The 249090-nt window shown below is 40.4% G+C and overlaps 6 protein-coding genes and 1 long non-coding RNA gene across 13 annotated transcripts in view; 3 read left to right on the forward strand and 4 right to left on the reverse strand.

Annotated features, from left to right (window-relative positions):
• ADGRE5 (adhesion G protein-coupled receptor E5) overlaps window positions 1-5330 on the forward strand; it is a 50972-nt gene extending 45642 nt beyond the window's left edge. The window contains exons 15-20 of the mRNA XM_087709728.1: window positions 220-437; window positions 960-1026; window positions 1529-1620; window positions 1909-2077; window positions 2363-2470; window positions 3334-5330. Coding sequence (XP_087565854.1) covers window positions 220-437; window positions 960-1026; window positions 1529-1620; window positions 1909-2077; window positions 2363-2470; window positions 3334-3366 — 687 coding nt within the window. The 3' untranslated portion in view covers window positions 3367-5330. The remainder of the gene's footprint in view (window positions 1-219; window positions 438-959; window positions 1027-1528; window positions 1621-1908; window positions 2078-2362; window positions 2471-3333) is intronic.
• Window positions 5331-11695: 6365 nt separating this feature from the next.
• On the reverse strand, window positions 11696-25185 carry DDX39A (DExD-box helicase 39A). 2 transcript variants are annotated; one of them, XM_014069068.2, is made up of 11 exons: window positions 25119-25185; window positions 22361-22571; window positions 21344-21471; window positions 20088-20180; window positions 18437-18620; window positions 16098-16216; window positions 14654-14785; window positions 14406-14515; window positions 13866-14010; window positions 13435-13582; window positions 11696-11987 (listed from the first exon to the last, which is right to left on the reverse strand). In XM_014069068.2, the coding sequence occupies exons 2-11, from the start codon at window positions 22566-22568 to the stop codon at window positions 11971-11973; spliced, it is 1284 nt and encodes a 427-aa protein (XP_013924543.1). In that variant the 5' UTR covers window positions 22569-22571; window positions 25119-25185; the 3' UTR covers window positions 11696-11970. The 2 variants fall into 2 exon arrangements, with proteins under 2 accessions (XP_013924543.1, XP_087565855.1); XM_087709729.1 differs by lacking the exon at window positions 25119-25185 and having other exon boundaries at window positions 22269-22500.
• A 4645-nt stretch (window positions 25186-29830) lies between these two features.
• Window positions 29831-43472, reverse strand: CUNH19orf67 (chromosome unknown C19orf67 homolog). Its single transcript, XM_087708241.1, has 7 exons — window positions 43465-43472; window positions 43066-43353; window positions 40181-40325; window positions 37651-37751; window positions 36366-36551; window positions 34962-35084; window positions 29831-31461 (listed from the first exon to the last, which is right to left on the reverse strand). Exons 1-7 carry the CDS (start codon window positions 43470-43472, stop codon window positions 31287-31289), a joined length of 1026 nt encoding a protein of 341 aa, XP_087564367.1. The 3' UTR covers window positions 29831-31286.
• Window positions 43473-58488: 15016 nt separating this feature from the next.
• Window positions 58489-138148, reverse strand: PKN1 (protein kinase N1). 4 transcript variants are annotated; one of them, XM_087709731.1, is made up of 22 exons: window positions 137658-138148; window positions 86372-86672; window positions 79272-79417; window positions 76785-76914; window positions 75980-76125; window positions 74856-75069; window positions 74289-74489; window positions 74004-74113; window positions 73104-73247; window positions 70336-70411; window positions 69291-69447; window positions 68425-68521; window positions 68257-68339; window positions 66954-67032; window positions 64105-64196; window positions 63707-63883; window positions 63368-63430; window positions 62562-62638; window positions 61846-61988; window positions 61138-61245; window positions 60787-60867; window positions 58489-60113 (listed from the first exon to the last, which is right to left on the reverse strand). In XM_087709731.1, the coding sequence occupies exons 1-22, from the start codon at window positions 137676-137678 to the stop codon at window positions 59910-59912; spliced, it is 2850 nt and encodes a 949-aa protein (XP_087565857.1). In that variant the 5' UTR covers window positions 137679-138148; the 3' UTR covers window positions 58489-59909. The 4 variants fall into 4 exon arrangements, with proteins under 4 accessions (XP_087565857.1, XP_087565858.1, XP_087565859.1 ...); XM_087709732.1 differs by lacking the exon at window positions 137658-138148 and adding an exon at window positions 120405-120425; XM_087709733.1 differs by lacking the exon at window positions 137658-138148 and adding an exon at window positions 92476-92591.
• A 16492-nt stretch (window positions 138149-154640) lies between these two features.
• LOC106554929 (transitional endoplasmic reticulum ATPase) lies at window positions 154641-185343 on the forward strand. Its single transcript, XM_087709734.1, has 18 exons — window positions 154641-154803; window positions 157839-157950; window positions 161116-161288; window positions 162384-162526; window positions 165813-165943; window positions 166749-166880; window positions 167485-167587; window positions 167894-168027; window positions 169493-169628; window positions 170565-170677; window positions 172789-172953; window positions 177756-177878; window positions 179385-179597; window positions 180641-180819; window positions 181760-181889; window positions 183023-183181; window positions 183326-183477; window positions 184543-185343. Exons 1-18 carry the CDS (start codon window positions 154784-154786, stop codon window positions 184646-184648), a joined length of 2424 nt encoding a protein of 807 aa, XP_087565860.1. The 5' UTR covers window positions 154641-154783; the 3' UTR covers window positions 184649-185343.
• Window positions 185344-186865: 1522 nt separating this feature from the next.
• Window positions 186866-194226, reverse strand: PTGER1 (prostaglandin E receptor 1). 3 transcript variants are annotated; one of them, XM_014073678.2, is made up of 3 exons: window positions 193862-194226; window positions 188970-189828; window positions 186866-188229 (listed from the first exon to the last, which is right to left on the reverse strand). In XM_014073678.2, exons 2-3 carry the CDS (start codon window positions 189795-189797, stop codon window positions 187975-187977), a joined length of 1083 nt encoding a protein of 360 aa, XP_013929153.2. In that variant the 5' UTR covers window positions 189798-189828; window positions 193862-194226; the 3' UTR covers window positions 186866-187974. The 3 variants fall into 3 exon arrangements, with proteins under 3 accessions (XP_013929153.2, XP_087565862.1, XP_087565861.1); XM_087709736.1 differs by lacking the exon at window positions 193862-194226 and adding an exon at window positions 193501-193852; XM_087709735.1 differs by lacking the exon at window positions 193862-194226 and having other exon boundaries at window positions 188970-190199.
• A 13134-nt stretch (window positions 194227-207360) lies between these two features.
• On the forward strand, window positions 207361-221908 carry LOC106551058 (uncharacterized). The gene is made up of 4 exons (XR_001313710.2): window positions 207361-207584; window positions 216392-216563; window positions 219578-219620; window positions 221593-221908. It is a non-coding gene; the product is annotated as an uncharacterized LOC106551058 (long non-coding RNA).
• Window positions 221909-249090: the final 27182 nt, after the last annotated feature.

Raw genomic sequence — 249090 nt, forward strand, 5'->3', positions numbered from 1 at the left:
CTAATAGACCAAACAATGAGGATGCTATGAGGCACAAGTATTAAGGGGTGCTGTTGTACCTTAAAGGAGTAGGAACAGAGTGCATCCAATTTCTGTTTGAAAATAATTTTCCTGAATATAAATGATGTCCTCCTCTGGGAAGAAGGGTAGTTGAAGACTGGACTGGATTTTAAAACTGCTCCCAGAACACCTTAATCTAATTCTTGTTTCCCTTTTTAGATGGCATGTGTTGTAATTGCTGGATTGCTCCATTATTCCTTCCTCTGCGTCTTCTGTTGGATGCTACTGGAGGGTGTGCAGCTCTACTTAATGGTAGTTCAGGTCTTCAACACACATAGCCTTAAACACTGGCACATCTTCCTTGTGGGATATGGGTTCCCAGCTGTCTTGGTAGGCATCTCCGCTGCCATCAACAGCAAAGGATACAGCAGCAGAAAGTGAGTTCTGAATTTGGGTCCCCATCCACCACCACCATCCCCAGTCATGAGCTAAAGAGTACCTGTGCATTGTGCACTGAAGGTGCAGGATCGGGTAACAGGATCTTGAATACGAATGTGTCACTGTGTTCTCTGGTGCATCTCATGCTGGAATTGCTTGTGAAGTAAAAAGGGCTGAATCACTGGTGGGATTCAAATAATTTAACAACTGGTTCTCTGCCCTAATGATTTCCTCCAACAACCAGTTCACCAAACTGCTCAGAAAGTTTATAACTGGTTCTCCCGATGTGGTGCAAATTGGCTGAATCCCACCACTGGAACCTACCCTGGCCAGCCTTAAGTCCCTATGACATAGACCTCACACACACACACACACACACACACATTCCTGCATGACTTGTAGTGAGCTTTCTTAGGAATGCGAACTTCTAGAGGGGCAGAACAACAGATCTAAGTGAACTGTCAAAAAAGAAATAAGTCCATTTACCTACAAAATAAATCACCCTCTGTCTTTACACACAGCTGCTGGCTTTCCAGAGAACGTGGGTTCTTGTGGAGCTTCCTGGGACCTGTCTCCTTCATCATCATGGTAATGCTGAATTCATACTCGGGTCTTCTTCCTACCTTCTAATCTCTGCCTTGGGAATCACTTAAAATGTTAATTTCTGAACTGTATCCCAGCTTCTGTCTATTATAACTTCTTTTGAAGGCATGTAACTTTGGATGTAGTGGTCTAGTTCCTGCTATATGTCTCTTGATCCATCTCTGTTAGGGACAACTTTTGCCTCCTTTAGAAAAGCCTTCGCCCCAGATCTTACCTGCTTTATCTGATGTCAAATTAAAATGCTTCTCTCCCATCCCCCTCAACATATCTGATATAAATACACTGACTAAACTGAAACGACTCTTGGTGACTATACAGCTTGCATTTAATTTGTTGAAGCAGAATTCTCTAATTCTAACACTGTCCAGCTTTCAAAAGCTTAATACTCTATCTTTAAGCTTCCATTAAGGAAGCTAGAAAAACTGTGATATTTACGCTAGTGCTCATCTCAAAGCCTGATTATCCTTATCCAATCTTTTCTGCACAGGTCAATGCTGTTGTCTTTCTTATTACTGTCTGGAGGCTTTCCGAGAAGTTTGCTGACATTAACCCTGATTTGACTAAATTGAAAAAGCAGAGGTAAGTAGCCAAGAAAAAGTGATCATCTGTGTCTTAAAAGATCAGGAATTAATAACTGGTGAGATTATAATAATCCCCTTGGATAATAAATGATTTATTTAATAAAATGATTTTCAAAAGCTCCATCTAATATAATCCTAGAGGAGAATTAGGGCATAGGCTGTTACCTAGCCCTGTTTGATGTAATAGATGCCCTCCACATTGTGGTTCCAGGCTAGTCCTCATTACATAAGGTTAAGGACTACAGCAACAGGTGTTAAGTTGTGTCATAAATCTCTTTTCCTACAGGGTGCTCACAATCACAGCCATTGCACAGCTCTGTATTCTAGGCATTACTTGGATCTTTGGCTTGTTTCAGTTCAACAATCAAACCCTCTTCCTGTCTTACCTCTTCACCATCTTTAACAGCCTACAGGGTCTCTTCATCTTCCTCCTGCACTGCGTACTCAAAAAACAGGTACCTATGTTTGTAGAAAAGCAAATATGTTGGGAACCAGCTCAGAGACTGAAATCTCCTGGTCATTTATCTGGGAGTAAAGCACATCATTGAATATGATAGGATATACTGCTCTGCAGACAAGTATAGCATTGCACTATAAGTTGGGCATATAATGTTGGGTGTTGGTACACAAAAAAAAAGATTCCAATGTTGATAGGTATCAAGGTGTGTATGTGTGCAAAGCAGGGGAAAGACAGAGATACAAAGACCAGAATTTCCTAAAGTTGTTGTTTGTGTGTCTAGGTGCGTGAAGACTATCACCGCTGGTTGTGCCAGAGCAGACGTGACAAGACTCGGAGTTCTGACAAGTACTCAGATTTCAGTTCCACATCTGGTTCCAACACCTTAAGGGTAAGAGCTGATGAAAGGTTTCCTCCTCCAGATTCCCACTCTGAGTGTGGAGCTGCCCTGCCATCCTGTTTTGACTTTAAGTCTGGTCATAATGTTCCTCCACTTGGCCCTTTTTGAAACAATCAGGAATCAGACTAACCTGAATCAAAACCTGGAACCTGTCATCCTGTTTTTAGAAGCCATGCAAACCAATCACCAATAATGACTGCTTCTTCTAATGAGGTGCAAGTGGGTGTATTTGATATCTCTCCGGTCGTTTTATATGAATATTTGAGAACATATGTCAGTGTGAAATGAGGGAAAAACATTTGACATAAGGATTAATCTGATCAGAAACCTAGGCCAAGAAAATAGGAAACACACCAAGATCCAGGGGAAAGGGATATTCAGCTGACTTAGTGTGGACATGGAGTAAAACTGACCAATCGCACAATATAAGTAGGAATATAGAGGGATCATGATCCCGAGCTTCACCGTATCTCAATAGTTTCTGTAGATTACCAACAGGCTAGTTATTAAGGGCTTCTAAATCAAGCAGAATCCAGATCATTTAACCAAAGATTATTAAGTCATATGCCTCACGTTTAAATTGAAGTGATTGGCTGTGTAGTTTGAACGTAGAATTGTTTCCCTGACTGTAGTGCTGCAGACTTCGTATTATTTGCTTTAAAGTTATATATAAAGGTTGCATTGTCCTATAAATAACTAAGTTAATTGACAGGAAAATGTCCTTCCTTAAAACAGAAGGACTTACAAATCTATTGAAATTCTTGTCTGTTATCAAGAGCTAATGAAATATTTACTCCAGTGGAGGCAAACAATTACTAGATAATGCTAAAGGCTGTCTTTCTTTTCTTCCACAGTCTCCCAAAACTTTGAAAGAATCTGGAATGTAACAACAGTTTTCAGAAATAATGAATTCCAAGAGTGCTGCTTTGCATATAAATGTTTCCAGGGAAAAGACGGGCTGGAAAACAGAACTATTGCCTGCTGATTCAGACCTACTGCAATAAGGACCGTCAAATTGCCAGAAACCTTCAAAGGGATCCATCTAGCAAGCTCCGGAACCAGGCCCACCTTAATTTTATATTGGTACAGGACTTCCTCAAATGTTCCCTTTTCTTTCATGCTAAGGCTCTTCTCTCTCAAAGAGAGGATCATTACTTTTTAAAAGGTACTCCTACATATGACACTTTCATGAAAGATCCTTTCCCTGGACACTGGTTAGGCTTCTGCCTGGCTATTTATTCATCAAAAATTTGAAGTGAATTTTGCATAACAGGTCTGATCTTTTTCATCCAGGCTATGGACAGATCTGATAGCATTTCCCCTTGTGTTTATTAAGTTATTTTCAAGTACAAACCTGTGATTGTCCACAGTACTTATTAAGACAAATAGAAACAGGGATGGTAAATATGCTGTGCCAAGAGTGTTTAAGGAGTTAGGCAAGGCAAGGGACTGGCAAGGATGCTGTAATTGAGGACTGGACAAAGAACTTCACATTATTTTGCTTTGTGTTTACGTTTGTCCAAAAAATAATATAAATTTTGAATTCTGCCCATCAGTGAGATTATAAAGCCAGGTCTAGAGGCCATCCCTTTTTAGGTAGCTAAAACATTTCCCTGGTTTGAATAGCCCTGCACATAAAAATGTATCTAAATGTAGAAACATAGCATGGTGTAGGCAAAATACAGATCTTTTAAAGAGTGATCTAATTTTTACAAGGCCTTTTATTTATTTTCAATAGAAAACTAAGCCTTCATTGGCAACCTTGCACACTGAGCCAGGCTTAATTAGGTCTAAGTAACCCTATGCTATAAATCTGTTTAAATTATAGTTTATTTCCATTGCCCAAAGATTTTATAGTTCTGCTTCTTGGTGCATTAAATGTCTGCCATGCTCAAAATTCAGATTCAGCTCAAAAGGCAGATCTAAATAATCTAGCATCTCATGGGCTGCTTCATATCTGACACGTTTGAGTAGAAGCACAGAAATAGAGAAAGAGTTTTCATTTGATGTTGTTTTACTGCTGTTCCCTGGAGTTCTGCATGCAGTAACAAGATGCAATGACAAAAAGGGGTATAGAGTATATAGAGCAATCTCAGTTACAAGAATCCAGGTAATGCTATTTATTCAGACAAGTAGCAACAATTATAAACTTGAGCCAGAGAAAAGGAAAAAGTTTTGGTGGTGTTTTGTTTTTTTTTATTGCCTCGATGAAACACCTCCAGGGAACAGCAGAGCTTTGGTTAGATTAGAAAGTTAAAAGCAATATCGCAAAAGGCAGTGATGGAAAAACTCTTCCATAGTCTTATAAGAGAACAGTACAAATACAAAATCATCAAGAGTCAAGGATGACTTCAATTTTCCTTTTTTTAAAAATGAAGTTAATGGATTTTTTCTACACTGGCCATTCCCAGAAAATATTGAAGAACTTCCTGTTTAGACCAATTAGGCTTGAACTGCTTTCAGTATTCCTAACTTTTTTTTTGTAAAGTGCTTGGTATTTTTATTTTATGTGTAGCTCAAGTTCCAGGTGTGCCTTATTTGCATGTAAATAGCCAAACACCAGAGTTCACAGCTGATATTTTTCTACTGAATTTTGCTGTCAAAAGTATTCACAGGTTAGACCTAGTCTTTGCATGCACCTTTTATTGTATTGGAATGTGTAAATTTGTACTCGAGGGAGAAATTGGATGGATTCATTTTACTGATGCTTCTACTATTGTCTCTCGGTTTCAGTACTTGCCCTGTCTTGAAATATATTCACTCTAAGAGTGCCTTTAAAGATGTACAATTTTTTTTAAAAAATGCTTCTGTCCAATTACCTACCTACTTTCTTAAAGCATTTTCCCCTCAATCTATGTCTACGTCATTTATGTCAAAATTGAACAGCCCTCTCACAACAGAGAGGGAGGGGTATGATATTATCTATCTTCAGCCTACAATGCAATCTTTTCAACAGTTCCAAGAAGGCTCCACACCCATTTGCAACACTCAGGCAACTCTGACAACATAGATAAACCTTGAAGTGAACCTTGAATATGACTCTCTAAAAGGATGCAAATGACCACCTGTCTGAAAGGAACATAAATCCTTTTATCCCCCACCGCCCAGTCAGAGCTGAAGAAGCTTCTTGGATGAGAAGCGAAATGTCTTCAAAGAAAAACCAGAAAGTTCAGTTGCGTCTTCAAAAAGCACCTTTGGGACAAACTGGATGACTGAGAACCTCCATAATCTCTCTGAATCACACAAGTAGAAAGGCTGCAGCAATCCAAGAATACTAGAAAAAGGAAATAGACCACATATACAAATCTTCCAACAAAATGGATATCCATATCAAAAGTGCCTGACCACTCAATCCACCACAGCACAATCAACACAAACTATGAAAAGGATAATGCTGCCTTATATCAGAAACATCTGAGAAACAAACAGCTATTATAAGCACTTGGCGTTAGTGTAGCACGCAACCTACTAAAGCTGTCCAAAGCATAAGTAAATCAAATGACCCAGGAGCTCAAGAACAACAAAAAAACAGATAAGTCATCTATATCATACAATTCAATTATGCCTGTCCATCCTACCGTTATATAGGATGGACAGGCAGAAGACTGCAGAGCACATCCATGTACACCAGTGGTGGATTCTGGATCCCGTTGCAACCAGTAGGGTTGCAACGGGGCCCGGCGTGCACCACATGAACATGCAAGCGCGTGTGCGCAGCGCACGAATGTATACTTACCTCTTGTGACATCTCCGCGATGTTCCATTGCTTGGCGGAGCATCGCACAGGTGCTGTGCGCTCTGTATGCAGAAGGGCTGAAGAGCTCAAATACAGGTAAAGAGTTCAGCTGGGCAAGTGGGCCCTCCAGTGCACTGTACCAGAACGGTACCCGGTGCTCCGGGCAGGCACCTGTACGCCCATACTGGGGCATACTGCCTGCAACCCACCACTGATGTGCACCAACTAGCAAGCCAGAAAACAGAAAATTACTTACTCTCATAACACATAAATAGACTTAACCACAGTTTAACTGAGAAATTTTGAACATTCTGAACCAAGCTAAATCCAAAAATGCTAGGCAATTCAGACAAATCATTAATAGACACAGAAAAAAAACATATTTATACACTAGTCAAAAGAGACAATTAAAAAAAGCTAAGAAGGAAACAAAAAGATATGGATACATACTTTCCAGCAGCCGACACCCAGATAAGCAGGGATTAACACCAGGCAAACAAGCAGAAAATAATACCCTAAGTCAAGGGAGTACCAAGGAATCGCACCCTCACCAAAACTGACAGGGCAAGCTACTGCATAGGCCAGGGTTGTCAAACTGGATTTCTTTGAGGGCCGGATTAGCATTGTAGTTCTCCACAAGCCTCCACAGGGGGTGGGGGGAGACGGGACGGATGCTTCCTGCAGCACTTTACCAGCCAAAATGCGGTGCGGGCAGTGATATATTAACCATTAAGCAGACTAAGCATGTGCTTTGGGCACCAGGCCCAAGGGGTCACCACAAAGTTGAGAAAGAAAAAAACCCAATGAAGATTCGTACTGTATGTACAAAGGAGGGGGCACCAAGATTTTTCAGTGCTTAGAGCACCAGTGAGCCTTAATCTGCCACTGGATGTGGGGGGGCTTGGCCCCCATGAACCTCGTTTTCGCCCTCCCCGGCTTCCAGCAGTACTCTGCCAGCCAAAAATGGGATACACGGAGATATTGGGAGGCCTCCTCACAGCCTGTTTTGGGCCAGCAGAGTGCTGCAGGAGGCTGGAACCAGTGAAAATGGGCCGCCCCCCGCCCCCGCATACGCATATGTCCTATTTTGGCCAGTAGAGACATCACAGGCTTGTCCTTTGATATTTCCATGCTGGCCCTGTGGGCCAGATTTAAGTATTAAGTCATTTTTAGTAACAGGCAGTCCATTTGTAAACACAAGTTCCAACTTAAATACAAATCCAAGTTAAAGACAGTGAACAGAACTTGTTCTTAACCTGGGGGTGCCTATATATATAAATAGGGAGCAAATCTATATTCACTCTCTGATGACGTTAACCTGGTAATGAAATGACTGCAAGCAAACCACCAAGCTCAGACAGTACCAAGGATTTCATAACACATTTTAATAAAAGGCTTAAGCTTTCATGGATGCATGGAGTGGCTAAACTGACATAGAATTTAAATTGGGATGAGACGGGTCAGAAGGGAGGGGAAGACAGGGTAGTTACGCAGGTGCAAATTATGTAGGAGACAGATTACAAGCACACATCAATTAACAATTTTAATACATTAAAATCTCATGGAGTTTGTTAGCTAGCCTGAAACTTTTAAATGTATGTTGAGCAATCTCTCACTTGTTTCTTCCTCCCACTCCCCAAAAAATGGCTATTTTAATATCTGTAGTGGAATGTCCTTCCAGGTTCAAATGCTCCAGGATTACTTTGCCGTTCCTTTAAATCCTGATGTCAAACTTGCATCCATTAATTCTTTTTGCAAAGTTTGGCCTACATAGAATCCAGAGATAATAGCATCTATTACATTATATGCCTCTGATGTGTATGAAGTTGTTGGGGCCTGTGATGGTGTGGTTGATGTAAATGTGGGGAGTTGGTTGGGATTATCTACTTCCTTAGCATCATAACCCTGTTATTTCTTGTCATCTGCTTCAGATTGGATGCTTTTCTATATGCAAGTATGGACCTGCCACCCAGTGCCTAAAAAAATGCAGTATCCAATATGGGGTTCAACTTATTGTGTGTGAGTGGCTTGAACTGCACATAATCAGTGATGTTGTGTTTTTTGGTGGTAGTTTAATACACCCTCCCTGATCTGGCTCTGTTGATCTGGCTACATTTAGGTGGGTTACTTATAGAAGTCCACTTTAATCCATCAGTTGCACATCACTGCAAGTTGGCAAGAACAAATGCAATTGTAGTGTAGATCCTATAGACCAACCCCTGATCCCTGGACTGGCATCAGTCTGCAGCATGCCAGCAACTGGCAGCGCAAACAAACAAAGGCCCCTCCGTGGGATGCAGGCAGATGCAAAACTATGCCCTTGCTGATCTTTGGAAAAAGCTTTCTCCATGGAATCAGTCCCTGGTGCCCAAAGTTTTTTTGGGTGGGGCACTTCTGGATATATTCAATAGTATATTCTGGGTTGAAACTGGAGACATGTAGCAGTCATTGGTAGGGTCTGAGTACTGTGTTGTTTTACTATGACATCAAGGTGGATCTTTTTTTAGATGATGGGGCAATTTGATTATTCATTTCCAGGGGTCCAGGTGTTTAAATGTCATCAATGAATCTCAAATAAAAAGAATAGCAATAGCAATAGCAGTAGACTTATATACCGCTTCATAGGCCTTTCAGGCCTCTCTAAGCGGTTTACAGAGTCAGCATATTGCCCCCAACAATCTGGGTCCTCATTTTACCCACCTCGGAAGGATGGAAGGCTGAGTCAACCCTGAGCCGGTGAGATTTGAACCGCTGACCTGCTGATCTAGCAGTAGCCTGCAGTGCTGCATTTAACCACTGCGCCACCTTGGCTTAGTTCTACTAAGTCAGACATGAAGATGTTCACAAATTTGGAGCCATGGGCATAATATACCTTCAAATATTGGTCATTGAAGGTATGTTTTGTCAAAAGTGAAGTAATCAGGTAGTACAGGGGTCTGTGGACTGGCACCATCTGTGGCATGCCAGAAACTGGGCCATGCAAACAAGCGAAGTCCCATCTGCAGGATGCAGGCAGCACACAATACCATGCCCCCTCGAGTCCACGGAAAAACCTCTCTCCACAGAACTGGTCCCTGTGCCCAAAAGGTTGGAGGCTATTGATGTAGCAGCATACAGTCAATCTGGTGGCAAGACATTTATTTATTTATTACTTATATACCGCTTCATAGGGCTTTCAGCCCTCTCTAAACGGTTTACAATTTTTTTAGCAAATTGAGTCAGCAACTTGCCCCCACAGTCCGGGTCCTCATTTCACCCACCTCGGAAGGATGGAAGGCTGAGTCGACCTTGAGCCGGTGAGATTTGAACCGCTGAACTGCAGATCACAGTCAGCTAAAGTGGCCTGCAGTACTGCACCCTAACCACTGCGCCACTATACTAACATCCTCCACAAGTTTGGACATGATAGGTTGATGTCCAAATTTGTGGAGAATGTTAGTATAGTGTCTCAACATCCATGGTTAAAATGGTGAAATTTCCAATGGATTTTATTTATCTTAGGAAGTCTATGGCAGGGGTCTCAAGCTTTTGGACCTCAGGAACCACCAAATCCATAATTTTAAATCCCGCAGACCACTGGGGGGGGGAGTTCAACCGCCTTTCGGGTCTACCTGTCTGCTTCTGTGAGGCCTCCGGGTGGGAGGCCTGAGAGAAAGCGCCTGGTCCAGGCACACAACCTGGAAACTTTTGTGTTCTCTTTCTCTCAAGAACCTTGGTCAATCTGAGTGAAGGAAAATGAAGACAGGCAGACTGACAGTGGTGGGAAAGTTTGTCATTACCTTGTGCTTTTTGCAGCGGGGGGGGGGGAGTGGCCTGAAGTGGTGGTGGCGATGGCTGGAAGGTGCGAGCGAAGTACTACATAAATTTGCATGGTATCAGCATCACGCCTTCACTGCGGTAAATTTGCCCCAGCTGTGGGTGCCAAGGCAGCCCTCTGCTGCTTGGGGCTCAGAGCAGTAAACCCTGCCCAGGAAACACTACAGAAGAGAGAAGCAGTTGGAGTCAACCCTACCTTTGCTGTCCTTTGCAGATGCTAGATTGGCCCCCTGCAAACTTTCATCTCTCAAGAAGCCCGGATGAAATTTCCTGTGCTGCTTCAGTAAGCGCTCGAGAGACAAGTTTGCAGAGGGGCGATCTAGCATCCATAATAGACAGCAAAGGTAGGGTTGACCCTGGGCACTTCTTTCCGCTAACAGGCGGCCAAACTAACTGCCTGAAGTTAAGACTCCGTGTCCCTGGGAGTCAAAGCACTGAAGCGCGAGAAACCTCGGCTGGGCTCCTCAAGAGAAATGCAGATTTCTCTGCAGACCACCAAAATTTTCTTGTGGACCACCAGGTGGTAATCACTGGTTTTTTAATATACCTGGTATTCCTGACGGCATAAGATCTGAATGCAGAGTCCATGAAACTTGACATCCTAATTGATAAGGTGCATGTCATCTGACTCTCATAATCTGCATAAATATGGTCCTTCTCTCCTGTTCCCCTTATCCAAATTTAAATCATATACATCAGTTTAGCCACTTCATGCATCCAATAAGTGGGCTGTAGCTAAAAAAAACCCTGCACCTTTCAACATTGTTTAAAAAGGTGCTATTAAAGTCCTGACTTGGTGCTACCATACAGCTGTCCTCCTACAGCTTTTATTACTTTGAAATTGCAAGTTATACTATTTTTTTCAAAGAAGTAAATAATACGCATCCCAAAGGTACTTTTCCAGGAGGCAACGTGTTTTTTTTTCTTTTGAAAATTTTTCACTTCTCATCCAAGGAGCTTCTTCAGTTCTGACAAGATAGTGAGTAATGGAAGGATTTATATTTCTTGGAAACAGCTGGTGATTTGCATCCTTTTAGAGGGTCGTTGAAGCACTTGGGGGCCTATCTTCAAGGACCTTCTAAAAAGATGCAAATTACCAAATGTCTGCAAGGAATATAAATCCTTCCATTCCTCACTATCCTGTCAGAACTGAAGAAGTTTCTTGGATGAGAAGCAAAACATCTTCAAAAGAAAAAAGAAAAAACAAAGTCCAGTTGCCTCCTGAAAAAGCACCTTTGGGACAACCATGACCTGGATGGCTGAGAATCTCTACAGACTTTTAAGTAATAGGCAGTTCAGTATTTGGGTACTCCATCTGGTTTGGATAATGGAAGGCCTAGGTAAAAGCAAATAAAGAGAGTAAGATAGTGCTCCTGAATGTACCTCTTTCTTAAGACTGGCAGCCACTTGAGGACTTCCATTCCCATCTTGGTTTATTTAGTAAAAAGTAGCCTCAAGCAAACCTGAAACCAACTGAAGACTAGACAAGGTATATCTTAGAGAGAAATCCAACACACACAAGGTAAATTGATTATCCTGAAAGCACTCCAAGTAGGTCATGGGAATGAAGGTTGGAGACCGCAGAAAGCGGAAGAAGCAAGCAAGAAAGTGTATCTGTGTGTTTTCTGTAACCAGTAGATTCATTATGCATTAAGACAAGCAGAAAAAGTTATTTTAAATTTTTATTTATGAAACATAGCCTCAGGGGCTGACTATTCAGAAAATAGAAACATCTAATTAAAAAAGCCTCCAGGCTTGAGCTGAGGCAAAAATACCATCTGGGCACTTTGTAAAGACTTCGTGTTACGAACCAACATCCTTACATATTGCATAGTGTATCTTTTCAAGAAGATATTCCTCTGAGTTCAGCAGAAGACGTGGGATGCGCTCAACCTCCTGTTCCACTCTGGGCTCAGAGAAGTGGCTCCGTGAACTCAGGCTACCGGCTTTGTTCTACTGCAAGGGACCAGATGGAAAAAAGCAGTCAGTTACTCAGTCATCCTCTGTAGCCAAATTAGCTGAATGCTGCCTCTATGGTGCTGCCAGCTTTCCTAGAGTCCAGTCTCAACTCTCCAAGGCTAGGAGAGGGCTGCTCTTTTGGAAATTTAAAGCTGCCCTCTTGTACAATTCAGCAGGCATCGTCATCGGTATTTTGCCTCATCATTAGTTACGTTTACTTTTGAAGAAGTGTACATGGAAACTTTACCAGTCATATTCTGTCCTTAACAGCCTTCCTTATTGGTAAAACAGCGACCTCTGCCTCCCCCCTTTGCCCAACAGTCCCACTTCATGGTTTCCTTTTGCTCATTCCTATCATACATCTGGCCTCCTAAACAAATTGAAGATTTAACTGAGAAAAATATAAACTAAATAAACTATTTTCTCTCAGGACCTCTTTCCACTTTGAAGAATAATGAAATGGGCAATTATTCTGCATTGGCTACACTTGCAATTTTCTATCTCTGATCTACAAAACAATAACAAAATCCTCTGGTAACAATGGCTCAGTACAATACAGGTAGTTCTCACAATTTCCATTGCTAAGCAAGGCAGCTGCTAAGTGAATTTTGTGAAAGTTTCACAACTTTTTTTTTTGCCCCAGTTAAGCAAATCACTGCAGATGTTAAGTCAATCATGCAGCCATAAAGTGAATCTGGTTTCCTCCATTGACTTTCCTTGTCTAAAGCTGACTGGGAAGCATACAAATGGTGATCACATGTCATAACAACTGTCATAAACACATGCTGGCTTCCAAGCATCCAAATTTTGCTCATGTGACCATAGGGATGCTGCAATGGTCACAAGTGTGAAAAACAGTCACAAGTCACTTTTTTCAATGCCATTGTAACTTCAGTTACTAAACAAATGGTTGTAAGTTGAGTATTTAAACACCTGGGCTACTCTGCTTGGTACGGCCTTAGAAGATGATCCAGAAAATACAACTATATATATATAAAGTCTATATTGCACAGGTTATCAAGAGATTTTAGGGTGCAATTCAAATTCTTGCATTCTCTATATGCCTGGGCCCTTAAAGGATCACTTCATCTCTGATCTATCTTTTTAATCCGGTATGCAGATCCTTGCAAAATTGTCTGACAGTTCCTCAGTATTGTGAGGTGATTCCAAATGTTATTTGTGTCACAGTTTCTTTATTGTGGAACAATCTCCTTCTTAAAGTCAGGTTAGTGTTCTCCCTGCTGACTTTCCAGAAAATAGTAAAAAGGAAACTGTCTTGGAAAGTATTTGGGGATTGAGGAGATTCATCACTGCACTTTTTAAACTTATTTTGTGCCATAATGATTTTACATGAGTTTAACGTGGGCTATATATTGGGAATCAACATAAGATTTATGGCAGGATAAAATGCAATGAAGAAATGTTTAAATCAATCAATACATACTATAAGAGGAGATGTCTATCTCTTCCGGGAGCTCAGCTACGTTGACCTCAAAGCGATCCTGTACTTCATTGAGGATTTTGGCATCTCCTTCATCTGACACAAAGGTAATCGCCAAGCCTTTTGTACCAAAACGCCCAGCCCTGGCCACCTGCAGAGAGAAGGTTGTATGGAGAATTAAAAGAAGCTCGTCCCCAAACTGAATCCAGTATTTCAGAGTTATCTGTCAGAGGGATAAATCTGTTAGATGCTCAATTAAAATCAGAAAAACCTCGTTTAAGGATTTTTATCAGCAACATCAAATCCTAAAAGAGGCTAGGAATCCATGAAAAAGAGTGGTCAGAAGCTACCCAGAATTTGCAAGCCACCAACTCCTTATTGCAAGTGGCAAGGTATTAGAACAGAAGGCAACTCTGATTTGCACACGCACTCACCCTATGTAAGTAGGTATCGGAATCCTCAGGCATATCATAGTTGAAAACTATGTTGACTCGCTCTATGTCCATCCCACGGCCAAACAGATTAGTGGCCACCAAGATACGACGCTGGAAGTCTTTGAACTGTTGATACCGAGAGAGCCTAGGGAGGGAGGGGGGGGGGAAATTACTTCATTGAACTACATGATTCCTCTCCAGAGCTGAATATGATTCTTAGGCCCAAAAGACCTAGAACTTGTTACCATTTCCTCGAAAATAAAACCGGGCCTTATATTAATTTTTGCTTCAAAAGATGCATTAGGGGAAATACTGTACTAAATGAATCCATCTGGCTGATAAGTCTTCACTGGGGCTTATTTTGGGGGTAGGGCTTATATTAGGAGCATCCTGAAAAATGCTAGGGCTTATTTTCTGGTTGGGACTTGGGGGGACACACACTTGATTTTTTAAAAACATCAAGACGTTGTCCCCCATATTCCATTCTTGAAAGCATATACTCCACTCAATGTTCAGGTTTCACAGTCTGATGCTGCTCACCTCTCTTCCTGAGACATGCCTCTATGTATAGCAATAGCTGGGAAGTTTTGTTCAACCAGAAGTTGGGCTAATGCCATGCAGCGCTGCACAGACTTTACAAATATCACAACCTGCAGGGACGGGGAGAGAAAAAAAGAATATATCTGGAAGCCCTACAGATTTCCATCAGCCTTCAGCTCCCATTGTGACCATATTCCGCTTCCAACCCCAAGAGGTGGGATACTACTTGTCAAACCTTTCATACAGACCTGATTGAACTCCAGTACATCCAGCAGGTCAAAAAGTTTGCGGTTTTTCTCTGTGTCTTTCAGCTTTACATAGTATTGCTGCAGACCATGTAGAGTCAACTTTGTCTCATCATCTACAAATACCTCCATGGGCTGCAAGTAGTGAACAAAACAATTAAAGCAAAATCCTCTCATGTGCATACAGATACACATACGTTCATGATTAAATATTAATGTGAAAATACAAACATTCTGAAATCTACAAAAATAACCTTTGTTCCCACATCTGGCACATATGATGAAGTAAGTCCTAACTCACAAAAGCTTATGCCTTTTAATAAAATGTGTTAGTTGAAGAGGGAGCTGTTGGACATCTGATTTTTGTCACCATAGAAAAATGGCCCTCCTCTATTTTATTCCTAGGAATACTATGAACACCATGGTCTATACCAGCGGTCCCCAATGTTTGCAGTTTGACAGACCAGCTTGGGGGGGAGGGAAGTGGGGAACTGGGCCGTGCAAGTGACCAGCTGGTGCACATACGCAACTCAACTTACAAAAGTGGGAGGCTGGCACGTGCAAGTGTGCATGCCGGCCCACTATTCATGTGGCCCGGTTTTGAATAGGCCAGCGCCAAAAAATGGGCTGTGGCCCAGGGGTTGGAGACCCCTGGTCTAGAGATAGTTGCAGCATTATTCCTTTCTCAGGATTGTACAATAACTCATCTCAACTTCAAAAAATCCACCTGCCAAACAGCGTATGTAGATTTCTCAGTAATGTTGGGACAGGCTCCTAACTCAATGGGTATTTACCATGCGGAGTCCAATCAATGAAGTAAAAGAATCTTTTCCAACTAGAATGGCTGGGTAGAATACATTAGCGGGTATTACCTTTTATGACAACCATCATGTAGTGACTGTAGTCAGATCTCTTAAACTGCACCTGAATCTGTGCTAGTGGCAGGATAGTTACAAGAATATGTCTTCACTTTTCCTACGCCTTAAGCAACTGGCCACTTTCTCTTTACCTGGCTGCATCTCTTAGACTGTAACCCTCAGGGCAAAGTCAGCCCTATGATTTCACTGAATTGTAAACTGCTCTGTCTCTTTCACTTAAACAGCACAGTACATTCTTCCAACTGAGGATTTCTTTCTAGTGTATCTGTAATGTTGCTAGGAGAGTATACGTGATGACAAATGTATAACAATATAATTATGCAAATTCGGCAATTTACTTACTTCAATCAGATGCCCTGATTTATAATTGTGGAATTTGCATGATTAAGCCGCTGACATTTGCTGCTTTCAAGTACCTGCAATCTGCTTCAACCCCCCCCCCCTTCACCCCAAACAGGATGTTGAGAGGGAACACAAAATTGCCTCAGTGGATTCTATTTTGTCTACTTTGTGTATATGTTGCATGCATTGCCCCCACTGGGAAGCAAAAGATGAGACTTAGCGCTTACGTCCTGCATGAACTTCCTGCAGACAGGCCGGATCTCCTTACTCAAGGTGGCACTAAACATCATGCACTGCTTTTCAGGGGGAGTCAATCGAAAGATTTCCTGTACATCACGGCGCATGTCTAAAAGAAACATGGTAAGAATAAGAATTCCCAATAAAAGCAGAATTGAAGTTCGAAGATTCATTATTTCCACCACTCCTTTCATCATTTCTCACCCTCAATATTTTATTATAATGACTGAGGGAACAGAGACACATTAGAGCTCTAACCATTTCTATAGACAGGTTTCTCAACTCATCTTGCCTCTTCTGATTATAACTTGTAAAAACAAGTAGCTTTTTTCTTTGTACCCTTCCATATAAAATTATCAGCTATATACAAAAATAAGCAAAATGGTACCAAAAATAATTCTGCATCCACCTTGGATGCAGAATTGCCTGTCATAGTTGTGATTTTTACAAAAGCATTTCAAACAAGCACTTGACATCTTTATTCTTCAAAATGCAACTGGGCCACATGTAATTAGTCATAATAATGTAATTAGAGGCTAATGCTGAGCTTTCATGTGCTCCCAACTATTCTTTCTTCTCAAAGGAAAAAAGGAACAGATGCAAAAAATGAACAAGAAGGAGATGAGCTGGATTGGAGCTGCAGCAGAAAACCATGGAGGCCTTCAGCTGACCAGTAGGAGGGTTGGAAAGAAAAAAGGTAGGAGTTGAGTCGCAAGTGATCTGCCAAGTAACAAAAGGAAATAGAGACATCTACAAAAAGTATAGTAGAAAGGACAGGCAGCTCAGTGAAGGAAAGCACAGAACGGATGTGGAAATAAATATCAGGAGGAAGCGAGAAAGAAAAGCATACTTTTGGATAATGGAAGTCTTGGAGAAAAGCATCTGGTGAGAATGAGCTCAAACACAAGGGCAGTTGAAACAGAGTCTCTTTTCTAAGACTTTGTATTCTACCTCTTGGATAGGCCATCTGTCTTTTAGAAATGTTTTAGCAAATATTTCTGTGAAAGTTTGTGAGTAGCTATGTGCACCATAGTAGACATCTTGTGAATGGGCACCCTCTTTTCTTTGATTACTATATAGCCGAAGCTGATAAAGATTTCCCTTCAGGTGTGTTTAAATGCCATATAGATCATCTCAAATTTTCATCTCAGCATATATGAGATTTTTCTGAATCTTTTGTACATTTTGGATTACAACTCTTCGCGAATTGCGTTACAAGAGCTAATGTTAATGCTTGTCATGTTTAGCAATGTAATTCAAACCTTGAAGGATATCTGATTGCACATAGATGATTTATGGCGTGTACCTGCACACAAAAGCTGTCTGTTCCTAGGTTGCACAAAAGAATTAAGCCATTATTTGTCTGCTTGGACAAACTGGTTGATTGCATTTGTAGATAAGGAGATTCTGACAGCACAGCAAAAAGAGAGCTGTAAGCTTGCAATAGTAATATGAAAAATGTTTCCAGTTTGAAGAGTTTTGAATTCAAAACAACCCCTTTTCTAAGTTTGATGGAACATAACTTTACGCAATGTGTTGGGTGCTGCTCAGACCATTGCGGAAGCATTCCAAGCCCAAGGCATTCCAAACATTGTGTTTTGTATGCTTTTATGTCAAAGTGATGTCATGTCAAAGTGAGGACAACTTTGCAGGCATTTCTATTTCACTGCTACCTTGTCATAAGGCCCTCTCTTCAGGGCAGGTGATAGGTTTCTTTTTGAAAGGTTTCTAAGATACATTCGAAAAAGCTGAGCAATTCAGAAATATTGCCAACCTCTCTTTTCTTCCCCAGTGTTTGCACTTTAATTCCATCCCAACTCATTTAAAGTTGTAGTTTTTAGGTTTTGTTTCTTGATTTGCACCCTCACTAATAGCCACTCATCCGTTTGAAAAACGATAACAAGTTACTGACACACTCCTTTGAAAGAGCTTTACTTTACTACTAGCAGGCAATGCATTCTTCTAATATAATTTGGAAGACATGCTTCAGACTTCATGCAAGCATAGCAATTTGCATTTTTTTGAAGCAGTTCACTTCTATGAACACCTGAAAATAGCTGCTTAAATGTTGCATTAAATGGACTCATTAAAGCAGCACTTTTTCAGGTTTTCCTAATGTCTGACTGTTTACTGAACAATAAATAGGTGCTCTGCTCAAATAAAGTTTGAATCATGCACACCAAATCTCTATCTCAGTGTCTTGTCCTGTAATTTGGGCATCAGGCCATTTTCTTATAATGGATCAAGAATTCTACACTCTATAAACAATTCCAGGTTTATCTGGACTACTCCAGCCTACACGCCGCTCCCTTTCCCCAGGTTCTCTTACCTAGCTGTTCAAGCATCTTGTCACACTCATCCAACACAAAATGCTTCACATTGCGCAGATTGAGTGTCTTGTTGCGTACCAATGCTAGAGTACGGCCTGGGGTTCCCACAACAATATGCGGACAGTTTTTCCTAAGTACCTCTTCATCTTTCTTGATAGAAAGCCCCCCAAAGAAAACTGATACCTGCAGGAGAATCCGAAATTACTCAAATGACCCCAAAACACATTATTTATACAATGCAGTAAGTAACATTCAAACACAGCCACCTTGGTGTAGCAATAAGGTACCAGGCTAGAAACCAGGTGACTATGAATTCTAGTCCCATCCTAGGCACAAAGCCAGCTGGGTCACTCTCTCAGCTTTTGAAAGGAAGCAACAGCAAACCACTTCTGAAGAATTGTTAATAAAAGTGCAGGGACTAATTTAGGGAGTCACCAAGAATCAAAAATAAGTGAAAGATACATATGCGCAAACACAAAAACAAATACACAAAAGCCATTGAAAGCTATGATTCATGCTAGTTATCTTCTTTCAAGATTTTTGGTCACTTTGAAACAATAAATGGGCACAAGGAAGCCAAGAAAAGCTTTTATACAATACTAGACAACCCTGTGACCTGTTGGATCACTCTTTTGACAGAATGGTAGTACAACTACCTTGTTTCCCCAAAAATAAGACAGGGTCTTATTTTCTTTTGGCCCTCGAAATAAGCGCTTGGCCTTATTTTCGGGGAGGTTATTGTTTTTCAGGTACAGGAGGCAGCGAGCCCACTGGCCCCACCCTCTCCGTCCCACCACCTGCTTGCCTCCAGCAGAAATGACCCAAGTTCTTGCACCCTGGCGTTTCGCCTGCCCTGTTTGCTGGCTGCCAAACAGTCAGAGCAGGCAATTCCATCCAGGGAACAGGAAAGGAAGGCATGGAAATCAATATACCTGGGACATCGGAAGAAGCCCTGCGAGGTGATGCTGCTGCTGAAGTGCAGGAAATCTCCCCTCCCCACCGCAGATCGTCCTTTCAAAGAGTTCACCAGGACGAAGAAGTGGCTGAAGGCAGCATTTGTGTCTCTTTCATCCTGGTAAAACTCCTCTTTGAAAGGACGATCTGCAGGGGGAGGGGGGAGAGATTTCCTGCACATCAGCAGCGGTATTTCATCGCAGGGCTTCTTCCGATGTCCCAGGTGTATTGATATCCATGCCTTCCTTTCCTGTTCCGTGGATGGAATTGGCTGCTGTGACTGTCACCGTTAGGTAAGGAGGGGCATAAGGCATGTGGGTTGTGTTGCTTGGCCTCCGGCTTCTTTTGCAGCTGCAATTCGCTGCAAAAGCGACTGATGCTTGTTGGAGGCAGAGGCCTGAGCGGCACCCGCAAATCAGCTGTTTTGTGAATGGAGCGACTCAGCTGATCTGATTAAGGGGCTAAGAATCCCTGAGGTGACCAGGGAAGGGCTGCCTCTGTTCTGGCTAAACCAACCGCTTCACTGGGGCTTATTTTTGGGGGAGGGCTTATATTTTTGCCCATCCCGAAAATCTGGCATTATTTTCAGGACATGTCTTATTTTCAGGGAAACACGGTAGACGTGAATTTCCAGACATTAAAAAAATACAAAAGATTCTAAATATTTTGAAACTCAAAGTAATACTTGCCCCTCACCTTGACACTGGTCATATACTTTGAGAAGCGTTCATATTCTTTACTGATCTGGAATGCCAATTCCCGGGTATGACACATCACTAGTACCGAGACCTAGCAGAATTAAAAGAAATATTGATACAAATGCATCAAAAGGAGGGTTCTTTAATTGTTTGGATGGGGAGGAGCTATCTCCAACACAACCCTACCCAGAGAGTGTGGTTATGGGTGTCTAAATTATCCAAACCAGAAGATATTCCATCTTTGACCTTGGATGGAATGGCACTTCTCCCTTCAAGGATGGCACAGATGTGAGGTTTTCTTGGATTCAAAGTCCCTGCTGCGGCAGCTATAGCCAGGAAAGCCTTCATAAAATTCATCTAGTGAGATAGTTGCATGTTTTCCTAGATCAAAGGGCCTTTCAGACAGCTGCTTATGCCCATGTCACCTCATGCCTTGAGTACTGCAGTGCTCTCTACATAGGGCTACCCTTGAAGACCAACCAGAAGCTTCAGATTGTTGTGACAAAAGCAATACTGCATGCTCAAGGCATGCCAATGTAACAACTCTGCCTCTCAAGCTGCACTGGTTGATAATTTACTTCCAGGTGTGTTTCAAGACACTGGTTGTTACCTACAAGGTCCTATATGGCATAGTGCCTGGTTATTTGAAGGACCGCCTATCTCACATAACATCTACCTGGTCAATTACATCCTCCAGGTTGGCATGCTCCAGTTCCTTTTATGTTTTATTGTAATTTCTTTGACAATAGTGATCCCTTCAAAAGCCATTAAGAGTCGGGAGAAATACAAGCTTAATAAATTATTATTACATGAATCAAAAAGTCTCTGCTTGACTATAAAATAACATTTTGCAACAGCAGACATATGATTGAAAGCATCTGGAAGTCTAACAGTGTAATTAAAGTCTTATTCCCTTTAAATGTACAAGAAATTCGTGTTAAGAGGTGGAGGTTCAATAGAATCCTCTCACACACACACCTCAGAGATAAAACTACTAAATCACCTCAAATGGAATCTGATTCTTTATCAATTGGACTTGCTAAGAAAGGGGACGCTGAAGCTAATTCAACTGCTTGTCGGGAAACCAAAAGCAGCATCTCCATTAATTTTTGTTCCTTTTGGTGTCCATGCCCAGAATCATTGCTAAATAAATCACTCATGGAAGCAGCCAAATCACATTTACAAGACTCCTACCACCGTCTTATGGTATTTAGCTTTTTGTTAACAAATTCTTTCCCAACATTCTCTACATACCTGCCCATCCAGTGGCTCAATCTGCTGCAGAGTAGCCAATACAAAAACAGCAGTTTTGCCCATGCCCGATTTGGCTTGACATAGTACATCCATGCCTAGAATTGCCTGAGGAATGCACTCATGTTGTACTGATAGAAGAAGAAGAAAAAATAATTACACAAGAGTCACTGGGGATATGAAAATATTTCATTTCTATGTAGAACTCCAGAAAGCCTTGATTCCAACTTCTCTTCTTTAATATTATATCCTTGGAGATGTAAGTATCCTACATACATATCCCATTAGAAAATACTGTTTTCAGACCACTGGCATTTAATCCATGCATCATTTTGAATTACAAGACAAATTTAACAGATTGTAAGGAACCTTGATGTGGATTAGCCATTCTATAATAGACCTTTACTGAAAATCCCTAACCTTTTCCCTTAAATATAAGATTCTACTCCATATCTTAAAGGGAACTCAGGTGCTAACAGAATTTCAGGTAGTTGGCGGAAAAATTATGCCTCTTGTGCCAAATTGAACTTAGATCTTGAATCAAAGATGATATAGTTTAGTGAAATTTATTTGATCTCTTTCAGAATTGTTAAAATGTGTGATTGCTTTTTTTAACATATACTGAATAAAGTGTACAATATGTTAATAAGAAGTAAAAGAAACAAGCACCAGACTTGCTATTTGTTCACTTATACTCTCTTTATATATTGGTGGATCCCACAATGAAGTTCCAGTAACATTCTAAAATATATAAATTTAAAAAAAATAAAAAATGCTTTCTCACAGAATTGTAATAAACTCCAATATGAAATTTTATTTGCAGAGCTCCCCACCAGATTATCATCATAGTGGCTGTGCTAGACTCAACATTGATAACAATTAAAGCCAAGCCATCCCACCCATGCTCCCTGTAGCCCCCAGCTCTCACCCTGCACCGCGTAGCACCACTGGCAGTTGCTTCCCGGTGGGTGAACTGGGCTGATTGATGAGGGGGGCCAAGGGCCTTGGCTCAGCTCCTACCTTCTGATGGATGTTCAAAGCCACAATCCACAATGGCACGAAGTAATTCTGGCTTCAGCAGGAAATCTCGGAAGCCAGAACTGTGAATGGAGACATAAGAGCCCTTCACATCCTTTTTAACAAGAGGAGGAGTTGCATCTGTCACTCCTTGAGGCTCTTCATCGTCTTCATAATCCAGCAACTCATTCTCCACATCCTGCTCAGCCATATCCTTCAGGGAAAGGAAAGAGCACAGAACTTCTGTAATACATCGATGGATGACAGCTAAATCCAGGATGAGGAAGACCAAAACTAAAATGGAACTACAGATATACTTGGAGGTAACGATTAATAGACTACAGCTTGAAGTTGTTTATACCCATCAATTCTGAGCAAATCCTACTGATAGAGCTTAACTAAGTTCCCAATATCTTGAAGTTGTAATTTTTCAAACAACTTGTGAGCCTAAGATCAACATCACTCAATTTTTCATCCTCAGCTATTATTTTTCAAATCAGATGCCATTTTTTTAAAAGCTACTTACGATATTGTAGGTCTTTTTCACATACATGCTATTAAAACCATGTTACCATGTATTTATTATAGTAGATACGTTCTTTTCATGCCATATAAGTTGTTGTAAAAATAATCTAAAATAGAGGGCAAGGAATTGACAACATTCTGACTAAGTGATCTGGCCTTCTCATCAGGCCACAGAACATATTAACCTATCTTATCTTTCAAACAAGTCTTCAACGATCAATAATAAAATTACAGTGCTGAAGTTGTAATCTTATCCCTGATATACTAACTGTATTTATAAAGGTATACATAAATCTGTTTTCTATATATTTTTATCCATCATTCTTCATGGATTTTCAAAGAATGTTAAGCAGACACTGCCTATTTTAGAACGTCTGTATTTAAATCAAGGATAAAAATATTGTCCTCCTGCATTTACTTGTTTCTCATAATTCTTCTAATTAATATTTCATCTGTCAAGGAACAGAAAACAGTTAAGTCATAGATTAATCATAATGAGTCTTCCATTAATCTTACAGAGAAAGGGCTAAGTAATTTGCTCATCATTCAAAAGGACTTTTGCTTAAAGTCTCCATTAAGAAATGCTGACTGACAGCCAGTCTTAATGCCTGGTCCCCAATTTTAACCCATTCTTTCACATGGAACCAAGACAGTGTATTGGCTAATTTCCATAGGCTTTATTTACAGTTACATATGCATTAATAGAGAGCCATTTTGGTGTAGTGATTAAAGCCATCAGACTTTAAACTAGGAGATTGCTTATTCTAGTAGAGTTTGGGCAGGAAGCCAGCTGGGTGACATTGGCCTAGATTCTCCCTCAGCCCTAGGAGAAAGACAATGGAAAATCACTTCCAAAAATGTTGCCAAAAGAACTTCATGGACTTGTTCTTCTAGTAAGAATTGACACTGACTCAGGCGTGCACGCACACAAACTGAAGTAGACAGGATTAAACAAAATCGTGTTTTAAAAAATGATTTACAATATGGTAATATATCCTACATTACAATTCCTGCCCTCAAGAATGAGCATCTCCTTCCTAGAAATTCATGGGGCTCCCTCCCTTAAGTTAACTCCTTTTTCCCATTTTGTTAATTTGAATTGTTTGGGTATCTTGCTCTTCCAGTCAATTATATTTTCTGTATGTTGGGTTTTTTTAGTTGTAAACCACCCAGAATAATTTGGGAGTTAGGTAGCCTATAAAGATACTTCTGACTTCCCTAACCCAAAAGACCTCCTGATATACTGGAAATCCAGCCTCACATCTCCCTGTTGGCAGAGCGGGACTTGGCACTGAGAAGACAAAAACCCAGAAGTTCAAAGCATAAGGTGACTGCATTATATGACCCGGCCCTTTGTTTGTTTGAGGCAAAAGAGCATAGAGCTTGAGATGCAGAGTTAGGAAAACCTAGGTCCAAATTCACCACCCTCGTTTATGAGTCTCAGGCCACTCATTTGATCTCACAGGGCTATTCTTGTGAGAAATAACTGAACGCTGTAATCTCCCCTTGAGAAGAAAAGGTGAGGTGAACATCTAATAAATAAGATTGGGCACTCCATAAAGTAAACAGAAAAATGGAGAAAATCAGCCAAGATGAAATATTATTTCTAGAACTACTGAAAAGGAAAGACTGCTTCACAAGTGTGTGTGTGCGCGTGCACAATTAAATAGCACGGCGTTACCTTTCGCTTATGGAAAAACTTCCAACAGAAACTTAATAAGACCCTGACTATTTTTAATTCACCTGGATTAGGATACTTCCTCGGGGGGCCCTATGGAAGCGGCTGCTGAAAGGGGGGGAAAGCGCAGGCTTCAGGGACTTGGACGGCGGCGGAAGCTTGGAGCCGAGCGCTGAAAGCGGAACGTCGCCACGAGTCCGCCCAGCAGCGGGGCTCCTACCCGGCCGACGACCGCCGAAACCGGCGGCTTCAAGCTTGCGGCGCCCAGCGTGCACCTCTCCTTCGGCGCCGCTTTCCTTGGGGAGGCAGACAGGTAGGCGGCGCCTTTTACTTTCCATGATTTAAAAAAAAGGGGGAGGGGAGTGTTGTGGCCGGACACCAGCAGGGAAAAGCAAATCGTTTGAACGGCCCAGTTACGGATTGTGCACCAAGCCGGCACCTCTCCGCCACGGGCCGCTGGAAGGCCGGCCGAAAGCCGAGGATCCAACACGCCTGGCTCTTTCTCCAGCCCGCAGGGGCTTCCACGCCGCTTCCCTCCCGCCTCACGGCGCGGCTCACCTGCCCACGTCCAGCTCGAGAGCTCCTGCTTTGACCGCCGAACGCTCGCCCCACGCCGATTGGAACAGGGCGGAATGGGGAAGGAACTTCTTTCCCCTCTCATTGGTCATCCGCAAATAAAGTCCCGCCTCCCCACGAAAGAGGGAATGAAACCGTCAGCTCCTAGGCCTGCCAATCCAATGCTCTTGCTTAATGATTGGATTGGAAGGATGCGTGCCGGCTCCTTCCGGTCGTTCAACTCCCGCGGTTTACAGAGAAAAAAAATGGCTGCCGACAGTGGGAAAGGGAAGTCGGGGCAGCTGAAGTTTCTCTAGCGAGTGTATGGTGGTGAAAAGGAAGGAGGGACTGCTCGCCATTTTGGGTGCGGGCAGATGTATTCCTCGATTGCTTTTATGTTCAGGAATGAGAATTTGTTTTCCTTAGTATTATGCGTAAATAATAATTACTAAGGTAACGATGTTAACCCGAACTGTCTCGAGGAAGAAAGGATTTTAAAAGATAGGCAATCATAAGGAACGGAATGCGTCAGAATGCATTTCTGTTAACTGCTATTGATGCAAGAGAGTGGGCTGGGATTGAGATAAATTAAAACCTGGAGTTGTAATGCTTACCTTTTAAATAAAGTGGAAGAGTTTCAGGATTATAACCCTAAACTCCTCAAGCCCTCCAGAATAATGCAGAACTTCCTGGAGCATCTATTTCACCGCCAGCCATACTCCCAAATACCTGCGCAGGACCGGAATATTTGGATTGCCCGCAGATTATGATCGGGAACTGATTCTATTCTCTGTAGTTGATCAAAGCTAATAGTCTTAAAACACCCGCATTCAGTCAAATAAATTAAATACATCTCAGTTATATAAACTAAAAGACTTTGAGGCAGGAAGAAGATTCACAACTTTGATGGACAGGCAAAAGCAGCTATATTTAGAATATAGTCCAGATAGCCACATCTTGGCCAGAGCCAAATTTGCCACATTTACCAGCCATACATACAGCTAGATGTAGGAATACAATATAGATTTCTGTATTGTTTTGGATAAAAACATGTGTTTTTGAAAATGACAAACACCTACTTCTCAAACAGCCAATTTGTACAAACAGACTGATGTTATCAGATTCAATCTTTTAGCTGTTCCCAGTGAAATGTGGCAATGGGTAGCATTTTTTAAATCGGAGTGATGAATTCCCCAAGAGCCAGATCATCCAGCTCACTGGTCATGCAGCAGAAGTGTACCTTGCTTCAATAAGACTCAAAATGACCTTGAGTACCTTGTCCTGCTGCTCCTTAAGCAAGGAAAACTGTTGTGTGGCGTTTCAAATGGATCAAAATGTGTTGCTGTTGGATGGTTTGGATCTTATTGAAAATCTCTTCTGTAAGTGGGATGTTTGCACAGTTTGGCTAGTTGACCACTTAAGGCATTTTTCAAAAATACAGTTTCTCCTGTATGAAGTTAAAGCCCACCCCTCTCCTAGAAAAATGAAATATCCTGGGAAATATTGAAAAAGGCAGAATATTATATTTCCCTGGGTAGGAAACAGACTCACCTTTGTCAATGGGTCATTAAAATGCCTCAGCCAGTTTATAGCAAAGATCCCCCACCCCCCTTCAGCTCCAGGGTGATGGGATAAAGGCATGATAGTATTAGCCCTTTACCCATTGCACCACAGGGCATTAGGGAAGAAGCAATGCTCAACCAAACTTGGACTCAAAACAGTCTAGAGAGTTGCCCTTGCATGGCTCCATGGGAGTCTGACAACCAATCAGAATACAAGATCAAGATCAAAGGCCCGAGAGGGTATAAAACCATGAACTTTCAGCATCTCGCTTCCTTCTTCACCCAACATCTTGAAGCCTGTGATCACCTTTTTCCCCAGGACCTCAAACCATGTGGTCCTGTCCACCATTAAAACCATCTTTCCAAGCAACCTCCATGTTTCCAGTGTCTCTTCCCCCACTTGGAACTGAACCCAGAAGGACATTTCTTCCAACAACCCCAAAATGGCAATAAGAATATGGATTTATGGAACTTCTGTATTCCATCAAAACCCTCTAGTTTTGTGCCATCATTGAATGTGTTCTGCTTGATGAATTAGAAAATCATGGGTGGTGTATCTTCTCTGTGGAATTATTGTGGTCAATGACTTGCATTTTGTATCTTTGTGTACTCACATTCTATTCAAACAAATCAATAACTTATAGAAGGTTCTATTCTCAGAAGGTTGCTTAACTCAGCTTTCTATAATAGTGCTTATTTAAGTAATTTAGAAATCTATCAATATGTCAATATGATGCTGAAACGTATTACGTTATTTCAAGAGTTCTTATCCTTTTTTGTGTGATGGACCACTTTTAGAGTCTTGTAAAACCTACAAACACCAGTTATGTTCAAATACAGCTATCGAAATATAAAAATAGATATAATATAGTAATACAGGTGAAAATAAAGTTATTTTCCAACCTAAATTCATAGATTCCCTGAATTCTATCCAGACTCTCCCCAAGGGGTTTTTGGGCCCAGGTTAAGAACCCTACACTTCTTGATGTGAATGAAATATGTGTCCTATATGGGAAAGAGTGTGACAGCACATGCCTACCACTTAAAACTCTGGAAACTTTTTAGTATTTCATGACTTTAAAATGCTTGAAAGAACTTGGGCAACTATACAACACTTGACTTTTTACCATGCCTAGGTACTTGTAATAGCAATCAATATCTCAATGCAATTTCAATTTCTAAATCTAAATTCAAAAGCATGAATTTATCTTTAGAGTTACTAACAGAGAAATGAAAACATGCTCCTTGCTTTTACTGATACTAGCTTTATAATTTTAACAGCTCTGCAACACGACATCCTACAGCATGTCAGGAGCTTATGGCTTTTTTAAAGAGTATAAAAACACATAAAAACATAACGCGTTCAGTCTAACAAATGAAAGTTCTCAGCTTGAAAAGGTTCTAAAATTCTTCCAGCAATCTAGCCTTGAAACTTCAAAAAGAAAAGCTATACAAAAACGATCATGACCTTGTCTCCGTCTGATGCAAGTTTTGTATTCCCTCAGGCAGTGAATAATTCTGCCAGTTTTAATATATCCATCTCTTTTCAAATCAATATTCAAGTTTGGAGAAACTGGAAACTTTTGACTCCTGACTTTCTCTCTCATTTTAATCACTGCAGGTTAAGCATATAAGGCATGGTAAGAAAGATGATTTTATAGAATTAGGGATTTAATTGTAAACCTGAATATATTTTGTAAAAGTGCTGCTAAGAAGCATCAATCTGGTTTCAATTGAACAAAGTATATGATACAAATTATATCAGTAAGGGTTATTAGTAATATTTTAAATATACATATATAATAAAGAACTGTCAAAAATGTAATATCAAAATCTTAGGCTGCTTTTGAGAGTCTAAAGTAGGGATGTCAAACTCATGTTGTCACATGACATATCAGAACTTTTTCGCCCCTTTGCTAAACCGGGCATGGGCATGGCCAGCACATGATGTATCCGGGGCCGGAGGGGGGGGGAGGGAGTTTGACAGCCCTAGTCTAAAATATGCAGGATAATTTGGGTACAAAACCTAATGAATCTCATCAGACTTTCTTGTGGCAAACAAATTCCTTTTACAGTAAATTATTTCAGCAAGTCCCCATGAATCTATATGTTATTTAAACTGTTTATCAGGGTATGACCTTTACCTGGCTGAAATGTTGTATCATAGGGCCAAAATTTTTGAAGGTACCTCAAATGGGCTAATTTACAAACGCATGCAAAATCTGGAACCTATGTCTCCCATGGAATTGAAATTTGGCAAATTTTATAAAACATTTTGACATAAATGTAAAAGATTATATGACTTAAATACAGAATTTGTTTTGTGGTTAATTGCTTATTTTTAACTGCTAAAGAGTTCAACATAGGTTATTTTACAGGCAAATATATCTCTGAGTATCTCTCTGAATTTTTAAGAATTTTTCCAATGAAGGCAGTACATTAGAAGCTCTGCCAATGTTGAAGGCTTTGAGAAATCTGGTAAGAAATATCTCTGAAATGATAATCAAGGGATCATATAGGTTGTTTACCATAAAAATAATTTGTAGGTGATATGTCTTGCTAACATTGCATTATTATCCTGTTAGTCAATGTTTTGGCTAACAGGATAATTTGAAAGATTTGGAAGAATAAACAATAAGTCAATTATCTTCAATACTAAATCCTGAGGTTGGTTTACTATCTATATTTTATAATACATGTAAATCAATCCACCTAAGAAATTAATTCATTTTTTCTTACTACCTGCTTTATTTTTATTGTAAAATGTAGAGATACTGAAATCTTTTATTGGAACAATGATATTGAAAACCATAGAACATTGTTTTGCTGAAAAATTATTACAATGAATCACTGTGGAAAATTATAGTGGAAAAATTCAAGTAATTTGATTATCATTTATTATCTCTATTAACGTTTTCTTAATAGGTTAGTTTTGATAATACAAATGTCATTGTATACAGTCGTATTGAACATGAATGTTTAAAATGTATTTTTTTTAATTATTGTCATTTTCCAATATATTTGCGTTTGTTGGACTTTTTAAAAAGTTTGTATTGTTTTTATTCTGTGATGCAAAATAAAAAATAAATCTTTTCTTATATGTGTTTACCATCATTCTTTATTTTCATTTCTGTTATTTACATTTGGGTACATTTTGTTGCATAGTTTCACAAAGCAAAAACATCGCAATGTTTGTGTACATCCTGTTCCACAGACTTGCAAAAACAATACACCAGTATGGCTGATCTTTGAAATAAATATTTAGGCCACTAGATGGCAGGGTTCCTTTTTTTATTTCAGTTTTGCTTTATAACAGGTGCCCTTCCAATTCTGCATTCTTGCTTAACTTTTTTCTTCATGTTTTAACTCTGATCTATGTTTTAAAGGCAGCAGTTTCCTCATACATAACAGGACACAAGCTATCCCTATTATGTACCCTGTGAAAAATTATACCATATGTGAGGACCTGTTATTTCTCATAGGAGGATTCCTTTGGTTGCAGTTAAATTTCAGGCCACATTTCTGAGTTCCAAATTTCTTACGTACGAACATAAAGTTCTTCCAAATGAATTCCAGCCATTATTCTGCAGGTAGAGTAAAACAAGACTATATCCAGCCTAGTTTTGCGAAGTCAGCCACTACATTTCCAAACACATGGTGTTAGCATCTGCTTTAAAAAAAATAATTGCCAAACATTCCTTTTATTTCCTTGTATTGTTTTTTTTCCCCTAAACTAAATTATTGTAGTTTATCATTTGTTCTGAAACAAGGTGTTTTTTTTTTAAAAAAAGTGAAATGTAGCATAATATCTAGCACTGTAACATTTAGAATAATTATCATAATGAACCCATGGAAATATATAGCTTGTCACCATTTCAAAATAGGCAAGATATCCCATTCACGATCCCATTATTATCCTATCCTGTGTGACATTACAAGAAGTAATCTCACACAGGATAGGAAAGCTTTTCATGGCCTGTCAAATGTTTTGTCTGGTAGAAGGCCTAACTTCTGTACTGCCAATCTTACTGCTTGTTTGTTTACTAAATTTAATAGCTTGTGTTATGTTGTTTTTAAGTGGGATTTTAAATTTTTATATTTAAATGTTTCAGTTTTGTTATTTGTGTGTTATCTTAAACATTGAAAAAAATGAGTCAATAAATAAATAATTAGAACTGAAGTTGAAGTATACCTTTCCACAGCCTGATCTCCCAGATATATTATGTATCAGTTCTTAACATCTACAGCCTTAAATAATATGAAGGAATAGTCTCAAAATACATTGGAATTGATATGAGTTGTAATATTCAAGAAACTGTTATAACTTAAAACAAATTCTCTCATATCTTTCCTAGATAGTTTCAGAAATATATCTAAGGAAATTAAAATGGGATGTGAAATAAAAAATAATGCTTTTTTTCTATGTCAAAACAAAGTTGCCAAACTCTAAATATTTCCATACTTGTAATACAAAACACATATGCTCTTTTGACTGTGGTGTCAAAACACTGGCATCTGGAATAATGCTCTTGATAATGTGCTATTGGTGATGCTGATAATGTGTATACATGAAATACACATTATGGTGCACATGAAGGGGATGTACATTTTACTGCACCTGTTCTCCTGGGCCCACCCAGCAGGATGACTCCCGATTAAGAAGACCAGAACTCTGAGCGTGTAGCATCTGCACTAAGAGGTCTGTAGCTAAGGTGTGAGAAGGTTCTTCAAATCCAATTGTTAGGAGCTGCTGATAATCGCCTGTGGGCTGGTGACACAACACCCTGTGTGAAGAAAAAGGGAGAAGTCAGAGGTGATTTTTATAGCCTCCATCCTACCCAGGTAAGTACTCTGGAGATTGGAGTTCCCTTGGAGTTCCCTTGTTTAATAATTAAGCATTCTTAGGGCATTCCTGTAGAATGCTTTAGAAGTACATGGTAAGTATTATCTGGCACGAAGTTATGTTGCATATTTGTCTTTTCAAAAGCTGGGTATATTCAGATGAAAATCAGTTTACATTCTATTCAATCATGCATTTGTCCTATTCTGTTTTCTCATTTTTTTCTAATACAAGATATTTGGATGAGCAGCCTGTCTTATTTTTGTATCTATGTTTAACACTATGTCTCAAAAGTCAAAGAAATTTGAAAAGCAAGAGACATAGAGCAAATGAACTGTAATGAATGTGTGGATTTCTTCCATATCAGTACTTTCAGATGGCTGCCTGTTCTTTACAGTTGTACTAACACAATATTCCCAGTTTTTTTTAAAGTAAGTGGAATAATAATAATGGAAAAATAAGATAGAAAGCACAGGCGCTTTACACTTGGAAAACTACCATCCTTTTGGAGGCAACAGAATATCTATATAGATAAAGTGTTCTCTGGAACCATCAGGTATCTATTATAAAACTATCTTTTCCTAGAGATAGGTATAGAGTCAGTATTGATCTTTTTACATTTTGTGTTTGAATCTTCAGAAGTGCTTCTTTGTATATGTTTTTCAGAAAGTGCTTATTGTTCACAGTCAGTCACCAGTCACAGTATTGAATTCAGTCATAATATTGAATCAAGCAGATGGCATCATCTACATTTGTTTTTACCACAATAAAAATGAGTGTGAAGTTTCAGCACACTCACACAGAGAATCAATTTTATCCCACGCATTTCAAGTACATCCCACATTATAAAAATAGGAAAGTGTTTTAGAATAAAATTGCAATAGTGTTGTGGTATGCAATACTCTAAATTTCCGGTGTAGAATACTTATTCAAAATTTCCCATTAGAATGTTTATTAATGCCAAAGACAATGCAAGCTATTTCAATTGTAACTTAAATAGATATAAATCTCTGTGTGTGTGTGTTTGTGTGTGTTTTCCTTTAACAAATTTGGAAGCATTAATATACATAGTTAAATTACTGTTTCTGAACATAATCTTGGTAGGAACATAGCTACCAAGGGAAAGTAGCAATGATGGAGCATTCCAATGATGGAATGATGGCCTGTCTATTCCACCTTCAAACGTGGTTCACAAATGCACGAGTGACTAGCACAGTTGTACATTATTATATAGTTTTATCAGGTTTATCCTTTAAGAACAATATTGGAGATCGGAGATAATGTATTTGAATACCTAAGGAAAATTCTATGTAAATAAAATGTTTGTATAGTGATAGAAGTGATGCTGCTGCAGTATCACAATTACTTAACAGGATACAAAACTTTAATTTTCCATCAATGATTAGGACCTCAATTATTTAAGTGCAAATGTATAGCAGTCTTTAGATATTTCTGCAATAGAAGAGGTAATTGTTCATATAGGTACCCTATTTTCCCCCAAATAAGACCTCCCTGGATAATAAGCCCAATCAGGCTTTTGAGCGCATGTGCTAAAATAAGCCCTCCCCGGAAATATTGCAACACACCAGCAGCCATGAGGTGATCACGCTCGCCGCCTCCTGCACCTGAAAAATAATAAGACCTCCCCAAAAATAAGGTCAAGTGCTTATTTTGGGGGTCAAAAGAAAATAAGACCCTGTCTTATTTTTGGGGAAACACATATGACTGGTCAGTGACCATTTAAAGTTATACTGGATCTCCCTTGAGATACCTATAATCTAATGGCCATCCACACACACATTTATGTAACTACATTTCCAGCACTTGGCAACCCAACCATGTTTATGGCCATTTGCAGTGTCCCATAATCATATGACTGTGTTTTATGAAGTGGTTGCTGAAAACCAGCATTTATTTCTGGTTTTCAACAAAACTCATCCATAGCAAACAATTGGTTTACTTAACAACTGCAGCATTCACCAATAACCACTGCACAAAGTGTTGTAAAATCAGGTCAGTCATATGGGTGACTCACTTTATGATTGTTACAAATTATGACCATAATGGCCAAACTCCATTATGGTCATAGTGTGAACTACATGCAGGATGGCTTTAATTCAATCCCAGTTGAACCAACCTTCCCAAGTTGATAGGAAAGATATCTTCCCATCATTGTTATGAACACTGATAGTCAAAAGAAAACAATGCTAGATTAAAGGGACAAAATAATTCAACCTAGCCCAGAGCAAATGTATACTATACAACAGCAGGAGGGGAGACATGTTGACAAGAACCAGAGATACAAAATGGGAATAAACCAGTCTCCAAGGACACATGGCTTGGGAATCGAATGTGAAAGTGCATTGGGAGGCGCCAAGCTCCAAGCCACCCCCAAAACATCATAAAGGCATCTTATTGGACACTGATGGACTGGTCAAGTGGGGGAGGGCTGGGGAAAGGAGGGAAAGTGTAACCTTTGCATGGGAATATTCAGATTTCGTTTTACTTTCGCTGCAACCACCTAATTGTAGTGAAAGAATGTATCACTTCACCAAATGGAGTTGAGGGTCTTTCTTTCCTAAAAGTCTATGTTTGGGCAGGTCTGACAAAGTATTTTGAAACACTACCAATACTAATTAAATATTCTTCAACCAAAGCATCAACCCAAAGCAATTCCCTCAAGAGAGGTTGTATAAGAATATTATTTAGGTAAGTACAAACTCACTGAAGCTACCCGGTATGCCAGTAAGAGGAAGCAGATCACCTATACAACATAATCTAACTGAAGGCTCAGGGAATTTTGTCAAAAAGTCCCTGATCAGACAATCTGTTGCAGCAGTTTGTAAAGGATAACACTCCTGCATATCAAAAACATCTTGGAGACAACCAACAGAATACTACAACCACTTCATATCACAAAAGCACACAAATTAATCAATGCCCTTCAAAAATTGTAAATAAACCAAGAGATCCAGTAGCCTAAGAATTGCGTCATCTACAACATACAATGTAAGGACTGTAACAGTCATTATGTAGGACTTACTGGCAGATGATTAGCAGAGCACATCCATGAACATCAACTAGCAGTCAGAAGACATGATGAAAACTCCTTAATCTCACAATATATGAGCAAATCCAACCACAGTTTCAACTGAGAAACTATTTGCAATCCCCCCCCCTTCAATTTAGTCATGTCAGATTTTTGGAAACTGCCTGGACAAGTTCCTGCAGTTTTCTTGGCAAGGTTTTCCAGAAATAATTTGTCATTGTTTCCTTCCTAGGGCAAGAGAAAGTGACTGACCCAGATAATCCAGTTGTTCAAAATGGGACTAGAATTCACACTGTCCCAGTTTCTAGCCTGATGCCTTAACCATTACACCATTACATTAAGTCAGTCTGTATAAGTGTTATGCCAATGGCCTATCCCTAGTTCTGCACACCTACCAGGATAGTACATCAGAACTGTGCTCACTGTCAGGATCTATAGGCACCCACCGTCCTATGGACCAAAGCTTCTGCATTTTCACAGTTGTTTCATCTCCTGTATCACGGAAGCATAGGAAGTAGCTACAACACAAAGATTGCATGGAAGCAGTGAATTGATTGGCTGATCAAACAGCCTCTGGAAAACTCAAGAAATAAACATTAGTTAAGACCAAACAATGAATTATTTTGATATAACATGGAGTCTTTCATCAACAGAAGTATAGAAAGGGAGAGGTGTTTTTAAATGATCTGTCTAGCTAGGTCATATCGACTCTCCCCATGTAATTCACTGCTGTATGAGATCATCCAACATCATTGGATGAGATATCAGTATGCAGATGATAACTCAGCTCTGGATCTCCATTACCAATGATCCAAGTGATGCTGTGGCTGCTATTTTACAGCACATGAAAGCTGTGGGAGTCTGAATGGGGGACAACAGGCTACAACTGAACTCTGGTTAAGATGGAGTGTTGTGGGTTCAAGGGGCCTTGGGATCTGGTTGTTTATCATCTTTAGTTCTGGATGGGATTGCACTCTCCCAGCCAGACCTGGTGTACAACCTGGGGATTCTCCTACAGTCATGCCTTCCGCTCAAAATTCACATGGCAATCATGTCTATAAGGACACTTGCACAACTTCATATTGTGAACCAGTCACACCTTTATCTGAATCTGTGCAAGTCACTCATGCCCTGGCCATCTCTCAGTTGGATTGCTGTAATGCATTCTACATGAGGCTACCCTTAAAGACTATTTGGAAGCTACAACTAGTCTGAAATGCAGCAGCGCAGATAGCTCTATGGGCCCTAAGGTGGCACATACAATACCACTGTGGCATCAGCTGCAGTTTACTTCTGGATCCAATTCAAGGTATTAGTTTTTACCTTTAAAGCATGGGTCCAGGGTATCTGAGGAGCTACTTTTCCCCAGTGGGACTTGCCAACCCTATTCACTCCAGTGGAAGGAGCCTATCACAGACCCCACCTGCTAAACAATCCTGGCTAGTGGGCTCAAAGAGAAGAGCCTTTCTGCTGGGATCCTAACATTCTACCATAAGAGACAAAAACTGTTCCCACTCTTTAAGCCTTCCAGAAGAGTATCAAAATCTGGTTTTGCCAGTTGGCTTGGCAAAGGGCCTTGAGGAGGTGCTCACCACTGGACATAATTGATGGGAAGATGAAGATCTCATGTCTTGGTTCTAGTTATTTTATATAGCTTTTTGAACTTTAATTGCTCGTATATTTATATTTTTATTGTTTGTAACCCACCCAAAGTAGCCCTATCCGTGAGGTGGGTAGCATATAAATTTAATAAATAAATAAAAATAAAATAAATCTCCTCAGTATCTCCAGCAACTCACTATTCTGTCCGGAGGGTTTGATTCCGAGCAGCAGACCCCTCCAAGATGTCCAGGTTCCAGCGCATCTTCTTATAAAGATTGTGGGGAATATGAGCAGCTGTGTACGGTGCTGAGATGCAGTAGCGAAAGATGGAAACTTGCCAAGTCTCATTCATCCAAAATTTCCCACAGAAGAAACATGATACGCTGGTGGAGATTTTGAGACAAATATGGAGTGACAGATATGTTTGTGCATGTAAGTAAGAAGAAAGTTGAGGCAACAGAGCAGATTCGAAACCAAGAGCAATTTCCTCTTTCTTGGACAAAAATAAATAAATCAGTAACTTTTGAAGAAAAATTATCAATGTGAGCCTAAGTTATCAAAACATAATGGAACCTTAGGCTTCCTTTCAGTATTCCTGAAAATGGGATAGGATCGTCCTAGATTTAGACTTTTTTAAACAGGCTCTTTAGGCGAACTTTAAAAAGCTACTCAATTTTCTGTCTGTTAACAGTCTAGGACTGTGATGGCAAACCTATGGCATACGTGCCTGAAGTGGCACAGGTGGCGTCGCCCATTCCTCTTCTGGGTTTCTGGTGTGCATGTGCACGCGATGATCAGCTGGCCTTTGTGGGTGCTGCAGTGCCAGAAACCGGAAGAGTTGGTCTTCCTTTTTCCGGCGTGAGCATGCACGTCCAGCTAATAGGCACATGCACATATGTGGCAGTAACCGGAAGAGTTGCTTGCTGGAGTGCATGTGTGCGCCGAAAACCAGAAGTACATTATCCAGTGCGCCCATGCCCCCTGGACAGCTCCTCTTCCTGATCGTGGCCCAGATGAGCATGTGCACATGCTTGAAGGGCGCCCGTGTATGCAAAGTGGTCCCTTTTGGCACTCAAGGCCGCCCGTGTGCATGCTCCCTTTTCGGCACTTGGTGCTGAAAAAGTTTACCATCACTGGTCTAGGGATACTTGAGAGAGCAAAAACACACCATAAACGTGTGCTTTATGGGACATACCAAATATTGGCTTTATTTGGAAGAACATTTTCTCCAATTCTACACAGTTGAATGATTAGCAAAGATAATTCTGAAACATTTGTCTAACCTTGCATCATCTTGCATTGGCTAATTTGTTTTAACAGTTTTTGTTTTAATTTTTATATATATATATATGAATATTTGCTGCTACTGTTTTAACTTGTATGCTGCCCAGAATCACATAAACAAAATGGACAGCTATACAAATTGAAATAAAGAAATAAATCACACATAGAGCTAACCTTTCCCTCATGAGTGCTTTGTACCTGAATGGGTCTGTATCTTCAAGAGAAACAAAGCTGAAGGAAGCGTACATCAGAACCAGTTGCTCAAGCTGGCAAGCCAATTGCTGAGAAATTTCCAGAAGCTGTGACAAATGGAAGAACAAATGTTTTGAAATTGGAAGATAAAAACCGAGGTCTTGAACAATATCAGGCAAATCCTTGAGACCAGGCTAATCCCCAATATTTACTCTGCTAACTCAATTCTATTGTCCCATTAGTTAAAATATGATTTGAGGCTTCATGGGGTGGGTGGTTGGTGGGAGGTGTTACAACCAAATTCCTCATATCTGAAATCTAAGATAAACACTAAGGCTGGGGTATTCCTTACTGCCTCCTTCCCTCTCAGCAAGAGGAAAAAGCACTGCTTTCAACCAACAATCAGTTCACTACCAAAAGTGAGAAAGAAATGTGTCTCCTCCTTTTTCTGTTCTGCCACAGAGCTTCCATTGCTTACGCTGTAGTAAAAAGAAAAGTGGTGGTAGAAAGGAGGCGGGTTACAGATGGAGGATATCATGATCCAAATAACCAGTCTGTGAATAAAAGCCTATTTTTGGTTTTCTACAGGCAAGCAACACATATTAAGGAGCATTGCTTATAGAGGAACACATGGCATTGGATTAGTATAAGGATGTCACCCTATAGGCATGTTGCTAAGTTCTGTGCCCAGCTGTAGGTAGAGAAACCTAGAGCATTTCCAGTTTAAAAAATGGCAGGAAATTTATTTATCTGAATGTGCAATGGTTCAGATTTGTAAATCCAAACTCCTCTTTCACCTCTCTTCCAGAAAGGAGGATAATCCTTTATAGTAGTTTGTTTCCTCTACACACACACACACACACACACACACACACACACACGGGATCTGTCTAGTTCTCATCTTTTGCTGCTCAAGAACTTGGCCAAGTATTTCAAAGTTGTCCTCTAAAAAACGGAAGAAGGAGGGAAGTGTGAGCGCATGAACTGTGAACCATCCTTTGGCATTGTCAAGCAATTCTTTGAATAAGGAAGCACCCCATACTGTAGACCCCCTGCAGTGCAGAAATGATATGAGGGAGACTTGCTGGGGTATGGGGGTATGGAGGAAAAACAATAATGGGAGGGATGAAGAAATGGTAAGAAAATACTCCTCTAGAAAAGAAAGACAGAAAGATCACCTTTAAGGACAACTGAAACATTGCAAAACCCTGAGTTATTAGAATGATGTGAGAAATGCAGCAGGTTTCTGAGGAAAGTGTAGACTTTCTGCAGCAATAAAATGATGAAGGAGGAGATCTAAATATTGGGCTGTATGCTGAATAATAACTAAGAGGCAACAATGGGTGTATTTTGTGGAAATGGTCATATGTAGTCGTCTGAATATATCTGCCTTTTATGGATCTGGGAATCTAACACCCCTACACTGAGAGGCATGTGTAATCTTCTCCATCTAACCTGGAGCATTTTCACACGGAGTGTTTTTGCTAATTCAGAATCAGCTCCAAATTTGAACAGTATTGTCTGGTTTTGAGAGAAAAGTCCCAGCCCTGCTCCACTATACGTTTGTTTTTCTTTCTGTTTAGAAAACCAAAGAAAAGCGCAGCCCTGTATAGTCAGTGGGGACTTCTAGATTTATCATTTCCTGTATTCCCCATATCAATTTGTTATCATGCCATCTCTGGAGACTGCTAAATGTAAAAAAAGGGTTTTTTGTGTGCGTGTGTGTATTTACAAATTACCTTCCTTAATACCACTTTCCCTGATACTAACATAGATTTGGGGAGGGATGGTAGCAAATTATTTCCTTTTTCAGTGGCAAAGGAGAGGGCAGGGTTCTTGTTAGTCTAAGGCCCAATGCGATGTAAGGGATGGAACATTGATTGAACAATGCTCTTTGTATTTCCCTACTGATTGGCTGAAGACAACACTGAATGCTCATAGTAATCTCTGCACATTTTCAACACTTGTAGGTTGGAAGATATGGATATGATTGCATGTATCGATTGAATAACTTTGGAAATATTGGAAACTGGGGAAGAAGTGACACATTATGCTTATCAATGATCCTGTTACATCTAGCTGCTCAGTTTAGTGTCACTTTATTTGTTTTATCCAATTTATCTCAAAATGTTCCCTCCTAATATATTTATATAATTTCTTTAAGATAGAGATTGTGTCTTTTACGTTTAAGAGATATTTCTTTATGAAAGACAAATGTAGAACAATGACAAAAATGATAAATACTTTGATAGATAAAAGTTGAAATGACATTGTAATTTTGGTTGTGCACACAAGGAGCATCTGATTATAGGTACAGTATCACTGAAACGAATCTGGAATGAATCTCAATTACCCTCCACAAACTAAAGATATAAGAACTTTGAAGAGTTTTTCTATTCTGGAATGTATTTCTCCTCCCCTCTTGTCATTCTCGAGTTAGTGCCACAAAGATGCAAACAAGAGTAGTTTTCTCTGCTCTCCCCCCCACAACCCAGCTGGATGGAATAGGACCAAGGGCTTCAATGGAAACACTCACTCTTTTCCGGACTGGCTCCTGTGGAGGTCTTAAATAAGGTGTGCAGCTGCGTGCTGTTGATTCCAAATAGTGGAAATATGGCTGGCACATCTGCAAAAAGGTGGGCATGGCTTTGGCAAACTGTTCCTTCTGCATTCTGTCTCTGCTGAAAATAGGAGAGCACTAACGTCAAGGAGAGCCCCTGCCTTTACTCCCTGCTCAGCACTATTCTGTGACACACTTACTAGTGCTACTACACACACACTTGGGGCATATATATGATACCGTAGCAATAACTGCAGCCTGGGTTCAAAATCTGGAAGATTCCTCTTTTTAACTGAGATATGGCAAAGAGCTTGGTAGAAGAATCTATCGATATTGCTGCCTTTGGCCACCAGGATGCCTACTGGAAATCAGCAAGGAATCAGGAATGAAGTGCCTTACATACTATCCTAATGGGAAAAAGAATACAGAAATTCTCTCATATCTGAATTCCTGCATTACCTTATTCAATGCCTTCCCATGCTTTTTGATATTGCTCTTTGAAACAAACCATAACTATAACAATAATTTTTAAAAGATTTTTAGAAAAACAGAGTTTAGCATGTTCAATTCATGATTTATCCTATTCTGAAGAAGGGGTCTAAAAATAGGAAAAAACACTGGGACAAAATAAAAAGTAATGGATGACTTGGCTTTATTAAGGGCTCTCTTCTGTATTACTAGTCAGAAACCAAATATTAGCAAGAGCAATAGCAATAGCAGTTAGACTTATATACCGCTTCATAGGGATTTCAGCCCTCTCTAAGTGGTTTACAGAGTCAGCATATTGCCCCCAACAACAATCTGGGTCCTCATTTTACCCACCTCGGAAGGATGGAAGGCTGAGTCAACCCTGAGCCGGTGAGATTTGAACAGCTGAACTGCAGAACTGCAGTGCTGCATTTAACCACTGTGCCACCTCATATTCAAATCATGACAGATACCCAAACATAAAGAATGGTTATATCTGAGTTTCATCCAGATTAACCTAGAACAGGCATAAGGTAGATACAGATATTTTTTTCCTAATTAATTTTGAAGACATAGGCCTTTTTGCTCTGTTGAACTACTTTTTAATGCCCTTGATTTGGTAAGAAACTACACCAGCTGTCATGTTGTGGGGAGGGGATTATCAAAACAGTTATGGTATGTTAGACGTCACAATAGTGTCATTAAAGTCAGCCAGCCCTTTATAAAATATATGAGACAGATACATAAGAAAGAGACAGGACTTAGATTACATAGTTGCATCACCATCTTGATTTTCTTTTACCTACCCCCATGGATGCACCTGTATATCAGCAAGAAATTTGCTACCTTCATTGCTAATCTACCTCTTGCCTTTATTACCTGGATTCACTGTTGCTGCTTGTGACCTGATCTCCTCCAAGTTAATGGATGATAGAAGTTTAAGTGTCTTGAGACTACCCTTGGATAGTGTTGGAGTAAGCGCAAAAATGTTTTACAGCAAAGGATGACTTATTCTTATATCATAAACTGGGGATTAAATTAAAGAAACATCATGGAGGAAGAAATGCATACCGAACAAGCTCACAAGAAGTCCAAGATCTTCTGATCAGTCATATGATATTTACTGAAGTTAGCAAACCATGTTCAAACAATCTCAGAAATTGCTGTTTCAAAAATAAGCTCTACACAGAGGAAAAGCCTTCGGGACTTATTGCATTTCTCCTTCCTGTCTGCAAGAGAAGAGCTGCTGGGCAGATTGAAAGCAGTTGTGTTCCTTCCTTCCACTCCTTCGGAGTGGAATTGCCAATACAACAGCAGCTCTCCTGAAAAGAACAACCAAAACATTGCCATGCAATAGAGAAGTATGAACTACATCAATAAGTAGATATAGTTGTGTAGCAATATGGAGATATAGAAGATAGATATTGTACAGAAGTGCAAAGTAATACGGTAGAAGTGTAGCTGTAGAACTAAGAACACTGGAATAGAAGTAACCTAATGGGGAAAATAGACATGGCAATAGTAATACATAAGTAGTTAGAGTGAAATATAAGACATTGGCCAAGAAATAAGACCTATAGTAAATAAGACAAAGATACAGAGGGAAACCAAGCAAAAATCCAACTAGCAATCATTCAAAAGCACCTATAACACTGTCCAGCATATCAAACTTTTAGCTCCCTCTTTGGGGTGGATTGGCTGATTTCCATTTGTCTTTTGCTTTTGCATCTGTCATATTTTCTATTGGGTTGCTTGTTATTGTGAGATGCCCACAGAAACCATTTCATAGCCAGATTTCACTTTGTGAGATTTATTTTATTCTTCATCTGAATTCCAAGATCAACAACCTGAAGCTTGAGACAAAATGCACACTTTTACAATAGAAAGATTCGAGCCCAGAAGTCTGAATTGAAATCATTTCCATCTCAAAATGGTTCTATTAATCTTTTGCTTTTGATGGAGGAATAAAAAGCCATTTTATTATTGTTTATTTAAGTTGTTTTGTTAACATTTGGGTTTCAGAAATTTTTGATCATTTAATTAATTTCCCCCCTGTAGTATCTTCAAAACTCACTGAAGTTGAGCTCACTTCCTAATGGTTATGTTCATATAGTTTGCTTTGGTAATAAAGTGAAAGTATTTTTGCATTCATATTTATTTTCACTTTTCAATTGCTAGAATTCTACAGCTGTGGAATTTCCTGGTGGCTTCTATCTAGGTATTACACAATCCTGTTAAGATTTTTGAAATCAGCCAAGGTTGGCTGGTGCAGACATGTGCTGGGCACTGCTGCTTTAGATATTATATTATCCTTGGCCATGTTAAAATAATTAAAGTCAAGTTTCAGCATCATGCTGTCAAAAAGCTGCTAATATTTCCTTATCTTAACCCACCTGTACAGAAGGTAAGTCTGGAAGTCCTCTGCTTTCTTCAGCAAATATTTCAATTTTTCAGTTATTGGAGCAAGCAACTTTTCTAAAGTGATGTTCATTTCTGATGGAGTCTCAGGCTGTGGTTGAGCATTGCTCAGCCAGTGAGATTCTGCAATTGGAGGAGATATAAGACATAGTCCTGGACTATGAGGACTGAGACTCGGGGTGCCTTCAGGGCTAGATATTGGAATATCCAGAGAGCCATCTGAGAGACAACTGTACCCTTGCTTACTGGCCATCTTCAATGACCTGCTTCAGGCAATCTGCCAAGAAAAAGACAGGGAACTAAACATCTAGATATCTTAAGTATCTTCAGAGTGCTACCAAATAAAAATGGAAATCTCAAAATAACAGCTTTACCTTCCCATGCCCTTTTTGTTACTGAAGTATATTGATTAGTATTATGATCATGAGTTTGAGGTTTACTAAATGACCACTGACACCTGTAATTCAATGTATCCTACCACACAATTTGTGAATAAAATTGACATAGCAAATTCCTTAAAGAATATGTGAGTACAAATGTTTTAAAGTAAATGATTCAAATTACTATTATGTATTTTTTTCAAAATATATGTGTAGATCAGATGAGTGACACAGTGGCCTAGAGGTGAAGGCTCTCACCTCCTACTTGGAAGATTGAGATTCAATCCTAGATAGTTCAATCCTAGATAGTGACATTTGTTTCTCTATCAGGGCACGAAGAGAAAATATCAGCTGTGAACTCCGCATAGGTGTCAGGAAGGTCATCCAGTCAGTAAATGCTCAGCTCCATTCAGTTGCCCCCGACTCCACCCCAAATCAAGGGTTGTAAAAAGAAAAAAAATGTGTACACCGGCCAACTGAGAAGATGCACTACAGCTAGTATATCATGAAGGCTTACTGGGTACTGGAGAGATCAAACCGGCCTACAAGAAAGACCAACCAAATGAAACTAGAAAAAAAGACATGCCAGGGAAAAATATTACATGACCAGTACATTAAAAAAAAAAAGGCAAGGCCGATAAATCTGGCAATGGCTAAGAGAAGGGAAATAAAGAAAGTGTCAGAAGAGCTAATTCCGGCTGCAATAGGCCAAGACTTAATGAATACAAGACCAGAATTGAGATATAGCAACAGACAGCAAATGCCGCTTCTGCAAAGAAGCTTAAGAAACAATGGACCACCTAGTTAGCTGCTGCAGGAAGTTTGCAGAGACTGACTATAAAAACAGCATGACAAAATAGCAATAATGGTGCATTAGAATAACTACAAGAAATACCATTTGCCTGTAAGCAAGAACTGGTGAGGCCAAAATAATAGAAAAGGAAGAAGCTAAAATGCTCTCTGACTTCAGAATTCAAACAGAAAAGCATCTGTCATATAACACCCCAGACTTAACTTTTTGTAAGAAAGAAAAAAGTCTGGCAAGTGAACATTGCAGTATCTTGGAAACAGCAGAATAAAAGTGATAGTAGTAGAGAAACTCATAAAATGCAAAGACCTGAAAACATATGTAGAATAACTGGCAAAAGAAATAGAGATAGTAATGCCTTAAGTACAATCCCAAAACATCTGCCACTTGAATACCATCAGCATTGACAAAATCATCACCAGTCAATTGCAAAAGGCAGCTTTACCCGGAACAGCTTACATCCTGATGATAACCTTTAACACCATCAAATGAAAACCCCTGTCTATTCTAGATTCTAGTTCCTGGGAAGTATTCAATATGTGGATAAAAATGTCAAAACATCTAATGCCAAAATGAAACATAAAACCTGTTTAAACATCTGGCTGACTCTATGATCAAACAACAATAACAACTCAAACCAGTTACAATCAGAATTAACTCTAGACAGGATTTGCAAAGTGGATTATAATACACATGAAATTAAACTGTGATACATATGTGGTTTGGGCTATTGTAGTGACCTTTTGAAGTTACAACAGAACTAGAAAAGTGACTTACACTCTGCCCATTTTTCATATGACCATTGCCGCATCCTCGTGGTCATGTGATCAAACTTTAAATTATTGACAACTGGTTCATATAACAGTTGCAATGTCCCAGGATCATGTGATCACCTTCTGACAAGCAAAGTCAGATTCACTTAACAACTATGTTATTAACTTAACAACTGCAGGGATTCACCTGTGGCAAGAAAGATTATAAAAAGGGTCAAAACTCATGTAACAAATGTCTCACTTAGCAACATAAATTTTGGGCTCAATTGTGGTCATAAGTCAAGGACTACCTGTAATACTGTTGTTTATTATGTGACTGAATTAAAGTTCCTAATAAGCCTTGAGATAAAAGTAAAGTTTGATTTGGCAAAGATGTATATAATAGTGTTTTATTTTTAAAGTGACAAACACTAGTTTACCTACACTTTGCTCTCTCCGGAAATTATAATTTAATATATACAAGGTAGTAGACACAGACAGGAATACATGAAGGAGAAAAAAATAGCCCCGGAAAACAGATTCAGCAAGTTATGTACCATTGGGAAACCAAACTTTGAAAAATAATAAAATTTACTATGTTGCATCTGTGACCAATTTTCTTCCTTGTATTGTTTGCTCATATTTGAAAACAGTAAGATATTGCCTCAATGGGAACCATAGATAAGATAAAATCTTCAACATAATGCAGAGGATTCGAACTGTGTAATAAGGGAGTTGTCACTATGAAGAGGAAATCTTGGGGGGGAAACAGAGACCCACCTAGGTTTGACAGAAGAGCAATCCACGGACTGTTACAGTTGGAACACTGATGCTTAGTCTTGGCAGGGTTAGACTTTTCTAGAAGTCAGTGACTGTTAAGGTTTAAAGAGAGAATCTTAACGGTTCCTTCCCAGCCAATAGATTTTGCCTCGACCACATGTTCTGTCCAGCAGGAAAGGTTTCTACCTCCTCTCTTCCAAATACTTAGGAGCAAATGCACAAATATTCAGATATTTGCCTGATTTGTGTGGTGTGTATCAGAGTTTTTTTACCTGTGTTTCAAAGCTATTTCTCTGGCCCTTTAAATCAATAACTCCAATTACCTTCCTTCTTATGTAACAGAGATTACGTTCACAGACTGAGAAAAATGAAGACCTTCCACAAAATCTGAGAAATAAAGATGGACTTTGTCTTACTCTGTAAATTCTCAAGGCATAATCTTACGTAAGTATAAAGTAGTGAAGTGCTTTACACTAATGTTGAATTTTTTTTTTTGAAATGTACCAGAAGCAGCAGAACATTTTAGAAGGAGGACATTAAAACATGCCTGGGGAGAAATGTGGGGGAGGGGGGGCAGTTGAAAGTGCCGTTGCTCATTCATGCTCCATGCGTAACGGTTGCTAAGGCATCACGGATCCATGGTCATATGGAAAAACCCACATTAGTGTATGGATCAACGGCCATCAGGGAACAAAGTGTTCAACCTTCATGGAACTTTAAATAAGGTTCTTGGGCTCTTTGATGCCATGTGACCACATTTATCAGCAACAGAATACTAATAGTCTTACCTACTTCCCCGTTATAGTTGTGTACATTTTCTTTCTCAAGGTAGCATGAGGTAGTTGGTAACTGGCAGAAGTTACCCTAGGTCTTTCTCCTTCCCTATTGGCTCACAGCACTGACAGTAGCAGTACCTGCTTTTTATTGCTGACTGTCCCACAATGATAGTATTTCTAGAAAAAGTTCAGATGAGCACAATAGGAGCTATTCTGACCATATATTCTAGCAGGCACAGTCTTATGCACGCAGTATTTGGCTTATGTTAAACAGGATGGTTCTGGTACAAGCAGCCCTCCACTTACAACCACAAACACCATCAGAATTTCCATAGTTAAGAAAGGAAGTTCTAAGTGAATCGTGCCTAATTTTACAACCTTTTTTTTTGTCACGGCTGTTAAATAAATCACTGCAGTTAAGTGAATCACATAGTTGTTAAGCAAACCTGGCTTTCCCCATTGATGTTGCTTGTCGGAAGCCAGCTGGGAAGTCAATGACCAACCACAGGACCCCAGGATGCTGCCATCGTTGTGAATACATGCTGATTGTGAAGTGTCCAAATTATGATTATGTGACTATGGAGATGTTGCAACAGTCATTAGTGCAAGAACTGATCATAAGCCACTTTTTTCAGTGCCACTGTAACTTTGGTCACTAAGCAAATGGTTGTAAGTCCAGAACTATGTATATTCAGTTACTGCATTTATTTGATCACCAAGCCAAGCAAGAATCACTGGACATGTTATAGCAAAATGCATGTCCTTCTATGCCTTCTGTTCATTTACAGCCATTCATTTAGTGATTGTTCAAAGTTACAACTGAAAAAAGGGACTTATGACCTTTTTTTACACTCACAACAGCTGCAGCATCCCTATGGTTATGTGATCAAAATTCGGATGCTTGACAACTGACATGCATTTATTTATTTTTTTATTTAAAAAAAATTCTTTTGGAATAAACACAAACAGACAAAACACAACAAACACCACAAAAATATCTTCCATTACAAATTATAAAGAGTATGTCAATTGGTAACAAAGAGCTTTCGTGCATCCCTTCCAGTCATCACCTACAATTCACATCAAGTTATATATTTTAAATCAAGTATGTATGTATGTATGTATGTATGTGTGTGTGTGTATGTGTGTGTGTGTGTATATATATATATATATATATATATATATACACATACATACATACACACACACACACACATATATATATTACTATACCTCAATCTTCATATGACTATAATTGTTTTTACGTCCCTTTATATAAAATATTCCAAAATTTAAAGCAAAACCACATGATGACATTCCGTTATCTATTCTCAATATCATCCAGCCACATTACATCTTTATGACACTTTCTAAATAAAAAATTAATTATGTTTAATAACAAAGTTTCTAGACATCCTTTCTTAATCACTGTTTACAATTTATATCCAATTTCCCTTTCATCATGTCAATACAAATATTACATTACCATTATCAATCATTTATTTAACAACATCCGTCATCATTTCATTTTTATTTTTTGGTCTTAGTTTAACTAAATTTGACTTACTCTTTCTTTAAATATTATAAGCTTTTATACATAACAAGAGTTTCTAAACTTCCTTTCATGATCACCATTTAGAATTTATACCAAATTTCCTCTTATCAAACCAATACATATGTGTACATTGTTATCATTATCAATTATTTATCTAACTATATCCATTATCACTCCATTTTTAACATAATGCTCTAATTTTAACTAAATTTGACTAATATTTTGTTATTAGTTTTCATATCTCAACCTGTGTCTTTTCACTAATAATGCAGTCTTATATCTTTTGTCATTTGTGGAATTAGTCTTCTGGTTATTTTCTGAATCAAATTTGTGTGGACTTCTCTTCGCAACTTGTTGCTTTTTGCATATCTTGTAAAATCTTGAGACCCTCTGTCCGCTTCTTTAATCAGCTTATCTTTGGTTATCAATAGTGCTTTTTTCAAATGTTTCTCTCCTTGGATCCATCAATTCTTCTCTTTTTTCTTCTTCTACACCTTGAAATCTGGGGTAGAGCTCCTTTCCATCTATCTTCCCCTTCCATGTTCCATTCTTTCCATCTCCAACCACACTCAGTTTACTGTCAGTATCCACAATTATCTTGCCTCTTTGTTCATTTTTCCCTTGGGCTTTTAGGACTGTAACCTCCACTTTTTCCATTTGCTGGATATCTTCAATTTTTCCATCAAATTTTACTGCATTACAATCTATATTGTCCAATCCCTTCTCAATTCTCTCTGTTGTTTCTAATAATTTTTGAATTTCAAACATAATATGTTGTAATGTTATGGTTTCTTTTGGTTGCACCATACTTCCAACTAGTAAATACTGCCATTCTAGTTTCAAAATAAGATTTTGTTATCACTTCACTCCAGCTACCAAAGAAACATCCAAAGAGCACCTGTGTAAACAACCCCTGCTCTTCTCCTTATCTCTTCTGTAAACAAGCTGAAGCCTTTGAAGTGCAAAGTCAAAAGATCAAAGAAAAAAAAGAGAAAGCAATATTACAAGGACTCAGCCTCCAACCTCCAAGTGGCAGTGTAACTTCTTTTCCCTCTGATGTTACTACCCTGTTTATATTCCTTTTATATCTTCTTTATATCCCAGGCTTAAAAGAAACAAAATTCTTAAATGGAGCAAAATAAAGAGAAAAAAACCCACCAAACCAATATTATAAAAATAAAGAAAAAGATTTAATCCATAGGTAAAAAAAGAAATAGAAGAAGAAAAACCAATACTTTCACTTTAAAAAGTAGGAAATACTTGAAAAACTTCCATCCATTAAAAAAAAGAAGGATAACATGCTGTCCAATATAGCTTAATTTCACCGCTTATTTTCTTTTCTTTGCAAGTTTAATTTAGCTTTGATTTGGGGGGGGGGGCAATCTCTTTTATAACAATAAAATTTCCTCACCAGATGGACACACTTCTCTTTCCGCTTTCCTCCCGTTGCGGAGCTGTCCCAACTTCAGCAGCTTTTGGCTGCACTTCTGTTGCCGGCAAGAAGAGATTCTCTTGGATCAATCAGGGACTTTATGATGTCCCTGAGATCAGCAAGACGTACTCTTCCCTGTCACCGTCTCTTTGGGATGGTTTAGGTCCAAAAGAACCGTACAGCGGCAAAAGTATCGACTGCGGTCTCGGAACTTCAGGATTGCATGTACTGACATGCATTTATGACAGTTCACATGAGATCCCCTTTTGTGACTTACTGACAAGCAAAGAATTTAGGGAAGCTAGATTCACTTAATAATTGTGTTACTGAGTTAATAACTGTAGTGATTCCCTTAACAACTGTGGCCAGAAAGGAAATAAAATGGGATAAAAATTCATTTAACAAGTATCTTGCTTATGATCTGAAATGTTGGTCTTAAATGTGGTCGCAAGTCGAGGACTACCTGTAAAAACAGGAACTTAGTCTAACACACATCCTATTTTGTTTTCAGGAAAAAAAGGAAGCTGAATAGCCACTTCTCATCTTTCTTCATAGAAAAATGTGAAGTTTTTACCTGGGAACTAACTGTGTTTCAGAATATCTGTTTTGTACTATGATGCTGTTGTGTGAGTCACACATAATCCAGATTTTTGTAGTGATGGAAATAAGATGTACATGTGAATCTGTCTCCAAGTTCAATCTTATCTTCAAAAGCACTTCCACATAATGAACTTTTACAATCATATTTAAAATTCTGTTATACAGTTAATGAAAATATATACCGTTTTTCAATGCAAATTAGTAAAATAATCTGAATAATTTTAAAGAACTTTAAAAAGGATTTACTGCCATCTAAGTGGGCATAACAGTGATATTTCCCCCAAAAAACTACAAAGAAAAACATCCCATTTTAAATGTTATTGAAAGTTTTATGACCTGAAGAATTCTTTGAAGAACTAAAAAGAATAAAAGCCCCCAGCAATTTAACAATCATTTTATATTATGGGGAAATTTTCATGGAATATATATTTGCTTTCTTGTCTTTCCAGATGCTTCTTTACGGTGTGTGATGGACCAGTATTTTTTAGCAAAAACTTGAATGTGAACATTTTCAATGAGTGTTGAACTCTTTTTTTTATTTTTTAAGGAACTCTAAAATACTTCAGGAGAAAGATTCCCACATGTAGATATTTTGTTATTAGCAAACTGGCACTAAACTCTGCCAGTTTCACAAACTGAAACTGAAATTGGCAGAAAGCTAAATATACAGATAACAGAAAAATCTCATCAGTTAGGTACCCTATGGCCTACTTATTTTCTAACTTTTTATTCTCTAAATTAATTCTAAATGAACATATTTAAGATAAAGTCAAAATGTTAATTTCTAATTAATTAGAAATTTCTCACCTTGAACCTATTAATTTCTACAACTAACCTATTAGATTCTACAACTGCAAATGCCAGTGTTCAAAAGTTAAGAATTACCCTATTGGATACTGGCGATTTATGTTATATGACAAAAATTGCACTCATTCTAAAATATCTCCATTGGATTAAGTTTTGGAACTTTTGGGGGGGGGGGCATCAATTGGAAATAAACATGATGTTACAAAGGACATGCCCAGTACTTATCCACTTTCCTTCCTTAATCATGCTTTGTTCTTTTCAGCAGACAATGGCGATTGGGGAATGGTTACTAACATGAATAAACATCTGATCTATATCAGTGGTGGGTTCCGGATCCCGTTGCAACCAATACGGTTGGAACGGAGCCCAACGTCCTCCACATGAACACACATGGTGCACGCACACACATGTGTGGCGTGCGCATCCATCATACCTTCCAGCGATGCCTCTGCAAGCCTCCACGACGCTCCAGCTGCTCAGCAGAGTGTTGCGCAGGTGCTGTATGTGCCATGAGCATGCGCAGAAGTGTTGAAGGCTTTAAAGGACAGGTAAGGAGCTCAGACAGGTGGGTGGGCCCTTTGGAGCATCGTACCAGAACAGTACCTGGTTCTCCGGGCACGCTTCAGTACACCTGTACCGGGGCGTACTGCCTACAACCCAGTGTTAGGTAAGCTCCCCATTGGGAGAACGAGTACATTCATAGAAGCGTTGTGAGAGTTATGTTGAACAACACACAAACCAGCATACAGAGACACTGCAGTTTAAATAGGCTTTTACTTTCGTGGAAGTAGAGCTATCAGAGCCCATCAAACAGTCCAAGTCATACACGGATAAGACAGTCAGTCATCAATGTCTTTCAGTTAAGGGATCATCTAAATAACCTAGTCCATAATCATACAAACAGTCTGGTACTCAAAGTTTGCTAGCAGTTGCAAAACTTACAATAGCTCACGGCACTTTCTAACAGCCAGCTTCCAAAACACTCAGATCAGATCAGCCCAGCATCTAATGAACAGAGAGCTAACAGTCATTCTGGCTCCCTCTTATGGCCAATTGAGAAAAACAGCAACCAATCACATTTTATAGTATCTTTTAAAGAAACAGGTATAGCATTGCTATATGATTTAGATATTGCCAACCCAACCGTTAGATTATATTCCTAACACCCACCACTGATCTATATGGTCTAATAGTGCAAAACACCCAGAAACCTACCACTAAATACCTGTTTATTTTCTTCTAATCTCCATTATAGATCAAAGTTCCTGTTTAGAGATGTCTTAACAGATCTTAAACACGTGGTTAGGGATACTCTCCATTTGGTACTTGTGCCCTGGTCTTCTATCTGGAATGCTGCAGTGTGTTGTATAAGGGGCTGCCTTTGAAAAGTGTTCAGGTACAAAATGTATCCACGCAAGCAAACTTGGGCACCCAAAGAACTGCAGGTGCAACACCTCTGCTATGCAAACTACATTGATCTGCTTTGGGAACAATTCAAGATGTTGTTATGACCTTTAAAATCCTACACAGCACAGGACCGGGCTAGCTACAAAACTGTCTTCACCCCATCATATCAGCACATTCTATCCGGTCAGGAAGGAAAGATATGTTGCAGACCCCCTTAAGTTAAATAATTCTGACTAGCAGGGTCAAGGAAGAGAGCTTTCTCTGCCATTGTCCCCACTGTTTGAAACATCATCCTCTTTAAGGGTGAGGTGGCTTTTCAAAAATATCTAAAAACCTGGTTCTGCCATCTCAATTGGAGCTCAGAGGAGCAGCTGTGGGGCTGATTAGGAGAGCCCTTCTCTGCTTTTTAATTAACTTTTAATGTCAACGTTATCTTTACCTCTATTTTAATTTTTTATTTAGTTCTCACGTTTGTAACCTTTTATTTGTACCCTCTCAAGGAGGCTCTCTGTGAAGGAGAAGGGCGGTTCTTAAATGGGATCAATAAATGTTTATTATCATTCTCCTAGCATTGAGCTTTGCAGATTAGGTGGTATTTCTCAATCACCTCCTCCCGTTTTCCCAACACCAGAAAACCTAGGACTGAAAGAGAACGCTGGATTTCAGTCTCGATTGCATATTTTGAGGGGGTTGGACGACGTGATACTGCAGCTACCCAATTCCTAACGTTGTTAATGTCGCCGACGCCGATTCCATTATAATTTATATACAGCCGCAACCATCTCAGCTCCGGGTCCGCTTCCACCAGCCTCGCGGCCGCAGCCACAACTTCAAAATTAACTGAGGAAAGTCCTTGAGAGGCAAACGCGTAGCTAAGTCGTAGGTCACAGACGGGAAGGCGAAAGCTGTAAACTACTCGCCCTGAGTGGAAAGGAAACCCGCCGGGAGCCCCGCCTCGAGACTCAGCGGAGTAGAGCGCCAGGGAAGGGCGCGGTTACCTTTGCAGGAGGGGAAGGCTTGCATCACTGTAGGGTCAAGAGGTGACGGTAAGCTGCAGCTGTTCCTTGCAGCAGCCGAATGGTTAAAAAGGCGGAAAAATGGTGCGCCTTGTATTATGCACCGCTTGTGTGGGCGCCTCCATAGAGTTTGAAAGACACGTGCATTTCCACGAAAGTCTCGCCGGCTACTCTTACTACTACTACTACTGGTTGAATTTCACAGCCCGGAAGATGGTGAGGCGAGCTTCGCCGCAGGCCACGGCTGCAGCAACATCGCTCTTGAACTCCAGCCAGCAAATTTCCGGGAGCCGCAATGTTCCCGGAAGGGTCGGGCGAGGTTGAGAATCGAAACAATATAATATATATATTAAAAAATAGCTCTTAAGTGAAGCCGTGCGGCAAGCAATTCTCTTTCCCTCCTGACCGCTTTCAATGCGACCTGCTTTTAGAGATGCTTTTCAGCAATCTTGCAACCAGCACTCAAATGTTTCAGACCAGAAGCATTTATATATATATATATATATATATATATTTGGGGAATGTTGGTGGAACATCTGCTGGAAAAAGCTAATTGCTTTCAGCATCACTGCTTATTTATTCTTTTACCTGGATCTTACCTTGTTGTCAGATGTGTACAATATCATGTCAAACTTCAAAAGATCAATTGGTTTAAACTCATTGCATGACTTTGGGCTAGTTTTGTTTTAGCCCCTGGCCGACCCAGGATAGATTCTGGAAAGACATGGTAGACGAGTTCTCTCTATGACCTTGTTGAGCCCCTGGAGTACAGGTGGGATATGAATCTAAGAAGGGGCTGGGCTTGGTGACTGCCCTTCCTGTCTTACTTAATGGCCAGCTTTGTAGTCTCAATATGTAAAAAGGGTCGAATCCTCCCTAGACACTGTCTCTGGGGCTTCAAGCAGATTGAAAGCGAAACCAAATAGGATAGATTGCTTAAAAATCCAAACCTCAGTGTCTACTGAATAGAGACACTTACTGCACACTGAATTGCAGCATAAAGGTTAATCACCACCACAATCTCTTGATTGGAGGTCATCTCAGTAATAGGCAAGTGGATAAAAGACTTACCTACATAGACATTTCAATAGCTTTTCCCAATAGCACAAAAGAGATAGTATTTTCCTCTCACAAATCATAATCCCTTTGCAATACTCATAATTGGTGTTGTGCAGTTATTACTGATAGTGGCCATATCATACTGTCACACAATATAAATATCTATATAGGAGGGTGGGGTTTAATAAATTAAAGGTCTTCGGTGTGGAGAAATACTAATTTATTATTTCAAACTTGGGTATCAATCTTTACAGGTAGTCCACAATATACAACCACAGTCAAGACCATAATTTCTATTGCTAAGCAAGGTGGATGTTAAATGAATCTGGCTTCCCCCATTGACTTTGCTTGTTGGAAGCCAGCTGGGAAGGCCGCAAATGATGATCCCATGACCCCAGCATACTGCAGCCATCTAAACACATGCCAGTTGCCCAGTGCCTGAATTATGATCATGTGACCATAGGGATGGCGTGAGAGTCATAAATTGCTTTTTTCAGTGCCATTGTAACTTGGATTACCAAACAAATAATTTTAAATTGAGCTTCCTGTGTATGGATTCAGCATTTATTTCAATTACCCTCTACAGGTAGTGACTGCCTTGTTTAGTGACTGCAGTTACTACGGTGATGAAAAAGTAATTTTACAATCCCTGCATGTCTGTAAAGCAAAAAAAAAGATGAAATAATGTCATAATGCAGTGGTTAGAGTGCAGTACTGTAGGCTACTTCTGATGACTGCCAACTGTCTGCAATTGGCAGTTCGATTCTCACCAGGCTTAAGAGTCAACACTCAGCCTTCCATCCTTCCAAGGTGGGTAAAATGAGGACCCAGATTATTGGGGGCAATATGCTGACTCTGTAAACTGCTTAGAGAGGGTTGTAAAGCATGGTAAAGCAGTATATGTCTAAGTGCTATTGCTATAAGTAGTCAGTTTCACTTAACAACCACTTAGCTTAAGAACCAAGTTGCTAGTCCCAATTGTAGTAGCCAGACAAAGACTACTTGTACTTAAATTGTAAAGAATACAGATTATTAAGTAGAAGAAGAAATGAATATGAAACTATTATGGAAACTTTTACCAGAGCAACTTTGGTTATCCCTCCAAAGTAATAAGAGGTGGTGTTTCTGATGAAGGTTGGTACTAGTTTCCTAATACAGGGATATGCTTTATGAGCTGTTTAGTTGAAACAGTGTTCTTATTTTTGCTCCAAAACCACCTCTTTCCTCCCACTGTAAGAGAGAGAAATTTCCCTAGTTTCAAAAGACAAATTAACTGATGCTTCCAAACTGAATCCAACCAAGCACTGATAGGGAATTTATGTTTTTTGTGAAGATACATTTAATGGCATTATTGAAACTTTTCTATCAGTGTAGTAATGAGGCTAAAAAATGTAGTGGGAGAAGGCAAATTTGCCACAATTTATGATTCAGTTCCACTAGCTTCAATGTTGCAAAAACAAATGTTATATAAAAGACAATCCAGATTAATATGGAGTAATTTCACAGTAATTGGATCTCTGTCTAGAGTCATAAGGTCACCTTTTTGTAGTCACTGTTCATCTAGTACAAGGATATGCATTATAAACAAGGTGTTTATTTTGTAACAAGGCAATAAAGGAGAATGAGCACCTAATTCAACAACTTTCCTGGAAAACTATTTGCACTTTATTATAATGCACACATTTACTCTCTAGTCTTAAGAGGAATTTGGTCTTAGTACTCTGCATCCAGCAGATTACATTCATTCTTATGGAAACAAGTGTTAATTTCCCCTCTGCTGCCAAAGCCACTGTAGAACTAAGACTGTGGGTCTAGAACAGGGATGTCAAACTCGATTTCATTGAGGGCTGCATCAGGGTTGTATTTGATCTTAGAGGGCCAGGATAGGCGTGGCCAGGATGGGCATGGATAGCTTGACGTCACTCGTGTTGGGGCACCTGTGGCGGCCCGAGTGCCTATGCTAGCGAAAACGGGCTCCCGAGCTCCGTTTTCAGCTCCCACAGCCTTTTGCAACCCTCTTACCAGTGAAAACAGAGGTCAGGAGGGCTGCACGTGGCCCTCCTGAGCTCTGTTTGTGCTGGCAGAAGTACCGCGGGCTGTTCCTTCACTGTTTCCAGGATGGCCCGGCAGGCCAGATCTAAGTACTTTGCAGGCCAGATCTGGTCCCCAGGCCTTGAGTTTGACATTCCTGGTCGAGAATCTAATTTGAAGGAAGGCTAGAATACCCTTCACATGCCCTACCTCTTGAATGATGAATGTTCAGCTAAAGGAATTTTTGTTTTTGCCAATATCTTCCAATATTTTGATAAACTCAATACATTTGTAGTGAAATGTATACAGTTTAAAACTCAGGCTTTATAACACAGTGCGGTCCTGGTCAGGCAACAGAGGTAGTAACAATAATAAAGGAAACTCAATGAACGAGACAGTTTTAGCATGATAGTGTCTCTTAGCACAAATTCACATAGCTACTAAGATTGGACATGTCTTGGAAAAGATCTAAAAGGCAGAAGAGGAGGCACACAGGAAGTTAAAACCCTTTCTGCTAATAAAGGCTATTCTTCAGAATTCATGTTGCAATTTCTCTGCAATTTCTGTGATCTAGATTACACCAGGACTATCTCCATAATGGAGGACTGAAACCTGAAGTTCTGATTTTAGAGCAGGCTGTGCTGCAATTAAAAATAATGAATGCATCCATCTTTTCTGCTGATTTAAAAAAAAAAGCAAGCAACTAGTGGTCTGCCATCCAGATGACTGCTAGAATCAAGTTTTCTGCATCTTTTGCTGTTATCTAGTGGTTGTCCAGATGTGTGCAGTCCACTTCTGGTAATGTAACACAGAGGTACAGAAGGAGCAAACAAAAATTAAAACCTCATGTGATAAATGATAAACCACATGTATGCTTGAATTCCTCTCTAAGCGTCATTCTTAATCCTTCCCAATAGAGTGACTATTCCTTTTCCTTACCATGCACAACACAGTAACAGCAGCCTAGAAGGAAACTTTGTTGCTTTCTTTAAATAAAAATTGCCTGCTCCAATAATTCACTTCCGGTACAAGACTACATGAGACTTGAAAAGTCTTCTTTGAGAGAGAAAAAAAGAAAGATATAAAAGTTCTGTCTCATTTTATGTAATAAATCAGACTTTCCTTTCTTAAAAATGGCAGGTTTGTTCTGATCTCCTGACCAAATGTATTTTAAAGAGATGTACTTTGGCAATCTTTCTACACAAAGTGATGGCAGGGACCTCTAAAAATGTTTTTACTCCAGGCATAACTCATAATACTAGGCACAGTATACTATTTTTTTTTAAAAGATAATGTATTGCATTTGAGCTATTGCGATTTTTGTTTATGCTTCTCTATAACTGCATTCAAAAATTTCAGATCATCTGTAAGGAAGTAAGTCATATTAATAAAAAGTAGAATACTTCCCAATGAGGGCTGAAGAAAGGCAACTAATCATTTCGTAGTACAGGTGATCCTGATGCAGAACGAACCTAATGAAGTTATTTTAATGTGGACAATTGTAATAGATGTTGCATTTTGAAGAGAATTGTGCTTTCATTAGACACACCGCAAAGATCTTCTCCTTTCTGATTGCCTCTTTCTTCATGAATATTTAATTGCCAGAGCAATAACTCAAAACTCTATCTAGCCCTGCACAGTACCGGTATATCTTCTTACTGGCAAAATGGGACAAGCACAAATATATTGTCACTAGTGAAAGTTACAAATACTAGAGGCAAAATTGTTGATAAAACTAACAAATTAGCAAGATGTGTCTGGGCAATGGCTGACTTCTATTAAATCATAAGCCAATCTCACCGAGTTTGCACAACACACTGAACCATAAATTAACCAGCTACATTTTAGTCTACAGAGTTATACAAACCTATTCCTGCCTTATGTATTTCATTTCTTGCTCTGATGTACTTGCTGTCCATTTATAACTTTTCTCTGTTTTCTCTCTCTTCAGCTCCCTTTTTTCTCTCTAACTACAGAAGATCTATTACAGAAAAATAAACTACAATAGCTATTTTTTTTATTGTAAAGGTCTAAGTTATCTGTCCGAAAGTGTCCAAACCACTTTTTCTCCTGAGATCTGATATACTCTCTTGGCATAATGGTATACAGATCTCCAAGAAAACTGGGATATAAAATGGAAACCAAACAATTTTGTCATCATTTCCAAATGATGGATTTGAGTTCATGTTGCTCTGAAATCCACAATGATTTTGCTGTATAATCAAGTATATCCCCTCACTTAATCAAGTATTTTGTCCTGAGAAATCCTTCTCCAGTTTAAAATATTAAATGAGCCTCTGCATGTATGGTTTGTTGGCCATTTAACTGAAAACTAGCTGTGCAGGTGTAGGTATGTAGGTTCTTACACTGTTCAAGTGTGATATAATTCTCATTAAATTACTATAATTTGGTGACAAGAATCACACGAGCAAGAATTTTTCACTTGTTGCCACTATTTTCTTGATTGTTTCTTGCAATTATTTTAATGCAATTATTTCCCAACTAGGCCTAGATGTTCATCAATACCCAAACAAATTTGTTCAGAGTATGAGAGTTAGAATTTCAAGAAGTTTTCTACCCCAGCTACCACCATGGGATGGGCACCAAGCCTGTGAATTCCAAGAAAGGGTAAGATAATAATTTACACACATACACTAGCGGTATATATGTCTATCGTATGAACCTGGAGTTAATTCTTGAGGGGAAAAAAACCAAGAGCTTTTTGTAAATGGTTATCAAGAAAGCCCAGAATTACAGAATTGGTTCAAAATCGACCCAAGAGAGTTTGTGCACCGTTAACTGAATACTGACAGAAAGCTGTGATGCAGAATGAGATTCACTTTTTCCTTCTGGGTTAGAATTTGAAGCAGTAAATTTCAGCAATAGTATCAGAAAGGCAACCCCCCTTTTTTCACAATATGGTTTTAAAAAATCCTTCACAATAGTATGTTAGGGCAGAGAATGGCCCTTTGACTTCAGCATCTCCAGTACTGGTGGATTCCTAATAGTTTTGCTTGTTCCAGTAGAAAGTTTGGGAATCATTGTAGACAAATAACAGTTTCATGAAGATGCAGGTTGACATAGTTATGTTGGCTGTCAATTTTTCTTTCTCCCTTTCCTTCTCTTTCCTCCCCTCCCTTTGAGCCAGCAAGTACCCAACTTTCTGCATGAATTATACTGCGTTCTGCGCAATGCAGAAAAATTACTGGAATTTGCCCTTCTAATCCCAGAGCAGGCATACATTGGTGAACACTACTGGTTCCACATTATGTTAGCAATGTGATTGGGTTTTTCTGGATTTCGCTTCTGGGGCTAGCAGGCAGTATTAGGAAGTGTCTTTGAGTCAATGGAGGAACAGAATTCTGCCTCACTGAGCTGGCAGTGTTGAGGAAATCTCCTTGCCCTCACTTCCGGAGCTAGCAGACACTGGAGACATAGTCAAAATCTTTGAAAGCATCCTGTTCCTTTTGGGTGAGGGGCCGTGATTCACGGGGTGGTGTCAGCACAGCTGCTTCAGCAGTAAACTCCTCATCAAAGTTGCTGATGTCTTCACGGCCCTTAATTACTGGCACAAAAGGTGGTTTGAGCTTACGAGCCAGCAAAGCTTCCCAGTCAATGCTCTGTGTGCAGGGGGGAAAAAAGTAAGAAATCTTGACTTCCTTGAGAAGATTGTTAATATTAATCAGAAAAGGAAATTATGTAACTAAACACACCATGAGTCCTTTATCTGAAGCAAGAAGAGTACACAAAATAAGCTACAAGATACTGGAAATATATGAAGCCTACAGCAATAGTTAACAATAAAAACCATCCATTTCAGAGCAAGAAGCTTTCTTTTCAAAATCCGTATCTGGTAGCCATTCATTTGAGCTGTGCTTCTTTTGAGGTACTTCATTTGAGCTATAGACTTTAGATGCAGAAACAGTGCAGGGAATCTTCCACTTCAGGAAAACTGTACACAGACAGTAAAAGTGTTTTGGGTGCAACAAGACTGCTTTTTTTAAAAAATAGCATAAGCATTCACAAACTGGCATCCATGTGATCAGATACAATAGTCTATGTTTTAATGGATTAAAATTTCCTTGTCTTTAAAACAGACATAAGGGATCTGCTTTTAACACTAGCACAGAGTGACCTTCTTTAAGAAGGCACAAAGGAACACTGTCTTGGTTGCTCTGATACAGCCCTAGTGAAGGATGGTCTCAATTGATAGTTTTAGTCCAGAAGATGGTGCAGAGCTTTCTCCATAACTAACAATCAGAAGAAAGAATAGAAAAGGAACAAAGTACTGACTCTGAAAAATGGGTGCTTCTTCACATCCTCTGCATCGCGCTCACTAGATCCCAAGCGCCTTTCTGGATTCCGACGCAGTAGCTGATGAAAAGTGAAGTTGTCAACATCAAATCAACATGGGCAGACAAAACAACTCTCATCTACCACTTTCTCCCACAAGCCCAGAACAGTGTTTTACATGACTATTGTACCCCAAACCTAATGTCACGGATGGAAACATTGCACCTAAACCTATGTCCATTATGTTCAAGTCTCCCTCCCTGCTTTCTCCTAATGCCGCAACCCAATTAGAAGAATCCCCTCTCCAGTTTTAGTCCTGGCAAATTTACAGCTGAAGCAAGAGGCACTCACCCGGCGCATGATTCCAATTGCCTCTGTGGAAAGAAAACGAGGGTAGCGCACTTCATCATTGACAATGCTGTCAAATACTTCTTCTTCATCATCTCCTGGGAATGGGGACTACAACATCAATTGGGACAGAATCAGATGTCAGTCTGGGTTCTTCCATCATTCTCAGAACCAATTTCCACCCATTCTCACCATTCCTAGATTTCCAGAAAAACTTGAGAAAATGGATCAGCATCTTCCAACCTGGACAGTTTCCAGACTTGAAGTCCCAGAATTGAAGCAACAGCCATGCTTCCTGGAGAACTTTGAAAGTCTGGAGACCACACACTTGGAAGTTGCCAAGATTAAGAAATACTTTGACCTGCTATATCAAGCTCCCTGTGAAGTATTTCAACCTTGTTTGTTATGCCACACATTTAAACACCCCATTTAGTTTATTTTCTCTTTAATATTTTAATGGCATACTTCAAACAGGATGTAAAGTCCCATTTCCAAGCATCAAGGTTGACTCAGTCTTCCATCCTTCCAAGGGGGGTAAAATGAGGACCCAGATTATTGGGGGAAATAGGCTGATTCTGTAAACCCTTTAGAGAGGGCTGTAAAGCACTGTGAAGTGGTATATAAGTCTAAGTGCTCTTGCTCTTGCTATCTAATCCAAAAAAACATTTTTACCCACTTGCTGTTTTCCATAATTACATAAGGGTGACTTACCTCGCCTACAAGCATCTCATAAATAAGGACCCCCAAGCCCCACCAGTCGACTGCTCTTGTGTAGGAGGTATCTGTAAGCACCTCAGGAGCCAGAAACTCTGGTGTCCCACAGAATGTGCTGGTACGGTCAGCATAGCCCATTCCTGGCAAACAAAGGAAAGCTCTATTAAAAATATGACTTCAGCAACAATCCTCAACCAAAGTGTAGAGAAGAACAAGAATTTTGAAATCTTCATAGAAAGTTCTGAAGTAGGAACAGGATTGTCCACAGCTGGTGGGGGAGGAGGGTGAATGGCATCCAAATGGTGAGTGTACAACTGAGCAACTGAAGTCCCACCCCACCCCTAATGCATCTCACACAGGTAAAATGGTGTGGGACTTGGTCACCTGGTTACATTTGACATTTAGATGTTATTGACCACAACCCCTAAAAACACCCCTGAATAGGGACTTTTTTCCAACTGCTAACTTCTATATTTTTGTATATTGTAAGACTACCACATACATGCATGGTGATTGTACAAAAAAATCTTGGCAAAACAGATGCTTCTCTCACCTCTTTTGCAGTCTCTTTTCTCCCTAACTGGCAACTAAGGCATTTTTTGAAGCTTCTGCTAATCAAGCCAGTATAATGCTAAGAGACACCTTATGTTTTCATTTTATTTAAAATATTTATGCCAACTTTTGGAGACAATTATCCCATCCCCCCAAATCACCTTCTTTGCAGAGGCCAAAATCTGCAATTTTCACAAAGCCTTCTGTGTCCAATAGTAAGTTGTCCAGCTTCAGATCCCTGAAGGATAAGAAAACTTTTAAATAAAATAACTACTGTATTTTGCAGGAATTGTTACCTACTGCCACAAATGTTACTAAGGCAAATGTTTTACACAGGAATCCTCCATTATAACCTTACATCTTTGTGGCAGAATCTAAAGACATGACTACATTTCAAAAGTCATATTTAGGAGAAATGGTATGAACAACATTTATCCTTGCTAAGTGAAAGTAGTTACTCAAATGAAAAGAGTTGGAAATTAGTATGCAAATTGTTCTTCCTTATTGACTGCTCATTAAGCAACCAAAATTATGACCACATTGAAAAAGGAGAATTAGGACTAGTCCTCATATTTGTAGCTCTCACAGTGTCCCCGGAATCATGTAATTTGGGCACTTGACAATCAGTGCATATTTACATGGTTACAGTATCCTGGAATCGTTGATGACCTTCAAAATTATCTTCCAAAAAGCAAAGTCAATAGGGAAGCTGGCAGGAAGTCTCAAGTTAAACTAACATAACATCATAGTATGATTTACTTAATGACTGCAGCTAGAACAGACATTGCAAGTTGCAGTCATATGACATTTCACTTTCCAACTCTGCCAGTAGCTATGGAATTACCGATCCCAACTGTGGTTGGTAAATGAGGACTAGCTATAGTGTAATAATATGATAATATGGAAGGATGAGAAAAAACTAGGAAAGAAAGGAAATATATGGAATGGCTTTAATAGTGATGCTTACCTATATACTATCTTGTGGTCATGAAGAAACTGCAGCCCCAGGACAACACAAGCAGCATAAAACCTGAAGGTGAGAACACATTGTGAAACCACAGCAGCACAGGTAACGCCAGCTCTATTCTAGTAGCCAACAATGATTTCCATTTGTGGGAGTTATAATCTAAGGGTGAACTATAATATAATAAATAAATAGGACTGAAAACCAAGATCTAAATCTGCTCTCAGTATATTGGAAGGATAGCAACATTTAAAATGGCACCCAACAAGATCCTTTCAGGAACTCTTTAGCTTCATTTTTCCATTGTAAGGTCTGTCTTCTCCTCTCTGATGTGGCACTTACGTTGCACGTGGCTCTGAGAAAACATCGGTGTGTATGTGCATCATGAGGTCACCACCTGCTGTGTACTCCATGACGAAACAGACATGCTGGGGTGTCTGGAAACAGGCGAAAAGGTTCACTAGGAAAGGATGCCGTGCTTGGGTCACAATCTCAAAAATCCGCTTCTCACACATCAGGCTAGGAAGAAGGGGAAAACTATTATCAGGATGGGAGACAGCCATGTACAATTCCATCCTCAGCCATGTTAACTATCACTTTCATAATTGCCGTGGTGCACAACTACACATCATTCAAAAGAACAGACCTTGACAGACTTGCACATGTGAGCGGTTCTATACTATGATTATATATTTGTCTGGGCATTTACCTTTTCCATTTCTAACTCCCAGTTAACTCACCTCTCTACTTCATCTCTTGCAACAATATCCCCTTTCTTTAAGGCCTTAATAGCAAACAGTTCTTTTGTTCGGTGTAACTCAGATAACAACACCTATATAAAAAATGAACAGAAGCAAAGTCATTAGTTAAGATATTGATCGGTGACTAGGAATAGTGGTCAGGAAATGCAAAGGAGGCTCACAGAGGGGAAAAAAATCTTTCAGCTCTGTATCAGGTTGTTCTCAGCTTGATTGTTTTTTAGTATTCTGATTTTGATCAGGCATATAAACCTAATATATGGTTAAGTCCTACTGTAATAACTGATCTTCTGTTGGTAACACCAACAGTTATTATAAAAAAAAATGTCATCCTATTTTTCCAAGATATATATATGTTATGAAAGGGTTCACTTAACACAGATAAAATATGACTTTAGTTATTTTAAAAAAAGAAACATTCTAAAAGCATAATGGTTGTTTTGGCTATATTTAAGGCATATGTTCGTAGGCATATGACTGAACAAGCTTCGGGGGGAAATAAAACACGTAAAAAGAGTTGGAAAATAAAATTTAGGAGCTTTTAAAACATATACAAGAGAACCTACAATGGAACTGCATAAAGTATTATGCCTATTAAAGTGGAACTTAATTCCTTTTGTGCATTTGATATACAATGTTCATTAAAAGACAACAACCACAGAGCATCAGTTCTTCCACTGTGAATGTCCAGAACAAAGTATGTGATTCTGATCTAATAAGCCATTAAAAAAAAAAGTTTGAAATACTGACTCAAAGGAAGAAAATATACAGAATCAGGTGGTTTATCTAGATCATCTTTGTAGCCTAGAGAACCTCTTGAAATAATTTTCAAAAAATACGAAAGCCTCATAATACAATTCACTTCAAACTGACACTTTTATGACCTTTTCAACAAAATGGGAACGCATGTTTATGACCTTTGCAATATAAAGTGGCATGCTGACAGCTAAATCATGGTGCATAAAAATTCTCACCACTGCGACACTGGCTTCAAGCAGCACACACAAAGTGGAAGCTATTCTCACGATACCTAACCTTCCGTAAAAGGGACCTTCCTAATGCACAGGTCTCCAACCGTGGCCACTTTAAGACCTGTGGACTTCAACTCCCAAAATTTCCCGGCAATCATGGCTGGCCATAAGTCTTAAAGTTGTCAAGGTTGGAGTCCCCCGTCCCAAAGGATTGCAACCACTTGTAGATTAGCACAAGGCCGCCTCTGTAGGAAGACCACCTCTCTCATTGGATATTGTGTCTGTCAAAAGCTTCTGAAAAATGGAAAGATAAGTTGAGTGCAGGGTGACTGGATGGAAGGCATCTAAGGCAATGGCAGCTTCATGTATGCTGGTAGCCCCAGGAGCCAATTGAGGCTCCTGGACATTGCTAGGAGGGAAGCAGGTCCAGGGCTACAGCAGCTTCATATGTACCAGTAACCCTTGGAACTGATCAAGGGCTTCACATACGGCTGGGTGGAGAGCAGTCTGAAAACTTTCAGGACTGTGGTAGCTTCGCATGCACTATAGTCCTTGGAGCATCCAATGCCTCCTAGCCCATAGAAGCTTTGTGTGTGCCAACAGGCCCTGGGCCTCCCAGAGCTTCCCCCATTCCTTAAGGAACCTCCATATTCTGCTTAACAGCAGCAATTGGGTGAGATGGGGTGGTGCTTGTTGAGCGAAGCAGTCACATGAAGAGTCACTTAATGACTGCTTCACTCAAATGATAAGAGATTTTGGGCCCAATTGTGGTCTTCAGTCAAGATTTAGCTACATTGGAGTTACAAAGGAAACCTATTAAAGTTTCAAAAGACTTGGTGAAGAAGAATAAATAAAAGAAAAAGATGAAAAATCAGTATTACTTCAAGATCACTATATATATGTGTGTGTGTGTATATATATATATATATATATATATATGTGTGTGTGTGTGTGTGTGTGTGTGTGTGTGTGTGTGTGTACACCGATATATATATATATATATATATATATATATATATATATATATATATATATATATATATATATATATATATATATATATATATATATATATACATACACACACACACACACACACACACACACACACACACACACACACACAGACACATAGACACACACACACACACACACACTTACTATAGAGTTTGAAAAATTTCAAACAGATTTATAAATTATTAGGAATGTTTTTATAGGAGCCATCCATTAAATCTTCTTAATCTAAAAAAATTATCATACAATGATAGGGGCTTTAATTGTCCTGAATGTCAACTTTATCATATATATATATATATGTTGAGTTGCATTTCATTATGGAACCAAATTATTATCTGGCTGTCTTTGATAGGATAGAAACGAGTGGTCCCCTTTTTAGTCACAATTTTATTCAATTTCAAATATTAAAGTTGTAACAAAATATTAGTCATTTATGACAGAAAGAGACAGTGCTGCCAAGAATTTCTGATGAAGATCAAATTTAGTATCTAGATCCTTGAGAATCTTGAGATGGTATTAGTTGTTTGCTCTCTGTTTAGGAATTTAGTTCTTTTTGATATAATGGAAAGATTGATTAATATTTTTCTGTGTGGTCAAGATTTAGTGCTAAGTTTAAAAACTGAGCTGTTTCATTGTATACCATTCTATCTTTCTTTTACCTATTTTCTTTCTTAACAATAACATGTATTAACAATGAAAGGAACCTGGACTTCAGCATTCTACCCTGTGTTTACTCTCACTCTGCTACTAATTGATGCCTCTGCATCCACCAAGATGGAGGCAGATGTTTTGTACTTGAGAGAGATACTTGGAAAAACTGGGGGGAGGGCATGCAATACTCACTTTGCCAAAGTGCCCACGACCTAGCACAGCTACAAACAGGAAATCATCCATAGTGAGAGGTGTTTTTCTCAGATGGCTGCTACAAAAAAGAAGAGTGAGTCAGGTATGGCTCCCTACCACCAGCTCTACCATAACGTACATATATACAAATTCTTAAAGAAATAAAGTTGTTAAAGAAAGTCAATGGTTTAGAAAATCTGAAAATCTGAGTGCATCTTATACACTAAATACAGAATTTTTTTGCCTCTTGAAACCCTGCCCCCTTCACCAAAATGGTCGTGCAGAGTCTGTATGAGGCTTTCAGAGTGCTCCTGGGGGCTGGGGAGGGCAAAAATGAGCAAAAAACGGGCCATTTTTTGCTTAATTCCCTCCCCCCACAGGAGCACTCTATAAGCCTCCTAAAGGCTATGCATGCAATTTTTTTGACAAAAAATGAGCCCGTTTTTGCAAAAAAGGGCCGGTTTTTGCTCATTTTGGGGGTCCACACCCCAGGAGCATTCTACAAGTCTCCTAAAGGCTAGTCATGCATTTTTTTAAAAAAACAGGGCCGTTTTTGCAAAAAAAAAATAAAAAAATACCCGGGCCATTTTTGGGAGGCCTGCAGAGTGCAAAATCTTTTTTTAATTTGCCTCTTCAAAATCTTGGTGCATCTTATACTCTGATGCATCTTATACTTGGTAAGTAGGATTGAAATTAGCAAAACAAATCACCCCTACTTTTTTATACAGGGACTTATCAAAATAATTGTATCTTGTACAATCACATGAAAAAAGAACTTATATGGGATAAATGCAGATGTAATTGATGGCATACCACCAGATTTAACTGACATAATTTTATCAGCAAGCACATACAAGATGTAGGTCAAGGTGAGGGAGAAAAGCAAAGAAACATCTAAAGACAAGGAAATTATCTGTGTTTTGCCTAGAGATATATTAACTCAACTCCCATTAGAATTCACTGCTTGCAAGGTGAGCTGTAAATGTTCTACCGTGATGGGAAATTAAATCATTTATTATCAAACATTTTGCTGGTGACATTTATTTCCTCAGACATCACTATATGCATTAGTGTTTTGAACCACTATGCATTGTGCACTTTTAATGAAGCAAATCCTAGGTAGAAAAATCAGTGTATCAGCAACTATGCATTTATTTGCAACACAAGCTGTTTATCATATGCTGACAGAACAAGGGGTTAGAGATATAAATGACCCATTTCAAAGGAAAGGGTAATTAATAGCAAGATAAAATAATTAAACAGTATATGATGGCAGAAAACAGGGGTGAAAGCTGTTTCCTACCTGTGAAAAGTACTTCCAGATCCTCTAGTCTCACCTCCTGAACCTAACTCCATCTGAAAGACCTCCTCCCCAGCTTGTGAAGTCTGTAAAGAAATAGAAATATAAAAAAGAAGTAACTGCTGGAAAACAGTAGCCTCACTGCTGACAAACTGAAAAGGAGACACTTACCAGTAAGACCTTCCCAGGAAGCTCAGCATCATCCTGGCCCAAATGCCCAATTTGAATTCTATCCCCGTCCAAATTCAGCTTCTCGATGGCAATGTCCCTGGATGGGGGTAAATGCCAATCTTAAGAATCACATGGAAAATTACTACAGAACCTACAACCTGAGGAGAAGTTGCGTTAATTCAGGTATTTACTCCAGAACATCAGGGGGTTGAGACACTGATGGCTTTCCAAATGTTTCTGAACTACAAGCAGCTCTAGCCTTCAGGGTCAACAGTAAGAGATGTAGTAAGCTAAACATGGGAACTATAATACTGAGGTGATTTAGCAGGGCATCTTGTGGTCCAAGGAATTTTACATTAGTCCCTCAAATACAGGCAGTTCGACTGCTCAGCAGTTAAGATGCTGGGCATGTCAGTTGAAAGCTGACAGCCCTGGTTCAAGACACGAACATTGCTCAATGGGGTGAGCTCCTGTTTTGGCCTAGCTTCTGCCAATCTAACAGTTCAAAAGCATGCAAATGTGAATAGATAATTAAGTACCACTTTGGTGGGAAGGAGAGAGTGCTCCATGACATCTTGCTGGCCACATGATCACAAAAATATCTTTGGACAACATTGGCTCAATGGTCTCTGGAACGGAGAGAGCTACCCCTTATGTTAGGACTAGCAGAGTAAATCTGCAGGGATACCTTTCTTTCCTCAATATATGGATTCAGAAATATCCAAACCTTAACTTTCTTTCAATCAGCCAATAGCAATGAAATAAAAGAAGTATAATATGAAAAAAGAAAACATGGTTTTTAAATGCTGCAGCAGCTAAGATTTTTAACTGCTCAGCCCTCACCTTCAAGTATAAGAAACACCTACCCAGAGGTATGCCTACTTTCTGAGCCAGATGTTGGAGTCATCTGCGTTGAGGGGCTATAAGTGCCTGTAGTACTGGCAGTGGGAATGATGCGTCGCAGGAGACGTACCCATGTGGCAATATCAATATTCATCTGACGAGCACGCAAGAAAGCTTTCCCTAGGAACGAAACAGATGAGGAAGAACAGCTGGAATTTTGCAAGTGATGGCAGGCATATACATTTAAGATTCCTTGACTGATGGGGTCGGCAGCATGCCCCTTCTGCCAGATCACTACTGTATATCCAATGTAAGCTATTATCCTTTTACACCCAGCTCCATCCAACATGGATTAGGAAACCTGAAGGCCTCCAAATGTTATCGAACTCTAATCCTCATTAAATTCAGTCAACCTATCCCCAAAGTATAGATTATAATAAAGCTGTTATGGTAAAGGATCTTTTGTGAGAATCAGGTTAAATTAAAGATACCGAGGTACTCTTAATATTTAAAGTATGGTATGTATGTTTCTAGATACCAATGCTTGTGTATTTATCTCATAAAAGACACAGGTATTTAACAATTAATGAAATTGCTTGAAAGTTGAATGGCTTCAACTTCTGAAGCCATTTTATGAAAATGATGTGTTCAACTTATGGAATGGAATATTTAAATGCAGCAAAAAAATAGCTGAGTATGTTACTAAATTTCATTGGGGAGGCCAATAAGTTACTTTTCTGCCCAAGATCCTAGCAGGAAATGTTCCCTTGGAGGGGAAAAAAAAATACTTTGGAGAAGCTCATCCTTGGCCTGATCATCCTCATCCTTCCTCATTTACACAATGAGAATAATGTGAACAACCACAAATGATATGCAACAGATCTTCGACAAGAAAAATATGCGAATGTGATATTCCAGCACCTTATTTCGAATGTCATTTCTGTCTCAAAGCTAACCAAGCTGGCAATCTGTATGACCCGATCGTTCAACATTGTAGACTAAGGAAGTGCCCAAGCAGACCAAGCAAAGCTGGCTGATCAAGATTCAAACCGTGGTCTGATTCCTTACCTTGCTGCTTGGAAAAGATCTTCTTCTGTCGCTGGAGCTTGGGTATGCGCTCAATGACAGGGTTAAAAAAGATAACCTGCAGCAAGAGAATGTACTGTAAGCCAGGCAAAGGTGCAGTGCATCCTGAGATAGAGCTGCAACACTGCTGCAGTGAAAAGCAGCCTTGAGGCTCTGAGGCTGTTCAGCAAGTTAGATCGACCCAGATGCAAACAGCAACCTCTGGCTGTCTGGGGCTGAGGAGCCTCCATCAAAAAGGAGGAATTCAGTCTTCCTCCTCATCCATCATCAGCATCTTAGCCATCACAGTGCAAGGCTCCTCCCCCCTCAGTTCTACTGCCCCACTTTCTACAAAAGCTGAAAGGTCAAACCCCCAAAACCAAACCCATAACCAGAAATCCCAGATGTTTATTTATGAATACTTTCCTACTACTCTTTATCTTTAGTACATTCAAAGTGAATCACAACCTGGCTGAATTATAAAATAAACACAGTTCCAAAAATGATTAAGGCCATAGGTTTAACAAATAAATTAGAGAAAGATTTTTTTAAAAATCTTGGAAGAATACAAAATCTTAGCAGCATGACAGAAGAGTTCAAAGTGTGGGATCCAGCCCCATGCTAAAACCTCAAGACTTTGCAAGCAAGCACATCTAGTATGGCTTTTGGAGAGTCACAACCTCTGGATAAGAACCTCTAACCCAATTAATGAAGGACAACAAAACCAAAATATTTTCACTTCACTTAGCATCTCAAGGATAGTGTTAATTATAAGCAAATAATCTTGTAGTGTGAATTGTTTGTGATGGCAAAAAATTTCTATAAAGTAAAAAAGTTTCATTAGAAACTGACCAATATTAAAATGATGAAATATTTATCCATTACAATCCATTATTTTATGATGATTTGAAATTTAGCATCATGTAATATGCAGGACATCAAAAAATAACAATGTTTTCCCAGACTATTTGACAATTTTGCTCAGTAATTCTACAGTTATACATTTATTTTTTAAAGCTGAGCTTTTATTACAGGGACATTTCCACTTATCTGTTCTATAAATAGTAATAAATTATACATTGAGGTATTCCACAGATAATTCACGTTTTAGTGTAATTTAGTTCCAATCTAGAGCTAAAATATTCCATCATCATATACTGATTTGATCGCTGAAAATTGCAATATCATTTTTCAAGGACAATGAGGGAATATCTTATCCAATATTAAGCATGGGCGATGCACATAAAGAAAAAAATGAGGCTGATTAAAATATGGGGGATTTTTTGCAAGTAGAAAGATGTGGGAATTTTGCTGATTATTTGTCCCTCTTTTTTAAAATGGTAGTTTTACAAATAGCATATTGCAATAGGGCTCAGTATCAAAATAATTGTTTAAAAGTAATAACATTATTTCAAATCAGATTTGTAAAACTGAATTTTCACAACAGGAAATAGTGCCACATCTGATCAATGACACCAGAAAGAAAGAAAGAAAGAAAGGAAGGAAGGAAGGAAGGAAGGAAGGAAGGAAGGAAGGTAGGTAGGTAGGTAGGTAGGTAGGTAGGTAGGTTTTGTTCTTCTTGAGTTATTGATGAGAAACTGTGGGGGTCTGACTACTGACACTGGTTAAGAGTTCCCTGAAAACCATTTACTCTCTCAAAGTACTTAGAATTTTAACATTTGTGAAAAATTGCTGACTTCTGGGAATAAGGTGAATCCCTTGGAATTGGGCAGCTAATAAATTCAAATAAATAAATAAAGCTTTGTCAGTTTGTTTTCACTTGACTCTTGCTCCCTTTTCCTTGCTGATATGGCATGATGCAAACTGGCTGAGTGAACAAACTGAAGAATCTCACACTACAGTTATTATATAAAGAATCCTTTTAACACTTGATACAGTGCAGTATCAATATGGGGTAAGGGACAGACTTTCTCTCCAGGCTGAATAAACTAAATAGCAAATGCCTGATTCTATAATGAAGCAGCTGAGTAGAGATTGGATCCTAGGATCCATAAGACATTGCTTTCTCTTATAGTTTCATTATGCTTGGTCATTGGCCAGACTGGTGGGACTCCAATGACATCTAATAGCAATAGCAATAGCAGTTAGACTTATATACCGCTTCATAGGGCTTTCAGCCCTCTCTAAGAGGTTTAGAGTCAGCATATCACCCCCACAGTCTAGGTCCTCATTTCACCCACCTCGGAAGGATGGAAGGCTGAGTCAACCTTGAGCCGGTGAGATTAGAACCGCTGAACTGCAGATAACAGTCAGCTGAAGTGGCCTGCAGTACTGCACCCTAACCACTGCGCCACCTCGGCTCCTAATGGCCCACATGTCTTCCCCTCTCCACTCCCTTTGGGGGGAAAAAGTAAAACTTGTGTAATCGATTTATAGCTAAGTATGTGGTGTTGCAAACGCGTAGCACGTATGGATTAAAGTTGAAATTATCACACGCAAGAACTGGAAACCGGAAAATAAGATGCCTGAATACTTTTTCAGTAGCATGTAGATAATAATACTCCCCCTTCATTTTCTCCACAACCGTAACATGTACAGATAACACTTACTGTATATATAAAAGCTGCCATTGTTTAAATCCATTCACTGTGTAAAAGTATTGCAGGACAATATTTGGGACATGTTGTTGCTATTATGCTCTTTTTGGATTTCAACAATTTCTATCCGCTCACTCAACTGGAATAATCTAAGTATTAAAATTCAGTTGCTTTCCACACAGCTTGATGCCAATTTTTGTTTTGTTTTGTTACCTCTGCTAATAGAGTGCCCTGTGGCTCCAGTTCCAGGTGAATTTCATGGCGTTCATTATCCAGAAAATCTTCCAGCTTGAGGTATTTCAGGGCACAGAGACTGCGGTAGTCACGCCAATAGACACCAATCTCCAGCTCTCTTGACTGATATGGAGAGAAGGGACCCATTAAAAAGATCAGCAGCAAGTAGTCACTGTCTTCAAAACACATCCACCACTCCTACAGAGAGGCCCAAATGGTTGCGTAACAATCAGTTAACTTCACCATATTTCTCTATCTGAAGAATGGTGATCTCAAAGACTACACAGAAGTACCAACATCATTATGAACAGATGCACTTTAAAGTAACGGTAAAAGTTCCACCTCACACATATGTGCTAGTCATTCCTGACTCTAGGGGGCGATGCTCATCTCAATTTAAAGCCAAAGAGCCAGTGCTGTCCGAAGATACTTCCATGGTCATGTGACTGACATGATTAAACACCGAAGACGCACAGAATGCTATTATCTTCCCACCAAAAATGGTTCCTATTTTTCTACTTGCATTTTTACATGTTTTCAAACTGCTAGTTTGGCAGAAACTGGGACAAGTAATGGGAGCCATTACATGGCACTAGGGATTCGAACCACTGAACTGCCAACCTTATGATCGACAAGCTCAGCGTCTTAGGCACTGAGCAACCACATCCCTAAATGCACTTTAATAAATATGAAATACATTAATTAGAATGCAAAATGAAATAATTGCTATAATAACTCTTCTCCCAGCAGATATAACTCATGTGACCATGGCATGAAATTGGAGGAGTAATGTGCCACAGAGATATGAGCAGAGAGATGTTTATACAGCACAGATCTGGTATCTGAAGCCCATTAAAAGGGCATCATCTTTGCACGTACCCTTTCTAATTCCACTGTGAAAACCTGGTTCCAAGCTTGTAGGCCAATGGATTTCCAAGTGGTCTGCCCTACAACTCCATTGTCCAGCTTCAATACAGCACTTACTTCATCTACGAGAAGAAAAATTGGAATGTTGAGAAAGAGAAAATAAGATTGAGAGCTGAATATAAGGATTTCATTTCAAGCTGACTGAACTGCGTTAACATCAATGCAGCACTAAAACGTATCAACATCCCTCTAATTCACTCTCTGATTTTAGTGCCGATTACCCTCAGGACTACTTACTGCTGGTATCTTCCGATTTGATGGTGGTCCTGCCGCTTACACTACCACTGCGATTATACAACCCTCGCCCACTGCGGCTCATGAACGAAGGCCGGGCTTCACCAGGACTGTTGCAAGGCAGGCAGACAGTGGAGCCACGGGTACGTCCTGGGACAACCTCCAGCAATCCACTGCAGCCGAACAACTGCACTTCCAGGGTCCCTGCCAATAAGAAATTGCTAAGAACCAAAGTTTGAAACAAAAACAACAATACTTTCTTTGAGCCTTAAGAGTGTGAGCAAGAGATTGGGGGAAGAAATCCTATTATCTCACTTGTGTATGGAAAAAAGAAGGTACATTAAGAATGGATTAGTAGGTAGATAAAACAACTACTGTATGGAATGGGGGATACTGACTAAGTAGAATGTCCTGATTGTTGCTGTTATTAACAATTACGATTACAATTTCATTTCTACATCACCTTCTTAAAGGGCTCAGGTTGAATTAAACATAGTCAAAAACTAAACTGAAACATTCTGGCAATCGATTGGCCCAACCTATGCCCTCAGGGAGGGGGAGTGCAGTCACCTGTGAGTGGAGATGGCTTTGATAGGGTATTATACTGGTTATGCTGGTAAGAAGTGGTATTGCGGGCACTGAAGGCAGGAGAGGAGGCCAAGATGAGTTCCTCCTTAATGATGCAGGCCTTGGGATGATCTTCAGGCAGTTCAGCCAGGCGTTGCTCCAGAGAATATCGCAAAAGATCCAACTTCTGGCTTGATTCGTTCATCTTGGTCTGTGCCTATAGCAAAGGCCCAGATCATCAGGTGCCAATTTAGCTCAGTATAGCAATTACCCATTTTATATTCTCCTTCCATTTCCACACAGCTTCTAAACCAAGACAGTCTGCCTGACGTATTAACAATAATATAGACTCAGCACCCTGTGGCACACAATCCTTAATTCTTCAGCAAGTAGGCTATTGGATTTCAGGTCATCTCTCAGCTACAGAGCTTGTAAGAGGGAAAACAAAGTGCAATACTCCCCATGCCCACGGTGCAGGTCATAGGAAATTTATAAGAGCAGAACATGTGATGGGATGGCCTTGTTTTTTTAACTCTTCTCCAGCAATTATTAGAATTTAGATGTAAATGTTCTGACAATGAATAAACCTGTCACAACTTCTTTGAGAAAAAAAGATTGCTTTTTTTCTTTTTCTTTGAGTGGCCTTTCAAAATGTCAACTGTGACCCACTTCAAATTTGTTTGTTTCTTGTGTTTCTAGACTTCCCATCTCCCAGGACAGGCACAAATGTTGTCTTTGAACTGTAATTTTTAATATGCCAGAAGTGAGGTATTAAATATATCAGAAAGTCATATTAATTTAATCAAATGCAACTTTTGTCTAAATTGTGATTTTTAAGATTCCATCCAAAAGTGCTTAGTTTAAAGACCACTGAGCTTATCTAGCACAGGAAGTTGTGTTTAGACAATATGCACACTGACTGAGAATGCTTACTTGTAATGCCAAGACATCTAGAAACACCAGCCTGGGAACAGTTGCAAATATATGTCACAAAAGGGCATAATTGGAAAAAAAAGTTTAGGTTATTTCAAACTCACATAATTTACAGCAGCACTGAATTGCTTACTGCTTCATTTCTTCAATCATTTTGTATATCTTTATATCAACCAAGGAAAATGCACCATTACCTCAGAAATAGCATGACGATCCTGAACTTTGCTGGAGCTCAGAAGACGCAGGGCGTTTTTGGCACCCTCACATACAGCATATTCTACTTGGAAATGATGGCGAAGCTCCTCAATTCTCAATTCTATGGCGCTTAGATCTGTGTTCCCTGCAAGGAACATTAAAAAGTCAGTCTATCTCCATTTGTATGCTTAGCATCAGGGCCCTGACATGGTACCCACAATTTCCCTAGTTCAGTGCCAGCGTTAAATATATATTTCCCAGAATATCCCCCATCCCTTTGTAAATTCAAGAGGCATTCTTTAGGAATTAAACATGCTGGAAGAATATACTCCAGCCCTCTATTGGAAGTAAGACAATTTGCCTACAATTAAGAGCAAAGGAACATCCAAGGATGGGGGGAACTGGAGAAAATATAGAGAACAGCCTCACTGATAGGATATAAACATTGATGGATGTATTGTGATTACCCATCTACCACAGGAGCCATTTTGTCCCTTTGACATGCTCTTAAATTTTATCTAAAAAGGGACACCTCCCCTTAAAAGAATGACAGATCCCTTTGTGCCTAACATGTACGTAGCTCCAGAGGAAAACCCAGAGACCTGTATCCATATCCATAAATAGGGGTTTCATATTAGGTGGGGAAAAGACGGGACTTTAAACCGTTCCAAAAACAATTTCCCAGTTCCTGAAGGGTTTGAGAGGACAATAGGGACATTGGCCTTTCTGAAGTGACAGCCTGGCTATAGCATAAACAGAGCTTGCAGCAAACAGAGGTTTCTTCTTCTTCATTCTCTCCTTCACCTTGCCCATCTTCCATATTCAGCTGCACCTCGTCAGCTTGCACAGCCTTGCGAATCTGCATGCGGATAATATTTATCTTGGTTTTGCCGTCTTGTAGCATTTGCTGGGCTGTCTGCAGCAACTTCCGATCCTAGACAGAAGACCAAAGGGGTGGATTGAATTCTCTCCAACAGAAGAAAAGTATTGAAAATCACAGCAAAACCAATGTAGCTGGCAATAGATTTAAGAGACAGACAGACAGAAGCTATAAGAATACACATAGAACTAACTGGACTGCCTTCCAGAGTGTTAACAATTATTATCTCCAATAATGATCTCTCATCAAATCTGCCCATCCAGCAAGAGTTGGGACGTCTTACAAAATGCAATCAATCAATCTGGCTGGACCCAGGCTATATGCTTTCTCTGTTGTTGCTCCTGGCCATTGGAACAGCATTCTCATTGAGATCTAGCTGACCTTGACCCTGCCTGCCTTTGAGAAGATGTTAAAGAACCTAGTTTTCCCCCTTTCAGCATTGGGTCTGTGAGCAGTATGACCCACTGGATGATTTTCTTTTTCCCCTGGCACTTCATGTGTCTACAGTATATAACATATTCTGGGGCTTTTTTGATCTATTTTATTACATGGTTTTATTGAATGTATCATTTTTCTTTCATGTTGGACTCCATCCTGAGTCATGTGACAAATGGATGGTTATATAAATTGATTAAATAAATAAATAATCACTTCCCAAACCTGGGGACTGAAACTGTTATCCTCCGTATGTTGCTAGAGGAGTAGGACTGCAAGAATTCTATTGGGTTTTCAGTTAATTACAAGAACTGTCTATTTTTTCAACCAAAATTGTTTCCAAAATAATTCTTTTTTTAAAGAACACTTCATAATTCAGAAGCAGGTTCTCAAATTATGAGAAACCGTAACTGCAAAATGCAGGGCAGATTTTGCATGGTATGTCCTATGTATTCGCAACATACATAGGACAAACAAACAGGAGAATAAATGCACGCATCGCAGAACACAAGAACGCAGTAAGAAAAAAGGAAAAAACTTCCTCCCTTTTCCAGCACCTTAAAGCTACAGGACATGAAATTAATTTTGAAGGAACCAAATTAATCTCCAAAACTGAACACTTCAACAAGAGAATAATTATGGAAGCTATTGAAATAGAGAAACACCCCCACAACATGAATAAACATGATGATACCTCCTGCCTACCAGACATCTGGAAACCAGCCCTAGTCAACAAACGAGCCCCACCCACCACCTAGGCTGTTACAACACAAAACAACAACGGACTCACAGCCAGCACCAATCAGCACCAATCTACCAATCATGATACAACCACACAGCCAATCAATCCACTTACTGAAATAAAGCCAGCACCCCCCCCACACACACACACCAAGTTTTATAGAAAGACGGCAGCTCCGACCATGCTTTAAGCCGAAAACACCAGTCTGAAGATGGGAATGAGATCTCCTCGAAACGTTGCCAAGACAATCTCAATCTTACACGGGAAAAGACCCGAATACAATAAGACCAGCATATATACATATATTTTTTGCTCGCACAGGCCCAAGGCTGAAGACACCAGCCTGAGGATGACGAGTGGGACTTCGTCGAAACGTCACCAATATACTCTCAATCTTACATGGGAAAAGATCCGAATACGCCAAAACCTGTATGTATGTAATTCAATCAATATTTGCCTTCAGGATCATAAGGATCAGCATATGGTATAGGATTAATTATATATGAAATTTAGACCATGATTTGCTAAGTCATGTGCCGCGCCATTTCTTTTCATGTTTTAAAGAAGCATTTTTCCAGATCTTTTTGAACTGAGGGTGGCTCACAGGAGGGAGTTGGCCTGCTAAGTTTCTTTCAGCTAAACCATAGAGGGTTAACCCCCAAATGAGCTTAATCCCCAAATGAGGTTTTTTCCCTTCCTCAAGAGAATGTTGTGCTATTTTTGTTTCTATTTGCAAAGCAAGGGAATGTACTACTTCAAGGTAACTTGAATGTCTTGAAGTAGCAGTTATCAGAAGCTGCTTGTTCTTGTGATACAAACTGTTTAAACATTTTAGAACAGTGCATTCCAAAGGTTTCTAATGGGAGATATATTGAGCATCAACATAGAGATAATTCTATGATTTTATCTAAGAAACTTTGGAAATCAGCACACTAGTTTGTTACTTTGCAGAGAGAAAAAATGTAAGGGAAACCAGGAATACTCATATAAATTCTTATTTAAACATTTCTTGGTTGCTTTGATTTCGAAAAAATCTTCTTAATATTTTTAAGAAAATGGGCCTAGCAAAACAGGCAACACTGACTTAGATGGGTAATCAGATTCTTTATCAGATTGAAGGAAGTGACGCAGATATTTCTTTTGTATGGGCAGAAATATTGTGTGAGAATATGTAAAGTGGCAAGAAATGCCTTTGCTTAGAGAAGGACGACAGTGGAGACAAAAACAAACATACTTTGGCAGCACCATTGGCGTACATCTGGATCATATTCTCCGCACCCTGCTTCACCTTCAACTCAATGTTGAGCTGCTTTTCCAGACCAGCAATACGACTTTTGGTAGCTGTTGATCGACTCAAGCTGCCTGGTGATTGTGGGGCATCTAAAAAGGGATCAATTACAGACATGAATATTAGCAGGATGCACATCCTAAAAAAGAACCATCAGAATTTTTGAACAGAAAGTAAGGAGAGGGTGTCACAAGTCTAGAGGAATGGAAAGTTCTCTGGGTCAGGGACACGAGATATGGGAAAGAAACATATTTCTCTCCGATTCTCTTCCATATCCTGGGGTGGGAGGAATTCACCAATGTCAAAAATATACATTGACCAAAAAAACTCACAGAAACTGTTCAGCATTTTTATATTATATTGAACAAGTCTTGTGTAGCCTCAGGGTCGTCATACAAATTTCCTTTTGTGTTAATCCATCACCAAATATTGGCGAGAGAGTAATTATTTCAATTTATTATAAAAAAAAACCAGCCAATGTAGAGTAGAATCTCTCTCTTCTTAGTTGCATTTTGTAAACAGGGACTAAATCTTGATTACTTAATTAACATAACTGCTTCTGTCAGAGATAGTGCTTCTCTCCTGCTTTTGAACTACTCTTTTAACTTTCTTTTCATTCCTTTTCCCCCTCTTTTCCCCATTAACACTTTCTAGTTGATCTCTTACTTGATCATCCTTCCTTTCCACCCCAATATCTGGCTTTTGCTCTCTTGGGTTTGAATGTTAGAATGTCCATCAAGGAATGTTCTATCATCTGCAAAGTTTTGGGTAGTTCAATCACTTAACTAGGTAGGAAAGAAATGTAAGTAAACACAATAACTTAAGAGAAGAAGTCACAAGTCTATCCAATTTATTTGGAGAAATAATTTAATATATTTTGAAAATACTCTAGTTCAGTGACGCTGAACCTTTTTCACCTCGGGTACCAAAACCTCACGCGCACTTGCATGTCCACCCCCATAATTTAATGCCCCCATGTGCCATACCCCCTGTGCATGCACATGTGACCCTCCCCCCGCTGCCCCACACACGGCTTTCTTGGAGGCCCTCCAGAGGCCAGAAACGTTTTCCAACTTCTGATGGGCCCAGTAGGTCTGTTTTTCAGCCTCCCTAGGCTCCAGAGGCTTTTTAGGAGCCTGCAGAGGGCAAAAACGGCCTCCCCTGTCTCTCTGGAGGCCAGAAACGGCCTATTTTCTGAGTTCCGGTGGGCCCGATAGGTCTGTTTTTTGCACTCCCCAGGCTCCAGAGGCTTTCTAAGAGCCTGAGGAGGGCAAAAAACAGCCCAACACAAAAACCCGAAGTTTGGGAATGGACTTATAGGTTGTCCATTGGGCCATTTTTCTCCCTCCTTAGGCTTCAGGAGGCTTCCCTGAAGCCTCCGGAGGGTGAAAAACAGTCCAACGTGCAAACCGGAAGTCTTTCCTGAACTTCCGGTTTGTGCGTTGGGTGGTTTTTCGCCCTCCAGAGGCTTCAGGGAATTTTAAAATGATTTTTATGTCTAAAATGTAAGAAGTGTTTTATATATTCTTTCACAGCCATAGAATTAAATTTGTAGGATTACAATGCCTATAAATCCTCAGCCCCTATAGATAATAAGAGTAGTAGGTAACCAATCTGGTTGGGAACATTAGTTTAATAAAACAGATTTTGGTACTCTATTTTTTTCATTTATTTTTAGCTTTATTTATTTATTTATTATACATTTATTTATTATACATTTATTTTAACAGCTAATTGCTGTTTTATGCCTTATTTTTTAAAAATATTACTTTAAGTAGTATTTTTAGATACATTGACAACCTTCTGAATTATAAGGCATAAAATTAAAATATGTGTGGAGGACATAGGGAGTAGCCTTGAAAGACAGAAGGAAGATCTGCTACGAACAATGGTCAGATTTCTTAGTATCCTCTATCTTGTGACTAACAATATACCAGTATCACATATAAGATGATTTTGTGTTTCTGTGCCTGGAGTTAGTCAAAATGAACAAGTCCATGCAACACTATTGGCAACATTTTCAGAAGTGGTTTGATGCTGCCTTCCTCCTAGGACTGAAAGTGAAAAATTGGCCCAAAGCCATCCTACTGACTTCCTGCCTTAGGGAGTCCTAGAACTCATAACTCTCCTGCTTTCTAGCTTGGTATATTTAACTACTACAGCCAAACTGGCTCTCATAAAACCAAATGTCCTGGTTTAAATCATAGGCCTTCGCAAATACAATTCCATAAAACAGGTAATGCCAGTTACAAAGCAGCTGCATCTTATTACCGGTAGTGTAGAGAAAGAGCCCTACCTGAATGAAAAGGATTTAACGCAGGATATATTTTACTTGAAAGTGATGAACTGAGAGACAAACAGAACATGTTATTATTTCATTAAGTGTAAAAGGATAAACAATGGAAATATGTCAAATCTAGCAATAGGATTTATCACACTATTTTCTCAACTGAAGAATACATTTCCAATGAAGCCACAAGAAAAAATGGTAAGATTCAATTAACCTAGTATTATTTTATTTTGAGGTTTAATGGAATTCTCAGTTTTTACTCTGTCTGCCATACAGAGTTTCTCGGACAGATAGGTAGCAATATAAATTGGATTAATAACTAAGTAATAAATAAAACCATGAAGAAAGGGTTTTTATAACACATATAGTTTCTAGAGTGAGGTGTGGGAGGAGTAACAGTTGGGTATTAACCCAGCCCTTTTGCCCTGGAGTCTGAGGAAAATATTTTGAAGCCACGCCTCTGATCCTCCTCTTGCTCCCCCAAATTAACCTCAGACTCCAGCCCAGAAGGAGTGTTTTCTGACTCTCCCTCACTTTGGAAATCTAGAGGTTTTTCTAGTGTAGGTTTTCTCTAGCATTTTTCTCTAGCAATTTCCATCTCACCAAGAAGATCCAGCGCTGCATCTCTCCTCCAATGTGCTCAGCGCTGCTAGTGAAGGCCTTGCTGCGCTGCTAGCACGCGCGTGCTCCCCAAGCGGCTGGACGGTCGCGCAAGAGGGAAGGAAGCCTCTGCACCGATCAGAGTGCGTGGAGAGGCCTTCGCACTTCAGCCGCCCGATTAAGACTCCGGAGGACCGGGGATCCACAGCGGATCACCCCAGCGCTCTCCAGCTTCAGAGAGGCTCGGGTCGCAGGCCGGCTAACTAAGTAATAAATAAAACCATGAAGAAAGGGTTTTTATAACACATATACTATCTACATTCTGTGGGCACCACTATTAGAGCATTTATATAATTTATATTCTATCTCTGTACATTTTGGATCCTAGACGATATTTTATGGATCCGACATTAGACAGTAGTGTCATAAATGTCAGAACTAATGTTTTCTGTCCTTTTGATTTCCTGAGGAAAAATCTAACTATGAAATTAGATGCTTATTCTTAAGAAAGACTGGCAGAATGGCTTGGTATTTTCTGCTTGGTAGTTAGGGTACTTGCTGTATAGTAAAGGAAGCCAACTAGAACAAAACTTTTAAATAAAAGCAGCTTCCTGTTCTAGACATTAGAGGAAGAGAATCATGGTAGCCTCTGGTAGAAAAAAAATCAAAGGGAACCTGGTACAGTGGGACCTTGGGTCCCGAACGGCTCAGACCACAAACAATTTAGCGGACCGAGAAATCCGCTAAATGTTTCACTCAGGTGACAAACGCATCCTCGGGTGCCGAATAACACAGCCGTGATTTTCCCTGCCACAGCGATTTCCCCTTCCACGCCATTTCTATTTTTGGTATGCACGCATGCATCTTGCTTTTGGTCACAACCAAATCGGGTGCCAACCAAAGTCCTGGAACGGATTATGGTCAGCACCCGAGGTCCCACTATAGTGTGTTTTCCAATTAACAAATTTTATTTAAAAGTGTAAATATGGTGTAATTCTTAAGGTGTTGGCTAGAAACTAGGAGGTTGTGAATTCTAGTCCTGCTTTAGGCATAAAAGCCAGCTGAATGACTTTGGGCCATTCTCTCTGTCTCTCAGCCCAATCCACCTCTCAGGGTTGTTGTTGTGGGGAAAATAGGAAGCAGTACATTATTATGTATGTTCGTCACCTTGAGTTACTTATAAAGTATTAAGGGCAAGATAAAAATGTTTTTAAAAAGGGCTTTTGGGGGATACATAGCTCATTTCAACAGTGAAGGGCAGCTGCTGATGTGAACTGTAGCTCCCAAAAGCTTATGACTTTCAACAACATGTGTTACTCAAAAAAGTGCTACCAGAGTCTTGATTAAAGAAAAGGAACAACTCATATCTTTTAAGCTATGGGGTGATTCTAGGATAGGTAATCCTACAGAATATGCACAGTGTTGTCAACAACATCATACCAAAATTTGTGGGAGTAAATGGAGTCATGGTCAAGCATTAGTTAGAATTCTCTCCTCTCAACTGCTGTGGGTGCATAGAATATACCACAGCAGGATTTCCCCAAAGGTTATAAAGTTCAGTGGAGTGTTTCTTGTTTTTGTTTACAGGAGTTCTGAGGTTTGGGCCCAAAATCATTACTATTTTTTCCACCAGTGAAGAGGAAATTGCCACACCCATGTACCAAACTCTTTCTACTCCAGCTGTTGAGTCTCTGAACTTCTCTCCTCCTCCATTTTGTGGCATGTATTTTAGAGTGGAATCAGGTACAATAGCAGCCACTTCCTCTTTGATAAAGTCTCAGCAGCTTCTACATATGATGCAGTCCTAGTTTTGTACAGCACAGTTCTTGCCTTGCTGAACCCTCTACTAAAAGACAAGATGCAGAGCAAGATTCCACAAGAAAGATAAGAGCAGAAACACAGGCAGGTCTACCCAAATAACTCAGGGACACCATCTTGATTTTGCTTAATCTCTACGACTTCAAGAGGGGATGGCATATTCTTTCTGCTGCTTTTTGTCCCATAAGGTTAATTCCTGTCTTGATCTGTTTCAGATGACCACCGGATTGCAGTTAGACTATTCTGTGTCACTGTGCTACTATCCAAATCTGGTGTTTTGCATCCCAAATTGGGTAGCCCCAAGCAAGGGAGGAAAAAACATTCAAGTCTGCTGCCCTTCTGAACTCTCAGGTTTCACTTGCCAACAAACCGGAGTGTAGATTTATACAAAGAGCTTTTAAAAACAATCTTTGGCAACTAAACTATTTCTATTAAGGTTTCATAATGCTAACTATAACATAAGGAAATTATTTGGTTTTGATACTGTGTGTCATCTCTAACAGATGAAGCAAACTGAAACTGGATTAATAACATTAATTATTTTCATATGCTTTCCTAAAATATAGAACCAGGCAGAAAATAGTTATAAAAATGCTGATATTACATCTGGGCTTAGCACAACCTAAGTGATCTTTTTACCCAGTAAATAAATGATTATTAATACTTTTCATTTCTTTAAAATGTTAAAAATGGCTGATAGATCTCATTCAATAGAAATTTAAATGTGAAAGCTAACAAAAATATAAAAATGCATGCATAATAATAAAGGTATATTGATTTTGAGATACATGATGGATGTACGGATGTTATAAGTTGCCTGGAGTCACCTTTGTATTAGTTGGGCAGCTATATAAATTTGTTTTGTATATAATAATAAATAAAAATATATTGATTAGACAGTAACATGTTGATCTTTCAACAGCTACTACTTTTAAATTGTCAGGCTACAACCCTCATAATCTACCATATAAAACGAGCCATTGTCACAGTCCAGAATAAGAAACAAAGATGAGAAAACCAGTCAGCCCCAAATTTTAGAGGGAAGACAGATTCTGTAGATTGGAGCAGAGGGATGGAAAGCACTTTGAACATTTTTAAATCTATGTATTTTAATGATCCCCTCCCCTTTCTGCTAGCTGTTTTGATTATCTGAATGGTCAGAAATGCTGGACCTCAAGTTCCAAGCCATGAAAGCTCAAGAGGACTCTTTGGGGAAGATGTGTGTTGAAAAATCCACACATCTTAAAACTGCAAAGATTAAGAAACACTGGTCCATCCTATGTCAAAGGGAGGTTGCTTCTGTGGGGAAAAACCGGAAAAGGGAAAGCTCCATACATCACTTGTTACTCTTGAAGTAAATGCAGGATATAAATCTAATAAATAAGCTAAAATGAATGAATACACCAATAAATAAATAATAGGCTGGACACATCAACTTATCTGTAACTAAATTCAATTTGTTAAAGAACTTGAACAATAATTCAAATGAATTATTACTCACATAGGAAGAATTTATTATATATGAGACATGTTTTATAAATCAGAGCTGCACTTTTATCAATCTCAAAGTATTTGGTTTCAAGTAAGTGCCTTTACTTTCAATGTTGGAAAGTCCACAGAGATAAGATAAATTCCCAAGCTCCATATACTCATGCACACACAGGTACTACCATTTTTCCTAGCTTTTCCTCACAAGTGAAGGGTCTACTTCTTGGATAGCGGGACCAACATTTAGTTGCAACAAGAATTTGCTGACCAGCCTTGTTGCCTGAGTCTGACATTGTGGGTTGAGAGAGAGAACTGGGCCAAAATCATCCAGCCAACTTTTATGCAGGCCTAGAAGTCACAGTCTCATTCTAGCTTGGTACCTTGACGGCTAGACTAAACTGGCTCTCACACATATCGTATAATACACACACACAAAATATACTACAAAATCCCTGGAGAATATCTGGATATACTATCAGATCCCATTAAATAAGTAATACACAGTTTTTGGCAAAGTAATTGCTTCCTTTGAAGTGCCAGCAGTTATATCAGAGACAAACACAAACATTACCAGGGTATTGCCTAATTTCCCTATCAGCCGGAAGAGTTTTCAAAAAGGTGTAGCTGCTGGTTGTTTCTTTCCTAACCAAAGAAACCACCAAAACTCAAATTAAGAATGCTTTTCTATTGCCATAAACCTCTTCTAGGGAAATTTATTGTGCCTATTCTACTGAGAGCTGACAAGAATTTGTGCGATTTTCTTTTAGTTCCTTTTCCATATCACTGCTTCTCTCTGCACCCTGTAATATCTAATCCATGTTTTTCCACCCCCAAAATTTAGCACACTCACCCCCCAGCTCTTCAGGGTCCTTGACGACAATATGTGCATTGAGGTCCTGAAGGTGGTGATGCAACGTCTCCAGTTTGCGGTTGGAGTTCTTGAGCAAGTTTTCCACATTGGAGAGATTCTTACGGTCTGTAGTAGCCTTGCGTAAATTTTCTGCTCCCTCCTTTATTTTCAGTTCTTTGCGGATCTCACGTTTAATTTTCTCTTTCTCTTCATCCAGTTTCTGTTGCACGCTGGTGTCTGAAAAATCTGAGTTCTGGTCCAGACCCAGGTGCTCCAGGACTGACCAGTTGCCTGGGTCACTCTGCAAAGCAAGCATGGCAAAAAAGTTACATGCCAGTCATTTGACTGCCAACATTAATCTTTGTCTCTGTCACTTTGATTCCTTTCTGAAATTGTAAAAGCCTTGAAATATCCTAGTGCTATAAACTAGGCAAAAGAAAGGAAAAACTGAGCAAATTAAACCGCCTCAACAATTTTACCCCCTTCCCTAAATATATTATAGTTGCAATAAGCAGAATAGCACCAATGTCTCTAAATAAATAGCAACTATAATGCAATATAGGTAGTCTTCAACTTACAATCACAATTGGGAGTGGAATTTCAGTTGCTAAGTAATGTGGTCAACAAATAAGTTGTCATCTGACAAACCTGATTTTCATCGCAGTTGTTAAACTAATCATCATAGCTGTTAATGTGTCACACGGCCATTAAACAAACCCAGCTTCCCCAATTGCCTTTGTTCATCAAATTTTGGGCTTAATTGTGGTTGTAAGTCAAGGACTACCTGCAGTTCATTTAAATCAGGGGTGTCAAGCTCATGTCATCACGGCAGTGTCACGTGACATATGATGACATTCCCCCTTTATAAACCGGGTGTGGGCGTGGCCAGCACGTGACGCATCAGGCTCACAGTTCGTGAGTTTGACATTCCTGATTTAAATGTATAAATTTGTCTTTTAAAGCAACCTCTTGGTTGTTGAAACTAAATCTAAATTTAATCCAAATTTGCAAATGTTAGCATTTAATTTTTATTAAACTAAATCATTATTATTTACACAAACATAAGCCTAATGAGGATATATTATTAAATGTATATAAATGGCCCTTGTATGAATGTATTCCTCTTACTCCTCCCATATTCTTCCGTTTATCAAAAGCAGGAAGTTGGAAAATTATATGGTTTACTGAAGCACCCTAAATTCAAATAATAGTATGATGCTGGCCTTCCCTTAAAGAACCTCTGTCAAGATTAATCATAGGTAGGGATTGGCTGAAACAAATATTCTAATTTCCCAGCAGTCAGGCCTAAAGGAAGCAAGCAGAATTAATGAGCCAAATTCAGTTACATTTTAATAAAAAATATTCCAAATAATTCATTAACTTCTATATTGTATTGTATTAATAGTGAATTTCTGCTAGGAAAATAAGAAACAGGACAGAAACAGATACACAATTGCATTAGCTGTAGGACTGGAAAAGAAAAATGGACCAAGGACAACATTTGACTCTATTTAATCCCTATTATAAACTCATTTTCTCCTCAGAACTAGAATCTAATTTGAGGCCCATGCCAACTACATTTTCTCCCATCACCCTTTCCATCTAAAAATAAAACCCAGAAATCTTGGTTTCTGTCTTGGGTTTTTTGCATCCAAACATACCTTTCTTCTCCGGATACACTACATGCAGCTGTACCCTGGATATCTTTTGATAGTGATGTTGACAACTGCTGTCAACCACCCTGAATTGCAATCTTATTAAAAATCTTGTTTCACTTGGCAAAGTTCTCCTACTTAGACTTATAGATTAGGGCTACAGAAGTCATAATGGGCAGTTTGGAGATCTAGTAGATCTGTGATACTTACAAACACTGTAAGGCAAACTCGCGGCACGTGGGCCAGATGCGTCGCACGCTGGCCACGGCCACATCTGGTTTAGAGAAGGGGGAGAAAGTCATGATACGTAATGTGATGCTGCGAGTTTGACACCCCTGCAGTGGGGCATCAAAACCAATAGTTGCACACAGCAAGTTAGCCTATATTGAAACCTTAGCTGATCAATGCGGTATTTTAATTATGCTGGAATAGGAATTACCATAATTTTGGAGTACGAGATGCATCTTTTCACCCCAAAAAAGTGGGTGAAAATTTGGGTGCGTCTTATACACAGAATACAGCATTTTTGGCTTCCCCAAATCCAGCCCTCTTCATAAAAATGGATGTGCAGAGGGTTTGGGAAGCCTGCAAAGTGCTCCTGAGGGCTGAGGAGGGCAAAAGCAAATGAAAAATGGCCTGTTTTTTTGCTTGTTTTTGCTCCCCCCAGCCCCCAGGAGCACTCTACAAGCCTCCTAAAGGATATGCATGCCCCACTTTTTTTGCAAAAAATAGGCCCATTTTCACAAAAAATGGGCCGTCTTTTTGCTACCCCCCCCCCCATGAGGCGTGCAGAGGGTTTGGGAAGTCTGCTGAGTCCAAAAAGTTTTTTAAAAATTCACCTTTTCAAAATCTTGATGTGTCTTATACTCCGGTGCATCTTGTACTCCGAAAAATATGGTATCTCAAGATTTATGTCTTTACAAATTATTTGTGAATATAAGTGCTTAATGGGGATGGTAAAATTTTTGTATTTGCCTTTAAGATTCCAAATACATTTATATTTTGTTTGCTTTTTGTGTTGTTTCTTTTTTGCTTTTTTCCATTTTGTTCCAATGCTGTTTTATTTACTTTTTTACCTTCAGCATTTCATTAGTCACTGTCTTTAAAATACTGTTTTGTTTTTAAAGATGGTGGAACCCCCCCCCCAAAAAACCAATATTTCTACCATCTGTTCACTGAGATAAGAAGTATTACTATCACTCTTCCTCTTAAAGGGGCTTAGAGCAATCTACAAAATAAACAAGTGCAATAAACAGCACTTTGTATTTTGCACATATACCTGTAGCTGACTCTGAGAAATATGTTATTTAATACATGAAGATATTAGTTAACACTTAGTAACAATGTATGTACCTCTTTGCTACCTCCTGTTTCTCCCTCTCTTTCTATATCACAGCCACAAATTTGAACACTTTCATTTCCAATTCTAGTTAACCACAACTTGTTGTATCATTCAACTCCCTATCTGTGCTTAGTATTTAATAGGATTTATTATAAAAAGAAAACTTTTTGTATGGTGCTGGACTCAATCGAACAAACAAACCTTCATAATAACCAAATTCTTTTCTATTGTGTCAATATAGTGTAGTTACTTTTTATTTTTATTTATTTAAAAGACTAATAAAACCACTCATATAGGAACCACATACAAAAACAGGGAAAAAAGCCGATTAATTGCAATAAAAACACATGGCATCTTAAGGCAACACTCTCCCACACAGCAATATACCCTCTTGTTAGGCTCCAGCCTCATCCTACCCCAATATCTGTGGAAAAGTCAGGTTTTCACGCCCTTCCATAAGGCAAGAAAGAACAGAACAGAACAGAATAGAACAGAATTTTTTATTGGCCAAGTGTGATTGGACACCCAAGGAATTTGTCTTCACTGCAGAAGCTCTCGGTGTACATAAAAGCTATAAATGATAAATCATAGTCATCATAAAAATACATTCATCATAAATCAAAAGATACAACACTATCACTTAGAGATAGTCAGCTGGATGCCTGCTGAAACTCTGGGGGCCTAGGTCCCATTAGATGAACAGCATTTAACAATGTGAATCACTGCAGTTGATAAGTTAGTAACCTGGCTGTTAGGTGAGTCTGGCTTCCCCACTGACTTTGCTTGTCAGAAGGAAATCATATGACCCCGGGACACTGCAACGGTCATAAGTATGAACCAGTTGCCAAGCATCTGAATTTTGATCACATGATCATGGGAATGCTGCCAAAGTTATAACTGAAAAACAATCATAAGTCACTTTTTTCAGTGCTGTTGTAACTTTGAACGGTCACTAAATAAACTGTTGTAAGTCGAGAACTACCGGTAGCTGGATGTGATGGACAGGTACGCTCAAGGAGAGACAGCCTCCCAAGTAACCTGGACCCATGCTATGCATGGCTTCAAAGGTAATAGCCACCACCTTGAATGCACCTCTCCCAACAAAACCCCTGGAACTCAGAGAAGCTCATACACAGCAATGTAATATGGGCAAAATATAGATGCCCCAAAACTACCCCCAGTTGCTGCATTTGATTTCCAGTTGGACCTCAAGAATCCCTACAGAGGAAATCACACAAATCCAGCTAGGAAGTGACCAGGGCATGACTACTGTACTGCGTAATATCTCCTGGTTCAGCAATGGGTGTAACCAGCACACAAAATGCCTGTAAGTAAAATCTCCTTAGCCTTGCTGTGTTATCCACTCCTTAGGCAGAAGCCACAAATCCAGGAAACCTCCAAGTCAAAATTAAGAATAGGAAGTGAGTAAAAATTAAAAGTCACTAATACTGGACAAATTGGTGCCAACTTGGAATGGGAAATATAGGGCAGTAGATTCTTCTGGCCCCAGAAGTCAGAAACAATCACAGTACTCCAACTACAGACTACAACCCCAAAATAATCAGTTGTGTAGTCAAGTGGCATTCACGCAGCTCATTCAATAACATAATCAACATGTGAGAAACTACCTGAAGGGAATTTAAGAAGTGGGCTAGAAAACACAACAGGCAGCTGCTGTCTTCTCATGTTTCATGAAACAAGAAACAATGCTCCAAACACTGGTGGGGAGGGGAGGGCCTTTTTCTTCCTATGTATTAATTGTCATTTTCCAAAATAGGGTAAACCTAAAGAATCAGAGAAGGCAGTATTGGGAATAGCTAAAATATTACATTGAAGTGAATGGGAGGCGGGAAAGAGAGCCAGTGCATTAAAAGGTTTGGAGCAAGGCACAATGCAGGCAGATCTAAATCAGTGATGGCTAACCTTTTTGTCCTCGTGCATGTGTGTGTGTGCGACAGCACGTGTGTGCGTGCCCACACCCATAATGTAATGCGCTTGCGGTAGCCCTCCCTGTGCATGCGTGTGCAACCCCCCCATGCCGTTTTGGGCCTAGCATGCCTCCCTGAAGCCTCCTGGGACCAACAATGCCCCATGGAGGGCACCCCGCCACTCCCTGAGCATCTCCTGCCTACTCAGAAGAGACCCAAAAATCAGCTGGGTGGTGGGAGGCACGCGTGCATGTGCAGTGGAGCTGAGCTGGGGTGACAGCCCACATGCCCACAGAGAGGGCTCTATGTGCCACCTGTGGCACAAGTGCCATAGGTTCGCCATCACAGCTCTAAAATGAACAAAAACCTGCATAGATTTTCTCTCTGATAAGACTAATGTTATAATATACATGATTCTAGCCAATATATAAAGACTTTAGGATACCAAATATATTTTGCAGTAAAATATTGTAGTCTTTCTCTGTCTTAATACACAGTATTTGTGCTCCTCTCAACAAACTCATAACTCTATTGCTCCTGTTTGCCATCATTCCTGCTTCTTAAACTCCACACACATGGCCCTCAATATTATCCTGTAATCCACCGAGATCTCCAAACACACCACTCTAACCACCACTCCTCAATAATTTACACAAAATGATTGTGTGTGTGTGTGTGTGTGTGTGTGTGTGTGTGTGTGTGTGTGTGTACTGTCCTCATATGGTGCGGGATTTGAGCTGATTAAATCTGTGGATATGCAGCCCCTCACCCAGTCTTGTATGAGGCTCTCGATCCATACAAAATTATGTTTAAGTCTTTATATTCTGTAATATTCAGAGATATTTTAGATCAGTCACCAATCTGCTATGTGCACCCAATGCAGAGCAGTTTAAGAATTCAAACTTCCACGTCTTTTGTGGGTAAATCACCATGGATCTCAAACCACAAACACACTTTATGATACAGGATACACACCCATGTCTCTCTATTCGTGCTACAATGTTTCTCCAGCTTAATTTTTCACTTAATTTGAAATTCCTCCTCCCATTTAACTTCCGTATTCATACGGTTGGCACAACAGCCTCCCTCTCTGGTTATTAAACGATGCAAGGAAAAAGTAGAGGAATGTGCAAGTGATTTCCCAACCACCTCAAGCTCCCTTTCAAAAGCTAGTAGTACCTCCAAGTCATGCTCAGAGCTTGTGTCTGGTTCCGAAAAGGACATCCGAGAGCCAGGAGATAAAAACAGCAGGCCACTGGTTTGCTTGCTACTGTATGTTGACTGCGCCCTCACTTCCTGAATGTTGATTCAAAGAGCTCTTCCAGCTTGTGTGCAAATAAACCACTTCCTAATACAGTTCCTGCATTTGATAGCAACACCAAAACAGAGGCCAACTGTAGGAATGAAAATGAGGCTCGCATATCCTCCTGCTGACTTCTCATATTCATTCTCTTTATGAGTTAATTTCACATAAATACATATCTATCATGTTATTCTCTTTGCAGTTAAGCACTGTTACAACATGAAGCGGGGCGGGGAAACTAAAATAAGCAAAATACATTTAAGATAGAAGAAAAAAGCAAAACAAATATAAATAAATAATAATATAATAAATATAAACACATCTAGTTTATGTTATAACTATTCCCTACATCCACTTCATATTTCTAATTTTGCAAACTGCTTCCATCATATCCATACCCAATTTCAAATACTGTCTTTTGTTCTTTAAATTTCTTATCTTGCTCTTTACATCTCTTTTTCAACCCTGTCTAACTACAATATTACCAGTCTTCCTCTTTCTCTCAATTCATTCACTTTTCCTTCCTGTTATTTGAGAGTGAATTTTCAAATGGGAGGAGGATTCCAAAATTACAGCTAGGGTCACTTTTTCATATGGACCAATTAAAATTGCAGATCTACTTGGTTTTTTTTTAAAAAAACACAAGTTTGTATAGTTGCCCAATTTACACATAGGTGACAAAATAGTGAGAAAGTTTTTATATTCCTCAGCATTTTTCTTCAAACTAAGAAAAACAGAGGACAGAGAGTTTGCAAGCAGTAAATCACAGAATGGAATACAAAAGGTGGCAGACTGATCTAAACAAATTAAGGCTATTTTGGATGCAAAGTAATTTCAACGCATACTACAGGCTGCTGTGAAGAGCAAACTAACAGATAATAGTTATTTTCTCACCTTTTGAAATTATATTATCTTTATATAATTTGCTTCCATATGAACTAGAATGCAGGTAAGGAGGAGAACAAGGATTGTAGTACCTTTTCTACTAGCTACAAAGCTAATAATTAAAATAATAAATAATAATTAAGGCATTATATCACCCCCAACTCAATGATCAGTTAAAAAAAATCAATATATCAAAAAATCTATCTATCAATACTTAATTGGAATACCAGAAACAAAACAAATCTGCTAGGAAAGGTACACCCTTCTAACACTGATCAGATAAAACAAGTGCGATTATGTAGGGATATCTTATCTCTCAGAGATGCCATCACTGAGGGTTCATTACTTCAGCACAGAAATGTGTTGGGTTTTCAAAAAATTTCTTTCACATGATCTGTAAGGGTTTCTTACATTTTTTTTACATGAAGTAACTTATTTAGTGTGATTTATCTGCAACCGTTTGGTTATGTTTCTCCATTTTATCTAGGATTAGAAAATATTCCATAAGTTCAAAATGTAGTTTGTGAATTTACATCAGTCCCAGAGGCTATGATTCACTAAATCATTTTGCATAAAAATGCAATATTGTTTGTACTGAGGAGGCAAGCAGCCCGAAGGAACAATGCACATATTACAGAGCAAGTTACACAAAAGTATAAATCATGTGGGCGAAGTCTTCTGGAAGGTCACTGTCCAGTGAGGATGTGAAAACAAAAGGAATTTGATAGTGTGGCTGTGAAGATGAATCTCACCGAAATGGCACTTGCAGGCTTAAACACTTGCAGGCTTAGACTGAGTTTCTAGAAGTTTGGGACATGTGTGTCTTGCTGGCTCTCTCTCAGCCCTGAGTGGGACTCAGGCCAAGCCACGCTCTGAACATCCTCTGTGCTTGCTCTGGAACCTTCTGATGCAATGCAGGAAATGAAGTTGCTGCTGACTCACCACACTTCCTTCAGAATCAGAGCTGACCTTAACACAGCGTAGCAGACACTGCAATGCAAAGGTCAAAGCAAGAGGGAGGAAAACTCTTCAGCTAATGTTAGGACAGCAAAACTAAGACCAGCATGATTCCATACGGAAGAGGACAAAGATCCATTTACTTTTTGGACTTTCCCCTGCATTCTGGACACAGAAGGCAAAGCTGCGCAAGTATGGGAAAAGTTCAAAAGTCACATATGTCAACAGTGAGGTGCAAATACATCTAATGGAAGTCAAATAAACAAGCTGTTCCATGTCTACCACACTTTTCCTACAAGATTTATCTTAAAGATCTGAGACTGAATTCTTTAGAGTAAAAATAGAACATGAAGCTATACAGGGATATTTCCAAATATATATAAATGAGTTTTCATAATAGAAAATACAGCCTGGAATGATACATTGGACTTACCATGAAAGCTCTCTTAGGATACAGGAAATTCTACAGAATCTCCTTATCACTCCCAAGACAATGTTAGCCTAGAAAGAGTTCTGATGCCGCTTCCTGTGGGAGGAGATACTGTAGCTCCTTTTTGCAGTTTCAGAATGACAGACCAGAAAGAAAGCCCACAAAATAACACTTGAGAAAAATTAGGAATAAAGGAGACATGGTTAAACTATATAGTGGACACTGGTTGATGCTCCCCCAATATGTATTTCTCCCTATTTTGTACTACAGTAATATCTTTGTGGGTTGGATACACCATCTTCTTTGTGAAAAGAGAACTTTCATGGTTAATTCCCATGTAGTATTTTCTAGCATCTGAGGGAAGACATTCCATACAATAATGCAATGTGCTATAACCGTCTTTAGAGAGAACCTTCAGACTGGGGGCAACACTAGAAATGCCTCTGTAAATGTCAAAGGTGATGAAGATAGTTGCATTCCTAGAGGAGAAGGTCAGAATTCTCAATGAGGAGAGTTTATTCTGAGTCTTGTAGTCTAATTTGAAACCTTCATTCATATGAAGATCACATTCAATAAAACTTAGCAGCCTGATGACACTGTTGAAAGAAAATCTGGAGGGGCTGTCTGAGGTTCTGAAATCCACTTTCCTTACTCAGGTACAGTCTTGGTTGCTACCTGGTTTGTACCAGTTGTTCTCTAGTCTTGTTCTGAGATGGTGGCAGAAAGTAGAATGAATCACTTCCTCATCCTTGTAAATAAACTGAATTTATCTTGGTTATGAAGGCTGTATCCAGGCACAAAGTGATAGATAGCACTCTCTGGGTGATGTAGAACTTCTTTTTGGCAGAAAGCTCACCTATTTTTTATATATGCCCAACAAAGGTTTTACATCAAGCATAGGAAATCACGAATCAAGGCAGTTAAAATTAATACACATTTACGGCATGCTAGCACTCTCTACAAGAATCTGAACTGCTATTGGTCAAGGCAAATTGGTGATAGAAAAGAATCAATGGAATTCAAGATGTGCTGGACTTAGATCTCTTACGGAGCCAAAGGGACTCAAGACTGGTGACACGCTTGACCTCTCCTTCAGGCTCAGCCTGGCCATCTCCTACATTATAGCTACCTTCATTAAGGATAACTTGTACAAGGGCTGAATGAGGTTGAGGTTAGATGTTTAATGTTAGCTAAAGGCCATGATGAAAACTAATGGGCATTGGATGATCTTAACAAGGAAGTCAATTTAAGAGTCTCTTAATGTGTAGGTGGACTACATGGTGCTTATTTATTCTCCAGTTTGAAGGCTGAGAAGGGATGTTTGGTTGCAAATGGCCCGTGCATAAGGAGAGCAATGAGTATTAATGAAATTCCCTTTCTTTGGTTCATCTGCAGTGCAACTCTATCCCTTCCTCAGCAGCAGAAGCACTGGTTGGTAGTCAACAAAGTGTACTGTCATGCTATCTGGAAGCAGACCCTTAGCTCAGCCCCAACCATTGTGATCTGTGACTCTGCTGGCCATGCATCTGAGTTACTAAACTAAAAACTAAGGGGGGGGAGGGGGAGGAAACCAATAAATAAATAAATATGAAGAGGGAGTCTGCATTTCATGAATGGTTTGTGAAGCCAGCTGGCTCATATCCTCTCTGGAGCAAGGCTGGGCAGGAATTGAGAAAAGAGCTATCATTTTCTATGAAAATCTACATTAGAATTCCCTCTAGCCCTGTGTCTGGAGTGAATGGAACGAGGATACCCAGTAGACAATGTTTCTGTTTCTGCTGTAGGAATAAGGTAAATGCTATTAGCTAAAACAAGCAGGAAAACTTCAGCTCAATGTATTACAATGCCCAGTGCTCAACACCATGAGATACGAAGTGCTAACCATTTTTATAACTGTAGAAAAACCTATGCCCAAAAGACATCTGATCCTGCACCATTTAAAGTCAGCCAACAGACGTCCAAAAGCTGATTTGTGTACAGCTTGCCTTTTAACCCATCAAGCATGGTTATTTTGCTGCCTTCATGTCAGTCAATTTATCTTGCTTATGTTGTTGAAGATTACAGAGTACAAAAGTTTTTCTCGAGAAACGAGGACATATAATTATGCTGTGCGTATGCATATAATCCAGATGACACAGAAATGAGATAAGTAATTTTAGATGTGCAGATGCTTAGAAGTCTCAAACAAACTTGTGTCATGAGCCAGCTGTCAGGAAAAGACAATGGCTGTATAGATAATTCAAGCAAGCATTTGTTATCTTAGCATAGGGAATAGCAAAAGATACCCTGCTCCAATGAAATATGCAAGCTAATGGACTCATTGCATACAGCATTAGAAGGAATTAAAAATAATTGTACAACGTTATAATGCATATATCCACTTTATATCTAAAGGTGAAACAGCTGATTCCCAGATATATTTTGTTCTGTTGAAATACATTCAATCATACTCTAGCATACCAAAACAAAACAGATCCAGAATTCCATCTGTGATGCATTTGTTAGATATTATTATATTGCACCATGGACACTAATACAGCTTGTGAAATTGTGTATGCTTTCCTCTTTCCAGTATTTATTCCAGATTTGCTAATTATAAATCCTTCACATACATTTGAACCTGGATTATCTCTACATTTATAACATGCTTAATACAAGTATTAGGTGGTGAATCAAACAGATTCAGTAATCTTTTGATGATTATTTTTTAAGTATAATCTTCCATAGTTTCTATAGAATGACTATATTTCCTAGGCTATACAGTGGTATTTGAAAGTTCTGGCTTAACTAAATATACAGACAGTACGCTCTCCCATGTATATTTCTCATCCATTGTAACAAATTCTGTTGTTTTTGCTTTATTCAGGTCACTTCATACATCAGGTGAGTAAGCAACTCCAAACAATTATACCATACTATTCTATTAGTCCTTGGAAAAAGGATATATTGGTTGTAAAGAATTGTACCAACTATGTTTCCTCCAATTTTTCACCTCCAGGTAAAACAGTTTCAGTCCAGTTGTATGAAATATCAAATTTTATGTTAGCTATTTTGCTCCAGCTTATTGATCAACTATGGTATTTTCGTAGCATTTTAAGGGAGTAAATACAGAATATTTTAATTAAAAAGTTTTAAGAATTTTTAGCACCCCAAATGCTGGTCTATGCTTGGTATAAGTTTGATGACAATTAAAAACAAGATAGGTTATAATATCTGATATGGCTTAAGTTCTTTGTTTGGGTAGGGCTGTGAAACAATCTGAGCTTGAAACTTTCAAAACTCGTGAAAAATGTTTTAAATATTCCCAGCTGGTTTCTTCTTACATTATTCTGAGAGTCCCAACGTCCCACAGCTGGCTTTAAAAAAAAATCCACCAGACAGCCATAGAGAGTTGAAAAGGACACATCACCAAATAAAGCATGTGTTACATGTTCCATCTCTATTATCATTGGCTGGAATCATTTGGAAGGACTCATTGAGGATAAGGGAGCATCAGTTAAGCACATGTTCCAAGTCTCAGAAACTCCATTTCAGATTTAAGAAAAACAATGCTTCCTGCCTACTGAATGAAAATTCAGCAGTGCTTTTAAAATTGTTGGTATCAGGATTCAGATCAAGAACCCTATCCCTTACCCTGGAATTCCTGGATTGAGATGTTGTTTTCCCTCCATATATTCTGTGTGTTTACTTTTCTTTAAAAAAAAATAGATTGCCAAATGCAGAATGTACACTGTGCATAAACATCAGGTAGAAACCTCAACCCAATAGCAAAAGAAATGTATTTATGCAATTATATTGTTCATGGGTTGTGTTGCTTAACTGGTTCTATTACTGTTAATTCTTTGCTGAGTTCATTTCTTTGGCTGATTTAGCAAGTCAGATTCAGCCTGCAAAAACAGTGCTTAACATTTGCTCTCATTGCACTTTGCATTTCTAACACATGTACGTTCAACCTCTGCTTGCGTATATTCCATGAAAGAAACCAGCTCTGCTTCTGTTCTAATTCACTGCAAAAACATAGATTGGCTTCACTAGAAAGCTATACCAATCATAATGGTTAGCAAACATGGAAATAAGCATAGAGTACAGCTTTCTATATAGTGTAGCTCTTAGGATCTGAAGCATAACAGGTATATGTGTTAGGAACTACTCAAAAGAAGGTAGAACTTTTCTTGGATCTTCATCTGTGGTCTCAGGAAAATATGTTTAAGAAAGTGTTAAAAAGTTGGTTACAAGGTACCGCCTATGACAGGGGTGTCAAACTCGCATCATCACTTGACATATCACGACTTTCCTCACTTCGCTACACCAGGTATGGGCGTGGCCAATGCATGACACATATGGTCGGCGGACCCCAAGTTTCACATCACTGGCCTATGACCACCTTTATTCAAATGCAGCTGTTCCCAAGCCTGGTGTATCTACCATTCAAGCCCAATAAAAGATGCTAGATTCAAAGCACCTTTGCTGCTTCCAATCTGGGTAACTGCACATCCCTACAAAATGAAAGAGAAGAGCAAAGGAACAGATTTTCCTGGATAGTTTTGTGGGGTAATATATTTTTTTATCTGAAATACAATGGATTAAGACTCAAATCCTTTACAGAGCTTTCAGTCTCAAAAAGCTACCTTAAATCCAAACTTGAGAGAAGTCTGGGATTCTATAGAGAATATGATGCTCTGCTCCAGTTTTACTCAGTGATAGGGGGCCCTTTGGGACCAGCACTCAGCATAGCTATAAAAGGAAAGCAACTATTTCTGCACAAAATAGCTTGGAGAAAGCCCCGAAGGCCTAAGAAATCTAGGCAGCAGGAATAAAAAAAAAGATATTTTTTTTCTGGCCTCCTTTTAGACTGACTATGGCTTTCACAGAGGATGAGAGGAAACATGGGAGATAATATCCCCCCTTGTTCTTTTTCAGTACATGCCAGAAGCTGCCACAAAATTATGTTTTGCCCTTGCAGAAATTAGATTTGCCTTTTTGTTCATTATATTTTGTTTTAAATCAGACTCAGGAATCCTCTTTTCACTGGAGCCTAGGACAAAACAACCTCTTTCTTCTAACTTTTAATGAATTAAAATGGCAATATGTAAATTGGGTACAAGTCATTGGGATCACATGATTTATTTTAAAAAAAAACTCATAATAATCAAGGATTAGAGACTATCCTGCTAACTGAAGTGTACATGACACTGAGAGGCTCGGCAGCCACAACGCTGACAGATGCTTTGGGTGCTGTTACTAAATAGCTGCAATGGCCAACCATTACATGCCCATATATCAGAAAGTAAATTGCTAAGGTTACTAATCTGCCATCTTCTCAAAGCCACCTGAACTATCTTACCCTCTATTACTTTTATCTTTTTTTTTTAACTGGGCAGGTGGGTACAGTTCAAAGAAAGCACTAGGCCCGTGATGGCGAACCTATGGCACTTGTGCCACAGGTGGCACACGGAGCCATTTGTCAGGGCACGCAAGGCTTGCCCTGTCAGCTGGCCAGCAGTGCACATGCGTGCATTAGCCAGCTGACTTTGGCCTTCTTTTGAGGTTATTTTTTGCCCTCTGGAGGCTGCCTTGAAGCCTCCGGAGCACAAAAACCAGCCCTATGGGCAAACTGGAAGTTCGGGAATGTACTGCTGGTTTGCTTGTGGGGCCATTTTTAGCCCTCTGGAGGCTTCAGGGCAAAAAATGACCCTATAAGCAAACCGGAAGTCACTTCCGGTTTGCTTGTAGGGCCAGTTTAAGTGCCTCCGGGGGGCAGGGAGGCTGTTTTCACCCTCTCCAGGCTCCTATAAAGCCTCTGGAGCCTGGGGAAGGCGAAAAAAACACACCAAAAATGGGGGGGGAGTGCTGTAGTCATGCGCATACCATTACGGGTGTGGCACACCTGCGCATGACCCCCCTGTGCTCCCCCCACTTTTGGCACGCAAGCCAAAAAAGGTTTGCCATCACTGCACTAGGCTATATCTACTTACTGTTTTTATTTTCTAAAAATTCTTATGGGATTTTTTCTGTGAATCAAGAGATGTGCTTATTTTGAAGGAGACTTGACTTTCAATTTGAGTTCTGGGTACTTATAATCAATCATTCATGGGCACACCACAGTATCCAGAATGTGCTGGTTTACCTCAGTTCTACCTCCCTCTTATGCCATATTGTCATATAGGGACAGTCAAATTTATGACAAACCAAGATTATTAAGAAAATATGAGCAAATGGCAGGTCTCCTGCCACATTTCAACAGTATAATCTGGAGGTTTTCTGGGACTCAGAATTGCTCATTCCCAATATAATAGGACTGTAACAGATCTGAGCTTGCAATCAGTCTTTCTTATGCATATAGTGTTAAATGGTGTCTACAGATTCATAAAACATAAAATTACACTTTTTATTGTCATGGTAAATGAAAGATCCTTTGTGTAAGCAACTACTTTTGTCATTCAGCAGAAATGTCCAATTAGAACTGATTTTCTACCATTCATTTGATGAAGAAACTACTATTGGGTTATTGCATATTATACACTTTCAAATCAAATATAAGCAGATGCACAGATGGTGTTTTCTTTCAGGCAAAGAGAATACCTGGGGATTTTTACTAGTGCTGCTAACACCCAGATTTCTACTAAGTAGCAACAAATATATATTTTCTTCCTTTCACCCTTCCTGTCCATCCTAAATCATGAGTATAGCCCTGCAGGTGAATAAATGCAGTAATTAGGCTGAAGGAAAACATTTGCCTTCTGTGCAAAGCTTGCATTAACCTTCTCCAAACCCATCAAGCAAAGAGAATCAGCAACAGTGAGGTGACTGAGGTGAAGGAAAATGTACCTCAAGTAGCCTAATTCTTTACTTCTGGCCTTCAAAGCCGAAAGAGCATAGTCTTCATAAAACATCAGAGAACTGAGCTCTACAGAAGTGTATTGAAATAAATTAGTTCCTCTCTTGATGTGGATTGTGTGTTTCATTCAGTATTTCCATTTCTGATATGGGTTGCTGGTATGCTGCTCTCAACTCTCAAAATGTACTGATTGTAGCATGGCTATGTAATCCTTATACCTGGCAATATGAATACAGTAGGTAGTCAATATATTTGTAATGTTCATGTCTTCTTCCAAGGTGATATACATATTTTAGGCAGAACAATCATGTGTGGAACCAACTTGAAATGAGAAGAAATCTGACAAAATAAGATAGCATATACTTATGTACCATCACTGAAAAGAGAACAAAAACTGAGAAAAAGGATTTCCAATTGTTAATGAAGTGCTATTTTTTGTTTCATGAAGCATAACTCTGAGAGCCTCAGTAGTCAACAAGTTTTCTCTCACTGTCCTAGTACACACACACAAACACACACACACACACACACAAACTTGAACTGTCACAGCTGTCAAAATCAGCACAACCACCAGATGGCAGCAAAAGCTCCAAAATGTCTAATCCTGCTGCCAACTAGTGGTCACAAATAGTCACATACTTTTTTAAAAAAATAAAACTATTCTGAACTTTAAGTCGTAGAGGTACTGAAAATCTAAAGGCTGCAATGCAGTGAGTCATGTAATCTTGACATTTCTACAAACACTATTGCTGCATAATAATATTTTTAAAGAATCTTATTAGCTGGATGAATGGATGCCAATGGTAAACCAACCACTGAGAAAGTACTTCTAATTCATATGTAGGATACAAAACAAAAACTCAAAATAAACGTAACAAAAACAAGTGAAACAAAAAGCAGGAATTTAAAGGATTACAAGCAGGAGACAGCTGAACAAGAATTGGACTTAAGCCATCAGAGAGCCAGCAAGTTTCAGACATCCTTTTTATTTTAAAAGGGAACTGACTGGAGAAACTGCTCTGAACCAAGCCCTACAGTGAAAACCTGCAATGCAGCTTAATATGTCCAGTGTTGGCAGGACATAAACTCTTTGAAGCAAATGAACAGTTGACCATTTGTTTGGAGAAGCCAGCCAGTTACCACAGGGGCAGACAGTACATACCGTATTTTCACGACTATAAGCCGCACTGAAAATCCTAAAATTTGATAAAAAACCGGCAGTGCGGCTTATAACCCGGTGCGCTTTATATATGGAAAAAGATCGAAAATCTCTCCCTCCCAATTTTACGCTCAAACTTGAAGCACGCACACTCCCTTGGGTCTCTCCCTCCCGATTTTACTTATGCTCAAACTTGAAGCACGCACACGTCCCTTGGGTAAGGTGACCAGTGTACATAAAGAAAAATAAAATAGTAAGATAGTGGGATCCTTGCTCACCAAGCTTAGAAAACAGTGATCCCACGATCTGTCCCACACCTCCTCTTTCCCTAAGAGGTGGTGGGGTGGAGAATCCTTGCCCATCAAGCTCAGAAACCAGCGATCCCACAATCTGTCCCACACCTCCTCTTTCCCTAAGAGGTGGTGGGGTGGAGAATCCTTGCCCATCAAGCTCAGAAACCAGCGATCCCACGATCTGTCCCACACCTCCTCTTTCCCTAAGAGGTGGTGGGGTGGAGAATCCTTGCCCATCAAGCTCAGAAACCAGCGATCCCACGATCTGTCCCACACCTCCTCTTTCCCTAAGAGGTGGTGGGGTGGGGAATCTTTGCCCATCAAGCTCAGAAACCAGCGATCCCACGATCTGTCCCACACCTCCTCTTTCCCTAATGCAGGCAGGGGGGGAAACGAAATGAACGAGTGGCCAAGCAGGCTAGGAAACGGAATGCAGGCAGGGGGGGAAATGAAATGAACGAGTGGCCAGGCAGGCTAGGAAACGGAATGCAGGCAGGGGGGGAAACGAAATGAACGAGTGGCCAGGCAGGCTAGGAAACGGAATACAGGCGGGGCGGGAAATGTTGCAAAAAAACGTGCGGCTTATAACCCGGTGCGCTTTATATATGAAAAAAGTTTGAAAAATTAACGTTAACTGATACTGCGGCTTATAATCCGGTGCGCCTTATGGTCGTGAAAATACGGTAGTTCATGGGCTGCATAAGGTCCCCAGCATAATGACAGCATATTAACAAATTTTAGCCCATGTTTGATAATGCCATCCCCGCTTAAAATAAAGGTTGGAGTGGGAATGACATTTCCGCCCTTAAACTGCACTCTCCCAGGACCCAAATCACACCAGTGATATTTGACATTTTTGCAACCGAATTTGATTCTGGAAAGTATTTGCAGTATTAAAAAAACGCTTCTGCATTTCCGAAAAATGTCATACCTCACCACCTGCCTGTAGCTTTCCAGTTACTTGGAAGAATAAGCTGCACAATCCAGGAAAGTTGACCAGCTAAAGCAGCTACTCCTGGAACCTTGACAGCACAACTCATATCAGAATATCGAACCATGGAAATATGGGAGAAAAATCTTATATTCTTTCTTTGGTTTGATATTCTGATATAATATTCCCAATGAATTTGGGGGGATCCTGTGAAGTTTCTTACGCAGTAAGCATTTTAGGCCCTGTGGAGATAGGGTCCTTTTTTTCTAATTTCATTCTGAATTTTCATATTTTGCCATTAAATTTGATAGCATAATCTGAAAAGTTTAGAGAAGTCATATGGCCACTACTGCTATAAATTAATTCCTTGTAAGCTGACGCTAAAGAAATGATACCTATGCCCTTTGTGGTAGCTTCTGGATGAATTTGGAAACATACTGTATATTGCTACACATATAAAGAAATAACCTCAAGAAATCCTTTGACTGAATTGTTTCAATGTATATAGTATTCTGGCCCAGATGCTTTGTTCCCATATCTTGAAATAGTTGTATGATGAAAGATTCTTCAAAAATTATTCACAACCAGAAGCTGTTTTTGTCATATTTACAAAGACACTCATTGAAGGAAAAAAAAGAGTGTGCCACTGAGTCCTTTAAGTAATACAGCTAAAAGGACAATTATTTGCTTCTGCAGCTTTGGAAACTATACCATACTGGCATGCCAGCTTAAAATGTTATGTATCAATAATGATTTTAATCATCTAATACTGGTAAACAAAACTAGTTTTATATTGGTACATCAAGTTCCAGTTCACTGATATCCAATAACACGAACAAATTCTTAGGACAAAGTTTGACAAATTGTTTATCCTTTTCCCAGTTTGGCTTCTTGATGACGATAGTTTCCTTTCAGTTGAATCCAACTCTTGGCAATTCCATGGGCCAGATCTCTCAACATTTTTCAATCTTACCCTATTTCTTTGAGTTTTTCTATGTTCTGTTTGTGCCAGCTTTGATTGTGTCCATGATTGCTAGTCTCCTTTGATGTCCAAGGAATACACAGGATACTTCTCCAGCACCACGGCTCAAACAAGTCTTCCAGTCTTGCTTTTTAAGGTCCAACTTTCACAACCATACACAGCTACCGGGAACACAATAGAGCAAAATAATTTACATTTGGTTGCCAGGTTGATGTCCTTGCTTTTCCATATTCGGCTCATGTTCATCCTTGCTGTGAGATCCAGTACAATCTGACATTTTATTTCTGTGCTGCAGTCATCGCTATGAGCTATTTGAGATCCTAAGGAAAGTGAATTTTTCCACACATTCCACTCTTCACCATCAATTACTAGTTTGATGTTTCTCTTCATTGTAGTGGTCATGAGGCTGGTCATGTTGATGTTCAGGAAGAGACCAAAATTCTCACTTTCTTCTTTGATTTTCTTGATCAGATATTCCAGGTCTTCTTTGGTTTCTGACATGAGAGTTGCACTGTCAACGTATCAAATATGGTTGATGTTTCTTCTAACAATTTTACCAATTTTTGATTTTTCATGATCTAGCTTTCTCATTATCATTTTGGCACACAGATTGAATAAGGAAGGGAGAGAATGCAAGCTTGTCACATTCCTTTCTCTATCTTAAACCAATTGGTGTCTCCATATAGTGTTTGCACAGTGACTTCCTGATTTGTATACAATGATTGCACCAACTTGACTAGATGTGCTGGTACCCCCAGGTCTTGAAGGCTCTTCATAGCTTTTCATGATCAACACAATTGAAGGCTTTTTTTGATTGATTTTTTATATTGATTTTATTAATATTTATAGGCCGCCCTTTTCCCTGAGGGGACTCAGGGCGGCTTACATAAAATAGGGAAGGGAAGGTACAAGACAATAAACGCAAAACAATACATAAGAGTAAAATAGTACACAACATTCATTCATCATTCGGGTGGGGACAGATTATAATCTTTATCCCCAGGCCTGACGGGATAGCCAGGTCTTAAGGGCTGTGCGGAAGGTCTGGACGGTGGTGAGGGTACGAATCTCCACGGGGAGATCGTTCCAAAGGGTCGGAGCTACTACTGAAAAGGCTCTCCTCCGTGTGGTTGCCAGTTGACACTGACTGGCAGATGGAACTCGGAGGAGGCCTAATCTATGCGATCTAATTGGTCGCAAGGAGGTAATTGGCAAGAGGCGGTCTCTCAAGTACGCAGATCCACTACCATGAAGGGCTTTGTGAGTGACAAGTAGCACCTTGAAGCGCACCCGGAGATCAACAGGTAGCCAGCGCAGCTCGCGGAGGATAGGTGTTATGTGGGCGAACCGAGGTGCACCCACAATCACTCGTGGGGCGTAGTCAATGAAGCACATCTAAATTATCCTTTCATATTCATTAGATTTCTTCCATGATCCAGTGCAGATTTGCAATATGATCATAGGTGCCATGACTCCTTTGGAAGCTAGCTTGGACATTTGATATTTCCCTTTTGATGGTTGGTAGTAGATATTGTTGTATCATTTTAAGCAGAACCTAACTAATAAGAGGGATGAGAGCAATTGTGCAATAATTGGAGCAATCTTTAAAGTCTCCCTTATCTGACAGTGGAATGAACACAGAATGTTTCCAATCCTGCGGTTCATGTGTTAGCTTCCCAGATTTTCTGGCACAGGTTTTTAATGGCTTTGGGTGGTTCAGGTCCCAGTAATTCTGCAGGGACAGTGTCAACATCTAGAGACTTGTTGTTTGGCAGTTGGTGCATTGCCCATATGATCTCTTTCTCAAGGATGGTTGGTTCTATTTCTACTTCTCTTTTTTCATCATCCTGAGGCTGGGCTCCTTTGCTATCTGCGTACAGCTCTTCTGTATATTCTTTCCATCTGTTCTTGGTGCCTTGTTAGACAATTATTTGCCTTGTTTTTAATGATATCTTTACAAGCAATAAATGGTGTTCAGATCTTTCTGATTTGCACAAATGCATTCCTGGTGTGACTCTTCTTGTAGGTTGCTTCAAGCTGGCTGTATTGCTTATCCCAGCAAACTTCATTATCCTTCCTTGCTGCCCTCTGGAAAGCTGCATTCAGCTAATTTATTTAATTATTAATTAATTAATTTGGCTTCTTAATAGATGATAAGGAAAGAAGAGACAGCTAGTTGTAGGAATTTGATTGCCTCCTTGAGTGACAGAACAATTGCAGCACTAATAACACTTCTGAAAAAATATTAGGCTTACAAGTAGGCAACTCTAGGCTATTTGTTTACATATCTTTCTTACACAATATAAGCAAATGGTGAGCAAATGGTTGGCCACCAACTCCATATTATTTTCTAAATCCATTTCTACCTCAGTTTGGTCAAGAAACTCTTCATCACCCAGAGGGATTATCTTTGGCTAGGGAGGGAAACCAGAACAATTCTGCTGGCTGATTAGAGATTTCCACAGTTAAAAATTATAGTAGTAAATTACCGTATTTTCGGCGCATAAGACACACTGGAGTATAAGATGCACCAAGATTTTGAAGAGGCAATTTTTAAAAAAAAAGTTTTTGTACTCTGCAGACCTCCCAAAAATGGCACAGTTTTCATGAAAATAGGCCCATTTTTTTGTTCAAAAAAGGGCATGCATAGCCTTTAGGAGGCTTATAGAGTGCTCCTGAGGGCTGGTGGGGAGCAAAATTGAGCAAAAACCAGCCCGTTTTTCACTCATTTCTGCTCTCCCCAGCACCCAGGAGTACTCTGGAAGCCTCCTAAAGGATATGCATGGCCATGTTTGCAAAGGGGGTAGGGTTTCGGGAGGCCAAAAATGCTGTATTCAGTGTATAAGACGCACCCAGATTTTCAGTCTCTTTTTTGAGGGAAAAAGGTGTGTTTTATACTCTGAAAAATACGGTATTAAAATGTGAAATGCCAACAATAAGAGTTTTAATCTCAAAACTAAAGTAGATGGTAATATTTATTTAAAAATAACTAAGGGACTACAAATATTCTGCTGCTGCTACTACTGGTAAGATTTCACCACAGGCTTAGTTCAATTGTGTTTCAGGATGCAGTTGTTCACAGATGAGTTCAATCAACTTCAACTGTTGCTTGCCTTGGATTCTTAACATCTCATAAGATGAAGATTAATTGGCAGTGGCAGATAAGTTTATTTCAGGCAATCCAGAAAGAACAGACTCTTGTTTATTCTGCCACAAAAGAACTTTTAATGCAGCTACAGTATTAACAAAACAAGGCAAAAATTCCTCTATGACAAGGCAAAAGATTTAACCTTGTTCTTAATAAACAGCTTTGTTTTAGGGTGGAAGCTTTGTGTGCTGAAGGCCCCAGTATCAATTCCTAGAAGCTTGAATTTAAAAAAAGATTAAGCTGCAGGTGATCACAAATATCTTTGTTCTGAAAGCCTGAAACACAGAGTAGACAATAGCAGTTTAAACTATTTCATATAAAGCAGCATTTTTGTTGTTTTTAAGGTTGAAGGGAAGAAAAATTTTAACAGATCATCCCCTTTAGTCACTTATTAGAAAACACATATGGCTATCCATCTCATATACCATAATTCTGGATAGCTTACAGCAACTACAATAAACCATGTAAAAAGATTTAAAACCTAAAACAAACAAGACATGGCATGGTCCTGGCACTCTTAAACACACTTCGCCATAATGACAATTACAGGGCTCCAGTTTCACCCGATCCCAAGGCTTGGAAGAGCCAATTTTTGAAGGCCAACTGGAAATTTAAAGGTAGGTGTGTGTGTGTGTGTGTGTGTGCGCGTGTGTGTGCGTGTGTGTGCGTGTGTGTTCCACAAGATAGGGACCATTACTGAGAAGATATATCTTTTTTTTTTGCAGAAGGTACATGGTGTATGCCCATCTTATCTATCTGATAAGCAGAAATCCTCACAGAGAGGCGATCCCACAAACAGGTTGGTACCATGGCATTTAGGGCTTCATAACTGACAACCAATGTCAGAAAAACTGGAACCTAGGATAGGCTTGTGCAGCATTGCTGCAAACTCAATGGCACTGGCACTGTGCACCTGCTGCATTCTGGAACAGCTGTTGTTTTCTGAAGTTCATCAAAGGAAGCCTCATTCAGATTACTGCAGTGTTCCCATCCCTGGGAAGCGGAAAGGCCACGAGGGACTGTGAGCAAGGCCTCTTGGTCTATGAATGGGCCCAACTGGCTCACAACAGGTCTGTGTAAAGGCACCACCTAGCTATAGCGGCCACCTGGCTTTCAAGCAGGAGTTGTAAGTCCAAGAGGACTCCAAAGTTGTACCTCAACTCTGCCAGGAAAGTGCTACGCCACTAAGAGTTGGGGGCGGGGGGGGGGGATCTATTCCTTTCCAGTGAAATTCCCTTGCAATGTTCCTGCTTTGCTTCCAAAGCAAAAAGGAAACCAGCAGTCATAGTAGTTGGCTACAAAGTTCAGCCAATAAACCAAACGGACTGGACATTCAAAGAATTGTTTAGGTATAATACTACTTCTAATTCTCAACATTCTTTTCCCCACAAATACCAATTATCCTCCAACATCACAAATACCTTATAACAGCAGTGGTTGAATTTGTTATTGTAGTACTGGATGATTTTGCAGAATTTTAGAATGGGAAATAAATACCATACCATACTATGCAGCATTCCCTTAGTGCATCTCGGTTTTCGAGATACTGGGACACTGGCAATTTTCTAATGTATCCTGCAGGGCATTAACCAAGTGCCGATACAGCAGCGGAATAAATAATTCATGCAACTTGGCAAACAGCCGACACAAAGCAATGGGCATAAATATCTTAACTTTACTGCCAGGACTTTTGTGTATTCGGCAACTGGAGCAATGGGAAGGAGGAGGAAGAATTCCTGCTACAGTTAGCATCATCTATGAAGGACTTTAGGGTAAGCATCCACCATTAGGGCGTGTTCAATTTTTCAACTTTCAATTTCCAAACATTAGGGGTGCTTAAAATTGACATACCTCAGGGATTGTAAAGTTATTTTGGTTACTTTAATGTAATATTTAATATTATAATATTTAATATAATTACAATAGATGTGCTTGGTAAGTAACTCATAAATATCATAACTTTTTAACATTTTGTTTCATTTACCATAAGGATAAATGCTGGGCTTAAACACACCAGAACAACACATACATATCTTGACACGTGTCATGATTCACAGCTTCGTGCATTTCATTTTACCATACTAGAAGCATTTGCACCAGTCGTGGTAATAAATCTCTCCACTCTGGAAATTAAATTCTGCATTTCAGTAGCTAGCTAACAGAATGAGCTTCTCAAACTTAACTTATGGCTAGATAAGTTATTGCCAGCAAGAAATTATGCACACAGAGAGAAAATCAACCTGCTGCATAAAGGAGGAGTTAAGCTGCATATGAGGGAGGGGGAAGACGAAGAGTCTCAGGACTTTTTCCTCCCTCTTTTTTGAGCCAAAAGATATTTGGTCATTCTTTTTTGAACCTTGAGAGTCAGAGCATCTGTTCTATATTTACACTGCGATTCTTTCTGAGCTAAGAACTGCTGGTTTCCCTCTTGCCAGTTTCAGCCTTCATATAAGCTAATGCTGTGGATCTAAATGCAGGGAAACGCTTAATGCCATGATACAGCACAAGGTAAATTTTACTACTGACCTTTTGTTTTTATACCCTGCACTTACACTAGATCGATAAAAAAGCACAACTGCAGTCCTCAATTTAAAGACTGAACATGAAAAAAGATGGAGGGGAAAAGAGAGAGATAAGGGTGTCTATTTTTAATGTGGTAAGGATTTTAGTTTTTCCCTCTGACATCTGGCAAAGGAGCTACTGAATGACAGTTGCAAATAAAGTGAAATCTGGTAAATCTAGTTTTCCTGATGGCCTTCCTTTCTTACTGTTACCCAGCAATAAAATATCTGATGACTAATTGTTACAAGAAAAACAAAGCCCAAAGCACACCAGACCACAGAAAATAGGCGAAAGGGTTTTAAGAAAATGCTAACCTATGAAGGTTGTTTTCTTGCTTTCTTATAAACTGAATGCTAACTACATTGTACATATTAAAATTATCAAAACATCTATCCATTCTACATCTATTAATTTTTGTTTTTAAAAACTATTTTATCATTACTGTTTTGCAAACAACTCCTTTGCAAACAGCAATAAACATACTGCTGATTACAATCATTCTAAGATGCCAGGTGTAACATGCATTTAAAAGAGAGTTGAGAGGGCAGGAAAAATAAATTACACTAATATCTTTGTCTTCAAGATCCCAGATTCTTTACAGGATTCTTCCTATTCAGAAACTGTAACTTTACTACTGCAAAGAATGGAATGGAAAAATGTGTCCTCTATTTCCCAGTGGTGAAAAACAAGCAAAAATGCAGGTCTCCATCCACTTTCACTTGCTTTGGCTTTTCCTATGAATATTTTGTTTACAAAAATAAAACTTTCAAATATACCTAATTTTTTAAAACTTTTGAAACTAGAGGATATTTTCCCCCAAGATATCTCCCCTGCAAGACACCCCCATCCCATCCTCACATGCCACACTAATCATCACTACAGGGAGCAGAATTTCTAAATCACATATGGAAAATTACTAGAAAATCCCCTGCCATTCATAGCTCAGGTGCTGTGATGGGAGGGAGAGTGTTAAAGACAGCTGCTATTTGGTGAGACAGTTTTTATTCTCATTACTTATTTGATCATTTGTTACTCATAATTCTGATTAGAGTTGCTGATATGTTAACAACAAATGGAGGAATTAGGACCCTTTTCTCATCTTAGCACACATCCACTTTTTCAGGGGCCTTTAGATTTAGCCTATCAGTCTAGATTCTCTGAGAGGACCAACCTTATTCAGCAGACTCTCAAAGATTGCTACAGGACAATACAAACCAAGTCAGAATGTTACATCCATCTTCTCCCTTGATAGTTTTTCATGTTTGGTTGCTATAGGTATAGACAATTTCTTTCTCTATATCTGAATTCTCTTTCCTCCTTTAAAGTATTGCAGGCATACAAAGAACAGACTGAAGCACTACCCAAAGTATAAATTTATTCTTTCCCAGAGAAACTTTGGGGGAAGCATTTGTCAGAGATCTTGGAAGCTTGGCACATTTTCAATATATGGCTGAATGCCGGTATCAGGATTTGCAAATCTAGGCCAGCTCCCCCATTAACCATTCTCAGGGCCAAGGAAGCATAAGAACCTCTCTGTTTGACCCACCTGGCTCCTCTATAAAAGCTCCCTGTTAGCCTGCTTTTTGTGAATAATTCAGGTGAGCTAACATATGGGGCCATAAGGAACCCAAACTACCATATGTGCTAAAAAAGACACAGAGATGCAGATCAAAGCCAAAACCATTCCATGTGGTGAAGGGCAAGTGGCTAGAGAAGGTTCTGCCCTACTAACACTGTGGGATCTAGAAGTTTAGCAAAGGTGTGATGGCAATCAAGTCATCCAATTTCCTGCCAGCAACTCCCCTTGTGTAGGTGACTAGAGTTTAGTAGGAATTATGAGAAACTTCGCAGGAAGACATTGTTTCTGTTACTGTCCATAGGCAAAATGGGGAGGGGGAGAAAGGATGGCACTTGAACAAAAACTGCCTTGCTTTTGAAAAGCCAAGAAATGCTATTTGCCTGAGCAAATTCATTTTAGGTTAATGAAGCAGGCTGTGCTTTCTTCCACCCCCCTTTCCAACTCTTGTCTTGGACAAAAGCCAGATGAGAGAAACTGACTCAGATGCTGGGAACCAGGGGAATTTGTTGCCTTTTGTCCATAGGGGCCTTCAAAAGATTTGCAACTGTGTAGGAGAAGTTGATTCATCCCTCCCAATAACCCACACCAAAATATCAGGAACTAAACTGGCACATTACAACATTACAGGCTAATGAAGCAGGCTGTGTCCATGTTACAATAAGATAAGCATGAAGTGAGAAAATCTCCCACTAGGCCATCTGAACCCACCACTCAACCCACCCATTTAATGGAACTGATTATAGCGGGATGCATTTAGTACCACTTAGTGGAACTGGAATTACATCTATGGATGGTTGGAACAGGGATTAGTGCATGAATTAAAAGCACATCCGTTAAGTGAAAGCAAGCATCACAGCTTGCAATGCCTGGTATTACCTCCCGGACTAGAGATTCTGAGCATTTCATCATCCTCTCTAGGGAATCCTGATAGATGAGATTATACATTTCTAAATGAATGATCAGCACTCTTGCCAAACTACAATTCCTAGGTTTCTTTGGGGAAAAGTAAGACAATTATATGAGGCACAAAAATATATATAATGCAGGGCTTTCTGGGAAAAAAATGTTCTGATGCAAGATATTGTTCCTGGAATAGTACCTATGAGCAGGTGATCTGTGGAACTTGTTGTCAACTAGTGATTACAACATGAATGAGGGGTTTGGTTTCTTCCATTCTGCCTTCAAGGAGGAAGGGGGAAAACAAGGAAAAACTAACAGCAAAGCGGCTTTTTTGTACATGATTCGATTGCATTTGTAGCTTATTATTCCCTTTAATTGTTTTACAGAAATTATAGCAATCTCTGTTATTCAATCCCCAATATACTATATTCAAATATAATAATTTGAATTCTGCAACATAGGATGCACGCCCAATAATTATTAGCAGTTACAACTGTGAATGGTGAGTGATAGAAAGAGCTCTTCCTCCACAAAGAATGGAAGATAATTAACTGATTTTTAACTCATCCTTCAATTATCCAATTATGGAGAACTAGAAAGTTGATGAAATTTATTGACACTATCAAATTATTTAGCGAGTTTTAGGATGGAAAAGAACGGTGAAGAACTTTACGGTAAATGGATTTCTCCAAACAAGAGGATCAGGCATAAGATGCTCAACTCTCTTCCGCTGGGTGTGTTCAAGCAGACCTTAATAATAATGTATCAGGAGTGCTTTAATTTAGATTAGAGCTTGATGGTTCCTTCCAACTCTAGATAAGGCTTACAGTACTGAATGATGCACATTATAACATAGTAATAATAATTTTTAAAAGCCTAAATTCACATGTATACTAATAGTGAATAGTCTAGGAGAGACTGACTAGGAAAGAGATCTTGGGGTAGGGATGGAAATTGGATGAAAACTTTAATTATGCTATTCTGGTAAAGACACTTTTCGTCTTGAGACTCATTAGAAAATATTTCTTTTAAAAATTGTCATAATGAGTCATATTTGGAATTCTATAGACAGTTCTGTTCAACAAACAAAAATAAAGAAGTAGTGAAGTCATTTTCCTATGGAAAAAAGTGCCAAATTTAAGCTTCTTTGCATAGAAAAGAAAGAGGTACAAAATTGGACAGATCATTGAAAAATAAAAGTAAATTCTTCCCATCATTAGATCAGAACTTTACAACATATACTGTATTTTTCAGACCATTAGTCGCGCCAGACCACAAGACGCATCTAGGTTTAGAGAAGGAAAACAAGAAAAAAAATAGTTTTCAGCCTTCCTGTCTCCCAGAAGCACTCTGCAGCCAAAAATGGGCCTGTTTTTGACCTGCAGAGTGCTTCTGGACGCCAGGGAGGGCAAAAATGGGACACACTGAGGTTTTGAGAGGCCAAAAATTGGCCCGTATTTCCTCTAGAATAGGGGTGGCTCTTTTATCCCTCTGCTGTTCCCTCTGCTGCTCCCTGTTGCTCAAAATATGTGTTACACCTGCCAATGTGCAACACCCGCTAGAATGCGATTTCTTGAGCTTTTCAACCCCCGGTAGCCAAACATGGTGAAACCCAAGAAAAGAAAAATTTCAGAAGAAAACAGAATGCTTACTTCAACTACATATACTAGTTTTGTGGCTGCTCAGGAAATAGTCAGGCATGGGAAGGGTTTTGTGGCTCCCGGTGTTTTGTTTTCTGTGGGAAACGGGTCAAAATGGCTCTTTGAGTGTTTAAGATTGCCAACCCCTGCTCTAGATTAGAAGATGCACAGACATTTTCACTCACTTTGGGTAGGGGAATGCATCTTATAGTCGGTATCTTATGTGGTAAGTGAATGGGAACATAAGGTAGTTGTCTAGAAACCATCATACTTGGGAGTCCTGCTTGCTAGGTATTGTGAGAAATCTACTTTATGACAAAGAGTAACAATAACCTGTCAATCAGTGCAGTGATTTCTCTTGACTATAAATCTACCCTAATATAAGTGTTGCTCTCTCTAGAGAAAAACTGTTTCACAAAGTAGGCCATGTGAACATACTCAATTTTGCAATCCTACTTTGTATTTAATTAAATCCTGCCATTACTGCGTGGCCAATTTTTTTCAGTACTGTATCAATTTTCTAATAGAAAGGGCAGGAAGGTATATGAATTCTGACCTGGATTTCTTTTAAAACAGTTTAACAATTTTTTTACACCTATGGACATACTTTCCGACTCAGTGTGTGTATACCCTACGCCAACAGGTCTGGGTAACCCATTGAACATCATTCATGATGAGGATAGGGGATTGTAATCATTCCCCATGTACAGTGACGTGCGGTGAGGGTTACCGTTGGTGAGGCAAGAGCACAGCAGCGGCGAGAAGCAACATCCCCGCCGCTGTGTCCGACAGGCGTCTCGCGTTTATGGCAGACATAAACGCGAGACGCCTGTCGGACACAGCGGCGGGGTGTTGCTTCTTGCCGCTGCTGCACTCTGCCACCTCACACACCCCCCGTCTCCTCCGTCCCCGCTGACATTCCAAAAGGACATTCCAAAAGACTCAGGCCATGAAAGTTAGTGTCTGACTTTCTACAGAGAAAGGCGCATGGAAATCCACAATTGCAACCCGACAAATTTAGGAGAGCGGGATCACTCCAGTTCGTGGGTGGGCAAAGTTGGGGCAGGGAAAAGTGAATCGAGGCGAGGGGTAGCAAGGACTCCAGGGAGCTTTTCCACCTTCCCTGACTGAGCTGGGGGGAAAAAACCACGCAAAGAAATCAAAGGTGTTTCTCCTCCGCCGCCGGAGCATCGCGCCCCGCTGACCCGGGCGTGCTGACCTCCCTCCCCTTTAGCTCAATTTCCCCGCGCCCTCGACTTGCGCATCCGGACGAACCAGGCATGCGGGTCTCCGACTTAAGGGCCCGGGAGGGGGGATCGAGGAGAGGAATTCCCGGACTGCTGTCCTCAAGACGCAACCCATCCTCATGGATTAGGTGACCAGGGCAAAGGGCTCGACCATCGCCACTCTGGCCACAGCAGTTGGGCAGAGGCCAGGGGTTCAACCCTTTGGGATTCCCCGTAGCCTCGTCAGAATGGAGCGCTAACCTCGAAGCTGACCCCAGGCGCCGCCGAGGAGCAGCAGAGCTGGGATCATTGCCGCTCAGGGGGCCCCCACCGCCAGCAGCTTGGGTGTCCCGGCTCCATTCAAGTTGCTTCTTGCTGCTGTCGCGCTCCACCGCCTTGCCCCCCGCCTCCTTCGATGAACAATTCTGCTGCCCTGGCCTGCAGCCAGCCCAGCACCAAGCAGGGAGGACAAGGAGGAGGAGGACGAGAAGGAGAAGAGTGGTGAGTTCCTGTGCCGGCCGGCCGGCGAGGCAGGGAGCAGGTCGGGCGGGGGGTGGGTGGGCTGGCTGACTGGGGAGGGGGGATCATGGCTGCTCAGGTGGCCCCCACCGCTGCCGACAGCAGCTTGGGTGTCCCGGCTCTGTCCAAGCTGCTTCTCGCCGCCGTTTCTACAGCTCGGACAGTTCCGGGACACCCAAGCTGCTCTCGGCAGCGGCGGGGGCCTCCTGAGCGGCAATGATCCCCCCTCCCCAGCCAGCCAGCTGACCCACCTCCCGCCCGACCTGCTCCCTTCCTGGCTGGCTGGCCGGCACAAGGACTCACCGCTCTTGTCCTTCTCCTCCTCCTCCTCTTCATCCCCGCTCGGTGCTGGGCTGGCTGCAGGCCGGGGCAGCGGGAATGTCGGCGCTTGGCGGCTCCCGCGATGCAAAGTGCCTGGTGGGGCACTTTGCATTGCGGGAGCCGCCAAGACCCGACTTTGTCTGCAGCAAAGGCGCCAAGCCGCCCAGTAGAAAATGCCGGGCAGAGAAGAAATTGCTGTTGAAGAAACAGCGGCTGGTGGCCCAGAGCAACCTCTCCAGAATCACCCTCAATGGAAACTGCTAGATTGTGCAGTCGCTCAAGTGCCCTTGCACAGGCATGATTCGCTGCTCCCAGATCAGGAGGCGGGAGAATCAGTGCCTCCTTTGCATACAAAAGTTTTTGCTTTTTAACCCTTTCTTAACTTTTAAAAGGCAAAAAATTCCTTATGCAAAGGAGGCCCCGAGTTCTCTGGCCTCCTCCTATAGTTAACACTGAGCAGACACCAAGCCACTGTGACTTGGAATCTGATAGCAACTACCCTGGCTTTAATTATTTTTTAAAAATTCTTTAAAGTTCTTTCCTTTCCCTCAGGAGACTGGTAAGGCCCTGCCTCCCCTGCCTCTAGTGACTGCACGTCCCTGCCCATGTACAAGTAGTTACGCGACCCCCGAGTGCTGCATGTCCAACTTCTTAGATAGAGAAATGCCGTTCAGCCACCCAAGATTGAGCAATAACAGGTCTGTGATGCCCTTAGATGTCCAGGACTGCACACGTACTGTATTGAATTCTGTTAGGCCAAATAGAGAGGATTGGCTTCTACCAAGGACACCTCTGACTTTTCAGCATTAATGGGTGGCATCTCTTGAATGCAATCTGATTTAGCCACAGAAGGAGAAATACTTCAGTCACTCAATCTAAACTAAGAGCCAGAAGCCTAGAGAAAAGAATCACGAGAAGGCTCTTTGTAAATCACTTAGTCTTCTGAAGTAAAAGTGGTCTAAAAATTCATAAATAAATAAAACAAGCTTAAGCATGCACTAATGCTCTGCTAAAGAAGAAGTATGGAAAGCAACCTGAGGTTTAGAACTGCTTGACACAGCGCAGGGATACTGTTGTTTAATCAAAACATAGCTAAGGCCATGAGGTGTCTGAGATAACAAAGAGAGAAACAAGGAAGGCTTCATCACTGCCCTTCACTGTTCCCAGCTGCAGCAGCAGCTTGGAATTTACATCACTGTTGCGCTTGAGCGGCATTGATAGTAGCTATGAGGTAAAAATAAATCTAAAGTTATGTTACCAGGTCTGCTTCCTGACCTAATATAAGTGTTGGAAATCAAATGTAATCTGTGAAAATATGAACACCTGCTGCACTTTTAGAAAGTGATGTTGCAAATGAACATCACACGACAGTGGCAGCAGCAACCAGTAGCAATGAAGCAGCTACAACTTTCCCAAATTTCATCCGTTGGGAGTCATGGATCCCAGACACATGGACACATTCTGTAAGTCAGCCCATTTGAAGTACCTTGGTTCAAAAATTGTTGCCTATAATGCCTATGATTTCATCCAGTTAAAGGTCATGACAACAAGATATTCAGTAGTATCTAGATATGCCCTAAGATTCTAAACAGCACATTAAAGCAAAGTTAAGGAAACCATACCAATGTTTCTATGTGGTGGACGAATTATAAAGCATTTGCTAATTAGTTGAAAACTAATTTGCATTCAATCATCCTGCTTAAATTCCCTCCGATCACATCCAAATTAAATAACAACAGCCGAGGGAATTTAAATAGAGTCTTTGTTCTTCTTTTAGCAAGGGGTAAGGATTAAACAGATGAAGGTAGCTTTTCAAAAAATCAGTCAGCTTGTTTGCTGTTGGGACCTAAAATTGGAACTTGTTTAGCAAATTGTATGCTGTTATGTCTTGTCATTTCTTTTGTATGAAGTAAAAGAGCAGGCAATGACCTCAGTGGCAACCAGGAGAACAGAAGCCTTTGAAATGTTAATTTACAAAAGATAACTTAAAATATCATAACTGGAATGAGTCCTTCAACGAAAGAGAAGAGATTGGAAAATTGCAAATGTCATCAAGGAAATGAAATTGGAATATTTTAGAATATATATGCAATGAGAAGTATTTCCTACCTCAATTAATTACACAAAAGATTAAAGAGAAATGCAAAAGAGGTCTGACTTTAAAAAAATGTACAATACATGAATTGACAAAAATTAAGATTCTAGTTTTGGACAGTAACATCCCAGAAACAGTATTGATAATTACTGATATCTGCACACAAAGAATCAGCTTTGCTTTATGCACTCCACAAATGTCTGTTTCTATTCTCAAAATAGCAGACCACTCCATTCTAAGACATATATAATACATTTTAAGACATGCTTTTCAAACTATTTTTCATTTGGAAGCCACAAAGTTTGGCTGACCTTACTAGCTAACCAACTTAATTTTATTTATAAACAACACTGTTATCTTCTTTGCCACTTCCTCCTCTTTGTAGGAGTCATAAGCCCGATTCCACAAAGCACTTTACAGGTATTGGTATTTTTAATATAGTACAACAAAATATAATATGAAGCCAGAGATAAGAAGCAATTATTGTTCAGAAAAAGATGATTAAATATATCAAAGTTCTTCAAATTATGAAAGATTTCTATTCTTAAATTAGCTATTGATAATATGCATGAACTAGATTTCCAAACAATCTTTTTTATTTGTAAAGGTACTTGGTTTTTGCTCAGTTTTCTAAACCATTACTTTTGATTTAGTTTAAAAATTTGTGAATTTTTGCTAAATGTTGGAATCAGGCCTCCCAACTGGTTTATTCCATTAAGATAACCAAGTATATCAAAGTTGTACCTCCAGGTTTGCTCTGTTTTGTTAATTAATACCGATAAAAGCATATCCTTGAAATAGAGCATCACTCTAATTATTTTGTACTATTCTAAGATAGTATTCCCTATATGTGTTCAGACAAATCCAAATCCAAGGACTATAATCATGCTGTTTTGTTCCAAGTGGCGTCCCTAAAGTGTAATGGAAAATGGTGGATTCCCCACACCACCCAATACATCATTCACTTGCAGCTATTAAAGCACAAAGAGTAGCAGGAATGGACAACTTATGAAACTAAAGCTCTGATTAACAGATTGTTAACATTAGCCAATTGCTGGTCAGAGCCAATATATAGCAAACATATTAGAAGAAATGAGTATCCATAGCAAACTGCCTGCTTATACAACAACAGTCATTCAGAAAAGTTGTATCTTAGTTTTGCAGTGAAGCCACCAGAACAGCTTCTCAAATTCAAAAGCAGGCAGTTGTAGCAATCAGAGGCACTTTGTATTCAAAGAAGAATCTCTCTCTCTCCCTCTCTCCCTCTCTCTCTCTCTCTCTCTCTCACACACACACACACACACACACACACACTAAAAGAACCCCATTGCTTCTCTCACCTCCATCACAGAAAGGATTCAAAGCTTTGAGCACTGAGAGGTACCAGCAGTTCTTCTATGTTCTTCCAGAAAATATTCTGTATCCAAGATGAATATGGAAATAGTAAACAGGCACACAAGAGCCTTGGCAGACACATGAGCTCTCATTCTCGCTACTGAAGCACCCAACACGAAGCCCTTTTTTGCTCCCCCTCCCCTCCCTGTAATAATATAGTGTTACAAGGTATCCGTTTCTGGTTTCACTTCCATTTTGTGAAAAGCAAGTCAGAGCCCAGGGAAGAGGCTGAAAAAGTTTATACTGCAAAGCCAAACAGCCTACATTTCTAAATTGCAACTCCCAATAGCTGTAGAAATCATGAAGGATGCCTTCAATTCTAGTTCAAAAACATATGAAATACTACAGGCCACCTTTCTCTATTTTACAGCTATATTAAACTGTCATGGCCCCACAATTTCAAGCCGATACAACAAAACATAGACAGTTCTTGACTTACAACTGGTTCTTTAGTAACTGTTACAACGGGTTTTAATTACAACCCAGTTTTGAAGTTCTGACATCCAGCCCCCACCTGTACACTCACTCATGTGACCACATGGTGGATGCTGAGCAACCAGCCCCCATTTACAACGGTTTGCAGCATGCCACAATCACGTGACCACATTTTATAATGGTTTTGCTGAAAATCAGCATTTACTTCTGGTTTTTGGTGAAACCGGCCCAAAAGGAACTACTGGTTCGCTTAACAGCTGTGTCATTCACTTTATGATGGCTGTCTTCACTTAGTGATCACCACAAAATAGTTCATAGAAAGGGTGGATCACATGGATGATCCGACTTACAACCGTCATGACTTAAAATCATGATGGGCAGGCTCCATTGCAGTCATAAGTTGAGGACTACCTATAAAACATACATTCATACACAAGAATTATTGGATGGCAAGGTATCTCACGATTCAAGCTGGGATGTACTGCTGGGAGGTTATCAAAGTAGGTTAACAATATAAACATGTATGAACCCAATCTAGACAGTAGCCACTGTTACCAGAAACTCCCAATTTTAGACATGTCACTGTGTGAATCCACATGTCCTTGCAAAACTATATACATATGTACAGAGTCTTGTAGATTTCCTCAGATGGAATCTAATGTACTAGTAAATTTTGATTCTAAGTAGGTTCGGGTAACAGAGCATATACCCCAGAGGTGGACTGCTCCCAGTTCGACCCAGTTCGACTGAACCGGTAGTGGCAGCAGAGGCTCCGCCCACCCCCACCCCCGGATGCTTATGAGCATGCAAGCACGAGCAAACTGGTAATAAACTGGTTAGCAACCCACCACTGGTATACCCTGTTTCCCTGAAAATAAGACCTTCCCGGATAATAAGCCCAGTCGGGCTTTTGAGCACATGTGCTAAAATAAGCCCTCCCCAAAAATATTGCAACACAGCAGCAACCATGAAGTGACCATGCTCGTTGCCTCCTGCACCTCAAAAATAATAAGACCTCCCTGAAAATAAGGCCAAGTGCTTATTCCGGGGGTCAAAACAAAATAAGACCCTGTCTTATTTTTAGGGAAACATGGTAGATAGAAACTGAATCATATTTTAGTCACGAATTTTTGAGATATGCAGGCAGCCTAATATACTGTACTTTGATGGATATGTGGCTATAAAGATATAATTTGGGAGCTGGCTCTTTGTAATCTAAAAAGTATTCACATCAGGTAATGTGCCTATGCCAAATTACATTTTAAGTTTTGCTCTGTTTTAAAAACACTGCATTTTCTTCTATTTAGACATAGAGAAAGACAGCTTGAATCCGTTACTAAGGAAGTAATTTGAGGCTCCTGGGACATGAGAAGCAGGAACTGCATAAACATTTCCAAAGAAGTATTTGCATTATTCTGTTAGAGAAAAAATAAGTCAAATAACATTGCATTTGTAAAATCTAATTTATCGTGGCTGGACCAGAGTCTGGATAAAATAAATTAATAAAAGCAGCCATGAAAAGGTAGGTAGGTAGGTAGGTAGGTAGATGATAGACAGACACGCACACACATATCTGATTGGGAGGGTAATACAAGCAGCAAAATTAAAGGAAAATAAAAAGCAAACAAATCAGGCCATGAAAATTACAGTGATTGCAGCAGTTATTTAAAAAGTAGTGTTAAGTGATAATACAAATTTCCTGGCTTTGGTAAATTACTGAATATGTAGCACTTAATTTAGAAAAGCACCTGTGACCTCAATTCAGGTAATGACAATACTGAATTTCTCGACAAAGTATATATAACTTCAGAATTGAATTTCCTTCTGAAATTCTTCCCACTCCCGCCCCATAGGATGGCCAATACCCAATAGCTCAGTTGGTTGAAATGGTCCTTTTCTATAAAGATAAATAGACCAACCCTGACCACTTTTTGGTGGCCTACAGAAATTCTGCTATGAAATTGAATGCCCCAAAATACAAACATAATTTTGGTAGAAGCAAAAAGAGGTCAGCAGAAAGGCTTATTACACATGAAAGGGTTCTTTTTTCCAAATCACAATCTCTGAAAATCCTATCCCTACTTATCTGTATAATATCATAATGACATTGCTTCACTTGCTGTAGCCATTAGTTGCCCCAAAAGTACCAAAATTAAAGTATTGCTATTTCTCAGATTTGCAGAAACCGACCTAACTGTGCTATTAAGGCAACAATATTAAATATTGTTGATTAAATAAATTACATAATATAGGAGCAAAGTTGTCATCTGAGTCTGCCTGTGGTTTGTGTCTTTTATATGTAGCTTTATGTTACTGGTGTAGTCATAGGGAGAACAAAGTCTAACAAAAAAAATTATGTCCAGATTCAGCATCTGTCCTTGACAAAACACTGGAATAATTTTAACAGCAAACTATAGATGCCAAATACCCTGTCATTTTCTTTTTTTAGTTGTCTTATAGTTATTAAACTGGGCACTAATCCAACATTGATTAACTATATCTAATTAGATGAGCATCATAAATCCTCAAACTATATGGTAAAATCAAACCTGCTACAGACCAAACCAAGCATGATTGGTATTAATTTCACAATTCATCACAACATAACCTCATAAACCTATGTGAATTCCACAATCCTTGGGCATGCGTAGCCTGATCATGTGCAGAGGATTTAAAATTTAGATACAATCTAGTCTACAGAAGGCAAATAAGATTCTTGCATCATCTGTCAGCCAGATGTGTACAGGAAACTAAAAGCTAGTCTTTTAAAAAGTGAAAGATTCTTGATAATAAGCAGGTCCTGCTATTTAACATAAATGGTGATTAATAGCATTACTTCCTGATGGATTTGTAGATATGTTGAGAAGTATCACCTAATTTGCTTGTTGACATAAAAGCCACCAAAAAATTATCAGAATTGGGAATTTATTATGTACTGAGCAAAATCGATGTATATTTTCTTGGAAGGAAGTCATGTTATCTGTGTTGTCTTTATTCAGTGATCCCTGACTCTTTGTGATCCAGGAATAACATTTCACTAGGACTATCTGTCAATAACTGCTTTTTAAAATTCTTGTAACATTCATCTTTATATAATTAATAACATTGAATTTCCTTTGATCCCCCCACCCCGCATCATGATCTTCTCTAATGAATCTTGCCTTTCCACTACATATTCAAAATATCTAAGTCTTAAGTTTGTTATTATTATTTGTTTTTTGTGTAGGCCAGGGGTTGGCAACCTTAAACACGCAAAGAGCCACAAAGATCCTAACCAGAAGCCCCCTGATCAATTCTGGAGCTGACCAGAAGTCCGGTTCCCCCACCATAGAGTTTCCTCCTAGCGCCGCATCCTTTTTCCTCTACCTGTCCTAACCAAAATCCCTATCAATTGTGGAGCTGACTGGCATCAGGAAGCTGCAGCAGAGGGATGAAAGACCCACATGTGGCTCCAGAGCCACGGGTTGCTGTCCCCTGGTGTAGACCAAAATATTCTCAACAATTTTCCACAGCCACAGCAGTTTCATTTTTCCTTGTTTAGTCTTTCCAATGATCCAACTTTCATCACTCTAAGGTCAGAACTGGAAAAAAAATGTAATTTTGACATTGACATTCATTGTCAATGTGATGTTTCTATACTTTAATATCTAATATTGTCCAGACTTGATAAAATGTTTTCCTCTTTTTCTTAAATATATCTGTTGTCCAGGAAGTAATGCTATTAATCACCATTTCTGTTATATAGTAGATCCTATCTATTCGTATTAAGTTATCCTCAGTTTTTTGTGCTCCTTGTATCACCTTACCTTTTGCTCTTCCCTATAAATCAGTATTTTGGAATAATTTTCCTCTGTTTTATTGCCTTTCAGACTTTCTGGGGAGGGCCAGTATTTTCAGTATATCAAGAAACAACTAGTTTGCATTTCAAGATACCTTTATTTGCTTCACCTGTGTGATGTCTTGAATTTTTGCCCAAAGTTATTCAGGCACTGTACAGTACTTATCAATTCTAATACATTTAAACTATTACCCACATAATGCAATTATGTGGAATATTGCTGATATTGTTTACATGATATTTGTTTTATGAATTTAAGTGGTAATGTTGAATCAATAATGTTACAATCTGAACTGCAGTCAGAACCTGGCCTTGTTTGTGTAACAATTTTCCCCCCATCTTTGCTTATAGAGTATGCAGTTAGTTTCATTCTGGTTAATATTCATCTGGAAATGTCCACGTGTAGCAATAGCAATAGCAATAGCAGTAGACTTATATACCGCTTCATAGGGCTTTCAGCCCTCTCTAAGCGGTTTACAGAGAGTCAGCATATTGCCCCCAACAATCCGGGTCCTCATTTTACCCACCTCGGAAGGATGGAAGGCTGAGTCAACCCTGAGCCGGTGAGATTTGAACCGCTGAACTGCTGATCTAGCAGTAGCCTGCAGTGCTGCATTTAACCACTGCGCCACCTCGACTCTGTAGAGTCCTCTTTTAGATAGTTGAAAAATGTAATTGCTATAAACTTTAATATGCTTGGCAGAACTGTTATTAATCTGTTTCCTGCTTCATTCCATAAAGTAAGACAACATTTTCTCATTATTTCAAATGTTATTTTATTTCCGAATTTATTATTCCAGTTTCCTATAATTAGTAAGATACATTTCTCCAATGTTGTATCTACAAGATGCTGCAAATTGTTACAACTTTCAAACTGTTTATGCTCTGCATCTGCTATTGGAACATAGGTTAGGGTCTCCATAATACTCATTGGTTTGCCTTGAATTTGATCTGACATTATTACATCATTTTGGGATTGTTTTCAAGCACTGTCTTTGATATTCCCTTTTAAAATAATGATGGTAACTGTTTTGTTTTCAGTAGAAGCTCCTCTGTGACCCATTTTACTCCATTTAAGTTTACTAATTCCCTTGACATTGATTCTGAATCTTGATTCATGGTTCTAACATTCTATGTATCAGCATAGACATACCTTTGCAATACCAAACTTTATTTTCCCTCTTGCATCGTCATGGTGTCATCACAAGATGTATCAAGATTTTTTCCCCTTCGCTAAATGGGCGTGGCCAGTGCATGATGCATATGGGCTGCGGGCCACAAGTTTGACAGCCCTGATGTAGATGACATTAATATATATCCTAGTGTCTCTGTTTAGAATCCACTTAAGAGTGAATTTCTTGGAAACTATTTTCACTGAATTCTATGGTATTTACTACTAACTTCCCCAAAATTGCTGCCATCTAGATGTATAAAGGTAAAGGTTCCCCTCACACATATGTGCTAGTTGTTCCCGACTCTTGGGGGTGGTGCTCATCTCCATTTCAAAGCTGAAGAGTCAACGCTGTCCGAAGACATCTCCGTGGTCATGTGGCCAGCATGACTAAATGCCGAAGGCACACGGAATGCTGTTACCTTCCCACCAAAGTGGTCCCTATTTTTCTACTTGCATTTTTACATATTTTCGAACTGCTAGGTTGGCAGAAGCTAGGACAAGTAATGGGAGCTCACTACGTTATGGGGCACTAGGGATTCGAACCGACCCTTCTGATCAACAAGCTCAGCATCTTAGCCACTGAGCCAACGTATCCCTGATTCTTAGATGTATAGGGCAACTCAAAAAAGGTCTGAGATCAATGAGTCACTTCTTTAAAAAAAACAGTCGCAATACTAGAAATTTAGTTTTGAGCAATGCCACTTAAAATCTCCTCTCATTCACAGGATGAAAAAAGTCTAAAAGTTATCGTTAACAGCACCATAAAACTGTATGATTTGAATGCTAAAAACAATACTAGATGTTCTTTGGCATTCTACTAAAAATTATTGAATTGAATGATTTTACTAAAAACAGCACATTAATTGTGATAATCTTGTGGGTTTTCAGACCATCTCAATACTTATATCTTTGGTTCGGATAGGCAGTCCACTGTTGAAGTTAAGGAAATGCCTTACTGTTCAATGCATTACCAACTTTCCAAAATGCTTTTGATTTTGAATAGAAAATAAACAGATAATTGCTAGCTACACTTAGTATCAATCTAAGATACTGAAGAAGGGAACACTGTCCTTTATAACCATATAGAAAAGCTTACTCTAAAATATTTATAGACAGTGACTTAAGCCTTCAGATACCATCAAAATGAGATGGGCAGCAAATAAATCTAATAAATAAATAAAATGCACCTTATCTGCTTTGGCCAATAGTTCAATTTCATGTTTCGGATTTACATGTTCACACAGTGTGCACATGTCTTTAATTTATCTATCATTTGCTAGTTACTATTATTTCAGACAAAAAGAAGAGTTGTTGCATGGCAGATCTCTGTCTATATAAATATTCAGATAGGTTCCGAGACCTGAGCCTTGGCAGTAAATTAAAAGAAGAAAAAATGGCATTAATGCCAAGCAGAGTTTTTAAAAAAAACAAAATCCAATGAAACTTGGTGTAATCTAGGCACTTCCTGGATATTAATGGTATTCATTGAAAGTACGGGTATCATGTTTACAGCAGTAAACAGCAAATTAAAGGTGGACCTGAAATCAACAGTCAACATAATCCCAGAACAGGGCTTTAAAACTATTATTTGTTGAACAAACTGTGATGAGGTTCCCACATAAATCTATGCTAAAGTAGGGGCTTCATACCTCACATTGTCAAAGCCAGACAAATCATTTTGTGGCTTTTTTATGCCTGACACAGCCAATATCTATGAGGCAGTCTCTAAGCTGGCCAGCCAAACAGTAATGGCTTTCAGCTAAGGGATCCTAGGGATCTATAGAATAAACTATAAATAAACATAGCAAAGAACTATTAGTTCTTCCCCGACATTACAATTTATGGGACTTGCTGGATAGAAATTAAAACAATGAAACTACTTAGAATCAGGTTTAAATATTGATATAGAAACATATTAACTGAATTGTTCAAGGTCTGCAATTTCTCTGGGAAATTGCATCAGAAGAGAGATAAATTAGCATCATTTACAGGATTTCTCCCTTCAGATAGATAGTCAGGGTCTTTCTGACTATCTACAGAACTCCCTTTCTTCCCTCCCCATTTTGATTCTGATGCCTCAAATATTTTCACATGCACTTTTTCCCCCTACAGAATGTAAATTTTTTTTCACATGCACTTTCTTTTTCCTAATTTGGGGAACAGATTTGGAGAAGCAAAAGCCAACAGCCTTGCAACTCCAAAGAGGAACACTTGATCCTCTCCATTAACTCAATCTGAATTGTTTATATAAAAAGGAAAGCTTCTTTCCTCAATGAATAAGATAGATTCAAGCTTCGTTCAAGCCAGCGGTTACAAACTACTGCTGTCAGGCTCCTTTGGAGAAAGTTCCAGACAGGAATAGCTTCCATCCATAGCACAATCGCTATGTAACTGTAACACTAGTACACACTTGGTAGTCACCACTTCAGATTGCAGAACCAGCAACGAAAAGAACACAACTTTCCCTCCAAATCAAGAGAAGGTTTGGCTCCAGTGAGCCAAGCCAAAGAATCTTACATTTAGTTCAAACGGAGAAAGACACACACAAGCCCTAAAGTAGCAAATCTAAGGAATGCAAAGGGTTGGAATTATTTCTCTTTTGCATAAAGAAAATAAAAACTCTAAACTCTATTAGTATTAGTTAACCCCGGGGGGGGGGGGAGTATAATGTTCAGAGATACACACGACTGTTCTTCTGAAAGATACATTTATTCAGTTGGCTATTGTGCAGCATTTGTTGTACAGAATTATATGGGAACTCAAAGCATAGTAACATATTCTATTTTGCTACTGAAACATTAAGTCTGAGCATCATGCAAAACCATATTCCTTTTGGACAAACTCTGTTTTACAGCTCCCACACGCTATAGAAGAAACCTCAGAGGATCAGCATCATTAAAGCTATTAAAAGAGAGCTTGCATCCGAATACACAATTGTTCAGATGGCCCTGCAAAGAATACTGTATTAGGCTGCAGGAAAGAAACGCAAGCAGACAATAAGGGATGCAAAGAATGCTTTGGAAGAAACTAACATTAATAACATTAAGATCAACAATGAGTTATTTAAATAAAGTAGCAGAAAAAAGACTAAGAAATTGAAATGCTTGATATATAGGAGTCAAAGCAGATCTAATAAATAGCTTAAATGAAAAGTTAATTCCTCAAATGTACCTTTGTGCAGAAGACTAGGAAATGTTTTCAGGAATGAAATACTATATATGAAAACAGGGCAAATTGATTTTGAGGTTGATGAATATGATTACAAAAGGGATCTTCAAGGCATGAGAAAAAAAAGATGGTGGTTTGCAATGCATTTACCAGGACAGAAAATCTGAATGGCATGTGAAAAACAGACCAGGGAAATCTGTTCAATTGTTAACCTTTTTTCCATGGATGGGTTGCCATGATCTAAGTCAAGAAGGCAGAATTAGGAAGCTTCCCTTGTAAGGAGAACAGACAAATTACCAAGAATTTAAAATTCTTAATAGCTACTTACAGTCACAAATCAAAATTTTCAGAGTCTGCTATTACCAGATTTATTAAAACGGAAAAAAGTAATTAGATCTGGCAACTGGATATATTTACTTTAGCACCCAAATTATCTTTAAATTCATTTCTTGACAACCTGTTTAATAACCTGTTATGTACTGGGAAAATATCTACCTGTGCTCTTGATAAAGGAAGAACATGGAGATAATGTCTACTTGTAATATTCTAAAAGGGACACGGTGGCTCAGTGCTTAGACGCTGAACTTGTCAATCAGAATGGTTGGCAGTTTGGCTGTTTGAATCCCTAGCAGTGCATAACAGAGTGAGCTTCCGTTACTTGTCCCAGCTTCTGGCAACCTAACAATTCGAAAGCATATAAAAATTCAAGTAGAAAAATAGGAACTACATTTGGTGGGAAGGTAACAGTGTTCCGTGCCTTCGGTGTTTAGTCATGCCAGCCACATGACCATGAAGACGTCTTCGGATAGCGCTTGCTCTTCGGCTTTGAAATGGAGATGAGCACCGCCCCCTACAGTCGGAAACGACTAGCACATATGTGCGAGGGGAACCTTTACCTTTACCTTATATTATTTTCCTATATTCTTTCAAGTCTCTTAGCCAGCCATTATAAGCATTTTGATAAAGTAAATGAAAATCTCTTGAGCAAACTTAATTCAATTATGAAAGAAGAGGTTTTTTTTAATTGGATCGATAATTAGTAACCAGTAAGAATGTTAAGTGTAAAATAAATGGACAATAGAGTTCCCCAGTGCTCCTTAATTGTTCATAAATGATTTACAATTCAAGGTAAGCGGAAGCTATATTTTCTAACACCAATTAATGTATGATAATTAATGAGACAACAATAATTCCCAAAGGATCTCTCCACACTGGAGGAATTTAAAACAAACAAGCATAAAATGGCAAACACATAAACAAGTACAATTGGAAGCACAAAAAAAACCTAACTTTTGTGATTAAAGCTGATAGTGACTCTTCAGAACTTGACATTCCTATAGATAGCTCAATAAAATACCCATCCAGTGCACAACTGTTGGAAAGAAGGCCATTAAAAATTAAAATGTTCATATTGTGATGTTTTATAAACAAGTGCCAGATGCAACCACACTTTGAATAAGTAATACAGTTCTGATTGCATCTCAAAAACATTGTGTTAAATTGTGCTTGAATAGGCGGGGAAATGTTCATTCAATTTGATATCTGAATCCAGGATCCTTAAATAAACTTGTACAATGAGAAGTTCAAGACAGAAGCGTTGTCACTGTTCATATTGCCACTATGTGGTAGAGAATGCCAGTTTATTGTACAAACCTAAACTGTGAAATTCATTGCTGCAAGATGTAGAGATGGACACCAAATCGCTTGGATTTAAAAAGGGTGTTAAGCAATTTATGACTACTGTACCATAAAAAGGAGTACTGTATGCTATTAAGCATGATGATTACACATTATTTCCAAGATTGGAGACAGCATGAAGAATTTAGGCAGAAAGGTACACTGCATTTTTGTCTTGCTTGTGCAGATCTCAAAGGCATTTACTGGCTGCTCTAGGAATAAAATGTTGGACGACAACTTCTTCTATTCTTATGGCTCTGTGCAAAGAGCATATTCACATTCATGAATTTTACCATCATGTTATAGATATTATTGTAATGGATAGAAATGTAAACTACCTCTGTCAAATTTTGCTGGCCATAAAATCAATACAAATATTTAGGTAAAATTATTCCCCTACCATGAGAATACTGCATAAAAAATGAAAAATGAATGCAGTTCGTCCCACTGTGAGATATATAGTTCTTTGCATCTGCTGCACAACTGCGCAATCTGTACATTACAGATCAGTATTGACACACTAATTCTATTCAAAAGGTAAGACTCAAGAAAACAAATTAATTAATGCTCTCTCTTAAAACTTATTTAGCATTTGATGAAATTGTTAAAGAAATCCAGATACATGGAACTTCTGCCTATTCATTTTATATCAGACTTTATGGGAAAGGTTGTTCAGAAGGCAATTCAACTGCTACTCCAGGCAGCCGTGATGGAGACAGATGGTATGGACCTTTTTCAGTTAGTTTCAGGCTGGGACACAATACAGAGGCAGCATTGATTCTTGTTGTGAAACACTTCTGGCAGAACTAGGATAGGTTAGTGTTGTTGTCTTGGTTCTCCTTGATACTTTAGGGATTTTTGATACTATTGATTTATGGCATCCTTCTGGATTGCCTATTGGGAGTAGGGGTGAAAGTGGGAACTGTTCCATGGTAGTGCTGCTCTTTTCTATGTGGATGGACTCAAATGATATTGATAGTGGAGGAGACATCAAAGGCTCTTAACCTGTGGGGTGCCTCAAGCATCAATATTGTCACCACTTAGATGGCCTTGCCCAATAGTTTAATGTAGAAATTAAATAGAATAATTTGAATCAAATATCAATAATATGCTGATGATACCGGTTTTATATCTTAATTCCAGGCCATCCTAGTGATGCTGGAATCTGGAGATTCAGAGCGCTGAATGATTCAGAAGAGACTTAAATTCAACCCCAGCAAAACTGAGAGAGGCTGAGGATACTTTGAGCTCTTGTCCCAGAAATTTTCATCTTTAGTCCTAGATAAGGTAGTATTTCCCCATTTGAGATGTGTCAGTAGCTTAGGAATTTTCCTGGATTGTCAGATCCTTATCTTTAAGGGAAGGAAGGTCTTTGCACAGATTCTTCTGCTTCACCAGTTGCCCTCACTTCTAGATTGGGGAGGCTCTCCAGATGGTTAGTAACCCTAGTTACTTCATGTTTGGGCACTAACAATTTGCTCTACAAGGGGCTGCCCTTGAAGACCACCTGGAATCTATAATCATTCCAGAATGTAGCAATGCAAACAGTAATAGTATGCCACTATATATGCCCAGGTAATACCCTATTCCTGTGATGGCGAGCCTATGGAACGCGTGTCACAGGTGGCACACAGAGCCCTCTTTGCGGGCATGCCAGCTGTTGCCCCAGTCCAGCTCCACTGCACATGCGCACATGCCTCCCACCGGCCACCTGGTCTTCGGGTCTCTGCTGCATACGCGGGGGGGAGGGGTGCATGCATGGGGCTCACATTGCATTTTGGGTCCCGTTTTGGCTTCCAGGTTGGTGCAGGTGGCTTTGGGACTGGAAGGCTCCTGCACCAACCTGGAAGCCAAAAATGGGCAGGGGGGAGGCAGGGTGCATGGGGGAGTTCAGGGGTGGTCGCACGCACATGTGCGGGGGTGCAGGGAGTGTGCACACACATTGCATTATCAGTGCAGGCGCGCTAGCGCGTTGTTGCACATGCATACGCTTTCAGCATGCAACAACAACAAAGATTTAGCCATTAGTGCCCTATTCCATGAAATGCATTGGTTGCCAGTTAGCTTATAAGTGCAATTCAATGTGCTGGTTACCATTTACAAATATCCTTCAAGACTTAGAGTCTGGCTATCTGAGGGATAGCCTGTTTCCAATCATTTTGACATTGTATGATTGGACAAAATTGGCATGCTTTGGGTTCATCAATTAAGCAAGGTCATCTAATGATCATCTAGAAAGTTTACTTTCTGGAACAGCATTCCTGAAGAAATCCATATCACCCTACCTTGCTTATTTTTAATAAGTCTTTGAAACCAGTTTTTCCTCCACGTCTTAGATTCGGGTGGATAGTGAATTTCCTTTTGGGACCAATGCTGCTACTTTTAAAAATTATTTTGATTTCCTATTTTTAATATTATACATTGCCTCTGTGTTTGATAGATACATTTTATCCATATATACCTTAACTGGCTATTAGAAGACATGATTTTTAGCTATTAGTCAAAACCTGATATTCAAAGTCTCCCAACTTAACACATGAGGGCGTCAATCAGAAGAACTTCCTCGAATTTGGATAATAAAGCAAATATAGGTTCTATTTTTTTTAAAAAAATCCAGAAGCTTCTGCTTCTCTATTTTGACTTTTTCACAGACTAGTCACAACTTCAGTCAGACCAGTTACAACTTTATCACATTTACTCTGATTTGTGAATTTAGTCTTATGTCTTGCTGGCTTGTTGTTAAACTATATATTGATCTACTGTTAAACATTTGTATATACATTTCTATAATTAAAGTTAAGCAATTCTAAATTATTGCACATATACCTTAAAAATATTAAGCCTCTATTCTTCAGCATTTGTCTAAGCCTGGCGTTATGCATTACATTAAGAAAAGAAGGAAAAAAGATGAATCTGCAAAAAAAACACCTTGATTTTATTCTTAGTTAAAAACTAATATAGTAACATCTTACCTATAATGCTTTACAATAGATTGGCTCTACATGATATTCTGAATCATAAAGTAACCAATCATATTTTACCCTGATTTGTCATGTGAACCCAACTGATATGGTTAGCTGATGGTTCCATTACATCATACAAATATAGAAAATAGGGTTAACTAAGTAAACTATGTGTTTCAATAAGTCATTGGTAAATGCATCGTGTGAACACAATCATTTCATTAAAAATGTTTGGACAAACTATCTATAGGAAAGAAATAGTACTTTATCCAACTGAACAATGGAAAAAATTGCCACATAATAAAGTTTGCATTAGGTTTCCACATGTTTTACTTTCAAGTCTAGAAGGCGCTGGTATCAAACTGTGAAAAAGGAACTGTCCTTTTTCTATTTGTCTCATTTAAAGGCAAAGATCTAAACTAAATGTTACACATCTTCATGACTAAATGGCTATTTTTCCAAATGAAAAACAAACCTTAAATATCACAATCTGGAGGTAAGAAATGTGAGTGCTTGCTTTTCCCAGTCTCACTAATAAAATATCAAGATTTTACATCACATTTTTTAATTTAGTCAACATATTTAAAGTCTGCTTTTCAAAGATCTAACCTTAATAATAAAGGTTTCAGACAATAAAGGTATAAAAACATTTAAACCTTTATTGAAAAGCTGTACTGTCATTCAGAAAGTAAAAGTAAATTTGAAGTTTAAAGAACTTTATAAACCTTCCTTTAAATACTTCTGCTCTCTTTCTATTCCTTTGCAGCCAACTGCCCAATTCTAAGGCTATTTTTCTTTTTCTAAAAAAACAACAGATATTAATGCATGCATTTAATGCCTTCAATTTAGCACATTCTCATGTACCCTTGCATATATTCATAATCTGAAGAGATTGAAATTCAGTTCACAGCTCAAAGCAAACTGTTCTCTTGCTCTTTGTTTTGTATTTGTCATTTTTACAATATTTTGAAGCATTTTGTCTAAAAATATTGTTCTTCATTTCAAACATCCAAGCTAAACAATATAAAATGCAATGTCAGGATAAAGCTTAATCTGATGTTTTGTCCCTTTTAGCTCAATAGACTGTTGACAGTACAAGGTAAGGGCTGACAGTAATGGATTTGATAATCAGCACCATATCTTTAATAATTGAAATGTTGTTAGCTCTACAGACAAGTAAGATTGGTTTTAGCACATCGATTTTTAAGCTGGCAATGATCATTTAAACAAGCAAGCAACAAATCATATACCAGCTATAATTCTTATCTTGCAGTTTACTGTAAAGAAAAGGACTGTCAGATGCCCATTCTTTCCAAAGCAGACTAATGGCCAAAAAAACTTGGCCACAAAGCAGAAATCTCTATCCAGCAGTTCCAGAAAGTCTTTAATATTCCAATCAACAGGTAGCCTTATATGCTGAATCCTTAAAACCCCACTGCAGGCCCATTCCACATAACATTGCCTAAATGAAATTTGCCTAGCAAATGCTTTATTGCAGGAAATGGTCTGTGCATGTCTCCCTGATTAAAAATCTTACATCAGCACTTTAAACTCCTTTTTCAAGAGAACTCCCTAGATACCACAGAAAGAAAAAATAATTCCAAACAAATGAAAACAGATTTATGACAGGAAAGAAAAACTTAAACTAATGGCAACAATCATAGTACAAGGGAGAAAGAAAATAAAACTACCCTGTTAGCATGTGCTAAAAATAAGCCCTCCACCAAAAATATTGCAACACAGCAACAGGTCACCATAAGGTGACCATGCTCACTGCCTCCTGCACCTCAAAGAAATAAAGAAAAAGAAAGAAAGAAAATAAGACCTCCCCAAAAATAAGGCTGCTTATTTTGGGAGTCAAAAGAAAATAAGACCCTGTCTTATTTTGGGGAAAACATGATATATGTAAAGAGGAAAGGAAATGTATCATATCCTAGCAAAAATCAAGAGAAATTATATTCCATTTCATTTACTTTGCCTGCCCTAAAGTGGAAACATCCTTCTGAAGTTAAAGGAAGGTCTCATTCTGGGACACACAAAGGAAGAAGGAATAGAATTTCCAAGACGGCGCTGATTCAGACTCAGAAGCAGGTAAGAATAGCCAGGCTGAATCAGGTCAAAGCCCTTCCAATCAAGCATTCTGATGTGCCCACTCAACCCATCAGGCCCATACTAATGGGAAATCCACAAGCAGGATTGCATTAGCACCTTCCAATTGATGTTTCTACCAACTGATACTGATAGAGACATAGGGCCTCATAATACACAATCATCATCATTATCCATGGAATTGTTTAAAAAATTTTTTTAAGTTTTTTCAAACTGGGAACTCTCCCATGGTTTGTGGTAGAGAATTCTGTAGTTTAACTGCACACTTCTTCGAGCGACTTTTTTCTGTCTAAATCTCAAAGTATTCAGCTTTGGGGTGGGAAGAATTCTAATATTAGGAGAACAACAAAAATCCCTATTTAATCTTTTTATACTGTGTCTAACTTCATATGTTCTGTCAAAAGCCTCTTCTTGCTTGAAATCTAAAATGGTGTAGCTTCTTTTCATTGGCGTTAATTCACTGAACCTTTCGACTGCTCTAATTCCATAATACCCTCCTGAAATGTCAGGACCAGAAATATAAATGGCATTCCAAGTATGGTCACATTGACAGGAGTAGATTAAGACATTGCAGCATTTGGCAGTGATGTTTTCAATTCCTTTCCCAATGAGCCTTAACACATAGTGGAATTCACTTTTTCACAAAGTCATACATTGGATCAATGTTTCTGCCACAGCCTCAAGTTCGTCTTCCTGAGCAGATGGACATCCTTTCCCCCCAGCCACTGGGAAAAAAAATGGATTGGGAGCCTTAGTGGTGCAGTGGCTAGAGTGCAGTACTGCAGGCTATTTCTGCTGCCTGCCAGCTGCCTGCAATTTGGCAGTTCAGATCCCACCAGGCACAAGGTTGACTCAGCCTTCCAAAGGCTGAGGACCCAAGTTGGGGGCAATATGCTGACTCTGTAAAACTGCTTAGAGAGCACTGTAAAGTACTGTAAAGAGGTATATTAGTCTAAGTGTTATAGGCCGATCTTTATACATGTTCTAACTTACAGGGAACCTGCTTGGTCTTCCAGCTGGAGACTCCTTTCCAATGTATTTTTCTTTGTCTCTTTTTCTTTTAACCATCCAAAATAAGTTAGTCAAGTCAACAAACCTGGCAAACGTGATTACTCGCCTGTGAAATACCTACTTCAACAGATCAAAAGAAATGAAGTCTTTAATTAGCTACCATCCCATCTAAAACCTGGCTTGTTTCTGTCCCTCTTGAGAGATGTAGTGACAGAGGGCCAGAGGTAGAAGGCACACATTCAGTAAGTTGACTTTATCTTGTACGCAGTCTCGGGTCTGTCTTCCACCCAAGCCAGAAGGGACATGTACAGCCATACCCACTGATATTATGTATCTGTTAATGGGCTTCCAGGAGCAAAAGATGCTGCTAACCAGTTTCCCTTATCAATAAAACAAAATGTTCATGTTTACCGAACAGAGACACCCTCACGACACTACCAAGCAGCAATTCGAGTCTAAGTCCTTGTATCCTTAAGCCCCCCCCCCATTTCCTCCTAGTTACGGAAGGATAAACATAAGCAAACCGCGGGAGTGGGGGGGGGAGGATAGTACCAGGATCGGGCCGCTCGCGCGGTGCCAGCCCCAATGCGGGAATAGTCAGCAGCAGCCCGTCGCCACCGCTACCACCAGCTGGCAGGAGGAGCGGGAAGGGCACGGAGTGAAGTCCGAACCGGGTGTAAGAAGGCGTCCCGCAGCCGCTCGCATCTGTTGCTGCTCCAAAGAAGGCAAGATCGGCGGCCCTTTCCTCCACCCGCTCACAATCCCCGTGTGCCGGCTCTCCGCTCGGGATACAGGCAGGAGCGAGCTCGCCTTGGCTTCTTACCTGAAGCGACTCGTTAGCCATCTCCGCCTCTCGTTTCCCGCCAAGTCTCCACTGGCTTCCTCCTCTTTCGCGTTGTTCCAGGGGAAGCGACTGCTCCCCGGGGCGCTCTTACAGCTACAGCCGATCCGCCATCCTCTCCGCCGCCGCTGGTCGGCGGGGCGTATAGGGAGCCGTTGAGCCCCACAAGGGGGCGGTCCAGCCACCCACAAACAAGCGGCGGCCGAGCGGACCAAAGGAAGGACGACTACGAGAGCTTCACTCAAAGCAGCAGCTTTTGCTCCGGCGGGCAGGCAGCTTGTCTGCAGTGGCTGCAGGAGCGGCGGCGGCGGCAGCTTCGTCTCTCCACGGCCTCCCAAACCTTCGGCCGGAGTGCTTGAGCGGCACAGAAATGCCCTCCCTTCTCCTGACCCGAGTACAGTGTGTGCCACTCACTCTTATTGTTGCTGCGGCGTCGGCCGCGCTGGCTCGTTCCCTCCCAGCGCTCAACTTGCCGGGCTGGTCACGTGGGCGGGGGAGCTGCGAGCGGAGTCGAGTCGAGGGAAGCGGTGGGGCGAGGACGAGGCGGAGAGACTATTGTGGCTGCGGGGAAGGGAGCTGACCGAGACACGGCTATATAGGCGCTGCCCAGCTTTGCGGCTTGCTTGCCGCAGCTGCAAGAGCGGCAGCCGCGCGTTTTCTACGCCGCCGTCTTTCCTTTTTCGGAAAGGAAAACGAGAGATAAAAGCAGCAAAGGGAGGAAGGACTCAGAGGAAGAAACTGGACCCCATGATTTTCCTGCGCTGTGCTTCGCAGAGCCTGGGCTTGGGGTGGGGGGAGTTCTTTTCTGTACTAAGGACAGGGCGGGGCTGCTTTGGACACTCGCTTTTGGAGAGGGAGGCCTGGCTTCCGTTTAGAGCAATGGTTCCCAACCTTTTTTTGGCCATGCCCCACCTAAGCATCTCTAAAACTCTGATGCCCTCCTCCCTGTGACATATAATTCTTACTTTACTCAAATAGTGAACTCTACTCATGGGGAGGAAGCCTAAAAGGCCATTAACTTGGTTTAAACAAGGTTCAAAATTGCCCCCATTAAAAATCAAATTGCTGCCCGTGGGACGCTCGTTGGGAAACACTGGTTTAGAGGCTCCCCCCTCCAGGTGGATCAGATGCTGCTAGATTGGGGGGGAGGGATAGTGCAGTATTTTGGGAGCTACATTTCAATATTGCTGCTACTATCTAGCAGTTGTTCTTTATTCTACACATCCTTAGTAGAGGAGTTGCCACCCATCTTTTTGGAACACCTTTCCACTTCCTTTATCTAATTCTTTGGTTGTATTTTTTTTTAATCAAAAGTCTCTCAGAGTAACTCAAGCATATAGACGGTAGTGCAAAACGCAGCTGGAAAATGAATTATTGTGCCTGGAGAGCCCTGTTTATTTGAATCATTAGGCCACCCTTGATTTCTCCCAATTTTAGCCGGGTCATACCTACACTCCCCTATCCAATCTTTTCTAAAATGGTCTTTTATTATTGAAAACTGTATAACAGTCATAAAGGGAGGTTTATAGCTGTATGCAAGGAAATGTATCTATAAAGAAACGTTGAATTTATGAATACTTGGAACACTTAAGAGTAGCCCTACATCAGGGATGGCAAACCTTTTGGACACCAAGTGCCCAAACTGCACATATGCGAGCATGCAGTGCGCATGCACACACAACCACTCATGCGCAGCAGAGGCCTTCCTGGCTGGCAGGAAGCGGGGCATCCCAACTCCGGTGAGATTTTTTTCCTTTCATGAGCTTCTGTTTCATTATTTGCAGAGAAACAAGCTCATGAAAGTGATCCAACGAAGTTCTGAGCTGGGACAACAGTGCACGTGTCAGCAGAGAGGGTTCTGCGTGCTAACTCTGGCACACGTGCCATAGGATTACCATCATGGCCCTCTATCCACTTTTCATCTGACAGACTCATTTGCTGGCTGGTTTTGACCTTCCTGGCGTTGTCTGGTCGAAATTGAACAGAATTACTGGAAGAAGTGCCTCTGCCCTTTATCAATGGGGATGGAAAGATTCCCCTTGTTGTGATTGTAGTGCTGATATGCAAAGTATTAAACATATTGTGCAAGATTACCCATGATGTGTTCTCTGGTTCCCTAGATCTAGAAGATCTACAATGAAGCAATACAGAGGTGGTCACCTGGATAGCTGAATTGGACAACCAGTTATAAGGCCACTGCCATAACCCCAAAGAAGTTTTATTTATAATTATATGGACTGTATATATATATGTTTACTTCTGTCATGTTCTCATCATGCACTAAATAATAATAATACACTGGCTAGGCCATGGCTATTTGTAGTAAGTGCTCCGTTGTCTCCTTGTCTTTCAAAACATTGGATCCTTTACTAAACATCCACCCAAATAATCCCAAACTTTAAAACTTCTCCAAATCCTTTTTTTTTAGTTGTAATAATGATAATTATACTTAGTATGTGCTTGTAACAAGTGCAGTAAATGTAGATTAAAATTATGTACAATAGTAAACTAATTCATTATAATATAAATATTTCCTAATGATAGGAAATCTATACTATAAATCAGCAGTTCCCAAGCACCAGGGACTGGTTTTGTAGAAGATAATTTTTCCATAGACAAGAGGGGGGGGGATGGTTTCACATGCAACCAAGATCCTGTGCATGTGTAGATGTAGCCCAAATTTGCACAGCCCAGCTCCTTACAAGCCATGGACCAATACTGTTCTGCCGCCTAGTGGTGGGGTGTGGGGAATGTTATAAATTATAGTGAATAATGAAAAAGGCTTTTCTAGCTTCCTAGAATTCCTGCAAAAATGTGTGTGTGTGGGGGGGGGGCTTTTAAAACTTCAAGGGATGAGCCCGTATTTAAAGGAGATGATTCCAGGAATAGAAGCTAAATGGGAAAAGGCTCTAAAATATAATGTAATCAGTTTAAGTTGAAGCAAAACTAATCAACTTTGATTGCATGATTGAGCCAAGAATACGGGTTCATGAACTGTAATCAAGCTATTAAAATAATTTGCATTCAGTCAACACATATTTGTAGGATTACAACCTGCGCATATGTTAAATATGTTTCATTTTTGCATCAGCATTGTATATGACCAGATCCTTCCATTAATTAACATCCTACCTTGAAAACAAAAAGGCAGTGGTTAAATTTGACTCAAACGGACAGCCTGCCAGGAAACAAATTCCTAATCCGCAAACAAGTTTAGTCTTCATTTTTCATTCTGGTTTTATGATTAATATTTATAGTAATAATAGTTAACACCTTACAAATTATGCAAGGCTAATATGTTAGATCAGGGGTTAGGAACTATGGCCCTTTTATGACATGTGGACTTGAAGAATTCAGGAATTCTGGGAGTTGAAATAGACAAGTCATAAAGGGGCCATAGTTCCCCACCTCTGTTAGATGATTAACTTTTTCTTGTTTGCTTCTTGTAATTACAATAACCAGTTACAGCTGGGTTCTTGTTTAAATCATATGAGGCTTTTACTTTTTATTAATGAATGAATATCTTACAGATAAGAAAATGGCAAAATGTAAATTCTTATTACCACTTGTCTCTACCACCATCAATAACTTTAAAAAACAACAACCAGTATATAAAATACAATTTTTTGGGGGGAAAATACATTATTTGTTCCACCTCCTTGGTGAACTGATGTGATTCAACATTTGAAAGGGGGCTGATCCAAAAATCTGAGGCAAACCTATATTAATCACTAATGTAGATTTGAACAATAGGATTTGCCTAAAAGCATTTATATCAGTGTATTTGCCCATATTTATTGTCATATAATTGTACTGTATGATACAAGAATACATTTAAGTTCATATAACTTCTTATATACTATTAAGTTCACTCATAATTGTATATAAGGGCCTCTTCATTTTTAAAAAGAAAGTTGATAATTACCAAGGTTGTGGTCTAGCTTGGGAAATTGAAAAATGTTCCAGCAGAAGGTAATGGCAAACTAATAATATACGGTTGCCAAGAAAACTGCACAGATGTATGTATCCACTGAGTCATTAAGTTCAACTTGAAAGAAGCATAAGGAAGTTATCAAAACCTTTGTCATAAGCACAGAACCAAGTTTCTTAGCACACTGTCTCAAAACTATGCTGATCTTCAGGATTTTCTATAAATAGATAATTCAAGCAACACATTTGCTATGAATTATTTTGGTACACTCATACTGTGAAGGTTTCACGTCTTTTGAAAAGTCACCTGCATTTCAGTGGAAGTTTCAACTACTAGAACATTGTCTTCTACTTGAACTATTAGAAAACAAATGAATTATATGGAGTCTGCCAATGTACTCTATATATGCAAACAAGAATCTAAGTATGTACATTTTTATAGCAAAAAATAAATATAATAACTGCAGAATAAAATAGCTGTAAAATGTTTGATAACATTATACAACGTATCTCAAAAATTGTTTTGAAACAAAATTGAAAAATTGTTTACATCAACCTTTCAAATATGGACAGAAGTAACTCATCCACGTTGTATGGATAAATACATATTTATTTCATGGTATTTATATCTGATCTCTTTTGTGCTACCTTCACATTGTTTTCAGATTAGGTAACAGCTATTACCCCTACAATTAAAACTGGTAATTGCCCTGAAAGTTCTAAGCCACTTGGAATAATTTTATCTTGCTTTCTTCTACATGTATTTCATTCATCACCTGTTGTCTTTCCCTTTTACCTCTAAAAGTATCCTTGAGATACGGAATCAAACTGCTCGGTATTATGCTCATGGAACTCTTCCAAAAGTTTAATTGCTTCCCTCCTGTTTCAGGAGAGTGGCAAAATAAAATAATTTCCCTGATCTTAAATCTGTTTTATAATCTTTTTGATCTGATGTATTTTTTTTAAACTAATCCAATTATTTTCACCTTTCTTGTTTCGCTGTTTTAATTTCTGTTTCTTATTCTACAAATTATCTTGGGACTGAAAGCAGGAAGGGAAATGTGTAAAATAAACACAATCATATGCATAGCGTTCTGACTCAATTAAAATTTCTGAACTGTTCAGAAGCACATTAGAAATATAACAATAACTTCAACAAAGGTAACTATAGAATGAATAATGCTGTATTCCAGTTTTAATTTTGACAAGTAAAGAGGCAGCTATTACGTTAGAAAAAACAGCTAAAACAGCAGAGGCTTTTGATAATGCATAGAGAACAAAGCCAAATTCAGGAGTACCTCAAGCTCTACTCCAAGTATACTGCTTTGAGGAGACAGCAATTCTTGAACATATATTAAAATACATGGCTCTACCCAGTGAATAAATTTTCCCAACCAATAGTAACACTCTGAGCCAAGGTGGCGCAGTGGTTAAATGCAGCACTGCAGGCTACTGCTAGATCAGCAGGTCAGCGGTTCAAATCTCACCGGCTCAGGGTTGACTCAGCCTTCCATCCTTCCGAGGTGGGTAAAATGAGGACCCAGATTGTTGGGGGCAATATGCTGACTCTCTGTAAACCGCTTAGAGAGGCCTGAAAGGCCTATGAAGTGGTATATAAGTCTACTGCTATGTAGAGTAATCTTCCATTCACTCAAAATCAATCCAAATTATTTGTAAACTACCACAATCCAGGATATAGGAAAGCTAAAGAACTGCTGGAAAAAAAACATGAAATATCTCTGCTCTTTGAGATTAGTGACAGCAGATGTCTTAGGAAGGAACAAGAGTGTACAGGTACAGCTACATACATGTCAATGATTGTTATAGTAACAGACATAAATTTTAGGCCACTTTTCTCTGTCTTGAGTATGTATGTCCTTATCTAGCATGGTGAGTCCCTTTCTGCTATTCCTTAAATCAAGGGTGTCAAACATTGCTAAAATGGGGGGGGGGGGGCAGCATGTGATGCAGTCAGTCCGTGGGCCGTGAGTTTGACACCCCTGCCTTAAATAGATCTTAAAAACTTGGCTGTTTCCTACAAACATTGACTTAGCTAGAATACGTATGCCTTGAATATTATTATGTTCACTATTGAGGTACTGTATGTTGGTTCCTTAGTTATCACCTTTATTTTTATTATAAGTCTACAAAGTGTATACCATCTAGAATTATTTTGAATTGAATGGCTTTTAGGGAGGGAGGGAGGAAGGAAGGTACAACTGGATGTAATTGATTCAATTTCTGAATAAAATTAATATAAAAATGTAATTGTTAATCTGAAGTAATTTTGATGATATATTATTTCAGAATCATTCATATTGATTAAAAGCCTCATTTTTGTGACAAAAGTAGCCAGAATATTGCCCTTGCTTTGTTATAAAAATAGTTTTAATTATTCATAATATCCCTGAATAACTACGGTACATGTTTGTGAAAGCAAGTTCTCACTTTAGATTTGAAGAACATTGCCAACAGCAATCAACAGGTGATAAAGATCATATGTTATTTGAGCCCTCCAATGCAGATAATTTGCATGTTTCCCTTTTAATGTTATTTTAACACATTAGTTTTAATATATACTAATCTATTGCATTCAGTTGCCAAGTGCCAAATATTTTCAGCATTTATCTATAAACAGGTTGTAGGCAGTCATTCTTTATAAAGCAACCTAATAAGTGTAACATCAAGTTTACCTCTAAGTAGGTTAAATGACACAAAACTCAGTGTTATCTTCTCATTAAATATTACACATCAAGACATGTTAGAATCAAATAAAGCAGATAGAGACAGAAATACAAGAACCTATATGTCCTGCTACTTCAGAATCATTTCTCCCAAAATCTATATATGTGATCAAATAAAGGTATAAATAGATATTGTTAGGCATATACAAGTAGTCCTCCACTTACAACCATTTGTTTAATGACCATTTGAAGTTATAATGGAACTGAAAAAAGTGACATAGGACCATTTTCCACACAACCTTGCAGCATCCCCATGATCATGTGATCAAAATCCGGACACTTGGCAACTGGCATGTATTAATGATGGTTGCAGTGTGTCCAGAGCCATGCGATCACCTTTTGTGATCACCTGACAAGCAAAGTCAATGGGGAAGCTTTTAACAACTGTGTTACTAACTGAGTAACTGTAGTGGTTCACTTAACAACTGTGGCAAGAAAGATCATAAAATGGACCAAAACTCACTTAACAACTGTCTTGTTTAGCAATGGAAATGTTGGGCTTATTGTGGTTGTAAATCGACGACTACCTATATAGCACAAAGATTCAGGTCGGTGAAAGGTTCAAGAAACCAGATTTTTCATAGCATGGCAACAACTAGAATCTGCCCAACTGATTTCATCTGGGACGGTTGGAAAACTCCAGCTTCCATCAGTTAATTCCAGGCCATCATGGAGTGTGCTTTCTCTGCAGCGTTCTGGAATTAGGCTCACCATTAAATTCAAATGGCTCCCATCCTATTGGGATTTCAAAGCGCCTTAAAGATCTAGTTCTTCACCCAGGCTTTTGGAGAGGATGATTGATGTCTTTTTCTTTCTTTCTGTTCCCCTTTACCTGTGTTGTCCCCTTGTTGCGCCTGCCTTTAGTTTTTTTTTTAATTGCTCTATTTTTTAAATGTTTTAATAATTGCAAACTGCCCAGAGTCACTGGGAGTCAGGTGGCATATATTTTTTTTTATAAAATATTGATCACACAGTTAGCCAGATGTTTAGACTGGTTTTGACATTTTAGTTCACCTATCAAGACCTTGCCAGGTGTTTTTTAAAATAATAATAAAGATATTATTGCAGGATGTAAGCTATGCTAAGTATAACTGCCTTTTGCAATTGACTGATGATTTTGTCAAGGTTGATGGTTTTCAAGTGGCGCTCAAGATGTTTTGGAATTGCCTTGAAGGCACCTATTACTGTCAACATTATCTTTGCTTTATTTTTATTTATTTTAATATTATTATTTATTATTACTCACACTAGAAAGGAGCAAGGAACAAGGGTTTAAAAGGGTTTTTGTCCCTTAAACTCTAAAAATTATAGAAGAAAAGATCAAAATAGGTGAATTAAAACCCATTTAAAACCCATTCATGTGAAACAAAGAGTGAAAAATGGAAAAGATGTAAAAATTGTTTGGAAATGTGAATTTTTCTTTGTTCTTCCTTGGGCCAATTTGCACATTTTTATTGATAGAGCTAGAAACACAGTGAGAATTCTGCACTTACTACCATGGTCTGTTATTTCATCGATATATACAGTACAAAATGAAATTGTTTTGGGATTGTTTTTTTATTTTCCCAGGAACTGAACGAAGAAAAATATAGTAAAACATATACGTATATGTTTGCATTCTCTTAAATATGTTACTGATGCTTCATCCTGCTTCAGATAAAATTAGATATGACTGAATCAGCAAGGAACTACAGAAATTGTTTGAAACCACATACTGTATATACTCGAGTATAAGCCTAGTTTTTCAGCCCACTTTTTGGGCTGAAAAAAGCCGCCTCGGCTTATACTCGAGTCAGTGAAAAATTTGCCCGAAATGGAGGAGAAAAAGGGGCGGGGCCATGCCGCTGGGTGACACTCGTGAATGGCCCAGTGCCCCTGTGAGTTTCCCCTCCCTCTGTGTCAGTTTGCCGTGCAGCGCGCACCGCACCATCCCCCCTCCTCACGTTCTAATGTAATGCAGGGCTGTCTTAGGATTCCCCTTCCTCCCCCTCCTGCCGCTCTGCAACGATGTCCCACCTCCTCCTTGTTATGGCAAGTAGCCACATAGCAATGTCCCACCTCCTCTGGTACAGTGATCCAATGATAGGAATCACTGTGCCGTGTGTCATAGGAGGCGGGACATCGCTCCCGCGGCTGCACGGGACATCATCATCACAGCGGGACATCAGCATCATGAGGTGAGTGAAGTATTTCATTGAATACACCGCTAGTTTACTGTTTTTCTTTGAAATAAATATATTCAAAAACATTATTGGTATCTATTTTTATTTTTGAAATTTACCGGTAGCTGCTGCATTTCCCACCCTAGGCTTATACTCGGGTCAATAACTTTTCCAGTTTTTTGTGGTGAAATTAGGTGCCTCGGCTTATATTCGGGTCGGCCTATACTCGAGTATATACGGTACTGCATTTTCAGTTGCATATGCATCTACAATTTATGCTGGAATTGGCCATGGGGGTCCTTGCCACATTCCGATTATGACAAATCTACTTTGTTACCACCACATCATTCCTGGATTCATACATCATACTAAATCATAAGGACTGGTTCGTAAACCACAGTGGCTGGGTCCATACTGGTAATCCTCAAGTTACAACTGCAATTAGACTGAAATTTCCATTGCTAAGCAGTGCAGCCACTGCTTGGTGTTGACTACATGACAATAGTTAAACGGGGATGATGGTCTTTAAACAAGCACCTCTTTGTCGCTTCCTGCCAGCTTTTATCAACCAAAGTCAATGGGAAAGCTGGCAGGAAGTTGCAAGTCCCAGAAGGTTCACAAGCAGGCTAGTAGGCAGGTAAGTGGCTGCTTCCAGGTGGAGAGGGAGAAAGGAATGTGGGTGGCCAAGGAGGCATTACACAAGGACTACTTGAGTTGGCTGCTGCTGGATGAAGGAGGGTATGCGTGGCTGGAGAGGCACTGTATGAGCACACCAGGCCTGGGAAAAGGTGGGTGGGCAGGTGAGGGAGACTTACTGTACTAGAGCAACTTGCAACCTTCCCTGCTGGCTTCTTTCTTGTGGGAAGTCAGCACGGAAGGTTCCAAATGGTGACCACAGGATAATGCTGCAACCATCTTTAAGTGCAAGCCAGTTGCCAAGCATCCAGACTGTGATCACGTGAGACAGGAGTACAGAGACAGCCAGAACTTCAAGGACCACTTGTAACCATAAATAGTTCAGCACCGTTCAGACTGTTGTTGAATGAGTGGTCAAAGACTACCTGTATATTACAGTTTTAAAAAACCCTAAAGGATCTTAATGACTTAGCAAAGTATGTGAATTCAAGTGAAGCGTGAAAGAATTCTTAGAAAATGACAAAGGCAAACTTTCTTGCTACATTAGATAAAATCCAAAATAAAACAGCTGTTACAGTTTCTTTTGTTTCCTGTTAGGTGGCACCCTCTAATGGCTACATTGCCCTACTATAGACTTCAAAGAATAGGAAATGCTTACGTTTTATAGAAATGGAATAAGATTTCCATTTCCCATTTTTCTGTGACCTCTGTGAAAATATAAGGGAAAGGACATTTTTTAAATCAATCATAATAGCCTTAACTTTTGCAATTTCAATTTGTTACTTTGCTTTCTCTTTCATAAAAACCTGCATTTACTATTATAATTAAATCAGAAAGCAAGCGCTAGGTCCTGTAATTTGAAGCTGCAATTCTACTTGAAGGATTACGTAGTTCAAAACATACACGGTAAGATAATTCCAACCATAGCCTATTATTTGCATTAAAAATAAAATCAATTAATAAAAGCAGTGTGAGTAGGAGAGGATCAGAGAAAGAATTGTGTCCAAAAACATGGTAATGTAAATCAGAATAAAAATAAAAGTCATTCATTAGAATTCCAAAACAGCTTACAGATGAGATAGGACACATTTAATCTCATTTTACTAATAAGAAATCAATTTTAACAGTGACCTAGAATTTTGGTAAATAAAGAATTGGAAGAAATCTAAATTCCAACTGTGTATATTGCTAATCCTATACACAGTGACATTCAGAAACTATTGACTCAATGTCAAAAATAGCACTATAGATTCAAATTAGTATTGCTTATAGAGGTAGTCCTTGACTTACAACCATTAGTTTAATGACTGTTTGAAGTTACAACAGCACTGAAAAAAAATGACTTGTGACTATTTTTCACATTTTCGACTGTTGCAGCATCTCTATAGTCGTGTGATCAAAATTCAGATGCTTGGCAACTGACTCATAGTTATGATGGTTGCATTATCCTGGGATCATGTGATCACCTTTTGCAACGGGAAAAAGGTTAACGGGAAAGCCAGATTCACTTAACAACTGTGTTACTAATGTAACTACAGTGAAGTCTTTAAGAAGATGTTGGATAGCCATTTGTCTGAAACGGTATAGGGTCTCCTGCCTAGGCAGGGGGTTGGACTAGAAGACCTCCAAGGTCCCTTCCAACTCTGCTATTATTGTATTGTATTGTATTCACTTAACATTGTGGCAAGAAAGGTTGTGAAATGGGGCAAATGTCACGTAACAACTATCTCACTTAGCAACAAACATTGGGGACTCAATTGTGGTCCTAAGTCAAGAACTACCTGTACAAGAAATTTAGAATTATCTAATTAGGTCACTTTTGATGTTCAATTTTGATGGGCCACTACAAAACATACATCTTTAAATTAACTAGTAAATATAAATGTGTCTGCTTTCTGTACTATATGGGCTTACAAGAGGTGAAATTCAAGAGGATATTGTCATGGAATTTAGTGTCTAGATTAGAGATCCTAGTTTGTACAGAATAGTATGAGCACCGTTGGGGTAAAGTTAGGGTCTTTTTTTTTTTTTTGTACTTGTGAGCCATACTAGCTAAAATGTGCCCCAACTGGACCCATATTCTATTTACTGTTAATGGGGAATGTTGCATGTGACACCGGTGTAAAAGGCAATGTATGGACAAGGTGGAAATAAATATAGTTTGCAAGGATAGAAAGGTATAGAAGCATTTAGTAAATGGAGTTGATGTAAACTAATTAGTTATATTTCTTTATCTCACGACTGTAATTTCTTGCTTAGCACAAAAGAAGTATCATGATGTGTGTGTGTGTGTGTGTACGTGTACAGAATGTGTCAACTCTCTTCCTCAAATGTATTCTTGAGTCCTTGAGAACTAGCAGAGGGTGAAAATGCTAATGGCACTGAAGAGTGCTGACCCCACTGAACAGACAATTACCTTGTCCCCCACTGTTCACTAAGGTAATCAGAAAAATACCCCCCTGCTGTGCTTTCCAAAACATTGCTTTGCTTACTGTACTCCATAGCATTTTGCTTGTGTTTTTTTAAAAGATACATGCAGTGGGTGGGAGTGGTTAGCAACTTTATATGATGTTGTAAAAGACATGTATCTTTTATAATACTATACAAAAAGCAAAATCCAGATATTGCTGCACAGACAGCAAGCTTAACGCAACTTTATAGCAGAAGATCAACTTTTTTTCTAAAATATCTGTCTTGTTCCAGTATGCAGCAATTCCAAGTGTACACTGAAAATGGAAGTATGTACACACTCAGATAAGATAGTCTACCCAATTTATCTACCAATAACATTGCAGTAGACCTAACAGAAGCAATGAGTGAAAAACGGTCTGTTTTTTAATCAATTTTGCCCCCCCCAGCCCCCAGGAGCACTCTATAAGCCCCCTAAAGGCTATTCATGCCTCTTGACAAAAAACGGGCCTATTTTCTGCTCGTTTTTGCCCCCCCCCCACGGAGCACTCTAAAAGCCTCCTAAAGGCTATTCATGCCCTTTTTTCCCCCAAAAAAGGTCAGTTTTAGCAAAAAAAACGGGCCGTTTTTAGGAGGTTTGCAAAAAAAGCAAAAACTTCTTTTTAAATTTGCCTCTTCAAAATCTCGATGTGTGTTATACTCCGGTGCATCTTATACGTTGAAAAATACAGTAATTTCCCCAGTTCACCTGGACTGACTGATTTTCATCCTGGGCTTTTTAAATTTGCATCTGAGAGTGCCAAACAGCTTGAATAGTCAGTGCTGGCTTGCCTGCATCCTCTTTATTGCTTTTTTCATAGAATGCCATCTGGTTATGCCAAGTGCCAAGGGCCCAATGCATTTTTCTCCTTCTCTCCACACAGGCTTTTTTAGGCAGTGACAAAGAATAAACAGAAGGAATTAGTTATCAAAACAAAGACTGGCAATATAATTTACATAAACCTTTGGCTGGCTGAGGAGGAAAGGCTTTCTCTTCCCACGCAATTTTTTGATGATAAAAATAACCAATCACAAAATAGTGGTGTGAATCATGTACGTTCATTGACGGTTGGAGCATTTCCTTAAACTGCAATGAATCTTAAATATGAAAAAAATCACGAATGCATTTTAAAGGACATCATGAGCATCCTTTTAGGAAAATAAAAAGTTATTATTATTAAAGCCAATACAGGTGATCCTCAAGGCTGTTTGAAGGGTATCAACATATTGCGATACACTTTGCAATACACTTTGGGGAGGAAATTCCAGAGGTTGGAGTTGGTACATTCTCTGCCTGCCTTGCTCTGGCTGAGGAAGCTGCTTGGATGGGCAGAGAAACATCTCGCAAACTAACAACAACAAAAATTAATCCAATTGCAATAATTCAACTTCAGACAACTCTACCTGGATGATTGAGAATTTTCATCAATAAGTGATCTTCCAACGTACAGCCACAATTAGATGCAGGACTTTCGTCACTATCCAAGGCAATTGTTAAGTGACTCGTGCCCAATTTTGTGGCACGACAAAACCGTGTTCGACTAAAGCGCGCCCGATTAAACCGCGTCGCTGACGTCATCAGCAGCGCGACAACAGCGACCGCGGAGAAAAAAGGGCGCTTTAAAAAGCGCTTTGAAAGCAAGCCGATTCAAGTTAAGGTAAGGGTTAGGTTAAGGGTTAGGGTTAGGTTTAGGGTTAGGTTAAGGGTTAGGGTTAGGTTAAGGGTTAGGGTTAGGTTTAGGGCTAGATTAAGGGTTAGGGTTAGGTTAAGGGTTAGGGTTAGGGTTAGGTTTAGGGGGGTTAGGTTTAGGTTTAGGGGTTAATTTTAGCTTTATTGTTCACAGCGTGCTTTTTTCATCGCACTGTGATGACGTCAGGTACGCGGTTTCGTCGAGCGCGCTTTAGTCAAACGCGGTTTTGTGGTGGAACCCCCAATTTTACACTGTCTTCTTTTGCTGCAGTCATTAAGCAAATCATTGTGAATCACTGCTGACTTTGCTTGTCAGAAGTTTGCTGGGGAAATCGCAAATGGCAGTCATGTGACCTGTGGATCCTCAACTATCTGATGGTTGCCAAACATCTGGATTTTGATCACGTGGCCATGGGGACACTGCAATGGTTGCATGAGGATCGCCTTTAAGTCACTTTTCTCAGCGCTATTGTAACTTTGAACAGTACTAAACGAATTGAGGACTATATCTGGTTTGTAACCATCTGAAAAGGGCAACAAAGGCCAGTACAAGTAGTCCTCGACATATGACTACACTTGTGCCCAAAACCTGTTGCTAAGCGAGACAGTTGTTAAATGAATTTTGCTCCATTTTATTACCTTGCTTGCCAAAGTTGTTAAGTGAATTACAGTTGTTAAGTTAGTAACATGTTTGTTAACTGAATCTGGCTTTCCCATTGATTTTGTCAGAAAGTCACAAAAGGTGATCACATGACTCTGCAACCACCATAAATCTCTCAGGACCATTTCCCATTTTAAAAAAATTATGGAGGACCCCAGGAGAGCTTTTGTTTATATAGCTATGTTTATCAATATTTACTATATTAAAAATTAAAATGATGAATTCACTGCCACTACTGCTTCTCATAATTATTTGATGGGATTTTAATATTGTATTATTTTTCAACATAGGCTGGGAAATTTTTATTTTGTGGACCTCTCAGAAGGTTTTAGGGGACTCACAGGGGTCCTTGGACCACACTTTGATAAACACTCACATGAGCAAACTTAACTCGATTGGCATCTACTATATGCCAATAGAGTTAACCGATGTGCTTTCTGTAAACTAAAATGGTAATGAAGGCCTTCATAATCCAATAATTTACAAAAATGATGTATTTCAATCACACAAAAAATACCTTAGCAGCACGATTTTTCAAAGCTATAATCTGCCCCTCAACAGCCTGTCCAAGCTTTTATAATAGCCCTAGTAGCTGTGGCATAATAAATAATTCAGTCTAATGCTGTGCTCAATTCAAGGTTGCATGTCCTGTTCCACAAAGATAGTGTGTTTCTCAGAAAACACTATTCATTATATTTTTTTTATTTAAAAGAATAAAAGATATATCTCTTGATTACATCCAGATATAAGGATATAAGATCCAGGAATGTGATGTTGACAGATATAGTACAGAGGACTGAGGACTGAGCATATAATATATAAAACATAGTTTATATAATAATTGTGCAGTTTAATCGCATACTATTATATAATTTATATAATATGTTGAGTTTTGCAACATAAATTATAATTATGCATTGGTGCTACATGCTTTTTACAAGTACTCAATGTCTATAATAAGTACATATATACCATGTCAAATATTTGTATGCAATCATATTTAAATCCAAAATATTCAAAGCTCGCCTTTTAGGTTAATTTTTTAATGTCTGCTCAGCCATTTGCTTTCAGTCAGTAAATCTAAATCTAGACATTATAATCAACTACAGTTTTTCCTACTTTTCTCTGTTGTTTTAACATTTTTTCTTGCCATAGAAAATCTATTTAAGAGAAAAATAGAATACCAGGACAATATCTGTACTTGACTTATATGGTTATAGATTAGGCTATAGTTTCCATTGGTAAATGACACTGTTGGTAATAAATACTTAGCAATTTGTTACAAACAGATAATCTGCCATCTAATCTGTTTCTGATCATAATCCAATCAGACAAATTCATTTATTTAGATTCATATCCAGGGTAGGCATTTTTTCCCCTTGATTTTACATGCCTGTCAGTTGGATCCCAGAGCACGAAACAGAAACAAGTGATAATAATTCTTCACAAAGCAGAAGGTTAGAGGATTTCAGCCAGCAAGATTAGAATAAAATCTATGGAAATTCATTCAAAAAAAAATGACAGAGGTCTCCAGGAAAAGCTCTGTAATGTCTTGTATAAATTACTGGTACATTGAAACTATTTGCATCAGTGCTTGAAAATGATAATATCCACCAATTGTATAAAACTATGATTTATAAATGGGGGAATAAAAGCATGCCTTATGAACTATTGATTGTTTGAATTTTCCAAATGTAGAAGAAAGGTAACCAAATGATTAAGCAAGTCTGGTTTGCAAGGAATAAATAGTTTTGAAGCCTGACCCATTCAAGATGTGGGCCATTTTACCATAATATGGCAAGCGCATCAAACAATTCTTTGTAATGTAAACTTTTCTTAAGGCACTGAACATCTTCAGAAAAATCTACAATGCGCTGGACCAAGATGCATGGAAGTGCAAAGGCTTGCAAAGTTTTTAAATGGTGGACAGAGAATTGCAAGCTTACAATTTCAAGTTCCTTACCCTACTATTCCTTACATTCAGTCTACCTACAGACACACAGGAGCCGTATTTGCCACATCCCAGAACATCCAGAATGCCCGTCGGCCAGTCCTGTTGTTGTTGGCTTTGTTTTCTCCACGGGGCATGACTTACTGACATTTATTCTGCTTTTTCTCTACCGCTAAATACCTACCCGAGGCAAAACAACTTGCTTCTTCAGTTCTGTCACATTTGCCATGTGGTCCCTTCTGCCGCATACACAGAATTGCACGCCGGAGGTTTGGAGCCCCGTGCTTTTTCTCCGCTTGCACCCCCTCGCCTCGCTTTACATCTTGTTTTTAACCCACAAAAACAACCATTAAGGGGCAGAGAAAGCTCTTCGAGCCGCCAGCCAGAGAGATCCCGGGAGAAGGGGGAGGGGGAGAAAGGACAAGGACACTTATTATGCAAGAAATGTCACTGCGCGGCCCGCAATAATTTGGAATCCGCCCTCCGTTCTCCATTTCAGAGTAGGGTAGAAGGCGGAGATCCATTCATAAATAGATCGGCTTTGTCACGGGCATTCTGGGGCTAATGGGGAGGGGCTGGCTGGAGGATCGCGCCTGCAGTCGATCGGGTTGAGATAGTGAATCTTCTCTCCTCCTTCCTTCCCCCCCCCCCCCCATCGCAGCCAACCCAGCAATCGTCAGCCTGCCTGGGAAAGGGTTGGCACGGCTGTGGCGAAAGAGGGCGGGACAATAGGCCGAGAGAGGGGCGGGTGGGAGCAGATCTATTTTCCAGCCGCTGTGAGCAGGGAGAGAGACCGAGCAGGGCACGGCCGTGTGTCCTAGGTGCCCGAGAGGGAAAGAAAACAGGAATCAGCGGCCCAGACGTGACAAGGCTCGGAGCAGCCGACATGCCTGCCTCGGGCGGGGAGTAAGTCATCGGGCGCAGGCGGAGTCTGCGCCTTCTGCTTTTTCGCCCTCCCTTTGCTTCTCAACGCGTGGAAGGCAGCGAGGGGAAGGGGCGTTCGGGGACCCGGCGCCGAGAGTTGTAGTAGGGGTCACTTTCCAAACCCATCTCCTCTCTGCGTCGCTTTAGCTTTGGAAACAGTTACGGGGAGGGGAATTGGAGGGGGGAGAGACGAGAAGAGATTAGGGAAATCTCGATTTGGGCCTGGCGTGACTATTCGATTCAGCCCAGAAAAGTTTGACAGGATCCTGGAAACTTTCCCCAAGTTGAGGGTTAGCAGCTTTGCTCAACTTGGCTGGGCTACAGGGCAGCTTCTATAGGCTTGAGCGAATGCAATACAAGCTGTGTGGGACCCCTTGATTCTCAGGATGAGTAGGAGATTTTTCTAAGCAGGTTGCGCGGGGCCTTCTGACACGCTTCCTCCTAGTTGTTTGGGGAAACCCAAGCAGTGGGCAGCTGACGTTTATATCCGAGAATGATCACACAACAGGAGCACGGAGGAGGGTCAACACGACCCGGTTATTTATAGGTGCAGGAATGCGTCTTGGGAGTTGAGACTTTAAAGAAACATGACCCGCCCCCTTCTTCTTCTTCATAAAGCATTGAGGTTATTCTTCCCTCAGCTTTTGCGAATAAAATACACAAAGTCTTGTCAACCCCTGGAGGCACTTTTATTGCACCTGCATTTTCAAGAATGAAAGCCCACTTTGTCTCCGTATGGTAGAGTGGACTTGTGTCCATAAATGCTAAAATAAATATTTGCCATTAAGCTGTTGCTTCCAGCAGATCGGTGGCTATTTTTGGAAATTTGCCATGAGAAGCAAATCTAGGGTTGTTTCAAAAGGTGGTTTGTTTTGTGCAGTTGTCAGCCTTAGTTGTGGATTATTAGAGGGGTCCAGAAACGTCCTCTTGTTCCTACCCCATGTTTCCTTATTTCCTCTTACTTTCCTAACAACAAACAAACAAATAAACATTGCTTATATTTTGAAAGGATAGCTGCACAAAACATTTTGACTGGTAAGGCTGAGCTCTTTATCTGAAGTAGCCTATTCTTTCTGCTAGTTAACTAGTATTTAAGTGTGACCCGTCAAAAGCGCAAACGTCATAAGCGCGCCGACAACACCGCGGCGCTAAAACCGCGATTTCAAAAGCGCGCCGACAACAGCGCGCCGACAGAAGCGCGATTTCATTTAAGGTAAGATTTACAGTTAGGTTTAGGGTTAGGTTTAGGGTTACGTTACAGCGCGCTTCTGTCGGCGCGCTTTAGGGCTAATTAGTCACTCATTCGTCTCACGGTTTTGTCACCGCGCTTTAGACACCGCGGTTTAGTCAGGCGCGCTTTTGTTGTGCGTGCATTTGTGGTGGAACCGTATTTAAGCTGTCAAGCCATTCAGCAGTAAGTGCTTAGTTTTTGTGACTTGTACTGGATCCAGTGTTTTTCTTTAGTGGAGCATTGTTGGGGAGATAAACAATTTTCCTAGCCTTCAAATCATCATTCCAGCAGCAACTTTCAGTATTTGGATTCACATATTGTGCTATATCATCATATATTTTATTTTATTTATCTATTTATTTATTTTAATTATTGTTTAAGAATTTGTGTTATGAGACTAAATGCGGTTAAAAACTCTGGGTTAGCACAATACATTAACTCAGGTACATTGTAGTTATCAAAGTCATCTCTAGCATAAATGCTGCAATATTTAAAACATGGACATTTTAGTGTAAGGTTTGGAGATGGGAGACTTCTCTTACAAACAGGCATCATTTGAATTTTGACCTACATTTATTTCTTTGGTAAAGTAATTATTCGTAATTGTTCCTTACCCAAGTTTCTAACAAAGTTGGTTGCGAAAAAATAATCACAGTAAATATTGTTGAGATTTGTTGTTTAATACACTGCTGTAAATCTTATCTTGAAAAAATATTGAAGTGGTAAAGTAGTTAATGTAGTGTAGCTTTGGAGATTCAAACTGAAATCTATTTTCTGTCCTCATCAAAACTCCCTGGTTGATTCTGGGCCTGTCACACATCCTTAGTTAGCCTTTCTCACTGTAATGTTATAGGGAAAAATATAAGAAGGTGCTGTACATGTCAGCTTGAATTCTGCAATGAAAGATGGGATAGAAATGTAATGAATAATCAGAAAACACATGACCTATTGGGTCATCATTTCAGATATATTTCCTTACCTAAACAAATAAACAGCATGACCATGGGCAAGCAAAAAAAAAAAACCAGTGGGAGCAACTTCTGATTTCCTGCTGGTTTCCCCATTGATTTTGCTTGTGGGAAGCTGGCAGGGAGCATTGGAAATCACAATCACATGACTGCAGCCGACAGCAATGGCACCGTAGCAGCCACAATTTGTCAACACAACTGTTGTGAAGATCCTTTAAATTTCAGGCCCATGGGAGTAATGGGTCCCAGATTCTGGACACATTCTATAAGTCAGCCCATTTGAGGTACATTAAGTAAAAATTATTGCCTATAATGCACTTTCACCTAATTGAAAGTTACAAGCAGACAATGGAAGAATGTTATTAGTATGTAGAATATTGATATGGTGATGATATCGATGATAATAAATAATGATCTTCAATAATACGTTACATCAAAGTTCTCCAACCTTTCCAACTTTGCGGATGGGGGGAAGGGGGATGCTTCCTTGTGAGTGTGTGTATGTGCACTTGCCTACTGTTTGCACTAGTGGGGATGTGTGCTTACTGCTTCAGTGGCCTGATTCCAAACAGCTCATTGTCAGGTAGTGGGCTATACACTTATAGTGTATAGATTTATATAACACTGAACCATAAACTAACTACACTAGCTTCAGTCAGTCAGTCAGTTTGAACAATATACTAAGTTAAAATGTGGCCAGTTTGTGGTTTGCAATGATATGTGAACATAGTCTGCATATTGTAGTCCTTCTCAGAATCTTTTCTCCACCATAACATCCCACCTTTCTGCATCTAAATCATATACATTCTCTTCTGCAGCCCCAAGGGAGAGGATTACTCCACAGCTATCCTGCGCCAAAAGCATCGTCCTAATCGCCTCATTGTAGATGAAGCGGCCAATGAAGACAACAGTATTTTGAGTCTGTCCCAGGTAAATTTAAGGTTGGGTTTACGTGACCTACTAGGTTAAACTGTGGTTGGGTAGCATATGGTTGAAAAACATTGTTCAAAAAAAAATTGAACAAAGCCATTGTTCCATTTTCTTCTGATTTCAGTAGACCAATCTTTATCCTACATCCTAGTTTCCACAATCTTTCTAGGCCAGTCTTCCCAGTCTGCTGCCTTATAGATGTGCTAAGTCAGCCTTTCCCCAGAAATCTTTACCTTTGGTCAAGATAATTGGGAATTTGGGAAGTTGCTGTCCCAATACATCAGGAGAATGAGAGGATGGGGATCATCTGATTTATAGTTGACTTCAAATATTCTACCCAATGGGCACATCATAAAGCAATCCACAAGATACTTAAGTTTAAATTTTATATTTTTTCATATAATTAATCTAACCACAAGCATTGGGTTGGTTGTGATTAGATTAATCTTAACTGGCCCTCTCGGTTCCACCACAAATCCGCGGTAGACTAAAGCGCGCTCGACGAAAGCGTGTACGTGACGCCATCACAGCGCGACGAAAACGGCACGCTGTGAGCGGTAAATTTAAAATTAACGCGAAAACCTTACCCTAACCCCCCCAAACCTAACCCTAAACCTAACCCTAAGCCTAACCCTTAACCTAACCCTAAACCTAACCCTTAACCTAACACTAAACCTAACGCTAACCCTTAACCTAACCCTAACCCTAACGCTTAACATAACACTAAACCTAACCCTAACCCTTAACCTAACCCTAACCCTAAACCTAACCCTTACCTTTATGTGAATCGGCTTGCTTTAATTTAATTTTAATTTTAATTTAATTTATTTTTAATTTTATTTGTCGCGCTGCTGATGACGTCACGTACGCGCTTTGATCGGGCGCGCTTTAGTGGACCGCGGTTTTGACGGGTCACGGGCCCTCTCATATATGTAATATCACTTGCTAGAATTTTAAGCAAGTTAGTTTACACCCAGTACTGTTTTCTTCATGTATGCACATAAGCACACACACACACACATGCACACATATCCTGAAGTGTTTAACTATTCATAACTAACTATTTTCATAACCTTTGCAGGCAGAATTCTCAGACAGATTCAGACTTGTTTTCCTATTTTTTTCTTTTAACAAAAGCTATTTTTGCATGTCTTGAGACCACTATCACAGACATCATTACTGTTGCCATCCCTGTTTCTGTCCAGCACAAAACAATAGCATTGGGGAAAAAAACTGAGTTACAACCAATCCCTTCATTTACAACTGTCATAGCAGCCCTGCAGTCACATGATCAAAATTTATGCGATTGGCAACTGGCATATATTTAAGGGAATTGTAGCATCCTGCGGTCATGTGATCACCAGTTGTAATCTTTCCAGCCAATTTCCAACAACCAAAGTCAATGGGGTATGTTGGATTCACTTAACAACTGCAGTGAAGAAAGATTGTAAAATTTGGAATGACTCATTTAACAACCACCTTGCTTAGCGACAGATATTCTGATTCCAATTGTGGTCATAAGTCAAGAACTACCTGTACTCAGAACAAATATTTAAGAACAATTTTAATGATTCCTATAACTTGGACTAGTAGCTGCTGAGGTGCCACATGCTGATTCCCAGGAACAATATGTGCTTAACCCCCTTAAGCTGGCTAATTTTCAACTAGGAGGGGAAAGAGCAAACCGCGGCTCTCCATACATTGTGCATGCTAAAAAAAAATCTTACATAGCTATGAGTGCTTATCTTTACAACTTGTCCTCATGAGGTCAAAATGGAGGTGAATCTGTGAAGAACAGTAAAAACTGCTGAAATGCGTCTTTGTCAGTTTTAGCTGTCTTCCATTCACATCTTGACGGAGAAGGTACCAGTCAGTACAGATAAGCTTTCCTATCTTGTCCTGTGCGGAGGGACTTTGCTGAACCTCATGCCACAGAGTAAGATTGCAAATCAGCCTGTAAGAGAACCCCAGCTTGTCATAAAACTTCCTCCAATGGTGCTCCAGACCTCTGCCTCTCTGATTCAACATGCTGAGCTCTTAGTAAAAAACCTGATAGAAAAGAACTGTGGACATGAAATCCTCAGCCATTCTTGGTTGGGCAAACTTAGTGTGATTTAAATCCCTAAAACAAGAAGTTGGATCTAGTCCAGCACCAAGTCAGCTGCTTCCCTGGTGAACTCAGGGGAAAAAGACTATAGGGCAGACCATATATTAACAGCATGCTTACGTTATCTTGGCCATCCAAATACAGCAGCCAACAATCAAAATTAATAGATTATCTGGTAGGATGCTTGCTTGGAGAGATGGAATTTCTATGGACTCAGCCACATGGTTTTCTATTTCCTAACCCTAGTCTGTTACAACATTGAGTATCCCAATAGACACAGCCTTCTTCTGCCATGCAGGTCTGTAAAACACATACAGGTTAACACAAAATCATGGATACTAGGCTTTTTTCCCAATAGCATACCTAGTATTAAAAAGAATGACTTTCCGATTGAGGTTTTCTACCATCTCTGACATCCAGACATCTTTGGTTAGACTGCAGTCTCTAAAGAAGGGAAGCCAGCCAGCTTCCCTTTTCCTGCATCTGCCAGATTGCAGCCTTCCACAGGATATCCAATTGCTTGTCATTACTTGTTTTCCACCAAGCCAACATCCATTTTTCATCCTCCTACCATCTCCATATACAGCTCAGATTGGTAAGTAACAAGGAGGAAAATCGACAGACACAGTTCCTCATCTGCTGTAATCAGTGCTCTTAATATTTGTACATAATTTCTCAGGAGCAGTCCCCTTTGCTCCTCTGCACTAACAACAGCTCTCTTCCCCCGAGAAGCATTTCTTTTAATTTTGGAAGCACATAATGCAATATCTTTGGGCAAAAAGGCTTCAGTGGAAGCCTTTAAAATAACCTGATTGTACAAAGAGCCTGCAACAGGTACACTTTCATCTCTAGTGCATGCTGGCTACATACATATAGCCTATGTGTGTAGGATTTGGGGTGAAGGCAACTATGTGTTCTCAATTACCAAATCTCACAGTTTGATTTTGTCCACAAGTAATGATTTGCCTAACGCTTACATAAAATGAGCATGTTGTAGTCTTCTTTTGTAGCACAGGTGTTGCGGAGGGTTAAAACCAAACTGTTTTGGTTCTCCTTAGGCCAAAATGGAAGAACTGCACTTGTTTCGTGGAGACACGGTGCTAATGAAGGGAAAGAAACGCAGGGAGACAGTATGCATCGTTCTTACTGATGACTCTTGCCAGAATGAGAAGATTCGAATGAACCGCGTCACCCGTAACAACCTCCGTGTGCGCCTTGGAGATGTGGTCAGGTGAGGGCATCCCAAAATAGAATAGGGGTGGGAAAGGAAAAGGTGTTGGCGAAAGAAAGCTAAAATGCAAACATACCAGTTAATTTAGGCTCAGAAAGAGGAGGCATCAAAACAAAATGTAGGCCTAAATAGGGGGATTTCAACAATTTAGAAGGAAACAGCCTTAACAATAATTTCTCTATGTAGGTGTGGTGAAGTGGTTAGAAACACCGACAAAAGATGATGTAATAGATTGTGCAGAAATGGATAGATTGACATTAAAAGTAAAAAAAGATACAGAGTATTTTAGAACATGGGACTTGTTTTATAAATAGTTGGATAGTAGAGTAGAAATTAAGAATGGAAAGAGTTATTATTTTATAACAATAAATTGATCCAGACAATATGTTGTTCACTAAGCACTTATGTATGTAACATGAAAATATATAAATAACTGTTTAAAAAAAAATGTTGGACCAGGATTAGGGAGACTCAGGTTGAAGTCTCTTAGTCAGAGTTTTGGAGTTACTTTAGCAAGGTCACAGTTTTAGTTTAATGTATCTCATAAAATTATCAAATGGAAAGACGGAATGAGGAGACATGTTCATCCGTGCTACCTGGAGCTCTTGAAGGAAAAGCAATATAGATAAAATAATATAGATAGATAGATAAAATATTTTTAGAAGTTGTCCAAATAGCACTTTGAGATATTAAATTTGACACTAGAACTAATAAGTGCTATGGTGACCTGCCCTATAGATCCAGGATGTCCGTAAAGCAGTGGTGGGTAGCCTATAGTCCTAGAGAGCTGCAAGGATGCCTTGGCTTTACTTCAAAGGCCTTGAGTGAGAAGTCAGCTGAGATCTTGGATAAGGCTTCGTTTTTTCTGATCTGCAGTTTCCTGATGAATAGAGAAATGGGGCTGTTAGGGAGAGGAGGGAAAAGAAGGATGCAGGAGAGAAAATAGATGTCGAGATGCTCTGGCTCTATTCCAATCCTTGTTTCAGTATCATCCATCGTGGAAACCTCCAAAGATGGGGGATTATGTGTAAGCAGTGGATGTGTGTAGCACAATGCTGACCTCAGATAAAGCCATTTGAGTTTTTCTATTTCTAGTGTACAGGCCTGCCCGGATGTGAAGTATGGAAAGAGGATTCATGTACTCCCCATCGATGACACTATTGAAGGGTTGACTGGGAACCTCTTTGAAGTTTACCTCAAACCATACTTTCTGGAAGCCTATCGTCCTGTACATAAAGGTGAGAATCGACAGAATCACTTATGGTGCCTACAAAAACACCTCCATTAAGCTGTTCCCTTCCTGCCAGACTCACTTGTCTGCCATTTTCCCCTTGCTACAAGCAAGCCAACTGGACTAGCAAAGTAGAACCACGTTTCTCTGTTTCGCTTGTGCAGTCTACCATCTTTACTGATGAGGAATTGGAGCCACTTTTTATGCTATGCAGACCCAATTATGCACACACGTGTTCTGGTGTGTTTGCACTACTTGTGTGAATGACTCACCTGCACCAGTTCTTGTAGCTCACGTTTTACTTCCTGCAAGCCCCCAATGTCGTCCCAGGAGACCTGCGGCACTTCCACTACGGTCTCCCGTAGTGATGAGGAATTGGAGCCATTTTTTCAGTTGCCTCTTAACCAGTGGTGGGATTCAAGAAATTTTATTACCAGTTCTGTGGGCATGGCTTGGTAGGTGTGGCAGGGGAAGGATACCGCAAAATCCCCATTTCCTCCCAATCAGCTGGAACTGTGAGGCAGAGAATAGATGGGGGTGGGGCAGTCAGAGGTGGTATTTACCGGTTCTCTGAATTACTCAAAATTTCCGCTACCGATTCTCCAGAACTGGTTAGAACTTGCTGAATGCCACCTCTGCTCTTAACTATTGGCTTGGCCTGAAATCAACCAGGCTGGCAAAACAGAAGTCAAAAGCACCAAGTAGTCCTTGTTTATATGTCATCTCACTAGAGCTGTCCCTCAGTATAGGATAAAGAGAAGTAGAGCTGGTGAGAGACTTTGAGATAGAGAAGAAGAAACCAGTTGTATAGGTACCTTTTTATTAACAGCTGCTGGTTTGGTGGAATGAATGCTTTGGCTCACAAGCTACCGAGATTAACCCAAAATTTTGTTTCTTTGTTGTTGGTGCCTTTGAGTCAGTGTAGACTCCTGGTGACTGCCTGGACAAGTCCCTGCAACATTTTCAGAAGTAGTTTGCCATTGTCTTCTTCCTAGGGCTAAGAAAGAGTAGATGTCAGCCTCTGTTTCGCTACTTGCTTTCGGCTGCCATTGAAATGGGGAGGGGGAGGCATGGTATTTGGGAAGGGAAGTTTTAAGTACAGGAGAGATTGTGAAAAGGGAGTTTTGTTCTCACCATCTACTGCGCATGCTGGAGATAGTGATTGGGCCCGCCAAGGCTAACTGTCCTGCATGCCAACCTGATGATGCTTTTTGAAGATGGAACTCACATTTGCAGATTGAACTAGGCATGGGGTTATGTTGATGTTGATGTTTAATAAATTTATAGGCCGCCCAATCCCAAAGGACTCCAGGCGGCTTATAACAATACATTTAAAAATAGAAGTTAAAAACACAAAAAAACATTAATTAAAAAGACCACAACATACACCCAGTCTGATCGGGGCTGGAACTCAAATCGTGAGTTCAACAGCCCGTGGCCTGCCAGAATAGCCAGGTCTTAAGAGCCTTACGGAAGGCCATGAGCGTGGGTAGGGCCCGGATCTCTAGGGGCAGTTTATTCCAGAGGGTCAGAGCGGCTACAGAGAAGGCTCCCCCGGGTAGTTGCCAGCCAACATTGTCTGGCTGACGGCACCCAGAGAAGGCCCTCCCTGTGCAATCTTATCGGTCGTTGGGAAGTATGCGGCAGAAGACGGTCTCGCAGGTTACCAGGGGGAGGGGGTTGGGTCACAAATTGATATCTATGATTTTGTGCGCTTTTGCCTCAGATCCTTCTTTGCTTAGCTGCTATCTTTTCATAACCAGTAAAAGTACTCTTAATTCTGTGAAATGGAGTTAAGTGGTTTCTTTCTTGGTTGCTGAAGGAGGCTGGCTTGACAGTAACAGATGCAAGGCCATCCAGCTGGCTTTGTTCCTAAAGCAGGACTAGGACTCATGATCTCCCAGTTTCTGACACTTTAAGCATTACACCAAACCCATCCACCCAAATCAGTATTGGGGTTTTTTTGCCACAAGTTGCTTTTAATGCTCAAGTACTGCCAATTCCTGGAGTTGCAGTCAACACTGTCTTTGTAACCTTCTTTGCCTTGGGCGTCTTCCTCCATCTCATACAATATTAAGGGATTAGGTCCGTGATGGCACGCCACCATACATAGGTGGCACACAGAGCCATATTTGCTGGTACACCAGCAGTCAGCTCCAGTACGCATACGCACACTGGCCAGCTGATTTTTGGCCTTCTGGAGTGCCGGGGGAGGCCATTTGTGTCGCGCGTGCATGTGCAGGTGGGCGAGGAGGATTGAATTAGTGTGGGCACATATGTGCATGCGCTAGCGCGCACACACACAATTTTGGCACCCCATAGGAAAAAGGTTCGCCATCACTGCCTTAGGTCATAGGCCATAAGAATAATGAGTTGCTTTCCCATAGCTGCTCTTTACAACACTGGAATGTGCCAAGAGGCTGGAATTGCTCCCTTTTCAGTGCCATCAGCCCTCAGCTGCTTGTGCTGCTTTAGTCTCTTATTTATTGGTTACATTTATATCCCACTTTTCTCTCCATACAACTTTCAAAGCAATTTACAGCAACCAAAACACAGATTGTAGAACAAAAATAAAAACAATGTAGTGTAGTTAAAATCAGGTAACATTAAAATGAGTCTTGTTAAAATCAGTCCTGTTAAAGTTAAAAGTTTGATAAAAGGTAAAGGCTTCCCTCGCACATATGTGCTAGTCGTTCCCGACTCTAGGGGATGGTGCTCATCTTCTTTTCAAAGCCAAAGAGCCAGTGTTGTCCAAAGACATCTCTGTGGTCATGTGGCCAGATAACTAAATGCCGAAGGCACCTTGAATACTGTTACCTTCCCACCAAAGGTGGTTCCTATTTTTCTACTTGCATTTTCACATGCTTTCAAACTGCTAGGTTGGCAGAAACTGGGACAAGTAATGGTGGCTCACTCTGTTACGCGGTGCTAGGGATTCAAACCGCCGAACTGCCAAACTATCTGATCGACAAGCTCAGCGTCTTAGACACTGAGCCACTGTGTCCCTCACCAAAGTTTGGTGGAGAAGGTTTTTGTCACTTTCTAAAATTATGGGGGAGTAATGGCTGTCTGGTGGGTCTCACCAGAGCAAGTGGTTTTCCTATAACCAATAGGAACTGGGGACATGAATTAGGTTTTACAGTGCTATCACTAGGTTAAAAAAAATCATTTTTTGTTTCACCCATATTGCCATATCCTAATCATTACCATGGGACATCTCTCTGAAATTGTGGTTCAGTTCTGAGGAAGATAATGAATTGAACTAACAATTGAAATTCCTCTGCTCTGTCTAGGTGATATCTTCCTTGTACGTGGTGGAATGAGGGCTGTGGAATTTAAGGTGGTGGAAGTAGATCCCAGTCCCCACTGCATTGTTGCTCCTGACACAATTATCCATTGTGAGGGGGAGCCCATCAAACGAGAGGTATGTGGGAGAGCATCTCAAGCATGGGAACCCAGTAGCCAGAATGGTAGTCATTGATGGTAGTCATTAGAGGCTCTTCAATAGTTTCCAATGGGAATAGTGCAGAAGTGTAATGGTCTGTGAGAATAACCTTGGGAGACCGGAGGGAAAGCCACAACTTGCAAGATTTTGTTTTGTTTATTTATCAAATTTAGAGACCATCCATCTCATTTTCGAAGTGACTTGGGGGTGGGTGGGTATACAGTTAAAATACATAGTTCCTGTAACAAAAAAGGTAGTATTAGTATTTATGGTTTGTGCTTCTTGTCTGGACTATATTGAAGGGCTGACGACAGGGATAAGATTTTAAGAGGAAGTTCTGGGGTTATTCCAAATGTTACTGCAGAGGAACCAGTAGTGGGTTCCTACCATTTCGGCCTGGTTCAGCCAAACTGATAGTGGTGTGGTGACTTAGGTCGCTGGAACTGGCAGCGACCCAAGCCTTCCATGCCCCCGAACTGGTTTTCCGGTCGCTGCCGTTGCTGCCGCCATCTTGTTTTTGAGTTCTGTACTTGCGCAGAACAATTTTAAATGAATTGTGCATATGTGCACATCCAGCGCATGCAGAGCACACATCCAACATGCATGTGTGAAGCGGCAGTAAAGCCGACCGTAACCCATCCCTGAGAGGAGCATACAGACTTAAGATATGAGTCTCCAATTCAATTCTGGCTGTATTATACTGTCATCCTGAAGAGGATGTGATTGATTGTGATTCTTTGTGATGACCTTGTGGTGTGTTTTCTGTGTTTCATCCTTTTGTTAGGATGAAGAGGAGAGCCTCAATGATGTTGGCTATGATGACATCGGGGGCTGCCGTAAACAGTTGGCTCAGATCAAAGAGATGGTGGAACTGCCATTGAGACACCCAGCGCTCTTTAAAGCGATTGGAGTGAAGGTACCACAATGGAGGGCTAGGATCACCATAATTTCCATATTACTGTTCGCCATCCTTCTTAGCTTTACAATATGCCATAATATTCTATCTTACGACCGGCCGCAGGTCCTCGACTTACGAATGACAGCCAGCTCCCGCTGAGCCGCACTTGATTGGCTAAGGCGCGGCTGGCTGAGCGCGGGCTGTTTACACCGTTCCTATTGGTCGCCCTGCTTGACAGCTCTTGTATAAATAGCTGTCAAGCAGGGCGAGGTGCTGAACTCTGTATATAGTTACCTGTTAGCTGGTCCTGTTAAATAAAGCTGTTCTTCGTTACCTCAGCCGCTCCATGTCTCTTCAATCAGCTCAGTCTTCAACAATGGGCAGAGATGGACATTGTTTCAGTTTCAATGGATTGCATTCTCTCCATCTTTCTTTCCAAGCAGGCTAGGCCTTGTAGTGTAAACTTTTATTGCCAAAAGAATAAGAGCATGCTAGGGGCTTTTAATATATCCTCACCTAATTTATTGCCCTGAATATCTTCATTGATCACTGGCACTTGAGCCAATTACTTATTGCACGTTCATTTGATGTGATTCCTCTGCTTTCTCTCTTCCTTCCTCAGCCTCCAAGAGGGATTCTTCTTTATGGACCCCCTGGAACTGGAAAAACACTCGTAGCCCGGGCAGTTGCAAATGAAACTGGAGCATTTTTTTTCCTTATCAATGGTAAGAAAATGGTTTTTCTATGCGAATGTCATAGGAAAAATATGACTATCCAGGATATCCATATTCTCCTAGCTGCCATATTTCTATATGATAATTATAACGGAATCAGCGTATTTGTAGAGTGGCATAACAAAATAATGGGAACCAGTGCAATGAAGTTTACAACTTTGGACAATGACCAAACGAGAAACACCAGAAGTGGCAATCCTAAAAACGGGTAGCCCGCTGGGTCCTCTTTTCCAAATCCTGATGTTCATTAAAAGAGTCCTGGAGTCCTTTTGTTCATATTCGGTCTTTCTTCTTCAGGCCCAGAGATCATGAGCAAGCTGGCTGGGGAATCTGAAAGCAACTTACGCAAAGCCTTTGAAGAGGCTGAAAAGAACGCTCCAGCTATTATCTTTATTGATGAGCTAGATGCTATTGCTCCCAAGAGGGAGAAGGTAAGGGATGGTTTCTTGAAAGCTGTTGTGGCCCGCCGGTGGCCAGCAGAGCTGGCAGCAGATTTGGACAGTGAGGAAGTTGGGTAGGAACATGGGCCAGTCCTGGAGTTTGGAGAAGGCTCTGATGAGGGCTCTGCATCAGAGGCAGAGATGGAGCCGTCTGACAGTTATCAGCTGCTTTCGGAGTCAGACATCAGTGAGGCAGATGAACAGCTGGAGCCTGTTCCCAGTGTGCACATGTGCAGAGTTGCCAGATGAAGAGAACAGCTAAAGAACAGGGGTCGACTTGCGAGTAAGGCCACAGGTGGCTGATGAGTGCCCCCCTCCCAAAGGCAATGAAAGAAGAGCAAAAGGAAAATGGAGTTTGCAGGAGTCAATTAGTTTGCTTAATTGGTTCGTGACTCTCAAGAAGCTCCTTGCCAGGTTTTGAAGATACCGGCCTGGCAGCTCTCCAAGTCAGATAAGTCTGTGACTGTATATTCACCTTTGAAAGACTTTACTGAATATGAATGAGAGGAATTCACAGTAACTTAATAAAAAGGGTTTTTTTGTCAGGACAAGGAATCTGCTTCGTGGTTTGGGGACGCCTAGGTTAGAACAAAAGCAAAGAGGGAACCTCAAAGAAACATTCATGGTCTCTGCGACTGCATCTCCAAATTGGTCCACTTAGTTGCCCCCATGTCAGATGTTGGTAGATATGTTTTGATACAAAGAGTAGCCTCAAAGATGGTAAGATTTCATCAATGGGTGAAACATTAATGTGTACAAAGCCCTGTAGATCCAGGCTTCTGAGAAATAATGCATCTTTTTCCTTGGTGAGTTATATGAAAAGGCAGGTGGGGCTACTATACACACAATAAAGTTAGAGAGCACAGAAAACCTGTCTAGAAGAGAAAAGGGCAATATGAAATAAAATTCACGCCAGGATGAAGGGCTTGATAATGCAAGGTTGAGGTAGTAGAAATCTTTACTCTGTTAAGTGTTAAGAATAGGTTCTGTCCTAGTCTCAGGCCATCTAAAGTCATAATCTAGAAGAGTTAGCAAGACACTTGATAGAATTTGTAGTCTGTGGACAAGGTGCTGCTAAACAAAATATTACCTTGATTTATAAGTGAATGAAGAAATATTTGTAATGAATTGTATCTTTCTTGTTCAGGAGGTGTTTATACACAGTTTTCTGTCCCCATGTTTTATTTTCACAATTCTCTGATTATAATTAGTTGTATTGGGAGACAGTGATGGCCTAAGGTCATCCAATGAGTTTCTTTGCTCATACTTTTTAAGCCATTATTCCTTTCTTGCCTCCAGTAATATTCTCATGCAGTTTGTCCACTAGGAGGTGCTGTGCTCACACTCTGAAATCTAGGAAGGTTTGTTGGCTTCTCTAGGATGGCACTGTTGCTGATATTTGAGCACCTCCTTTTCTTCTATGATTCTATGGTTCTTCTTCGCTCTCCCATTTCAGACACATGGGGAAGTGGAACGCCGGATTGTTTCCCAACTCCTGACCCTCATGGATGGCCTGAAGCAACGCTCTCATGTCATAGTTATGGCTGCCACTAACCGACCGAACAGTATTGATCCTGCTTTGCGTCGATTTGGTAAGAATCTGCCCCACATTTTTCTCTTTCTACCCCTGCCTTTCTCTTGTCTGAGATATGATTTTATATGCCATGGCTCTCAAACTTGTGGCCTAATGGTTTGGATGTATCACGCTTGCGATGCGTCATGTGACATCGCTGTGGCGACGCAAGTTTGATACCCCTGTTATCAGTGGTGGGTTTCAAAAATTTTTGGAACCTCTTCTGTAGGTGTGGCCTGCTTTCCGGGTCCACTGGTGGAACCTCTTCTAACTGGTTCGGTAGATTTGACGAACCAGTTCTACCAAACTGGTGCGAACCGGTAGGAACCCACCTCTGCCTGTTATATGCCATTCATAATGATATCGTAACAAAATCACAAGTTATGTTTAGCTACTGTGTTTCCCCGAAAATAAGACAGGGTCTTATTTTTATTGACCCCCCCCCAAATAAGCACTTGGCCTTATTTTTGGGGAGGTCTTATTATTTTTGAGGTGCAGGAAGCAGCGAGTGTGGTCACTGCATGGCTGCTGCTGTGTTGCAATATTTTTGGAGAGGGCTTATTTTGGGGGGAGGGCTTATTTTAGTGCATGCGCTCAAAAGTCCAATTGGGCTTATTATCCAGGGAGGTCTTATTTTCAGGGAAACAGGGTATCAGCTAAAAAACAGCCTTCGATCTAAAAATGTTGACTGTCATGCCTTAAAAGTGGCTGTCACTTATGCTTAACTTATTAAATGAAAAGAAGGCAAGCTTTTGCATTCTCTCCACCTCTTTGTCTATCTAACAATACCATTTTCCCCAGGCTCTGTGAGCTTTGGAGTGTATTGGGGACAAGCAGGCACCATCTCTTTTCATCAGTCAGCATTCCAATTAATGCCTAATATGTATAAAATATGATAATTGTGTGGACAAAGTTCAGGACTGGACGATTCTATTTACTCACTGATTTTCTGCAGGGCGCTTTGATCGAGAAATTGACATTGGAATTCCAGATTCAGTGGGAAGACTAGAAATCTTACAGATACATACCAAGAACATGAAACTGGCTGATGATGTGGACCTGGAGAAGGTAATGATAAGCAAAATTGCACTTCATTCAGCTTATTCTATGAATTGGGGCTGCATATGTAAATATCTACTGTACAAAAAATCAAGATTTCTTGTTAGTAGCAATAACTTTTCTTGGTAATTTTATTCAGAAGGCACTCAGGTTGCAGTTTCTTTTGACTGAGTTTCTTGATAATGGACATGTAAGACTAGCTACATATCTGAACATCGTTACTTATATCTTTTATTTTGGGATCAATTAGTAAATTGTAAAAGTTACATTGTTAACAACTGCCAGCACAAATTGCTTCCATTAATACAATGCAATACAACGGTTCTAACAATTAGAAAACTAAACATACAACTGTCTTGGATTCTGGGACTAAGGCCATGATTACATTAGCTTGATTAGGGTACACAGGCCAAATGAGTATCTCATTAAGAAGTTAGCTGGAATCAAAATTGGGTTATGGGAATCAGGAAAGAAACATTCAAACAAAATTGCAGAAGGATGGGATGGTTCCACCACAAAACCGCGGAGGACAAAATCGCGCTCGATGAAAGCGCGTACGTGACATCATCACAGTGCGACGAAAACATTGCGCTGTGATCGATAAATGTAAAAATAAAGCGAAAACATTACCCTAACCCTCCCAAACCTAACCCTAAACCTAACCCTTAACCTAACCCTAAATCTAACCCTAAACCTAACCCTTAACCTAACGCAGTGATGGGCAACCTTTTTGGCGTGGTGTGTCAAAAATCGCCCAAAAATCGAGCATAACTCGCGTTGTGTGTCACTTCGACAAAAACATAAGACTCTCTGTGCCGGCCTGACTGGAGAGAGGCGCGCACTGTTCCCGCGCTCCTCTCCTGCGGGTCCTCCCTCGCCGCGCTGATGACGTGTGTGCGCACAGCACGCACGCCTTACCAGCAGCCCCTGCGCTCAGAAAGGGGCGGCGGCGATACATTAAGTGAGTGTGGGCGTGGGAGATCACACATCCCGCCCCCCCTCCTCCAGCACAGATTCTTTCATCCTTAGCGGCCGTGCAGGAGCCGAGGATGAATCACATGAAATCCTGTGCGTGTCACCTCAAATGGCTACGCGTGTCAGCACTGACACGCGTGTCATAGGTTCGCCATCACTGACCTAACGCTAAACGTAACCCTAACGCTCTAAACCTAAACCTAACCCTTAACCTAACCCTAAACCTAACCCTTACCTTTATATGAATCGGCTTGCTTTAATTTTATTTTTATTTCAATTTTAAATTTTTTTCGTCGCGCTGTGATGACGTCAAATGTGCGCTTTCGTCGAGCGCGCTTTTGTGGACCGCGGTTTTGACGGGTCACGGGATGGGATATCAGAGGTGCCTCATCACTCTTATATTGCTACATTATTTTGCAAAAAATAAAGAGCGAGAAGAATGGAAAGATAGAGATTCAAACATGCTATCTTAAGGAGAAGTCACAGATTAAATTACAGCAGCTGCAAATTTCACATAAGCTGGACCATTGCCTTTCACAGTTGTGATTTCTCCCCCACCCTACTCTTAAAATAAAGCAGTACCGCTATAATCAAAGAGCCATTTTCTCTTTGAATTTTTAACGGGAGAATTCCAGGATATTTAAGAGCTACAAGTGGGATGTTGAAGCGCCCAACCTGTGGAACATCATCCCCCCACCCCTTTCCCCATGCAGTTGGCCCAACACACTTGGTGTTCCATAGGGTGCTTAAACATGGTTTTGTCAACTAGCTTGGGCATCCCATGATAGAGTGGTGCTAGTTAGATAGTTGTACGATGGCTAGTGGAACGCACTCTGTGAACCTTTTCCTGCCATTTTATAAATTTGTTTTTATCTGGTTTTAATTTTAATTTTAATTAATTGTTTGGGTGCCTTTTATATTCCGTTTATATAGTCGATATACCTTATACCTTGGATTATTATTATGCATTCCACCCAGAGTTACTAGGAGATTAGGTGTTATACAAATGTGATCAAATAAATACTGGGAAGAACCCAGGTAGGCAGTGTTTGTGTGTGTGTGTTTGTGTGTGTGTGTGTGTGTGTGTGTGTGTGTCCCTATTTTCCCCCATTAAATGCTCTGATTTACCTGGACTGTGGTTGCAGGTGGGCAATGAGACCCATGGTCATGTGGGTGCTGATCTGGCAGCATTGTGTTCCGAGGCAGCACTCCAAGCAATCCGTAAGAAGATGAGTGTCATTGACCTGGAGGACGATACAATTGATGCTGACATCCTTAATGCTATGGCTGTCACCATGGATGATTTCCAGGTAGGCTGGTTCTGGGCATCCAACAGCTACATCGTTTTTCTATAACAATTTACTTTTGCTACTTAGTTCCTGTCAACACAGCCCAATTCCTCAGAAAAACTAATCCCAGAACACCCTGCTCCAAATACGGAGAAGATTGCAGTCTTACTTCTCTAGCTCCTTCTTTCAGTGTTACTGATTTATTACATTTCTGCTTTTTAACACAGATTTAAAAACTCATTGCAGACAAATGGACTCAACATTTTTCTAAGTATGCACAACGAGATCTTGATTTTTGCAAAGACTGTTTTCTTTATAATTACTAAACAACTTCCAACTGTGTTTGTTCAAAGTGCAGAAGTTTAGGATTTGATTTAATTGGTAGGGTGTGTCTTGTCATTTTTGGGTTGGAATGATTTTGTTATTGATGTGTCACATCTGTAGCAGGCATATGCATGGTTCTTCTGCTATGCACTCTATCATATATTTTGATTATAATAGTAAAATGTAATACAAACTAAATGAAAGAAAAGAGAGAGGAGTAAAGAATGCAGGAAAAAGAAAGAAGAAAGAGAAAAGTAAGGATGTAGTAAAAACTCTACTTTTCCACTATATCTTTTCTCCCATCTTTTTGAAACAATGTTTAGAACTGTAGAGTCATTTTTGAACAGTAATTACCAGCTCTAAATCTCAACAGTTTCCTGATTCCCTTGACCTGAATTAGTTATAACTTTGAAACCAATGCTTTTGTGACTTGCCTGCTGAGTCAGATGTAGTCTATGTAAGTGGATGTGATATTCCATATTTATTTTCCGATCTGAAGGATGTTTATTCTCAGGAAGCTTGCGAAGATACCTTCAGTTCTATTAAAGATTTGGTAGCTGGTTTTCATCGGTGTGTATAACTTTCAAAGGCTATCGCTACTGTCATGCTTTTTTTCCTCATCCAATTTGCAGTACTTCCTTCTTCCCATAGTTCTCGAACCAAAAGGCAGTAAAGTCTTCATAGCATCTTCGGGCTCAATGTCTGCTTTTCCCAGACTGGCCTATTTCTATCTTCACATTTCTTTTCAAGAGGAGTGAAAAGTGGAGTTGCTCTCCTCTTTAATAATTTGTCAGGTGATTAATAGTGCCAGTCTGAATCTCAGAAGAATCATATTTAGGTCACACAGGTGCAAAGCTCTCAGTGGTCACCTTTGCCCGCAGCGGAGTTGTGGTGAAAGTTAACAAGTCGTTCAAAATGACTTCAGTTGTACATTACTTCAGTGGACTGGGTATAATTACCAGTCATAAGGAGGTCTGAATAGGGCACAGTGGCTAAGACACTGACCTTGTTGATCAGAAAGTCGGCAGTTCGAATCCCCAGAGCCGCATAATGGAGTGAGCTCCTTTTACTTGTCCCAGCTTCTGCCAACCTAGCAGTTTGAAAGCAAGTAAAAATGCAAGTAGAAAAATAGGAACCACCTTTGGTGGGAAGGTAACAGTGTTCCGTGTGCCTTCTGCGTTCAGTCATGCTGAACACATGACCACGGAGACGTCTTCGGACAACGCTGGCTTTTCGGCTTTGAAACGGAGATGAGCACCGCCCACTAGAGTTGGGAACAACTAGCACATACATGCGAGGGGAACTTTTACCTTAAGGAGGTATGAAATGCCAACGTAGGGAAAAGTGTTAAGTTTATTGTACAATCTTGCTGTGACAAATAAGTTTGGGGGGAAAGTATCGCTATGCGTAAACAGTACAGAAGTTGGCCTTGATGACTAGAGGAAATATTTGTTACCAAGGCAATGATCACATAAATGTGAATTGACTTCATATTTTTTTAAAAAGTGGTGTATGAAAACACCTCAGGCATCCCCACCCCCACTCCGAATTCATAAGAAGATAAAAGAGGGAGTAGGGGAAGCACATTCAAATTCTGCTACTATAGCTGTTCTAATAAAAGTAGCTTCAGGCCCACACAGCATCTGTTGCTAAATCTGGTGTATTTTATAGGACTGACATTATGTTTGTAGAAAAATAGTTGACAACAATCAGATTTTGGTATCTTTTTAAATCCACACAGGATAGCACCCAGCTTTTTCCAAGGTCTATTTGGCAGGGATATTATAATTAAGGATTTTCTGAATTGCATGGACCGATGCCTCCTGCAACTTATCCTTTATGTCATTTCCAAGTTTGGGGAAGGAAGGATCTTTTCGGAACTATGGCATCACTTAGCTTTTGCAGATCCATACAAAGGTGTATTTTACCATTTTTTCTTGGTGAGTGGGCCCATTAGTGCACACCACAGAATGGGTTCGTAATGTTGTGGCCCACCAGATTCGGGCAGTGAGGAGGTTGGGGAGGAACATGGGCCAGTCCTGGAGTCTGGGGAAGGCTCTGATGAGGGCTCTGTGTTGGAGGCAGAAAGGGGGCCAGAGCCTTATGCCAGTTATCAGCTGCCTAAAGGCAGTGAGGCAGAAGAACAGCTGGAGCCTGTTTCCAGTGTGCGCATGAGCAGAGTTGCCAGACGAAGGGAACAGCTAAAGAACAGGGGTCGACTTGGGAATAAGGCCACAGGTGGATGATGAATGCCCCCTCCCAGAAGAAATAAAAGAGGAGGGAAAGGAGGGAAAGGAGAATGGAGTTTGCAGGAGACAATTAGTTTGCTTAATTGGTCCGTAACTCTCCAAAACTCCTTGCCAAGTTTTGCAGATATCGGCCTGGCAGCTCTCCAAGCCAGATAAGGTCTGTGACTGTAAATCCTCCCTTGAAAGTCTTTGCTGGATGTGAATGAGCAGAATTCACAGTAAATTACTAAAAGTGGTTTTTGTGGGTCAAGGAGTTTGCTTCATGCTCTTGGGAAGCCTAGATCAGAACACATAATTCCTTGAATTAGGCCACATTCATTCACTTTTTAAAAGTTCTATATGCATTTTTTTTCAAACAAAACAAAACAGTTTGTGTGATTTGTGCACTATATGAAGTAACATTGTGTTGTTATGTGTCATTTCTACTTGGACTAGGAAGAATAATCTGTTTCTTTGATGAATTTATTTGATGTTTTTTTCCGAAACAAATACTCAAGGGTCTAATTTGAAATTAAAGTTTGTACCACTGATGGAAAATAAATTCTTCATAAAGGTTTGGTTTCTTCACATACAACTTAGTGCCCACACCCCAACACTCCTGCCAATTAATCCTTACAAATCAGTGTTAAGATTTTGCACCATTTATATATGGCATACAATAGCAAAATCGCCCACTTAGATATTTCTGTAGTGTGCTCCTCCAGTGGAGCAGATTCCTTTAGCATTGTGTACCATCAAACAAAGGAGCTGGTTCTTTTGGGTCTTTCTAGGATACTCTAGACCAGGGGTGTCAAACTCGTGTCGTCCGGCATCATCACATGATGTATCGCGACTTTTTCCCCCTTTGCCAAACCAGGCATGATGCATCTGGCCCGCAGGTCGCAAGTTTCACAGTCCCACTCTAGACTACTTACCCTGGGTGATCTTTTGTTCTATTTTTTCCTATTCGAAATGGCTACCATTTCTCCTCCTCACATGATGGAGAAGAGGTAACATTTTTCAAATTATTCCTCATATATCTGTTCTCCAAGTCCCACCACTAAGTTATGTAAGATGATAACCATTGTCCCACACTGGTAGCTAAAATTTAAATATTTGATTCAATGTCTTGTGACAAATTTCAGAGATCCTCATTTAATGTCTTTTACAGATCCAACGTAAAACTTTCCACCCTAGGTAAGACCTAGTGGAGACACCTGGTATTATGATTATTCCAAAGTCACTTAAGAGCTTCTGTGCTCTACAAAATAGAAGTGCACTCCATCACTGTTTTAGATTTGACTCCCTGCATTGTTGATTGCTAAGACTTTAATCATTTCCATCATTTTTCTTGTGAACTATTATTCACTAGATACATATATGCTGGCTGACTTCCAGAAATTCTTAGATAATTCTTCCCAGTGTAGATATGAATGTTAATGAATACTGTGAAACTATTACCTCCTTGTATTCCTATTTCATACCGTGCCACCATTCTGAATATAGAAAGGTTTATTCAGAATAACAGAGTTGGATGGGACCTTATAGGTCATCTAGTCCAACCCCCCACTCCACGCCCAAGCAGCAGACCCTACCTACACCATTTCTGACAGATGGAAGTCCAGTCTCTTCTCGGAAACTTCTAGTGATGAAGCTCCCATAACCTCTGAAGGCAAGCCATTCCATTGATTGATTGTTGTCACTATCAGAAAATTTCTCCTTATTTCTATATCAGTTTTCATTCATTATTCTTTATCTGGCCTTTAGGTGCTTTGGAAAATAGCTTGACATCCCCCCTCCCCCCGTCTCTCTGTGGCAACCCCTCAAATATTGAAACACTGCTATCATGTCTCCCCTGGTCCTTCTCTTCACTAGACTAGCCATGCCCAGTTCCTGTAACCGTTCTTCATATGTTTTAGCCCACAAGCCCTCTAATCATCTTTGTGACTCTTCTCTGCATTCTTTCTAAATCTCAACATCTTTTTATAGTGTAGTGACCAAAACTGGATGCAGTACTCTCGGTGTGGTCTTGCTAAAGCTTTTTAGAGTGGTATTTAGAGTGGTATCAAGTGATCTTGATTCAATCCCTCTGTTAATGCAACTTAGTCTTTTGAATGGGCATGTCGCCCAGTCTCGTGGAATGTGAGGCTTAATTACAGGAATGAAAGATGAGCAAAATGATGGACTCTCTTGGGGGCAGTCACTGATCTCAATGCTTCGTGCTATCCTACTAACTGCGGTGGTAACCATGCTGCCCTTTCTGCTTTCCAGTGGGCTCTTGGCCAGAGCAACCCCTCTGCCCTGCGGGAGACCGTAGTGGAAGTGCCGCAGGTCTCTTGGGACGACATTGGGGGCTTGCAGGAAGTAAAACGTGAGCTACAAGAACTGGTGCAGGTGAGTCATTCACACAAGTAGTGCAAACACACCAGAACATGTGTGTGTATAATTGTGTCTGCATAGCATAAAAAGATAAAGGATGGTACAAATATGTTAACTATGATGAGATCCAACCCTTGTGAAGGATCTCAGTGTGTCTCGCTTGTAATAGCTCATCCATTCTGGTAAACCAAGGCTGGGGAAGGAAAAGTTCCAAAATGGAGGGCTCCGGAGAACCTTGAGGAAATTAATTCAGTTGAAAGCACATTATAGGGCATTGCCATTAATGAGAGCTCCCAGCTGCTTAAAGGGCAGCTCCAAGTTAAAGTAATGCAGTGGCCTCCTTTAGCAACTGAAAAAAATCCATGAATACATTTCTAGGAACCAAAAAGCAATATTTCAGCAGGAAATGAACATATACCTGCCAGCATTGTTCTATTTTATAGCCTTTTATGAACAGCATGTTGGGGCATTTAACCTTGAAATCCCCTTTCAGTTCTTCTTTTGAACAGGTTATAAAATCAAGGCCAACTTCTATCCGAATATATCACCACAGAGATAAGCGAAATTCAGTGATTCAGAAATGGAACATTCTGAAAAACATGGAGCATGCCAAATTTCTTTTGGATTATGCCATTCCAGGCCATAATCATTTGAAACTAAACTTCCTAAACTAAAGCTCTGACATGGGCAAACAGAATGTGTTGGAATTCTCTAGAAAATCCCATTGCTGAATTCTATATATCCTCGCACCACAGTATTTATACACAATTTCTGTCCTCACTGACCCCATCTCTGCTCTGGGCAAAAAAAAAAGACAAAAAAGCAGACAAACATTTGGCTTGCTTTGAAATTTTAAGAGATGATGTGGGGATATTAAGGTGATGTAGGTTGCTTCCAGATTGGAAGCTTAACCAGAATTATAAGAGTTATGCCCTTGGCATTTCTCCTTTCTAACAGTAATGAATGTAAGGTTTGGTATTTAATGCTTGAAGGACACTGACAGAACCATTTTCAACACACAGATCCTTGATACTGCTTCTATAAACAATATATATATAAAGTGTGTCTGTGTGTGTATTTGAGATCAGCTATAAACCACTGGGAAGAGTGTTGGTCAGCTACATCTTCTGTGTACACTAGTCCTCTTAACACAGAGCTCTGGCACCTTTAGGAAACTGCCGAGCTTCCCCACCTATTACCTCCAGCCAGTATTGTGGCCAGGGTTCAGTCATAATAGAATAGAATATAAACTCCCTTGAGTGCATCCCCAGATAATGTGATGACCATCTCCCATGGCAGTGAGATATATTTTTATAGTCCATCCCTGTTCCAGATTAATAATGGGGCTGTGCATAGGCAGTGAAGACAGAAAATGAGGGTAGAGCCATTCTCTTTAGCTGGTCTTTACAACCCAGACAATGAAGAAAAGTCAGAATGTAGTTTTTCAAGCAGAAGTAGTACTGACTTTTATAAGACAAATGGCTCAGGTGTCTTAACTCTTTTCTCTCTTGTCTTCATCAGTTCCCAGTGGAGTATCCGGACAAGTTCCTGAAGTTTGGAATGACACCTTCACGAGGTGTGCTGTTCTATGGGCCCCCTGGCTGTGGCAAAACCCTCCTGGCAAAGGCCATTGCAAACGAATGCCAGGCCAATTTTGTCTCCATCAAGGGTCCTGAGCTACTCACCATGTGGTTTGGAGAGAGTGAGGCCAACGTCCGTGATGTTTTTGACAAGGTACAGAGTACAAAGTTGGTGGGGGAGGAGAAGGGCTGACTATTGGGGCAGGAACTGAAGACATCATCAATTTCAGTGTTGGCGAACCTTTTTGAGTGCCAAAACAGGAGAGAGAGAGCTTGCTCGCAGGGGAGCTCCAGAAACTGGAAGAGCAATTACCTGGCATGCATGCATGCACCAGGAAACTAAGCTTCTAGTTTCTGGCGTGCACATGCATGCCAGTCACCTAATCTTCCTGTTTCTGGCACGCATGCATGTGTGAAGATCAGCTGGCCAGCGTGCATTTGTGCGCCAGAACCTGGAAGAGCAGCAGGCGATGGCTGGCGTGCCCAGAGGGATGGCTCTGCGTGCTACTTCTGGCACGTGTGCCATAGGTTCACCATCACGGATCTATTTTGCAATCCCCGTAATATTAAAGTGAGCTCTTGTTCTGGTGGCTTCATCCAGATATGCCTGCAGATTTTGAGTAACAGTATAGAAATGGTTTGCCATCATATTTCATGAATTTTTGTTTTACCCTCCAAAGTAATCCACGTTGGTATTCCCTGGAAGTTTCCCATCCAAGTTGGTGCAGTCTTGCTTAGCTTGAGTACAGACAAAAGTGGCCAGGTTTTGCCTCTTGTGAGGTCCGGCCACCCATAGAAGAAAATAAAAAAAGTGAAAGAGGTTAGAATGAGCTCCCACTTTATTTTGCAATTCTAAATATGTTGTGGAATTAGGGCATTAATTCCAGAGCTTTTATTAAAGGAAGCCATTGGGGAATATACTATTGTTCATCCTGGGGTAGACATCCCATTTTTAATAGCATTCCACCATTCAGAGTTCATTGTCTTGAGGACACTGGTTTAAAATCCATGAGTTTTTCATGGTCCATTGGGACTATTCTGTTTAACCTTCACTTTACCAAAGGATAGTTCTCTAATCCAGGCATCACAATCGAAATTCATTAATCTGGAAAAGCGGAAGGCCTTAGAATGCAAGACACACACTTTGCCAGTCTTATATTTTGTTATCTAACTCATATTGGTCCTTTTGTTCCCCAGGCCCGCCAGGCTGCTCCCTGCATCCTGTTTTTTGATGAGCTGGATTCCATTGCCAAGTCCCGAGGTGGCGGAGCAGGGGATGGTGGAGGTGCAGCTGACCGGGTCATCAACCAAATCCTTACAGAAATGGATGGCATGACCAACAAGAAGACAGTATTTATTATAGGTGCCACCAATAGGTGAGAATTTAAGGAAAGGAAAGCCCAGTTCTTTGGGCTATGGAGATGTATGGGTGACATCCACCTCTTCAGCCTGTTGCCAGTTTAGTTGTTCTTTCCCCAGAGTCCCTTTTACTCTGCTGGTCATTGAGGCTGGACTGAAGTAAGAGGTCACTGAGAAAAAGTTAAATCAGACCTCTTCTTTGAAAATAAGTCTCCAGGGTGACATGTGACCTCCATATCTGATTTATGGTACTCTTTGGCCATAATTTCTCCAACCTGGTAGATTGAATCCTGTTTTTGAGATAACCAACTCAAGAAAACTGTAGTATCAGCTCTACAGTTCAGTATCAACTTATTACCGTATTTTTCTGAATATAAGACACACCCTTTTCCCTCAAAAAAGAGGGTGAAAATCTGGGTGTGTCTTATATGCTGAATCCAGCATTTTTAGCCTCCCAAAACCCCGCCCCCTTTGCAAAAATGGCCATGCATAGCCTTTAGGAGGCTTATGGAGTGCTCCTGGGGTCTGGGGAGGGCAGAAATGAGCAAAAATGGCCCGTTTTTTGCACTCTGTAAGTCTCCTAAAGGCTATGCATGCCCATTTTTTGACAAAAAATGGGTCATTTTTGGGAGGTTTTCAGAGTGCAAAAACTTTTTAAAAAAATTTGCCTCTTCAAAATCTTGGTGCGTCTTATACTCCAGTGCATCTTATATTCCGAAAAATATGGTATAGCTGAAAAACAAAACTCCTTGCAAAGGCTGTACCTCCTCCTCCCGCCCATGGAATATAGTCTCATCAACTTTGCAGTCTTCTGTCCCCTTGATCCCTAGTCTTGCCCACTTCTGCTATAGAGCTGCATTCCTGTCAAAGAAGTGTCTGAGTTGAGATGCTAGAGCCATTCCTAGGGGAAAAGCAACCCATGAAACTTGCTGTTGTCTCTTTGCCAACTCTTTCCAGACCAGATATCATTGACCCAGCCATCCTTCGTCCAGGACGTCTGGACCAGCTCATCTACATCCCGCTACCTGATGAAAAGTCTCGCGTAGCGATCCTCCAAGCCAACTTGCGAAAATCACCAGTTGCCAAGGTCAGTCAAAGGAGGCAAGAAATGGGCATGTAAAACTAAATCAGCACTAGATGTCGAGGTTCAGGTGTCACCCATCCAGTAGGGAAGGACTGATTGTCACAATCTTTAAAGAGGGTGTGTGGCTCAGTCCTCCTTGAAGTTCTCTAGTGTCAAAGTGAGGAACACGATGGCACAAGAGTGGTGGGGGTGCAGTGGTTAGAATGCAGTATTGCAGGCTAACTCTGCTCACTGCCAGGAGTTTGATCCTGACTGGCTCAAGGTTGACTCAGCCTTCCATCCTTCTGAGGTGAGTAAAATAAGGGCCCAGATTGTTGGGGAAATAGGCTGACATTGCAAACTGCTTAGAGAGGGTTGTAAAGCATTGTGAAGTGGTATATAAGTCTAAATGCTATTGCTATCACTGCTCATTCTATGGACAAGACCAAATTGCTCCAATGCAGAAAATGGGGCAGTGGCTCCCAGTGCCTTCTCTGCAGTGGTGGGTTTCAAAAATTGTTTGAACCTACTCTGTGGGTGTGGCCTCCTTTGTGGGAGTGGCTTGCTGCCCATGTGACCAGATGGGAGTGGCTTGCCGCCCATGTGACCGGATATGAAGATGCTGACGACACTTGTCAGAACCACCTTAAATTACCTCACACACAGCACTGGCTTGCATAAGAATATGATGTAAACTTGTTTTTTAAAGGGAACTTTGGTTTGCATTAAAACAACTTCAACACACGCAATGTTCTGATTGCACCACAAATGCAGTAGTCATCCTTACCTTTCACAGAGGCACTGAGTTTTATAAATATGAGCATGATAGTGTAGAATAATCATATTCAAGGAGCAGTGGTGGGTTTCAAAAAATTTTGGAACCTCTTCTGTAGGTGTGGCCTGCTTTCCGGGTCCACTGGTGGAACCTCTTCTAACCGGTTCGGTAGATTTGACAAACCGGTTCTACCGAATAGGTGTGAACTGGTAGGAACCCACCTCTGCTTCTCTGCTGATTCACTATGAAAGGCTGAATTAATTGGCGTAGAGTCAACCCCTTAAACACATTTTTGCTGCCCCTCAGCATTCATTTCTCATTTTTGTCTTACTTTGCTAACTTGGGCAGGTAATATTTTAACTTGAATATCTTTTCCCAACAGGATGTCGAGTTGAATTATCTAGCTAAGATCACACATGGCTTCTCTGGTGCTGACCTCACCGAAATCTGTCAGCGTGCCTGCAAGCTTGCCATCCGTGAGGCTATCGAGATGGAGATCAAGGCAGAACGGGAACGCCAGCGTCAGAAGTGCGCTGCCATGGTATGGGCACAATATTTTCCCTTTTCCTTTGAAAACCAGACCCGATTCCTTCCCTTATCTCAAGCTCTCTCCTTCAGAATGTGTTCTCCACGCTATGGGGGGCACAGTGTGCCTGACAGCCTTTTCTTCTGTGTCTTATAACAGGATGATGATTATGACCCAGTGCCAGAGATCCGGCGGGATCACTTTGAAGAAGCAATGCGCTTTGCACGCCGTTCGGTTAGCGATAATGATATACGCAAATACGAGATGTTTGCTCAGACGTTACAGCAGAGTCGTGGCTTTGGCAACTTCAGGTAACGTTAGAAGAAGTTTGTGTTGCTTCTGTCCCCAAACAAATAAAGGTACCGCAGCATTGGGGAAGGGGGGGGAGAGACACATAGGGGAGTTGTACCCCTGACTTTTTCCCAAGAAGATCCATACAATTTCATTCATTAAATTTAGGCTGTATGAGAGACCCCAAAATCTATATACAAATGGCTGTGTGTGTGTGTGTGCGCGCGCGTGTGTGTGTGTTCGTTCGTTCCAGCATAACTCTGGAATGCCTCGAGCAATTTCTACCAAACTTGGTACACAGATGACTTACTCTCTGGAGAGAAATACTGTGGGGGTAAGACACCCCTAACACCCCTCGGGGGGGGGGAGGGATTGTTCTGTTAAGATGCAGCCTGTTGTGCCTTTAAATGGCATCTACTGTACTGCTGCAAAATGGCTTCTACTGTACAGCGCAATTGAGTTGTCATGGTACTTCAAAGTATTCCACAAGGGAGCTCCCTGTGGTAAGGGGAAAAATCCAACATTAGAAATTATATTTGGTCTGGACATTTTCCCCCTATAAATAAATACTCGGGTAACCCTGGGCTATCCACTAGTAATTTATAAAATCCTATAGACAGAACAAGCAGAATCTGCAACAAAATGCAGCAGTGTGTAAAAGTGAAGTGATGATGTTAGCCATTTCAATCTCCTATTCCCACCTAATTTCCCTGAATGAAAGGTGGGGTATAAATCTACTTAAAGAAGAATTTAAAAAAAACATTATTTTTTTAAGAGGGATATAAATTTAATAAACACGTTGGTATGCTTGTGCAATACTAAACTGCATGGGATCCTCATTTTAAGAACCACATCCATCCATTTGATGTTGTGCTTTTTAAAAAAAAAATGCAATGCAGCATGCATCTGGGGGTGACTGCAGCCCTCTTATTAATCCACAGCCACATTCCTGAACAACTGGTTGCACTTGAACACTGTGATAATGTATAGCTAGTTCCAGTTAAGATGTCCATTGATCCAGTAGAGTGAATAACTCACGGTTTCTCCTGAACTGAACCAGCCCTTCTCCCTCCCCCCCCCCCCAGGTTTCCAGCAGGCAAGCAGACCACTGGTGGAGATGGCAGCAGTGGCAGCAACAGCGGGCAAGGAAGCCTCTTCCAGGAGGAGGGGGAAGATGACCTCTATAACTGATTGTACGGGAAAACGCCCCCTTGTGGTGGGAGTGGATGGTCCTGTACGCTCATATTATTGTGCTCTTTAATGTAAGGACTGACTGATGCTTGAGGCCCTAAACCCTCTTTGGTTGCAGATCTGCGCTACTCAACACAAGAAAACCTCATGCTTCGTTTTGGTGGGTAATGTTGGGTGCCGCTTCTTTTTCTGTCTGGCTTGGCTGTGGCCAGGAATCCCTTGGTTTTTCCACTCTTGTTTTTTGTTTTGTTTTGAAGATTAAAGCAGTACCTGTGATAGTCAGAAGGGGGAGACAAAGCTTAAAAGCAGCTGTCATGAGAAAGTTCTCCCATCAGACTGGTCCATCTGTTCTAGCATTTTGCTTTCCATAACAGTCAGGAAGCTGCCCGTTGAAGCTCAAGATGTGGGATTAAGGCTTCCCATACACCAGGCCTCTGCCCACAAATGCATCAGAATGCTTCACACCAGTGCCTGCTCTTGTATTGGCTTCCAATTTATAACAGAAGGGAATGGAGGATGGGCGGTTTTCCAACCTTGCTTGCAAGCCAGTCCAAACTGTTCCCTTTGACCCCTCTTAGCCCACAGCAAAGCCTTTGGACTAGTAAATAAGGTGGATTTCAACAAACTCTGGTCTGTGTTATTAGGTGACAAAGACTTCCGAATGTCCAATAAACTGAAAGCGCATGCATCTTGCACTAGGAGGAATTCTCTGAAGGCTGCAGAGGGCAAAGCATGCTCAGGGGAGAGAAATATGGGCAAATCTATACAACATCCTTCCCTGGGTATAAAGACTGTCATCCCTCTGGCTATTTTCAAAGGATATGTCTGCACAGTTGCCTGTATCTCGCTGTCTACCTGCAACTGGGAATTCTTATTCTATTCTGGATGTTTTCCCTCTAACCTTGCCTCCAGATACTGCATATGGGCACTGCATAACGACACTGTGTATCTTGCACTTTCTGTAGCCTGCCCGGCAGGGAATCTCCCGCCACTGCTCCTTGTGTAGCTTTTCAAATAGTTTACAACTACCATACTGATTCTCACAGCAATTCCTCTTTCGCAACCTCTGGCACATTTCTAGCAGCTGCAGAGATTCAGACCACCACTAAATGGCAGTCGAGTAATACAGAATCACTAGTTTTTGCTGCCACCAGTTGTTGGTAGTTAAACAGTTAACTCATAGTTTCAAGGATTTTGTTTTAAAATTCAATCTGTCGCTAGTACAACAGAAAAGCAAAAAATAGCGCATGGATTAACCAAAGTGTTGTGTGTGTAGCAATGGAATTTCAGCCAAGGCACCACCAAACATGGTCTTTAGAATGTTGCACATCAAATAAATAATTTATTAAAAGTTCAATGGACAGCAGAGACCCCTTTCGGCTGCAGCTGTGTCACGTTGTGAGCACAGCCCACTTGATAGTACAGGAACATAGCAAAACAGCTGTGTGTTTACAAACATACTGAAGGAGAAGGTTGGTGGGGCAATACCCGGGGTGTAAATTGGTGTGGAAAACTTGAATCTGGAGCAACAGATCTCCATCTTCACCTCTTTTTTCCCCCCCAACTAATTCCCATAACGGTGACAGATTTGCCTTCTGCTGTTTGATCCCACTTGTTTGCCAGCCAGGATTCTGGAAGCTTGATTTTTACATGCTCCAGCTGCCAGATGACAATAAGCAGCCACTGAATGAAAACAAAGCACATGGAACAATAAATGGGACCCCGAGGCTGACTAGATTAGTTGGGCTGGCACAGGCTGCTGACAGCAAGCATGTGCGAAACAAGTCAGAGACAGGGAAGAACATAAAGCATGAATGCCCACTGAAGTGCTTCATTGTGGAGTGCCTGGTGCTGATTAAGGGTTCCCACAGGGCAGGGCTATGTCACAGCTCAATGCCCCTGCAGATCAATCATTTCAGGGCTTTCTCCCTTTGTCCTTGCTCTGCTCTTCCCAGCTTCCCAGAGCTTGGAGTAGAGCAGCAGACAGAGGCACCCCCCTTGCAGTCTGTGGGTCAGCCCCACCAGTTCCCCAAGGATGTTATTTTGCTGGATCATCGACAACCATTTGTTGGAATCCATCCTAGGACAGAACTGCTGAGAATCTCTTCTATGTGTAAACAATGCTGTGAGTCTATTTACTCTTTTGAAAGGCGCTTTCTTCCTTAACATTCTTGAGTTTGGGAGGCCCCACGAGATCACATTTTCAACCTTTTTAAAAAAAAAAATCTCTCCACGATGCCCATGAAAGGGCTCTCTAGAATTTTTACATTCATGTTTAAATTAAAGGCCATCCTGAACTCTGAAGTCCATGCCTTTGTTTTCTCCACTGCAACTGCTGCGCGATCTGTATGTGATGGTGAGACGAAGTGATACTTTGCGTCAGATTCCTTGTGTAGAAGCGCAGCAAATTTTAGACCCATTCAATTCCTTTACACGCTGCAGTAATGCAGCTGCCTCAACACTGTGGAAAATCTGCATCATAGGCTCCCAAGAATCCAGGTCATTTCTGGCAGACATGTTAAATATACCTGTCTTGACTTGAATGGCTACTCTCTGGCTAGGGAAGTGCAGCAGGATGCTGATCTACCTGAACTGAGTATCCAAGGAAGGAGGCTACCTGGGATGTCTTCTTGCCCAGATTTTAAACTCTTTGAGAAGTTGCTATTGCACTATGCAAGAAAGTCATAGATGGCATTATTCAGCTTTGGAATATAGCATGAATAATTGGCCAGGCTGTTCATTGTGCGCAGTATCAGGAAGGACATAATGGCTTTCAAAATGCATTAAATCATCGTTTTCCTATCAAAACATACTGGCCTGCTTTCCTTTACCTGGTCAAGAACTGTCTTCTTTTGATACGGATGACTATCTGAGAGCAGACATAGTTCTCACTTCCGCTTTACAGGAAGTATCAGGAATGTATAGTGTATTCTTTACCATTGAGCAAAGGTCTCATCCATAGGTGTTCAATAGAAACCACCATGATATCAAAATTAATTCACGAGCATCGTGATTTTTCATTTGCATTGTGATATATTTATTCTCCCTCACCCTTTCTGTGGATGCCCTTGACTAACCCCAAAAAACTCATCATTATATCTTCCAAGAAGGTCATGCATCTCTTTCTCTCCCTCTCATATGAAAGTCAGAAACGGGCAAGAGGCTGTTTCAAAATACTGAGCTTCTTATTTGCTGCCATGATTCGAAACCAATTTATCTGTGGCATTCCCTATACCAGCCGCCGCCACCAAGATTGCTAGATTCTGAATTCCAGGAAGGTTCAAAGTGCTTTCAAGTCGATCAATTCTTGTTTGCTGCACCCAATGCTAGATGCGACCAGCAGCAACACTGCGCTCGGAGCTCTGGAAGGAGCTGGCCTCCCAGCGGTCAAAATGTATTGTTTTGAGGTCGGGGCGTCTTAGAAATAGAGCCAGGAGCTTACGCAGCACTGCGCGTCGCAGCAATATATATACCCATGGGTCCAGGATCTGGTTCCAGGCAGCCATGCGCACACCAAGGAACAGCAGCCGATCATAATTCAAAGCTTTATGAGAGTTGCTTGCTGATAAGATGACAATGACCTGGAGACAGTACAGAGAAAAAGCAGCAATGTGACATCAGCACATGAGAGAACAAGATATCGAGACAGTGGCTTTCTCTGTTCTCCTCCTCCCCAGTGACCCTAAGAACTTAGAAACAGGTATTAACTCTGTGTACACATTAGCTCGGCCCACATCTTAAATACACCATTCACAACCAGCCCTTTATTTGTGTGCTGATAAAGAGCTTACCAGAGTCAATTGAGTGATTGCGTAGTACATTCTTTGGGCTATTATACCCAAGCATAATGTCAATTTGATTCAAACTTTTAACCTCAAGAATTTTTCCAGTTAAGAGTTATTTTCCCTCTAATCAAACAGTTTCTGACATAATCAAAAGAACTGTGTTTTGTATGAACATATTTCTAAGAATCTCCCTAACACGCAAGGGCCTCTTATTCTAAGTTTACTCAATCTGATGCTCTCCGTATATTTTAATGTAATTTTTAGCCCTAGAACCACCATAGCCCTTTAAAATAGACCAGGCCAGGAAACAAAAATCATGCATTCTACATTCTACAGTACTACATTCACTGTACAGTTATAGTAACAAAAATTTCCAAATCTGAACATAGTTCCCCTCTCACTCCGACATTATTGTGAACTGGGGGGGGGGGTTGTTTGATACATGCCCACTTTCATTTATTTTGTGCCTCAAAATATATGCTAACCACCCTACATATTCCCATCCCATTGCCCCATTTCTGCTTTTTTGTACTCACCAATAATGGACTCCAACAAATACAGGAGACCACCATGATGCCCACAAGCTGTACAACCATTTCAATGTCATGAGCTTTGGCTCTCCGCCGACCGCATTTGCGCTGACTACGGAGACGAGCTCGCACCAGAATGAGTCCACTGAATGTGTTGCAGATGAGAGAGGCCACCAGAGAGGCCAATCCCAAAAGGGAGAAGAGCAGGGCAAAAGCTACCTCGGACCATTCTTCTGTCTTTTGCACCTTGATAAAACACCAAGTGCTTTGGGCCTGCACAGCGTATTTCCCAAAACTGCAGAGAGGCAACAGGGCAATGGCAAGAGCAATGGTCCACAGTCCTACCAAGGAGAGTTTCGTTCGGCCTGGCGTGACCACTGCAGCATGAAGCAGAGGACGAGTGATGCCAATGCAGCGCTCCACGGCCATGATGAAGCCCAGAAAGAGAGGGCATAGTCCAAAGAATACCATGGAAGCACCAAAGAACTTGCAGAGAGCTTCAGAGGGATCCATTGATGTCCAATTTCGCCGTGTGGCATACAGTTGCAACACAAAGGACCCTGGGATGACATGGCCTGCTAGGTCTGTGATAACCAAGCTGCTGGCAAAAAGCAGGAATGTGGCCTTGGAACGACGCCGGAAGCGGGCGTAGGACTGCACTAGGATTACCAAGGCTACGATATTAGAGATTGCCCCCAAGGTCATGGAGAAGATGGGGGCAGCAGGAGAAGAAGCGCTCGAAGCCTTCACCAGCTCTGTATGATCTAAGGAGGAATTGTTCACTGGATGAATGGCAGGTGCTTGAGAAGCATTGGGAGGGTGCATAGCAAACATCCTGTCAACAGCTGCTTCCAGGCTCAGGCATCTGCAAGGGAGGGGGGTTGAGAAAGAGGATTATTAGACCCCCCATTTCTGTCCATGAGAGCCGACTCTTCCCTACTTGCTCCCAGCCACCAGCTCCTGTCAAACCCAAAGACAAGAGAAGCCAGTTTTCTGTACGAACTCCATCGTATTTGATATAACTTCTCTTAGCTTCTCCTTTTGTCTTGTCCTGACTGGATGACTTCTCTTCTACTTTTAAAAATATTTTCTGAAATTTACAACCTGATTTGGATTACATGATTCATCATAGAACCAACATATATAGTTTTAATGAGGAGGAGAACCAACAGAAATATGGGGAAAGGAAGTAAGGCTTACATGAACAAGTAGTTAAGTAAATTCTTTTTAAATAGTGAAGGGGACTTTTCTGTCTATGGTTTAAAATCCACAGGGCCTTAACCTAGGCACCTCTCCTTCAACCAAAATATCAACTCAGACTGAATATTAACAATGCAGTCACTTTCCTGGAATTAAGGCCCATTTACCTCAAGGTAGTTCACATCTAGCTAAGCAAAAGTACAACGGGGCAGCTATCTCGGGCAGAGTTTGGCTACAGGTAGCCCTTTGACTTACAAGAGTTCATTTAATGATCATTCAAAGTTACCACAGCCCTGGGAAAAGTCACTAGTTACTTTCCCCCCCCCCCCCTGCACTTACGACCATTGCATCACTCCCCATGATCACTTGATCATAATTCAGATGCTTGGCCACTGACTCATATTTATGGTGGTTGCAGTGCAGTCACCTTTTGTAAACTGACAAGCAGAGTCAATGGGGAAGCCAGATTGACTTAACCACCATGTTACTAATTTAGCAGCTGCAGTGATTCAGTTAACAACTGTGGCAAGAAAGGTCATAAAATGGAGAAAAACTGTCTCAGTTAGCAACAGAAATTTTGGGCTCAATTGTGGTCTAAGTCAAGGTCTACTTGTGTCACAAAGGAAACTTATTTAATGTACTGTTATATTTCTACAGCTTGTGATCTGTTGTCTCGTGGACTAGAGTAACTTCTCCCACTCTGATTAAGATGACTGTTGATTTGGTGCTAATCGGGTATCTGTTAACATCTCTTCAGCCACACACACAGGATTGCCTTATTGGGGTCCTTCCAAATGGCAAAGATAAAATATCTTCACAATGTACTTTATTTTTAGTACTAGCAAGGAACTTGAGAACAATTTTGCAATACTGTGAAAGAAAGTTGAAGATTAAGGATATTTTACAATAGTGACAAACAGGTAAGAGAGCTATAAGGGGTAAACAGAACTAAAAATGGAAAAGTGTCATATTTAATATTTTATAACAAGTTCTTTGTTTTAATTCATAATTACATTGTTCTGTCATTTTCTTTGAACATATAGAGATTTGAAATTTACAGCATAGACATGTCTAATTTAATTTTACCAACACAATAAATATTCCAACTCATGTTTTAGGTTACAGAAGTCATCGTGAAATTTAAGAAAGAACAAGCTGATGAGAAAAAATTGGGCTTATTTCTGAGAAACAAGCATCTATGCTACAAATAGCATATATAATACTAAATGTTCCTCAAATAATGTCAACAAGCTTCTCTGTCTTCCAGATCTTTATAATAAACAAAATAATAGGGATTGACGAAAATATCTATTGTAACATATGGAGCAATTACTCAGGTTTTACACTATTTACAAAAACCAGGATAATAGCTTTATGTCATTCCTATAGATTTAAATCTAATCCAAAAGTTAATCTCGACGCCACAATGTTATTGTAAATTTACTTAGATCAAGTTCAAAAAGCTTACTCTTTGATTATATAGAGGATTCTTGCCAAATTGCTAATATGTCATGCCTTCCAACTTACATTAACATTTCTATATTCTCTGACCCAAGACATTGCAACTGGATTTACTTCAGAGTAAAAAAAAAGTCAAGTTCAACTCCTGTTGACATCATGGGTGTATCTCTAGTTTTCACGGTAAAAATTTGGATGTGGTTTGCCAATAGTGGCTTCTGTTTGTTTGCTAATTCATTGGTTTTTTAAAGTCTTTTGGGACCTTGAATTTCATGATAAACTCCCACTGGTATTCACCAGAACTGATTATCAATTACAAGCTCCCTAGATATGCAAAAGTGCTGAAATTTATACAAACACCACAACTGCAGTATTATTATCATGTTGAATTTTTTCTTCCCCTCCAATTACTGTCCTGCATAACAATCACTTTGAAAAACCCTGAAAGATTATTTCTATTTTGTAGCATTTTTATTAATGTTAATACACATATTACTATATCATGCCTTTTAAAATGTCCTTGCACAAGCCAACAAAGAAATCTTTCACTTATGTATAGTTGGCAAGAGAAGCAAATCCTTCTGATGTTGGATAATGGTCTAAATTCATTTGGTAAAACCAGAAGCAAATTGTGTTAGTCTATAGCTATCTTGTTCACTTGCAGCAGGAGTGCGTGTTTAAATAAGCATATCTCTTGTACTTATCATAGGTACTGCAACTGGATTGCTCCATAAAAAAAAAAATATTGTCTAGCAACAGTAACCTGGGGTTATATTCAAAATCAGATGATACAATTATAACTTCCCATGTTTTTCACTGCCCCTATAGACAAACAGAATCTGGGAAGATAAATTGTACCATTCACCTCTTAATATCCTCTAATTGTCCCACTGCAGACGTTGAAGATAGCCATTTTTCACTCTTTCTATACATGTTCTTTTGAAATTGGAACTAGACTCTTACAAACTCTGCTTTCCTGTGGTTTGATTTGAGAAAAATCAGATTTAATCCATATTAGGGGGCGTGAATTCATGATCCAGAAGGTGGAAAGCTATTTAATTTTATTTTAATGGTAGGTGTGGAGCATTAATAACTTATAAAACTGAAGAACTGCAATGCTTAATTCACTGATAAATTCATCAGTTAAAATGTTTAACACAAAAAGTTATCTGAAATTATTTGAAAATCATTAATGTATTGCTAAACACCATACAGGGAAGCATTTAGTTTAAAAGTCAATTGTCTTCCTCCACATTGTTAGAAGGAAAGACTTTTTCAGAAAATAGTTCTTGCCGCAACTTACAGGGGTATTAAAGCAACATAAGCATCTAGGAAATAAAAAATCTACAAGTCTAATCAATCAAATACATTTTATATTATTCGATTTTAATTGGATACACCCACACACCAATGTTGTACAGGAGTAAATAAGTTGTTAGATTCACAATATTCTTATGATATTCTTGTACCAGTTGTGCCCTTTGGCTGTCTTGCTTTTCAGCTAAATAAAACCCCACTCCCCACACCTACACATTCAAATGCCCCATTGGCTTTTGGAGGTTACAGAGCCTGAAGTACAATACAGCTGTTTAGGCGAATTGGAACTATGTTCCAAAGTACTTACAAACTATTAAGTGGTATTTCACCACTGTATTCACGACTTGAACCAGGGCATGTGACAGAAGGCAAGGAATAAGTGCCTCCTGGGAAGACAGATCAGGGAATAAAATAGTGTCGGGTTGGGTTAAAACGTCACTCCAACAGGTGAGGAGTATTTGGGGATAGACGCCTCACACCTCTATTAGAAGCGCTTCCGAATGACAAATGTTTCGCCCATTTACTGGGATTCTTAGAATTAACAGTTCCTGATAATACTTACAAGAAAGAGGGTCGCTGTTTTGCTTCCCTTCAGGACTTTCTGGATACTTTTTTTTACGGAATAGTAAAACCCAAACAATTCCAGCTCCTGCCTTCTTTTACACGTTTCTCCCCCAGAACGGCACCGATTCTTCTGGGTGCTTCCATCCCCTAAAGCAAGCAAGTCACTCGGAAAGCATCTCAACTTCGCCAACACCAAATATCTCCTCCAGTAATATTCTTCGCCCAGCATGAGCGCACCACGGAAGACTGTCCTGGCCGGAGATCTAAGACCGCCCGTTTCTCCCAATAAACTTTTTGGCCACCGCAACTAATTGGATGCGTTTAGCAGCCACTACGCCAGCCGTCCACCCCGAGCATACCTGGGGCCGCCGCTCCCTTCCTTTCCTCCAAGCCCCGGTTCCCTCTCCTCGTCCCAAGGAAACTGGTGGAAGAGTTGATGGAGCTCCTGGGAGCCTGATTCCCCTTTGGCTCCCAGCGCATTGTTCCCTTGCAGCCTCTGTGGAAAGGCGGCCGCCTCCGTCGGGGTTCCCCAGATTCAGAGGGAATGGAGCGGGGCTTCACTACGCCCGACTTCGCCTCACCCTTTCTGGCTCTGCCTCCGGAGACAGGGGGCACGGCCGCCGTCAGCACTAGGGGGCGCTCTGAACTTCCCTTCTTCCCCCTCCTCCTCCGACCATGCGGCAGCCTTCCAAAGAAGGCTTTCTTCCTCAGGGCCGGACTTCTCCCGCACCCCGTCCGCCACACTCTGCAGGGAAAGTTTTCTCCTTCATCCTCCGCTACGAGCCATCCTCACGGTCGGGAAAGTAGCGGACCCTCTGCAAACAACTCAGCTTGGTAGTCCGGGATTGGGCGCGGGTCTGTGTGAAGCTTTCAGTTCTCTTTAGCTACACGGATTGCGCGGGGGAATCTTTCCCACGGAGCTTTGAATTCTCCGCCCGAATATATCATGCTCTCTGTGGTCCCAAAATTGCTTTTTGTTCTTACCACAAAAGGCCTCTGCGGCGGAAGCAGTCTTGGGAGAGGTACTGCTTTTCCTTCCAGAGAGTTGCGGGGGTGGGCGACACACCTCCTTAAAGAGAGAGGCTAAGGGAATGCCCATTAAACCAATGTTTCCCAACCTTGGCAACTTGAAGATGTCCGGACTTCAACTCCCAGAATTCCCCAGCCAGCGAATGCTGGCTGGGGAATTCTGGGAGTTGAAGTCCGGACATCTTCAGATTGCCAAGGTTGGGAAACACTGCAATAGCATGCAGGTAGTCCTTGACTTACGACCACAATGGAGCCCAAAATTTGTGTGGCTAAGTGAAACATTGGTTAAGTGAGTGGGCCCCCTTTTACGACCTTTCATGCCACAGTTATTAAGTGAATCGCTGTTAAATTAGTCAAACCTTTGTTAAGTGAATCCCATTTCCCCATTGCCAGAAGGTTGCAAAAGGGGATCATGTTACCCGGGACGCAGCAACCGTCATAAACATGAGTCAGTTGCCAAGGGTTTGAATGTTGATCCCATGATCATGGGGACACTACAATGGTCATTAGTGTGAAAACTGGTCATAAGTAAGTGCTATTGTAACTTTGAATGGTCACTAAACTGTTGTAAGCCGAGGACTACCTGTATTTGCCCTTCCTCATGTTTCAGCAGTTCCGCAACTCAGTTTTAAGGGCCAAAGAAGTGGGACAGTTTGGTAGACCTCTGTACCTTTAGGGAGGTGTATAGGGGCCAAGAGCCATCGAACATTTGGAAGGAATTTGGGTGGGGGACTAAGAGAGTGAAATCATAGGATACAAATTTGTAAGATTTTGGAGGTCAACAGCAGTTTTCCTTTTTAAAAAGGTGGGAAATTGCCTCTGGCTTTCAGCTTCCAATATGAGGCAGAGGTTTTCCTGGCTTGCTTGCCCTTATGCTTTTCCCATCCACACCCAATACTGTACATTATGCCAGTGTTTTTCAACCACTGTGCCGCGGCACACTAGTCTGCCGTGACATAGTGTAAGGTGTGCCGTGGGAAAAACACTTTATATATAGTCAATATAGGCACAGAGTTAAATTTTTTTTAACATTTTCTAATGGTGGTGTGCCTCGTGATTTTTTTCATGAAAAAAGTGTGCCTTTGCACAAAAAAGGTTGAAAAACACTGCATTATGCCATCATGTAGTTTATTGGCGTTTGCTTTGTATGTTACAGGAGTCTAATCAGTTGGAGTTTACTTAAGAAACTATAGTTAGACACACCATGCTATATGTGAACCCAGCCATTATAGCAGTGGTTCTCAACCTGTGGGTCGGGACCCCTTTTGGGGGTCGAACGACCCTTTCACAGGGGTTGCCTAAGACCATCGGAAAACACATATTTTCAATGGTCTTAGGAACTGAGACACCAATTTTATAGTTGGGGGTCACAACATGAGGAACTGTATTAAAGGGTCGCGGCATTGGGAAGGCTGAGAACCACAGCATTATAGGGTCTGCTCATATCATTATTACAGTATTCCTCAAATAATATTTTAAAAAGCTTGTTTGGATATTTTTTTTCCTTTCAATTCAGCTTTGCAGTAATCTGTTGAACAAAGGGCGGGGGGGAAACGGCTTTCTCAGAATCCAATTCATTGGCAGTTTTAAATGGTGTCTAACAATGTTTTACTTAGATTTGATAAAATAGGTAGGAAAATATTTGCCATTATGAAAATTTAGATTTTTACACTGGTAAAAATCATTTGTCCTACAGCACATCTGAGCAGGGGATGCGTGTTGTTCTATTGAAAGGTAAGGAATCTTGGTTTTTGTGAAGACGGCATAAGAAGCTAGATGGAGGCTCCATTTCCACAAAAGGTTTCCCGGAACAAGGGATTATGAAATCCTCAGGGTTATGAAGAGGGAAGAGTTATGAAAATTTGTTGCAGCACTTACCTAATAGCTCAAAAAGTTGCTCAGATTAAAGAAAGCACTTTAGAAAGTACTTCTTAACATGTGCAACCCTTTATAGAGTCCAAATTGTCTGTATGGAATCCTTTGATAGTTTTGTAGAATCCTTAACACAGACCTGCCTCCCCTCCAAATCTGGGATATAGGAAAATAAAACAGCGTTTATTGTGCATAGTACGGTATGAAGGAGAAAAGACCTATCATCCAGAACCTTGCTTGGGCGATGAGGTAGAGAGAGCAGAAAGCATTAGCCAGTAACAAACCTACCAAACCTGTTGTCCATTGGCAGGTAGTAATGAAGCAAGAGATTGGACATATGTCTTCTTCCATTGTAGTAGAACAGAAAAGCAGGCCTTAATTCTTGGGACACAGTCAAGCTAATTGCTCGACTGGGAAGCAGAGGTAAAGAAACAAAAGGCTGGAAACCTCAATGCTTTCTGTTTCTTCTTGTTCTAGTTCCTAAGGGTCAGTGTAGATTACAGGAAGGAAGCCTAATGAGCATGGATCTGGGTAAACCACAGCACGAGAACAAACAAGACAGGAAGTCCCTAGCATCAATTTCTCGCTGTGACACTGCTCAGAATTCAGGGAAGGATTGCAGGTAGCAGCAAAGAATATAGCTTTTAAAGCAGCTGTTGGCACAAGTGACTCACACATGACAGAAACACCTGGGCTCTTCTTTAAAGGACAAGTAAGGTTTTGGTTTAGGGGAGAATCTTCAAGTCAGTGTTGACTCCTGGCGACTGCATGGATAAGTCCCTGCATTTTTCAATGGCAAGATTTTGGAAGTGGTTTACCGTTGCTTCTTTCCTAGGGCTAAGAGAGAATAATTGGTTCAAGATTGGTCCAGTTGGCTTCATGCCTAAGGCAGGTCTAGAACTCACACTCACCCAGTTTCTACCTTATGCCATTACCACTACACTCAGCTGGTTCTCTAAAAATGTTTTACAGCTGAATTTCTTATCTAGGATAACAGCAAGACTGTTTTAAAAGGGGGGGGGGAGACAGGCAAAATGAGGGAGAAATAAAATACAAGCCATGTTTCCTCTAGTCATGATTATATTTGTCTTGCGGTTGCTATACTAGCAAAACAATGGCTGAATTACTTTGAAAGATGCTGTGTGACTAATGAGAAGATTAAATTTTGACTAAACAAAATTTCAGCTACAAAAACAAAAGGCTGTCTGTCTATCTGTCTGCTTCACTCTCTTTGAGTCACTATTTATTACCTGGACAAGTCCTTGCAGTTTCCTTAGCAGAATTTTGGAAGTGGCTTGCCATGGCCTGCTTCCTATGGCTGGGAGAGTGACTACTGTATATAGTCTATGGGGAAAAAAGGCTCCTGCAATCATATCTGGGCAGCAGAAATCCAGATGACCACAAGATGGCAACAAACAAATACTAAAACCACTTGCTGCCATTTAGAAGCTGTGTATAACTTTTGCCAAATGTGATAGGCATCATCAAGGCCCTGCCGACTTCTAAGCACAAAGCAACTCTAATGCTCTCTAACCAACTGCAGTAATTGCCTGCTACCCCAGGTTTCAGGAAAGATAAGATGATAGAGTAACATCCAGTAACCAGAAAGTCGAGGGTCATGCTTCCTTGGGCTATTGAATTGGAGTTCTTCCACCAACTGCGTAAATCAAATGAAGTGTAAATTTGCATGACATCAAATTAAATGAGGCCCACAATACTCTAGTTAACTGCCCTTGTGGCCATGCTTCACTCAGGGATATTGCTGTGCTGCAGGCGAGTTGCCATGTTGTTGAAGACAATATCTTTTTTAAATGAATACAAATAAGCAAAGGAGGCCCGGCTGTGGGCAGCAGGAAGACCACACATCCAGAAAGGAATTAAATTCTTCAATCCTGTGGCCATGAAAACTGCATGGATTTCAGGGTATGTAATCACCAGGATCTGAGCCTGAAGGGGACTTTACCATAATAGCAGAGCTAACAGAGCTATCCCAGTTCAGGTCTCATTCCAGTCATCAATTCAATACATGACCTTAAGGCCCCTCCTCTGCAATTCTTTGTGAATAACTGTGATTCACTTCAGTTAAACTTATACTGCTGCATAAAATGTCCACTTTTCTTTGCCCAGATTTCTACGTGTTATGCTAATTTATTGGCTTTGGTTTCCTTGTTCCATTCAATTTAACTCTGTGGTTTTTGTCTCCAAATCTTCTTTTTTCTCGATTTGTCCTGCTTCCCTGGTCCATTCTTCTTAGGTAAGCCTTAGGCTTACTCCTTTTATGTCCCATATAGAAATTACCATGTCAGGCATCTTTTTAAACATTATTGCTTAATATGGCAATTATGACTACCTTATTGCATAAGGAAGTACAGCCCAGCGAACCCAGGAGGTCCTTCTTAGTAGACATGCTCTGGATAATCACCTTGAAAAATAAATTGGAAAATGTTAATCTGAAGAAAAACTCTGGCGGCTCTTGGGATGAGTCACCGGCTCCTGGTAGCAGGGAGTCTTGCCTAAGAATAACCATTCCTCACTGCGGGATGTAGCGAATTCCCAGCAGTGCTGGCACAGGCTTTCTCTGACAAGAACCATTGCTTCCAAAGGCGCTCCAGTGTTCTTGAGTGAAGAAGCTCTTGGCTGTAGCAACCTTTGCTCAACCTTTGCGCAACATTTCCTCTTCCCAATTGGAGCTCTGCAGATGGCTGCCCTGCCCACTTTTTCATCAGAGGCTACAGTCCTTCATGGCCCCATTAGTGATAATGAAGCCATAACTGCTGAGTGCTTTAATAATGAGATTGTGGTTAGTTGTGGAAGCCTCTAGGGTGGATTCCCAGCAGCAGCTATCCTCTTCCTTTTCTGTGAAGAAGGATGAAGCTGCTGCTTATCCCAGATGTCGCTGAATTGGAAGAGTGCCCGTGTGCTTTCCTTCAGCCGTCATAGCACTTCCCATATCCCAGAACCACATGTATTGCAGCTTGCTCCTTGAATTCACCTTTTCGGTCTCTTTTTCTCCAAGATTTCCATGCTTTTGAAGACTTGCTTTCTATGCAACGATCCCAGCCTTGTTTTATTCTGCTCGGCTAAGAGCTGCTAATTATTATGGCTTTGTTCCAGCAACCTAATACTTTTTAGATACGTTTAGACATAACTTTTGTGTCTTCTTTACTGATAATAGGACATTGAGCTGCTATAAGAGCCCTGGTCCTCCCACTCTGGGAATTATCAGCACGGCTAATGTTTGAGAAATCCTGTTTAAACTGCCAGTAAAGACAATTATGATGTGCAGAAGTATGTCAGTATGTGTCTGGTAACTGTCATCTGTCTGAGAGATGTAGCTCATTTCCGTAGTACCCTCTGGAAGCTTAAAAAGATGATTAAAGAGTCAAGAGTGTTCTGTGATTCCTGGTTGGGGAAGTCAAGGTGATAGCTATAACCGCAAATTAATTTTGTGATTGCACAGCTGTAGCCATCATCTTGACTTCACTTATCCTTCCTACAGTAGAGAAGAAAATGGTGTCTTTCCAGTCCAAGGAAAAGGCTACTCTCTTATAAATAGTTTAGCCACAGGAAGATTCTGTGCTGTTGGCACAGATTAATCCTGTCTTCTGGAAGAAGATGCCTGAGAGATGAGGGGATTTTCGGTCAAGGATTCCCTTCCATCAGCCATCTCTCATACCTCACATTTATGGAACTGACATTGGATCAGCACCTTATAGTATTTTTTTTTAGAACAAAAAGCTAATTTCAGTTTGGGAGATGAAAGAAAGTGTTGTTCCATATTCATACAAGTAGACTGCCAGCAGATAACATTTGTGCCTATCTTAATGCATAATTTTTACCGTGCCAATGCAATATTGAACAATTGAGCCTCTTATAGTATCAGTACCTTTTAAGGCATTTCATTTGGACAAAAATACTTCACGCATCAAAAATCATTATCTTTAACTTTTCCTTATTCTATATTCTTTTTCTTTTTTTTCTCTATATTTGTTAACTTTTCTCCTGTTTCCTCCTGTTTGCAACAACCATTCTCTTACAGATAGACCTTGCTTACCATCTGCTTTGTTCAGTGACTATTTGAATTTACGGTGGTGCTGAAAAGGTAACTTTGTGATTAAGGAATATTTATGATCTTTGCTACATCTCAGTCAACATGCTTGCTATTACAGTCAGTACATGTTATCTTGTGCCTGACCCATTTTTTTTTCCTTCCTTGCAGATCAGAGAGACTGGAATGGAGATTGAATTCAAGAGCGTAAGGAGGCTCACAATGGAGAATACACATTGAAAGGAATACAAGGGTGCCACCTTTTTAATTGTGGCTGGGAGCCATGAGTGCACTAGGCAAGCAGTATTCCCCATTGTGAGTCTTATAGTGCCTTCTCCAATGTCTCAACTCTGTTACAGAGATAAGAAAAAAGTGCATTGAGTGCAGGAGAAATTGCCTAAAGTGATTGTTTGTTTAGGCAATCTCTCATGAGTTTACCCTTTTTTAAAAATCCTTCAGAGTGGAAAGATTGAAGAGAAAGGGATTACAAGAAGATTAAGCAAGCATATGCAGCGGCTATTTGTCTAATGCACATGAGGCTCCCAGTCCCAAGCACACTAAGACAAACAGCAAGCACCAATGCATTCCTTTGCATGTATATTTCCTATTGTGTGTCTACTTCTTCATCATCATTCTAGCCATTGTCAATCCACTGCAGTATGAAGGCCTTTTCTGCATGTTTTCAACCAATACAGTCTTGAGCTTTCTTTTGCAAATTGGGCTTGCAATACTTGCTGAAGTTGTCACTCCATCGTGTTTTAGGTCTCTTTTGTGGATGCTTTTTATCAAGTGGAATCCATTCTATGACTGCCTTAGTCCACCTGCCATCAGTTCTTCTTGCTATATGACCATCCCGTTTCCATTTCTTTTACTCTTTTGATGATCTTGTATACTTTTGATTGTTCTCCATGCGCACAACTTTGTGTGTCTGCTTACTCTCTTGTAATCCCTTTCTCTCCAATGAATGCAAATACAAACGTTATTTCTCTTCTTGCTAATTATCTCAGTGCCAAGGTGAGCTTTCCCAGAGGTGGGAGAGTGGGGAAAAAGAAAGCTAAAGTAAAACTATAACACAGTCATGGCCACATGATTTTCCACTTAGCAATTGAGTTACCAGTCCCAATTGCTGTCACTAAATGAGGGTTACCTGCATATGTTTTCTCTTCATTCATAGTCTTTCATAATAGCATTCCAGTTAGCATCCCTTTTACTAGCTTCCATTAGTGTAACTAACACCACAGACTTCTATAGCACTTGATAATATAATTCTTTCCCCTCTACTTCAAGCACCTACCATATCATCTTTTCTTACGTCCATTTATTCTGATGGAAAATTATATTGTTTTCTACAAAGTTTTCTCGTAGTTTTTTTTTACTTCTTTCCTATCCTTCCTAGTCCATTCTTCAAGTACCTCCTTTTGATATCATCTCTCCCACATTTGGACTCTCTCATTAATTCTTTCAGACATCCATCATAAACAATCAAATCAGTATGCTTTTAAATTAATTCCCTTGCCCTGTGTATGTATAAACAGACTTATGCTTAAGCCACAAACTCAAAACATGCAGATCTTTAAACAGATACTCACCATTCATATTCAATCTTGGGTTCCCAAATGCTCTAATTACATTTTGTGTTACTTCTAGTCTCATTCTCATCCATCCTTTCATGTCACCTAACAAAAAAGACTTCTGTGTTCACATTCACTGAGTGTCATAGAGTTTTCTTCAAAACTAATTCCTCATTCCTTCATTATTGCAGTTGAATTTTTACTTTCATATGCATCTACAATTAATTTGGATGGCACAAATTCATGGTATACATACTATCCCTTTTGTTAAAAAAACACCCAAACCTATGCCATCATCTTCATGCATCTTTTCATCAACCCCTCTCCATAATAGCAAACCATTTGTAGGAGAAAGAGAACCATAGTCTGAGGAGGGGGGGAGTCAAGAGAGGATTCAGCCTAGAATTGTTATGTGTCCACAAATGCTCCAAGTCCAGCCCCCTTTGAAGTCTGTTGACTTTTATCTAGTGCCAATTTAATGTTGACCATTAGTTAACTAATTCTTGTGTATAGGCTTAACTGGAACTTAACATATAGTCCTGATTATTTGCAGCTGATTCAATCTTGCTTCAGATCTATTATATCCTTCCTCTTAGCTTCATAAATATATAACTTATTTTTCATTTTCCATTTCATTAATTTATTCATGTTCTTTATTATATACTTCTATTCCAAGTTGAACATGGCATGTTGAGTACTAGATTCACTCATGAATACTTGTATCCATCACCCATCATAGCTTTGCTCAACTTATGCTAAAAAACTACTGCTTTTTAGGAAGAGAATAAAAGAACAAAGTAATTTACCAGCCCTAATTGCACTTATGATGTATTTCCTGCTAGCAGTACGTATACAATAATGGTTAATTTTGGTTGGTATGCCACAAGTACAACCGAAGTACAGTTTTATGCCAAGCATGTTCATCGCTCAAGCTAGGATCATTAATCTAAAATCCACATTGCAAGCCAAAATGTTAGTCATACTAATTACTATCTGGAATCATAGTCTGGTTTCTCTGCAGATTATATACATCTTATCACTTATATCTTACCAACTGGGAGATGCATGCAAACTAGTTGCTGTTATAGATATACAATGGCTTAAAACCTTGTGAAAAATGTGCTCTAGAAGGTTTTTTTACAATTTTACAATCAATAGTGCATATGACCAGAATAAGCTAGTATTGTATACTTCTCCTGTCTTTGCATAATGATAATTCCATCAACAATAAATGATGTCATTCTTTCATTAGAAGTTAGTTAGAAGAAAATATATAGATTCGGGACCTGGAGAGGACACTTCAGAAAGGAGCATTGGTTGCTAATCTGAATGGATGTGCTCCTTAGATTTTTTGTGAATGCTTTCTTTCTATATGCTGCAATGCCAAATTTCATCAACTTTTGTTCCTTTTCAATTCTGAGAAGATGAAGTAACATTCACTTCCTTATTTTCCTCTTAAATTGCTGTGTAGAGGGAATCCTGTTATGCAAGGACAAAGGAAAAGACCATCCTCTTTCAGATTTCTCTTGCTAAAGAAGCTTCCCTAATGAACCCCTATGTGCCTTTAAAGCTTTGTCTAATTTGGAGTGATGAAATATGCCCCTACCTGTAAAAATGAAAGAAAAGCAGCTGAATGAAATATAGCCAACAAGGGAGTATGAAACGTAATACTTGCTGAGAAGAAGCGATGTACTACTGATGTTTCTTGAAATACCGCTGGTACTAACTGAGCATCATTTAATGTCATGGAATAGCACTTTGCATCTGGCAAATAGTCACACGCTGGCTAATGAAACAAAACAAAAGTACAAGTGAATATTTAGAGCAGTAATAGTGAAACTATGACAAATGTATCAAAGGTGATATGTCACAAAGTTGTGGGTGACATGCCAGCATTCACCACACCCCAAATCTGTTCTCAAAAACACAGGATTCGGGAGGACTGTGTGAGAATGAGATTCTTATGTGGTTTCCAGAACCTCCAAAAAATGTGCAAAAATAGGGCATAATTTTCTTGTCATTGTCGGAGGCTACAGAGACTGCAGAAGTGCAAGTCCCAATGCTGCTGTTCAGTTTGGCCTAGCTTGGAGGGGGGGAGATATAGGTTTTTTTTCTCTTTTGCTTGAAGAGGAGTGTGACATGCCAACCAATTAGGCATTTTCTGAATTCCTGGCACACCAGGTCCAAAAGATTTGGCGTCACTTACCTAGAGCAAGCTTTTTTCAAACTGCTGGAATCTTCAGCTTCTGAAGGAGGGTTTTTTGAGAAACTAACTTGGGCCAGAAAAATACTAGCCTAATTCTCCCTCCTCCTCCCCTGAGCCCAAGTGCTGAGACCCTTCTTGTTTTATCTCATGGTCTTCCATCCACTTCCAAACCCAGACAAAATACACCCACACTTAACAACAACTTGCTTCACAGAAAAGGTCTGTTTGTGCTATAAATAAAAAATAATAATATCTTCAGACGCAAACAGCAAAATATAGGCTTAGATCTTAAGATAGACATCTATTACCACACACTCAAGGTGGATAGCTATGAAGGAACCTTATTTGCATACTTTGTTTGCAACCAAAATAATAAATATTGCTTCATCAATCAGGGAAACAATGTAATGTTGCTACAGTTTAATCCTCCTCTCATAACCACTTGCAACATATAAGATTTACAGACAAATGTTCCGCCTGTGCCCACTTACGTAATTAAATTGTGGCTTTGGGGTACAAGCAAAAAATAACACTCCCTCTCTTTTCTCCCTGTGTAGAACATTTCCATGCTAGATTCTCCTAAAGAATTGTTTGCTTCCTGCATTCGGATAAAGCACTGCTTGCTCAAAAGCTCTTCTTACAATTTAAAATATAGGTGCAGTAATCTTTCTTCAGTGTTCCTTAGAGAAAAGCTGAATTCTCTACATATCAAGAATAAGTAAACTGGAACATGGCCAACCAAAGTGAGGAAAGCACAGTTGCCTAACCCTTTAAAAAAGAAAAAGAAAAAAAATGTCATTCAGTTCTTCAGTTCTTGTCACTTATTCAGTACTGGAGGGCACAGTTGTCAAATTGTCATCTACCTTATGATCTAAGGTGGCATGATGAATCGGGACATGGATATTCTATAGGCTAATTTCTTGATGTTTCGTTCTTATTCAGTGTTTGCTGTATTACACATTCTTTCACACATACGTTTCATTCCTGCCCTATTGAACACTTTGTCACCAGTCCTAAACCTTTCAAATTGCTGAGCAGATGCAGTGACCTCTGTTTTTAACAGTAAAGCAGTGTGTGGAAGAAATGGAGGACAATCTGTTTGCCACAAGCAGGCTACTCACAATCTGCTCCCAACCATGTTTTTTTCTGAGGAGAGCCAGTGGGCCCAACTAGGAAAGAAATGCCCGGGCTGAAGAGAATACAAAAACTTCACACTTTTTCCTCTTTGATTTTTTTATTACTGGAGATGGAACCTTTCCCTTCTTTTTCTACAAAAAACAGAATAAATGAAGTGTCTGAATGCATCTCTTTTTTTGACTTCTTGTCTAACACAAGTCCATTAGAAGTGACATCTGCCATCAGAAGGAATGACTCAGATTATGAGATGTTTGAGCATTTTAAGTGTAAGGTATTAATGTGAGGGATAGATGCTCTCTATTAAATGTAAACCTGTGGACTGAAATAAACAATTAACTCTTCTGCATTCATAAACAATGAGTTATGAAGAGACACTCAGATTATGAATCACAAAACAACACTCAATGACTGATATTTAACCTTTTAACAACTATTTGCTATGCATGGTATCACTCACACATTTTTCTATATTTTCTTTCTTCCCACTCTAGCAACTCAAACCTTTGGATTTATATGAATTCTTGCTACGCTAATTCTTGATTTTGTGTAAATAAAGAATAGCATAGTGAAAGATTTAATGGAGCACCTGAAAAATAAAAGAATGGGGTAACTAGAAAATTTGCTTAATCTTCTCCAATAACAGTCCATGTTTGACAGAAACCAGAACAGAACGCATCTTTTTATTTTGGCAGCAGTTTGTGATGTTCGTGTCTTAACGGTCAAATATTTAATACATCTGTCTAGGATGACCAATCTTCCCTCTAATTTTTTTTCAGTGTGAGCAGAAAAGTATAGTGTTTGAGCGGCACATTTTCATGCCTGAGCACCTGAATTTTTTTCACAGATGTCACCTAAGACAACAACGAAATCAGTATTATTTGAAACTCAAAGTTATGTTTATTCAAGGTACCCACTTAATTAAAAGTGTTATATAATATCAGTATCACTTAACAATGCTCCTGCTTAGCAACCAAAATGTTGGCTCAGGAACTCTGGCATTGAAGTGTGCATGTCTTAAAGCTGTCAAGTTACAAGATCCTTGCACCCCTAACCCTTTAGGAAAAAAAACCCCCCAAGGGTCTTCAAATCTAACAGCTTTAAGACTTGTGGACTTCAACTCCCAGAATTCCTCCTCCAGTCATGTTGCGGTGACATCATCTGCGTGGATCTGCTCCATCTTCAGTTTTTTTCACCGGGGGCAGGGCTGCAGCTGAGGTGAAGCCGCCAAAGCTCCCGCTGGTGTCCCCACCCATGGCAGCGGCAGCGCCGCCTCCCCCTCAGCTCAGAGCACCTGAGCTGGGCACCGCGTTACCCCTGCCGCCTCCTCCTCCTCTGCTGTGCTTTTGAGAAGGCATGGGGCCTTTTTTTCCTGCTCCCGCCCCCTCCGCCCCCTTCCTACTGGCTCCCGCGGCCTCATGGCTCCTCAAAAGCACACTCCTCAAAAGCACATCAAAACAAGTCCGGGGAGGTCCTTTGCGGGTGGCCAGTTCTAGCCGCTTGCAAAGGACCTCCCCAGCTTCCGGAGCCTGGGACGGTAGAAATCACTGCACGGCAGTTGCAAACTGCTGCGCAGTGTTTTCTTGCCATGTGCGCAGCCGCGCAGCCGCGCACCTTAGAGGGAACATTGAGGATGACCAGGACAGATTACAGGAGGCAGATTACAAATTGGGAGTTCTAAATTCTAATCCTTCTTATCTCTATTTGTGTCACATTGCATTGACAATACTGCAGTTCCTTTCTTCAGCATACATGATCCAGCCTTCTGCAATTAAATGCCTTTAATATGTGTTGGAATTGCACGCTATGCTGGCTGGAAATTTTGGGAGTTCTGGTTCCAACACATCTAGAATATGCCAGGTTGGTAGGAATTTTACCTACAAAAACTGATTCAGTGATGCGAGCCTATAACACACATGTCAAAGGTGACATGCCACACCTTTGTTTGGGTTCCAAGTTCACCAACACCCAACAACAACTATTCTTCAACTCTTGTCTGATCTTTGGAGGCTGCAGTGACCAGGCCACAATGGAATGTGCTCTTTCGCAGGCTCTAAAGCCTCTGAAAGTCATGAAAAAATGGTGCATGCTTTCAGCCAGTGTTCGCAGGTTCACAAAAGAGCATTCTCTGAAGCTACTTAAGAACAAAGGCCTCATATGACCTGGAGTAGCCTCATGTAGGCTATAGGGGCCTGTCAACAGAAAGAGAACACCACCAAGAGGTGAGCAATGTGTGGCAGATCCTGGAGAGGGTTGGCCTGGGAGGGGGCAATCTTGTGTTCCCTACGGCTCATGCCTTTTGAAGGCAGTGGTGACATTATGGCTGAAGTTGGAGTAGAGTCAAAACTACTAGGCTGCAGACTCTACTTCAGGCTCAATTTCAGTGTGGCCACCAAGTGCCTCTGTTGAAGATGGCCTAGAGCAGTGGTGGCTAACCTTTTCCGGACTGAGTGCCCAAAGCATATGTGCACCCGAACCCTCAAAATGCAATGCACCCACCTGCCCAGTGCATGCACACACCCCACATGCATGCACACACCCTGCCCCCCGCGCATGTGCGGCAGGGACCAGCTGGCCGGTGGGAGGCACACATACATGCCTAGCGAAGCTGAACTGGGGCGATGGCTCACGTGCCATCAGAGAGGGTGCTGTGTGCCACCTCTCACACACGTTCCATAGGTTCGTCATCACAGGCCTAGAGAGAGATTGGGGGAAGGCGAGGGTGTTAGAGAATTGTTTGTTTTTTGTTCAGGAGAGAGATGACGTGCCAAGAGAGTCAGGTTTGGCGTTTTCTGAATTGTTAACATGCTGCGCCCCAAAGATTTGCCATCTCTCTTCTATGTAATTCATTGCATGATAGCACTTTCAGTAAATAGTAATAGTAAAAGCCTATTTAAACTGCAGTGTCTCTGTATGCTGGTTTGTGTGTTCTCGAACACAACTCTAACAACGCTTCTCTGAATGTACTCACTCTCCCAACGTGGGAGCTTACCTAACAGTGCTTTTTTGAAGGTCAGTAGCAATACTAATCTTCAACACTTTTAATACTCCACTGCTCATCTCAGTGTCAATGCTGGATATAAATCTGGAGCCAAGTGAGGAGGTGGCCTTGAACTAAAATAAAAAGAAAACCTAGCAGCAGGATAGAAGTTCTGCTTCAAATGTACCCAAGAATAGAAGAACACAGCTAAATTAAGAAGGTCCTTAATTATGAAAATTTTGTTTTCATTCTAGAGCAATATTTCTTACCCTTAACAATTAGAAAACATGTGGACTTCAATTCCTAGAATTCTCCCCCAGCATGCTGGCCAGGGAATTCTGGGCATTGAAGTCCATACATATTCAGATTGCTAAGGGTAAGACACAAAATTCCTATTATTAATATATTGATTTATTTCTTTTGTTTATTAATTCTTCACCAAACCCCTAACAGCTGGAATGTTCACTTTGTTTCCCATTGAGCCCCTATGGAGCAAAACTGTTGAGAAAAAAATCTGGGGCTGGTGCATTGCAACAAGAGAATTATGCAAGCATTTTCTCTGGTGATCTTGTTATCTTTATGGGATGCTAAAGATGACAAAATATAACCCTTCATTTTAGGAACAGAAAGTTTTAAAACCTTGCTAGAAATAGGATCCAGAGAGAAACCAGAGGATCCAACCCAGAGATTTGAGTATATACCACTGTAGACAGTCTGTAATACATCCCAGTTTTGTAACAGGATTTTTCTGCTTTAACTTTTGCTTGCCACCCAGAGTTCCATTGGTAGATGTGAAGCTATGTCCATTTGTTAAATAAATGAATAAAAATCAAGGGGAGAGGACCTAAGTTTATTACTTAAGATATTTGTGAAATATCCTTTCCATGGCCATGGTCATGCTGCTGTCTGGATTATATGTCATTTTCTGGAACCAATAAAATCCATGTAGGTCATTTCCCCACTACAGTAGTGCTTATAACATCTTGCAGAGTCATCCAATAATTATTCTGCCAAAATAACTGTGGATGATGCTATTAGACCCTCCTAAATCACTTGGAAATGGCGTTAGAGCAGAGAGCCCCAGAATTTCATGAATACAGACAAGTGAGAAGCATAGCTGGCCAGAAGGAAATAAGAGAAGTTGAATCAAATGTCAGAGCAGTGACAGTGTTAAGGTTAAGTTCACTAGAAGCACGAAGTGTTAGCCTCAATTGTCAGACATAGTGATATATTTATGGTGAATGGATTTCTGTTGCATCAAATCTAATTGTGAACTTATTATTGGAATAATGCATAAATAAAAGCAAATATAACTGTAAAAATTTCTGGTATCTTCTCACTGTAACAATTTCTTAAGGTATAACTGCATTATTTCCCCAAGAGCAAATCAATGCTGGTGATAGGATTTACAGGCTTGAAGTATGCATAAATAGACAATAATTTCTCTCCCTCCCTCCCTCCCTCCCTCCCTCCCCCCCTCTCTCTCACTCACTCACTCACTCACACACACTTCAAAATGAAATATATATTTTCTTTCATTTTGCACAAGACTGCTTGGTGCATATTATGTGAGCGTGGACCCATATTAGAAAGATGTGGAAGCTTAAACATAGTGATCCTTAGTTTTGGTTACAGGCAGGATAACTCTTTGAAGGATTAATGCAATGTTTCATAATCCATACCTCTTTGCCACCTGTTCCCCCCTCTCAAAATTTGGGATGCTCAAATTGTAGCTTTTAATCTGAAAAATAGGAAAAATTAATGAGTGGGTACCATCAGTTCTATTAAATTTGGCCAGGCATCCCCTACCACTTTGTCCTGGCCATGCCCACAAGTTACTGTGTATGTCAAGTGCAGGAAATCAAGGGTCTGGGCTGTTCAAATGAATATAGGTTATATGCTAATGCCCTCTGCAAGAATCAGAACTACTAACCATCAAAGCAAATGGGCTGTAGATAAGAGTCGATGATGGAATTCAAGGTGGACTGAATTTAGATCTCTTGTGGGCGTGAAGGAACTTGAGACTGAGGATGCATTTGACCCCTCCCTCAGGCTCAGCCTGGTCACCTCCTACATTGTGCCTCCCAGTATATCCATAAAAGGTCAAGTGTTACCTTTGCCCCCCAAAAGCTGTGTATCCCAAGCCTGAAGCACAGAGAAGAGGAAAGAAAAGCAGTTTTTATTTTGTTGATAGCCTCATTCCTGACAAGATGAAATGTAAAATATTTGGAAAAAAGATCAAATAAGAGAGGGAGCATTCAGGAAATTATCCTGGGTTCCAAAATACTGTGACAATATCAGGGATGGGGTAGGTGGGTAGGAAATCACCAGGGAAAAATCTTGCTGTGTCCTGTTGCAAGTCAGTAGCCAACATTCAAACAAGATTGCTTAGTTTTCGTGTGACTAACGGAGGGCATAGGTACTGGGATGAGAGAAGGTGAAATGGGATCCAGGCAAGGTTATCAAGACTAGAAAAGAGAATTTTTTGCAGGCTTTCATAGAGAGGCCTTCTGGTCGTTTTCCTTGGGTGGTATTTGAATCCCAGCCAACCCTGAAACAAAATGATTCTGTAATTTACTTTATGCCAAGAGCACCAGCTATAAACATATTCCCACGACCGTTAATGCAAGGCTTAGTTGTTTGTGCCATGGGCACTTTAATGCCAACAATATATCAACACTACGCTGGAGGGGATCTCAGCCTCATTATAATCTATCCTGTTACGGGAGAGAAGAAGGAAAGGAACCTTTTGTTGAAGAAAAATATTTTTCTGCCTTTGACACAGCACTTCCTCATCTACCCCGCACAATATTATAGCTTTTGTGTAACTGTTAGAAATGTTTACATTACCTATTTCCACTCAACCTAGAAGTGCTACAATCTCCTGCAATACCAGCTAGCTGGAAAAGAACAGTTTTCTTTTGCAAGACTTGGTGGCATGAACCTTGGATTGGGAAATACCACAGTACTTTGCTATTTCCACACATCTCCCTTGTTTGTATCTATTAATGTAATAACAAGAGAAAGGGATCTCTTAGCTGTTGTTGCTTTGCTGACAACAAGGGGCCAGCTTTATCAGCTTGGCAATATTTACTTAACACCTATTGACATCCTAGGGATCATTTGACATTTAAGATTGATAATCAGCAACTGTTGCCTCAACTTTTTAAAATTATTGCTCCTATCGTATTTAATAATTGACAATGTTAGCCTAACCAATCTTATTTATTAAAACTAGAAAAAAACAAAGGCTTAATTATATTTAATTATTAAGATAAGAATGCGAGAAATTCAGAAAGTGGGAAAAAGGCAACTCTATGGGAACAACATGGGAGGAATAGAGAGATAAACCTGGATCTTTATTGGAAATCTGCAGCACTATCTATGGTGGTTGGGAAAGATTGTTCCATCCATTGCATTCCAAAGTCACGTTCAGCCTGCACTAGTACTCAGTGTTACAGTCTTTAACTATCTGTTTTAGTGTACAGTTTTGACCTGTAGAGCAAAGATTTGCAAGTTGCTGCTTGCTTACCTCATTGTGTCTTCCTTTCAAGGTTATTGGACTATACTCTGAATTTCTGGGGATGTTTCTGTATGGTTGCACACATTTTGTAAAAAGAGATAGGAAATGCAGAGTTGTCCTGCTATAAATTTAAACAGACATCTGCCCTGGGTCAAGGAAAATATATCCTGTTGTGGATATATTTTTCTATGGGGCAATGGTACACTTGGGGGGGGGAATCCTAAACAGCCAGTTAATCTTCAATCTTTGCCTTTCACATATAAGCAATATGGCACTGTAGCCTCTTGTGTACAGGTAATAAAGGACACTTGTGGGATCGGCACAATAATCTGCAGGTTTGGTTTTACTGTTTTAGTCACTCACGCCCTTGTGACCTCAAGACTGGACTACTGTAACACGCTCTACATGGGGCTGCCCTTGAAGAGTATTCGGAGACTTCAGCTTGTCCAGAATGCAGCCGCGCGAGCAATTGTCGGTGCACCTCGGTACACCCACGTGACACCTATCCTCCGCGAGCTGCACTGGCTGCCTATTGGGCTCCGGACACACTTCAAGGTGCTAGTCGTTACTTTTAAAGCCCTACATGGTATCGGACCTGGGTACTTGAGACACCGCCTCCTGCCAATTACCTCCCAGAGACCTATTAGATCCCACAGACTAGGCCTCCTCCGAGTTCCATCTGCCGGCCAATGTCGGCTGGCAACTCCCTGGGGGAGGGCCTTCTCTGTGGCTGCTCCGGCCCTCTGGAACGATCTCCCTGTGGAGATCTGGACCCTTACCACCCTCCAGGCTTTCCACAAAGCCATGAAGACCTGGTTGTTCCGGCAGGCCTGGGGCTGATGGATTTCCAGCCCCACTTGAAATGTTGTGACTGTTGTTGTTTTTTAATCTGTTTGTCTTTTGTCTTATTGTACCCCCTTCCCACCTTTGGTTGTTAGCCGCCCCAAGTCCCTCGGGAGTGGGACGGCATACAAATTAAATAAACATTCCAAACATTCCAAACTTGTGTAAAGCATTGCACATGCAGAAATAAAAAGTACAGGTTGGCATATATATTGGGGTTCAGGCAATTTTGCTCTGCATATAAAGTATATTGGCTACAAAGTCTGCTCTTCCAAAGTACAGGTAGTCATTGATTTATGGCCACAATTGGCATCAAAACATATTTTACTAAGTATTGTGAAGGTCATTAAGTGAGACACACCTGACTTTACAATATTTTTGTCATGGTCATTAGGCAAATCATTGTGGCTGTTAAGCGAATCATACAGTTGTTAAGCAAATCCTGCTTCCCCACCGGCTTTGCTTATTGGAAGCTCCAAATGGCCATCGCATAACCCTTGGATGCTTCAACCCTCATGAATACATGCTGGTTGTTAAACATCCAAATTTTGATCACATGGTCACCGGGCACTGCAATGTCATAAAAACAAGGACTAGTCATAAGTCACTTTTTTCAGCAGCATCATAGCTTTGAACGGTCATTAAACCATTATAAGTCATAAATCAAGGACTACCTGTAGCTGTCCAAATCATGACCAGGAATAGATATGGATCTCCACTTGAGATAATAGAAATACATATTCATAGAAAAGTATCAAACATAGCAATGTGTAGATGATGCCCAGTGCTGTTTGACATGTCCTTCAGATAGGCTTAGTGTTATTCATTTGGTTTCTCACTCTATGTGGGTATAGAAAGATGGATTCACTCATTCATAAATCAACAGCATTAAAAACGCATAATACTCAACAGGAGAAATCTTTGCACAGGCCTTTAGTTCCTCATAAAAGATCATCTACAGCATCATAGGAAATAGTATAGGCAGTAGGGTATCCTTCTACTGCCTGGCTTTGTCCATACTGACAATGTGGTGTTTCCCCTACAGAGTCAAAGAATTAACACATCGTTGATGATTTCACTTACTATGTAGACAGCTTTATAAAGATGAGGTCTGCTGGAAAAGTTGAACAACACATGGCTTTTTAGATAGGCATCTTCATCTCACCTGAGGGAGGTAGCTGAATAAGTGACATTGATCACAAAGTTTCTGAGTACTGGCCTTTATAGAAGCATAATGTATAAGATTACAAGTTCTTCAGAACCCTTCAACAAATGGCTAAGTGTATGTGAACACACAGAAATGTGAGTATACTGTAAGTGGCTGGTGTTGACACCATGGAGGCTTTCAGTTGTCCATTTAAGATGAAAAATGAGAATATGAAAAGCTCACATTACTATAGGGCTGGAGAAATTATGGCTCAATGGTATATATACTCTCCAGCTTGGCCTAGTTGAGTTTTAAATGAAGCCTTTTCAATGCTTTGTCCATTCCTTAAACTTTTTTGTCCTCACCACAGGGTGGGTTCCTGCCAGTTCTAACCTCTTCTATAGAAGAGGTTCCACAAATCTACAGGGCCGTTTAGAACCGGTTCCAGCTCCCTCCCCCTGCCCGTCTGCACATCATCAAGATGAAGAATGAGAGGAGGAATTCTGGGAGTTGAAGTCCACAAGTCTTAAAGTCTGTCAAGTTTGAACATCCCTGGGTTTTTTTTTTCTAAAGGGTTAGGGGTGCAAGGGTCTTGTAACTTGACAGCTTTAAAACTTGCATGCTTCGATGCCAGAGTTCCTGAGCCAACATGACTGGAGGAGGAATTCTGGGAGTTGAAGTCCACAAGTCTTAAAGCTGTCAAGTTTGAACACCCCTGGGGTTTTTTTTCTAAAGGGTTAGGGGTGCAAGGGTCTTGTAACTTGACAGCTTTAAGACTCGCGTGCGTCAAATGCCAGAGTTTCTGAGCCAACATTTTGGTTGCTAAGCAAGAGCGTTGTTAAGTGAGTTTCACCACATTTTACAAGTTGACCATGCCCACCCAGTCACAAGACTGACAAGCTACTCCTACTCGGTCACATGGCCAGCAAGCCACTCCCACCTGGTCACATGGCCGGCAAGCCACTCTCACAAAGCAGGCCACACCTACAAAAGAGGTTCTAAAAAATTTGAAACTCACCACTGCCTCACCACCACCCTTCACAGCTGCCAATCAATATCTTCCCACATGAACAGCATAAAACACAGCAAAATCCCCTTTGTTCTTATCTTTGGGTTGATTACCATGTATGTAAGCATTTCATGTTGGCAGAATTGAAGACAGCCACAACTTCCCTTCACACTTAGCTGTGAGTAATAATTCCCAATGTGTTCCAGAACACTGTAAAGGTGTATAGGATTGTAGTCAAACAAGACTGCTACCTTCCTTAACCTATTCAGAAAATAACCCTAGCTTCAACTGTTGTCTTTAATAGCTGTGGAGACTACACTATGAAGCCATATTCTGAACTGTTTTCATTTCTGCTGCTGCTTACAAAAGAACATTTGTACGAGATCTCATGTCTAAATTCAGAAAGCAGTGGGACCAAGCCAGTGGTGAAATCTAATTTTTTTCCCCTACAGGTTCTATGGGTGTGGCTTGGTGGGGGGGGGTTCATGTGACTGGGTGGGCATGGCTATGTAGTCATGTGACTGGGAGTTCAAAAGACAGAAACTCACTTTAACAATGTCCTGCTGGAACAGGGGGATGGGCTAGATGACCTCCAGGTCCCTTCCAGTTCTGGATTGCTGTGCTCTTTCAAGGCATCCTCTGAAGCTGCGTCTAGTGCTTGGTTTGTTGTCCTTCCTCCCTCTCCTTTTTCCTTCCCTCCCTCCGTCTCTATCTCTCCCTCCCTCCCTTTCTCTCTGTCTCTCTGTCTCTCTCTCTCTCAGCAGCCCCCCCACTGCTTTTTAAAGCATTTTCCTCCTGCCTCTTTGGGCGAACCAGCAGGAAAAAATGCTTTAAAAAGCAGAAAAAAGCTTCCAAAGATGCACAGCTCACAGCTGAGCCACACAATCTTCGGAAGCTTTTTTTTTACTACTGGTTTGCAGAACCAAGGACAATCATCCCTACTGGTTCGGCCGAACCGGGAGGATTTTACCCCTGGACCAAGCACAATGATGAGTGCCAAAGAAAATACCTTAGTTGATCACAATTTGCTCAATTCACTTTGCAAGTCGATTTGGACTTTCTGCATGTGAAGAAAAGGCCCAGCTATAGCTGTCAATACAACTACCTTCCACTTACAAATAGGAATAACTGGATAATTATTTGCTTGGCTCACACTTTCGCCATTCTCCTGCCAATTTCCTTGGCAGAGACTTTCTGCTTTATGAGATGGCAGATGAGTGAGCTGAGGGAATGAAGGGAATGAAGATATGCTAATACAGTATATAGGGAAAGAAGAGCAACTTTACTAAGGCCAGTTGCTTTATTTAAAAAGAGCAGGCCTCTTCTCTTGCTACCTCCTACATTATCTCAGTTTTATCCTGCAACAGCCGATCCCTTTACATTGTAAGGAGGTGGGGGGAAAAAAACCCACTAAAAAAACTAAAAAAGATGAATAGCAGTCCTGAGAATGGCATGACCCAGATCCATTAATTTAGGCTTTTCCATAACATTAACTGTTTTAACTTTCCTCCATTTGATACCTTCCAGATGTTTTGGGTGACAACAATTTCCAACAAACTGCCATGAGAGTTGTAATCTAGCACATCTGAAAGAACACTGGGCAGGAAAGCAGATTAATAAGCATAATAATCTAGACTCGAGGCTGGCAAATCACACAATCTGGCACAGCCTAAGAAGAATTCCGTTTTCGGCTAAAAAGGTAATTTTCTAGCTTTTATTGTTTGAGAAGATAAAAATTGAAACCATTCTGGCAGCTGCCCTGATTTAGTAAACACATAGCGAGTAGGAGGTAGAAACAAATGCCTGCAGTCTGATTGTTGAATTGAAAATGCAAAAAAAAATCGTCCTGGGAGGAAAAAGAAGATTCTGAGGTGAGAAAACTTTGTGTCTATTGGAAGCCCACAAGACTGAGTATTTCTCAGAGGGCCCAAGAGGTTTGTTTATGTCTCAAGAAGAAGACCAGAAAGGGAGGCCTTTTCTCTGGGAAGGATCTAGGGCTCTTCCTTTCCTCCCCTGAAAGCAGCAGACAGGGCTCTATCTGGGCTGATGCCAATTCCTGAAACATGGGATCTCTCAACAAGGCAAGGAAGAGTTCTGGATGTCATCAAGGGCAGTGAGAGAAAAGCATGCAGCCACTACTATGAGTGGGCAACCTGTTCTGAAGCAGCTCTTTTTTTTTTTAGGTTGTGTTTTTTTAAAGAAAAGAAAAGAAGGAAGAGAGAGTAATATAAGCATGATGATTGAAGATGACATGAAATCCCCAAACACCCAAACAGGTTCAAGTGCTTAATGAGAAAATGGAAGATCCTTGAAGCAGCCAGTAAGGAGGAAGTAATGTGGGGGCTCTGGGTGTGATGGGACATGGCAATTTTACTTCACCTCTTTTCAATTTAGAAATAGCAATTGCACTTAGACTTATATACTGCTTCATAGTGCTTTTACAGCCCTCTCTAAGCAGTTTTACAGAGTCAGGTTATTGGCCCCAACAATCTGGGTCCTTATTTTACCCACCTCGGAAGGATGGAAGGCTGAGTCAACCTTGAGCCTGGTGAGTTTTGAACTGCCAAATTGCAGTCAGCCGGCAGTCAGCAGAAGTAGCCTGCAGTACTGCACTCTAACCACTGCGCCACCATGGTTCAAATATAAAGATTTCTGAAAGACTACTCTCCTTTCTGCAATGTGATTCCAGAGGTTATTTACTGAAACTTAAATGCAGGTGAATCATGTTACTTACTTGTTGCCTGTCCTCTTGATATACTTTTAATGAATAGGCCAGCCCAAATAAAATGTTAGCTACAAAGTGTTGAGCTATCGAAAGTTGCATTAAACGGTAGTTTCTTTCACTGTGATTAGCTGTTACTATCTCATCTGTTTGAGGAAGAGGTGTTGATTCCAACAAGGAATAAAAATAGTTGTGAGAAAAAGAAAAACAAGCAAGATATAGTTAAAGTAGACTTCCTTTACCTGGTGCCAAATGAAAATGGTTGATGATTCCCTTAAAAATTCTCACCACCTGCAGTTTTCTGGGAGCTAAGCCTGTCACACTTGAAAAATATGTGCCAAAAGTGAACCTGTGGGTTATCTACTTATTAAGGTTTCAAAGCATATCTTAATATGCTTGGTAAACTATGAGAAAACAAGAGCAATATTACTATGTAAACATACAAGATCATGCACTGTAAAACCTGGAAATTTTGTGCTTGGGAGACTCATGAAGACTTTGAAAGGATGAAGCAACTGCGAAGACACGAGGCTGAAATTGGGAAAAGCACTGGGGATCCTAGGTGAACAGTGAATAGAAGTAGGGGGACAATGATCAAAATCCTATAATGTCAATCTGAGTAGCTCGCCCTCTTGATGATCAGCATGAAAAGACCCTTCCTTGCACCAGATTGGGTTAAGAATAGAAATCCTAGCAACTGTTGTTTCTGAAAATGTAATTCTGCCATGACTCACAGGTTAGCTGCTATGGCTATGTTTTTGTTACATGAAAATTATATGCGATATAATTGTCAGGCACAGACAATGGGTCCTGCATGGAGGATTGGGTGCCAAACATCTTATTTTGCAAAGCCAGGATGATAAAACAATTGTATCCACAATGATGATCTACTATGATAGAGCTACCACCTCTGGAATGCAAAAATCCAGATCATTGCTAGCTGGCAGGAAAGAGACACAATATAAGTATTTAAACTCTATGTTGCTATGTAGTGGTTAAGTGAGCTTTTGCAGCTCAGTCTGATAGCCCTATACAACATGGTAGGGAAGATTCTGCCAGCAAGACTAAATGCATCTTCCAGATCGGCACACCCAGATCACGAGCCATCAAAATTTTGCCTTGTCCTTCTTTGAACAGGTTGATAGGATACCACCCAAGAGATTGCCTGTACTGGAGACCTGTCATTTGGACTATTTCTGAACTGGGGTTTAATGCTTTCCTGGAAGAACATTAAACCCATGTCCAAAAACAGCCCAGCTAATAGAACAGTGAAGTGGAAGAAGGTGTAGGGTGAATCAGGATGAAGTTTTTGTAGTACGTTGGAATGATCTTTTTCTCACTTCATCCCATTCCTCACCCATTTACCAGCCTATCAGCCAGGTTGTTTTGGACACAAGTTTAGTACTCTTCCAGAAGTGCAGCAGAACCATCCCATGTTCAGAAATAGCCAGACCATTGATACAGTGAAGGGATTGTGCCCATATGACCTATTGCTTGGACTAAAAGAGGAAACAGAACTCTTTACAGTTTCACTCCAGTTCCAAGATAGCCTAAACAGAAAACAGTGAATTGAATGGCAGTCCTATTAGCAAATGGCCATGGCCTGCAGCACCTGGACATAGCTTGTTTGAAGTAGGGGAAAACATGTAGGGGCAGGCAAAGTGCACCTACCTCAAAATAACAAGATGTAATGTAAGGTTTGAGAATACGTTGAGACCCATAGAAGTTTGAGAAAACATCCAAGTCACAATGAGCCAAACATAAGACTTAAATGGAGGCTTGAATAACAATCAGCGTTTAATCTTTGATCAAAGCTTAAAGACATGATGGTCAGTTGTTCCCAAGATACCCCAAAGATATGCAGGGAAGAACTACCCTTCAGAGAAGGTGTAGCTCCTTTTTATACAGTTAGAGACATCATAGAATAACATCCTGGCTTTACAATACTCCTCACCAGCCTTATCAGCATTATCTCTTTCCTCTGTTCCCAGGATTGGCCATTTGGCCCCTTGTTGTGAAGGGCACAGATCAAAGGTGAGATACTTCTCAGGCAGAAGGGGGACATATTAAAGGTGTCAGTTTTACAGCTCTTTACAACTAAATTCCAGGATAAGTTCTATGCCCATAGACTGCAGATTGATAAGAGTTCAAATGGCAAGGATTTGACATTTGCCAGTTATTCTACAGGCCCTAATAACAGTGCCACAGGAAGTCAGTTGCAAGGAACAAAAGGCACTTACAGCATGCAACCTTATATGTTACAAATACAAGGCATAATGTATGTGTGTTACAGAAAAAAATATTTCTACTAATCAACAAGTTTGTATCCTTATAGCAGTAGACTTATATACCGCTTCATAGGCCTTTCAGGCCTCTCTAAGCGGTTTACAGAGTCAGCATATATTGCCCCCAACAACAATCTGGGTCCTCATTTTACCCACCTCGGAAGGATGGAAGGCTGAGTCAACCCTGAGCCGGTGAGATTTGAACCGCTGACCTGCTGATCTAGCAGTAGCCTGCAGTGCTGCTTTTAACCACTGCGCCACCTTGGTGGCACAGTGGTTAGGGCGCAGTATTGCAGGCTTAACTCTGCCAACTGCTAGCAGTTCAATTCTCACTGGCTCAAGGTTGACTAAGCCTTCCATCCTTCCGAGGTTGGTAAAATAAGGACCTAGCAATATGCTGACTCTGTAAACTGCTTAGAGAGGGCTGTAAAGCACTATGAAGCAGTACAGAAGTGGGTTCCTACCGGTTCAGACCGGTTCGGCCAAGTAGGTAGTAACTCAGCCGCCCATGCTTCTGAACTGGTTCTATTGGCAGTGCAGTGGGCGCCACCATCTTGTTTTTTTGCTTCTGCGCATGCTCAGAAACATTTTTTTCACTACTGTGCATGCATGCGCGAACCGACAGTAAAAGAATCTGGAACCCACCCCTGAAGCAGTATAAGTCTAAGTGCTATTGCTATTATGTGAGCCATGGAAGAAAATGACTAGTAATGAAGGTGTGAGGTTAGTAGGTAAGAAAGTTGCCTGCAAGAATCTCAAATGGCCAATGGGAGTCAGTAGAGCCCAGCCATTGACCATAGGACCAGCACCACCAATACTATACAGTGACAGATCATGGGAGAAGAGGGAAGATCTGCTAACAATAGAACAAGTACAGATGACACTGAGCTGCCTCTGCAGTGGGCTAGAGATGAGTCAAAGACAGCCTGAAGAGGACTCAGCCTTTCAAAACCATTAATGAGGCAACTCCGTAGTCTATACTGTACCGCAGTTAATGTAATATGAGGATCAGACTGCAAACTTAATTCATTACTTGTGTGGGTTACTGTCTGTAATAACATTAGGCACAAAGTCCCTGAAGGCATGTTCAACCATTAATAAAAGCACTGAATGCAATGGTTGCTCATGATGAGGATAATGCTGAGGAGGTATATTGTACTTTCTTCAAGAGCATAAAGTGGCTTCTACGGGGATCTCATTTCATTTTGTCTCTCCAACCATATTCCGATGGGGTGGGGTGGGTTGAGAACGAGTCAATAGATTTCCATAGTTGAGGGTGAATTTGAACCTGGGTCTCCCCACTCCTAATCCAAACTGCCTACTTTAAAGGTTCAGCAGATCAGATTGGTCAAATATTCCCTTGGAGGGTCTTTTCCATACATAACAGAACATTTTCTTTCCTTCTCCGAAGTGCGATCTAGTAATGGTTTCCTAAATGGCCTGATTACATTAGGATGGACCGAAAATTGGAAAAATAAACCACCCATAACCCTGAGATAGCCTTGCTTGCACATTGTTAAAAGGACATCTTTAACACTCTATCCGAGATATGTTTATTTATATAAAACACAGGCTAGCTTAGCTAGCCGGGTTTTCAGATATAAAAATCCCCGTGATAGATTGCTCACAGTCATTAAATCTGAACCTGCCGAACACCATTCAGAGCTCCCCTTATCAGGCATCTAAGAAAAACAATCGCAGAGACTTTCTCTCCATTGCAGGTCTCGCCCTGGGCCCTTCCAGCAGTATTTTCTTCTCTGCTGCCCCAATGACTGCCTCCACCTCTCCGAACCATGCTGACTCCACAGGAGGAGAGTGACTCAGCAGCATATCTGAAAGGGATGGCTGATTCTGCAACTCACATTGGAGGGAGATGTGGACCAGATGTTTCTTTTCATGGATCGGCCAAACCATTTTGTCAAATAGAGCCTAACTTTTCTCTTTGTATTTACTATTTATTTAATTCCAATTTGAGACTTATTTCTGCATTGTGCTGTATTTTCCTCATTCTCAGCTAGAGTTGTAGTCCAGAACAACTCTCTCTCTCTCTCTCCCTCCCTCCCTCCCTCCCTCTCTCTCTGTCTCTCTCTCTCACACACACACACGCACACACACCAGTGGTGGGATTCAAATAATTTAACAATCGGTTCTCTGTCCTAATGACCAGGTGGGTAAGCGGGGCTTAGTGGTCATGTGACCGTGTGGGCGTGGCCAACTCAACATTACTCAGGTAGATGGGCACTTTCTCTTAGCTGTTAAAATGTAATCAGGGTTAACTGGAGAGGCAGTTTCTGTAAGCAGGGCAATAAAGATTAAGCTAGAAACAACACCAGAATGTTTCCTTCCTGCCTTCCTTACAGGATTAGCCCTGTAAAGCGGAAAAAAACCAAAAGAAGATTTCTTCCAACAACCGGTTCTCTGAACCTCTTAGAAAGTTAAGAACCGGTTCTCCCAGATAGGTGCGAACTGGCTGAATCCCACCACTGACACACACATACACACACACACACACACACAGCAGCAGCAGCAGCAGCAAAGAGGCAGATGACCTGTGCTTGTATGTTTGTTAATTAATTGTGTATAATTTATTTTTATCCAAGTAGTCCCAAGACCAACCATAATTAAAAATGAATATACAGTATAGCTGACTAGACTAGTCTCATGAAATTTGTTTGAGCATATATAGGCAGCCATTTAAATACCATTAAAAGTTCAGCTTACTTGAGGCAAACAAGACATTTCTTTTAGCCACAACTAACAACGACAGAGAAATTTTATGTGAACGGCTAACCTTATCCCTAAATCATATTCCCATTTCCCAAGTCTCTGAATGGCTATATCTTGGTTGGATTCCCATGGATAGGTTTACTAGAATTAAAACCCAGTTAACATATACATACCCTGTGTTGTCTTCGTTTTGTATCATTATATAATTATGGCCATGATTACTTGTTGGAGCTCAGTCAATTTTAAAACCTGGAGTGCAACATTGTCTGAATTAAGTCAAATGTTTTATGAGTTCAGCCACATTCAGGCATGCTTTAAAGACTGTCAGTGCACAACTGGGCTGTGGTTAAACTTGTGATGACCCGTCTCCAGCGATAGTCAGGAAACCGTGTCTGAAGCAGAAGTGTAAAAAACCTCTGGAGGCCCAGGAATCTTACAGCTGTTCATGTGCTGAGAGGCATGATCTGAGCCTAGAGTAAGAACAGAGAACCTGCAAGCAGACATCTCCCTTCCCTAAGCCAGAACGTCTAAGCTGGAGCCCACCTCTCCAACCGCAGTCACCCACAGCGTGGGGTGTTTCAACAACCTCTTTGGTAGAGGAAAGAATTAAATAGCTGTAAGTCTCCAAGTGAAATTGCAAACCTTTCAGCTCAAGAGTTGCTCAGAGAGAGGATGTTGCCTAGAACATCTGCACATTCTCTTGGATTCTGGAACTTGTTGGAACAACTTTCCTTTTCCACGGAAGTCCAGTCTTGCAAGTATCCTTGCGAATAACCTTTGCTTTCTACTGGTCCCCTGGGAACCGCTTATGGTTCCTCTGGCAGAGTTCCCTTCCTTACAAGCATAATCCTTCCTGCTCATATTCAATTCCAACCTGAATTTCCGCCTCCCTTCTCCAATGAGTTTTGCAGATCATTTGGACAAAATCCAGGCAGCAGTCAGTTGGCTAGTTTATTGTTACTGACAGGGCAGAGCAATTCTTAGCCTATCAATTAAAAGACCTCATGTGCAACTATTCTGTATTTTTCCACTAAATTGAGAGGTTAAAGGAAAAATGGAAATTGAAGAAATGGGGACACAGATTAGGGACAGAAATGAAAAGTAAGATGTGTATGTCTTAGTAAAATCTATCAGTGTGTCAGAGCATTTATCTGACAAAAGCATCATCAAGATAGCGTTCTTAGGACAATCTGGCTGTGACTGCTTGATGGTAAGATTTGAAGGACAATGTTTGGGAGCAAAGGTACACTGATTGAAATCTGTTTTTGCTTAAACATGGATGCTAGAAAAAAAGTCACTGCTAAAAATAAGCCTAGAAAACATGCACAATAATGGACCAAGTCAGAGGAAATGAACTAGGATTCCAGAGAACAGAATTCCTTGGACAAAAAAATTCCACAGAACACAGATTTTAAGTGGTTGAGAAATGAAAAATAAATATAACTGTGTAGCAAGAGAGGCGTGGGAAGAAAATGGGAAAATATCATCATTCATCCCAAGAAGCTTTGGCGTAGAATACTATCACCTCCTAAACCCCCACAAAGCATATTTTGTGTTATCTTAAACAAAGCTGGTTTTATTTCAAAAGTTGTATATATACAGCACATCAAAGCAACATAAACAGAAAAGCATTCATTCTGCCTAATATTTATGTCATATGTTTACCAATGGAGATTTCAGGACAATGCCATGTGGCTTCTGCAGAGCGATGCTTGCTCTGTTGAGTCAAGAAGTAACAACAACTCTTTGCAGATGCTATAAGGTAGCCAACTTCCCTGTAGAAGGAAGTGATGATATATGGTCTATTCTCTGCCTCCTGAGTCCCAGCTGATTGGAAGGGAATGAGGATTTTGCAATAACCTTCCCCTGGAGTGGGGAGGGAATGGAGATTTTGCAGTATCCTTTCCCTGCCATGCCCACCATGCCACCCCCACAGAACCAGTAGTAAAAAAAAATGAATCCTACCACTGACTATGGCAAAGAAAAGATTCAGATGGTTCGAAATGCCAACTCCTTTCTAAACTTCTGGTTGACTGTGTGATGAACCATAATATTAACAACTCTAGTTACAAAGGAGCATACATGGACATGGGATGCTATAAATATGCCAGACAGCTGAAGAAGAAGAAAAAGGGCATTGGAAGAATATCTGAAGGAAAGAGGAGAAGATGCACTGAATCTAATGAAGGCATATTGAATACCAGGGAGACCAAACTGGCCTTCAAGAAAGGCAAATAGAAAAGAGACATGGCAAGGCAAAGTATTTCATGATCAGTACATTTAAAAAAAAGAAAATAACAGGCAAAGCATATAATAACAAGACCTAGCAATAGCTAAGAGTTGGAAATTTGAAGAAAAAGACAGAGGGGTTAATTTTGGCTGCCCAAGACCAAGCCTTAAAACAAATGGATACAAAATTAGAATTGAGAAGACAGCAACAGACAGAAAATGCCACCTCTGCCAAGAAGCTGAAGAAAGAGTGGACCACCTAATTAGGTGCTGCAGGAAGTTCACACAAATCCAAATTGGTGGGAAGGTAACTAAAGGAACTTAATCGTATCATAATAATTGGATCCAATCTCTTGCTCTGTTGCAAAGTCAAACATCAGGTTGACGACATTCTCCCAATAAACTGAGCATTATTTCCTCCAAAGCATGCTGTGAATAAAAATAATCTCAGGAAGTTTGGCTCCTTCTGGAGCATTGGCTCTAGCCCACGAACTGAATGTTGGTGGTCTTGCGTGTTGCCACTGTATATATTTGCCCTGATAATATTTACATGATTTCCCAGTTGTATTATTGAATCTTACAGTTCTTCAGAAATCTGTCCATCCATCATCATCACCATCACAAGGGATGACATATTTTTTTCACAAAATAGTATGTTTTTCCTTTGGAAGCCTTCCAATATGCAGGGTATTCCATGGGCCTTCTCCGCTTTGGAATTAAAATGCTGTTTTAATGATACCAGTGTGATTTTTATTACTTTGTTACCTATCTGTATCCTGCCTCAAGCATATCTCCTCTTGTTCCTTACTGAATAGTACCATTCATGCCCCATAATATCGATAGGCAGTGATGTACTGGTTTTTCTGCAGGTTTTCTACCACACGTCGCCAAATGACAGAGAAATTATATCTATCAATCACACTACTGTAGCTTGGAATGGAGCCAATTTGATTTCAGGATACTTCATTACATTTTCCTATGTCCTTCCTCTCTTGCTGCATTCTATCACAATCCGAGCTGAGTAAACTTTTTTCTAAAAAATTAGTCAAGCGGAGAACTAAACCCCAAAGAAGCTTTATAAGTCTTTCTCAGCCCTTTCTTTTGTTTCTTTTATTTATTTATTTATTTAAGTTTGTCAAGCATATGTGAGAAAACAAGTATAAGTATGAATGTAACTATACTTGTTAACTTTTGAGTATAAACAGGTGTAAGTATATACATAAGAAGTGAGGACAAATAAATGGGGACAGTAGGACAGGGATGGTAGGTACACTAGTGCGCTTATGCACACCCCCTTTACGGACCTCTTAGGTATGGGGTGAGGTCCACAGTAGACAGTTTAAGGTTGAAGCTGTGAGGGTTTGAGAATGTAACAATGGAGTCAGGTAGAGCATTCTAGGCATCTGTTGCTGAAGTCACATTTTCTGCAATCGAGTTTGGAGCGGTTTACCTTGAGTATCTACAGGGCGGGGCATAACCTTTTCCTAGGGGGTCACAGCAACACTTGTAATAACAACACAAATAATTCATACACCATTTGAAAGCCCATCAAAAACTGAGTTTATTGACACGATTTAATAGTCAGTATGACCACCATTAGCCCTTCGAACAGCATTCAAACGAGGTGGATAAGAACACAACAAATCTTCAAACAGTTCCGTTCGATTTTCCAGATTTTTCAACACAGTTTCCAAATTCATTCTCAAAGTTTCAACCAAATATCGATTTTGACCTTGCTCCTGAATCATCAGAGCTTCCACTTCATCCTTAATTATGGCCCCAATGTTCTCTGCCGGATTGAGATCTGGCGAATTTCCCGGCCAGACGTCATTGCCCCAAAATTCGACATTGTTTTCCTTTAACAATTGCTGAGTCGCATTTGCACGCATGCAAGGAGCTTTGTCATGAAGAAAGACAGCCTCACCAACCACCAAGACATTGTCTGGATCACTGAGAAATGGAATGACATTCTCCAATAAAATTTTCTCACGGAAATAACTGCCATCCCAGGATTCCCCTTTATCCTTCAAAACCCAATGCAGTTTCTTGGCTGTGAAGATGACGAAAATCCCGATGCAAGTCGGATTGCGAACGATTTGTCGATATCGTTCATGTTTGGCGATGTCGTCGACGTCTTTAGCCCAAATTCGATCGTTCTGGAAATTCGGTTTTCGAATGGCATAAACGAAGAATTCGTCAGATGGCGCCAAATGAAGAAAATCTTCCTCGGTCCATTCAGACAACCAATCGCACAACCAAAGCCGATCTTGAACGTGTGTTTGAGTTTTCAATGGTTTGCAAATGACGTGGAATGGCTTCAAACCTTCTCGTTCTCGATATCGGCCGATTGTCCTTTGATCAACTCGTTTTCCACGAATTTGAAGGATTTCTTGGGCCACTTTTCGGTTTCCTTTTCGTTGTTTGCGACTGCCAGTTGCAATGATGGCTTTGCTTTCTTGGGACAGTTGCAGAGGACGCCCTTCTCCAAATTTTGTGAAACATTCTTGGGCTGTTTTGTTCCAATTATCAGTAACCCAATCCGGATGACGTTTCAATTTGTTTGCAATCCATTTTCGATTGATAAACATCGCTCCAGCATCGCGAGCCTCTCGAAAGGCAATGCATTTTATTCTGTCAATGATCCTTTGTTCTTCCGAATCGAATTTTCCAGCCATTCTTAAAGCAAATTTAACATTTAATAGCTCATTCAATTCAGTTTTTTATGGGCTTTAAAATGAGGTGTCGCGGAAGTTGTAAACTGCTGTCGATCTTGCTGTGACCCCCTAGGAAAAGGTTATGCCCCGCCCTGTATTGTTTGCCTGTGTATTATTGCGATAGAAGCTGAAGTAGTCATTGACAGGAAACTTCCTGTTTACATTTTCTTTATGTAGGCATTAAATACCACCAATATTAGCATTAAATATCACCTTTCGGATTCCTCCACGCTCTGTTCTGTGGGTGTGGGGGTGAGACTGGGATGTTTCTGCTTCTTTGCTCTTTTGTCTTGCACCAAACCAATAAGGACCATAAAAATCAAAACATTTAGAGTACTGCCAGTTGCCAGTATACCCTACAAGTAGACCTTGCTTAACAACTGCCCTGTTTAGCAATTGTTTAAAAGTACAACACCCCTGAAAAAGCAACTTTATGGCCATTCCTCATACTTACCAATGTCCTAGTGTCCCACAGTCACATCATCATGATTTGTATGCTGCACAGCTGGCCTCCGTCAATCAATGGAGAAGCTGGCAATAAAATCACAAATGCTGGTGAAGTAATGTCTCGTCTAACCACCAAAATCAGAAGTGATGTCCTAAGCCAGTGATGGCGAACCTATGACACGCGTGTCAGTGCTGACACGCGTAGCCATTTGGGGTGACACGCACAGGATTTCATGCGATTCATCCTCGGCTCCTGCACGGCCGCCGAGGATGAAAGAATCTGTGCTGGAGGAACAGGGGAGACGGGACGTGTGATCTCCCCCGCCCACACTCACTTACTGTATCGCCGCCGCCCCTTTCTGAGCGCAGGGGCTGCTGGTAAGGCGTGCGTGCCGTGCGCACACACGTCATCAGCACGGCGAGGGAGGACCCGCAGGAGAGGAGCACGGGAACAGTGCGCTGTTTATTTATGAAAGGCTCTACAAATTTAAACTCTGCAAGTTTGAGCATTGCTCACTCCATAGCTCAGCATGCAAAAGCGCTTAATGAGGGAGAATTTATTAAAGAAACTCTCCTAAGATGTGCGCCAGTTCTATTTCATGATATGCAGAATAAAGATGCAATTATTAAGAGAATATCTGAGTTCTCTTGGGGCGGGCTGGAGCGGCATGTTGATGAGGACGTGGAGCTGGAAGCAGCCGACTCCACAGCCCTGGTTCACGGCACCCCAAACAAGTTCAATAATATCAAGGGCAACATACGAAATCGACTGATGAACAAAGAAGTTACTAAGCAGGTATGTTAAATAATTTGTTTTTGGTTTATTAAATACAATTATATATTGCAATTATACATTTTTTTAGTTTAAACTATAAATTGCGCAAAATTATGTTTTTGTCGAAGTGACACAACGCGAGTTATGCTCAATTTTTTGCCGATTTTTGACACACCACGCCAAAAAGGTTGCCCATCACTGTCCTAAGCCATTGCAGTCATGTGATGTTTTGCTTAGCAACCACATTACTTTGGGATGGGGTTTCTGACCCCAACTGTGGTCACTAAGCAAGGACCACCTGCATTGTGCAGCCTGACTAATGGACCAGCAGACCAAAAAAGCTGGATCCAACCTTTTTAGATAAGAATGAAACAGATGAGGTCGACCAGAACCTGCAGAGAAGAAACAATGTCTTCATCAGTGTAAAATGGCTAATGGGCACTGCTCTCAATGGAGACCGTGTTTAATAGGGAAATACTATTACATCACCAGTACAGAGTGTAGCTTCAGGGGTGGGATTCAGCTGGTTCAGACTGGTTTGGGTGAACCGGTTGTTATGATTTTGTGAGGCTGCTGCTTTTCTGTGCTGCGTGTTTTCCGGATGGGGCTTAGAGGAAAGCGGCGGCTGACAGCTGCTAAATTTCACAAGAGCCGCTCTCTCTCCCAGCAAGAGCAGCAGCGGAGAGAAGCAACCGCTGCCCCGGAGAGGAGAGATGGAGCAGAGCAGGCCCCAAAAGGCTGTTTGTTCAACCCTTGCCGCGTGGAAGAAACTCGAGTGGGAAAGGCTCAATGACTCACAAGGCATTTGTTGCCACATTTACTATCAACTCTGTATCAAAGGTATTCAATAAGAAGAAAATGTTGTGGAACCATGTATTTTTCTGTATAGTGCTTGGAAAGAGCCAGTATTTATATATTCATTTGGCAAATTTACATGGCCGCCACCACCACTTCACCAAAGAAAGTCTAGGAGGTGAACAGAAAAATAAATAAAATAAAAACACAGCATAAAACAACAAAGTGAATTAAAAATCCATTCAAGGTACCCTAAAGAACTTTCCAGTAGAAAGTGAGAAAGTCTCCACCAGCATAAACCAACAAACACCACATGCTGGGTTCTGTTAACATTCTGGCTGCAATGGGAAAAGGCCATTCAGGCCTAACATTCTGTCTGAGGGAAAAGGCCTTTCAGAAGGCCAGCAGAATCAAGGACCATCCAGGTTTCAGAAAGAAGACAGAGAACAACAGCGAAGGCAGGTTGCCTGGTCCTGCCAGCTACTCCACTTGCTTCACAGAGCAAGGCCATCCTGCTGGATCTGGTGGAAACTGCAAGTAGTGGGTGAACCAGGACATGTAGGGCTTTAAAAGTGACATCTGGCACTTTGAAACCTACTAGAAGTCAGTGCGGCAGTGTCACACAAGTGTACCGTAAGAAGCTCAAAACTATTTTTATTGCCACATTCTGTGCCAGTTGGAAGTTTTTCAATCTCTTTGAGGGCTGCCCCACACATCGCCCTTTGTAATAATCCAAATAAGAAGTGATTAAGGCGAGTCTGTGTCTATGAGCAGTGCCTCCTGAATTAGGAATGGGCACAACTGACTACACGAGATGAATTTGTGTCAAAAGGTGTTCTTGGTCACCGCTGTTGCCAGCTTCTCAAGCATTGACCCAAGAATTTGAAATAAAATGTGCGGCTTCTAGATAGGGTTGGATTTGGATTTCTCATTATACTGTAGAAGATGAGCTGCATTCAGTGGCAGGAGATGCCAATGAATTGGAATGGAATGAACTCTACTGAAGTGAGCTTGCAACTAGCATTTTCCACAGTGGTCAAGCGGTTGCCTTTATGATGCCCACAAACAGGAAAGAGAGATATCATTCCTTCCAGATATTGTTTCTCTGCAACTGATGTTTGGAGGCATAATGCCTAGAGGTACCTTTCAGTATTTGAGATTGGTGGTCTGATAGCCCTCCACCAATTTATCCCATTTTAAAGTCATCCAAGGTATTGGCCACTGTGTCTCATGGTAATGAATTCCACAGGTCAATTATTGGTTTTGGGAAGAAGTGCTTTCTTCTGCCCATTTTAGATCTCCCAATCAACTTCCCCGGAAAGAATTAGTCTACATTTTCTGTGCTATTTATAATTTTATACATCTTGATCATATCTTCTGTCATTTCCCCCTTTTCCCCAAGCTAACAAGTTCAAAAGTTTTTAACCTTTTCCTATAGGGATGATGTTTGAGACTCTTGATTATTTTCTGTCCTCTTCTGAACTTTTCCCACACTCTTTTATAACCTTTTCCAAGTGTGATCACCAGAAATGTACAAAGCATTCCAGATGTGGCCTTATACTAATAAACAGCATTTAAATATTGGCATTTTTATTTTTACTTTCCCAATAATTGCAGGCATGGAATGTCCTTTCTCACAACTGCTAACCACTGAATCCACTTCTTCATTAGATTAGTAATATCTGAAGATCTTTTCCTCATTACAGGCAGTTCAGGCCCTATCAATGTGTACAGAGTTGTGTTTTGAGGGGTCCTAACAAGCATTGTTTATGTTTATTTTAATGGAATGGCGTTTTCTATTTGCTTGACCACTCATCCAGATTAAAAAGATCCTTCTGGAACATGTCTCCACTGGAGACAAATTCGTTGTGTGTCTAATCACACGGCCAAATAAAGTATTCAAAACAAATTCAAATTCAATTCAATTCATAGTCATTTTTTTTATCTGTTTCATGAAAGGAAGTCTTCACTGCCACTAAGTTTACTCAAACACTTTTGATGAAAAACTTTGTCAAATGATTTTTGAAAAATCAAAACAGTGTCAATAAGATCACCTCCACCGATCTGTGGACACTCAAAACAGTCTAAAAGATTGGCAAAGCAGGATGTATCTTTGTAGAACCCACGCTTATGTCAATTTTATTTTAATTAACATTTCTATGGAACTGCTGCATTCAGTTTTAAATATTGCTATTGGATACCTTCCAGTGTTTGATATTTTCCAGTCCTCTGGCCCTGTGCCTGATTTGAATGACAAATTATATAATTTTAGCCAAAGGTTAGCTATTTTCACAGTTGAATTCTTTAAGGATTTTTAGATGGAGACATCAGGACCGCAGTGATTTATAACTACACTAGTCTCTCAAAATGTTCTAGAATATCTTATTTAATTGTTTAAAATTGGCTTAGTTGTTCCAGTTCCTTCCCCAAGATAAGTTCTGCTTCTGGTTCAGGAATTTGTCTTTTATCTTCTCTCATAAAGGCAGAGGCCAATAATTCATTCAGTTTCTCTGAAATCCCCATTTACATAATCAAGACCATTGCCATTCCAATGGCTGGTTTTCTGCTTCCAGCCTATTGAAAATATCCCTTGTCCCTTTCATGGTTGTTGTTGTTTTTTTGCCTTAGAGGTAGTCCTTGACTTACGTTCGGTTATTTAGTGACCATTCGAAGTTACAATGGACCCCCTCCGCCCAAAAAAGATACTTACAACTCAGATTTGAAGTTCTGACAGCTGCCCAATTTAGACACGTGACTTGCATATTGGGCACTCAGCAATTGGCCTGCATTTATGGTTGTTTTACATAGTTTTGTGGCAGGGGTGGGTTCCGGCAGGCACTACTCCTGGTTTGCTCGTGGGCGCACTTTGCGCACATGCGCGGTACAATAAAAATTGTTTTGCGCATATTTGGAAAAATAGGAGGCAAACAAAAATATCCAAATCTGGTGGATCGCAAATCTGTTCCAAGTGATATATTGTGTGTAGCTACAAGCGATCGGACCCAGTAAAGGAAAGAATAATAACAGAATAATAACGGAATCAAAACTGGGAAATACGAAGGGTTTTTTTGTTCTGCTTTGTTCAGAATTCTGAATCCAGAGATGCAGACAGCTAAAGAAGAACTCAAAAAAGAAGGGGGGAGGAGCGAGACATTGAAGAGGTAGAAATGGAGGGAAATAAAAAGCAGACAAAAAACTCCTGTCAGCCTCTGCTTTGCCTCCGCTTTGCTACTGCTTCGGCTGTCATTGAAACGAGGAGGGGGGGCATGGTATTTGGGAGGGGAATCATTGTTGTGCTGGAGGAAGATTCTAGATTTTGAACTGACCACCTTACTGCGCATATGGAGGAGTGTTTCCCGCCAAGGCCAACGGTCCAGCATTCCATCCTGGTGATGCCTTTCGACGTTATCTCATACCTGACATTTGGGGGAATTATGTTTGGACTGTGCACGAGATGCCAAGGGCGGGGGAAATGAATTATACAATATATTATTCACTTTCGCGCCTAAATAACCAGACTTAGCTTAGCTTCGCTTCTATTCATTTATAATTAGTAAAAGTACACTTGATTTCAACAAATGGAGTCCTGTGGTTTTCTTTCCTGATTTCTGAATGAAGAAGGGCTGACAATTAAGCTAAGTCTCACTACCACCCCACCTGGAGCTACAACCTACCGAGTGGGGTGTCCTCAGAAGAAGAAAAGAAATGTCTTTGCATGTGAGTGACCAAGAAGAAGATGAGGGGGCGACGGCAGAACCATCTTTAACTGAAAGGCTGGCTGGGCTAAGAGTTCGTCCCAGATGGACTTTGGGTGTGGGACAAAAAGAGGAGTCGGAGGATTTGGATGCTGGAGTCACGAGAAGGAGATCAAAAAAAAAGTCAGCGGATTGGGGTGATGCTGGGGAAGAGGATTACATGAGACTCCTCGAGGAAGCTTCGTCTGAACGCAAAAGCCGTGAAAGAGCAGTGGAAAGGGAGCAGGCTGAAGATCTTGAGCAAATGTACTCGATGTATAGGTTAAGGGAGGGTGAAGAAGCCGAGGGGGGTTGGGCGCAAGAAAACCCAGAACCAGCCTCCCCCCCCCCCAGCTAGGGCCGCTCAAAGAGTAGGAGTGATCTTCGCCCACTCTAGCCTGGCCGCACAAAATGCGCTCACAAAAATTGATGATGTACATGGCCAAACTACTGGGTCATTTGCAAAAATTCACCAGGGTCCAAATCAACCTTACGGGGAATTCATAGATGAATTGCAAAAGGCTGTTGCCAGGGAAATTCAGAACACCATAGAACAAAGAGAACTGCTGAAAAAACTCGCCTATGAAAATGCAAATGAGGATTGCAAACGTATAATTCAATCTCTTTTTAGTAAACCTGATGCAGAATTGGCGGATTATATTCAAGCTTGTAGAATAGTAGGGACTAATGTTTATAATATGGAATCATTGGCAATGGCCCTGCAAAAGGCAGGAGCCCCAAATCAGTGATCTGGCAATTGTTTTAATTGTGGGAAACCAGGTCACTTTAAAGCTCAATGCCACGCCCCTGGTGGGGGTGCAGCCAAAACAGGGAATGGGAACGTTAAACCAAAAACAGTGTGTCCCAGATGTAAAAAGGGGTTCCACTGGGCAAATCAGTGTCAAACCAACCCGACCCCAGAGTTGGGAAACTAATGGAGGTGCGCTCAGCCAGCCCCACTCAAAAGGCTGACTTTTTCGTCCCCTGCCTCCTTTCCGGCCTCGATCGATCTTGTAGCCAGCGAGTCAATTGATGCCCCATTACCAGGCATCTCCTACTTCCTGCCTATTGTGCCAGCTACTCCCATCCCAATTCCTCCCTCTATGCTGGTACTTGTTTTTCCGCACCGGGATTTTATAGCTCAAGGTGTTCTTGCTGCTCCTTTTCTCAAGGATACCGGGGATGTAACCTCTATTGCTTTAACCTTTACTGCTAATCTTCCTCTGTATGTTCCCGAAGGTCAAGTTGTTGCTACTATGATACCGGTGCCACCCAACCCAATTACCACCACTATTTGTGGGCAATGTTCCCAAATTTTAGCAATAGAAAGAACAATGCAACACGCCCACCCCTCGGCCAAATTTTGCATCTGAAACCATCGCTTTTCTGGCATTCTAGATACCGGGGTGGACGTGACGGTCATCCGGACGGAAGAATGGCCTCCTGAGTGGCCCACCGAGTCCTCCCCCATGGTGAGAGGAGTCGGCGGTATCCAAGCAGCCCAAATTAGCAAAGAATGGCTACCGGTAACATCACCCGATTCTTCCTCTGTTGCTTATATTAAGTCTATCATTTTGCCTCTTCACATTAATTTGTGGGGACGCGATTTGATGCATCAACTTAACGCCAAATTAACTCTGCAATAATGTCTTTGCTGGTTTGTACCCCTGCCCCGATTCATCTTACCCTCAAATCTGATGCACCCGTCTGGGTGGACCAATGGCCACTAACACAGGAAAAGCTTCAGGCTTTGACTGTGCTGGTGGAGGAACAATTGAGTAAAGGACACATTGAGCCATCCCTCAGCCCATATAATACACCAGTTTTTGTTATAAAGAAAAAGTCAGGGAAATGGCGATTCCTGCATGACCTACAAGCGGTGAACAAGGTCATTCAGCCAATGCGGGCGCTGCAATGCGGCCTCCCTAACCCAAATTTAATCCCAAGAGATCTGGATCTTATGATAATTGATTTGAAGGATTGCTTCTTTTCCATACCACTTCACTCAAAAGACAGGCAACTGTTTGCATTTACTGTCCCAGAATTAAACAACACAAAACCTGCGTCTCACTATCAGTGGAAAGTTTTGCCTCAAGGGATGCTCAATAGTCCTACCATGTGTCAATATTTTGTGAATAAAATTCTCCAGCCATATCGAGCGGCTCACCCTCAATTTTTGGTGTATCATTATATGGATGACAGCTTAGTGGCTGCCCCCGGCCCACCAGGGACTGCCTTGAGTACATTACCACAGCTGACACACCTCCTACAACAAGGAGGTTTATTTATAGCACCTGAGAAGGTCCAAACATCACAACATTTTTCATATTTAGGCCATAAGTTGCTTTCTTCTCATGCTACACCAGCGTTGCCCATTATAGCGTTGCCTTTAGCTCCTACTTTAGTTCAACTTCAGCAATATTTGGGTTCCATAAATTGGGCTTGCCCGTATATGGCTCTTACGACTTCACAGTTGGCCCCCCTCTTTTCAGCCTTAACTTTGGGAAAACATCCTGCTGATCACATTACATTGAACACTGAGCACAAAGAGGCTCTGCGAATTGTCAATGAGGGTTTAAGACAGTTTGGGTAGACAGGGTTCAAAAGAATATGCCGCTTGCGGTGGTTCTTCTTAATACCCTCAGTCTCCCTACTGGAGCCATTATTCAAAAGACACCAGAAGTCCTGATAATTGTGGATCCATCTATCACATACACCTCGTTCTACCATTACTCAGAAACCTGTATTAATGGCAGCTCTTATCACAAAAGCTAGGTCCAGAACCAAGCTTCTGCTGGGGTTGAACCCTCTGTATTATATGTTCCCTGTTCTTTATCCATCTGGGAATCTTTGCATGCTTCGTGTGACCAATTACAACTTGTACTTGCCGATTGGCCAGGAGAAGTCTCCTGCCATCCGCCTTCAGATCCAAGGTTGCTACTTTTGAAAACAGTCCCTCTTGACTGGCATTCTCCTTTCTCTCCACTTCCGCTCCCCCATGCAGCCATGGCTTTCGCTGATGGCAGCAAAATTTATGGGGCATGCGCTTGGCCACAAGACGGCCAATGGCGCACCAAAATTACTCTGCCTCAGAAATCAGCCCAACGAGCTGAGCTTTCCGCCTCTATTTTGGCTTTTTAGATTTTTTCTGATGAACCCTTTAACCTGATCCTCGACAGTTTGTATGTTGCTCAAATAATAAAATCTATCTATGAAGCCTATCTTTCTCCTTCTATTGAACCTACTCTACTTTCACTTTTCTTGACTCTACAAGGGCTCATCTCCGAGCGCTCTCACCCCTTTCACGTTTCTCACATTCGAAGTCATCAGCCTTTTCCTGGCTTTCTTTAGGAAGGCAATGACGTTGCTGATGCTGCAGCTTCAGCTGCTTCCTCCTCATCCTCCATCTGTCCTGTTTCCTCTCCCACCCCCTGGGAGAGTCATTCTTACTTTCATCAAAACAAAAAAGCGCTCATTAAGCAATCTGGAATTACGGCTGCTGAGGCATCCGCTATAATCCAGCAATGCCTCACTTGCAGTCAACAAGCTTACTCTCTTCCAATGGGAATCAATCCCAGGGGAACAGAGTGTTGTCAAATATGGCAAATGGATGTAACTCAATATCACCCATTTGCGCCGTGGAAGTATCTCCATGTGTCAATAGATACCTATTCAGGCTTCATAATTCTACCCCCCAAAGGAGCGAAGCCACGAAACATGTCATCAATCACTGCATTCGAACCTTTGCATCACTGGGACGCCCAAAAGAACTAAAAACAGACAATGGCCCCGCTTGCACTAGTGCAGCTTTTGCTGCCTTTTGTAACCAATGGGACATTGTGCATAAATTTGGCATTCCGTATAACAGTCAGGGCCAAGCATTGGTCGAGCGCGCCAATCAAACCTTAAAAAATGCCCTGGACCGACACATTGGCATAAAGGGGAAAATATCCCCCGGCCTCCCGGCAGTGCAAAATACGCTTAATCTCTGCCTTTACACCTTGAACTTCCTCAACCTTACTGGTCAGCCACCATCTTCAGCAGCGACTCGTCATTTTTCAGCTTCTCCATCAGCTGAAGCCTCACGACCACCAGTTTACTACCACTGCCTGCCCGACTTGACTTGGCATGGACCTGCTGACCTCATCACCTGGGGGAGAGGTTACGCTGCAATCCAATTAAAGGACAGAGTTCTTTGGGTACCTGGACACGTCCGTCCATATTTCCCAAAACAACAAAAACCACAGGAGCTTGCCGGCAAAAATGAGGTTGATAAAACTGACTAAGTGGGTATTTTTTGCCTGGGTTATAATTTCTAAAGCAGTGAGTAATGTCTTACCCCCTGTGTTTACTGAGAATTTGTTTCTCAAAGATGCTTCCAGAATTAGCAGGTCTACTAATAAAACAAACTGCTGGATCTGCATGGCTATCCCTGAACACTCCAGATGAGGTCTTCCATTGCAAGCAGTGCCTTATAATACCTCTAACATTAATGATACCATTGGAAATCTGGCTAGTTATCCTACTATAAATAAGGCAGTACGTCTTTTGTTAGCCGATGTCCCTATGGCTCTATTTTGTATTAGGAGAAATGGCTCCACCTCCCTTATTCCCCTTGGAACGTACCCTTGCAAGACTATATTTGATTTACCTACATTTTGTAATCTTTCTGCTTCCATCTACGGCCCAGCAAAAATACAAGGTTACCAGCTTTGTTCACATTTCAATGCCATGACAAACTGGACTACGGAGAATCAAAATAAGTCCTACACATTGCCAAATGAGTGGTGGCTGTTGCGCGGCATACCGTGAACTTCCCTTCAATTGGAGCGGTACATGCACATTGGGCAGAGTGGTTCCGCTTTCCTTTTCTTTAACCTCTCTCCCCACTCAGTCAGTAGGACCACACAGCCGCCACAGACGCAATGCCATTCACACCAATAACAACAAATATGATATGCCATGGTACATGATTGCTATACGAGCAATAATTCCCGGACTGGGTGCAGGATGGAATGCTTATGACATTGGACAATTAAATAACTGGACTGTCGCCATGTTTAATGAAACTATGAAGACCCTGGAACTGATCAACAAATAACTAAGTGAGTTACGCACTTTTACCCTTCACACCCGCTTCGCTGTCGATATAATGCTGGCACAAGAGGGGGGGAGTATGTGCTCTTGTGGGGCCTACCTGTTGTGTTTATGTATCCGACTACGAAGCCAACATCACTGCAAGTATTCAAAAAATGAGGCAAATGGTATCAGATAACCCTCTTCATCAGTATCCAGAACATATTAACTTCCAGTATATATGGAACGCTCTTTGGTTATGGCTGCCGGAGTGGGGATGATTGAGAAATTTATTAGGAGGAGTAGTTGTTATAGTTATATTACTTATTTGCTTATGTTGCTGTATACAATGTATCCCCTCTCTCCTTGTTATGCTAAAAGAAATTGCTCCGAAGTTTAGAGCTCACCAATAGGTCAATGTAGTGAACCATATGGGTCCTGATTTGGTGGAACGAGTCCCACTGAGAGAAACGTCCTTTCACGCTTACTAGTGATGAGGAAGACGATGCCTTTTAAAAAACAAAAACAGAGGAGATGTTGGAATCCATCACCAAGTGTGCGTGCAGGGTGGCTTCGGCTGCCTGGAACACATACACAGGGATGGAGAGACATCGCACCGTGGAACGCATCGGGAACTTTGGAGCCTAGCGGTCAGGACTCACTACGCAAGCTCATGTAACGTGAGCTATGTGAGCAAGTTACGCCCATACCTGCCCTTTCTCCTCCCTCCCCCCATCCTATGCCATGCTGTAATTTTTTATTTGTTTATTCGTAACGTGACTATATACACCTTTTGATACACCTTTTTGATGACGCTGTAACTAACTTTCTTAATAAAAGAGGTCCCCGAAGTACATTCAAGGCCCTCATCCCGAGGAAACTGCGTCCGGCGTGTTCCTTATCCATTCAGTCCAAGAGCGGCCCGCCAGAAGCGGAGCGCCGCATGCCATCTAGAAGACAATTAAGGGTAATCTAATCCAAGGTATGGAAAAATGGAGAGGGAACACGAAATATACCTACAATGGAAAACTATGGTGATAAAAAGACAGAATCACAAATTGGGGGCATGTAAGGATGTATAATTATATAAAGATGAGAATAGCTGGGAATTGTAACCAAGTCTACATCTCGGTCAAAATTAGGTTGGGGGAGGGTTTAAAAGCACAATGACTATATACTTTTCTGTTATATCGGTAAAAAGGAGGAGAAAAATTAAATATGTATATTGAAAAAGAATTATAAATACCATCAACATAAAATGGAGCTGTGGCAAGGGGAGGGAGGAGGAGAGAGGGAGGGGAAGTTGAGAAGGGAAGGATGACAGAGAGAAGAAAGGAGGAAGGGAGGGGGAGGAGAGAGGGAGAAGAAAGTGATGGATAAAGTACAAATATGGTGTATGGAGACCAGAAGAGCCAATAATTGGTTTTGGGGAGTTGTTGATAAGATGAATTGATGGAAACATTTAATAATACAATATGATGGTATGTTGGTTATGTAATAGTATGCATGTGATTATATGTTATGAAAATGAAAAACTTTAATTAAAAAATTGTTTTGCGCATGTGCAGAAGCCAAAAACAAGATGGCGACACCTATGATGCTGCCAGGAGAAGCGGTTTGGGGATGTGGCAGGCCTGAGTTGCTGCCGGTTCTAGCAACCCAAGCTGCCAAACCACTACCGGTTCGGCTCAACCAAACCGGTAGGAACCCACCACTGGCTTGTGGTCACATGATCACAATTTACAATATCTTTGCAGGAAATCAATGTTTACTTCTGATTGTTGACAAAAATTATCCCTAGTAAAAAATGGGTTTGTTTAATGACCGTGGCTTTTGCTTAATGACTGCAGTGTTTTGCTTAATGACTGTGGTATTCGCTTTACAATTGCCTCATAAAGACCGCCACAAAAAAGGTAACCCACTTCATCACTTGCAGAAAATAATAACCATAACTGTGGGCTCAATAACTATCAAGCATTATATGAGCCATGGTGGCACAGTTGTTAGAGTGCAGTACTGCAAGCTACTTCTACTGCCTGCTGCCTGCCTACATTCCATCCTTCCGAGGTGGGTAAAATGAGGACTCAGATTGTTGGGGTCAATAGGCTGATTCTGTAAACTGCTTAGAGAGGGCCTGTAAAAGCACTGTGAAGTGGTATATGTCTAAGTGCTATTGCTGTTATCTTTGCATTCTGAATAATCCCTTTTCCGTTTTGTATTAAATTGTTTACATGGATTTTTTTGCCAGAATCTGTCTGCCTTTTGGTTTTCCTCATTAGGATAAACTTCCTCTTTCTTGCCATGCTGGCTCCTTCCTAGGCAGTGTTGACCCTTCCTTCACTGTGGAATACATTCTAGTTAAGCCTCAGTGATTATAATTTTATAACCTCTGAGCATTACGAAGAGATTTGTTCTCTTCCTCTGCCTTTTGCCTGCCTTTTACCCCGTTTTGCCACTTAACTGTTTGGGTATCTGTTGAAGTTTAATAAATAAACTTCAAGTGATTTTTTTAAAAAAATTGCTAGCTGAAAGTAAGTGACATGTGGGCCTCCTCTGACCTGGATACAGGGATTGATGAAGAGTCTGTCTGTGCAAATAGCCCTGGAGTTAACTTCAGTAATTTTCAAGCAATTATTCTCTGGATGTTTGTTGTAAGTTGCCAGAGTTGTAAGATTTGCTAGTACACACATTGGACATCTGGCAGAAAAATAAATCAAATAAGAAAAGTGCAGAAAAGTGTGAAAGGCTCTGCAATATCTCTGATTGTCCAGAGCTCCTCCTCAGGATGGGAGCTTCAGCAAGGAAAACAGTTGTTTCCTAGCCAGCTTTGCAGACTGCATCCCACATGCCCGACACGGATTAGTTTTTCACAAAGGCACCTCAGACTTAAAAAGTAGTAGTATTCTTGAGTCATCATGAATTTGAACCATTGTTAAACAAGTGGACATAAGTCGTGTTCTACCTGTACTCCTAAGAGTAGAGAGATAAGAATTCTTTCCACTTGATTTCTTACAAGAAGCTGCCTTCCATCATGTTCAGGCTCTTGTGAAGAAGTTGCATGCCAGGGGAGAAGAAGGCAGGGGGAGCTTTGCATCTGATTGAAATTGTAGTTCCAGACAAAACTGAGTTTTTTATCCTATCCTGCTTACTAAGAGCTTTGATTTCTGAGTATTAATACATCGAGGATGTAAATGAAATACTGCATACAAAGTAGATTTCAGGGCCAGCTCGGCGATGTGAGATCTTTGGAGATTTGTTGTTGTTAGTTGCAAAGTCGTGTCTGACACATCGTGACCCCATGACAACGTCTCTCCAGGTCTTCCTGTCCTCTACCATCCTCTGGAGTCCATTTAAGCTCATGCCTACTGCTTCAGTGACTGCATCCAGCCACCTCATTCTCTGTCATCCCTGTCTTCTTTTGCACTCAATCTTTCCCAGCATTAGGCTCTCCTCCAGTGAGTCCTTCCTTCTCATTAGATGACCAAAGTATTTGAGTTTAATCTTCAGCATCTGGCCTTCTAAAGAGCAGTCCGGGTTGCTCTCATCTAGGACTTATCCATTTGATCGCCCTGCAGTCCAAGGGACTCACAGGAGTCTTCTCCAGCATCATAGTTCAAAGGCCTCAATTCTTTGGTACTCAGCCTTTCTTATGGTCCAACTTTCACACGGCAATGAAGTCTCTATGTCAGAGACCTCGGAGCCAACATGTAAGGTGAGGTAACAACATGACACCTTCATTTGAAGTTTAGAAGAAGAATCTATGTTGCTTGACATAACAATTTGGTATAGGAATTTTTATGAGATACTTTGCTTGAAATATTGCTGGAGTAAAGCATATCTTTGAAACTGTGCCCTCCTGTACATATGGATCCTCCGTATTTGGTAACCCAGAGTTTCTGCAGATTTGGGAAAACTACTGAAACTCTTCCATTTTCTTAAAACTCATTTACTGTTTATGGTTAAAGAACATTCCAAACAATGTTTAAGGATCTGTAGGTGCCTTTGGTTCTGTATATAGTTTAAAGCCCTTCTACAAGAATCTGTAAGCTTTGTTTACCTCCCCCCCCACCCCGGATTGTATCCTTAATTTTAGATTTCACAGGGCTTCTTTGAAGTTGGGTCTATGATGTGTTGGAAAAGGATATTCTGGGATAGAGCCAGCTGTTTCTGTCTCAGTAAGAAGAGCATCATTCCAAACTCCAAGATAATTTATGTTTTTCTTCTAAGGCTGGCTCTTCCACCATCTAGAGTGAGAATTCACCTTTACCAGTAATGCTACTTCCTTGGGCAGCTTTCTAAAGCATTAATAGTGTACAAAAAAAAATTCCAAACCATGATGAGCAGTGGGTGTGCTATTGAAAGTCACCAATTTTTGCTATAAAGCTAGTAATGAATTGTAAATGTCAATCATAGTGCTGAGATCAAGGCATGGTGGCGCAGTGGTTAAATGCAGCACTGCAGGCTACTGCTAGATCAGCAGGTCAGCGGTTCAAATCTCACCGGCTCAGGGTTGACTCAGCCTTCCATCCTTCCGAGGTGGGTAAAATGAGGACCCAGATTGTTGGGGGCAATATGCTGACTCTCTGTAAACCGCTTAGAGAGGCCTGAAAGGCCTATGAAGCGGTATATAAGTCTACTGCTATTGCTATTGCTATGGTATTTGCTAACATGGAAGTACAATTAATATCTCCTTCCATTTCCCCACAAACAAGAACTCCAGAACTGAGTCTCTCCATACATATCAGTATGTGGATGAAGGCACGATTGAATATGGGAGGAGGGACCATGTCAGGGCAGTTTTTCTAACTATTACCAGTCAATAGCAGTCAGTGGATTCCTATAGCATAGCATAGAATAGAATAGAATTCTTTATTGGCCAAGTGTGATTAGACACACAAGGAATTTGTCTTTGGTGCATATGCTCTCAGTGTACATAAAGAAAAATAAAATAGAATACATTCATCAAGAATCATAAGATACAACACTTAATGATAGTCATAGGTTACTAATTAGCAATCAAATTATACTAGGAAACAAATAAAACAATATAAAATTTAAAGATACAAGCAACATGGTTATAGTCATAAAATAGGAAGACAGGTACTAGGAAGAGAATAATAATAATTGCAATACAGTCTTAGTAGGTAATATGACAGTGTTGTGGGAATTAGTTGTTTAGCAGAGCGATGGCATTTGGGAAAAACTGTCCTTGTGTCTAGTTGTTCTGGTATACAGTGCCTTACAGCGTTGTTTTGAGGGTAGAAATTGAAACAATTTAATAGGAAAACGTGCTGGGTTGTAGCCCCGCAGGAGGAAAAATGAGGGGAGTGCCTTCTCTTACACAGAAAAATTCTGAAGTTATTAGCTTTCTGCCTGTCTTCATCCAGATTGTCAAAGGCAGAGGGGCCCACAGGGGAAGCAAAGAATGGGAAGAATTCCAAGGTAGAGTTGAGTTCAAGAGGAGAAGAGGGAGGGTGCTTCTTCTGCACCTCTTTTCTGCCCCCCAAACACTTCTTGGTCTACCTGCCCATCTGCCTAACATTGACTGCTCTACTTATACCTGTGGCTCTAACTATTCACTTCACAGTCCCCTAAATCCTAAAATCTTTTGGCACTTACCCAAGTCTAGATGCAACCTGATCCAAGGGGATCTCAAGAGTATTCTACTTCTTGCCATCTTGGGATTCTCGATTATCAAAGGATAATCATCAAGGCTCAACAGCTGTCTGACTAGGCTAAGCTACACATTCTTTTTAGCATGTCATTCTTTAAATATCTTGCAATTTGTTCATCTTTTCATCTCTCTCTGCCATCCGCATCTGCTCTGGATTGAGACGATGTTTATTTGCATTTCTACTGTGTCTATAATTCATTGCTTTTAATGTGTGCTTGCTATAAATCTACTTAAAACACTGGAATGATATGCGTGAATAATGAGTATTCAGATTTATATCCTTACAAGGTCAGAATAAGCTCTGTTTTTGTGCCATCACCCAGCCTTCCTTACCTATGTCCCTCCGGTTGCTGGAGCCTGCATTGCAAGCCTTGGCATATATTGGAAGTGCTGGTCAGGAATTCTAGGAGCTCTTAAGGAAGGCAACATATTTCAAGGAAATCTGCGCTTATCGAATGAAGAGAAATTGAGTAGTCAACTTCATGATTGCAATCAGAGGATATTTCAACGTAGTAAACTGGACATTTTCTGAGATATTATTTGCAATACATATCCTTATCTTCTTTATCCATTTTCTAACTTGTGTTTTAAAGTTCCCAAGTCATTTAATAGGACATTGAATTTCAGTCTTGATGGACCTGTGGTCAAATTGCACTGGGACACTTTCATATTCTTAACGCCTGCCCTTACCAACCATATGTTGCTAGATTTTTATATTCTAAGAACAATGGGTTTGTCTTTCTTCTCATAATTCTTGAAATAGGTTGAGTAACCATTTCTATCAGTTTTCATTAAATGTCAGTTCCCAGATAATGATTGAAATCAAAACCTCCTGGTCAGAATGAAAATATGGGAAAACGCTGTCAGTTCTACACACGATGCTTGCTGCCTGCCGCTGAACTCTAAACTATGAAAGTGTTGGATAATGCAGTTGTACAGAGAAGGAATTATGTAGCACAAGCAGTCCCAATCTTTCCTCTGTATCTCACCTTAAACCAATGATGGGAACCATCTTCTATTGAAGGGGAATAAAGATGATGAGGGTTATGAGAGGTAAGACATACCTTTTGAAGAAGCCATAATTGTTTATCTTACCCATATTTGTTAGCCTCACATACCATTCTAGGAGTGGTAGATGTAAGATACCCCAGAGTGAATAAGGCAGGTTTTCAATCTGGGACAGGAAAATATATCAAACACCATTTTGTCATATACAGTAGGTGAAAGATAATGAACAATGGTCAGAGAATCTCATCAGCTGGCAAGTAGTTTGCTCAATTAAGTAAAATGATGTGTACTGATCTGCACAGTTCAGTGACATGTTCGATGATCTGAAAGAAAGATTATGTACTGAGTATTGAGTACAAAGCACTAAGAGAAAGATTATGGAATCAAAGTTAAGAAAAAACACCAACCAACCAATCAGTTTATTACAGTCTTAGACCAAAGACCAGAACAAATAAAAATGCTCCATAAATATACAATTAAAAATTCTAATATAAAATAATAAATAACTACTAAAATCTATAAAATCCAGCCTTTGGTTTTGAACCAGACAGAGAGGAGGATTATTGACCATATGGCCATATGAATGAATGACTAACCATCAGTAGATAATCCAATAGTTATTTCACTTAACATAATGAAATTGTATTAATGAAAATCCTGCCACTTCCATTGGTTGTTTCAGTATCACTATGTTAGCTGAATTGGCTAGATTGATCAGATTGTAGTCCAACAACCTGTGGAAGAGCACAGGATTTTTATTCTTGATATAAGAATGAGACCTGGAAGATTTAGCTCCCCCCTCCGCCCCAGCTTAATACAGTCTTCTGTGAGTAGGAAGAAACAAACCCAATGTACTTCTTACATTTGTATAGAAAAAGCAATTGCAGTGGAGCTAGAGTTGATATGATCTATGCACTTGAATCCCGACAGGCAGGTAGGAATCAAAAATTCAGAATTTTTGCAGTAGAATAAATATTTCCATGTCGTTGGATACCATGTATTTTCACACTTTATTTCCAGTTCATCTGCAATACAGTATGGTCAGCATTCTCTTTTCCACCCTTCCAATGCCATCTAAACAATCCATCACCCACCCGTCTTCCAAAGTCCCAGTGAAAAATATAGTACATTTTTTAACTTTGGCTTCAATTTAGATCTTTTGGCCACCTTCATCCTTGCTTGGGGTTGTTCATGGACAGGCTGGGCATTAACTAGAATTGAGGAGAGGCGCCTTGGTTGGATTCCTACTGATCTTGAGTCATAAAGCTAATTCTGTTTTTAGGAAGTAATGCCAGATCTATCTTTACCATAAACCAAAGGATTCCTGCAGAGTGAGAACATTCAAATATTTCCAGCTAGTTACAGGCTGCCCGGAATTGGGGAGGGGGGGGTTTCCCAAACTGGTAGTGGTGGGAGAAGAGAGAAAAACCTGCCTGGTCTGTTTCTATTTCTGTCAGCGCCCTTGATCTGGACAAGCCAGGAGATCAATGTTTTCACAGTATGGCCATCAACTAATTTCTGCAGATCGTATTGATGGTAGAAGCATGAAAGATGAAGCATTGGGTGGCTCACTGCTAAAATAATCAGATCCTATTCCTAAGCAATGTTTATGCACTATAATTAATAACAGCACATTAATCGAGGGTTCAGTGGGATATCAGGATGCCTTGCTCTCAGATGAAAGCTCTGAAAATGTTAATACTTCTTCCATGTTCAGCCTTGGAATAGGATAGGAATAAATGCAAAATGTAATAACTGTGGCGGAGTGAAATTATGATGTGTGATAAGCAAATTGATGCTTTGAGTTGGAAAAATGTATCATTATGTGAAATAAGATATATACATAAGTCTATGTAGGATTGTGACGTCAAGCTATAGAATTGTGCAGACTAGGAGTAAATAGGACTGGGCACACTGACAGGTGCTTCTGAGCATATACTATATGCATGGGATTGTGTAAATATGTTTATTTTCATTTTTATTTCATACAGTCACATATATACTGTGCATAACCAAGGCCATATAACATTGAACAATGTGCATGGGATTATGGATCCCCACATCTCTGGCTTGGAATTGGTGATTTTACCCAAACAATAAATATTCCACCAATTATCCTGGAGATAATGGAACTGACAGTATTTCTATGTGCAACCAGCAACCATTTGACAGGCATGTATGCAAAGCTTCTAGAGATCCTGGGTGGGTGAGAATACACTCACAGTTGACTGGTAGACTAATCCTTTCCATATCTATGACCAAGTCGCAGATCAAATACAATGCACCTGTCCTGAGGTTAAATAGCAAAGCAGAAAAATACGGGAGTATTTATTATTCTGCATTTTTCTTGAGAAAATGCAGCTGGCTATTCGGAAACGAAAAGAAAGGCGTCTCAGCCCATTTCCCAATTTATGAGGTAAAATCTTTCAGAAAGCAGGAAGGAATCTAGCCAACAGACTTCCATGTGAACTGAACAGAGGGAGTGGTGTTTAGGATTTGGTTTTATTTTGTATGGGCTCAAGGCTACTGCTTGGTTTCTTACAAAGCTGCTGATAATCTGGAAACACGAGTCAAAAAGCCTAGATGACTTAAGTGCCCTTTATTTCTCACTTAGGAAGTGAGAAAGAGAAAGTATTCTTCTTCCTTTGACCTTGCTCCTATAATCTGGGCTAAGAGGGGAAAAATTCAGTAATGGCTGCTAATACCAACAGAAAGCATTCAGTGCTACAACAATTTCAGGCTGCTCAGCGAGGCAGACTCTGTGTTCCTCTGCTTTGTGGACTGAGGGGAATGTTTACATAGGGAACTTTCCCCGTAGATTGTCTTACCGTATTTTTCGAGTATAAGATGCACCTTTTTCCCCTCCAAAAAAAAAGGTGAAAATCTGAGTGCCTCTTATACACTGAATACAGCATTTTTAGGCAAAAGGCAAAAGCTGCTAAGGTCAGGCTGGGTTAGCTGCTGCCAGAGCCTCTAATGGATGACTCTGCTTAACTGTTTAAAAAAAGCCTCTAAAAAGTGCTCTCTACAGGAGGAGGCGAGAGAACCATGTGCCTCATCTACATAAGGAATTTTTCACCTTTTAAACCTTGCTTAACTCTGCTCAAGTGATCATAAATGAGGCACGTGGTTCCCTCGCCTCCTCCTGCAGAGGGCACTTTTTTAGAGGCTTTTTAAAAACAGTTAAGCACTAAGCAGAGTCATCCATTGTGACTCTGGAAGCAACTACCTCAGCCTTTTTCCTTTTAATTTTTTTTTCTTTTCATGATGACAGTGGTGAGCCCCTGCCTCCCCTGACTGCACGTCACTGGAATGAGGGATACTCTCTCTTTCTCTCTCTCTCTCTCTCTCTCTCCCTCTCCCTCCCTCTCTTTCTCTCTCTCTCTCTCTCTCTCTCTCTCCCTCTCTCTCTCTCTCTCTCTCTCTCTCTCTCTCTCTCTCGTGAGTTAGTTGGTGGGCAGACTTAGCACTTTGTTAAGTTTCTTTCTCTCTGTGTTGTGTATATATACATGTCTCCATGGGTGCAATTGTGCAAAAAAAAAAAAATCCTCTTTAAAAGAATTTTTGGATTTCTCCTCACCAAACCTTTAAGACTGAAAGAGTTAGAGTTGGACTATCTTGATTATATCCTCCTTAGAAAGAATATGCTACTCTATGATTGAGAAAAATATCAAACTTCATTCCATGGAAACCCAACAAAGTTCATAGGGAGGGTTTCTTTCTACGCTGGGCTTCTTGGGTCAACAGTGAATATCAGTTATCAAAAATGTAGGTAGAAAATTAAGCAGGCAATAGGCAATTACAAAAAGGGAAGCCAACTTTCTGAATTCTTTGCACTTAGTGACTTATAAATAGTAGACTAATGTTCTGAAAACTTGACCTAAATTACTATATATTTTAAATAGCTGTAAAGCTATGCTGAAAAAGTTGTTCTCAAGGTATTGTGATAAATTCAATAAAAAGACGGGAATTCTTGATGAACTTAAGGAGGAATGAGAGCATTGGATAGTAAATGGACAAATAAAATTACCAATCAAAGA

Source organism: Thamnophis sirtalis, unplaced genomic scaffold, assembly GCF_051295495.1.
Source record: "Thamnophis sirtalis isolate CommonGarterSnake01/CBP01778 unplaced genomic scaffold, rThaSir2_p1.2 scaffold_3, whole genome shotgun sequence".
In the NCBI taxonomy this organism is placed as follows: domain Eukaryota; kingdom Metazoa; phylum Chordata; class Lepidosauria; order Squamata; family Natricidae; genus Thamnophis; species Thamnophis sirtalis.

Bases quoted from the DNA above. Each gene is read 5' to 3' on its own strand.
- PTGER1 (XM_014073678.2), bottom strand. From the start codon at position 189,797: ATGTTTGCTATGCACCCTCCCAATGCTTCTCAAGCACCTGCCATTCAT. The intron at 188,230-188,969 runs GTGAGTACAAAA...TACTGTCTCCAG, and splicing joins TTTGTTGGAGTCCATTATTG to GTCATTGTCATCTTATCAGC.
- PKN1 (XM_087709733.1), bottom strand. From the start codon at position 92,520: ATGTCCTTTTCGGAACCAGACACAAGCTCTGAGCATGACTTGGAG. The intron at 76,126-76,784 runs GTGAAGGAGAGA...TGTTCCTTGCAG, and splicing joins GAATATGGAAGATGGGCAAG to GGAACACAGATCTAAGCGCC. The intron at 67,033-68,256 runs GTAGGAAACAGC...TCTTTTTTGTAG, and splicing joins TCTGGAAGTACTTTTCACAG to CAGCCATCTGAGAAAAACAC.
- LOC106554929 (XM_087709734.1), top strand. From the start codon at position 154,784: ATGCCTGCCTCGGGCGGGGA. The intron at 165,944-166,748 runs GTATGTGGGAGA...TCCTTTTGTTAG, and splicing joins GGGAGCCCATCAAACGAGAG to GATGAAGAGGAGAGCCTCAA. The intron at 170,678-172,788 runs GTAATGATAAGC...CTGTGGTTGCAG, and splicing joins ATGATGTGGACCTGGAGAAG to GTGGGCAATGAGACCCATGG.
- CUNH19orf67 (XM_087708241.1), bottom strand. The intron at 40,326-43,065 runs GTGGGTTAAGAT...TCCTATTTTCAG, and splicing joins CAGACTTACCTTCTGTACAG to CAGAGACAGAATGCAGAAGG. The intron at 36,552-37,650 runs GTACAAAGCACT...AATCTCCACCAG, and splicing joins GAAGATACAGACCCATTCAG to CGTATCATGTTTCTTCTGTG.
- DDX39A (XM_014069068.2), bottom strand. From the start codon at position 22,568: ATGGCTGAGCAGGATGTGGAGAATGAGTTGCTGGATTATGAAGACGAT. The intron at 18,621-20,087 runs GTGAGGGGCAAG...ATTCTCCTGCAG, and splicing joins AGTATATGACCAGTGTCAAG to GTATCAGTTTTCTTTGGGGG. The intron at 14,516-14,653 runs GTCTGTATGAAA...CCGTCCCTGCAG, and splicing joins ATGTACTGGAGTTCAATCAG to GTTGTGATATTTGTAAAGTC.